This window comes from Nomascus leucogenys, chromosome 17 (genome assembly GCF_006542625.1).
Source record: "Nomascus leucogenys isolate Asia chromosome 17, Asia_NLE_v1, whole genome shotgun sequence".
NCBI lineage: Eukaryota > Metazoa > Chordata > Mammalia > Primates > Hylobatidae > Nomascus > Nomascus leucogenys.
This window is the reverse complement of record NC_044397.1, coordinates 80,165,607-80,413,870: the sequence shown is the minus strand read 5'-3', so window position 1 is coordinate 80,413,870 and position 248,264 is coordinate 80,165,607. Positions and strand designations below refer to the sequence as shown.

The window sequence follows — 248,264 nt, the reverse complement described above, 5'->3', positions numbered from 1 at the left end:
TGAGACACCCAATAGCATTCAAGGACCTATGGGGTTGGGGTGAGGTAGATATAGTAGTTGCTGATTATAGACGATGGGAATTGCATTGTTATAGAATGCCATGCTCTTAACCCAAGGTGGACTATGCAAGCCAAAACTCAACAACAGGGAAATTCGTTCTTCTCACCTCCATCCCTGAAAAGTCTGTCTTTGGTCTCCTGGAAACTCGTCAGTGACAATAAAAAAATTTTTTTTCCATCTTCTTTTCTTTATAAACTCAATTCCATTAGGCACTTTAAGCCCTTGTATGTAATCCAATTCAGTGTTTGCTCTTACATGGCTGTTTAAATCATTTGGGCCCTAATACTGTTTTATGATTTAGACATCTCAAGTTATATATATCATCATTTGAAACACACTGAGAAACATTACTTCATACCTTAGGATAAAGTGCTATTATTATTTTTACATTTTAGTGCAAATCATACATCCAAATATTTGTAGCCTTCATTTTAGTATGGTTTATTACTAATTCATTTTAATTATATTCCCATTTGATGGCAATTCATATTCTTCCATCTACCAATTTGATATCAGTTCTTATTTTTGTATGTTTTATGGAGACTCTCAGCTTCAGATATATTATGCAGATCTAATGAATTTTTAAGGCTAATTAAGAGTCACAGTCATGTTGTAACTTGTCAGTATAGCTCCCTCTCTCCCGCACCTTTCTAAGAGCCTGTGTCTTCTAAAATAGTGATGGCATGGCCTCTTAGGTTTTGTCAAGTGAGGGAGCTTAAATATATCCATGAACACATCCCCTGAAAGAGTTCTCTCTAGAATCTGGTGCTCTCCTTCTGACTTAGTGTAACTCCATTTGTCTGCTATGGAGAGCTCTTGACCCCTCCTTCCTGAGGTTACCAGAAAGCTCAAATGCTGCAACCACATCTTTCCTAGCTCCCAGCACAACCACATCCTTGCTTTTTCACAATTTCCAATTTCTTTTAAATTTTCCTGTGTTTACATAGAGGTGTGTCTCTTAGATGCACAAATGTCTTTTGAAGGTATGTGAAATCTAGAATATAAAAAATTTTATCCTGCTTCCTTTAGGAGGAGAAAATGTTGTCTTTCTGAGAGACTCCTGTATCAGTACAGTCTGAGCGATGAGGGACTCCCAGGCCCTGCTCACCCTGCAACTCCTTTCTAACTCTATCATGGCTGCTCCAAAGAAATCATCTCTTTCCAAGTCATTTCCTGTTGGCATCACTCATTTGCCCCTTAACACAAACAGTATCATATTCACTTTATTGGTCTGTCTTCCCTCTCCCTCCCTCCCTCCCTCCCTCCCTCTCTCCCTTCCTCCCTCCCTTCCTTCCTTCCTGTCCATCTTTCACCTTAAGCTCTCAAAGAAGGCCCAGGACCTCCCAAAATACTTCATACTTTTCCCACAACTTCAATTTTGTGCCACTTCTGGCTTTAAGATCCTGGGTCTGCAAACTTACTCATGCTTACTAACTCCTTCCTTTTTTCAAAAAAGTTTTTTAAAATTATTTATTTATTTATTTGAGACGGAGTCTCGCTCTGTCAGCCAGGCTGGAGTGCAGTAGTGCGATCTCTGCTCACTGCAACCTCTGCCTCCCCGGTACAAGCAATTCTCCTGCCTCAGCTTCCTGAGTAGCTGGGATTACAGGCACGTGCCACCACGCCTGGCTAATTTTTGTATTTTTAGTAGAGACGGGGTTTCACCATGTTGGTCAGGCTGGTCTCGAACTCCTGACCTCATGATTCATCTACCTTGGCCTCCCAAAGTGCTGGGATTACAGGCATGAGCCACCGCACCCAGCCATAACACTTTCCCTTCTTTAGAGCTGATGCAGATGTGAAACCCAGCCCCTGTCTTTCATTTACACAAATACTACCCACACAAGGCATGTGTGTATGGGGGATGTTTCTGAATGCTAGGGGAAATGGAGTTTGCAAGGAAGCAAAACAAGCAACTAAATAATGCATAATAGGTGGCCCTGGGATTTTGCCATCTCTGTGGTTTCTTTGTCTTCTGGTGATCCATACCTTTGGGGTGTCATATTTCACCCACAGTGTTTCATCGAATTAAATTTCCCAACAAAAAGTTCCTTTCCCAAGAGGAATTCCAATGCCAAGTCTTATGGTGCATTTTTCTCATGCTGTTACAAAATATTATATGGACACGTTATCTTCTGAACTCTATCGTAGGTCTAGGAAAGCAAAGACCTTCTTTCAGGTTTCTTAGTAACTCAGGAAACAGGAAGGTGATGAATGTTGATCATTTGCTATGTCCAGCACACTGCTAGATAATTTTTCGATATATGTTATTTTATTAATTTCTGTACTATAAAATCAGTGTGATGATATCCATTTAATTTAGGAAGCTAAAGCTCAGAGATGTTAACTAATTTGCCTAAAAATCATATCGTTTGGAATGCAAAATCAACACAAACGTGTGAAGAGACAGGATTTGATGATCCTTCAAGCTTGCAAGGAGCTGCTGGGGACGCCTTGAGGTTGCTGTCCTCCTTCCCTACCTGCCTGCCCCAAACAGCTTCTCAGAATCTCTGCTAAGGTCCAGCACGGTGGCTCACACCTGTAATCCCAGCACTTTAGGAGGTGGGAGGCCAAGGCTGGGTGGATTGCTTGAGGTCAGGAGTTCGAGACCAGCCTGGCCAACATGGTGAAACCCCGTCTATACTCAAAATACAAAAATTAGCTGGGCGTGGTGGCGGGCAGCTGTAATCCCAGCTACTTGGGAGGCTGAGGTGGGAGAATCACTTGAACCCAGGAGGTGGAAGCTGCAGTGAGCCAAGATCATGCCACTGCACTCCAGCCTGGGTGACAGAGCAAGATTCCATCTCAAAAAAAAAAAAAAGGCCAGGTGCAGTGGCTCATGCCTGTAATCCCAACACTTTCGGAGGCTGAGGCGGGCTGATTGCCTGAGGTCAGGAGTTTGAGACTAGCCTGACCAACATGGTGAAACCTCGTCTCTACTGAAAATACAAAAATTAGCCGGGCGTGGTAGCGGGTGCCTGTAATCCCAGCTACTCGGAAGGCTGAGGCAGGAGAATTGCTTGAACCCAGGAGGCGGAGGTGGCAGTGACCTGAGACCAGGCCATTGCACTCTAGCCTGGACAATAAGAGTGAAACTCCGTCTCAAAAACAAGAATCTCTGCTAAGAAGAAGTTGTGATATGGAAGAGCTCCTGGGGTCCAAGCCACAGTGGACATGGTGGTGGTACTTTTAAGAAAAGAGAAGTCTTCAAAATGAGAAGATGCAGGGACCTGAGTCAGATTGTGTCTGTCACCAGGAGCCAGTTCTGGGCTTAATTGTCACTTGTTTTAACTTTTTGTTTTGGAAAAACATCAAACCTATACCAAAAAGATAGACCAGTATAATAAACTCCTGTGTCCACCATCCTGCTCGATAATTATCAACATATAAGCAATCTTGTTTCATCTGTACCCAGCTCCCCACTCCCAACTATTTTATTTTGAAGCAAATCCTAGGTTTCATCTTATAACCAGGTTTTTGATATGTGATCAGAGTTTGTTTTTATGTCATTTAAAAATTTGATTAAAATTAAATCCTTAATGAATTGCCTTAATTAAAACTTCCTGCAGCAGATATAAGTTCTATTAAGCAAATGAGCCTGGTAATATGAAAATCAAAAGGGCACTCTGTCAGCCTCATTCTTTTTTTCTTAGGTCACTATTCCTACCTCCTGCTCTAAAGGTGATTTACTTGCTGAAGAAATTGGATGCAAATTATGTCCTTTCATTTCTTAAAAGACTGGAAATTCATTTATGTGTGTGTGTACCTATAGTCATAGAGATGGTGCCAAAAAGTAAAAAATCATGCACCAAACTATTAACAGTGTTTTCTTGGGGTGGTGTGAACTCAGGAAATTTTCAGTTTATTCTTTCCTTTTAGCTTATAATTATTAAAAATGTTTCTAGTTCTATAAATAATATAATTGTTATATTCACTGTATTATATTTGAATAATTGTTTATATTTTCTATATTTCTAAAAGTAATGAATTACTTTTATGATTAAGAAAATGAACAAAAATGCTATTAAAAATATATGAATTCGAAAGAAGCTTGTATAGAAAATAACACCTTGGCTTCCTTACACGGGTTGAACTCTTCAGTAAAAATCTAAAATGGGAGAAGTATTTTAATCAAGCAACACAATTTGGACACCCTGAAATTGTCCACATAAGTGATCCTCTAGTGTGCCTATGGATCAATCATAATCTGGCCCCGTATATTATCCGGACCAGAGACCACACCCATGGGCTGACCAAGGCTTTTAGGGATGCTTTGGAATGCAAGAAGAGGTGTAGGAAATGAAGTTTTGGAATCGAACCACTGGAAGTTTGCGGTTTTATAGATGGCTCTTAGGGGAAGAAAGGATATTTGAAAGTAGAGCTCCTCTAGAAAAATGCAGGCATACAGAAATTCACTGGCTCTTTTTGGAGCCAACCTTGCAGGTGATGTCACTGAACAGCAGGCCCACACCTAACACTGACCCTGAATTCCTCTGCCTCCGAGAAGCACCCCTCACCTAACCCCAGATCATTAGCTCAGCTCAAGTGTTCTTCCAGGCTCTGATGTGAGAGTGGTGTCTCATGGTGTGACAAAAGGAGATTAAATCCTAATGTCCTGTAGTTCCAATTTATTTTGGCTTTTAAAAAAGTTTATGAAAGCCAGGCACAGTGGCACGAACCTGTAGTCCCAGTCCCAGCTACTCAGGAGTTAGAGGCAGGAGGATCGCTTGAGCCCAGGAGTTTGAGGCCAGCCTGAGCAACACAGAGAGATCCCATCTCCAAAACAAATGCAAAAACAAAGTTTATGAAACCATGATTCTTTTTCCAATTTTTCTGCTAAGAACATGTATTGTGTGATTTAAAAAAGAAAAACAAATATATTGTGCCCTTGAATCCACTCCAGCTTCCCATCTGTTTCCCATAAAGCCTTCCTCTAAAAGGCCGGGAATGAAAAAAAGATGGAGGGACAGAGAGAGAGAGAGAAAATGGCGGGGGAGGGAGAGAAAGAGAAAGAGAGAGAGAGAGAGAAAGAAAGACTGTGTATGTGCATGTGTGTCTGTAGTGGCGTTAGAATTGATTATCAATAGGTTTCAAAATGTCCCTTCTTACTCAGAAAGGGAAGGAGAGATCCAAGCAGAAGGACCAGGTTAGAGCTAGCAATCAGGTCTCAGCCTTCCCAGGGGCCTTTGTAACAAAAGGCTGGAACCCAGACATGGATAGACCAGACACTGGGGCCTAGAAGCCTGGCCAGGGAGCTTCAGACCCCAGCATCAGACCTGAGGCTGAGCAACAACAAAAAAGTAGTCATCAAAGATCTTTAGACCAAATGTATTTGTATTAAGAGACAGGCTAGTGTGAAGTAAACAAAGAAATCACAAATGGAAGACTTTTTCTTTATTTTGTTTTGTTGCACTCTTGTTCCAGTTTGTCCAAGGCTGAGGAGGTCCCTGGTTCACAGGACTTCCCAATACTAGAATCGGGAAAGTCCGGGACAAATTGGTTGCCCCAGGTGTTGGGTCCCAGGGCCCATCGACCTTGTTGGCTGGCCGACATGCAGGTTCCATCTTGGGGTATGAGACAGCTGCTCCAGCTTCCATCCTTACGCCCATGAGCAGCCAGCAGGAAAGGGGGGCAAGCACGGAGGGATGGCCTCTTTCATTTTAAAGGGCCAACACGGAAGCTGCACGTACCGCTGAGCCTCATGACTTTCTAGGCAGAATCCAGTTACGTGGCCACTCCTAGCAGGAATCTGGGAAATGCTGTCATTAGCTGGATAACCATATACCCAGTCAAAGCTTCTCTATCTATTGGTTTGGATTAAGGAGAAAATAAATTTGGAGGGCATCTTGCAAGCTGCCATAGTACTGAACAGATAAACCTCAAACACCTGCCACACCCCACAACTCCCTCCTAAGTGGTCTTCCTGGATAATTGTCATGCTGGTCCCACATGACCTCCACCTAAGCCTCAGCTGAGTGGACTGGAGCTCATCCCATGACCCAAGTGCAGTCAACTTCCAGCAGCCGATGAGACAGCCTGATGCAACAGCCTTAACATACGAGGATATGACTCTTTCCTAAAATAACTGAAAGGCAGATATGGGAAGTTGGTTAGTCAGATGCAGAAGCTGAAAGAAATCTAGAAAGAAATTAGGCAGCAGAAGCTATGAGTAGAAGCCATGAGGTACAGCAAAAACATTTAGGTAAGAAAGTGGTTAGTAATTGCAGAATGGCAGAGGCAGCCAGGCCCTGTGGAGAGGATTAACTTGTCCTTGAGAAGGAAAAGATAATCTTATTGATAGAAGTGGGTGGCTTCCTGAATAATCCTCCAGTTTCATAAATGTATTAGAGTCTCTGGAGACCCAGGAGTATGGCTGTTCCTACATTCCTACACCTTTATCTCAGTTCCCAGGGTGGGGAAGTGATACATGGGGTGTGTGTGTGTGTGTGTGTGTGTGTGTGTGTTGTGCCATCAATGGGCTTTCATCAGGGAAAAAAAAAAAAAAAACAGAAAACCCCACTAAAAATGGCCTAACCAGAAAAGACATACATCTGTCATTTCACGTATCAAGACGAGCAGAAGAAGAGCAGTTCTGGGGCGAGTGGATTCGGAGGCTCGGAGACATTGCCAGCAGCCTGGGCTCTTTCCACCGTCTCTCGCTGCCATCCTCAGTGCCCTGGCACCATCCTCAGGCTTGCCCCCTCTTGGCCTCAGGATCCCTGAAGCATCCCTAGGCTGGAAAGGAGATGCTTCTCTCTTCGGCCCCTTTCTCAGATTGTGGAAAACATTTCCAAAGCTGCCAGCACATTTCGCCCTCATCTCATTGGCCAGAACTGTATCCCATGCCCATTCTGAAGGCAGCTGATGGCAGGAGCAGGAATGCTGTCTAGGCTCAGCCTGATCAGGGTCTTGGGGCTAGGAAGGGGCTCTGCCCTGCTTCAAGCACAAGGCTGCCCACATACAAAGAGAATTAAAGTTCTGCTAATAAGTAAGTAAGAAGGAGGATGAATAAATGGCTGAGGCCGTCTCCAGCATCCCCGGCAGGACGTCCGAGAAGTTGGCTGGCCCTTCTGGCAGGCCCCATGCAAAGTTCCTGCCTTGTGAAATCACAGCCAGGACCTAGAGTTACATATTAGAAACTTAATTTTGCCACCTGATATATTGATTAAGTTCTGGGGTATTGATACACCCTAGCCAAAGGTCAGTGTATAAACCAGGATATCAGTTTATTGATTTGTAATATAGGATGTGCAAATCTCTCTCCAATGGCGAGAAAACTCGTTTATCATCTGGTACACAGCAGCTGAAAAACCAAATTAATATTCAGGAAGTTTCTTAGTTGAGCATAAGCAAGAAACGTAACATCCAAGCAAAGGATTTCAGCTGTTTTCTGCCCTTCTCTGTTGGTGCCGCACATTTTCACACTCCTACCCCTTTGCACACACCCTTCTTGCCTGGATAGCTTTGTGGCCTTGCTCTGCCTGAAAAATGCCCATTCAGACCAACTCGAATGTCATGTCTTCTGTGAAACCCTCCCTGAAATGGAACTAACTCCTCCCTTTGTTAAGTTTCTATGCACTGTATATATTCACAGGTGGTTATGCCCTCTCTCAATGCAGTATAATTCTCCCAGAGAGCATGAACTCTGCAAGGGGCAGAGCAGGGTCTTAGTGACCTTTGTCTACCCAGTAGATGGCATGCTGCCTCTTCTGGAGCCTAGTAGGATCTAGAAGATTGGTTCTGAGTTTGGTGTGTATAAGAATCACCCAATTGCCTCAAGAATTTGGTTTAAAAAATCATATTTCCAGCCCCTACCCTCAGAAGGCCTAATTCACCCAGGACTCTGCATTTTAACATGTACCCGGGTGACCTTGACACAGGGGCTTAGGCCCCATTTTGGGAAACACTGGCCTGGCCCATGATGTTTCTTCAGCTCTTGCACACATTGGTCTAGTGATGGGGAAATTGTTATGTACCATGAAAAGCGCATCTTTCTCAGATGTACTGAATGGGTAGTGACAAAATCTTCCTCTCTGGTCCCTTTCCAAGGAGATCAACATGACCTCCTGCCCAAGTCAGTGTGACCACAGACAGGCAGGAGAGGTGTACAGCCTAACTCCAAACAGGCATCTAGAAGGTGTGGGTGCTGGAGCTGAGTCTTAAGGGGAAGCAGATGTGGGAGGAGACACTTCTCAAAGAGGAACAGCGTGCACAAAGGCATGGAGATCTGGGCTGCGAGTAGTTCAATCTAACACAGAAGAGAAGTGCACATGGGGAAGCCGTGAGACATGCAGCTTACAGTACTCACGGCCGGTGAATTTATATTCACGACCCAGCACCTCATAAAAGAGTAAAAACCACCTCGTTCTCCACTAGGCACTATGATAAGCAATTTACATATATTATGTATAGCTGAGGACTATACATTTCATATAGTATGTATTGGTTAGGTCTGTGTTTCTCAAACTATTTGATATTAAGGCACCTTTATGCTTTCAAAAACTGTTAAGAACCCCAAAGAGCGTTTGTTTATGTGGGTTAAATCTATTGATATTTATCATATTAGAAATTCGAACAGAAATCTTAAAATATTAATTCATGTAAAATATCAATAATAACCTATTACATGTTAATGAAAACACTCTTTTGGGGGGTGGGGGTGGGGACAAGGTTTCACTCTGTTGTCCAGGCTGGAGTTCAGTGGCTTGATCATAGCTCACTATGGTCTTGAATTCCTGGGCTCAAGCAATCCAACCACCTCAGCCTACCAAGTAGTTGGAACTACAGGCGTGTGCCACCAAACCTGGCTAATTATTTTTTGTTTTCTGTAGAAATGACGTCTTGCTATGTTGCCCAGGCTGGTCTGAAACTCCTGGCCTCAAGCAATCCTCCCACTTTAGCCATCCAAGCGGCTGAGATTACAGAAATGAGCCACAGCACCCAGCCCAAAAACATACTTTTTAAAATTAATTTATTTTTTATTATACTTTAAGTTCTAGGGTACAAGTGTATAATGTTCAGGTTTGTTACATATGCATACATGTGCCATGTTGGTGTGCTGCACCCATTAACTCGTCATTTACATTAGGTATGTCTCCTAATGCTGTCCCTCCCCCCTCCCCCCACCCCACAACAGGCCCCGGTGTGTGATGTTCCCCTTCCTGTGTCCAAGTGTTCTCATTGTTCAATTCCCACCTATGAGTGAGAACATGCAGTGTTTGGTTTTTTGCCCTTGCGATAGTTTGCTGAGAATGATGGTTTCCAGTTTCATCCATGTCCCTACAAAGGACATGAACTCATCATTTTTTATGGCTGCATAGTATTCCATGGTGTATATGTGCCACATTTTCTTAATCCAGTCTATCATTGATGGACTTTTGGGTTGGTTCCAAGTCTTTGCTATTGTGAGTAGTGCCGCAACAAACATACGTGTGCGTGTGTCATTATAGCAGCATGATTTATAATCCTTTGGGTATATACCCAGTAATGGGATGGCTGGGTCAAATGGTATTTCTAGTTCTAGATCCCTGAGGAATCACCACACTGACTTCCACAATGGTTGAACTAGTTTACAGTCCCACCAACAGCGTAAAAGTGTTCCTATTTCTCCACATCCTCTCCAGCACCTGTTGTTTCCTGACTTTTTAATGATGGCCATTCTAACTGGTGTGAGATGGTATCACATTGTGGTTTTGATTTGCATTTCTCTGATGACCAGTGATGATGAGCATTTTTTCATGTATATGTTGGCTGCATAAATGTCTTCTTTTGAGAAGTGTCTGTTCATATCCTTTGCCCACTTTTTGATGGAGTTGTTTGCAAAAACACATTTTTAATGAAATATAGCTAGAGTCACCAAAACAAAAAAATTGAGGGAAGAATAGGTTTGCTTTATATTTTTGCAAATCTAATTGATGTGTAGCTTAAAAGAAGACAGTGGGATTCTCATACTTGCTTCTGCATTAACCTGTTGTACTCTCACATGTCATGTAGCTTCTGGAAAACTCCACCATACACACTCATGGAAAATGAAAGAGGAAAAGGTAAACAGTGTCTTAATATTTTTTATGAAAACAGTTGAGGCCTTGCACACCTCATGCATGGGTCTTGAGATTCCCAAGACCACACTCTGAGAACTGCTGGCCTAGAGGCTCAGAGCATTCACATCCTGGCTTTATCAAGTACAAGACTGTAGCTGTAAGCAAGTTACCTAACCTAGGGCTCAATTTCTTCCAGTATAAAATGGGGACAGTAAGGGAGCCTTATAACAGTGTCTCGCACATTTATGGAGTGAATGCTCCAGAAATGGCAGCAACCAGCGATCCCCACAACTACCCTCGGGGGTTTGCTCCAGTTTAGAACTGAGGACACTGAGGCTCAGAATCGCTGAGCTGAGATTCAAATGCGATTTCTCTCATTCAAAGGCCAAGCTTGTGACTGCAGTATTATACACACATCGCGCTGAGGTGTTTGGAGCAGAGAAGGTTTACAAGCAGATTAATGATATGACCTGATTTTAGAAAAATCACTCTGGTGGAAGGTAAGAGTAGGAATGGGTGGGAGTTGGGACTGCAGACAGGGGCTCCGTTCTAAGAGTCTGACCTGAGGCAGGGGTTCTGGGGCTGAGGGAGAGGAACTTCACAGGTAGGGTGGGCAGGACTTAGTCCCCATGAACATGGGGATGAGGGAGGGGAGGAGTCTAGAATTACTCCTAGGCTCCTTGTGTGAGCTTATAGGTGGTAGTGACATTTACTGAGACAGAGAAGAGAGGAATGGGTTGGGCAAGATGATTTCATTCTTGGATGTGTTGAGTTTGGGATGCCCCAGGGGATTTCCACAGGCAGTGGAAATGTGGATGGCAAGGTCAGGAGAGGTCAGGCATGGAGAGGCTGCAGCAGACACTGGCATGCGTTCTCTGTGGAGGAGAAGCCACAATTTTGGATGAGCCTGGCCAAGGTGTTTGCTTTTCCAATGCTCTCATTGCCAAGATTCTATGAGCCTAAGATCCAAAGAGTAGTTTGCCTTTCTTTATTTGATTGAATTTCAAGTGTGTGTTTCTTGGAAATTTGACTTTATTCTATGATGGCTTGAGAGAGGACTTATCCATGGGCACTGTATTAGTTAGGGTTCTGCAGAGGGACAGAACTAATAGGAATACATAAACAGAACTAATAGGCTATATATAAAGGGGAGTTTACTAGGGAGAACTGACTCACGCAATCACAAGGTGAAGTCCCACGACAGGCCACCTGCAAGCTGAGGGGCAAGGAAGCCGGCAGTTGCTCAGTCAGAGTTCCAAAGCCTCAAAAGTAGGGAAGCCAACAGTGCAGACTTCAGTATGTGGCTGAAGATCTGAGATCCCCCCGCAAACCACTGGTCTAAGTCCAAGAGTCCAAAGGCTGCAGAACCTGGAATCTGATGTTCAAGAGCAGGAAGCATCCAGCAAGAGAGAAAGATGAGAGTGGGAAGACTTAGCAAGCCAGCTGATCCCACCTTCTTCCCCCTGCTTTTTTTCTTCTTCCTTTTTTTTTTTTTTTTTTTTTTGAGACAGAGTCTCGGCGATTCTCTTGCCTTAGCCTCCTGAGTAGCTGGGACTACAGGTGCCTGCCACCACTCCCGGCTAATTTTTGTATTTTTAGTAGAGATCGCATTTCACCATGTTGGCCAGGCTGGTCTCAAACTCCTGACCTCACGTGATCCAACTGCCTTGGCCTCCAAAAGTGCTGGGCTTACAGATGTGAGCCACCGCGCCCGGACTGCCTTTTTCTAGCCTCACTGGCAGCTGATTGGATGGTGCCCACCCACACTGAGGGTAGTCTTCCTCTCCCAATCCACTGACTCAAATGTTAATCTCCTCTGGCAACACCCTCACAGACACACCCAGGGACAATACTTTGCACCCTTCCATCCAATCAAGTTAACACGATTAACCATCACAGGCACCTATAGACGGTGCTTTGGGTAAAGTAGGTGTCAGCAAACTGTAGTCTGCAGTTTGAGTCCTGCCTGATGCCTGTTTTTTAAAAATAAACTTTTGTTGGAACACAGCTACGCCCATTCATGTACTTATTGTCTCTGGCTGCTTTGGGCTATAACAGCAGAGTTCAGTGTAACAGAGACCACGTGGTCTGCAGAGCCTAAGATATGTACTACCTGACTTAAAAAAAATTGCAGATCCTTTGGATACAGCACTGTACCTTGAGTTGCAATTTCACTATTTATTTCATAATGTGCTAATAGCATAGTTCCTGACCAGAAAATACTAAAGAAATATCAAGTAAATAATGATCACAATCTCTCTTTTAAAAACGTAAAAGGGTTTCAATATTTATTTAGTCCATAATTCACTTTTTATTTTGTTTGTTTGCTTTGTTTTGAGATGGAGTCTTGCTCTGTCTCCCAGGCTGGAGTGCAGTGGTGCGATCTCGGCCCACTGCAACCTCCACCTCACGGGTTCAAGCGATTCCCCTGCCTCAGCCTCCTGAGTAGCTGGGACTACAGGCACACGCCACCATGCCCGGCTAATTTTTTTGTATTTTAGCAGAGATGGGGTTTCACCACGTTGGCCAGGATGGTCTCGATCTCCTGACCTCATGATCCGCCTGCCTTGGCCTCCCAAAGTGCTGGGATTACAGGCGTGAGCCACCGTGCCGGGCCAATTCACTTGTTTTAAACATGTCAAGCACCCTGGTCTTAGGCTGCCACTTCCTATCTTTCCAGTTCCTTCCTTCTAGCCCTCTGTCTCCAGCAATTCTTCAGCCCCATAGCTATCTGCAATCTATTGATTCTACCATCTCACAATCCCTCAATATACATATACAATATAATTCTTCCAGACGGCCAAATAATTTCCACTTTTAGGATTAAAAAGAAAAGAATAATTGAGGGCAGATCTTGCAATCTACAGGTAAGCTCCGTGAGGGCAGGGCTGTGTCTGGCACATGTCTGGTGGTCACGAATAGTTGCTGATTGACTGCAGAACATTTCTGCCTATTCTCGGGATCATAGAGTGGCAGTATAGAGCTTTAATGATAATCTGTCCATCTGCTGTTGGGGCACATGAGATTTGCAGAGGTAAGTGGCCTACCCAAAGTCTCCCCACTAACTAGAGACAGGTTCCCCAAGTCCCATCCTGGGGTTCTTTTCTGTGTACCGGGTTGCCTGTGTCCACTTCAAAGACCTGAGGAAAACTTTGGAATTAAGATTAAAGAACAAACATTTAAACTTGGAAGGGAAAGGGGTATTGGAATCACTTTGCTTGCATCTTGTGTTGCAGCACAAGGAGGTGCCCTTGGAAACATGCAGACACACACTTGCGGCCCTCACCATCAGCAATGAGTTGTGAGAGTTTGGTCAAGTTGCTTAACTTCCAGTCCTTAGTGAATGCTTCTGACAAATGGGGATTGCCTAAATGGGGTTGTTGTGAGGCTTTTGGAGTGGGGTTGCAAAACTCACACTACAACTCAGAAGTGAGAAAAATATTCTGTCATCTTGTCAATGACTGACCTAGTCCTCATGAGCCCTTCACATATTGGTGAGCAAGAAAAAGTTAACTGAAGTTCAAACTTTGTTTAAAATTTAGTCTAAATGGGTACAGAGTTTCAGTTTGGGATGGTGAAAACGTTTTGGAGGTGGACAGTGGTGATGGCTGCACAGCAATGTGGATGTGTTTAATGTTACAGAACTGCATACTTAAAAATGGTTAAAATGACAAATATATGTATATTTCATCACAATAAAAAAACAGCCTAATCTGATCATGTAGGCAGTCGGCTGTGGTCATGCACAGTCGCTTTTGGAGAGATGACCTCTCTCTTAATTCCCTGGGTTCTGGCCCCGTTACTCCCTAAGATTGTATTTGGATGTGGTGGGGGCACTGGAGGTGGCGGCTTATGCGATCTGTGGCACTGGGAAGAGCTGAGGGCCTTGGGCATGATTTCCTTGGCCTCCTCTGGTTCCCTTAACCAGCCAAGTACTGCTGGCATCTACTCTCCGACCTTTGTCTCATGCCTCTGGGCTGAGGAAACACGAGATATTGTGACACATCAAAAATTTCATTGTGACCTAAGTTGGGCAGCAGCGCTGTGGCTTATTTAGCATGGAGAGGAACCATGAGTCACGCTGGCTGCCACGTCCTCTCATGTGCATCCAACAGGCATCACAGGGGAAGGAGGGAACATGGCCCCTACCCATTTTCAAAGACAGTACAAAAGCAATAAATGAAACTCAATGAAAAGAAGCACATCGTTGTAAACCACATGCCATTTTTGAGGTCCTAGAATAATCATGAAATTAGAAGGTGGTGTCCCAGCTATGTGCTGATCAAATGCTGATCCACAAACCATATGATGCTATCTGGGTCTGAACTACCTGGCGGGACTTGGTGGTAGTCATGGTGGCAGTGGTGTGTGTGTAAATTACCACCAGGACATTAGCCAAATCTAAGAATCACTGCTTATGTCGATATACATTTTCTAGTCTAATATTTGTTTAAATTACGGCAGTTAATAAAGAAGACAGCATGCTCTTGGCTCATTAAAGCCAGTACAACAGTAATAGTATCATGGAGAACCAAAGAGGTTTTTTTTTTGTTTCTTCTTTGTGGGTTTATTTTTACTTATTTATGTTTTTGAGACAGAGTCTTGCTCTGTCGTCCAGGGCTGGGGTGCAGTGGCACGATCTCGGCTCATTTGCAACCTCTGCCTCCTAGGTTCAAGCAATTCTCCTGCCTCAGCCTCCTGAGTAGCTGGGATTACAGGCACGTGCCACCATGCCCGGCTAATTTTTGTATTTTTAGTAGAGACGGGGTTTCACCATGTTAGCCAGGTTGGTCTCGAACTCCTGGCCTTGTGATCTGCCCACCTCGGCCTCCCAAAGTGCTGGGATTACAGGCATGAGCCACCATGCCAGCCAAAGAGTTTTTTAAAAGCACAGTTGATCATAATTCGCCTTTGGTAAAATAAATGGGAGCCAAAAGCACTGAACAAATTCTACCCTCTCCAAGGCTCTTATGAGTATCTACTTACTGAAAATGCCTCCAAACGCTCAGACATGAACTATTCTGGTGAATATAAAGGGCTTATTTTTCTATTTGCCCTGACTCTTCCCCTGCCCCAGGGACTGAGCCCTGAGAACTGCACCCTGGGGCTCTAGGGCTCTCTCGGGTTCAGCCACTAGGGGGCACTGCGATGAGTGGTGCCCTGAGGAGACGGCCTGGGATAGTTCTTCCTTACTCTGGGTTGAATTTTTCTGGCAGACGCCGCATGTCTCTCTACAGCTGTAGCTCCCGATGGCTGTCCCCTCCTCAGGAGCTCCAGCTACTGCTGGCAGTACCCACTTCCCACTGTTGCTAATCTCTCAGTGACTTCAGCCTGCTCACAGCCTTATAAGTAGTCCCTTCATTTAAGTCTCTCAAACCATCTGAGTTGGATTCTGTTTCCTGCAGGGGCACCAACTAATAAGCCCATAAAAAGAAATCCTTTACTGTTATCATCTAAGGGGACAGTGATGTCCTGATGTGCTAATCACTGATGGACATTAACTGTGATAATGCTGGTATTTCACTGGTATGACTCAATTTCTAAACTAATGGCTTGGAACTTATGCCTCCAAATTGTATTGCCTTCTCAAAGCTGACACCTTAGGATGTTTCAATACCATCATGTTAAAATATTCCGAGGCTGCCTTTAAAGATATTCTTTAGTGCCTATAACACATTATTTTGAATAATGCTGAAAAACAGTCCTCCTTTAATGGCAGATTTGATTCAGTTCAATAGGCAATATCACAATATGCATAGGAAAATTGGCAATAATTTCATTATGTTCATATGCAAATTCCACTAACTGTTATCCAAATGTCTTTTATAGCTTGTTTTTCCTTTTCTTTTAAGTCAGGATCCAATCAGGGTTCATGAATTGCTTTTGGATGTCTCTTTTTAAGTGTTTTCAGGGATGCAGAGATGGGACTTTATGACTTTATGGCAGTAACTCTGCAATATAGTGTACATTGTGTAACACCATTAATATATCAAAGGAAGCAAATGGAACTTTAGAGAGTGCTAAGGGTGTTTCTGGTATTGCAAAAGACACAACTCAGGTATGGGAAATGAGTTAATTATTCATAAGGATGATTACGTTGGTTTGAGTAGTAAGCATTTTCCTTTTTCACATTAGGACACACACCCACACACACAAACACACACACACACGCCCGTGAATGTAGCAGGACGAGCCGCAGACAAAACTCCCTCGATACAGAGTTGAGGAAGGAAAGGGCTTTATTCGGCTGGGAGCATCGGCAGACTTATATCTCAAAAACCAAGCTCCCTGAGTGAACAATTCCTGTCCCTTTTAAGGGCTTACAAGGGGGTCCGCGTGAGTGGGTCGTGGTCAATTAAGCAAGCAAGGGGTACGTGACTGGGGACTGCATGCACCGGTAATTAGAACGGAACAGAACAGGACAGGGATTTTCACGATGCTTTTCCATACAATGTCTGGAATCTATAGATAACACAAGCAGTTAGGTCAGGGGTTGATTTTTAACTACCAGGCCCAGGGCACAGGCCCGGCTATCTGCCTGTGGATTTCATTTCTGCCTTTTAGTTTTTGCTTCTTCTTTCTTTGGAGGCAGAAATTGGGCATAAGACAATATGAGGGGTGGTCTCCTCCCTTATTTCCCCCTTTGAGAATCTCACTCAATAGTGGGAGTTCGCACTTTCATTCTCACTACCAATGTCTTCTTGTAGGACAGATCGATAGTGATTCATATAGTACACTTGTGCTGAAGCATTTTGGTGAACTAAGGTAGCAATTAAGGTTTTTTATCATTTGAAATAGTGCAGGTAGCAAACAAGGGAGTAGTAAGCAGGTTCCTATTACTATTATAATTCCTATTATAAGAGTTTTAAATCCTCCTAGCACTGGGAGCCATTTTCCAAACATGGCCCCACGATCAAATCCATGCCACACTTGCATGGGCACATGTGCCAGTTTTGTCATATCTCTATGTCTTCAACTACTTGCCCTTGATCATCTATATGTAGACAGCAATTAGTAACCCCTCCCTCAGTTGCTAGCAAGTAGTCAAGAGCCAATCTATTTTGATAGACAGCATTTCTCATCTGAGTTTCCTGCTGGGCCAGAATAGTCAAGGCTCTGCCAGTTTTATTAGTGATTATTTCTAAGACAGCTTGTAACCGTATGATTTGGGTGAGCATGTAAATGAGGGTCCTGTATCCCCACGAGCCATCTTGTGCCCAAGTAGCAGGCTCATAGTATTGTATGATTCTCTCAGGGGGCCATTCATCATCTTTCCAATTACCTATAGCTATGCTTCTCTTTTCACAGGAAGCATAGACAGGGAAGCCCAGGAGTTCACCTGTTTTTATGGGCAGTAGGAAGAAGGATGATTTAATAGTGCCAATAACACAACTACCTGCCCACTGGTTGGGTAATTTGGCATAAGCTCTATGCCCACATATCCAGTATAATCTGGTGGGGGCTGTCCAGTCCCGGTGGGACTGCAGGTGCGTCCACACGGTTTGCAACTTTGGGAATTTACTAAATGGATTCTTTTTAGTATGGTTTAGACCCCACCAGGTGACTGTTCTTAATTTTATTTTAAACACTGTGACCATAGGGTGCTCAGATGGGTTATAACACACATCAGGCTGGGTACTTCCTGGCTACACACCTTGTACTGGGTGGTATTACACAAACAAGTCCCTTTTAGGGTTCCAGCACATTTATAATAACTATAGAACAAAAAGACAGTTTTAACTTTTTGCCCTACCTTAGTAACCTGGTGTATACACTGGGAACAGTCCTTAGTTTGAGGAAGGTCAGTTGAAGTCCCTACTGTACAAGTCCAAAATTTAAGGAAAATAAATCCCACGGTGAGTTTCCTCACACTTTGGCCGCGCGTGGACCAGTCAGCTTCCAGGTCTGACTGGATCAGGGCTTGTTGTCTTCTTCAGAGTCACTTTGCAGGGATTGTCCGGGCTTGGTCTCGCCTCCCAGGTCTCAGGTGCTGCGGGTTTCATGCAGCTGTGGTGGATCCAGGCTGGGATTCCTTGACCACTGTGGGAGTGGTCAAGATGACAGTCTGGGGTCCTTTTCACCATGGCTGCAAGAGGGCTATGTTCTAATCCCTGATCTACACCTGATCACCTTTGCTGTCTTCTGTACCAAGTCAGCCACAAACGCCAGCCCATTGTCCAAGCCAATTCATAAGGGCAGTCCAAACCTAGGGATGAGATCTCCACATTTGGGCATCTTGGTGAAGTCTACTTGGAGATCTTCAAAGGGGGCTGCTCCATAAGCCTGAATGCCGGGCAGGACAGTTAGACCTTGCCTAGCATTGTGCTGCTAGGAGGTGACACACTGCTGTGCCACTGTTTTGGCAAGGGCTGACAGATGCGAGATGTAGAAGTACTGGCCTAACAACTTTTCAAGTGACTCTTGGCCTAGGTGGGTGGTCTCATGCACAGCCAGTACGACTGCAGCTCCTAGCAGTTGTGGCATGGCTGTTCTTCCATCTGATAGCGGATCCATCCTTCTATCACCTGCCCTCATTCTGGTTGATGAAATGCCAGGGTGAAAGGGATAGCCATTGGACTAAAGCACAAGTGCCACTCCAGTTATTCGGCAGAGTATCCAGTAAAGGTCCGCCACAATACCACCACGCATCCTCTCGGGGATGAACAAGGGCTGACTTATTGGTAAACTCTTGAAAATTCTTAAGCTCACCGCATCCCTTCAGGTCTCCAAGGAATGCTAAGTTTCCTCGCTGTCGTGAGAGACACAAAGTGAACTTAGTGTTGGGAGATGGAAGCTGGATGGCCCTCAGGGGCTGACCCGCAGGGTGCCGGACTTTGGGATACAGCAGAGAGAGCTTGGCACAACCTATTACTCCAGGCTGTAGAATCCTGGAAAAGAGCTACCATGAAGTCCACGCCTGGTCGACTGGAGGACCACCTTAGTGGAAAGGGGACAATCTGGGCCTCTGGCCTACCATGTGCACAAGCATAACAATTGCTTTTGTTTAACATGCCAATGGTATATTTGATTCATTCCAACCAGACATTTGCATCTTGGTATCCTGTCTTAATTGTCAAAGTTTGTTTTAAGTCTTTAACTTCTATGATCCTCTAATAAAATAAATGTATGGTTTCAGGAAATTACAAAAACTGGTTGGGGCAGTCCATCCTTGCTCTTTAGTGGTCCACAGAATGTTGGACCAATTATGGCATAAAAGCTCTACACTGGGGGGCAAGACTCCTGGTTAACACTGGGGTCTTTGTCGAAATCTCCTCAGATAAAATGGTCCTAATTTACTAATGCCTAGTCTGAGGAGAGTCAGGAGGGACAGAGGTACTTTTCTGAAGTAGAGAGCTGTCTTTGACTTGGCAAGTCCCCACAGGGTATAACAAGGCAAGCATCAAATGCAATAGTTTGAGGCGAAATTGACTTGGTTATGTTAATAACTAGATGGTCAGCAATAGAGCCAGGAAAGAAGAAAGAGTAATAGAATAGATGAAAGAGTTAAATTTTTCTTAGCTTTAGTTTGGTAGGGTTTTCCCCTGGGACTATGGCCCACGACTCTGGAGGGGGTGGTGCTTTCTTGACTCGGGTGTGATGAGTCCATCCCTTTTTCGCTGTACAAACAGCAGTCTCGGTGGTTAGCAGCACAAGGTAGGGTCCTTTCCAGGCTGGCTCAAGTCTTTCTTTTTTCCACCCTTTGATGAGGCTGGTGCTGGTTTACCAGAAATTCTAGGGATGGTACATGTGCTAAAAGACTTTTAGTTTTGAGGGAAAGGAAAGTGGAAGATAAACCAAGTATATAATTTCTAAGAAATTGACCTTTTGTTTTAAATGTGGGGACGTCAGCAGTGGACTTTATAGTACCTTGGTGCCTTCTTACTGAGAAATTTCCTTTAGCACCCATTTTCATTAGTTTTTAGACGAAAGAAAGCCAAACACCATTTTATATTTGACAATGCTTCCTGTATGACTTTTATACCAGATAAGCTAAATTTCACCTTTATATTAGTGTGTTATTAATGTTACACTTAGTTTTAATAAAACTTTGTAGACATATTTATTCAATTTTTAATGTCTGACCATAAGGTAAGATTTTTATAGACTCTCTTCACCCTTTTATAATTTTTGTAAAAGAGCAGGTTAGTGCTTTAAGAAAAACCCATTGTGTTTTTACTTTAATGTCCAGTTCACAGAAAAACTGGATGATGCCCCTTTAACTTTAGCTAATATGTTTATACACAGAATTTTCTTTACAGTTAACGTTTTAAAACTTGCTTAAACCTTCAAAACAAATTTTTTAACCTTTTAATGTAGGTAAAAATCTACGTTTTTATGCCTCCTTATAATCCTTTTATTAAAAGTATATTTTACTTTTCTTACACACCTTGCATATAAACTGTTCCTTCAATAGTTTTACATTCAGGAGGCCTAATTACTTTTAAATTATACAACATTTCTTGCATAAATTCCTTTTTTATAACACACATTTTTTTCTTGTTTCACGACTTTCACAGACAATTCTTCAACATGTCTCAACTTTCTGACTTATTGCAAACTTCCCTTTCTTTAAACAACGAATTAATTTATTTTAGGACAATAATTTACTAAATAACGTTCTTTTTACATAAATTCTACCCCCTTTTTCTCTCTTTTTTTTTTTTTAAACTTAGGATAGTTCTGAACTGGTGAGGTGTGCTCACAATGAGGTTTCCTTTAAAAGTTATTTTTCTACTTTTTTTCTGTTAGCAAAGCTGTTGCCGCTACAGACTGAATGTATTTGGGCCATCCGCGGGTTACTGGGTTAAGGACTTTTGATAGGAAGGCTACGGGTTGTCAGTGGTCTCAGTGCTTTCTGGCTACGCCCTTGTTTACACTGACAACAAAGTGGTATTGGAGTGTTATAAGATCACGGAGAAGACCTTTAATTATCAATTATAGGTTCTAAATTTACCTTGGTTTTAAAGGAATAGCGTACACTGTTTTTTTCTTAACTACTTGTATATCTCTTTCTCTCTTTGACTTTCTTCTATCTCTGTCTCTTCCTCTCTCTCTCTGCCTCTTTCTCTTTGACTCCCTCTTTGTGTCTCTTCCTGTCTCTCTTGCTTTCTTTCTTTGCCTCTTTTGCTCTCTCTCTCTCTCTTTCCTCTCTCTCTTTCCCCTCTCTCTTTTCTCTCTGCTGGTCTTTCCTTGCCTCTGCCAGCCGCTTATGCTGCTGTTCTCCTCTCTCCTTCCTCTTCCCCTAGGGGAGAGACCGGCAGGAGTGGAGCTACTCTTTCTTCCTTGGCTGTCTGTCCCTTTGCCACTAGTGCTACTGCTGCCTGTCCTCTTAACCCCTCTGGGGGGTCTAAAACCAGCTGCAACCAAGTATCTATATATGGAAACTGATCTGGGTGTCCTGATTTACCAGTTACTTTGTGTCATACCTTTGAAACTAGAGACCTGTCTAGGCTTCCTTCTGATGGCCATCCCACCTCTAATGCCCGCCAATCTATCTCACACAAAGCCTTAAGCTTTCCAGGTGTCACAGTGATTCCATAGTCCCCACTGAATCCTTTCTTGAAATTCTTTAACATAGTTCCTAATGGGGTAGGCTTACTTTGTGTTTTACTCATTTTCCTCTCTCGGGAGACAAAACAACACTCTTACCACAAAGAGGGAAGGGAAAAAGGGGCAAAAAGTCACTCACTCCCCAAGCAATTCACACTAAAACCAAAGTATGGATAAGGAGTTACTCATTCATCAAGCAATTTGAGCCAAGTCAGAACCGAAATCAAAGCCAAAACAGTTCAAATCCAAAAGTCAATACCGAAATCTAAACCAAAACAGTGCAAATCCAGTCAAAATCAAAACCAAAACCAAGGTGCCGATAAAGGCATGCCGTGGGTGATCAGGCCACACTTCCACTCAGATGGAGTGGGCAAGTTCCAAGACCAGTCTTACCGTGTTCCAGATGTCCGGACTCCAAGCGCCGATTCCTTCCCGGTGTTCAGCTGCTGCATTAATCCTCCGTAGGGGCCCACCGTGTGCTGCTCTGGCGAGGCGTTCCACCACGGCAACTGCCCACCTGGGAGCACTCTCAGGATTCGCGTCACTAAAGCCAGCAGGAGTCCCCCGCAGGGATGTTCCACAGGGCAGACCTAAGCCTCCTAAGTGGCTGCCTCCACCGCCCGCTAATCACCTCACTTCTGGGTCAGGGAACCAAGAAATGTAGCAGGACCAGCTGCAGACAAAACCCCTCAGACACCGAGTTGAGGAAGGAAAGGGCTTTATTCGGCTGGGAGCATCGGCAGACTTACAAAACCGAGCTCCCCGAGTGAGCAATTTCCGTCCCTTTACAACTCTAAGGGGGTCCACGTGAGAGGGTCCTGATCCATTGAGCAAGCAGGGGGTACGTGACTGGGGGCTGCATGCACCAGTATCAGAACAGAACAGAACAGGACAGAGATTTTCACAATGCTTTCTCATAGTGTCTGGAATCTATAGGTAACACAAGCAGTTAGGTCAGGGGTTGATCTTTAACTACCAGGCCCAGGGTATGCGCCCGGTTATCTGTCTGTGGATTTCATTTCTGCCTTTTAGTTTTTACTACTTCTTTCTTTGGAGGCAGAAATTGGGCATAAGACAATATGAGGGGTGGTCTCCTCCCTTATGAACAACACAGATTTGAACTGTGTGGGTTCAATTATACTCAGATTTTCTCCTGCCTGTGCCACCCCCTGAAACAGCAAGAGCGACCCCTCCTCTTCCTTCTTCTCAGCCTACTTAATGTGAAGACAATGAAGGCAAAGACTTTTATTGTGACCCACTTCCACTTAATAACAGTATATGTATTTTCTCTTCCTAATGTTTTTCTTTCTTTTTTTTTTTTTTTTTTTTTTTTTGAGATGGAGTCTCGCTCTGTCGCCCAGGCTGGAGTGCAGTGGCACAATCTCGGCTCACTGCAAGCTCCGCCTCCCGGGTTCACGCCATTCTCCTGCCTCAGCCTCTCCGTGTAGCTGGGACTACAGGCACCCGCCACCACGCCTGGCTAATTTTTTGTATTTTTAGTAGAGACGGGGTTTCACTGTGGTCTCGATCTCCTGACCTCATGATCCGCCCGCCTCGGCCTCCCAAAGTGCTGGGATTACAAGCGTGAGCCACCACGCCCAGCCCTAATGTTTTTCTTCATAACATTTTCTTTTCTCTAGGTTAATTTATTATAAGAATACAGTCTATATTATATATATCATACAACAGATGTGTTAATTATCTGTGTTGTTGGGAAGGCTTCTGGTCAACAGTGGGCTATTAGTAGGTAAGATTTGGGAGAGTCAAAAGTTATATGTGGATTTTAACTGCATGGGGTATTGGCACACCTAGCCTCTTTGTTCAAGAATCAACTGCAATATTTTCATAGCACACTGGAATCGACAGAGGGGCTCCTGGGGCTGGAGGTGTCCCGCCTGGGGCTCCAGTTGCCTCAGCTCTCTCTTCCAAGGGCTGAGGGGGTTCTAGAATTGTGGCGTGCCTTGGAAATGTTAGGGGAAAAGGTACGGGGACTCGATGGTTTCCAAGTGTTTTGTGTCCTGGGGTATTCTCATCTCCAACCCCCATCACTTCCAGCAACCTAGTATGTTCCTCTTCGAAAGAGTTCGGGCAAGGGTCTTGTTCTGCTCCCCTTTAGCAGCCAAATAACCTTCCCATTAACCTGGAAAAACAAAGACAAAAGTGGCCTAATTTTCCATGTTATTTATTCACATTCAACTAGCTACATGACGGGGATAAGCAAACTAATAGGAGCCTTTTGGGGAGGCACAGAGGTACGGATGGAAGGGTGGGATTAAAACAAATAATTTTCAGTGGTTACGTGGAAGATTTACAAATATCCATTAAAAAAGTATCCTCTGGATAAAATAATCAGAAATAAAATAAATTAGCCACTTCTGATCACTGCATTCCCCAAAGTCTCTGAAAATGGTTTGCACTTTAGACTGTCATGATTTGCAGATATTTACATGACGCAGGTTTCCAACACAGAAAAATGAAGACTAACACTGAGTAACAGATTAGTACAATGCAGAGGAAAACAGAGCAAATGAAAATAGCTATCATCTGGTAGCAAAAATAGATTTATGCCAGTGTTAATATCAAAATTAAAGACATCCAAACAAATCATGCCAATACATTGGAACTATTATTCCTAAGACCATAAGGACACCTTCTTATTGCTTCTACTCGTAACTAAAAGGTCTGCGGAGATTCTGTAGTAGCCAGAAGGCATAACTTGTAGTGTATGTAGTAGGGGCTACATCAAGGTTCAACAGCCAAATAAAAACTTTACTATTTTTATTTTAGGCTTGACATCTTTAACAGTAGAACAAGATCACTCATGACAAATCTGGAAGATGCGGATGGAAGACAGTGCTTGAAGCCCAAGCAAATGATTTACTACAAGTAATTAAAAGCAGAATATGAGAAAAGCAGCAGTGTAAATGAAGTAAACATTTAAAAAAATATTAGTTTGTATATTTCCCCCAGGAAGTCTCACAGGAAGCACAGGACACCTGTGCGGCTGTTTGGGCATCCTGGGTACTTTTTGCCCTCAAGTGAACTCCCATCTCTTTAGTTAGGACCAGAATCCACCTGGCTTGTAGGAGAGGAACTACATGGAGAAGCTGCATTGAGGCTTTCATTATTAATACCTTTGACTCAAGGGAATACCAGCTTTGGGGTGCTTTGGGGCCTGGGGAGGGAACTGATTGGCTCTCCTGCTACACTGGAGACTGTTAGCTCATTTCTGAATGGATTTCCTGCAGTGTGGGGTAGTCGACAGCTGTGACAGGAACATCGCCTGAAGTGCAGGGTGGTTACCTGCACAAAGTCCCATTTCCAAGAATTTCTGTGTAATTCACCAGAAATTTTGGATGGAATAATTAGAAAAAAGAAAAGAGGTTAAAACATGTAACTCAAATGGTACAGTGATTAGCATTATTTAACCAGGAGATTTACAGTCCAGAAAATTAAATTCTACCTTGATTCTTCCCAAATGATGCCACGTTTCTGTTTCCTTCCTCTTAAAAGTATAAAATGTCCTAGAGACAGACATTTGGGGGAAAGATGCTTTTGAGAAAAGGGACAGAAGGATAAAAGAAGTCATTTCCCCCTCAAGATAGTTTTAAGCTTATAATATCAGGATGCATCACCAAGCTGTTTAAATTTCAGAAAAGCCCTTTATAGATGCTAGTACTGACTAGATTTTAAAATCTGCATATAGTTCTGTATCATATTTTAATTCATTCCCACCCCCATCTCAAATAAGATGACTATAGAGGTGATGTTTCGTCCAGTTGTCCTTGGGACTCTAAAATAAAGCATAAGGGAAAGTGAAATAACAACATTAGGATAATTAAAGATTTTCCAAATGCCACATGACAGTGCTACATCCATTCAGGCTGTACATTTTGTTTTTGTTGCTTCTTTCTTTTTTGAGCCAGTCTCTAGAGCAGGCCAATTTAACAGCCAATATTACTAAGATTCTACATTTATCCTCACACTGTGGAAACTACATTTGTTTTCCCCTTGAGTGCCCTTAAATCTACAGCCTGCTTCCTCATCTCTGTGAGCAGAATTTGGATAAATGCTTGAGATGGAAAGAACAAAGCATACACCAAAGAATCTGACTGTGTCATTCAACTGCTTAGAAATGGAAATGATATTCACATTGTGTTCATCTTGGCATCTCGATAAAATGAATCCCATATTTAATGAGTTGTTTAAAAATGCCAGTCACGTGCAGATTCCAGAAGGCTACAGATCCACTTTGAATAACTCTCCATTTTGAAAATGCAATATTGTCCAACTGGTTATTTGGTGTGACAATGAAAAATCGTGCATTCTTTTCCTGTAATTATTTTACTCTTCATTCATAACATTCAATATGCTCTGAATTTCTTTAAGTATCTAAAAGTGTTTTCTGGAGAAATCTTTTTACTACATCATTATACTTGATATTCCATAGGATTGCCATGGACTTTAGAATAAAAGGCTTAACAATTAGGCTTTGGTTTTAATGTCATCTGGACAGAAGTTGGAAATGCCTTGATAACACAATTCAACTACTACACGTATTATTGTAATGTGAAATAACACATTTAAAAAGATAAAGGTTCCCCTTTCAGTAGTTATAATCTGTATTATTCAAGACTGCTGCAAAACTCACAAAAGAATGATATGGATAACAAGGAAGTATAGGAAAGGGGTAAGACACTTACTTAAAGCTTTACCAGAACACAACACAAAGCAAGGACATCAATTCTCTACATTTGTCTATAAGGCAGATGGCAACTTTTTATACAAGATCTAAAATATGGTGCTTATTAAGAGGTAGAAAATACTAAAACAGCATTTAAGAAAAACATGTTGAGTTATCCAAAACAATCAGTTATTTTGCTAAACTTTTACAAAGTCAAACTGCTGTGTGGAATAAACTATATGTTTTATATTAAACTGGGACATTCCATACTCAACAGGGAGGTGATCAAACGGAGGGACAAAAAACTAGAGGTGAGGTGGGAAGCAGGAAACAGTCTCTTAACTTCTCAAGGACTCAGCTCTCACTAAGGAGAAATTTCCTACTGTCTCTCTGGGATGCTATTGTGATATTTAATTAATTGGAATTCTTCTATTAATAATTTCTCTGAGCAAGAGGGTACAATTTTGCATATAAGGCAATAGAACTATAGGGAGGAACAAGTTCAAATGCTTCCTTTTCAAGAAGGTGCTGTATTCGTCTTATATAAAAATATACATTCCATTAATCTTATATCCTCTTCCTAACCACTAAAATGCAAATGAAAATATTCTTCAGACTCCAGCACCAGCAAAATTGTTCTGTATGAGCAATTCAAGAGCTGTCTGAGGCAAAAAGATATCTCAGCTACCAAATTAAACTTGGGTAGCTTACGCATGGGTGAGTAACCCTGGGTATTCTTATTTCTTTATGCACCTGGGAGAGGTTGATTTTTTTTCTACAACATAATTTTATAAGGCATAAATTTAATTGGAATCTTCCCTAACCTTTGGAAAATTAGTGTTAAAGCTTCTTTTTTTAACCCACACATGAACATTCAATCTTTCATTTTTATTAAATAGTTTATATAAAAACAGAAATGTCAAGGTGTTCTACATTCATATAAACAATCAGGGTAACATTTGAAATTGTAAAGAAATGCACTGAGGAAAATATAGACTTAAAGAGTTACAATGCTAAGCTGAGCACAAGTGATCATCCTAGAGTATCTTTTAAATATATAAACACAGGTTTGTGCTGCTTCAGAAGGCAAGCACGGGAGAAATACACTAACGTTATCTTTCTTCTTTACTTTTTCACCATAAGACAGGATGGTCCAGTTTGGAAAAACCAAGATCTTTTCTAAGTTCCAAATAGATGCCGTTGCTCACCCAAGAGTCATCGTCGGATTTCCTGTGAAAGAAGAAACAATTTCTTGCAGACTCTTGAAACCAGCGTCATATTCTCAAGTCTCTTTCCTTCCTAACCACCCTGCTTTCCCCATCCTCATTCCCACATGCATTCAGCATCCCAGCGTGTTGGGACCAGGAATTCTGGGAATTAGAAGTCCAGAAATAATTTTGTTACTTTTTTTTTTTGAGATGGGAGTCTCGCTCTGTCATCCAGGCTGGAGTGTAATGGCATGATCTCGGCTCACTGAAACCTCTGCTTCCCAGTTTCAATCGATTCTCCTGCCTCAGCATCCCGAGTAGCTGGGACTACAGCCATGTGCAACCACGCCCAACTAATTTTTGTACTTTTAGTAGAGACAGGGTTTCACCATGTTGGCTAGGCTGGTCTAGAACTCCTGACCTCAGGTGATCCACCCACCTCGGACTCCCAAAGTGCTAGGATTACAGGCATGAGCCACCACGCTGGCCCATTTTGTTACTCTTGACTTTAACTTCTCAAACTTACAGGCTATGAAAAGTGGTGCTTCTGAGAGAAGGAGGATGTGGGGAGAGTCTGTCATATATAAAACATGACTTGCATGACTGTCAGCACCTTGGGAATGACTGCATGAAAGCTACACATCAACCAGGTTGTGCATAGGAAGTGGTTAACTTTTTTTTTTTTTTTAAAGGAGGCCGGTGTGGTGGCTTATGCCTGTAATCTTAGTAATTTGGGAGGCCGAAGCAGGCACATCACGAGGTCAGGAGTTCAAGACCAGCTTGGCCAACATGGCGAAACCCCATGCCTACTAAAAATACAAAAATTAGCTGGGCATGGTGGCGGGTACCTGTAATCCCAGCTACTCAAGAGGCAGAGGTAGGAGAATTGCTTGAAACTGGAAGGCGGAGGTTGCAGAGAACTGGGATCACAGCACTGCACTCCAGCCTGGACGACAGAGCAAGACTCTGTCGCAAAAAAAAAAAAAAAAAAAAAGTAATTGGAAGCCATAAGAGTCTGGAGAGATTAGTCCTGATTTTCTATTCTTTGAATAGAGAATATATGACACAGACCAAATTCAAAGGGCGCAAAAGGGTATACAGCTTCAAGTTTTTATCTTCCCCCGTCTGCCAGCCTCCTGATTCTTCTCCTCAGAGGTAGTGATGTTAATCAGCTTCATTCTTTCAGGGAAATTCCGTGTGTGTGTGTGTGTGTGTGTGTGAACACACACTCTATACCCTCTCATTTTGACCTAATGTTGCACCAGACACTGTTCTACCCTTTCAGCTTTCACATAATGAAATATATTGGAGATCATTTCCGATTAGTACAATAAAGCAAGGGTCAGCAAACTATGGCCCAAGGGTCGAATCCAGCCTTCTGCGTATCTCTGAAATACTGTTTTATTGGAACGTGGCCATGTCCATTTGTTTAAATACTGTTTATGGCTGCTTTCAATGCTGAACAGCGGGGCTGCATAATTGCTGCTGAATGAATTGAACCTGATGGCCTGCAAAACCAACAATATTTATCATTTGCTCTTTATAGGAAAAGTTTGGTGACTCCAGCAATAAGGGATTCCTCATATTCTTTTTATACGGTTGTATGATATTCCATTGTATGGATGGACCACAATTTACCTAACAGGTACCCTACTGATGGGTACTTAGGTTATTTCCAAACTCTAGCTCAACATATGTTATTTTGTGTGTGTGTGAGTATGGTTACATTAACAATTCCTGTAATCAGCATGGCTGGGTCAAAGAGTATGTGCATTTGTGATTCTGACTGATATTATCATATGGTTTAGAAGCAAAAGTGGAGTGTGCCTGTTTTCCCACACTCTCAGGAATGTAGATTTTTATCACACTTGTTTCCCTATTCCAGTAACACTATGTGTTTAAAAATGAGTCAATCTGTGTATCAGACAGTTCACTATTTTAAAACAAAGAGGCTCAATTTGGTCTGAGCTCCAGCTTCCGCTTAGAATTTTCAGTGATTTTGTTGTTGTTCCTCAGTAAGTGTTAATGACAACATCCAAGTCCCCATATTCCTCTCCAAAATCTCTTTGCCAGGTTTCTAATTTGAACGGTCCCATGGAGGACTGCTACTGCTGAACAAGTCTCGCTGTTTCTCCAATTGAAAAAGATGTCCCCATCTAATACTATGATCATTTTATAGACAGTCAAAAAGAAAAAGAGCAATGGCCACCCCAGCTGAAGCAGCTTTCCGTCCTTTTTCATTCCAGACATAATTCCTTCCTGATTGCAATGACAGCATAATCACATTCTGTATCTTGCATTTACATGGTAATGTGTTTCCAGCAGAGCTCCGCAGGCTTCGTAAGGTCATCCTTAATGCCTCATGTTGGATCGAGTTGGTGAATCTCCTTAACTAGTCCTTGAGACAGTTTGGTTACCTACCATTTTTAATGATCCTAAAAAGTGCTGTAATTAACATCTTTATAATTGTAGATTTTTCTTTTTTAAAAAATGAAAATAGACAATGTATGGAAGAAAAAGAACCAACCTACTTAAGGGTGTAACGTGTTTATCTATTAACTGATCAGTAAATCAACTGATCAGTCTGTTAATCTATCCATTTTTCTATTTCTTGCCTTTTTCAAAAAAGAACGTAACATTTCCATCTTATTCTTTAAATGTTTAAATGAAGCTTGAATATTTCAGGATGAAATTTTGGCCAGTTGATTTTCAATCACTAATATCTTGAATTTGTGGAAATGATCAGAAGGGATCTAGTAAATCTACATCAACTTTAGGGAAAAGAGCATTATATTCTTCAAGACAAAACCTTATTTGTTACTATTTTGATGTTTTGGAATACATATTTTATTCCTGCTGCTGTTATTCATAACTAAATCCTCCTAAAAGTACTTCTGTTTTCCACTAAAAACAAACAAAAACACAAACAAAAAACATCCCAAAACAATGAAAAGACACTGGTGGCCCTGGAAGGACTTGGGCGGATGGAGTAGAGCAGGAACTTGCTGCTTTTCTACATACACCGATTTAACTTTTTTTAAAAAAGAAAACAGAAAAACTAAAATCACATAGGCCCTGGCCTGGTAGTGAGGAGAGTCAGGCCACATTCTGGGGTATTATACTGAGTCCTTCAACAGATCCCCTACCTGCCTTGAGCTTTCTCTTCTACTCAGTTATAGGAGGAGATGGGGAGGTGAAGGGTTGAAGATCTCTCAAACCTCCTTTAAAAATTTAAATCTATTGGCCAGGCACAGTGGCTCTTACTTGTACTTTGGGAGGCTAAGGCAGGTGGATCATGAGGTCAGGAGATTGAGACCATCCTGGCCAACAAGGTGAAACCCCGTCTCTACTAAAAATACAAAAATTAGCTGGGCATGGTGGCACACGCCTGTAATCCCAGCTACTTAGGAGGCTGAGGCAGGAGAATTGCTTGAACCCAGGAGGTGGAGGCTGCAGTGAGTCAAGATGGCGCCACTGCACTCCAGCCTGGGTGACAGAGCGAGACTCTGTATCAAAAAAAAAAAAAAAAAAAATTAAATCTATTTTAGCAAGACCTTCTTGGCAAGTTATTTTAAAGATAACAGTAAATGCAAGCCCAAGTGTACTGGAACTCCTACAATGCAAGAAACAGACTGCTTAGAATTTCCATACTGCTTAACTGTGGAGTGATCGTGAATGATCTCTGTCACGGTGTAAAACGTGCCTATGGGGGTGACCAACCTTAGCTGTGAATTTAATAAGGAGCCTGGCGCTGGGATCTCAGTTCTGGCAGGTCCTGATTGAGGACCTCCTCTGCAAACTCACTGGTTGAGGGCACTGGGAAAGCTCAAGGAATGCAAAAACGCAGGCCCTAGTCCTGTCTGAAGTCAGCAAGAGGGAGAGCCTGAAGGTAAGTGCGGGGGGCAGGGCCTGGCACAGTGGAGCATTCCCCCCCAGGTGGAAGCAGGAAAAGCCTGGAGAATGCTCTTATCTGGGGACAGTACTGTTCACTTTCTGCGAACCAGAAGCATAACGTGCTGGCACCACCTATCAACCAAAAGCCTTCTCAATCTGGGCACAAACCTGAAAAACCGAGGCTGGTGCTCCACATGATTTTCTTCTAAGACCCGCCGCCTTTCTCTCTGTAGTTGTTCAATCCTCTGCTTTTGTATTTCAGCTTCTTCTAAGTTCCCTTCTTCTAGAAACCTGAGGCATTGAGGAAAAAAAAATGAAAGGATATGAATTCAAGAAAACAAAACAAACATTACTACTCAACTTGCATGTGTCCACGACTGGATATTCAAAATCCCCTCCTATACGTAAGACCCTGCCCCAACCCTTTAATCCATATCTTGAAGTAATCAGAGAAGATATTTTTTGAATTGGTGATATTTACGTAATTCAAAAATTGTATCTACAAAAAAGAATTTGGGGCAAAGTCTTCCTTTCTTCGTTGTCTCTAATTGCAGCCACCGTCACCCTCCCACCCCAGAAAACCTACTTTATTAGTTTCCTCTGCATCCTTCTAGAGATTCTTCATGTGTATATAAACAAATATTAATACACATTCTTACCCCTCCCTCCGTTTAAAAAATATAAATGGCAGCATGCTATGTAGCCCTTGATTTTTGTTTTGGTTTACTTTTTATTTAACAATATATCTTACAGATCTTTCCATGGATGTACATAGACATCTTCATTTTTTAATAGCCACATAATAGCCAGTTGGGTGGATGTATATGAATTTAGACAATTTCCTATGGATAGACATTTGAATCATTTGAATCATTTTAATGTGACAATGCCACAATAAATGACCTTGTATATCCATCATTTTACATGAATAAGTAGGAAAAATCTGTAGGAGAAATTTCTAGAAGTGAAATTGCTGGGTGAAAGGGTGAGTGTGTAATTTATATATTACTGAACTGCCCTTTATGGGGATTATACCCAATTTATATTCCCATCAGCAATGCTGAGAGTGCCCTTTTCTCCCATAACCTCAAAGTGTATAAAACTTCTGAATTTTTGCCAATCTGATAGGTTAAAAATTGGGATGTCGACATGATTTTTAAATTTGCATTTTTCTTATTATGATTAAGGCTGAGCATCTTTTCACATGTTTAAGGGATATCTGCATTTCCTATTTTGTGGACTGTTCATTTTCCTATGTCCATTTTTTTAACACAAACTTAAGATAAATTTAATTGAGAATGTTCACCACAGAAGTTAACAATGCTTACCATTCTTTAAACACCATATACATTATTAATATATACTGTATATTTCCAATTAACTCCATTCTTAGGCTTGATTTAAGAAACACAATTGTAACAGATTTTATACAAAAAATACTTCCCTAAAAAAGCAGACAAACTGCACGAAACAGTACAAGCATAACGTGCATAGCAAGATAGCTTGAAGCATTCTGTGTATGGCTTTCTTTAAAATAAATTAGGGGAATGGGCCCATTTGGGACCAACTGTTACAGCTGACATACGTAAACTGTTTCACATCTTTTTTAGGCACTTGCTAACAACAGTGCTCAATCCCTGCAAAATGAATTTACCTCCCTATGTCCATTTTTTCTAATGGGTTGATCTATTACTAGATTTCTAGAGGAAATTCATGATATGAGTTGCATATACGGACTTCTCCGTCTGTCATTTATCTTTTTTTTTGAGACGGAGTCTCGCTCTGTCGCCCAGGCTGGAGTGCAGTGGCGCAATCTCGGCTCACTGCAAGCTCCGCTTCCCGGGTTCACGCCATTCTCCTGCCTCAGCCTCTCCGAGTAGCTGGGACTACAGGCGCCCGCCACCACGCCCGGCTAATTTTTTGTAGAGACGGGGTTTCACCGTGGTCTCGATCTCCTGACCTCGTGATCCGCCCGCCTCGGCCTCCCAAAGTGCTGGGATTACAAGCGTGAGCCACCGTGCCCGGCCGTCATTTATCTTTTGACCTTGTATAGTTTTATTTATTTTGCCATAAAGAAGGGCTTATGTTCGTTTGTTTTGTGGGGGGGCAGGTTCTCACTGAGACACTCAGGCTGGAGAGCAATGGCGTGGTCTCGGCTCACTGCAACCTCCTCCTCTTGGGTTCAAGCAATTCTCGTGCCTCAGCCTCCCAAGCAGTTGGGACTACGGGCATGTGCCACCACCTGGCTAATTTTTGTATTTTTAGTACAGACGGGGTTTCGCCATATTGGCCAGGCTGGTCTTGAACTCCTGACTTCATTGATCTGCGCGCTTCGGCCTCCCAAAGTGTTGTTTGTTTTTAATAAAGCCAAATGTAACAATCTTTTCTTTCCTTGGGCTTCTAGATTTTGAGTCTTAATTAGAAAGGCCTTAGGGGCGACATTGTTATTTCCATTTTATAGAGTAGGAAAGTGAGGCCGGGAAAGATGAAAAGACCTACCACATATCACACACCTTGTGAGCAGCAACCTATAATCAGCAGTTAGATCTCAGTGCACCAAAATCATTTAAATTTGAGGGCTCGGGGAGCTGGATGTTTTTACTTACTTTACACTAAGTTCTTTATTATTGCATGCAATAAAACTCTTCAAAATAAACACCTTTTTTGGCATTTCAATGCAAATGGGGCTTTACGGATAATAAATGCCATGCCACACATGGATCCTAGTTGGGCCCCATCTCCTCTGTGATAGAACTGTTTAAAGCTTCCCCACCTCTCAATTCCTGATGACATTTTCCACCTTTCTCAGGTGCCTCTGGTGGCCTAAGGATTGTTAATAAGACTTTTTATAACGGGTTTTACATCTCTGGAGAGAAAAATTTTTTAAAAATCCTTACCTCTGGTCTGGCCTAAATCGAGTGTCAGTAGGTGGCAATAAAGACTTTGATGATGGATCCATTTCATTTAATTCCAGCGCAAACTGTGTGAAGCCATAGTATTGCTCGTAGCCTTTTGGCATGGGATCTAAGAAGAAAATAAATCATTCACCCCTAACTTGCATGTCGCTTACGTTACATTTTAATTCCTTCACCTTTTTCATCTCAGCCTAGCTACAATTTTTCTCTCTCAGCTCCCTTCCATTTCTGTTAAAATATTCTGACTAAGGAACAGGCACTGAAAATTTCTCTATAAATTTTCTTCTCTATAATTTTTCTTCTGCCTACAGGGATGTGGCCTCCTATGTGTGGTCAGAAAGCAAATTTATACAATGCTGTGAAGTTTCTGTAGTGCTTAAGTTATGAAAATAATTTTATTTAAAAATAAACAGGCGGATCACCTGAGGTCAGGAGTTCGAGACCAGCCTGGCCAACAGGGCAAAACACCATCTCTACTAAAAATACAAAACTTAGCCAGGCATGGTCGCAGGTGCCTGTAATTCCAGCTACTTGGGAGGCTGAGGCAGGAGAATGACTTGAACCTGGGAGGCGGAGGTTGCAGTGAGCCAAGATCGTGCCATTGCATTCCAGCCTGGGCGACAAGAGCAAAACTCCATCTCAAAAAAAAATAATAATAATAACAATAAATAAACATACTAATATCAGCTCTGGGTCCATTTTTCCTGATTCTCACTCTAGAGAATCCGTTTTTGATTTAAGTGATACCAAATTCTCCTGAAACTGTGTGTAGTACCTAGAACACTGCTGAACACACAGCAAATGGTTAATAAATGTTATTCTTTTCTTCCCTTCCTGCTCTTTTTACCAATTCTTGCCTCCCCTCAATCTTACATCTTTAAAACATTAGGTGCATTGCCCTAACTGGAATTCCAGCTTTTTAAGCTAAACATACCCAAATTTATATATTGTATAAATCCAGTGTAGACTGCTAAGATCTACTTATAGACTAAGCTCTTCACACATAACAAGAGAAATGCTTGCCAATAACTCTTCTGCAGACCCTACCCCCCCCTTTTTTTCTAATGAAAGGGTCTCACTCTGTCCACCCAGGCTGGAGTACAGTGACATGATCTCAGCTCACTGCAACCTCTACTTCCAGGGTTTAAGTGATTCTCATGCCTCACCCTCCTGAGTAGCTGGGACTACAGTAGATGCACACCACCATGCCTGGCTAATCTTTGTATTTTCAATAGAGATGAGATTTTGCCATGTTGTCCAGAACAGTCTTGAACTCCTGGCCTTAAACAATCTGCCTGCCTTGGCTTCCCAAAGTGCTGGGATTACAGGCGTGAGCCACCATGCCCGACCGGGACCCATTTTTTGAATCTTCAGAAGTCCTCCTTCTAACTAGTCTAATTCTCTGTGTATCCTAAGCATAAAAATAGTAGCAAAGTTTCCTATAGTGTCTTGGTCAGCTCCCCAGTAACCAGGGAGTGAAGACAGTGCTTTTTCTTAAAGATGCGCCAGGGATGCTCACTGCCATTAGAGAGACATAAAGTCAAGGAATAATGACAGTAACAAAAATTTCGACAGTGTTGCTTTATCAAAGTGGTACTTTAACACTGAGACAGGATGGTAGTTCTCATCTGTGATGCATACTTTAAGCAAAGGAGACAGCCTGTGCCATTTGCAAAATCTCATGCGTGCCTCTGAAGCTAGGAAGGCTTCCACTGGTGCCAATTCATTCTAACTTCATGGCAACCTCTGCAACGGTGGGAGATGTGGCAGCTACCCACTGAAAGGGCCACTGCTGGCTGGCTGCCTACTTGACCATCATTGCTTTCTTGCTTGCTAACAGAATACTGATTCTGTTCAAATGGCATTGTGCCCTTACTGGGGATTAATCCAAGACATCTGAATCTCTCTTGCCTACTCTGTTGCCCATGACTGGTTCATGGATGGGTCTGAACCCACTGCAGGCTGACGTGATACAAAGTCCCATTTGCTGGGGGATCTTAGGAAATATTCCTGAGAAAAGAGAGGCACAAGAGAGGAAAGCTGTTTTGTCTTCTCATTACATGCTTGGTATGTCATGCAGGGGTATGACACTGAATGGTAACAACCATTTTGCATCCATTAGGGGAAACACATAGGGAGTAGCAGAATGTATCCTCACTGATCTGTGTGTCCTTGACACAGGTAAGTTGCCTATGTAACAACCCTGGAGCCACCCACCACCTCACTTACTGTTGTGTAATAGCGCACAGCCTAACGGTTTAAGCCACCAGTCAAATGGTTTTGTGTTTGTTTTACCAGCCTAAAGCATCCTAACAGTTATATCTCAGAACAATGGTTTACAATATGGCTGTGACTTGGAAACAACATAATTTTCGGACTTAGGAGATGGAATGAGATGTTGAAGTGTGGTGGGGACATGCTGATGAAAGCTGGGGTTCCCTAGCTCTTCTGCCCGTATCTGCTCCAAGAGCTCAGCACCCTTCTGGAATCACAGGAGTGATGAGGATGGCTTCTGTGGTTAGGTCAGCCTGGGGATAGCTAACTTTTGTAGGTCTCCTGGGTCACTGCTTTTCCCGGAACACTTTCCCCTTTGTCCTTGTTATAGAATGACTTCTTGCATTTCACTGATACTCTTTTATAGTACCCAGTAGAGTTATGCATGTGGACTGCCAGATTCCCTCAGAGAATGCCCGTGGATTAGCAATGCTTTTTCTGGGGTTAAGAACCTGGGACCCAGCAGCCCAGCAGAGGTGTTGCCATAAGTAAGTATGACAGGGAGGTGAAGCCTGGATGAAGAAAAGAGGGCCGACACCTCTAACCTAGTTCAAAGCAGAAGAGGCTGGAGATGCTGAACAGACACTGCTCCTGTCCTCTGTGGCTTCTTTTGCCATGCCCACCCATCCACCCACTCACAGCCTGGGGTCCCCAAACCCAGACACTCACTTGCTCTCCATACACAAGCAGAAGAGGAGGAGCCGCCACAGTAGATGCTTTCATGCCATTTCCCAAACAGCCGATGAACCGCTTTTCCACTCCTGTCAAACACTGTGCCTTCAATCTCATGGGCATTAGTGCTCCAGTATTTTGCCTAGGATTCAAATGAGTTGTTGGCTTAGTCCTTTAGCATCAGCTTATTACAGATATTAAGGAAAGAAAAAAAGGAAAAGCTAGAGAAAGGACTATAATAGTGGCTCCATACTGCATATTAGTTTGCCAGTTCTGGGTTCTGTTTTTTTAACTGACAAATAAAAAATTTATATATTTATCATGTACAACACAGTATCTTGAAACATGTATACATTGTGGAATGGCTAAATCAAGCTGATTAACATATGTATTACCTTACATACTTACTTATGGTAACACTTAACTCTCTCAGTGGCTGGGCATGGTGGCTCACGCCTGTAATCCCAGCACTTTGGAGGCCAAGGTGGGCAGATCACCTAAGGTTGGGAGTTCAAGACCAGCCTGACCAACATGGAGAAACTCCATCTCTACTAAAAATACAAAATTAGCCGGGTGTGGTAGCGCCATGCCTGTAATCCCAGCTACTCGGGAGGCTGAGGCAGGAGAATCGCTTGAACCCGAGAGGCAGAGGATGTGGGGAGCCATTGCACTCCAGCCTAGGCAACAAGAGTGAAGCTCCGTCTCAAAAAAAAAAAAAAAAAAAAGAAAACAAAAACTCTCTCAGCAATTTTCAAGTATACAACACATTGTTATTAATTCTACTCATCATGTCGTACAATAGATTTCTTGAATTAATTCTTCCCGTGTGAAATTTTGGATCCTTTGGCCAACATTTCCCAATCCTCCCCTCCACCCCTGGCAAACCCATGTCAACCATCGTTCCACCCTCTGCTTCTACGAGATCAACTCCTTTAGATTCCAAATATAATAAGATTATGTGGCATCTGTCTGTGTCTGGCTTATCTCACTTATCCTCCAGGTTCATCTATGTTGTCGCAAATGACAGGGTTTCCTTCTTTTTAAAGGCTGAACAGTATTCCATTGTGTTATATGTACCATATTTTCTTTATCCATTCATCCATTGTTGGACACTTAGGCTGTTTCCTTATCTTGGCCATTATGAATAGTGCTGCAATGAACATGGAGATGCAGGTATCTCTTTGACATACTGATTTCATTTCCTATGGATATACACCCAGTAGTGGGATTGGTAGATCATATGGTAATTCCATTTATAATTTTTTTTTAGGAACTTCCATTCTGTTTTCCATAATAGCTGTACTAATTTACATTTCCACAAATGGTGTGTGTTTCCTCTTCTCCATATCCTCCTGAATATGTTATTTTTCATCTTTTTGATAATAGCCAGTCTAACAGATATGAGGTGATATCTCATTGTGGTTTTAATTTGCATTTCCCTGATGATTACTGATGTTCGTCATTTTTTCCTCATATATCTATTGGCCACTTGTATGTCTTCTGAGAAACGTCTCTTTAGGTCCTTTGTTCATTTTTTTTTCTTTCTTTTCTTTTTTTTTTTTTTGAGACGGAGTCTCACTCTGTCGCCCAGGCTGGAGTGCAGTGGCACAATCTCAGCTCACTGCAAGCTCCGCTTCCCGGGTTCACGCCATTCTCCTGCCTCAGCCTCTCCGAGTAGCTGGGACTACAGGCGCCCCTTTGTTCATTTTTAAATCAGATTGTTTTCTTGCTATTGAGCTCTCTATACACTCTCTATACATTTCTTATATTAACCTCTTATCAGATGTATAGTTTACAAATATTTTCTCCTATTCCATAGGTTGTTTCTTTACTGTATTGATTGTTTCCTTTGCTGTTTAGTTTGATATAATCCCATTTGTCTATGTTTGCTTTTGTTGTCTGTGCTTTTGGGGTCATATCCAAAAATAATAACTTCCCTGATCAACATCATGAAGCTTTTCCCCTTATGTTTTTGTTTGAGTAGTTCTACAGTTTCAGGTCTTGCCGTCTTTAGTCCTTTTGAGTTGATTTTTGTATACAGTATAAAGTTCTAATTTCATTCCTCAGCATGTGGATATCCAGGTTTTCCAACACCATTTATTGAAGAGACTGTCCTTTCCCCATTGTGAGTTCTTGGCACCTTGGCACCTTTGTCAAAAACCAATTAATTATAAATGCATGGATTTATTTCTGAGCTCTCTATTCTGTTCCATTGGTCTATGTATCTGTTTTTACGCTTGGATTTTGGCTTTTAAAAACTCATACCTTTAGTTATTTAATAAAAATGAATGGTTAACTATCTGCAGTTTGTAACTCAACTAATATTTGTGTAAGATACCTTTGTATTTCTACCTTTGCTACATACAATGTAAGAGAAGGCTCAGTTCTTGGCTGGGTGCAGTGCCTCATGCCTGTAATCCCAGCACTTTGGGAGGCTGGGGTGAGTGGATCACTTGAGGTCAGGAGTTCGAGACCAGCCTGTCCAACATGGTGAAACCCCATCTCTACTAAAAATACAAAAATTAGCCGGCTGTGGCAGTGGGTGCCTGTAATCCCAGCTACTTGGGAGGCTGAGGCACGAGAATCACTTGAACCCGGGAGGCGGAGGTTGCTGTGAGCTGAGATTGCAGCACTGCACTTCAGATTGGGTGAGAGTGAGACTCCATCTCAAAAAAAAAAAAAGGTTCAGTTTCTATACATCAAGTGAGTAGTGTGGGTATTCTCACTATGTATTGGTCCTGGTCTGCGAGGCAACCTTGCACTCTATTCTGCTCAGTTCAGCTCAGCTCAGGCCAGTCCAGCCCAGAGGATTTTATACAGTTCCACAGTGCAGCCAGCAGAGGGAGCTCTAGCGCCCTAGAGTTTTTGTTTTTGTTTTTGTTTTTCAAATTACCTGGCTGCCCTAAAAATCTCTATGAAAGAACGGCAAAGGCATTTCTCCATAAATCAAAAAACTCTAGTACTATTTTCAGCTTAAACAGAATCCATATTTGGAAACTAATCATGTTGAATGGCATTTTCAGGTCAGATTCTGGTAGTTCGGCTTCTGCATTTCAAGGCTGTGGTAAAAATGGTGGGGCATGGAAGTGTCTCAGAGCTGGATTAGAAATTTAAAGTTGAGTTCTCCAGCCATGTAAGAATGAAGGAAAAGCAAAAAGAAAAAAAAAGACTATTGAGACTCTTAAGTTTATTTATTTATTTTTTGATACAGGGTCTTACTCTGTTCCCCAGGGTAGAGTGCAGTGGTGCAATCACAGCTCACTGCAGTCTCAAATTTCTGAGCTCAAGTGCTCCTTCTGCCTCAGCCTCTTCAGCAGCTGGGACTACAGGTGCATGCCACCATGTCTGGCTAATTTTTAATTTTTTTGTAGAGATAGGGTCTTGTCAGATTCCTCAAGTGAGCCTTCTGCTTCAGCCTCCCAAAGTGCTGGGATTACAGATGTGAGCCATGGCACCCGGGCTCTTAAGTTTATTCCGAAGCAGATGTCAGATTTTCCCTTAGAGATATCTGCCAACAAATCCAGTGCTGAGAATTTGCTGGAAGCCATCAAGGGACACTGTCACCTTCCACAAGCGAGTGTGGCATCCACTTGCAGCGTCTCTTTCAACACCAGACATGCCCAGCATTCATCTCTCATAACTATACACCCATTTTCTGCATGTAAGTGAATGAGAACAAGGTAGGTGGCAGATACGGGAGTGGAGCATATTTCCTTGGAGAAAACGTTGAGAGCAATGTGGCTTTCACCTGGGTCACAGGTAATATATCCCTGCTTCAGGTTGCCTTTTGTTTCTGTTTGCAGAGAGCTTAGATAAAACTTTCAAGTTAGGGTCATTTTTTATTTTGTCCCACATGTAAGGTCATTATGGGCTTTATGTTTGTCTATAACCCAGTTTGAGGCTATAATAAAGACCCTAATCCACCTCTTCCTAAGTATTCCCTGTAGGTTACAGGTGGTGCAGAGAGGCATTGCATGAAGTTCCACAATAAAACCTCATCTCTCTGCCTATTATTTCGATCTCTCTTAAATGCAAATATTCCTTGAGGAGGGCCATGTTTTAAAGCTGTTTTAACTACATACAATTTTTAAGAGCAAGAAGGAATCTAGGAGGGAGAGAAAGCGGGGAGGGCTGCCAGCAAGGCTGTTAAAATGAGAGACTATTCCATACTTTTTGCCTCTGGCCAATTTTTCCATTTATTCTCTGAATGTTTATGAGTCTCTCATGTGTGCCAGACACCATTTCAGGAATCAGGGCTACAGAAGTGAGCAAGATAGACTAGGTTTTGCTTTTCTGGAGTCAAGGATGATGAGGAGGGTATGGAGAGCAGAAAATAAACACACACAGCAGTGATGAGCAGGCTGACTTCAGACGCTGATAAGAACTCTGAAGAAAATGGGAAAGGATAAGGAGCGAATGACAGGATGGGGCTGGTGATGGAAGGATCTGGGGACAGCTGCCCAAGCAGAAGGAAATGAAGAAAGAGAAAGAAGGCCAGTGTGGTCAGAGGACAGTGGGGAAAAAGAGGGAGAAGTTCAGGTTGGAGAGGAACGAGGTGGTGTGTGTGTACGTGTGTATCTGCAAGTGTGCAAGTATGTGTGTGAAAGGGTGGAGATGGGGAGTGTAGCCTGTGCAGGGCCTGGCGGGCCACCATAAGGATGTAGGCTTCAACTCTGAGAAAGATGGAAGCTGTTGGGGGATTTTGCTTAAAGGAATGATAGAGCATGACATTTAAAAAAAAAAAAAAAAAAATGTCTGTGATGGCCGGGCGCAGTGGCTCACGCCTGTAATCCCAGCACTTTGGGAGGCCGAGGCGGGTGGATCACGAGGTCATGAGATCGAGACCATCCTGGCTAACACGGTGAAACCCTGTCTCTACTAAAAATAGAAAAAATAAGCCAGGCGTGGTGGCAGGCGCCTGTAGTCCCAGCTACTCGGAGGCTGAGGCAGGAGAATGGCGTGAACCCAGGAGGCGGAGCTTGTAGTGAGCCGAGACCGATCAAGCCACTGCACTCCAGCCTGGGCGAAAGAGCAAGACTCCGTCTCAAAATAAATAAATAAATAAAAGTCTGTGGTAAACCATACCTAATGTAACACTGACCATTTTAACTATTTCTAAGGGTCAATTCAGTGGCATTAAATACATTCACAATGCTGTGCAACCATCACCACTATTTCTAGAAGATTTTCATCTTCCCAAACTGAAGTTCTATATCCATTCAACACTAATTCCGCCTTCCTCCCTCCTGCAGCCCTGGGCGACCACCATTCTGCTTTCTTTCTCTGTGAACTGGATTCCTCTGGGGATCTTGCAGAAGTGGAATCATGTAATATTTGTCCTTTTGGGGCTGACTTATTTCACTCAACATAATGCTGTCAAGGTATATACATACTGCAGCATGGTGATTTATGTTTTAAAAGGGTCTCTCTGGCTGCTGTACGGAGGACAGACCTTAGGGGAGTAAGAAGCCAGGAGGGGCCACTGCCCTGGTCTAGGTGACAGAGGTGCAGCTGGGACCAAGGAGCTCAGGCATTGCTTGCCTGCTGGCATAAAGGTGAAGGCAAAAAATCTCTCAAATGCCCTGTGCTCTGGGGCCCTGGCTCTGCCACAGCCCTTCCAGGGTCAGAGCTCAGAGAGTCACTGGAGTTACCTTTATAAAATTCACTTTGCAGTAGCAGGAATCATCATGCAGGTTCTTGATGACAATCTCTCCATAGTGCTCAATCCACCTCTGCCCGCTTAAGATGTTATGGATGCAAGAGGTCACTTTGTTCCACTCAAAATGATCCCCAAAACTAAAAAGAAGGAAAAAGTAGAAGTACCAATTTCTAGAAGAGCCAGCAGCAAATGCAAATAAACTCTGCTCTTTTATAAAATAAGTCATGTAATGCATTACTCATCCCTTTATTCACAGAAGCAATACTGACTAAGTGTCTATGCCACGCTGGATGTTCTAGGAGCTTCCACTCTCCAAGGAGGCGTGCACGCCACAGAGGATGACAGCATTCAGACTCTGCACTCTGAAAGCTACCAGAGGCTTCACTAGAAGCTGGTGGTCTCTCGGAACAGCCCACTCCCTCCTTTGACAGAGGAGGCAATTCAGAGCCAGAGGGGCTTGTCTAATGTTGCTGAACTAGGAAAGGGAAGCTTGAGGAAGGGATGAAGGTTTTATGCAATCTGCTAAACATATATTGCCTGCATCCTTTAGGATGAGAAAGTATTCAGATATTACTTATGGAATTCAATAATTATGAGGAAAATGGTATTAATAATAAGATCAGATACTTACAAAACATATGCAATGTGCTAAGTACTATTTTAGGTGTTTTATGTACATTATCTGTTTAATCTCCACAATAGCCCTAGGAAGTAGGTGGTTTATTATTCTCTTTTTCTAGACGGGGAAACTGGTGATGAGAAAGGTGAAGTAACTTGCCCAGGGATTCGCTGTTAGTAAGTGCCAGAGTGAGCAGGTGAATCTCGGCAGTCCAGTTTCAGAGTCCCTGCTCAGAAGCATTTTGCTTTATAAATAAGTATCGATCATCCCTATCAGATCAAGGCCATATGTTTCTTAAAAGGGATTTTGACAGCAAAGCAGCACAATAAAGAAAAACACTTCTTTTTTTTTTTTTTTAATTGAAACAGGGTCTCACCCCTTCACCCAGGCTGGAGTGCAGTGGCACGATCACAGCTCACTGTAGCCTCAACCTCCCCAGGCTCAAATGATCCTCCCACCTCAGCCTCCTGAGTAGCTGGGACTACAGACGCGTGCCACCACTATGCCTGGCTAATTTTTGTATTTTTTCTAGAGACAGGGTCTTGTCATGTTGCCCATGTTGGTCTCAAACTCCTGGACCTAAGCAATCTGCCCACCTTGGCCTCCCAAAGTGCTGGGATTACAGATGTGAGCCACTGCGCCCAGCTAAAAACCACCATTCTTAATCTTGTTAGGAAGTGGAAATGAGTTTTTAATAAGCATCTGTTCAGGGAACTTTGGTCTCCAGGAGGCATTTCCATTTGAGGGAGAAACATTTTTTAAAAGTGAGCTTGCCAAAAGGAGGAACATTTAAACCTCCTGTCAGACAGATTAAAAGAAAAAACACGCACTCAGTGCAACTGCCGGGGGCGGGGGTGGGCATCCTGTCCCCAAAGCAAAATCTTGGCCCTAAATTCCATAAAGCTCCTTAACCACAGAAGAAGAACTTACCCTGGCAGAGTCACATGGGTTGTGCCAATTGGAACAATTTCCATGGATTTGCCCCAGAATTTGTTTTTCCATCTCATATCTGAAATGAAATACCAAATATTACATTTTTAGCAGGAGAGTTAGGTAGATGAAATACTTCCTAGACTAGATAAATGATCATCACTATACAGTACAACCTCTTCACAATCAAGTCAATTATTGTATAGGATAACTTTTCATAAAATATAAGTACCAACCCCATGGGCCCTTGGAGCAGAATCAGGGAAACTAAAATGATAAGATAAAGTCCTTTCCATGAATGCAAGAAATGAAAACAAGTAAGTAAGCACACAGAGGGGCCCAGGCTATAACTGAGTGTGTTATAAGGTAAAATGAAACCTGAGAAGAAGGAGTGACGAACATGCTTGGAGAAAGCATCAGAAGAGGCTTGTCAGAAAGGGCCATCTAAATGGGGCTTTGAGGAATAAGCAGGAGTTCACTGGGCAGAGAAAAAGCAATTTAAGGCCAAATAAATAGCTTGTCTGAGGGGACAGAAGTATAGGAAAACACAGTCACATAGTGTGGTTCTGTCCTATAGGTCTCAGATTGTCTTATCTAGAGAAGAGTAGAAAGGTTGAGAACAAAACCAGGTGCAGTGGCTCATGCCTGTAATCCTAGCACTTTGGGAGGCAGAGGTGGGTGGATCATTTGAGATCAGGAGTTCGACACCAGCATGGCCAACATGGCGAAACCCCTTCTCTGTTAAAAATACAAAAATTAGCTGGGCATTGTGGTGGGTGCCTGTAGTCCCAGCTGCTCGGGAGGCTGAGGCAGGAAACCGAGAGGTGGAGGTTGCAGTGAGCCAAGATCATGCCATTGCACTCCAGCCTGGGTGATGGAGTGAGATTCTGCCAAAAAAAAAAAAAAAAAAAAAAAAAAAAAAAAAAAAAAATGAAAACGAAAACAATGGGCTCTCCAAGCCCGGTTAAGAGTTTGGTTTGTGTGCACTGAGTGGAAATAATTGCAAAGGCAACTAGAAGCCATATGGAGAATCGAACAGGAGTAGGAGAGAGGAGAAGCAAGGTGACAAGTTAAGAGGCTACTGCAATTGCCCAGAGGATAACAAACGGGATGAAGGGAACCAAGACAACAGACGTGGGGAAGTCAGTGAGCCCGGAAATACTAAAGAAGAAGAAATAGGCACAACTAGGTGACAAGTTAGATACAGACTGAAAAAGAGAGAATTTATGAACAATGTCAGATTTCTCTAACTTGCAATGAATGGTGGTACCAACAGAGAAGCCAGGGAATAGAAAAAGAACAGCAAGAGGTTCCCATCTGGCTGCTGCACTGAGGATCTACAGACCACAGAGAAATCAGGGTGGGAGCAGGGGGGACAGTGGGGAGCCCTGGCTGGGGTCCAGGTGAGAGAGGTGGGGCTGGGACCAGCGAGCACAGTGGGCCTCATATTGTATAATCCTATTTATATAAAATGCCCCAAACAGGCACATTTATAGGCTGGGGAATGTTGAGAGAAATGGGGCAGGTGGCAGAGGGCGAGGGTAATATTTGCTAAAGAGGATTCTCCTTGGAGTGATGAAAATGTTCTAAAATCAACTGCGCTGATAACTGCACAGTTTATTAAATTCACAATTCTGTGAATAAAAACCATTGAATTGTACAGTCTACATGGGTGAATGATATGGTATATAAGTTAGATGTTCATAAAATTGTTACCAAGGGAAAAACAAGATAGCTGGCTGTTTAAAGCAAAAGTATTAACAATGTACTACATGGTTTATGATATACAGAAGATATATGTCAAAAATGGTAGAGAGGTTGGGAAGGGAAAATGGAAGTATACTTCTGTAAATCTCACTATATGAAACTGGCATAATATTATTTTATTATATTAAAAATACATAACATAAATCCTAAAGTAACAACTTTAACAAGAAACAAAACAGGTAAGTATAGCTAATAAGCTAACAGGGGAGATGAAAGAGAATGATAGAAATTATTCAATCCAAAAGGCAGAGAAAGAGGAAAAGGAGAACAAATAACAGATGTGACAAACAGAAAAGAAACATCATGAGGGCAGATTTAAGCCCAGCTACATCTACAATCACAACAAACGGAAATGGTTTACACAACCTACATAAAAGGCAGAGAAATGTCAGGCTGGGTTACAAAGCAAGATTTGGGAATCCTAGGCCCATGGAAATACGTGGATTGCTCAGGAAAAGGCTGATGGGGAAGGATGGCCTAGGAGAAGGATGTTCGGGAAGGGCTGAGAAGGGAAGGATGTAACTAACGTTGGAGCACACGGAACTACTTTGAGAAGACCCCTCGCATTAAAAAAAAATCCAACTTTTGGCTGGGCGCGGTGGCTCATGCCTGTAATCCCAGCATTTTGGGAGGCCGAGGCAGGTGGATCACAAGGTCAAGAGATCAAGACCATCCTGGCCAACATGGTGAAACCCCATCTCTACTAAAAATACAAAAATTAGCTGGGCATGGTGGCGCATGCCTGTAGTCCCAGTACTCAGAAGGCTGAGACAGGAGGATCACTTGAACACGGGAGACAGAGGTTGCAGTGAGCCGAGATCGCACCACTGCACTCCAGCCTAGCAACAGACCGAGACTCCATTTCAAAAAAAAAAAAAAAAAAAAAAAAAAAAATCCAACTTTTGAAAAAACAAAGAAGAGGTGCTTATAGCATGAGTGAGATTTAGCAACTAGGAGGCTAGGAACCTTATGGGAATATTTCCAGAGGGTTTTAGTGAGAGAGCAGTTTCAATTTTAAACTTTCATAGCAAAGATGAAGAAAGAAATCCATGGTACTTGTCACTTTAAACTGGAAATACTGATTGCCTCCAAAGAGAGAAACTGAGTGGCTGAGGAAGGGGGTTACAGTATACTGTTTTGTACTTTTAAAGTTTACTAGACTGCGTGTGTGTGTGTGTGTGTGTGTGTGTGTGTGTGTGTAAAGGCGACATGTGATATCACTAGTAGCAGAGAAAAATATTTTTAAAATGTATATGTGCTCACTGTCTAAAAACCTAGGATGCTTATATTTTCCTTCTACAGTACACTTTTTTTAAATAAATTGAGAGATTAACAAAACTAATCCATCTAGGAAATATCTATAGCCTTATTTATTCTTTAGAAGATTTACCCACTCACCCCCAACTCAAAATATAAACTGAATGAAATTTTAGGAACAATCATCTCAAAAATGAAAAGAAGTAAGCAATGTAAAACACGACTTCAGAAATAAAATTTAAGTTTGACAAAAGCAGAAAACCCCTCTGCTGTCTACACTCTGATAAACAATTGTAAATATTTTGTGTCTCTTGAAATATGTGAGGCGTTTCAAATGATTTTTACATAAGATAAAGTTACAGAAATAAATGGAGGTGGCTCAGATAAACTAAGTGAGAGATGAGAGGCAAGAACAGGTGGCGCAGATCCTTCCAACCAGGCCCAAATCCAAGGACCACTTTTGATCTCAGGAAGAATTGACAGCAATTCTTGGATAAAATAAACAGATAAAATAGTACACAATATGATGGAAGTAAAATGTATTAGCACATTACCTTGCCAGAAAGCAAAATTTCTAGACTCAGCATGACACGCAGAGATAGGCGGATGGTGGCTGACCTGATGGAAACAAAGGACAGAAAAACAAAAAATGAATGAACTTTTGCGTCTAATGAAATCCATTCTTTCTCCCCTGCACTGAGATGTAACAGTGTGCAGTGCTGAACTAAAGGAAAAACTTCTTTAGTTTCCCTCAACAAGTCTGTCCTCAAGAGGGCGCTCCTGATACAGTCAGCTCCCGCTGGCTCAGATTGGTCAAGGGTGAGGGGAAGGCCCTTGAACGGAAGCCTCCTGAAGCCTCCGTGGGAGGGCGGCCAGGTGGCGAGTGATGAGGATAGAGGCGCATTTTGAAAGACATAAAAATAAAAACAGGGACATGTGAGGACTGCTCATCCATAACATATAATCTGACATTGGCTACCAATGTCAACATCTCCGTCAGCTGTTCTGAAAGTAGCTGCAGATGTTTTAATTAAGATATCAAATAACAAGTATTCTAAATGCAAACCCAAAATGCTCTTCCTTGGGCTCAGCCAATTTAACTCTTGAAAACTCTGCATCATAAAGTCCAGCCTCTTTTCAAATCACCTACAAGAAGACCGATGCAAGGTAATTTTTTTAAAAAGAATGTTTCTATTTAAAAAAAAGGTTAACACACAATTGTAGAGGAAATGTTAGTCAACTGTTAAGAAAATTTTATTTATTTTTTGTCAAGATAAAACCTTTCTTGAGCAAATAAGTAATCTCATTTCAGAAAAGAGAATCCCCTGGAGCACAGACTGCCTTTTGGCAAGGGGTCATTACTCATTCTATTCAGTAATGAAGAGGTTGAAGAGAAAACGGCTCCTCCCTCTATTTCCTCATTATCTCAGTCCCACTCAGGGAACGTTGAGAGGTGTATATGCTGTCATTCTAATTCAGCACTGGTGAAACCACAGTAATGCTGCCAGGGGTGTTTCCAGAAAGTTCTCTGATGTAGCTGATTCTTAACAGAGGTGTCTTACACTGAGAGTATCTAGCTCAAAGCCTGCACCTTATAAACGAAGAGACTGAAACCAGAAAGATTAAGTAACATTTCCCAAGCCACATCGATAGTCAGGGAAGTCCCAGCAGTTTTGGTTTACCTCACTGGTTTCAAACTTTGCAAAAAACAGAAAAAAAAATGTTTTAAGCAGCTGTACAGTTTTCAAACCCATCTTATCAAGAACCCAGAACACTGAGCCCTTGCTTGAGATAAACAGGTGGGGAGGAAGGGAGGGCAGTGGGTGACAAATCCACAGCTGTTCACCTTCCTTGGGATCCTCAGCTGAGGAACATGGTTTGAAAACTACTTCTGTATGCCAGGCCTCCAGCAGGAGGACTGCAGGGCTGGGAGGATGCGGTCACACACGCCACACCCAGATGTGACTCATGGGATTACAGCCATACCAGTGTGGGCCAAAGAAAGGTAGAGACAAAGATGTAAATCATGTAGGTATCTTTCAGATTCCTCAGTGAACATAAACGCCAGTTGCAATACAAAGCAGAAGACTCAAATCTGCTGCTCTTTGGTTTGTCTTAGTTCCCATGTGCCTCCTAAGAACGTGAGCCCTTCTGTGCCTGTGGGATTTTCAAGGGCAATTTTCACTTCAAGCACTGACTTAGAAACCTAATCCCATAATGTAACTCTCTGATTTCCCCTGATGTTGTCTTTTTTCTTTTTTTGAGACAGAGTCTCACTCTGCCACCCAGGCTGGAGTGCAGTGGCACAATTACAGCCCACTACAGCCTCGACCTCCAGGACTCAAGTGATCCTCCTGTCTCAGCCTCTCAAGTTGCTGGGACTAAAGGTATGTGCCACCATGCCTGGCTAATTTTTTCACTTTTTGTAGGGATGGGGTCATGCTATGTTGCCCAGACTGGTCTGGAACTCCTGGCCTCAAGTGATCTTCCCACTTCAGCCTCCCAAAGTGCTGGGATTACAGGTGTGAGCCACCATATCCAGTTGTCTTTTTAAAAAAATCCTACCACTTGGAGATACCTTATATCAAAAAATGCTACATTCTTCTCCTTTTCTTCACTAGCTGTCTCTCAACGGAAACAATGGAGCTAGCTTTGAAACCATGGGATCATATAAAACAAAATCAAGGTGCAGTGGCACAGCCCTGTAATCCCAGCTACTTGGGAGGCTGAGGCAGAAGGATCCCTTGAGCCCAGGATCCAGGAGTTCAAGACCAGCCTGGGCAACATAGTGAGACACTATCTAATAATAATAATAATAACCATTAACCAGCTCAAGACAATCCCCACTCCCCACTTCTCCACCCCACCTGGCATGACCCGCTATGGAATGGAAGGAAAGCTATGAAATGTTCCCCTCTCCCATAATGTAGACATATTTTAAAGTGGATTATTATGAAGTAGATTATATTCATCCCACAAAAACAATGTAGCAATGTGGGAGAGGAGCACTATAGCTTTGATGAAGAATTTGGCATCTTTACAGGTATGGCCGAATGTAAACACAGTATATAAAAACCATACACCTCTTCTGTAATAATTTTAAACCCCATAAAGCAGGGATAAATATACTATCCATACGAATTATAAAAGAACCCCTACAGTATACACACATCGCATAAAAACCCAACCTTGATTTTTTTAAACTATTGTGTTAGATAATGAATGAATGTTTAGCAGATTATGTTTAGATGGGTTCAACACATTTTCTGAATAAGTCTCAACCTTCAAATATCAGTAACTTTGCTTATTTCTTTATGGCTTACACAGGCCTTTGGGAATGGTTTATTTGGCCCACATTGCTTTTAAGAGTTTTACAAAGCTTTCTGGGGAGATTTACATTGATAGCTTATTATTATTATTTTGTATATTTCCTATTTCTGGAGCATCTGCCACGTGCTGCACTAGTGTCCAGGAACGAGGGAAAGGTTTTTGTTGTTCCATGGACCTGGGCCCTGACTGCAACATCCTTTGCTGGCTGTATGACCTTCACAGCTTTTCAATCCCTTTAACCTCTGTCACCTCATCTGTGAAATAAGGCTGATTCCACTGACTCGGCCGACTAAAAAAAGAGAACACATACAAACTGTCCAGGATCATACGCTGATGTGGATTAGGCAGGGACTAAGTGAAAATATACTCATTTAAAAGAGACTAAGTGAAAATACACTCATTTAAAAAATCAAAATACAGATTTTTAAAATGAGTGTATTTTCACTTAGTTCTTATGGTAGCCTTATATCTTGGTTAGCCAGATTTTGTAAATTAGGAAATAGGGGTTCTGGCCAGCAGACCTTCCCCAATGCCACACCATTAATGAGTGATAAAGGTAGCACTCCAAACCTGCGTCATCCTCTTCTAGATCCAGGGCTCGTGTCCCTCCCCAAAGCCAGGACACATCATTAAGGTTCCTTCTCATGGACATTTAGAGAAAAAAATCTTTTGAATTTGACCTTTCCAACCTGAGTCTCACATATTTCTTTGTAAAATGAGGTGTGAGGATCCCTCTTGGCTTCAAAATGCTCTGATTCTAACATCTGCTGTTAACGTCTTCTTCGAATCTTAGCATCAAAGGTGGCGGCGGATGCTGGCCATTGAAAAAATTATACAAAGGCTTTGATTAACTTCAATGCCCATGGAAAAAGGTAATTCACAGTTAATCACTTAATCTTTGTTGATGGCAATCTTTCTAAAATCTATTAGAGTACAGAATAATGAGCAGAATCTAACCTGTCTTTGTTATTGTAGGATTTTGGTTGAGTCTGTATTCTCCTTACATTTTAACTCAGGCAAAAAGGGCAGTAGATGCATTTGTCTGAATTGACCCAGCCCTAGAAGAGATGCTGTCTGTTAGCCTGTTGAATAAACCCAATTTAGACATTTTTTTTTTAAGCATTCTTCCCTATCACTTCCTCTCCAATCAAAGAATAACAATTTTTGATTGGTAAGGATGCCCAAGCATTCAAGAAATTAGTACACATGGTTTTTATTATACAAGTATTTATATGGTAACACATGTATCTATCTTTCTTTCTACAAGCCCCAATACAGTTCCCCTGGCAGTTAAGAATCCTGGTAATTTATAATTTATTTATATATCTGAGGCCTTTCTTTACCTTGACCTAATCTTTTTTTTTTTTTTTTTTTTTTTTTGAGACGGAGTCTCGCTCTGTCACCCAGGCTGGAGTGCAGTGGCGCGATCTCAGCTCACTGCAAGCTCCGCCTCCTGGGTTCACGCCATTCTCCTGCCTCAGCCTCTCTGAGTAGCTGGGACTACAGGCGCCCGCCACCACGCCCGGCTAATTTTTTGTATTTTTAGTAGAGACGGGGTTTCATCGTGGTCTCGATCTCCTGACCTCATGATCCGCCCGCCTCGGCCTCCCAAAGTGCTGGGATTACAAGCGTGAGCCACCGCGCCCGGCCGACCTAATCATTTTTAATTTATGCTTTGAATGCACTTTATATGAGAGGTCAAGGGAGAAGCAGATAGGAAAAGGATGTATTTTCAGTAGTTTTGTACTTTGTAAGTTTTTATTTTTCAGATTTAGAAAAGTAGCCCTTCAATACATCAGTTCTCCCCTGCAACTGCTCCAAGGCATAACTATCCAGTCCTCCTAGGTCCTGATTTCCCGGCAGCAATACAGGGCAATAACGAAAAAGAGGGCAAGTGCCAGGTGAAGAAGTCATCCAGAGAGGAGACCAAGTGGCCATTCTTTCCAGGTCACTCATCAAGTACTTATTGATTGCCTGCGATGTGTCAGGCACCGTCCTAGTCACCAAGGGCAAAATGATAAGCTAAAGAAACAAAAATTCTTACTCTGATGGAATTTATATTTTAGTATGGAAGTGGGTAAGACAAACGACACATAAGCAGCACATAATTTGTCAGTAGAAATGTGTGTTAAGGAAAATAAAGCAGGGCATGAGGATGTGGGGACAATGAGTAGGAGTGCTGGTCAGACAGGGTGGTGGGGCAGGACTCTAATAATGGAAACCTGTGGGGGCTGAGAGAAGTTCGGAAGTTAACCACGCAGATATCTGAGAGAAGCACGTCCCAGGCAGGGGACACGGCAAAGGCCAATGGCTGGAAAATGCTTGGTATGAAGCAGAAGAAGCAAGGCCAGTGTGGCAGAGCTAAACGAGGAGGCGAGGAAAGTAGGAGAAGTGTCTGAGGGTGAGATTTTCGAGGGCGTTGTGGACCATGGCCAGGACTTTGGATTTTATTCCAAGTGACTTGGGAAGTTGGTGGAAGGTTTAGAGCAGCTGCTGCTTCTGTTTTAAGCAGTCACTCTGGCTGGTGGATAAGGAATTAATTGGCTCTGGAAACAGGAGACCAGTAGTGAGTCCTACTGCAATAATCTCAGTCATTGATTTTAGCGGCCTGAGCTAGGTGACCAGCACCAAATGGGAGAGAGAGTGAAAATGGCTGGCTGTAGAAGGAAGGCTTCTGAAGGGAGACCCCAGGATTTGCTGATGAGAGGATGTGAATTATGAGAGAAAGAGCTATTAAGGATGATGCCAAGAATTCTGGCCTGATTTTGGGGAGAATGCAGATGCCAATTATTTTCCCTTCTCCCATGTTCAGAGTGAATCACTTACCTCATAAACACATGGCTTCTTGCAAAAAATTAAAAAACAAAAACACATTAAGTGCTGACTTGACCTAGAAATGTAGAAAACCACAAAACAATGGTTTAGCTGTCTCATATTTGATTTATTGCTGGTTTTATTTGAACGGCTTGAATTTACCCTTTGACAGTGTCTTTACTTATTTAATCAGTAATAAGTAACTCTGCTAACTAGTAGATACAAGGACTATTCAGAGGTGACATGAGTGTGCAAGGAGGAAGTGATGGGGGTGGCAAGTATAAGCCTGTCCAAGAATGTACGGACTCAGAGTCCTCCAATAATTAACAGAAAAGGAAGAAAGGCTGAGCCTGTAGAGCAAAAGAAAAGATCTTCATTTCAATCTCTTACATTTTAGTAACTTTTCATAACTGCACTCAGCTTTTCTGACACTCTCAAGGGTATGCAGGGGGGTGGGTAAATGGTTAAAATGAACAATGATCTGGACAACTAAAGTTTCATGTAATTAGGAAAAGCTACTTTTAGACCATAGCTTAATTGCATATCCTTTCAACACCAAAACTTTCCCAAAGGTATGAAAAAAGGAACATAGCCAACTGAAATAAGTTTTCTGACCCATCTTTTCCCTTGATGCAGCTCAAAACCAGTGTGCTAGCCCTGCCAGGCAGCAGGAGGAAGCAGCAAGCAGGGAATCACCTGCCAGAGGACACTTAGTCCCTGACCAGTAAGGAAAGAAGGGAAGTCCTTCCTCTCTGAATTCCTCCTTTTGTGAGTTTATGCAGAAAGCCAAGGTTGAAACGGATTTTTTGGCACAAAGGAAACCTCTGAGAAGGTGGAAGAGCCAGAGGGTCAGAACCTAGGACAGGAATGTCTATGACTCACTCCTGATGCATCCTCTTTCACAAAGGCCACACCCCAGCCTACCACAGGAACTGAGAACAAAGTCCTATGTGAGTCTGGAGAGATTCTGCATGGTGAGAACGAACAGCATACACAACGGGCTGCTTTGTGTATACTGTACTCCAGTAGCTCTGAGCACAGTCACTGAGTCCACACAAGAGACCCCACAAAGGGTGAGGGGAAAAGGAGGCAGGGATGGAAACAGGGGCTGGGTTCTAGCATTTGAGGAGGGGCACTGGGAAGCTCAAATCCTCTAGGCCTTGGTTTCCTTGCCTGTAACTGAGCCCTGCCTCACCTTCCACAGAGCGCCATTTTGGAGATCAAGTAAGATCATGAATGCACGGAGCACTCTACAAATCTAATACTTGTTCTAAGAAAAATTTTTAACAAGAAATGCTTTCTCTGGTTTCTGACCACATGAATCATTTTGATGTTGTGGTTTTGGATCTTTTAGACGAGAAACAATACAGAGAGGCAAGCTTCGATGGAGTCGAACTCTCAAGCAGCAATGACTTCCACTTGCCTGTGGCTGCTCACCACCTCGAACATCCACATACCCAGCAAATCCACAAGACAACAAAATCGAGGGGCTTGGAAGACAGAGGCAGTCATCGCTTTCCAAATCAGATTGTTGTCTAGAAAACTCAGAAGAAAAGCCAAGCTGTTTCTTGCCAGGTCCTTAAGCTTGGAGATATAATTTCCTTCAACATCCTCCTTAGAAAAAAATTCGACCCAAAAATATTAATTCAGGGGGCTTGCCCAGTTTATTATATTAGTCATCCAGAAACCTGTACTCACTGTAGAGAGGCACAAGAAAACAAACCTCTAAGCCATGAGAGCTTAAGTATATCAATGACACATAATGGACAAGGGAGGAGTCATGCTGTCTCCATCAAGGTAGACTGTCTCCTGGGCTGGAGGCAGAAAGAGCCATACCAGGTACCAGCAGCAAACAGAATAAATGCTCTGGCACTCTCTTCAGATGTGTTAAATTAGAATAGACAAGGTCGGGAGAGGGAAAGAGGGGTACTGAGCTGATAGGCTCCTGCTGGCCAGAGAAAGAGAGGCCCTGGCCCTACAACCTTCCCACTCCTGGGGCAGAGGGCTGCCTGGTGTACTGAATCACATAGCTGCATCTTCACACTGTACACTCACTTAGGGTTCTTACCGGCTTCCCAAGTAATCTGCCTATGGGAAAATCATACCTAGTCACACTGGACAATGCTTTCTGATCCCCATAGCAGGTCTATTTTTCACAGTAAATGCATATAGTAGCATTCTAGTTTATACATCAGTCTCTTGTAAGCTTAGTGTGAATTTATCCCTGAGAGACTCATCCATTCTTAGGTATATTAAAATAACCAACTATCTGCAGCCATCAGGCTAAATTCCAGACAGATGAAGCAGCTCCATGATGATCATGACTGGTGGTATGACCATGGTGAAGCCAGCTGTGAGAACTCCTGGCTGCCTGATAGCCATTTTCTATCAGAGACTCACCAGCGACATCAAGTGCCCTTCAGACTACTTGTACTAGAAGTGGAGACATAGCATATCTTATTTGAACATAAGAAAGTATATATTATAGATACATGCCTTTCTAGTTTTCTTTCATCAAGTCATTCCTCAGCCTCCTCTCTGCCTTGTCAACACTCCTCTTACTATTCTTTTCCCTTTTTTTTTGAAATGCAGTCTTGCCCTGTTGCCCAGGCTGGAGTGCAGTGGTGCGATCTTGGCTCACGGCATCCTCCACCTCCCGGGTTCAAATGATTCTCCTGCCTCAGCCTCCTGAGTAACTGGGATTATAGGCATGTGACACCACACCTGGCTAATTTTTTGTATTCTTAGTAGAGATGGGGTTTCACCATGTTAGCCAGGCTTGTCTCGAACTCCTGACCTCAAGTGATTCACCTACCTCAGCTTCCCAAACTCTTTTTTTTTTTTTATTATACTTTAAGTTTTAGGGTACATGTGCACAATGTGCAGGTTTGTTACATATGTATCCATGTGCCATGTTGGTTTGCTGCACCCATTAACTCGTCATTTAGCATTAGGTATATCTCCTAATACTGTCCCTCCCCCATCCCCCCACCCCACAACAGTCCCCGGAGTGTGATGTTCTTCCTGTGTCCATGTGTTCTCATTGTTCAATTCCCACCTATGAGTGAGAACATGCGGTATTGGGTTTTTTGTCCTTGCGATAGTTTACTGAGAATGATGGTTTCCAGTTTCATCCATGTCCCTACAAAGGACATGAACTCATTATTTTTTATGGCTGCATAGTATTCCATGGTGTATATGTGCCACATTTTCTTAATCCAGTCTATCATTGTTGGACATTGGGGTTGGTTCCAAGTCTTTGCTATTGTGAATAGTGCCTCAATAAACATATGCATGCATGTGTCTTTATAGCAGCATGACTTATAGTCCTTTGCGTATATACCCAGTAATGGGATGGCTGGGTCAAATGGTATTTCTAGTTCTAGATCCTTGAGGAATCGCCACACTGACTTCTACAATGGTTGAACTAGTTTACAGTCCCACCAACAGTGTAAAAGTGTTTCTATTTCTCCACATCCTCTCCAGCACCTGCTGTTTCCTGACTTTGTAATGATCGCCATTCTAACTGGTGTGAGATGGTATCTCACTGTGGTTTTAATTTGCATTTCTCTGATGGCCACTGATGACGAGCATTTTTTCATGTGCTTTTTTGGCTACATAAATGTCTTCTTTTGAGAAGTGTCTGTTCATGTCCTTTGCCCACTTTTTGATGGGGTTGTTTGTTTCTTGTAAATTTGTTTGAGTTCTTTGTAGAATCTGGATATTAGCCCTTTGTCAGATGAGTAGGTTGCAAAAATTATCTTCCATTTTGTAGGTTGCCTGTTCACTCTGATGGTAGTTTCTTTTGCTGTGCAGAAGCTCTTTAGTTTAATTAGACCCCATGTGTCAATTTTGGCTTTTGTTGCCATTGCTTTTGATGTTTTAGACATGAAGTCCTTGCCCATGCCTATGTCCTGAATGGTATTGCCTAGGTTTTCTTCTAGGGTTTTTGTGGTTTTAGGTCTAACATGTAAGTCTTTAATCCATCTTGAATTAATTTTTGTATAAGGTGTAAGGAAGAGATCCAGTTTCAGCTTTCTACATATGGCTAGCCAGTTTTCCCAGCACCATTTATTAAATAGGGAATCCTTTCCCCATTGCTTGTTTTTGTCAGGTTTGTCAAAGATCAGATAGTTGTAGATATGTGGCATTATTTCTGAGGGCTCCGTTCTCTTCCATTGATCTATGTCTCTGTTTTGGTACCAGTACCATGCTGTTTTGGTTACTGTAGCCTTGTAGTATAGTTTGAAGTCAGGTAGCGTGATGCCTCCAGCTTTGTTCTTTTGGCTTAGAATTGACTTGGCAATGCGGACTCTTTTTTGGTTCCATATGAACTTTAAAGTAGTTTTTTCCAATTCTGTGAAGAAAGTCATTGGTAGCTTGATGGGCATGGCATTGAATCTATAAATTACCTTGGGCAGTATGGCCATTTTCACGATATTGATTCTTCCAACCCATGAGCATGGAATGTTCTTCCATTTGTTTGTATCCTCTTTTATTTCATTGAGCAGTGATTTGTAGTTCTCCTTGAAGAGGTCCTTCACATCCCTTGTAAGTTAGATTCCTAGGTATTTTATTCTCTTTGAAGCAATTGTGAATGGGAGTTCACTCATGATTTGGCTCTCTGTTTGTCTGTGATTGGTGTACAAGAATGCTTGTGATTTTTGTACATTGATTTTGTATCCTGAGACTTTGCTGAAGTTGCTTATCAGCTTGAGGAGATTTTGGGCTGAGACTATGGGGTTTTCTAGATATACAATCATGTCATCTGCAAACAGGGGCAGTTTGACTTCCTCTTTTCCTAATTGAATACCCTTTATTTCCTTCTCCTGCCTGATTGCCCTGGCCAGAACTTCCAACACTATGTTGAGTAGGAGTGGTGAGAGAGGGCATCCCTGTCTTGTGCCAGTTTTCAAAGGGAATGCTTCCAGTTTTTGCCCATTCAGTATGATATTGGCTGTGGGTTTGTCATAGATAGCTCTTATTATCTTGAGATACGTCCCATCAATACATAACTTATTGAGAGTTTAAAGCATGAAGAGTTGTTGAATTTTGTTAAAGGCCTTTTCTGCATCTATTGAAATAATCATGTGGTTTTTGTCTTTGGTTCTGTTTATATGCTGGATTACATTTATTGATTTGCGTATGTTGAACCAGCCTTGCATCCCAGGGATGAAGCCCACTTGATCATGGTGGATAAGCTTTTTGATGTGCTGCTGGATTCTGTTTGCCAGTATTTTATTGAGGATTTTTGCATCAATATTCATCAAGGATATTGGCCTGAAATTCTCTTTTTTGGTTGTGTCTCTGCCAGGCTTTGGTATCAGGAGGATGCTGGCCTCATAAAATGTGTTAGGGAGGATTCCCTCTTCTTCTATTGATTGGAATAGTTTCAGAAGGAATGGTACCAGTTCCTCCTTGTACCTCTGGTAGAATTCGGCTGTGAATTCATCAGGTCCTGGACTCTTTTTGGTTGGTAAGGTATTGATTATTGCCACAATTTCAGAGCCTGTTATTGGTCTATTCAGAGATTCAACTTCTTCCTGGTTAGTCTTGAGAGGGTGTACGTGCCCAGGAATTTATCCATTTCTTCTAGATTTTCTAGTTTATTTGCGTAGAGGTGTTTGTAGTATTCTCTGATGGTAGACTGTATTTCTGTGGGATCGGTGGTGATATCCCCTTTATCATTTTTTATTGCATCTATTTGATTCTTCTCTCTTTTCTTATTAGTCTTGCTTGCGGTCTATCAATTTTGTTGGATCTTTTCAAAAAACCAGCTCCTGGATTCATTAATTTTTTGAAGGGTTTTTTGTGTCTCTATTTCCTTCAGTTCTGTCTGATTTTAGTTATTTCTTGCCTTCTGCTAGCTTTTGAATGTGTTTGCTCTTGCTTTTCTAGTTCTTTTAATTGTGACGTTAGGGTGTCAATTTTGGATCTTTCCTGCTTTCTCTTGTGGGCATTTAGTGCTATAAATTTCCCTCTACACACTGCTTTGAATGTGTCCCAGAGATTCTGGTATGTTGTGTCTTTGTTCTCGTTGGTTTCAAAGAACATCTTGATTTCTGCCTTCATTTCGTTATGTACCCAGTAGTCATTCAGGAGCAGGTTGTTCAGTTTCCATGTAGTTGAGCGGTTTTGAATGAGTTTCTTAATCCTGAGTTCTAGTTTGATTGCACTGTGGTCTGAGAGACAGTTTATTATAATTTCTGTTCTTTTACATTTGCTGAGGAGAGCTTTACTTCCAACTATGTGGTCAACTTTGGAATAGGTGTGGTGTGGTGCTGAAAAAAATGTATATTCTGTTGATTTCAGGTAGAGAGTTCTGTAGATGTCTACTAGGTCTGCTTGGGGCACAGCTGAGTTCAATTCCTGGGTATCCTTGTTAACTTTCTGTCTCGTTGATCTGTCTAATGTTGACAGTGGGGTGTTAAAATCTCCCATTATTATTGTGTGAGAGTCTAAGTCTCTTTGCAGGTCACTCAGGACTTGCTTTACGAATCTGGGTGCTCCTGTATTGGGTGCATATATATTTAGGATAGTTAGCTCTTCTTGTTGAATTGATCCCTTTACCATTATGTAATGGCCTTCTTTGTCTCTTTTGACCTTTGTTGGTTTAAAGTCTATTTTATCAGAGAGTAGGATTGCAACCCCTGCCTTTTTTTCCTTTCCATTTGCTTGGTAGATCTTCCTCCATCCCTTTATTTTGAGTCTATGTGTGTCTCTGCATGTGAGATGGGTTTCCTGAATACAGCACACTGATGGGTCTTGACTCCTTATCCAATTTTTCAGTCTGTGTCTTTTAATTGGAGCATTTAGCCCATTCACATTTAAAATTAATATTGTTATGTGTGAATTTGATCCTGTCATTATGGTGTTAGCTGGTATTTTGCTTGTTAGTTGATACAGTTTCTTCCTAGCCTCGATGGTCTTTACAATCTGGCATGTTTTTGCAGTGGCTGGTACCAGTTGTTCCTTTCCATGTTTAGTGCTTCCTTCAGGAGCTCTTTTAGGGCAGGCCTGGTGGTGACAAAATCACTCAGCGTTTGCTTGTCTGTAAAGTATCTTATTTCTCCTTCACTTATGAAGCTTAGTTTGGCTGGATATGAAATTCTGGGTTGAAAATTCTTTTCTTTAAGAATGTTGAATATCGGCCCCCACTCTCTTCTGGCTTGTAGAGTTTCTGCTGAGAGATCAGCTGTTAGTCTGATGGGCTTCCCTTTGTGGGTAACCTGACCTTTCTCTCTGGCCGCCCTTAACATTTTTTCCTTCATTTCAACTTTGGTGAATCTGACAATTATGTGTCTTGGAGTTGCTCTTCTTGAGGAGTATCTTTGTGGCGTTCTCTGTATTTCCTGAATCTGAATGTTGGCCTGCCTTGCTAGATTGGGGAAGTTCTCCTGGATAATATCTTGCAGAGTGTTTTCCAACATGGTTCCATTCTCCCCGTCACTTTCAGGTACACCAATCAGACGTAGGTTTGGTCTTTTCACATAGCCCCATATTTCTTGGAGGCTTTGTTCGTTTCTTTTTATTCTTTTTTCTCTAAACTTCCCTTCTCGCTTCATTTCATTCATTTCATCTTCCAACACTGATAGCCTTTCTTCCAGTTGATCGCGTCGGCTACTGAGGCTTCTGCAGTCTTCACGTAGTTCTCGAAACTTGGCTTTCAGCTCCATCAGTGCCTTTAAGCACTTCTCTGCATTGGTTATTTTAGTTAAACATTCGTCTAATTTTTTTCAAAGTTTTTAACTTCTTTGCCATTGGTTTGAAGTTCCTCCTGTAGCTCCAAGTAGTTTGATCGTCTGAGGCTTTCTTCTCTCAACTCGTCAAAGTCATTCTCTGTCCAGCTTTGTTCCACTGCTGGTGAGGAACTGCATTCCTTTGGAGGAGGAGAGGTGCTCTGCTTTTTAGAGTTTCCAGTTTTTCTGCTCTGTTTTCTCCCCGTCTTTGTAGTTTTTTCTACTTTTGGTCTTTGATGATGGTGATGTACAGATGGGTTTTTGGTGTGGGTGTCTTTTCTGTTTGTTAGTTTTCCTTCTAACAGACAGGACCCTCAGCTGCAGGTCTGCTGGAGTTTGCTAGAGGTCCACTCCAGACCCTGTTTGCCTGGATGTCAGCAGCGGTGGCTGCAGAACTGCAGATTTTCATGAACTGCAAATTCAGCTGTCTGATCGTTCCTCTGGAAGTTTTGTCTCAGAGGAGTACCTGGCCGAGTGAGGTGTCAGTCTGTCCCTACTGGGGGGCGCCTCCCAGTTAGGCTGCTCGGGGGTCAGGGACCCACTTTAGGAGGCAGTCTGCCCGTTCTCAGATCTCCAGCTGCATGCTGGGAGAACCACTACTCTCTTCAAAGCTGTCAGACAGGGACATTTAAGTCTGCAGAGGTTACTGCTGACTTTTTGTTTGTCTGTGCCCTGCCCCCAGAGATGGAGCCTACAGAGGCAGGCAGGCCTCCTTGAGCTGTGGTGAGCTCCACCCAGTTTGAGCTTCCTGGCTGCTTTGTTTACCTAAGCAAGCCTGGGCAATGTCGGGCACCCCTCCCCCAGCCTCGCTGCTGCCTTGCAGTTTGATCTCAGACTGCTGTGGTAGCAATCAGCGAGACTCCGTGGGCGTAGGACCCTCTGAGCCAGGTGCAGGACACAATCTCCTGGTGTGCTGTTTTCCAAGCCCGTTGGAAAAGCGCAGTATTAGGGTGGGAGTGACCTGATTTTCCAGGTGCCGTCTGTCACCCCTTTCTTTGACTAGGAAAGGGAACTCCCTGACCCCATGTGCTTCCTGAGTGAGGCAATGCCTCGCCCTGCTTCGGCTCGCGCACGGTGCGCTGCACCGACTGTCCTGCACCCACTGTTTGGCACTCCCTAGTGAGATGAACCCGGTACCTCAGATGGAAATGCAGAAATCACCCGTCTGCTGTGTTGCTCACGCTGGGAGCTGTTCCTATTCGGCCATCTTGGCTCCACCCCACAAACTCTTACTATTCTTAACACTTTACATTAAAAGGCATTGCAGGCCAGGCATGGTGGTTCATGCCTGTAATCCCAGCACATTGAGAGGCCAAGGGGGGCAGATCCCATGAGGTCAGTTTGCGACCAGCCTGGCCAATATGGTGAAACACCATCTCTATTAAAAATACAAAACTTAGCTGGGCATGGCGGCACCAGCCTATAGTCCCAGCTACTCAGGAGGCTGAGGTGCGAGGATCACTTGAACTCGGAGGCAGAGGTTGCAGTAAGCCGAGACTGTGCCACTGCACTCCAGCCTGGGCGACAAAGTGAGACTCTGTCTCAAAAAAAAAAAAAGGCATTGTAGAAGTTTCCACTAAATATAAGAGCAGTAGCCATTTACTGAATATTTCCATCAGTGTATTATTTTGTTTAAGCCTTACTACAACCTATTAATCAAACATTATCATTCTTAATTTGTAGATTTTTTTTTTTTTTTAAAAAGGGAGGCTGAGAAAGTTGAAGGAACTTACATAAGGTCACACATGGAGCAAATTGTGGAGTTAAGATTTGAAGCAGGCAGGTCTGCACATCCTACACCCAGCACATCCTAAACTACTAACAATAACCAGTTCTCTTTCTTGCTTATTTCATGGAACTAAATGCTAAGTTATGTAACCCTCTTTCTGTCTTTGTGCACATGTGCCCAGGAGCTCTGATTTCTCCCCCCGTACCACCATGGGAAATACACAAACAGATCTTGAATTTGGCCCTGTCCCACCAGGGCTCAGAGGACTGAAGCTCAACTTTACACAGCTCACGTTACTATTCTTTTCTGATAGCTATTCATCCTGTCCTGATTGTCTGCTGTAGTTTGAGGCTATTTTTGGCCTTTATTTTTTCACAAGAGTGCATATGATACCATGGAAACCAAATTATATTTTCATTTATTCTCATTCTATTTTAGGTTCAGTATTTAAATAACCCAGATGAATTCTGAATCACACAGATTATCTTATTCCCTTTAACTACTGATTTAACTCCCTACTTCCCCAGTGTCAGTCCATGTTTAATTTCTTGTTTTAGCTTCTAACTGGCAAGCTACTGACAGTGTGCGTTGGGTTACTGTATATTCATTTTGAGTTCCAGAGAACACTCCTTATCATTTACAGTTAAGATAAGCACTATCATCATAAGTCTCTCAGCCAACCCACGCTTCCCCTCCTCTCCCTGTAGTGCAAATCCATTGATAAAGAGAGCAGCAAGATAAAAGAATATTTTAGCAATCCACCCCCCCTTTCTCCTCAGTTCTCTAAGAACTGAGAGGTGAGAAATGTACAGAAGCAATGAAGTTTAATATCCCTAGGGATTTAGGGATATACAGAGAGTGGACGTGTTTGATTGCTACCTTAACAAGGTGGGAGAGGGTGTATTTTACTTTATAAATTTGTTATAATCTTAATAAAATTTCTTTCTGTGTATCTTAGAGAAGTTTTTTTTTTAATTTCAATATGTATACACTCTATGTTAAGTAAATAATCTCCTGTTGACAAGTATTTTAGATGTTCCCAACACTCCACCATTATAAACTATGCTGGCATGCATCAATAATGACAGCAAACACTCATATAACATGTATCTTCATGTCTCAGACGCTGCTCCAAGTGCTTTGCAGACAGTGTCTCATTGAATCATCATAAAACCATGTGAGTTACATACAACTGTCATCCTCTCCACTCTCAAAAGCAAACTAAAGCACAGAGAAGCTATGTAACTTGCCTTGGGTTATCATGCTAGTAAGAGGTAGAACTGAGGTAGGATGGATCCTAGGCTGTCTGATGCCTGAGTATTACTCTATGCTACTTCTGTGGCAAGAGCATGATGGAACCTTAGGCTGCATGAGTACAAGGTTGTGCATCCATCAGATGTGGGCAGGGACTCCTGTCCGGACCCCTCACCCCCACCCCACTGCAATATCCTAGCACATGGAACAGTGGCAGGCACGTGGTATACGTTCTAGAAATAACTTATTGATGTGAATGAATGAATACATGAATGAATGATTCCTCTCAAATCAAAATTGAGAATAATGCATTTATCTGGCGCTACCCACTATGCTGGGGGCATTCATGCTCTGGAATAACGATGTCAGTGTGTTAGGGAGCAATGTTAAACCTCTAAATTGAAGTTTGGGCCAATGTTCATCCTTTCAAAATTCCTTGTGCTAATGATTTTAAAGAGAAAGGACACCGGCAATGCATGTAGCCAAGCAAGTGTGCAGAATTACGGGTGGTACCAAGCCCCTGGGTGGTGGCTTGGCTTCAGTGGAAGGGAAATCGATCCCTCCCTTTATGTTGAAAAGCACTGTAATTATCTTGGCTGCTTTGAAGCCAGTGAAAGGTGGAACATAAATATTTCAGAAGCACATTTAATGGGAGACATAAGCAACCCCTTCCAACAACCAAAAAAGGGTGTACATCTACCTGTTCTGAAAAAAACCGGAAGCCCTTGTCCTCCCGAATACATTCATATGTTTCTCCAAGAACCGGATTAAATGGCTTGCTTCCAGCTCGGTAGTAGCTAGATGCATATGCTGATATGGCAAAGGCTGCCACATATACCTAAGGACAAGAGAAAAGAACTTTGTCATTTCCGTGTCACCAAGAGCTTCATTGTTCACAAAGAACTAAACAAAATAAAACCTCTATGATTTTCTTTCAGAAATCCAAAGATTTGTCTTTGGTTGTTTAAAAACAACCAAACCAACATAGGTTTAAAATTGTAGGTTTAAATAATGTTTATCTGGGCCCCAAAACAAATTAACCCAATGTTTTAAAGGTGTCCGTTTATCTTGATGCCTAAAAGTTGGGAGATGCTATAAAGACAATGACATTTCTAAACTGGACTACACTGTTTCTGGAGACTGTTAAGCTGCGTCCAGTACTTTTAAGCCTGACAGTATCTGAGGATCCTGATATGGTGCTAAGGCTTCAGGGGTGGAGTGGGGAAAGAGTATTAAAAAAGGAGTGTTAAAAAATCCCTCCAAAACTCAGGAATCAGCATCATAAATTTAACCATTCAAAATGTGATATTATAGAAACCAAAACATTCATTTTGACCAAAGAAAATCTGTGAGTCATTTCCTAAGCCTGGGAAACAAGCCACAGGATATAGTGACTTTAAAGTTCTGCTTTTTTGGGAGGAAAAGTAAAACATCAAAAAAAAAAATTAAAATAAAGAGAGGAAGGAAGAAAAACTTTATGTGAACACGAAGTGAACAAACTCTCTGGGCAGCCCTTACTGTGAGGTCTCGGCGTCTTTAGCGATTCCCTGTCAGGGCATCAGGGAGGCACATTACCTTCTTTGTGTTTTCTTCCATGTGTGTAAAAACAGTTAAGCCTAAGCAGTGATGGCCAATTTTCCTTTCTAATGTCGGGTAGTAACAATCTCAACATTTCTTCTTCCCAGCACATTTCATGCAGTTTCTTATACTGAAGAAGAGCTGAGTGCCTTTCATAAATGCTCACTAGTCATGTAACCTTCCTTTTTAACCTTCTGCTAAATTTTTGGTGTTGCCTGTAATAGGGGCCACCTCACCACCTCATGCTATAGAATTCTCTAGAGCAGCTGGATGGCTTATAAAAATGAGCTATACTCGGCTGGGTGCAGTGGCTCATGCCTGTAATCCCAGCACTTCGGGAGACCAAGGCAAGTGGATCCGCTTGAGCCCAGGAGTTCAAGACCAGCCTGGACAACATGGCAAAACCTCTTCTCTACAAAACAATACAAAAGACGTAGCTGGGTGTGGTGGCACATACTTGTGGTCCCAGCTACTTGGGAGGCAGAAGTGGGAGGATTGATTGAGCCCAGGAGGTCGAGGTTGCAATGAGCTGTGATTGCACCATTGCACTCCAGCCTGGGTGACAGAGCAAGACCCTGTCTCAAAAAAAAAAAAAAAAAAAGGGCCGGGCGCGGTAGCTCACACCTGTAATCCCAGCACTTTGGGAGGACGAGGTGGGCAGATCACGAGGTCAGGAGTTCGAGATCAGCCTGATCAACACAGTGAAACCGCATCTCTACTAAAAATACAAAAATTAGCCAGATGTGGTGGCACGCGCCTGTAATCCCAGCTACTCAGGAGGAGGCTGAGGTAGGAGAATCACTTGAATCTGGGAGGTGGAGGTTGCAGTGAGCCGAGATTGTGCCACTGCACTCCAGCCTGGGTGACAGAGAGAGACTGTCTCAAAAAAAAAAAAAAAAAAAAAAAGAAGAAGAAAAAATCAACTACACTCAAGTCAGTACTACTTGTAACTGCCTGTATTCTTGAAACCTGGGTGTCTGTTCCTCTCCCTGCTTCTCCACATTGGTGACCTGTGAAACAGTACAGACACACCGTGTATAGAATGCTGAATCAACCCTTAAATCACCTTCACCATGTAAAATAGAACACAACCGATGAAAGAACCTAGTGCCATTCATGATGCTGTGGGGAAGAGAGAGCGAAGAGGAGGCAGAAGGAAGCACTCTCCCTGTGGGTTGGTGGCATGAGGGAGAGTCCAGGCAGGGGCATAAGCAGACCTGCAGGACAGTAAACAAAACCCATGAGGTAAGACTCCTGCTTAGTGGTTATGTTGGGGATGAGAAGCCTCTCCTCAAACCTCTGCTCAAGGTCAATTACACAGATCAATCAGCTGAATATCCTAAGGGTCTCTAAATTGCCACAGCATGAAACATCTTCAAGAAACTTTCATCCTCAAAGCCAATCATTTCCTTTAAAGAAAAGAGGTCCACAAATGCTGACTTTTAACACTTGCCTTAGAAGCTATTTCTAGAAGATTTGCCTTCCTTTTATTCAGCAAAAATTACCTGGGGACAAGTAACAAAGAAGAGTTTAAAAAATACAGCTTGTTTTTGTCTCCTACCCTGATTATCAGCAACAAGAAAGAAAGTCTCTTGGGCCAGGTACAGTGACTCATGCCTATAATTCCGGCATTTTGGGAGGCCAGGGCAGGAGGGTTGCTTAAGCCTAGGAGTTCGAGGTTGCAGTGAGGTAGGACTGCACCACTGTACTCCAGCCTGGGCGACAAAGACCCTGACTCAAAAAAAGAGAAAGTCTCTTTGATAGGGGAGGCCCTGGAGACTGGGCAGAATGACGATGGGATATCCCTCTCAGACAGCTGTTACGATTCCCCCTTAATCTTCAAATCACTGAAGTAATGATGTTTTAATGAGTGCTAGTACTGCAGAATGCTTAGAATGTAGAAAATAGGCCGCCCCGTCTGGGAAGTGAGGAGCGCCTCTGCCCAGCCGCCCCGTCTGGGAAGAAGTGAGGAGCGCCTCTGCCCAGCCACCCCATCTGGGAAGAAGTGAGGAGCGCCTCTGCCCGGCCACCCATCGTCTGGGAAGTGAGGAGCGCCTCTGCCCAGCCGCCCATCATCTGGGAAGTGAGGAGCGCCTCTGCCCAGCCGCCCATCGTCTGGGAGGTCTACCATGGAGGCCAGACACAATGTGGGGGCTGGACGTGGTGGCTCACGCCTGTAGTCCCAGCACTCTGGGAGGCCGAGGCGGGTTGATCACTTGAGGCTAGGAGTTCGAGACAAGCCTGGCCAACATGGCAAAACACATGAAAAATACAACAGACAAACCAACCAACCAACCCAGCGACAACAAAACAGGTCTACCCTGGAGTCATACTCTAATTTTTTCTATTTTCCTCCCTTTCTGATCCTTTATCCCACTTTCTTTTTCTTCTTCTTCCTTCTCCTTCTTCTTTGTCAAATAGAGGATTGAGTTATTATCATTGATCCATACAAAGTCCCTCTCTCATTTATTTTCTTTAATTCCCACCCCCCATTTCTGTTCCCCGTCTTCCCATGTGCAACCTTCCTAATATGTTTGATATGCATCTTTTTGTTTGTATGTATTTTTAGAAAATGTTTATTGTTTTGTGTGTAAAAAAAAAAATTAATAAAATTCCTTCTAGTCCAAAAAAAAAAAAAGAATGTAGAAAATAATAGCATCCTCTATCAATGGGGGTGTCGGCAGGGCTATAGGTCTGTGAAGCCGAGGGGGCACTCCAATTCCAATGTAGCCAATTGACAATTGCCCAGGAGAGAGACTCTGCATTTGGGGGACACTGATGTCCCAGCATCCCATAGAGACAATGACCTTACTGCTCTAAGGTCACTGAATATGAGGAAGCAAAAAGAGGTACAGACACCCATGTTCAAGAACAAAGTTAGTCACAGTCATAGAGAGGGCTGATCTGCCCAGAGTCTTGCCCTTTGGGTACTCCCTTCCCAATCTCCCTACCCATTAGACGGGAGAAAGATGAGAAACACTTGGAAGCCCTTTTAAAAGCCAGCATGCTGTGACTGAGCTGATGCTGAGTAGGGAAGAGAAGGTGGGCTTTTCTAAGATTTTTTTTTAAGTACTCATTTATAACATAAGAGGGAGAGAGAAAAAAAAGAATATTTCTGATGTGAAAACCTCCTCCTGTGAACTTTAATTTCCAAAATCCTAGGAGCTGATGGGACAATTCCAGAAATAAACACAAACATTCTCAGGGGAAACTTACCCTGGATGAGAAAAACAACTCGAGAAATTAAATTCTGTCCACCCAGGGAAGTAAAAATAAACATGCAGACAGCCCTAAAGACATGTTTTCCAGCCAGGCACATCGGAACAATCAGCCAGAAGGCTTCTGGAGAAAGAGGAAGCACAAACCCACAGAACAGAACTACCCCAGGCACAAAGTGCCACGGAAAAGCACCCCAACCCCGTCTCCAAATCCTGACAAGGTGACTGGAAACAGCCAGGCGGAAGAAGCCAGACAGCTCTGAGTAATGAACCTGTCTATGGAACAATCAAAATGAAACCGGAGGGAACAGGGGCTGTCTCTCTGATGGGCCCCGTGAATGGCCTCGTGGCTCGGGGACCAAGGCTGGACAGTGTGGCAAGGGAAGGCTGACTCCTCACCATCCTTTCCAGAGGGCTGGGAATCTGCGCAGCCTTGTCCAGGAGCTCGCTGTACTCCAGCTCCTCACAGAGCCTCTGCAGCGTGTTCAGGGGCTCATTCAGCTCCACCGGCATGGCCACCTTGGACAGGTCCTTCCCGATGTTGTTCCTCAGGATGTTCCACAGGCTGATGTTACTGCTGCTCGGGCAGGGCGCCGGCAGGCACGTTCTTCTCCGGGACTTCGCTTCCCCACCACTATCAAGGACAGGCCCTGAAAGGGAAAGAGGCCTGGTTGTCTCTATAAAGCTTTTCATTTTATTCTATTATTTTTAATCCACGAATAAAACCTTATGTAGCAAGTACTCAATGTTACTATTAAACTCAGTTGTTCAGAGTATGGCTGGAAGTCAGAAAACTGGCAAAAGAATCCTGAGCAATTAAATACCAAAAAGGACACACACTAAAACCCACAGACTTTATTCACAGGGAAGACCTTGAATTGCTCCTCAAAACCTAGTTCCTCGTAGCTCATACACACTTAGAATAAAACTGGAAATTGGATTTCTATGCCTATAGTTGCTTATTGTTTATAAAAACTTGTAAACTTTTTAAAAAAATCACTTTAAATTCTGGTAAAACAATTGTGTTTATTACAGGAAAATGATAAAGGAAATAATGGTCATTTCACTGCTCTACCACCCCAAAATAGCAGCCATTTATATATTAGAGTATTTTCATTTCGTGTTTTCTCTATCTGTGTTGTTCATACTGTATACATATTTTATATTCTGCTTGTTCAGCTAACAGTATTTTTCCATATTATTTAAAATTTTTCTAAAACATTAGTTTTTGCTCAATATCACTAATCATTAGAGAAATGCAAATCAAAACCACAATGAGATATCATCTCATACCAATCAGAATGGCAATTATTAAAAGTCAAAAAATAACATGCTGGTGAGGCTGCAGAGAAAAGGGAACACTTATACACTACTGGTGGGAATGTAATTAGCTCAGCCATTGTGGAAAGCAGTTTGGCAATTTCTCAAAGAACTTAAAACAGAACTGCCATTCAACTCAGCAATCTCATTACTGACTATATACCCAAAGGAATACATATTGTTCTACCATAAAGACACATGCACGTGTATGTTTATCACAGCACTATTCCCAATAGCAAAGACATGGAATCAATTTAAATGCCCATCAACAGCAGACTAGATAAAGAAAATGTGGTACATATACACCATGGAATACTGTGCAGCCATAAAAAATAATGGGATCATATCCTTTGCAGCAACATAGATGGAGCTGGAGGCCGTTAACTAAGCAAACTAACACAGGAAGAGAAAACCATAAAGGGGTACTAAACGTTGGTTCACATGAACATAAAGAAGGGAACCATAGACACCAGGGCCTACTGGAATGTGGAGGGTGAGTAGTGGGTGAGGATCAAAAACCTACCTATTTGATGCTATGCTTATTACCTTGATGATGAAATAATCTGTACAGTAACCACCGTGACATGCAATTTACCTATAGAACAAACCTGCACATGTACCCCTGAACCTAAGAGGTTTTTTTAATAAATCATTTTTAAAGACTGTAAAACATTTTTTGCCTATATCTTTATTTTCTTAGGATACAAAGAAGTTGGATTACTATGTCAAGAACTCTGAATGTTGTTAGACTTCTGATTCACATGATCAGACTACTTTTCAAAAAGGCTGCCCCCAACTTCCCCATTTGTCGGTAGCAGATGTGAACATCCATCTCCTGAGGCCTCTTCAGGCTTGTCATTTTCATTTTTAATTTCTGTCAAATTGTCAGGTGGACAGTGTAACCTCCTTGTTTTAGCTTACATTTAAAAGATTTCCTGTGTGGTTTAGAGTGCTTTCATGAGCACTTCTTCTTTGCTGAATTGTCTGCCTTCCTATTTGTGTATTAAGACCATACTCTCTTGTTTTATATTTGTTTTACAATTCAATCCCCACTTGGCATTTACCTTTAAATTTGGTCCATGGAGTATTTTGATGAATGAAACATATTTTAAGCATGCCAATCTATCAATCTTTTCCTTCGTTTCATGCTCTGAAATTCCTATCCTCCATTGTGCCTGTTTTCAAATGAAATCTCTTGCATATTTTTATTTATATGTCAATAAACATACTTTATTGATATATATTTTATTAAACATATATATTTAACATTTACTTATTATAAAGCCAATCACTGAATAAAGGGGCTGCTCTGATGAAAAGAAAAACATGAAAACAGGGCCACGCTGTGCGTCTCATGTTAATCTAATCATCTAATTAACTTTTGAATTTGTTTTGCTTTTTTAAAATTAATTTTTTTCGAGATAGGGTCTTGGTCTGTTGCCCCGGCTAGAGTACAGTGGCATAATCTTGATTCACTGCAACCTCTGCCTCACTGGCTCAAGCAATCTTCCTGCCTCAGCCTCCCAAGTAGCTGGGACCACAGATGCACACCAACATGCCTGGCTAATTTTTTTCTATTTTTGTAGAGATGAGATTTTACTATGTTGCCAAGGCTGATCTCAAATTCCTGAGCTCAAGTGATCCACCCACCTCAGCCTCCCAAAGTCCTGGGATTACAGGCATGAGCCACCACGCCCAGCCTGTTTTAGTTGCTTAATATGGATAAATACAGCATAGGTAAGTAGCTGTAAATGGCAGTTTTAAAATTAATTAATTAAATATGGAGATAGGGTCTTTCTCAACAGGGTCACTCAGGCTGGAGTGCAGTGGTATAATCATAGCTCACTGTAACCTCGAACTCCTGAGCGTAAACAATTGTGCCACCTCAGTCTCCTGAGTAGCTCAGACTACAGACATGCTACACCACGCCTGGCTAGTTTTCGTATCTTTTTTTAGAGACAGGATCTTGCTATGTTGCGCAGGCTGGTCTCAAACTCTTGGCCTAAAGCAATCCTCCTGCCTCAGCCTCCCAAAGTGTTGGGATTATAGGTGTGAGCCACTGCACCTTGCCCACAGTCATTTTTGAAAACAATTTTTCATGTAGTCTCAAAAGATTTTCTTTGATTACACTAATCTGAATTTTGAAAGAGTGCTACTCCACCGCCATCATCACCACCAATACTACTAACAGCTAACACATATCTTGCATTTTATTCTGTGACAGGCAGTCTTCTAAGCATTTCACATGCATTATTCCCACTTATCCTTTGTAACTACCACTTGTGGTAAATAGTATTATTATCCCCATTTCACAGATGAAGAAAATGAGGCATAGAGGAAGTAAGTATCTGGTCCTAGAACACACAACCACTGAGTGGCAGAGCTGGGGCTAACCAAGGAAGTCTGGTCCCTTAATCCATATTCTTAACCACTTAACTTCCCCAAAGTACCCAGCATAGAGACAGGTCCTAATATGTGCCCAGCAACATTGTGGGGAAGAAATTAATAGTAAACACTCTAAAAACCTCATGTTTACTATAAACTCAAAGAATAACAGTGTAGCAAGACCTTGGTGCTAATATAGGCAAAATGATGATATGAAATGTAAAGGTTATTTCTGTATCCAATCTTTTGAGTAGAGTATTGATGCTTAGAAATATAATCTCCCCCAACCCCTGGGAATGTCTGTAAAGAACTAGGGGACACACATTTCTAGTATTCAAACACTGACAAAGAAGAAAACTGGGTTTTTCCCAGTGCTTGTTCAAGAAAGGCAACGTAGACCAGGCAAGGTGGCTCATGCCTATAATCCCAGCAATTTCGGAGGCTGAGGCGGGCAGATGACTTGACACCAGGAGTTCAAGACCAGCCTGGCCAACATGGTGAGGCTGTTTCTATTCTAATAGCCTGTTTCTATTAAAATACAAAAAATTAGCTGGGCATGATGGTGCATGCCTGTAATCCTAGCTACTCGGGAGGCTGAGGCATGAGAATTGCTTGAACCCAGGAGACAGAGGTTGCAGTAAACCGAGATCGCACCACTGCACTCCAGCCTGGGCAACATAGTGAGACTCTGTCTTCATACACAAAAAAGGCAATGTGAGTTAGCATTCTAGCAACATGGCTGTAGAATACGACAGAACCAGCTCTAACCTCTAAGCTTTTCCTGGCTGGTGTCAACACAGCACAGCTGTGGTCTTAGGTTCTGAACCATGTCCTCTCTTGACCTTTGACTTCTGAACACTCCATTAACTCTGTGCTCCCTATGGCTCCCTCTCTGTAGACTCAAAGCAATGGAGGACTTCCACATTTGTCAATCCTCCTCATCTACAGTGGGAGCACCACTTTAGTGTGTGTGCTGTTTGCCAAGGGACTGATGTTTCTTCATTTCTCTTTCAACCTGCCTCCTTGTTTTTCTAGAAAAATAACTAGCACACAAACTTGCTCCAGTGTTTTTGGCCTTCTTCTTCAAACCCACTGGTTCTTAGACTTTTCCACTAAGGGCTTCATCTCCCAAGAAACATTTCAAACAAAATACCAACCACGATGAGCATCTCACTTCTAGCAGGTGTGATACTGAAAGGATACTCTTCCAAAGCATGGTAAAATTACCTGCTTTCTTCCCCTATACTGCGGTCCCCCAAAACGTGGCTCTTAAGCATTCAGATAACAATTCATCAGTTCACACATACACATTGAGCTGAGGAACACTGAAATATCAAAAAGGTGCCTGGCATGGTCCCTCTCCTTTGTGTAGATATGAAAATAGGTGGTGCTTTGAGTATCAATGCACAGTGCAGACAAACCTAGAGACTCCAAGGCAAACTGAGCACCAAGACTGATAAGTGCTTGATGCTACAAGGACCCATGCAGAGAACTGTTCAGGTGGGCAGATTCTTTTTAAGGGCACCTTCCTAAACAGGCCAATCTGCTTACTGAAATCCTAAATCAGAGCTGTTTGGGGGGCTTGCCAGACACTCCAGATATTCCACAGTTCGAACTAGCATTATGAAATATCTTTCCTGCCCATCATTTACCATCTTGGGATCAACCAGTAATAAAGGGTCATCTTAGGATACCCTGATGGGTCTGTCCAAGAGGTAGCCATTTGTTTTTGTTTGTTTTGTTTGCTTGTTTGTTTGAGACGGAGTCTCGCTCTGTCGCCCAGGCTGGAGTGCAGTGGTGCAATCTCGGCTCACTGCAAGCTCCACCTCCCGGGTTCACGCCATTCTCCTGCCTCAGCCTCTCCGAGTAGCTGGGACTACAGGCACCTGCCACCACGCCCGGCTAATTTTTTTTATTTTTTAGTAGAGACGGGGTTTCACCGTGGTCTCGATCTCCTGACCTCGTGATCCGCCCGCCTCGGCCTCCCAAAGTGCTGGGATTACAAGCGTGAGCCACCACGCCCGGCCCATTTGTTACTTTCAAATGTGTTGTTTTGAAGAATCTGAAGCTAAATGACCACTTGGATCATATCTTTTATTATATAAGTCCTATCACATTCCTAAATTATAAAAAACCCCTGATATCTCAGGGCAAAAAGCCATATTCTAACATGTCCTCAGAGAGAACATTAGACTGCAAAAGGGATATCTGGGCCAGGCATGGTGGCTCACGCCTGTAATCCCAGCACTCTGGGAGGCCGAGGCAGGTAGATCACTTGACGTCAGGAGTTCGAGACCAGCTTGGGTAACATGGTGAAACCTTGTCTCCACCAAAAAATACAAAACTTAGCTGGGCATGGTGGTGTGTGCCTGTATTCTCCAGTTACTCCGGAGGCTAAGGCAGGAGAATCGCTTTAACCTGGGAGGCAGAGAGGTTGCAGTGAGCCAAGACTGCGCCATTGTACTCCAGCCTGGGCAACAGAGCGAGACTCCATCTCAAAAAAAAAAAGATATCTGTTACATTTTTTATATTCCTATAATTGGCATACGCTCACTTTATAAAAATAAAAATTTGCACAAGCAGACAAATTTATTTGAATTAACACATCTTTCACATGTGGGTGCTGTCTCCTCTCCTAGATTATAAAATCCTAGGGGGTGGGGTCCATGTCTTAGTTTTCTTACAAAGTACTTGCTAGAGCTCTTTGCTTGTAGCGGATCCTCTACACAGTTCACCCTTGAACAACACAGGTTTGAACTGCATCAGTTCACTTGTATGCAGGTTTTCTTCTGCCTCTGCTACCCCTGAGATAGCAAGACCAACCCCTTCTCTCTTCCTCCTCCTCAGCCTACTCAACATGAAGATGACCAGGATGATGACCTTTATGATGATCCCCTTAATGAAGTGTAAATATGTTTTCTGTTCTAATGATTTTTTTAATAAAATTTTCTTTCCTCTAGCTTACTTTATTGTAAGATTACAGCCTCAAATACACGTAACACACAAAATATGTGTTAATCGAATGTTAGTAGTTATATCTTTGGGGAGTCAAAAGCTATACATGGATTTTCATCTGCATGGGGTATCAGCACCCTGAACCCCCATATTGTTCAAGAGTCAACTATACAACTTACTAGTATTGTATGAAAATCCAAACTTTTCAGAGATTAAATAATGTAAATCTTACCCAAGGTCTGTCTCTCATTATCTAAATCATTACTGAGATTATCTAAGGAAAGATTATCACTTATGTCACTGACATATGAGTCATCATCAGAAATCTATGGGAAAGAAGAAATAATATTCATTAGAGTTAGAATAAACAACAGCCAGATTTTCATAAAACCCTTACTCCAAATGATCAAACATGTTGAGTCCCACACTGCAAATACTCTTGGGTACTGTTTTCATAAAGATCCATATACCATTCTGCCAAGGAGGTGTTCACAACGAATACCTGTTCTTAAAATTCTCATACATTCTGAATTAGTTCTCACAAGGAAAACAGCAAGCAAGCTTAAGGCTGTTATTATAAAGATTCTTATTAATTGTGACTGCATTTTTAGAATTTATTAATAGTGTTTGAGTAGAAGAAGTTACCATTTGTCTTTGAGCTATTTGTGTAAAAAGTATCTTCTATGGGAATCAATACATAAACAAGATGACTAAGTCTGTATTTAAGGGGTAACATTATTAGTACACACTGACACAAAATAATGTTAACTATAATAACTGTTAGGAAAGTATAATTTTTATGCATCAATTTAAAACAAATAATGCTATAAACCAATATTACAATAACCATATTATAATGATTAAAATATAATTATATATTATAAATTAATATAGATCAAATTCCATGATTAAAAAATATATGGGATGCTAATTTCCTTCTCTGTAGTAGACATATTACATTATTAAATAGGTAGAAGTCAAAATTATTAACCTGTACTTGAAAAGAAGTATAGCACTTTGAGAGGCTGAGGCGGGTGGATCACTTGAGGCTAGGAGTTCAAGGCCAGCCTGGCCAACATAGGGAAGCCCGTCTACTAAAAATACAAAAATTGGCTGGGCATGGGGTACACGCCTGTATTCCCAGATACATGGGAGGCTGAAGTACGAGAATTGCTTGAACCTGGGAGGCAGAGGTTGCAGTGAGCAGAGATCACACCACTGCACTCCAGCCTGGCCAACAGAGTGAGACTATGTCTCAAAAAAAAAAAAGAGGCCAGGCACAGTGGCTCACACCTGTAATTCCCGCACTTTGGGAGGCTGAGGCAGGCGGATCACCTGAAGTCAGGATTACGAGTTTGAGACCAGCCCGGCCAACATGGTGAAACCCTGGTCTCTACTAAAAACACAAAAATTAGCCAGACGCGGTGGCACGTGCCTGCAGTCCCAGCTACCTGGTAGGCTGAGGCTGGAGAATCATTTGAACCTGGGAGGCGGAGGTTGCAGTGAGCTGAGATTGCACCACTGCACTTCAGCCTGGGCAACAGAGCGAGGCTCTGTTTAAAAAAAAAAAAAAAAAAAAAAGTGCAACAAATTTAACACATCAAGTTACAGAAAAGGGAAAATATCCAATACTCTCTACTTTTACTTTTTCTTCTCACATATAGTATCATTTTATACTTTTTGGGTATGAGTTATGAGAGAACTCTCAGAATAAAATGACTAAAAAGGGCAACTGAGTTTAGTGTTTCTGATTATGGATTATTTACTGAACAGATTAATCAGCAAAGCAACAAGAGAGATTTTTGAGGCACCTTACTGTAAACATTGCTCAAACCTCATTTTCTGAAGAGCTTGGAGATAACAGAACTTCCTGAGCATCAAAAAACTCGGAAAGGGAGTCAGTGATGGAGAGTCTACTTTCATTAGAAAGCTGATGAACTAGAGCTCGGTTTTCATCTCTGGAGTTTTCCTATTTGAAGAACAAAACCAAAAATGTATACATTTAGAAACATTCTCAAGAGAAAGAAAATAATTGATTTAGTTGTACAATACACAAGGTCACAGGCCCATGCAAATAAGCAACTCCAAGCAGAGGTCAGCTCCAACACTGAGAAGCGAGCCTCATGCAAAACACAAAGTTCTCCCCCAGTATGGGCACCGCACTTACAGGCACTATCACTTCTCACACACATGCAACAAATCACAAGGCGAAAAACAACCGTCCAGGTCACTCTTTGTTCCATTTAAACGGGGAAAAATTCCAATGCTCTCTGAATCATATCCTCTTATTTGCTACCACTGCTGGATGTTTCTTTTTATACTAAAATCTCCTCTGCATTGCACTGAATGCATGTCTTGCATGGCTGATTCAGAGCAACATAGCTTTCTTCTGTCCCTATGCTCTCTGAGGGAAAAATATGCTGCTTTTGAGGTGTCCCTTGACAAATACACAATGTGTTTTGGTCCAGAAGCACCCTGGTGGCAGATCATTTATTATTCACGGATGAATGATATAAGTTCTCTTTGTCTGTCTCTTTCTACCCACAATGACTGCAAGGAAAGGAAGTCCCCAGTCCTCTTTATAAGCTTCTGTACAAATAACACAACAGAACATCATTGTTTTCTTATCTCACATGACCCTCCATTCTCCACTCCACTGGGTCTGGACTTTCCCTCTGGGGTGGACTTAAGCCCTGAGCTGGCCATGGCAGGATATAACAATGAACCAGACAAGGTTTGTGGACTGAATAAGTGGTGACAGAATGCATCCAACACACATCAGACCAGGCCTATGGAACAGACAAAGTGCTGGCAAAGTGGAGAGATTGATTCTGATTAGGGAGATTTTGTTTGGGGAGGGCTTCATAGAGGTGGCACTTGAGGAAAAAGAACAGATTCAGGACAGGATGATTTGATTTCTTTCAATCAGAGTAGACAGGTAGTAGTAAAACCACCCACATTTTTTACTGGGCTAACAAAGGAGTTGCTTCCACATCATCCAGAATAATTTGGGGAAAAGGCAGATTGTATCCTGCCCAGAAATTGTCTGAATTCAGGATATACCCCTCAGTCTCATAGGGAGGGGATGCTATGACAGGAGGGCCACAGCAGATTTTCATAATTAATAAAAGGCAAGTGGTCCCTTTACAAATTGCTTGCTTCAGTTTATAAATATGTATCTACAAACTGTTGAAACAGATATCCCTTTCCTAAATAAGGCATCTGCCCAAGGTATTAACGATCCTACCCATTTTAATACCCATGTAGCCTTCTGAAAACCAAGCCTCTTCTCTACCCTAACAAAGAGATCACTTTAGAATCTGTAAGTATCACAGCTGTTAACTTCAAGGAAAAGGTCTCTCTCCTCAAAAGAGCCAGGCATAAAGCTATTGAGTTTGAAAACATCGTAAGGAATAGCTTAACACTCACTCAAACAAGAGAATTGTCCTGTGTCTTCTGTGAGCTCCTGTCACAAAAGATGCTCATCATTTATTTACTTGTTCTACTCATTAATTTATTACTAGTCACTCCTGCCATCTCTGTATCTTCCTCCTCCTAGGCTGATGGGTCAGAAGATTTCCTGGCTGACCAACACTGAAAATAATATTCCTAGCCCCTAGCCCTTTCTGGCGTCTTCTTAGATGTACTGAAAACTCACCAGCACTGCTGCACCCCAAGTCTACAGCATGGTGTCTTAAACAACTCAGGACCTCATTTGCTAAAATATTAACCCAGTCAGTTCAATTCAATAATTTCCTTTCACATATGTAATGCATGACTGGTTGCTTATCTATTGTTTGCATTACAAAAAGTTAAATCAAGCGTGTCCAACCCACAGCCTGGGAGCCACATATGGCCCAGGATGGCTTTGAATGTGGCCCAACATAAATGTGTAAACTTTGTTAAAACATTATGAGATTTTTTTGTGATTTTTTTTTTCTGGCTCATCAGCTATCATTAGTGTTAGTGTATCTTATGTGTAGCCCACGACAATTCTTCTTCTCCCAAGGTGGCCTAGAAAAGCCAAAAGATTGGACACCCCTAAGTTAAATAAACAGAGAAAAGGGAGGGAAAGGAACATTCATAGTTCACGCTATAACAACCACTACAAGCATTCTGACACATTTCTTGTGAAATAATTGTAATCATTCTATTTTCATATCTCTATATATGTAATTTTATAAAGTTCACCCAAACAACATTGCAAGAGTTTTTTTTCAAAATTAAAATGTATTCTGAAAATAAAAATATGTATTCAAAATAGAAAATTCAAAAAAAGCAAATAAAATAAATATCACTTCAAGTCCCATTGAAGTGGATATGAATGCGGAAGTGGAAGTGGCCCCTATTAACTTGCTGGTATTTTCATATTAAAATATTTGTGTACAAATTTTATTTTGAAAAACTGGGATAAACAGTCTACATATTGTCTGCTCCATTCACTAACCATTATATTGTTAACATTTTCCCAGACCATTCAAAATTCTTTGAGACAATGAACTGTAATTGATATTTTATTATATTGTGTCATAGAGTAATAATAAAATTAAGAATGTTTACAGATTTGCGAAAATGGTTTAGTATGTTTGTAAATATGTTTTTGCTGGTATCGTGTTATTTCTTAGAATCAATTTTTGGAAGAATTATTAATAACCTTTAAGGCAAAATATATATTACCTAATTACACCAACAAGTAAGGAAACCTCTGTTTTTTCTTATCAAGGGCACTGCATACCATAATTTAGAAAACTTTTGAGCCAATCTAATTGTTTTAATTTTCATTAGGCTGAATAGTTTTTCCTTTTTTAAAAACAAGCTTGTAGAGATGTTATTCTAGGGAGAGGCTGGATGAAGGGTCCATGGGACCTCCCTCTGCATTTCTTTGTACTTTCCTGTGAATTTACAAATATTGCAAAATAAGTAAACAAACAAACAAACAAAAAAACCCATACCTATCTGTATTTGTGCATATGTGTGTGTTTGTGTGTGTGTGTGTGAATTATGGCCTTTTTCCATTTATTTGTTAAAGTTTTAAGTCACTTGATATTATTTGTTCATTGGTTACATATGAAAAACATTATCATTGATTTAGCATTATCTCAGTCTGTCAATTTGACTGAAAATATTTTTCCCAGTCTATTATTTGCCTTATTTTTTTGACACACATCACTTTTTCCTAAAAAAAAAAAAGTCAGATCTAATCAACATTCCTTTTGCAATTTTTTTCTATTGCAACCCAATTTAGAAAATCTTCCCTACTCTAGCAGTTTGATAAATATTTACATTAATATTTTTCAGTTTGAATTTTTATATTTAACTTCAATTTGCTTTTGATTCATTTAACATGCAATGAAAAGATTTAAACTTCTTTTTAAATTGCTTTGAGCAGGGCATGGTGGGTGGTGAGTGCCTATAATCCCAGCTACTTGGGAGGCCAAAGCAGGAGGATGGCTTGAGCCCAAGAGTTCAAGGTCAGGCTGGGCAACATAGTAAGACTGTCTCCAAAATAATGGTAATTAATTATAATAATGTAATAAATTTCTTTGAGCTGTGCCAACCTAATTTATTGAATAATCCACCCCTTTCCCATTGGTTTTTGATGCCTTTTCGAACCATAATCTTTATTTCTTTGGTATACAAAATAACGTTTATGCCTGAGAGAGTTATTCTGTCCCATTCTTACCCATCATCACCTTATTTTAACTGCTGGAGCTTGAACGAGTGTTTTATTTTCTGGCTTGGCATACCGTTCTTCATTATATAGCAGTGTATACTATTGAGAAAAGAATTGCTTTGGCCTCATTAGATGTGAATTTAAATCTCAGCTCTGTCTGTTACAAGCTGTATGTCTGGAGGAAGTTATTTAACCTCTCTGAGCTTTAGTTCTCTTGTTTCTCAAATGAAACTATCACCACCTACTTCATAGAGTCATGGTTAGGATTTTGTGAGGTAATGTATTCAAATGCATGCTGATATAGCAAACAGACAATTAAAAGAATTCAGTTCTCTTCTCTTTCAGACTTTTCTTTAAAAGTTTTGGCCTTTTTTAGTCTCTTAAATGGACATTGGATGTAGTATGGTGTTACCTCCCAAAGTCACTTGCCCTTTCATTTGGAATCTAAAATAATTGAAGAACTGATAACTTGATAATATTAAATCTTCACATCCAGGAATATAAAACAGGAGAACTTGGTAGGCTGTGGGGGTAATTTCTGATTTTAAAAAAGGTGGGCATTTTAGAATTCAATTAGCCAGGCCCAACACCAAAGATGGGTAATACATGTGGCTAAAGAAAAGGTAATGAGGCTGGGCACGGTGGCTCATGCCTTTAATCCCAGCACTTTGGGAGGCCGAGGCAGGCAGATCACAAGGTCAGGAGATCAAGACCATCCTGGCCAACATGGTGAAACCCTGTCTCTACTAAAAATACAAAAATTAGCCGGCATGGTGGCAGGCGCCTGTAGCCCCAGCTGCTGGGGAGGCTGAGGCAGGAGAATGGCGTGAACCCGGGAGGCGGAGCTTGCAGTGAGCCGAAATGGTGCCACTGCACTCCAGCCTGGGGGACAGAGCAAGACTCTGTCTCAAAAAAAAAAAAAAAAAAAAGAAACAAAGAAAGAAAGAAAAGGTAATGAAGTGAGCAAAGAAAGTGAGAGTTCTAAAAGGAGAGCACCTTGGGCTGACCCCATTGGTGGAGACTGTCATTTCCCAAGAGAGTATCAGAGGTAACCGGGAGTTACCCCAAAAAAATTAACTAGAGTCAAGTTTTCAGTCTGGGAGGCCATTTTCACTTACTTTCCTACTTATGTCCTGAAGGCAACAATAACTTTACCTTTGCTGGGAAAGTTAGCCTGAGTCACTCTATGATAAAAGGGATAAAATAAGGGAAACAGAAAATTTCTGAAAGAGGAAATAGATAAGGTGACAACTGCATCACTGATTCAAGACTCAAGAAGGCTGTTGTGGAAGGTGTGCGTTTGAACGATGTTATTGTTACCTCTCAAGGACAGTGTACAGCATTTCAGCTTTCAGGTATGTTACTTTTAAGATCAGTTTTAAAATACGCATTTTAAACATATAGTTTAAAAACATGTATTTTAAAAGACTTGTGATTTTGATTTCCTTTCCAAAACACAAAAAGTTCCAAGTAGACATGCCAAGCATAAATTCATAAAAGCATAAATGAAGGTTATGTATTTAAATAAGTAAATTGTGATAATACTATTTAAAAGGTAAATACTGTCTGAAAACATGCACAAACTCCAGAGAATACCATAGTACGTGGCAGCTGGTCAGTAATGGCTGATCCCGGCCATGACTGGGTCCTGTTTTTAGCAAATGTGCAGATTCAAAAGAGGGCCTGCCCAGGCCTAAAGTCAAGGCACCGTAAGTAATGTTTAGGTGCTCAATGCTGCAGGTGACAGTTTAGGTCTGGGCTAACATACCTGAGAAGTGACCTCTTGTGGGTAGCGCTTCTATAAAAGAATGTCATACTTAACCACTAGCATGTGCCTCAGAAGTAGTAAGAGACCCACGAGCTTCTGCCAGACAGAGAGTGAAGCTCATGGGAGTGGATGGGCCTGTCCACACATGGCACCATCTTGTCTCCAAATGGGTTCAGTGCCCGGAGCCCTACAGTCCATGTACTGACTGACTCCAGCCTCAACTCGCCTCACCACCCCGCACAGTGGCTTCCCAAGCAGTGAAGGTGTGTGAGGGGTTTGTTTTCTTTGAGGACAGAAAAAGAAGGACAAAAGATTATGATTAAACATTACAAACTTCTTTTAAAAACTTACATAAACACACACCTCTTGTCTATTACCTGCCTTATATTTTTTGTTTTAAGTGTACTCAGTCTAATTCATTTGTTAATAAAAATTTAGCATATCTGAAGCAGGCATTTAATATAAAAAATAGCTTAAAAACAGTTTTTACTTTCATTACTCTTTCCTACTTATTTTTTGAGTAACCTACTTGTACTTTTCTGAAATTTCTCATTTTAAACATGCAAAGACTATTTTGGATAAACATCCCTAGTCTTGAGGAAAGACTTTTTTTAACATACTTTTAACTGACCAAGAGACACTTTAATTGTAATGAAGTATTTTTTTTCCCTCAGAGTGTACAGCCGCATTCTATAAAAGAAAAAGAAAATCACAGAAAAGGGAAAAGGGAACAGCCACAGAGAAAGGGTTAGAGGGGAAGGAGGCTGGCAGGGAACCAAGATACTGCAGGTCAGAGAAATGTAGGTTTCTTCAGTAGTAACAAGAGAAAATGTTAATCTCTCTATAGTTCCCACTCCAGTACCACTTAGTGAAAGGGGTGACATTTAGGAGCGAAACAGGGTGAAGAAATACAAAAGAAAGAAGAGTTCAGGGGCAGGGAGCAGTTTAAAAATGCAATTAGCAGCATATGCTCAAGAAAGCGTTTGAGCCCGAGACCCCAGTCCATGACCCAGCTGCGGCCAGCACCCAGAGGAGGAGGGCAGAGAGGTGGACAGCACCCACGAGGGGAAGCAGGGAGGCCGTGCAACCGGACAGATGGTATCACGGGAGTGGGCGGCAGCTGGGGAGACATTACCAGACGCGAAACCTACCCACCTCTGCCAGATTGTCACCCGACTTGGCGACAGCGGGGGAGTCGAGGAGCAGAGACTCGGCATGGATTCTGCGTAAGCGTTCTTTAAGATCTGTGTTTTGTGCTAGGGCCTGGAACATGTTAAAATAGTGGGGCTCTGTTAATAAATGGATGTTTCAGAAAAGCACAGCAGTGGGCTCTGCAGGAGCGATCTCTAAGAGCTTGATGAAACTCTTAGTGACGTGGTCTGAGAGCGCACCTTCTGGACTTTTTCCTTGAATGCTCTCCAAGAGGATACTGGTTCTGAGATGCCTGGGAGATGACAAACCTGGAGGCTCCAGAAATGATGCTCTTTTTCTTTTCTCATTCCAGACATGGAAGGAGGGTTGGTAAGTGCAACAGAGAGGGAAGTCACAGACACTGTCGGCTTCTGTTAAGAGCAGTGATTCCATAGCATCTCCTCCTCCTCCCCAACTGTCTGGAGTCTCTTTGTCCAAATCCCTTCCTAAGGAATCCAGGCTTCTATCAGCTTTGAAGAATATGCTGGCCCCACCCCTTACGATTGGACATATTTCAATGTTATTTAGTTATCATACCCATTGAATCAGATTTTAGAAAGTGTGCTGGAGGCCAGGCATGGTGGCTCACACCTGTAATCCCAGCACTTTGTGAGGTGGAGGCGGGCAGATTACTTGAGGTCAGGAGTTTGAGAACAGCCTGGCCAACATGGTGAAACCCCATCTCTACCAAAAAATACAAAAATTAGTTGGGCATGGTGGCACACACCTGTAGTCCCAGCTACTAGGGATGCTGAGGTGGGAGAATTGCTTTGAACCTGGGAGGCTGACAGACGTTGCAGTGAGCTGAGATCGCAGCCTGGGTGACAGAGTGAGACCCTGTCTCACCAAAAAAAAAAAAAAAAACAAAAAACAAAAGAAATAAAGTATGCTGTGTGCTGGAAAGTAGGACTTTGTGAAAGATTAATTTTACTCTTTTCCAATAAGGATATTGATTGTTCTATTCATTCTTCAGGACTAAGGCAATTTATTTCAAAAAAGAAATGAGTAAGCCTCACTTACCTGCATAAGGGCTTAAGGACCATGGCTCTGGGAATGGGTAAATGTGAGATGAAAAGCAAATCTGAGACTACGCCCCCAGGCCTCCTTTATATTTCCCTGGGCAGGGCTCATTCCTTATCTCAACCTCTCAACTAGGAGGAAAGTGGCTGAAAGGTAAAGGAAGCTGTTTCCTTCACGCTGATACTCTTGTGTACTTCATGACCAACTGTTCTCCAATGGTCTGTCTGTGGAAGGGGACAAGTTCTCCTGACTGTCTTCCCAGACACTCACACGATCAGCTCCGTGGCTGCTCGCATGCAGATTCAGCCTATGTGTCTATCTTTCTGACTCTTTTCTAAGAAGCTCTGAGTCTTTTGCATCCACCAGGGCCTGCAGGACTGACCTGCTGAAAGCAAAGAAGGATGTGGTACTGACTAATCCTCTACCTGGATCTCCAACAGGGATGCTGGCTTTATTTTTCAGTCCCCGCAGAGCATATGGGTTATTTGAAAATCCTCGAGGACCACTTAAGAAACACTGCACAAGAGCTAAGATCACACAACCACATATAACAATCTCTCTGGAGCACTCACTTTATTCTGGCCAATGACAGTGGTACGGAGGCTAGAATCTTAGAACAGCCTGAAAATTGTGCTATTTTATTAGTTTTTCTTTCCTTTGTAAGCCACAGGCAGAAGAAGAAAACATAGCAACACTGTGCATACAGCACCGACATATCCATTCTGATAGCTCTGATATGGTTCTAAAAATTTTATTTTCAAAAAACAAGTCTTAAACCCCAATTGTGAATCCAAGCCAAAAAGCAAAGAAAGGATCACTCGGTTTTATCTTAAGTTTCCAAAATCGTGAATATGGGTGAGAATGAATTCCTTAGTGAAGGTGAGAACAGCCTTGGCCTAGGATACCACAGCCAAATAGGTCTCAGTGGCCAAACAGGCAGATTGACAAGATGAGGCCAGGCCTCTGTGGGAGGAGGCAGGGAGAGGAAGATCATGGGGAGAGGGACCTTGGAAGCCCATCAGAGATAACTTTTGTGAACGCACTAAAAGCTAGCTTAATGAGAACAATGAGAAACTTAGGAAAAAAAAAATAGAAACACTTTGCTTCTGCTTCTCTCAAACCAAAATGGCACCCAGTGTATGGCTGTCTTATACAATAAAAAGAGGGCAATTCTATCTGTGACCTTAAGACAACGTTAAGACTCTTCTTTATATATGGAGCAAGCCAATGTCATTTTTAATTTCTTTTGAAGATAGCATACTTGGAATGGTCCATGAGTGAATATTCCTTACATATTCTACAACAACTATATGTGCTACTGGCAGAGGATTTATCACTAACATTATATCAAGAGCATCACTTTTCTTAGCAATATGATAAATAGAAAATATGAATCAACATTTTCTAGTTCTCTCAATGCCTGTGTTGGCTTCTGGTTACAAGATCCTAAAATTTATCTCCCCTACCTGACCTGAAATAGAAAATTCAGTATTGCTTCAGATGGTAATTTCATATGTGCACACATTCTTTCTCTTTCTAAAGTAGGAATTCCAAAGTACAAGAAAAGAGTAAAAGCAAATCAGTATGCTATTTCAAAAGTTCTCTAGCCTCCTGATAGATGCAGGGTAAAAAAAAAACCAGATAACTTTATTCAAATAGAGGTAGGACATGGCACTTTAATGGAGCCTAACTATTCTGAGAAATTAATTGAAACTGATGAAAAAAGGAGAGAGAATGAGTGACAGAATGGCTGAGAATCATCTGGGACCCTGTCAGTGATTTTCCTGTTACTATGAAGGTATAGTGATTGCCTGACAGACACTTTCATGTGACTCATCTCTTTGTAGCCACAGTAGGGGGGGCAGGGCAGGGAAGCTAAATGTCTTGTACTATCCAATCAAACAAAATAGCTCTCATGTCTTTGAAAGAGTGGTAAACAGGATCAGTGCTTTGCAACAGAGAAGATAAGAGCATGAATTGGATATTTCACTCTGCCACCTGTCATCTGGAAAGTAAGGCTAAGCTTGTGGTGTCTCATGCCCATAAAATTTCCTCCAAACTGTCAGATTTTGTAAGCATTAACAGAAAAATGTCTGTAAGACACACACACACATACACACAAAAAAGTACAATAAACATGTTAGAGAAACAAAAAAATTAAGATCAGTCAGAGGAAACCAAACTTAAAGAAGGTATCACTTAATAAAATACTAGCTATTAAGATTTGGATAGGTAAGTTTTGGTGTTTCGAATAAGCAGATTTGATGAAAGGTTAGAATATAATTCGGATAATTTGGTTTTCTCCTGAATTTTCAACACAATCATGGAAATAGAAATTACAAAACATTCATGAGCCTGGACGCATCTCAGGCATTCCTGGATGCAGACATGTAACTTACGGATGACAGGGCGTTCTTCAGACCAATGACCTGAGCAGATGGGGAGGAGGAGGCATCCTGCTCCATCAGCTGCTTCAGTTTCTCTCTCTCCGCTGACATGATATTAAAAGCTGACCTTAAAGTGAAGTAAACTATAGAGATATAATCATTATAAAAAGGAATAAGGAGGCACAATTAAAAACAAAATACAGAAAAAAACATATCTCTTATAGAAGAAATAAGCAAAGTAACAGCCCCGAATATTTTGAGTATAGCAAATGTACATTCTACCTTGACTTTTAAAAAACACGTTTGCCATGTAGAACACTCTAATTTAAACTAAGTCCTCTGGATGACGACGTGTCCACATAGGTTCATCGACTGTAAGAGATGCAGTACTATGGTGTGGGATGCTGATGGCGGGGGGACGGTGCCTACATGGGAGCAGGGGGCTCATAAAAGCTCTGCACTTTTGGTTCAATTTTGCTGTGGACCTAAAACTCCTCGAAAAAATTAAGTCTATTAAAATTAACTCCTATTCACACACATCTGGCAATTCTAAGGCCCCTATCCACTATAATGTCTCATGACTTTATGACTTATCATCAGGATTTTTTGACACTTGGACTTTGCTTCTGGATCCTCAATGATCAGTGTTTTGTTTTGTTTGTATCCCCAAAGACTGGAAAGGGTTAAAAACAAAGCTTATTGGTTTTCCAGGGGAAAATGTTAACACTGCAGGAGAAAAATCAGACAGCACCTTAATCAGGTGATCAAAATTAACTATCGGTGAGAGTCAGCTGGACCGTGTGCCTCTAGGTAAAATACGCTGAAAAAGACACAACATCTCCTTTGGTGTATGCCAGCCAGGGCTGTGTAATCTGAATTTGATCATGAGGAAACATCAGACAACCCCAGAATGAGAAACATTTTATTTTTAAAAGTTGGCCTATACTATTCAAGTGTCAATTTGATGAAAGAGAAAGAAAGGCTGAGGAACTGTTCCCAATTAAAGGAGGCAAAAGAGGAATGACAATGAAATTGACTCAAGGGGCAACATGGTACTAAAGGCATTGCATTCTTGGGATAACTGACAGCATTTGAATATGGAAGGTAGAGTAGATAAAAGTTGTTTCAATGCTGTATTTCCTGAATTTGATTACTATACTGTGGTTATATAACAGAGTATTCCTATTTTATATACTAAAGTATAAAGCCATTAAGAACAACATGATATATGAATCCTACTCTCAAATGGTTCCAAAAACTGAAAGTGTGTGTGTGTGTGTAAAGAGTGATAAAATAAATGTGGCAAATATTTAAAATGAGTATTTGGATAAAGCGTATACAGAAGTTCTCTGTATAATTCTTGCAACTTTTCTGTAAGTTTGTAATTGTTTCAAAACAAGTCTTACTGTCTACCTTCTTGCTTGTTAGCCCTTCCAGCTGCAGGACCCAGAATCCCCCAGCTCTAACCCTGACATTCAGCTACTCTGTTCCCTAATGAGCACTCACGTACAATAAGGGCTTAGCCACTGTGGCCTCCAATGCCTGAACTGAAGTTTTAAAAAACATTAACACATACAGCACACACACAAAACAAAATCATTATTCATTAGGTTTTGATCACATCATGTACAAATTACTTCCTAGGGATGAGGAAGCTGTTACCTAAATTACTGATCGTGGCTATCACATTTGAATATTATCTTTCCAATCTCCTTTATAATATTTATAATAGAAGAGCAGGAGGACGGAAGAGACTCAGACACATGTCTTCTCAAATGACCTAGCACATTACTGAATTCCACAGGGCTGCATTTTTAGAGGTATTGTTATTCAAGAGTGGCCTATTTAGTAACACAGAAACTAAATAGGCATTATTGACTTACTTCATTTAATAGCAAGGAGGACAACTAAACCTCTCTATATGTTGTTGCTGAACTTGCCTGAGGTTGTGGCATTTAGTGATGGACCTGAAACATCTTAACAAAGTCACAACAATTTGTACACAAACACACACACACACACACACACACACACAAACACACACAATGGTGCTGCCTCTGCCAACAGAAGATGGGGGTCAAATGGAACTAAAATTTTCTAACAACACCTGTGAAACACACTTAGCTCTTTGCTTTAAACAATTTAATTGAGCAAAACAATGGGCAGGACAACAGAGTAACCAACAGCTGGGGCTCCACCATCAGCCCTGGATTCTTCCCTACTCCATCACCTATTAACTCCATGACCTTGGATGAGTAAATGATGTGCCTGAACCCCAGTTTCCACATTTGTAAATGGGGATAATAATAACTTTTACTTTAAATGGTTGTCATGAGGATTGCATGAGAGACAGAATGCAGGTAAAGCACATAACACAGTGCGTGGTATATAATAAATAACAAATGTTACTGCAATAATCATAGTGATACCGATGAAGGAGACACATGAGAATGAAGGTGATGGTGACTGCAGTCTCTTGAAATGTTGGCAGCAGCTCTAGATGATGCTTTACTCTTTTGCCAGGACAACGCTTGTAAGTAACTGCACACGGTAGAAATTCTAGGAATGAGGGGTTGGCCAGAATCTATGGAGCCATAGGAGAACAGCCTTGGGAGGAGAGCAGCAAGCCACACAGTTACGGACTGCATCCTATGTCCTATTAGATAGGCACTATGCCCCTCCCCGCCTGCCACACACACAGGATGCCCACGGCCATCTCAGTGGGTCCCCCGGGGAGCTACCTCTCACTGTCCTGTTTATTGCTCCAAATAAAATAAATGTGGCACTCAGCTGGCTGCCACTTTTCCAAATCAATTCCTCTGGCTTCCAGGTGACCCACAGAAAAACAAGGCTTTCCACTAAATGAGAAGAGTCCTATACAAATTTTTAAAAATGGCAGAATATACAATATTTGGTTCAAAATGTACAGCTGATAAGATTGCAGTAGGTGTAAGATAAGCAGAAAGAAACTCATATAGTCATTATATTTTATTCTAAGGAATAAAACGCTTCCTAAATCATCTGAAAAAAAAGGGTTTGGAAGACTAGATCCCTGTGTACTAAATTTCTTAAATGACTATTAAGGCCCACCCAGGACGTTAAAATAGTCATTCACAGCCACCTAATGATCCGCCACACACAGGGCAACGATCAGAGGTTGCTCATGAGAGACCACATTTATATTAATTGTTTAAGACACAGGATCCCAAAAATCAGGAACACTCTCTGTGATAGGAGTGCTTTCTTACTTATTTCTAACATGAATCTAAGCTTACTAGAGACAAATAAACAGCTTTAAAAAATAAAAGATTCAAATGAGTGCATCACATCTATGGTTACCTGACAATAAATAAAGCCACACAGAAAATCTTAGATGCTCAGAGATTACCAAAGCCACCCACCCCACAACACGACCAACTCTTCACATCTCCAGCTTCCCCGCCAAATGGTCTGTTGGCCCACGCTTGTCAGAGCACTTGCTATCTCCTAAAATGGTACATTCTGCTCTGGGACTTAGAAAGTCCTTCCTGCTGCTGAGACATTTGCCTCTGTCTCTTCACTGTCAAAGAGGAGGTATTTCCTCTTTCATTGGGTGTTCAAATATCAGAAGGCAACTGTGGCATCTGTGTTTATTCATCTCTTTCCCAAACTGTCATTAGCCATTTCTCAGATACCCTTTCATGGACTACGAGAGGCGGGCGCGGGTTGAGTTTTTGACTGTAAGAAGTCATAAGTTGCATCTACAGAATGGAACATCATAAGCGTCGTACAAGTGACTCTTGGTGGTCACCACCTTTCTGTTTCTAAGGCTTCCATGCTGTTCTTTTATTGAGTTAGTACAGTGAGACTATAATAGATGGAATGTTTGGATAGTGAGAGTCAATACTCTCACTATCAATTTATCTCAATTTGTCTGAGCTCTACTTCTTAACATGCTCCTTCTTTAGCAGTTTCTCAGCATCAGGAAAGAATAAGATCTTGGAGAAAGTAGTTATGAATGCCATGGGCACCACTCTAGAAAGCAATGTGGTACAGGAGAAAGAAATTCTCTAATAAGGCCAGCCTGAAGTTAAATTCTACCTCTAACACTTAGTTTCAGCTGCCATTTATGTTTTGGACAATTATATTCAGTATTTGTCCAAAATATGTTTCTACATCTATACATGTAGATAATGGGCACATCTGAGGAGTGCTTTAAGCAATGAGAAAACCTACTATCACAGAGCACCTAACAAACAGTGAGACTCATTTTTCCCCCTTTTTAATTGGAAACCAAATTTTAGGTGAACTTTCTTTAAAATGTTAACATTCCTAATATATCTGGGACACTCTGATCTTCTGCAATCTGCAGCAGTTTCAAACCTCACAGGATGCCCATGATTTTAAAATTCTTTTTAACCCATATTCCATCCAAATTGATTTAGATACATTAGGTAACTTTACTAAATGGTCCTACTTATGAATCTAATTGCTCAGCACATTTATGCTGAATTCCAATTTATGAACAATAAATGTCTTGGCTTTTTGTTGAGTCATATATCTCTTTTAGCTTTTTAATCTATGAAAGAGGTATCACTGTAACACACTTGGCTCTTTATTCAATGCTTCCATAAGCTGAAAATGGTTCAGAAAATGACCACTCAGTACTTACTACTCAACATAGAGAAAGAATCCAGAAAGAAAAGAATAGGTAAATACAGTTTTTTGTTCTATTTAGCTTTCACATTTGTGAATGAAGATTTCCTTCACTTGTAGGAAAAGTGTCGCTTCCCTTCCAAGTCAAAGAACACAGATATCCGCTTCCATTCGGAACACCTGACCCTAGTCCTGTCTTGTTCCTTGCTTTGCCTTCCTAAATCTGCTCACCAAGTTTGGTCATTTCTGTTTCTGCTAACAGAACACTCTCTCAGAAAACCTTCTTGTAACAATAAGCAATAGTATGGACTCTTTCTATTCAGTGTAAAATAATCAAAGAAAATAACTACAGAATTTGAGAACCAAAAGAGTCAGGACAACTACTATACGACATTTAAAAGGCTATCAATGGCCAGAGAGATTAATAAAGTCAAATTTCCACAGCTAGTTAGTAACAGAGGTGGCCTACTTAGCCAGTATAGAAGGAGCTCCAAAAAGGTTTATTATTTACAATGTTTCTTAAAGTATGTTTCTCAGAAACTTAAATTCCAGGATGTTAATAGCTGTTGGGAATAGGGGGAAAGATTCCCAAATAACATTGAAAGTCACTGAGTTAAACAAAGCCAACAGATTTTTTTGTTGTTGTTTTTTGCTGCAGGACTTCTCAGGGCCTTTACTATTTACTGTTCTTATGTAAATCCAAAGGAGACCATAGTCAGCAGTGTTTTCCAAACATTTTTAATCATGAAGTTTTTGTTTCATTTTTAGAAGTACTTTATGGGTAAAGTGTTCCATAAAACATATTTTGGGAAATGTAAAAGCTAATATATGCAACAAAAATTACTTAAGACTTTTAGGTTTCAGTACATTTCATTCTCTGCTTATATGTGTGTGAACATCAGCCAACAACTGGCTCAACAATATATAAACAGAACCAAAGACAAAAACCACATGATTATCTCAATAGATGCAGAAAAGGCCTTTGACAAAATTCAACAACCCTTCATGCTAAAAACTCTCAATAAATTAGGTATTGATGGGACGTATCTCAAAATAATAAGAGCTATCTATGACAAGCCCACAGCTAATATCATACTGAATGGGCAAAAACTGGAAGCATTCCCTTTGAAAACTGGCACAAGACAGGGATGCCCTCTCTCACCGCTCCTATTCAACATAGTGCTGGAAGTTCTGGCCAGGGCAATCAGGCAGGAGAAGGAAATAAAGGGTATTCAATTAGGAAAAGAGGAAGTCAAATTGTCCCTGTTTGCAGATGACATGATTGTATATCTAGAAAACCCCATCGTCTCAGCCCAAAATCTCCTTAAGCTGATTAGCAACTTCAGCAAAGTCTCAGGATACAAAATCAATGTACAAAAATCACAAGCATTCTTGTACACCAATCACAGACAAACAGAGAGCCAAATCATGAGTGAACTCCCATTCACAATTGCTTCAAAGAGAATAAAATACCTAGGAATCCAACTTACAAGGGATGTGAAGGACCTCTTCAAGGAGAACTACAAACCACTGCTCAATGAAATAAAAGAGGATACAAACAAATGGAAGAACATTCCATGCTCATGGGTTGGAAGAATCAATATCGTGAAAATGGCCATACTGCCCAAGGTAATTTATACATTCAATGCCATCCCCATCAAGCTACCAACAACTTTCTTCACAGAATTGGAAAAAACTACTTTAAAGTTCATATGGAACCAAAAAAGAGCCCGCATCGCCAAGTCAATCCTAGCCAAAAGAACAAAGCTGGAGGCATCACGCTACCTGACTTAAACTATACTACAAGGCTACAGTAACCAAAACAGCATGGTACTGGTACCACAACAGAGACATAGATCAATGGAACAGAACAGAGCCCTCAGAAATGATGCCGCATAGCTACAACTATCTGATCTTTGACAAACCTGACAAAAACAAGAAATGGGGAAAGGATTCCCTATTTAATAAATGGTGCTGGGAAAACTGGCTAGCCATATGTAGAAAGCTGCAACTGGGATCCCTTCCTTACACCTTATACAAAAATTAATTCAAGATGGATTAAAGACTTATATGTTAGACCTAAAACCATTAAAATCCTACAAGAAAACCTAGGCAATACCATTCAGGACATAGGCGTGGGCAAGGACTTCATGTCTAAAACACCAAAAGCAATGGCAACAAAAGCCAAAATTGACAAATGGGATCTAATTAAACTAAAGAGCTTCTGCACAGCAAAAGAAACTACATCAGATGAACAGACAACCTACAGAATGGGAGAAAATTTTTGCAACCTACTCCTCTGACAAAGGGCTAATATCCAGAATCTACAATGAACTCAAACAAATTTACAAGAAAAAAACAACCCCATCAAAAAGTGGGCGAAGGACATGAACAGACACTTCTCAAAAGAAGACATTTATGCAGCCAAAAACACATGAAAAATGCTCATCATCACTGGCCATCAGAGAAATGCAAATCAAAACCACAGTGAGATACCATCTCACACCAGTTAGAATGGCCATCATTAAAAATCAGGAAACAACAGGTGCCGGAGAGGATGTGGAGAAATAGGAACACTTTTACACTGTTGGTGGGACTGTAAACTAGTTCAACCATTGTGGAAGTCAGTGTGGCGATTCCTCAGGGATCTCGAACTAGAAATACTATTTGACCCAGACATCCCATTACTGGGTATATACCCAAAGGACTATAAATCATGCTGCTATAAAGACACACACACACGTATGTTTATTGTGGCACTATTCACAATAGCAAAGAGTTGGAACCAGCCCAAATGTCCAACAACGATAGACTGGATTAAGAAAATGTGGCACATTTACACCATGGAATACTATGCAGCCATAAAAAATGATGAGTTCATGTCCTTTGTAGGGACATGGATGAAGCTGGAAACCATCATTCTCAGTAAACTATCGCAAGGACAAAAAACCAAACACCGCATGTTCTCACTCATAGGTGGGAATTGAACAATGAGAACTCATGGACACAGGAAGGGGAACATCACACTCCAGGGACTGTTTGGGGTGGGGGGAGGGGGGAGGGACAGCATTAGGAGATATACCTAATGCTAAAGACGAGTTAATGGGTGCAGAAAACAACATGGCACATGGATACATATGTAACAAACCTGCACATTGTGCACATGTACCCTAAAACCTAAAGTATAATAATAATAAAAAAAAAATGCCATAAAAATCAAACTCACAGTCTATAATATAGAATAAGGACTTTTAAAACCAGGATGGGTGTATTTTGGTTCCCTACCATTTGATCTACAAAACCAGGAGAATTCAGATGCATTTAACAAGTTGAAGGTCACAGAGACTATGTTACATCACTGGAATTCTTGCCTTTAGTTTAGCTGCTTTGGAATTGTAGTCAACAGAATAGTGATGCAGTAGAGAAAGTACAATAGATACTGTCAGTAACAAAACGAGGTTTACACAGGAAGAAAGGTCAAGATGCTTCGAGTTTGAGTGTATGGAAGTGAGAAGGCATGCAAGGTCACAGGACTTAGTACAAACCTGAGAGCTGTCTTTATTCTCTGAGGCCCCCAAATTACAATCTGTGTAAGAGACTCCCTGAACCAGGAAAAGGAAGATCTTTCCATCTCTGCAAGTGTACTGTAAAACCACAGGAATGAAACAGCTTGTTAGGCTCCCTGTGGAATTTGTTGTCTGTAAGCCCACAGGGCTCAGGCGACTGTTGAATAAGTGCATTGGACCTTTCTCCAGGACAAACCTTGGTCCAGTCTAGGTATGTGGCAGCTCTACAGCCAGCAGGTTTTCACAAAGTGGGAAAGACAGAACTGCTGGCTGGGGCCCATTACAGACTTTCAACAAGGTGGAGGCCTCTGCAGGAGGACTGGATCAATGGATCCACTCAATATGGCAACCTTTGTCCTGCTGAGGAGGCAGCTTCTTCAATGTAGGTGAAACTCAGGACATTTCCTCTGTGTAGGGAGGCATTATCTTCTCATTTTTTAAAAGTTCGTATTATTAAAAAGTAACAACGTTTTACAGGAATTTCCTCCCACAAAACTTAAGATGCCCTAATTGCAACTGATTATTTTAATTCTTCAAATTCTTTGAAGATCCTTTAAGGGTGGGCCAGGTAACTCGCCATTTCACGGATGGACTGTACAATAGCACAACAAAACACTGATAACAGTCTAACCGTATTTAGGACAAGCGTTCCAGGTAGCAATCTGTATAAAGGATGAAATGGTTTCCTTATAACCCACCTCATATCCAACATGTTTTAAATATAGAGGGTAAGGGAAGAGAGAGCTGAAGGAATCAGTAATGCACGAAAGAAAAATATGAAGTAGGAAAGGAAGGCAATAGAGGGAATATCTTCTCTCTTCCCACGTTACACACTGCCCTCCCACTGAAAAATTTTAAATCCATTTTCTCTTTAAGAAATAATATATGAAAATTGAAAAAAAAGTTAAACAGAAAGATAAATAAGCACTTATAACTCCAGCCTCCATCACTAAAATGTTGGTATATATCCTTCTAGACTTTTTAGTATACCTATATATGCCCAAAATAGGATCATACCTATATATTGTTTTGTAACCTTACATTTTTACTTTACATTTTATGCTGAGGACATCTTTCTATGTCTATAAAAAATAATGCTGGCCACTCCATCTGTAAGAGCAGAGAAATACCAGGTAAGGATTATGGACTCTGGGGTCAAACAGGTGAGAATTCAAGTCTCATGCTGGCTGCTTTGTAACCATGTGACCCTCAGGAAGCTGTTATTTTATCTAAGTCTCAAGTTTCTTATTTATGCAATAGAGATCACAATGATACCTACTTCACAGGCTGCAGCTAGAATTAAAATAATGCATGTAAAGTAATCAGCAAATACCTGACATGACAGTTATGTGCTCGATGTTAAGTAGCTATCATTATTATTATTAGTGAGTATTCTATTATATTATGTTTTTGAAAAAATTCAATCCCCTATTGTTTGGCATTTAGATTATTTCTATTTTTTTAACCTTTTATTTTGAAATCATTATTGACTTACAGGTAGTTGCAAAATAGTAAAGTCCCACATACCCTATACCCAGTTTCTCCCAGTAGTTACATCTTACACATCTATGGTACAATATAAAAATGTGGGAGTTGACATTAGTATAATCTACAGATTTTATTCAGATTTCACCAGATTTACATTCACTCATCTGTTTATATGTATGTGGGTATAAGTAAATGCAATTTTATCACATGTCCACATTCCTGTAACCAGCACCACAATCAGGATACAGAATTTTTCATCACTACAAGATCCCTTGTGCTACCCCTTTATAATCACACTCCCCTTTACTTCCTCCATCTCCATAATTATATCATTTCAAAACATTTATGTAAGTGGAACCCTACGGATATGGTTTGGCTGTGTCCCCACCCAAATCTTATCTTGAATTGTAGCTCCCATAATTCTCGTGTGTTATGGGAGGGACTCAGTGAAAGATAACTGAATCATGGGGGTGGCTTCCCAAATACTGTTCTTGTGGTAGTAAATAAGCCTCACGAGATCTGATGGTTTTATATGTGGTTTCCCTTTTCACTTAAATTCTCTCTTGCCTGCCACCATGTAAGACATGCTTTTTGTCATCTGCCATGATTGTGAGGCCTCCCCAGCCACATGGAACTGTGAGTCCATTAAACCTCTTTTTCTTTATAAATTACCCAGTTTCGAGTATGTCTTTATCAGCAGCATGAAAATGGAGTAACACACCTATACTATGTAATGTTTTGAGATTGGTTATTTTCTTTCAGCATAATGTCCCTGAGATCCATCCAAGTTGCTATGTATATCAATAGTTTGTTCCTTGGTATTGCTGAGTAGTATTCCACTGTATGGACGTACCACAGTTTGTTTAACCATTCATCTGTTGAAAACCACTTGAGTTTGTTTCCAGTCTTTGGCCAATACAAATAAACTTGCTCTGAACATGGGTATAGATTTGTGTGTGGACATAAATTTTCATTTATCTGGAACAAATGCTCAGAAATGAGTGCTGGGTTGCATGGTAAATGCGTGTTTAGTTTTATACAACACTGCCAAACTGTTTTCCAGAGTGGCTACACCATTTTACATAGCTACAAGCAATGTATGATAGATTAAATTTATATGCATTTTCACTAGCATTTGATACTATATTTTGTTTTAACTTTGGCTCTTCTAATAGGTGTGTAGTGATATCTCATTATGGCTTTAATTTGCATTTTCCTAATGGCTAATGATGTTGAATACCTATTTCTAATTTTTGATGTGACAATGCAAAATGGATACTTTGGATAAATTCTAAGTTAATTCCTACAATGAATTCTTCAAAGTGGAATTGCCAGATAGGCAGATTTTAAAAATAGTGAGAAAATAATATCATATTGCCCTCCAGAAAATTACCAATTTATACTCCCATCAGCATCACATGAATTGCTCAGCTTTTAAAGTACTAACTCTCTCTCATTGTCTCCCCCACAAGGTTAAAAAGAAAGTTCTTGCCAATACATTCTCCACTACCAGGGAAATAAAATAAGAATTAGGTTTCCCTAAATCTTAATAGAGCAGAAAATGAACCAACTAAGATACTCTCTCTAAGGACATCTCACATTCAGACATGCACTTAACATTTTCATCAAACACATTAGGAAGAAAGAAAACTCATTTACCTTTATGGGCAATATGACACAGATCTTCTTGCATTTTAGAAAACTCTGATGAGGTTTCAGAGCCATCAGAATAATTTTTCTCTTCTCCAAAATCTAGTGTTGACAAATTAGGATTGGAGGAGTGTAGTCTTACTGGGCCAGAAAAAGGTTTGGGGACCTGAAGTAACATCAAAGGGAGATATTTCTTTTCAGAAGCAGATTGCTTGGAATATTTACTTGATTCTAAGATTGAAACATAGTAATACAAAACATTTCATAGGTAGGTCTTTTTTTTTTTTTTTGGGGGGGGGGGGACGGAGTCTTGCTCTGCCACCCAGGCTGGAGTGCAGTGGCACAATCTCCGCTCACTGCAAGCTCCACCTCCTGAGTTCACAGCATTCTCCTGCCTCAGCCTCCCAAGTAGCTGGGATTACAGGTGCCTGCCACCATGCCCGGCTAATTTTTTGTATTTTTAGTAGAGACGGGGTTTCACCATGTTAGCCAGGATGGTCTCGATCTCCTGACCTTGTGATCCACCCGCCTCGGCCTCCCAAAGTGCTGGGATTACAGGTGTGAGCCACCGTGCCCAGCCTAGGTAGGTCTTTCTACTGAGTGATAACTTATTTTAAAAAATGAGAACTCAAGACAACACTTTCCACAGAAACTTGCTTCTCGTGAGCTAAAAATGGGTGAGAAATCACATATTCTTTTGGAAATGATAGAAGCATTAAAGCTATAGGTTGAAAATGACAGCTAAAGCTGCCAGGCTTTCTCATTTATACTCAATTCCTTCCTCCTGGCAATAATCATCCATGTATCCAGGCAGTTAGTAATGGATAGGTTTAAAATGCTTTTCTTTGCACCTAGGGCTTCTACAAAACAAATGACCTTCACTTGTACATGGAACATTCTTTACTTCCAGAGTGCTTATCTTCAGTCCATAAACTACTTTGAACCAAAGAGTGTACACGAGTGCATCAGGTGACCTAACTAAAAGCTTGAGATTTATGTTGATTCTAAAAATGTTGCAATTAATATGCAACAGTTAAGCTGCAAATCTTGGCCTGTGGCTTAGCTGTGCATTGGGAAAGCTCCTAGCATGACACAGTGAATCCTGGATGAGGGATTGGAAGTTTGGAGATAAGAGGCCAAGGAGAATCTACACCATGTCCTGTGCCCAGAGAATCAGGCCTGTGGGCTTAGAGGGATGACAGATCCATGGAGCATCAGTGGAAGACACAGGTCAGAGAACACAGCAACTGCAGCCACAAAACACGGCACAAACACAAGCAGGGAAGAGCACAGGCAGGCTCAACAGTGAAGATGGGGAAACCAAAAGCCCTAGAAATGGCAGCAGTCCCTGTGACCTCACACCCTTTTTCCCTTAGAAAATATTCTCTCCCTTGCCCACGATCCATTATGTGCTTATCCTAGCACCCAGATAATCTAAGTGATTCAATTCATCTCGCTGCAGAGGACATTGGAAAGAACAACTACAGAATATTCACTCATCTATTCTCCTAGCTGAGTCAAGGCAGCTCCTGGCACATGGCATGCAGAGCAGGGCCAATGAAGAAACCAGTCTGTCAGGGGAAGCAATGGTTACCTGCAGCGTTCCTTTAGCATCTTTGCCAATAGCTCTGGACCGCCACCTCCTGTGCGATCTTTTTTCCTTTTTGGGACTTTCAAAAGATCCACCCTTTGTTTCAAAACAGGAAAGAGAGCACATACAGTAAAGTCCACCAAACCGACAAGGATAAATGCATAGCAAGGTGACCACCTCCATCCCCTTGACTTTGGCTGAAGCAACTGACCACAGCATCCCACTGTTAGTGAAAGGCTGGGAGGAGAAAGGAAAGCAGAAGAGGGCCAGAACATCAACAGAAGAGGAGTCAGGCTCACCTGGATGGCGTTGATAGCTGGTGCCGAATATGTCCGATGCAGGACGTCCATGCTTTGCAGGAGCTGGCTCATTTCTACCAGGTAGGTATGACAGTGCGCCAGGTCTGTGGGGGAAAAGAGGACAGTGCTCACAATGCTCCACTAGCAAGAGGGATCACTGTGCTGTCCCCATGCCAGCTACTTTTCCTTATTTATCTGTAGTTGATTTTTTTTTTTCATCTGTAAGGGTCGGAAATTTTACTTCCTTTTTTACAGGAAAGGCTGTAGACTCTAGTGGTTAAGGGCATGAATCTTCAGAACCAGGCTGCCTCAGTTTGAATCCACTTAATGAACTGTACTATTAAGAAAATTGCAAAACTGCATGCCTCAGCTTCCTCATCAGAAAGATGGGGATAATTATACATCTACATAACAAGAAAGCTGTGAGAATTAAATGAGTTGATATTGCACAGTTCTTAGAAGAGTGTTTGGCACAGAGTAAGAACTAAATAAATCAACCATCATCATCATCATCATCATCAATTTAAATCCTGTAGTAATATGCTGACACTATCCACTTGTCAGGACCCAATGCACATTAATAAAACTAAAATGAAAGTTGTACTGGTCTCTAAGGAAAACTTTATCAATCATGGACCTGCCTGAGGACCATAATGAGCCTCTGCAGATGGACCTGAGAACACATAAGAGGACTCTCCAACCAGATCCCAGTCGCTAACTCAAAAGATAGTCCATATTTGCTGTTCGCTGAATGCTGATGTATGTTTCTGCTGAAGAATACAGGCCCAAATGCTTTAGGCTAGAGGCTCTCACACTTTGATATCATCAGAATCACCTGGAGACCTTGTTAAACCACAGCTCATTGGGCTCCACCCCTAGTTTTTGATTCCATACAGCTGGGTTGAGCCTGAAAATGTGCATTTCTGATAAGTTCCCGGGTGGACGCTGCTGCTCCAGAGACAAGGCCTCAGGGACTGCTTTGACAAGCTGTCACTCGGTAAAGCTCATGAGTGAAATTTATTGGAGGGGCAAAGCCTACATGGTCCCAAGGGTGATACTACCTGTATTCAACAAGCGATAATGCAATTTTCAAGGTTGCCACCTGGTATCTTTCTCTAACAGTGGTTCTCAATCATGGCTACAGTTTTAAATCAATTGGAGAATCTTTTAAATTATATATGCCTAAATCCCACCCCTAGACAATTCAATCAGAGCACTCTCAATCCCGCTGTGGATCTTTTCGGTTTTTAGTTCCCTAAGTCAGTCTTAGCTAATTACGGTTGAGAATGCTGAGCTTCCTTATAGCAGGCGCCTTATCAAAATCACTTGGGGAACTCTGGAAAATTAGTGATATCAGGGCCCTACCTCAGACCAATTTAAAGAGATTATTTCAGACAGAGGACTGGGAATGGGTATTACTGCATTTTAAAAAGCCCTCTGGGTGATTCTAATGTGTAGTCAGGGTAGCGAACACCTACATCGTGAAGATCTCCATCTGATCACCCCCTCACCTCTAGCACAATGATTCTCAATCTTGGATGTGTGTCAGACTCTGCCCTTGGAGACTGACTTATAGGCCCATGTGGAAATCAGGCATCAGTATCAGGCATCAATACTGAAGGAACAGAAGAAGAAACCTGTCTGCATGTACAGCCAGGTGAAGATGCAAAGATCTGCAAGGAGAGTGTCTTTTGTTGATGATGGGTGCAACCTTTACAAGCAAAATATAGAAGGCAATGTGGACAACAAAAGGGAAGGACACAAATGCACCTGAAGTGTAAACATCAAACCTCTATCATCTAATAGCCACAACAGAAAGCAGACGTTTCAAGTCACTCTACCTTTGGAGCATTTTTCCATGTCCTCTGAAGACTGTAACCATAATGGAACTCGTGTCTCACCACCGCAAGAAAATGATACATTGCTTCCAGTTTGAAATAAATTCTGCTTTGATATACTGCTACGCTGTTCCACAGATGACAAAAGCACATTGTAAATGGAAACAGAGCCCATCGGGGACACGTTAAGATAAAGGATAACAGAGTGGGCTAGTCACTAAAGGACACCATCTGCCTATAATGAGGAAGAAGCTTCTAGCAAAGTACTAAGACCTCTGGCTATCACCCCGGCTTGGCCATACCATGCTATGATATGGCATGCCTTGAATGGTGGACCTTATTTTCTTCTTTTATCAAATATTAATAATACCAAAATAATACATGTTTGGAAATATTTTGCAATCCTGCACAGCTATATACATACCTACTGTAGTTTACAACCAGAAAAGGAAACCAAACTCAAACCAGTCAGAACAAAGCTAGTTCATTCAGAGATGCTAAATTCTTCCTATTCTTCAGTCACTGTCCGCCACCCCCCCAACCAAAATAATAGACGCTCGTCTGGTCTTGGTTCTGACTCAGTGGGCAAACAGACTAATTAAATACCACCCAAGCCTACCCTGCTTGTCCCCGAAAACCTTTCCTTCTTCGGACTCAGCTCCCAAGATAGGACTCCATGAAACAAAGCCACCCCATTCTCAGATTCATTATTGGCAAAACACTCATTACCTTCCTACTTGAAATGGAGTCAAACACCCCAGATGAAGAGTCTGTGATGGTGGACCCTGAGAAAAAGTGGTTAACTTCATGTGGAAACATGGCAATTTCATTCTGACGATACATTCTGTGGTGGCGAAGTTTCGATACCCACTCATCAAAGACTTCTTCTGACTTGACCTATAATATATTCAATTGAGAAAAGGAAACGAGAATCATTCACTGGAAGGAACAATTACTCATCAAATTGAGGCCACTCCCAAAATCCTCTTTTTCAGTTGGCACATAATTTCAACAGCCAGGCACAGTGGCTGATGCCTGTAATTCCAGCAATTTGGAAGGCCGCAGAGGGAGGACCACTTGAGCCCAGGAGTTCGAGACCACCCTGGGCAACCTGGTGAAACCTTGTCTCTACAAAAAATACCAAAAAAATTAGCCAGACATGGTGGCACACACCTGTGATCTGAGCTACTCAGGAGGCTGAGGTGGGAGGATCACTTGGGCCTGGGAGGTTGAGGCTGCGGTGAACCGAGATTGAGCCACTGCACTCCAGCCTGGGTGGCAGAGGGAGACTGTGTCTCAAAAAAAATACATAAATAAGAAATAAAAGAAAAGGAATGGAGAAATAGCCTCTCACTGACTGTTTACATTGATGTGGTCTATGGGAACAAGTTTGAGAAAGAAATGCAGAGTAAAAATGATCTTTATAAAGTATGTATTTTGGCTTTCTATGAGTAAGTCCAACTGTTATTTATTTATTTATTTGAGACGGAGTCTTGCCTTGTCGCCCAGGCTGCAGTGCAATGGCCCGATCTTGGCTCACTGCAATCTCCATCTCCCAGGTTCAAGTGATCTCTTGCCTCAACCTCCCGAGTAGCTGGGATTACAGGTGTGTGCCATCATGCCCAGCTAATTTTTTGTATCTTTAGTAGAGACAGGGTTTCACCATGTCGGCCAGGCTGGTCTCGAACTTCTGACCTGGTGATCTGCCCACCTCAGCCTCCGAAAGTGCTGGGATTACAGGCGTGAGCCACCACACCTGACCTGTTATGCTATTTTTAAGAAAACAGAACAGTGCCAATTATATTAAGCAACAAATAAATTGAAATTTATATTTATCTACCTCTTAAAGCATTTCCAAGTTCTCTAATCCCAGCTTCTCTATCCCTACTGAAAATATTAGCGCCATTTTTCTTTTTAAACTCTTTTATAATTCAGACTTTTCAGATCAATCTTTTCTGAACTGGAATGAGTTAGTAAATTCTTCCTAAAATATTTAAACTTGTTCATCTCTCCAACAAAGAATACATTGCTGAGGAGTATATGTGATATGGTTTGGCTGTGTCCCATGTCCCACCCAAATCTCATCTTGAATTCCCACGTTTTGTGGGAGGGACCTGGTCAGTGAGAGGTAACTGGATCATGGGGGCAAGTCTTTCCCATGGTGTTCTTGTGATGGTGAGTGGGTCTCACAAGATCTGGTGGTGTTATAAAGTGGGGTTTCCCTGCACAAACTCTTTCTCTTTGCCTGCCACCATCCACGGAAGATGTGACTTGCTCCTATTTGCCTTCTGCCATGATTGTGAGACCTCCCCAGACATGTGGAACTGTAAGTCTATTAAACCTCTTTCTTTTGTAAATTGCCCAGTCTCGGGTATGTCTTTATCAGCAGTGTGAAAACCGACTAATACAATATGTTAATGAATGTGAAAGTTATTTAAAAGAACATTTCTCTCACTCTCAGAAATAAAGCACTATACAGCAATAGTATCATTTTTCCAACTTTTATTACTATCACACTCACAAACCTTTAGCCATCTCTCCATAAATGAACAATTATCAATTTCTAATTTCCATGAAGAATACTGTAACTAGTGGTTTTTATTTGAAGATATTTCAAATGTTTATAAAAAATATGTGATATATATAAAAAGACTATAACAAGCACCTATATACCACAGATATTTCTTAAAAGTCAATTTTGTCTGGGCACGGTGGCTCATGCCTGTAATCCCAGCACTTCGGGAGGCTGAGGAGGGTGGATCATGAGGTCAGGAGATCGAGACTGTCCTGGCCAACATGGTGAAACCCTGTCTCTACTAAAAATACAAAAATTAGCCAGGTGTGGTGGTGTGCGCCTGTAGTCTCAGCTACTTAGGAGTCTGAGGCAGGAGAATCGCTTGAACCTGGGAGGGGGAGGTTGCAATAAGCCGAGATCACACCACTATACTTCCAGCCTGGGTGATGGAGCAAGACTCCATCTCAAAAAAAAAAAAAAAAAAAAAGTCTGTGTGTGTGTGACAGTGTATTGATATTTTCAATTTAAAAAAATGATAGATAAATGATAGATACCCACATATTAGGACACCGAGATTTATGAAGCTGTAATTTAAGATAATCCAAAAGGATGCACAGTAGGTTAACTTCCAAGATGAAACGTTCAGGTCAATCTGTGAAAATCTTTACTAATGCCAGAGATGAGAGCTAGGATATGCAAATAAATGCCAGCAATATCACTCACTGAGGAACTGTTAGGTTGGCTCTGGTGTTGATTATTAGAAGTACCTGTAAGACTGGAAGCACCTGCAGGTGCTTTTTAATGTGTCATTTACAGGAAGAAGCAATACAAACAGATTCACACCTATTTGTCTCCCCGAAATTGTGTTCTTGAAATGTATTTCATTTCCCAGATGTGGTTAAGAGGAATTTTACAGGAATCTTGTGTTATCCTTTGCTCTGATCTCTTCTCAGAGGCCCTTATAAATCAGTGCCCAAGCACTCATTTCACTTTTCTATGAGTTAAACAAGGTAGAAGAATAAGAGCAATTTATTAAATAACTGTCCAGGGTCCTGTTCCAGTCTCTCAAGTAGTTCTAGGGCCATGGGTGAACAGCCTCTTAATCTCTCTGCCACCCAGGATCCCTTATCTATAAAATAAATGGGACCAAACAGCCCACAATTAAAAACTGCCTGACTGAGTCTATTAACTAGAACCCCCAGACAACTACACTTACCTACACTAAGAGTCATAGCTGATGTTCAAAAGAATGAACAAGAAACCAAACAGAACTTAAAGCAAATCACACAGAGAAATATTAAACTGCGTTTATCACAATATTAGCATTCAATATTTTAAGGTATTCTAATTCTTTAAAAATTATGAATTAATAATTACTTTTATTTTGTTAACCAGAATAGTGGGTAAATAAGAACCTATTAATTCCTGACCATGTCAAAATACAGAACTAAGATTCATTGGAATTACCTGAAGAAATAACCTAAACTATTCTAGTGGAGACTGATCAATGAAACAGAAAAAAGGATAATATTCTTTCTTAAATTTCTTTTTTATCTTAAGATATAGGCTTTTCCCTCCCATACTTCACACCAGTCATTTGCAGCCAGGGGTGATTTTATCCTCTAGGGAACACCTGGCAATGTCTGGAGACATTTTTGTTGTCGTAACTGGAGAAGGATGCTACTGGCATCTGGAGAGAGGGCAGGGGGCAGGGACACTGCTCAACATCCTGCTGTACAAAGTCGGCCTGCCACACCAAAACATCCAGCTCACAATGTCAATGGTGCTGAGGCTGAGAAACCCTGCTTTACACAATTAGCTACACCCAGAGATACAGTTAGGCTAGGAAATAGTGAAGATTTGACTGTCTTGCCCATTCAACCAACCACAGGTATGTGACTCGCAAGGCTCAATCACCACACACATGCCATAGAGAGGACAGGGACACATTAAGATAAGGAGCTCATGATCTCATGCTTTCATTTGCCTAATCCTCAGGCCCCATTCCCAATATCTCAAGTAATTTGCCCAAGTAAGAAAACGGTATTTTCTCAATTAATTTCTAACATTCGGGTACCATCCAACAAGCACATACAATAACTAAACTTCCTGAGTTTACACTGGGCCAGGCACCATACCAAGTTTTCTACACGCAACCCGACAAGATGAGTGTTACAATAATTTTCATTTTGTTTTAGGTGAAAAAACTGAGACTTTCAGAGATTAATTTGCCAAAGTTCAATGGCTAGTGAGTAGCCACATCAAGATTTGAACCAGATCTAGATCTCATGCTTCATGCTTTGACTATCTCTACCACCTGCAGGAGAGACAGCACAAGAGGGTAAGCAGCTTTGAAGTACTATTTGGGAACCCACACTTCAGGGGAAAAATTCCTGACATGTCACTACAATATGAGAATTTTAGTGGGATTCCTATAAAATTAGCCAAAGTGATAAAACAGGGCTCCATGGCCTAAATGTTATATATATTTCAGGAACACGTTTTAATCTATGGTAAATGGTTCTTCACTAAAGATGTTACTGCCTGGGTGGAGATGGTTTGGAAACAAAATTTTTCATTGTTGACTGTTGTCACAATCACTGGGGGCAGGTTGGTATCTAGGGGATGAAGCGACCAGGAGGCTAAACCTTCAAGCAGTGTTGACAGTCCTGCACAATGACATCCCATTCAAATACCAACACTGTCCATGAGAAACACTTTGGTAATGAAGGTCTTCTACATGTTGGCTGAATACCCAAAAGGCATTACCAATAGTATAATAACTGACGATCCTTCCCCAACATAAGTGAACTCTGCACAGTGGGAAGCAGCCTCACCTTCAGATGGTAGATGTGCTCCTCGGTGTCAAGGTCTATGCATTTTGATGACTTCTTTACAGACATCACTGAGAGCCCGACATCAATGCAGCCATGCAGCTTCTCTCTCTCTATCTGCAGAGGCACCAAGAGGGTCACTTGGGAACCATGGTGTTAAAAGCAGTAGTCACATCCCTGACACACCCTTCCACATCCACTGATAGTAAAATCACAAACACTGCAACTCATCAAGCACTTAGCGTGAGCCAGTGCTGAGTTACGTGCTGGACATGCACTGTCTTCCTGAATCTCTGAGGTAGGAAGTACTCTCCCCATTTCACAGATGAAGAAACTGGAGTACAAAGGGGTTAAGTAACAAGCAGTTTACACAGCCAAGACGTGAGGAAACAAAAGAGTAAACACTGTGGGTTGACTCCCATGGCAGTGAATTCACCTGTCAACTGCACTGCCTCCCACTGAATGAGTTTCTGGTGTCTAAATTAGTTTAGAAGTGATGTATTAATAAAAGAAGTGAGAGCAGGAGGCTGAGAGAGGACAGGAGAGGAAGAAGGGAGAAGAGCAGGACTCCTACAAGGGGCAGGAGAAATGGTCATTCAGAGCCCTCACACACCAACTGCCTGGGATTAATTTGAAAAGCAACTTCTTCACCCAGGGCCTTCTCCCCTGAACCCCTCGGTCACAGTAAAGAGGGAAGGACGCCCTACGTTTTGTTCCTGTTATCCAGCTGCAAGGATGTATTCTCCCACCCAGGGAACTCCTTAGCACAACCTTAAGACCAGAACAGACCTTTGCATGCCCAGAGAGTGTTGGGGGAGCCCCTGCACCTTGAACTGGTGGAGGAACTGAGCCTGCCTGGAACCCAGAGCTCAGACAGAAGTGTTTCCCCTCTATGGTTTCCAGTTCCCAGAAGAGCTATCCTCAACTGTACACACTCTCATCTCTGAGTTGACGGTTACCCCTTTAGGATTCTCCAATACCACAGTGGGCCCATGAAAAGACTTACATCGGTTTGGCTCTTGGCATATTTCAAGATTCCTTTGTCCAGATAGAAGAATCTCTGTGGGGAAGAAAGCATTATTAAGACATTCAATTTAGGTGCCCTTTTCTTGGTCTCAAATTCCAACTAGAAATTAAATATGAGTGCCTAAGAACCAGGTGCTGAGTGGGGCAGTGTGAGTGCAAATAAAGGGCAGGCCAAGACCAACCTTACCTTATGCCATCCTTTTAAGGGCCATTTCCTCTTTTTCAGCAAAAATCCTTTCTGAACTAGTGGCTCCTGGGTGTAATTCATCTCCCCCCTCAGTCCTTCCACCACTTCCCAGCTGTCCTGTTCCAACAAAAGAATTCATGTTAAATGTCTATCTTTTTGAAAAATAATAATGGTAAAAAGCACTGCATCCTGTCAGTAAATTTATTCAAGATGGGGAGGCTGGCTGGGTTTGTTGGGGAGAAGAAATCCAAATTTAATTTCCATACAGTCCCTGGGCTTCACAGATGTAATTCTATAATTTAGTGGCATCAAATTTCGGTTTTTTCAAAGCTCTTTTTTTTAGAAGGGAATGTTTCTTTCGGTGTTTGAACCTTAATAGGCACAGCTAAATGTAAAGATTTTCCTGTAAGTTCTATTTTTGTTCAGTTTGACATTACCATGCAATTACTGTTCGTTCAGCACTAGACTTCAGTCTGAATTTTAACCGAAAGAGTGTGCGTGTGTGTGTGTGTGTGTGTGTGTGTGTGTGTGTGTGGTGTGTGATGTTGGGGGAAGGAAGTTGGTTTAAGAATTGGCTGAAAAGTATGAGACAATGCAAATCAGTAAATATGACAACTTGATTGAAATAATTATTTTGTTGAAAATCAGCATCCACAAATTCTAGGTATTTAAATATACTGGAAATCTGGAAGCATCAAAAGTATATTTTTGCAACAAGAATTTTCACTCTTTTTTCCCAGAAATTTGTTTTTTCCATCTTTGTTTCAAAAACTTTTCTTTCTTTGGCAAATTATTACAAATAGTTGTTACAACTAATCTTCCACTATTGGCTATTTAGGTTATTTCAACTAACTGAAAAAGAATTTTAAAAGAAATAAAAAAGAAAAACACTAAAAGTTCTGAAAATTTACTTTTAAATACTTAAAAATGAATACATCATTGCTAATCACCCCAAGATAAACCAAAAGTGGCAATACTTCAGTGACTGGGAGAATTTATTATTATTATTTTTACATTTTTATTGGAATAATATACATGAAATGCACGAATCTTAAGAGTACACCTTGATAAATTTATACATTTATACATATACTCAGTAACTGCCAGCCAAACCCGACAGAAAACATTTCCAACAGAGTAATTAAGTTTTGACAAGCATGACACTTCAGCCAAGATTTCACCTGGACTAACTTGCTCTAAGTCAAATCTCCAGCCCACAGGCAGGTGGTACAGGCAGAAGCCAAGGGCACTGGGAGATGGACAGTGACTCTGAATCAGCACCAGGGAGCAGGATGCAGTTAGATTCAAGTCCTGGGACACAAGTGGTCTAATAGGGAGGGCACAGAAACCACACAGGGTCCTGAGTGGCTCTGGCTCAGTTTCTTGTTGTCCTCAAGTTCAATACGTAGGACCCACCTGGTAATGAGAACCCTTTCCTACCTTAGCAACTGAATTCTTTACATAATGATCGTGATGGGTCTGCCTTCTATCTGGTGGCACTTTACTGTGAATCCAATTAAAGGTACATTCCAGAGTTTTAAAATATCACAGTGGTATCCCAAGATCTGGAGTTGTGAAAGAGACTTCTTCAATGGAAAAAAGCAAAGCTTCGAAAAAAGATCCAGCTTTTAAATTAGAGGATTTTTTTTTAAGGAAGGTAGCAATGTTGAATCAGATTTCTTCATAACAATTATTCCAAGTCACTTAATTACACTCAGACAATAAATGCATACTACTAAGTGATGGGAAGTCAGATTTCCTATTACTTAAAAACACCAAAAAAAAAAAAATGTTACTTGAATTTATTTTAGCTCAGAAAGCCATTCCACAAAATTTAACACATTTTACCCATCTAAATGTTAATGAACCTTTAAGGTTGTCAGGTTAAAAATTCCACCTCAAATTTCACCTCCTTCAGTGGAAAATACCATTTCATCCCTAGAGACTCCATAAGTACTCCATCTTACTTTTCTGGAGGTTCACCACTTACTTATGATAATATGTACATGCAGTTTTATCATCCCTGCTGGACAGCAGGCTCCTTGAGGGCATAAAGGGTCCAGAGTATTTCTGATTTCCCCACAATGCCTAACCTGCTGTCCTATGAATAGTATGCATCTGATTGGCAAATGAATAAACTTAGTCTTGGAATAAGTCTGCAAACAGATTTATCTTCTTGGAATGTCATAAATTAGCGTGCATTTGAAATATGCCCAGTATCTTTGAGCCAAATGACTATTTACAAATTAGATACAATGCATCCACAATTGTGAAAGAAGGGGGTGTGGGTGTCGTCATTGTTAAATAAAAATCCAAGACTTAAAATCCTCTGGAAAGTACTCTAAGTAGATCAAGCCCTTTTGATTTGTTTAAGACTCCCAGGCAGAAGCAACCTGCAGAGCACTAATACTAAACAATCATACATATCTGCTCAAAACATTTGATTGTGCACAATGCAAATACCAAGAGGAATCAGACGTTATTGCATCCTTTACAAAACTGAAAAAAAAGCAGATAAGATCATACCTGTAAGTTTAAAGGAAAACAAGAATTAAATCTCAGAACTATTTCAAAAATTCCTGTTAGAACTGGATTGTTCCTCCTCCTGCGACAGAGTGCATTCCTATCAGTGAGCCACCAAGGAGGGCAGGGAATTAAAGCACATCTGTTGGCCCTTAACATAAATAAACAAAAAAAGGACTTGCATTTTTTTTCCTACAAAATATTGTGTTTTCTTCATTTTATCTTCCACCTGGGGTCAGAACTTGAAACTGTTACCAGGTTGGAAAAGCCGGGTTTGAAATATTTAAGAAAGTGAAGACTCTCCTTGACTAAAAAAGCAGTGCAACCAACTCCTTTTCTGGACTGGACATCCAAATCTGCTCCCTGCCTCATCGCCAACTTCCCTGTCGCCGTCCATGAGTCGTGAGGCCAACATCCAGCCTAGTGGTTCTCAGTGAGGTTGCAAATGCTCCCTCGGGACACTGGAATCCTGGAGCCACTTTTGGTTGTGACAATGATAGGGAGATGCCTCCGGCATGGAATGGCTGGGAGCCAGGAATGTTAGATGTCCCACAATGCCTTGGTCTTGCACAATGAAAACACCGTCCCACACCCCAAAGACTTCCCAAAGTGCCATTAGCCATTTCTGTAGGTGAAATGTGCTTAAAATCACTTGAGCATGGAACCGAACTCTGTTTCACACACATATCAAAGTATTTTCGCATGGTTTTTATACACTCTTGGGATGTAAGTGCTGAGTAACTGAGGAAGACTGTATTTTGTTCTTTTTGGAACTTTACCAAGTGTCTCCCACTATTTTAGAGAACGACGTTGCTGAAGGCCATGCTATTTATGAATACAGCACACCTGTATCCTCTCCATTTGCAGTTGTCACTTTCTATGTATAGGTATATCTGATCACTTCATTATGTCTTCTGGTGTAGTCATGCCTGGACTTTTACATATTGAAATATATGTTTTAACATTAACCACATTCTTTTGAATTTTCCTTTATATTACAGTAAAGCATGATGCTGACATTTTCAAAATTATGTATTCAAGTAGGTTACATTAATAATGAATATCATTTGGACATAGTGGCTCATGCCTATAATCCCAGGATTTTGGGAGGCTGAAGCAGGAGGAACACTTGAGCCCAGGAGTGTAAGGCTACAGAGTGCTATGAGCACACCACTACACTCTCCAGCCTGGGTGAAAGAGTAAGACCCTGTCTCTCAAACAAAATTATATATATATATGTAATTTTTAATATCTAAATCATATACATAATATATATATTTACATATATAAATTTTATATATATACAAATTTATAGGAGAGTAAATTTTGGAGGAGAGTAAAGCAATCACTAAAATACTGGTCATAATAAGAGGACATTGGTTACGTGGATGACAGGGTAAGAACCACTAATGAACTTGGTACAAATTCTGTGTGCTGTTGTGAGAAAGAATACTAGCCCAGGACACAGCGTATGTGAAATCACTTTGAAAATTGTAAAGGCTTTAATATTTTCTTGTAAGTAAGTCCTGTTGGTTCCATCTTCAAAATGTGTATTTTCTACTTCCCTTCCTCTCTATTGCCCAGCCACCATCCTAACCTCAGCTCTCATCCATTCCATTAATTCCTCACTTGTACTAAAGTCAACAACCATTTATGGGGCCTCATTGTGTCCTGTCCTTCATGCAATATAAAGATGAGGATGACAAAATGGTTGTCTTTATTTCCACTTTGGCGATTTACTTATATTTTGGCCTCCCAGAATCTTCTCTTCATCTTTTCCAACCGTGTGAACTCTTCAGGGTTTGAGTTTGGTTTCCACCTCCTTCCATGAAATTTCTAAATTATCCAAACCACATCAGTCACATATTCCTGTAAATTACATTATTATTACTGTCCATTACCAAATAATTTAGCAATTAATTAACTTCTAAGGTTTTTTTTTTTTCTTTCCTTTCATTTTTATCTCCAGTGCTTTGGTCTTTTTTTCCCAAACTATCACAGTGACCATCTTTTCAACTTGCTTAGAATCCTAGTAAAGTACTAAGTATATATTTAGTAGGAACTAAGAGATTTCTCCTGGTTTGTTCATTGTTGGAGTCTCAAACCAAGAAAATAAGTTCTCAAACCAAGTAAATGGCACTGAGTAGCTGGCCTACAAAGAGATATTAAGCTGTATCGACAATTCTGTACAGCATGCCATTTAAAACACAAAAGAATAGTGCCTCAGGAAATACTATCCAGTGGGGTCGGCTGAAATAATACATAAACATAACAATATAAGCAATAATAATATAAAATAATTGGAGAACACTTTCTAGCTCTATGAAAGCAGGAAACTTTTCTGTCTTGTTTACTACTTAAAATAGTGCATAGTAGGTATTAATAAATATGTTGAAAGAATAGAGCAACTACAATAGCTAACACTTAAGCATCTTCTATGTCAGATAATGTGCCAAATACCATACTTACATGATCATGTTTAATTCCTGCGCAACCTTTGAGATCGGATTTATTAGTATTCTTTATTTTTTTGCATGTGGAAACTGAGGAAGAGAGAATTAGATAACTTCCCTGATGTTACAAAACCAAGTGACGAAGCCACCTGACTGCAGAACTTATATTTTTAACCCTTCTGTCACATATTATAGCATACTGCATTTTTACTGTAGTTTAAATATGTAAATTCTGATGAAGAAAAAGGAGTAAATCCCATTGGGTAGAGGAATAGTGGTGGGCCGAGACGTTGAGACAATTGGAAGGAGTTAAGAAACAGTGCAGTATGGATGGAGGCAAGTAAGGTCTTCAACCCTGCTCAGAGATAGCTACTGTTTTCCCTATCCTGTAGTCCCGCCAAACAGAGAAGGGAAATTAGCCTGTGCATTTTAAGGCTGCCAAGTCTTCCCTACTCATTTTTTTCATATTTGGAAAGCCTGCCCCATCTACCTCTTAGCCAGGTAAATTCTCATTTAGGCCCAAACCTCCTCCCTGGATGACAGTCATCTTGCACTGTCAGCCTCCCTAGCTAGAACATGGGTTCCGTGAGGACAGGGACTGTGTCTTATTTATTACAATCCTACTACCTGGGAAATACGGGCCAAAATAAATATCTACTGAATGAGTCTGCAAAGCAAGGGGGGTATCAAAAGAGTCCCCCAGAACCTTCAGGACATGGGACTTTAATAATGTGTGCTAGATTAGAGTGAGTTGGCACTCAGGACAGAAAACAAGAGGGATGTTGGTTTCTCTTGGCTAAAGGAACCAGGACTTAGGAGTGTCTCCTGGTGACCCCAAGAGTAGGGTACACACCTTGAGCTGCATATCCTGAGACACAGTACAGGGTAGACTTGGGCCCTTGGGGAAATCAAGGCCCTGCTGACTTAGCCCAACACGGCTGCACTGATGTCTCATCCTGTGGGGTGTCAAGCTTAAAGGTCACCATGAATACCAGGTGGAGAGAGAAACATGGGAGCGGTTGGGGGATGTGGCTTCTTAAGGTTTTTGCTTGAGTTTCACTGAAGACAGTCTGGCGCTGTCATCTGGCGTTAAATTTAGTCTGTTTTACTGAATGTCTGAAAAGTGCCAAAGATAGAAAGCTGCTTTGTGATTGCAAAGGCAGCTAAGCATTTATTCATGCTCATGCGCTGGCCAAGTTAATTTCCATATTGCTGAGTGCACGAATTGAAAGCACTTCCCTCCAGCACAGCTGTTTCCACAGGCACCTTTCAAATGCTGAATCCTCAGTCACTACCCTTGCAGTGATGTCAGAAATAGAAAACGATTAAAACTTATTCTTCTTGCAGCTGAAGAGTGTTGGGGAAGAAAGTTTTGTGGTTGCCTCTATCAGGCATGGTTGGAAAACGGGTGTCCTGGTTACTCAATCTGTTTATCAGTTTTTTTAAAAATCACAAGGCAATACCCAGCCCTAAATCATGTAATTTAATCTGTCTTTAATGATTTTAAAGGTATTCAGGATCTTCCACAGCCTATTAAGAAAGGCTAACGATCATTAATATTACCTTTTATGATTGTTCTATGAACATTGACAATACTTATCAATAGATTTTCAATTAACAGAATGACAGCTTTAACTGATGCTAGACCAAAACTGTACTCACATTTCAATCACTGAGAGCTGGAGTTGTTGTTTCTTGTTAAATGCTTCTCAGCTATGTCTTGTTTGTTTGTTTAGCACCAGCAGGCCTGATAGCAATGGCAATTTTTAAGAAAAGAAAAAATTAGCTGGGAGAAAGGTAGTGTATGAGCTCTCACTCCGTGCTTCTCAAACTGTAATTTGCATGTCAATCACTTGGAGATCTTGTTAAAAATGCAGATTTAAGTTCAGTAGGTCTGGGGGAGGCCTGAGATTCTGCACCTGCACAGATGAGGCTATCACTGCTGCTGGACCATAAGCCCAACTTGAGTAGCCACATTCCAGGAGACCAGGCTGCCTCGAAAAATTGGGATGTGACTTGACAGACTCTGAAGGCAAAACCAGGACTAATGGGTGGGAACTACAAGGCCCTGGATTCCAGCTCTGCCTAAAGGATGGGTTGTCTTACTATCTAATGAGTGCTGTGAAAAATGACAAAAACATGGCTGATCTATGAAAGTCTCTGGAGTGTTCCATCAGAGGCTGGTGGTCATCTGGCAGAGGCACCACAGAGAAGATTCCAAGACTGGCAGGGAGTTTAGAACAAGTGAGCTATGAGATCCTTTCTAAATCTTCTATCATAAACTCTTGTCATACTAAACAGCAGCATTTGCATTAGCTCTATAACCTCAGGTACGATCCCTGACTTTGGGATCTAAGTGAGAAGATTAAAGAAAACAGGAGACTGAGCAATGAAGCTCCCACTTGGGTTCTGATGACTACATGGGAGTAGCAGTCACCACCCGCCACCATCACCATCCCTTCTTTCCCTTCATACAGAGATGTAGCTCTCCAACCTCACGCCAGGGCTAGGGAAGTGAATATCCAGATGATTCAGGCCCCAGAATGTTTCAAGTCTTATTACTTGGCTAGCCACAGACCAAAAACACTGGTGCCTTCATTACTTAGATAATGGGAGAATATTCATGCAGTCTTTGTGGTGAACCCTTGAGAAAGGGAAGGAAAATCAGTCCTTGCCAGCAGCTGATACTGACAACAAGGAGATAAAATCCTGTGGGCTGCCAGCTCTGTCAGTGGCTCCACCTGAGATCATTCCCATCCTGCGTTTCCAAAGAGAAAAACACTTTCCAACTGTATTGGCCACAGATGGATTTATAATTAAAATAGCATTAATAAAAACACTTCAATGCACATATGACTATTTCCACGCTGTTGATCACTCACTCAGCATTTATGGCTACAATTACTTTGGCATGTTTTTAGGCCCCTCAGATATATTGGGAAGCCATTAATATTTGTTAAATATTCCCCTAATTGTATCAAGCCCCTTAAAGCTACAAACAGCATCTTCTATGCATTTTTCTCTCCTCCTAACGCTCTGTTCGGTAAGCAGGGTCTCTTAGACTATTAAAGATGAAAACACCCAGCCCATAAATGTCATTCCTCTCTGGCCATGCAGCCCACTGGGGTGGTGATGGGGTTTTTATAGTTGCTATTGTGGTAGTAATTATAGTTATAAAAGTGACAACTACTATTTTTTTAATATTATGTACCTTCTGGTGATTCTATAATGAAAGTATTATTATCCTCATTTTACAGATGAGAAAATTGAAGCTCCAAATTAGTTTGTGCAAGATCACAAACTATTAAGAGGCAGAACCCATTTGCAGACTGAGTCTGGAGATCCCACGCAGAACGTCGCAGCTGAGTGTCCACTGTGGACAAGATCACCTAGAAGCACACTAGCACTCAGCTGGGTCCATCCAGGGCCACCTACCGACCCTCCCCTACCAGTCCTGCCTCTCACCCCCCTACTCTCTCCCCAGCGGAACAAGTCTGTCTTTTGTTCCAGGGGCATGTTTCTGCCCTCCATATACTTGTGGCTTAGTCAATAAAGACAAGATAGTTCTGTCCACCCAAGTAACTCAAGGGTCTCATCTGGGTTTTTCTCTTTCCTTCAAAGTATACCATAATGATTGGCTTTCCTGTACCATCATGGAATATTTAAGTCTCAGAGTGTGACAGAGAATGAGGAAGTCATTTACCCAGCTCTTCCATTTAGAGATGAGGAATCTACGCTGAGTGATTTGTTTGGGGCCGCAAAAAATGAGTGAGGGGCTTTTGAGGACCAGGACCCAGGTCTTTTGACTCCAACTCATGAGCACATACCTTGTATGAGGGGGAGAAAAACTCCAAAACAGGCTCCTGTGTGAATGGGACTGGGGCCTGAGGTGAGACATTTTTCCTTTTTATATCACCCAGGACTGTTTTAATATTTTACCTTTATTATCTTTTAATTTAAAAAAAAACTTTCAGTGACATGTCACAGAGCCCTGCCCTTTGGTGTCTGAGCACAGAAGAGAATCACAGACTCTGCACTCAGATATAATACTCTTGTATGCCAACTACAGGGCATTCATGACTCTTCAAGGAGATCCACTGCTTTGCTGGACAGCACCAGCTGAGAACAGTGTTCTCTCTTACAGAGTGCTCAAAACTATTTTTTCAGACATAATTGAAATTTGCAATCAAAGCAGAGATACATTCTGACTAATCAACACATGCATGACTTGGAATCACAGGAGTAGGTGGCAGAAGTTTAGCATGATAAACTCTTCCTTATCTTGATCCAAATCAGAAGTGAATTATTTTCACAGTTCTAAACAATAACTGGTTCTCATAATGAGAACCTAGCAACAATGTTAAGATCTCAGAGAACTTTACAAATCAAAGAAGGAATGACTTTAGTGCCAGGTATGTTATAGTCCAGTTTGTAACGGAGCTTCTCTTTAATAGGTGGTCCCTGCTCAAAGGTCCAAAGCTCATTATCAGGAACTAGAGATACAAAGATGTAAAATCAAGTGCTAGATCTCAAGAAGCGAACATACATTACAAATGTTAATAAAAGGGATACCACAAGGTTGAAAATTTGTAAATGTCAAACAGCAGATTCACACAAACCTGCTGCAGGAGCTCAGACAGGCATAATCTCCAAGGCCTAGATCCACCTGAGCTGGGACTCCCAGAAAAAATGACACACAGTAAGCAGCAGGGTGTCTTAGATTCTTGAGGCCAACTTGATGAGCAGTCACAAACTTTGGTGGCTTAAATAAACAGATATTTATTCTCTAGCCGTTCTGGAGGCCAGAGGTCCAAAATCAAAGTGTTGGCAGGTCCACGCTCCCTCTGGAGGATCTCAGGGGGATTCATTCCTTGCCTCTCCCTCTGGTGGCTGCCAGCATTCCATGGCATACCTTGGCTTGTAGCTGCATCACTCCAATCTCTGCCTCCACCATCACATCACCTTTTCCTCTGTCTTCTCCACAACGTGTTTCTTATAAGGACATTTGTCAGTGAATTTAGGGCCCACCTGGATAATCTGAGATGCCCTCCTCATCGCAAATCCTTAAATTAATTACACCTGTAAAGGTCCTTTTTCCAAATGTGGTAACATTCACAGGTTCCAGCATTAGGATGTGGACACATCCTTTTCTTTTAAAACAGTGTATATATTTATAGGGTACCTGTGCAATTTTCTTACATACACAGTTTGCATAGTGGTCAAGTCAGGGGTTTTAGGGTATCCATCACCATGTACATTGTGTCCATTACCTCCTCCTCCTCCCTCCCCCACCCTCACCCGCTGAGTCTCCATTATCTAGATCATTCCACTCTCTATGTCCACCTGAATACATTTTTTAGCACTCACGAGAACATGTGATATTTGTCTTTCTGTGCCTGGCTTATTTCACTTAAGATAATGACCTGGTCCAGTTCCATCCATGTTGCTGCAAAATACATGATTTCACTCTTTTTGATGGCTCAACAGTATTCCACTGTGCGTATATATTTTTGTTATCCATTCAATCGTTGATGGAAACAGGTTAATTTTATATCTTTGATATTGTAAATACTGATGCAATAAACATATAAGTGCAGGTACCTTTTAGATATATTTATTTCTTTTCCTTTGGTTAGATACCCAGTAGATCATATGGTAGTTCTTTAGTTCTTCGGGAAATCTCCAGACTGTTTTCTGATGAGGCTGTACTAATTTACATTCCCATCGACAGTGTGAAAGAGTTCCCTTTCTTCTGCATCCTTACCAACATATTGTTGTCTTTGTATTAATAGTCATTTGACTGATATAAGATGATATCTCATTGTGGTTTTGATTTGCATTTCCCTGATGATTATGTTGAACATTTTTTCATATACCTGTTGGCCACTTGTATGTCTTCTTTTGAAAAATGTCTATTCATGTCCTTTGCTTGTTTTTTAATGAGATTATTTGTTTTTTGTTTTTGTGGTTGAGCTGTTTGAGTTCCTTGTATATTCTGGATATTAGTTCCCTGTTGGAAGCATAGTTTGCAAATATTTTCTCCTGTTTTGCAGGTTGTCTGTTCACTGTTTTTCCTTTTGCTGTGCAGAAAGTTTTTAGTTTAATAAGTAGGAAGTGAACATGTCTTTTGATGATTCAGCTCACTACACAGGGTACCAGGGACCACTGGACCAAGATGTGCCAGGAATGTGATTCACCTGAAGTAGGAACAGAGAGGAGGTGATTTAGATGGTGATGTGGGCTTGTGTACAGATGCAGTGGAAAACACAGCTAAACTCGACGGTAGGGCCAGGGTGTAGGTTTTAGAGGGATGTCAGATGACACTAGGGAAGTCTTCTGTTGTGCCTCTGTCCTACTTCTTGCACTGTCACTTCTGGACCTTTAGTATTTTAATATTATCAAATTACTGAAGTAGATGTTCCCCTCCCCAAGAAAGAGCTGTTGAATCGGTCAGTTCAGTTCACATTTGCATCAGTAGCTTCTTGAGAACATTCCATTACTTCGTAGCTGTGCTCTCAACCGGAGCATCTGGGCCAGGGTTCTGCCTTCTTGTATCTTAAATGTGGCCACTGCCAACCATGAATAAATATATTTATTTTCTTAAGGCATCCCATGCAGTTTTCATCAAAGTAATATTTCTAAATCTCACCCAAATATATTTGCTGTGATTATTATTCCAGAATTGCAGAACAATACAGACAGTTCAGCAACATTCCAGAAGTGTTTTAAGAGTTCAGTTTCTTGTGATCTTCAGAGTATGGAATGCAGCTGACAGTCTGTCATTTGTGGATGTGGAGAGGAACAAAGAAGTCCTGACAACTCAAATATGTCATTTGAGCTGATACTTTAACCTCTTCTGATATCAAATGTTTGTTTGTGTCTTATAAGACTTACTCAGCATGGAAATATATTGAGAACTCAGTCTTATTTCTTCAGCCTTCCTGCCTCTGAGGTATGTTACAACCATAGGGGTGGCTAAAAGGTCAGCAGTAAGGAGGAGAAGTAAAAGGCCCAGAAAATGAGAATCTAGAAAACTATAAAAAACATATAGTTAATTTTTTTTCTCAGTTGGGTCCACTAGAAAACAAACAAACAAAACAGCTCCAGGCAAACGGGGATCCTAAGGCTACTTCAATCATCCACGTTCCTCTTGGCCCTGCATTCATAAAGATGTGAGCTGATGGAGGCTTGTTTAAATAACAACCACTTGTACATAAGGCATGGAACTTGAATTAACTTCTGAAGAAGCCTTCTAGCATCTAAAGAAACCCAGTGCTCTCCAAATTAGTTGGTTGCCTGGTCACCTACCATTTATTAGCCATGGGACTCTGAACAAATCAGTTAATATCTTTGGGCTGTATTTCCTTTCCACAGTGGGGGAAACATTACAGACCTCACTGAGTTGTGTTGAGACTCCAAAGGGTAGCATGAAAGGATATTACGAGCTGTGAAGATGCTATCAGAGAGTTTTCACTTCGAGTGTCCCATGCTGAGTCTTCCTCTGAGAGCAGCCTAGACACGAGCCAAGCTGCCTGCCCCTGCACTGTGCCACCCGCCTCCCAGCTGAAAAGATGAAGCAGGGAAGCAGCTGTGACATTGCTTAAGGGCTCCCGGGACTCCCCTGCTCACAAAAGGCGAATGTTTATTTGTCAAACACTTACATAGCACTTCCTACTACAGGCTCTCTTCAAACTAAGCAACCTACACCTAATAAGAAAACAAGGCAGAGAGAGGGTATTAACTTTGTCCAAGATCAAACAGCTTATAAACAGCTGGAGAGTCAAACACTGGCCATCTGGCTCCAGAGTTCATGCTCGCTGCCTCTCCTCTTCTATGATCATCATAGAACAGTGTGAGACAACCACGATGTTTCCAAGGTCCCTCCTCCTTGACTGGACTTTCCTGTGGTGTTTATTCAGCCTATACTGAATACTGAAATAAATTTAGAGATGATAAATCTTAGTATCTCTAAAGACATTATGAAATTAAAAGAAATAAACGGGGCCAGGTGCGATGGCTCACACTTGTAATCCCAGCAATTTGGTAGGCCAAAGAGGGTGGATCACCTGAGGGCATGGTGGTACTACAGGTGCACACCTGTAGTCCCACCTACTCAGGAGGCTGAGGCAGGAGAATCGCTTGAACCCAGGAGGCAGAGGTTGCAGTGAGCCAAGATTGCGGCACTGCACTTCAGCCTGGGCAACAGAGTGAGACTCCATCTCAAAAACAACAAAAAAAAAAAAGAAAGAAAGAAAGAAATGGGACTAAGCATTTTCAATACCCAGACAGCTGAAATGATAAACATCTGGACATTAAAGTGTTAATTCACTTTTCCCTCCTTGGCAAATTCTTCACCATTCCACTCACCTGTTTTATGAGTTCTGGCCCTGAGCCCAGCCAGGCTGGGCTCTCTGGAGTGCGGCATAATCTAATACCCTGCATAAATAAGCTCTCATCGGGTGACCCTGGGAGAGTTCAAGCCACTGTAGTTCAGCCCAGAAACAGCAGGGTGACAAGAGTGAATTGCATAATTGTATGGAAACTTACCCAGCAATAGATCTCTCCCTTTCAAAACCCCTGCAATCATGAGTGAAGCACTTGTCAATTATTTTGACAGGATTTACTCTCAATTGCTAACTTCTATGCCAAATGCTAACAATACACTTTAAAACTGAATAGAGGCTGTGCTCTCTTTACAACTCATACTCTTTCCAATCAGAGTTGATTTCTTACTTATGATGAACTGTTCAGCTGTCCTGTCCTTCATAGCTTCGTATATCCCTGCTCAGGGCCTTTTAATAACGGGCTCTCAATAGATATTGGCTGAAGAAATAAAACTCAAGGCTATAAGACTCTTTTGATAAAGACAAAGCATACTCAGTCATCTTTATCAAGCTAATCTGGCCTCTGGAATGTGTTACTTTGAAAATTCTAGGAAGGAAATGTAACAGGACAGTGGGAAAAAGACAAGAGGAAATTGCAATTACTCATATTTTACACATTTTAAAATAGCAATTCTCGCTCCCACTTAGATATTCCTTAACCCACTTAATGTATCTACAAGACTTTGTGAATGGTAATCTTTCTACTAAGGAACTGCATGTTTATTCATTCATTAATTTAATCTACACTTACTGAATGTTTCCCATATGCTAGTCTAAATGCTTCTTATTTACTGTTTCATTTAGTTCTCAAAAGTAAGCAAAATTATCCAAATTTCACAGCTAAAAAGCTTAGACCCAGAATGTGTTAAAAAAAAAAAAAAAAAAAAACATGGCAAGGTTATCCAGCAGGCAAAAAGCAAAACCGGTGAGAACAAGCATCAGTTTCTAGAGCCAGCGTCTTTACTTTTGTTCCAGACATTCAATAGAGTAGTTCCTTCACAGACCACAGGTATAGAAGAACATTTATGGATGCCATCATTTGCCAGAATAAAATCAATGGGGAAGCCCTTCTTCATTTTATTATAGATCCTCACAACTGTCACTGGAGTGGAAGAGCTTAAGAATCTGTAGGCTTTTTGCTCCCACATGTTCTCCATGTATACCTGGCCATACGCTCTCACCTGCCCCAATAGAAGGATATTTGTCGCTGGTTTTCAATAAATTCAGTCCGACGATTTGTATCTTCTACATGCAAAGCCCTGTCCTAGGTGCTATGAGAAATAAAAAGATGTATAAACAGGACCCAGTACTTAAACAACCATATACTTTTTTTAACCAATGAAGCAACTGAAAGAGGAGAGACGATGGCAGTGTTAAGCATGGTATTAGCCAAGCTCAAGGTTCCAAATCAGAACATTTGTGAAGGCTTCTCTCAAATCCTGTCAAGGGGCCTGGCAGAACTGGGCTGTTCCATTCCTCTGTTCCTTGTCTCTCATGAATCAACTCTAATCAGCCTTTCATCCCCAGGACTGCAAGGAAACCATTTGACAATGACACCAATGACCTGCACAAACCACGGTCATTTTCAGGCATTTTATTTGACCTATCAGCAGCCATTTAAACACAAGTTACTTAAAGCATAGCAATTCACATTTACTTTGTAAATGATTTACAGTGAGCAAATCTTATTTTTATAAAAATCATTTTAAAAGCTTAAAGCAATAAATAAAAATTCTTGCTAAGGAAATGACATAATTCAAAAGGGCGGCAGGGTTTCATATGATCATTCTAGCTAAAGGAATAGTGGAGCCAAAACCTGGGATGAGGAAGAACATTGAAGATCCACTTAGAACTCTACAATAATAGGGTATTATTAAGACAGTCAGGAGGGACCAACAACCTATTTTTTTAATAAGCAGGGTCCCTTTAGTTCCTACAAGAAAAGTAGATTCCTCTATGGTGAAGACATGATATCTGAAGTGATCTACTTCAAAAAGAACCAATTCTGCAGAGTGTCACGGTTTTTGAAACAAGGTCATGTGAGTTCTGCTTCCAGAACTGGCCAAAGTAAAGGCCACTCATCTGTAATTATACCAGTTTCGTAAATTTACAGAGGACTTTTCCCCAAAGACTTTCAATGTCTTTTAGCCACTGAAAACACTCAATTTTCTCTTACCGCATTCCACGGGAAAAAGCAGGAGTTGAGTTTTCCTCCGTTTTATGAATGGAGAACTGAGACAACCTACACTTGCCTGAAGTTCATCCAATAACACAATATAAAGATTGCAACAGAGAGCTCTTGATTTTAACTCTTCTCTATCACTAAGGGGTGACAAACACAGTGTCCATGCTGTGCTCTCCCTGCCTTATGCCCAGAAGTCACAGCTAAAAACACTGCAATCTTTCCCCTGAATGCAGACTCAGCTGCAAAGTCCTTCTTAACACAATGCTCTGTGCAGCTACTACCAAGAGATAGATGCTGGCATAGGGGGTGAGAGGGGAAAATCATTTACCACCCAAGCAAGGGCAAGACTTAGCAGGATGGGGTAAGAATTCATCAACGTTTTTCACTTGTTTTAGGTATAGGTTATGCCTAAAGATGTCAAATGTAGCCCAATTATTAAACATTCTATTGTATTCTTCACAAAAGCATTTTGTTAATGTGTAGAGTAAGGCATTTTTTATTTTAAAAGTATATATTCACATACACAGTGTATATTTTAGTGGGTTTTGTACAACACTAAAAAGGTATGGGTGGATACATGTATGATATTGTAAAAGTTCCTGGGAGAAAAAAAGCTAGAACTATTCACTATGAGCATTCAGGACTTTCACAGATAAGAATTGAAGGTCAAATTAATGTTAATTATAATGATAAAAACATACGTTTATATTTACTCAGCACCTATCCTGAGTCTGACCCTAGAATAAGTGCTTATTTTTCATCCTTACCACAATGCTATGAGAAAAGAATTATTCCAATTTTATTGATGAAAAAACTGAGATTTGGAGAGTTTAAGGTCACAGAACCAATTAATGGGTGGACCCAAGATGGGAGAGTTAATGTTCTAATCACTATGCATACCTTTCTCCTCAAATCATCTTGAAGAGATTTTATTGACAGGTTGTTTTCATACTGGCAAAGTGAGGCTTATTGTTTTTAAAATCTCAGGAGCCCCAGTATTTAAGTTAAAAGATGATAGAACCCTCCTCCTAGGGTTTTCATGGCCCTAAGTTGTATGTTTTGTCTTAGGTCAGGTGTAAAAATGAAAACACCTAGGTCTCAATCATTTTCTCCTTCAAGGAAGCAAGCTCTTTTAACATAGGTATATAGGTAGGAGAGTATCTATACATAAACACATAGCTCCTTGAGATTTTATATGAATAGGTCTGAGATAGGAAGACCAGGTTCAAGTTTAAGTTCAGTTCAAGAAACAAGGACAAGAGAAAATTCAGCTCCAGAAAGTGAAAGAAAACTAGTGTGGCTGGAGTACAGATACTCTCAAGGTCACCTGGAAATACTGGATTGGAATTTAAGTAAAAATGACTTTAAAAAACCATGTCTTCCAGCTAAGATGGTGTTTTAAGTTCATGCATTTAGTGCCCCTTCCCTATTGCTACTCTCACTCCAAATATGACAAAAATATACAAAATGCCACCCTCACTCCAAATATGGCAAAAATATACAAAGTTACAAACATGTAGGGCTCTTTTGTGTCTGTGTGATAAAAAAAAAAAAAAGATTAAATATTTCCAAAGAAAATGTGGTACATATACTTACGCAGTGGACTACTATTCAGCCTTAAAAAAGAAAGAAATCTTGTCATTTGCAATCACATGGATGAACTGGAGGACATTATGTTAAGTGAAATAAACCAAGCACAGAAAGAAAAATACTGCATGATTTCACTTACATGTGGAATCTAAAAAAGTCAAGCTTATAGAAACAGAGGATAGAATGGTAGTTACCAGGGTCTGGTAAGTTCTGGAGATCTAATGTAACACCATGGTGACTGTAGTTAATAATACTGCATTATTTACTTGAAATTGGCTATAAAAGTAGATCTTAAATGTTCCTACCACACACACACACACACACACACACACACACACACACACACACACACACAAATAACTATGGGGGGTGATGGGTATATTAGCCTGATAATGGGTAATCACTTCCTAATGCGTACATGTATCAAAACATCACATTATACACCATAAATATATACAACTTTCATTTGTCATTTATTACCTCAACAAATCTGAAAAAAAAAGAATAACGTGGCAAAAAAAGATTAAGTATCTCCATGGATCAGAACCAAATAGAAATGTAAAGTATAGTGTAGACAGAGGAGTCCATTAGCCTGTTTCTGTGGGCTAATGAGGAGAAAAATGTCATCAGGAAAAGGCTGGGACCTGAGCCAGGCTCACTGCTGGAAATCTGAAACTGTGGAGGGGGAAGCCCCCACACCACAAAGAGCTTTAAAGATCTGCTTGCCCAGGGAGAGGTGAGAAGGGAGACACAGCCTCACAGTCAGGCGCTGGGCTATGCTGTCTGGGGCCTGGTGCTGGGTCCATCATCATCACGGAACAGAAGGCCCTTGCTGCAAATATTAGACTTGACTCTGCACTGGGGTCCTGGGAGGTAGGAAGTTGGCAACAGCAAATCCCTAGATGGGTGAGGGTGAGCGCAGAGAAAGAATACATGGGAAACAATCTCTAGATGAAGCTCTAAGCTGCAATTCCAAAGCACATGAGAAAAACTAGCACTAAGAAAAATGACCAATAAAATCAACATCAGATGTATCCCCTCCAGATGAAAGAAAGAGAGCAATTTGAAAATGACTTTAAACTGGTGTTTGAAATACAAGTAGGTATTTGCACAGATTATCTTTAGTTGTATTTTCATATTCCTCTAAATTTCTTACCATGTAAATCTTGAAGTTTTAAGTGTTTAACTGGTACTCTTCAGTGACGTGACTGGAAACAGTGTCATCCTTATATTTAGCAACCGACAGACCATCGGAGATGGCTGTGTGCCCTAAGTGAAGGGAGCTTCAAAGGTTCCTGCACCTCTGCAGCACCTTTAAAGACTGAAGCACAATCTTGGGCCAGTTTGCGAAGGCAGATTGGGTATGGGGGGCCAAGGTGGACCATGTGGATGGAAACACTAAGCATACCCTGGGACAGAACACCTTTCTTCGACAGAAGGATGAGAAAGCAGATGGACCAAGAAAAGGACCTCTGGAAATCAAACATGGGCTTTATAACTAACTTCAGGCTGAAGTTGAAATAAACTTAATAAATTCTCCACCTTCTCTGCCACAGAGGAAATATAAGTGTCTCCATTTATAAAGCCACATTATATGCATATTAAAGCAGGAGACCCTAAATATAAAAGATGACCATTTGATGAATGAGTGACTGATTGACCAAGCATTCCAAGTCAGAAAAAAGTTGAGGCATCAAGCACATTCCTCTTACCCTTCATTATGTAACTTCCAAAAAAGCTTTGTGAAAACCAAATCAATTCCAAATAATACACTGAAAAAAGTTTATGTAGTATTTGATCTGAGAATTTCATTGTACTGTTCCAATTCCTATAGTGTGATCACCACCTGCTACTTAAATGAATCATGTTCTCCCCCTTTATCAAAGAAGGACATAACAATCCCTGGGTGTAAGGAAGATGGCGCAGGTAGGGGATATACCACATGCTGTTTTAATCCCAACCAGAGTTTTGGCTTAGGGAGAAAAATACTCCTGTGGAAAGCTGACAAAGAGGACAAGCACAGTGACCCTCATGAAAACAGAACTCCAGGGAGCCATGATGCATTAGCCAATGACTAATTTTAGTCTTTTCTTTTTTTTTTTTTAATCCCAGAAGGAACCGATGACAGTGCTGACAAAATTCTCCTTCTTAACCCCTCAGGGGAGATCCTGGAGGGCTTCCCAAATGTCAGGCCTGTGGCAAAATCTAATTTCCTGGAATCACAGATTCATGAGTGGCAAAGCTCCTTATCCCAGGCAACGCTCAGTTGGACAGATCCCTGATGATGTGTCATAAATGTGTAGATGTGACTGAGGTGGGAGTTGCTTAATTGCTGCTTCCAATTCTGGAACCAAAGACTCTGGGTGATTTCTCAGGCCAGCACTTCCCATGAGGAAAAGGAAATGCCAACCGAGGCAGCAGGTGCTGAAAAGGCTCAGAGACCACTTTGGTCATAAATTCAGCTTTCTGACAGCTCATTCTCTCTCCACCTAACTGCTGGGCGAAGAATTATAATGATTAATGTGCCTTTACTGCCACTGATCTAAAACCAGCAAATTCTGCCAACAAAGATTTATTAGAAAGGAAACGAAGAAACAATATATAATTACTCGACAGTTATTTAGGAGTTAATTATTCAGTCCTTTGTTTCAGTTCTTTCTTCCTCCTACTTAATTTCTTTGGACCATTTTTCTGTAGATTAGGTTACCTCATCCATTACAGATATAAAGCAGGTGAGACTTGAAGCTACTAACAGGGCAATCTGTGGTTACAAGCTGCCATAAAAGGTTTGATGAAGGGAAGAAAGTTGGGGTGGATATTATAATTACCGGAAAAATGATTGATTGTTTTTTTTTGTTTTTTTTTGTTTTGCTTAGCAGGATATAAAGGAAAGTGTGGGCTCTGAAGCCAAACAGACTGAGCTTTGGTTCTGTCTTTGCTCCTTATTAGCTGTGTGTCCTTGGGCAAGTAACCTGGTCAGTCTGAGTCAGCTTCCTCATGGGGAAAATGGAGATGTTAATATCTACATTGGGGGACAGTTGGAAGAATTAAATAAAATTATACGAAGAACCAAATGCAGTTCTTCCCACCTGGTAGGCACACATTATTAAAATGATACAGAATTTACTCTCCTCATACAGTCAAGAGATAACCAAAAGTAAATGCTCTTAAACTGAGAAGTAGGATTTCCCAAGTAAATGTATGCATTTTAACCAGCAAACTTGATGGCTAAAATTTGCAAGCGTTAAACTTTACCTGTCGACTTCCTTGCTTGGAAGAGCAGCTACTTGTGCTCCTTGAAGGTGATACCAATTTTTGGGACACACCAAGGTTCTTCTCATCACTCATCATGGACAGCAAGTCACTTGGCCTCGAGACAGTCAAAATGCCATCAGATGACAAGGGAGCCGAGAGTATGGAAGTCCCCAGTGGCAGGTGGTTTAGCTCTTATCCAAAGTATTTAAAAAACATTTTGGGTGGCCCAAAGGAAACCCTAAAACCTAAAAAAGAGAAATTAGAAAGAAGGACAGAGGCATCAGATATCATCTCTAATTTGCCACAAATTGTCTGCAAGTGGCTTAAACATACTACAGATTACAGAGTCACGATGTTTAGCTATAGCAGGGGCCGAGAAGGAAAAGAAGCTTTACACCATTCTTTTACTGGGAATTTTGTATAGGTGGTTTTTCATGTAGCTTTGCAATATGGCAGGCTTAAGAACATTAATATAAAAATCTGAGTCCAGACACATACAAAATCAGTACTATAAAAAATCTTAAAACACAGTAAGACACCACTTCACATCCACTGTGATAGCTACAATAATATTTTTTTTTGATGGGAAATAACTAGTGTTGGAAAAAGTATGGAGAAATTGGAACCCTCAGACATTGCTGGTGGAACTGTAAAATGGCATAGCCATGGTGGAAAACAGTTTGGTAGCTGTTCTATTTCTCAAAAATTTAAACAGAATTATCATATGATCCAGTAATTCCAATCCTAGGTATAGATCCAAAAGAAGTGAAAACAGGTGCTCAAACAAAAAGTTGTAGACCAATGTTCATAGCAATGTTATTCACAACAGTCAAAGGTGGAAAGAACCCAAATGTCCATCAACTGATGAATGGATGAACAAAATCTGGTAAATACATTCAATGGAATATTATTCAGATATTAAAAGGAATGAAGTACTGATACATGCTATAACATCAATGAACCTTGACAACATTAGGCTAAGTCAAATAACCCAGACACAAAAAAATAAACATTGTATGTTTCCATATGAAATATCCAGAGTTGGCAAATCCATAGAGACAGAAGGCCAATAATTAGTGGTTACTGGGGGGGAGGGCAGAGTGACTGCTTAATGGCTACAGTTTCTTTTTGGTGTGATAAGAATGTTCTGGAACTAGGCCGGGCTCAGTGGCTCACGCCTGTAATCCTAACGCTTTGGGAGGCCGAGGTGGGAGGATTACCTGAGGTCAGGATTTTGAAACCAGCCTAGCCAACATGGCGAAACTCTGTCTCTATTAAAAATACAAAAATTAGCCAGGCATGGGTAGTGGGTGCCTGTAATCCCAGTTACTCAGGAGGCTGAGGCAGGAGAATCACTTGAACCCGGGAGGGGTGGAGGCTGCAGCTCTTTGGGAGTCTTGCCCTGACGGAGGAGTTTCTAGTTTTCAAAGAGGAAATGTGGGCCTAGAATCACTGGCTTCAACCACAGCCCCGGGTTAAGTGTAACTAACATGTTTGGTTACTCCAGAAAACCAGGACTTTATTTAACACACTAAGTTCAAGTAAATTCTACAGCTTTCCTAAGCAGGTTAACAACATCGAAAAAAAAAAAAAAAAAAATATATATATATATATATATATATATATATCTCCAACCCATTCCGTTATTAATGTTCACATAGTCTAATTATAAAAAGAAGAGTATCATATATTTGTCTAGGAACCAGCTAGTTAACTATGATATCAAACTTGGCTAATTATCATATACTCTTTCCTACGCCTTCATTAACACTTAGTTCTTTAAAAATAAAAAAGAGTACGTTAAAGCAATAAGCTAGAATCAAAACAATGAAAAGAAATACAAAATCTCAGAAAATGAAATTAAGGTGCCCAGAGCCATAGAGCTCAATTCCCATGTTACTCTTAGGTAACTCCCCAAATCTCTTTATTCATTTAGTATTGGATCCAATAATAAGTAAGACTAAAAGCAAACCAGCACCAGCCTCTTCATAACATTAGCCTTACTGATGGGGACATGACTAGGTGTAGCTGAAGTTAGAAGCAAATGCAATCTAAAAAGGACCAACAGCGTACTGTAAAGATATATTAATAGTTTGTGGAAAAGCAGTGTTGGCTGTTGCTGTTTGAGAAAGAGAAAAAAAAATTAAAAACCGGGTGGGAGCCCCAAATGATGAAATGTGTGTCTGTGCTTGGGGCGGGGAGGGGGCAGCCACTACTATGGCAACAGATTCCACAGTGGATTAGGAATACCAGCGGAGGGGTGTGTGTGTGTGTGTGTGTGTGTGTGTGTGTGTGTGTGTGTGTGTACAAGCTTTGCTTTTGTTTTTTTCTTTATGGCTGAGGTTCTGTTAAATGAGAGTCTACGAGAGTCTGGGATGAGAGGGGTGTGTGTGCAATGTAAAGGGAGAGAAACATGGGCAATAAATGAAAGTCACAGGAATTCTAAAACCTCCAAAACAGAAACACCACAACCCCGTCCTAGAGGCAGCTGATACAGGGTCATCTTTATCTCTTCGTCCTGCAGAATTTCACTTGGGAGGCAACAGCCAGGGCTCAGTAGGCCAAATCCAATAGCTATCAAAGTTGGCACTTAGAGCTAAGGGCTCTGCCAGCACGACCCCCTGGTGACCCCTACCCCGGTCTCCTTTCCCCTTCTGGGAAAGAAAGAGAGGGGACCCGCAGCCTGTCCCATGCCCAGCCCTATGGTGGAGTCTGGGATTGTTGCCCAGGGAAATATATCTATTTCATCCCCCAGAACCTTTCTGCCTAGCCTCATCAGGAATTTGGTGAAAGCCACCAAAAGCGGCCTAAAAAGTAAAGGAAGTCAAATTCCAAGAGAAGGATATATAGTCGCATGCCACATCATGGGGTTTCAGTCAGTGACAGCCCATGTGTACGCTGGTGGTCCCATAAGACTGTAATTCTGTATTTTCACTGTACTTTCTCTATGTTTAGTTACACAAGTCCTTACATTGTGTTACTGCTGCCTGCAGTATTCAGGACAGTATCATGCTGTGCAGGTTTGTAGCCTGGGAGCAGTAGGCCGTACCACATAGCCCAGGTGTGTAGCAGGCTCTGCTATTCAGGTTTGCTAGGTATACTCTATGACATTCCCACAACAACGATGAAATCGCCTGATGTCACATTTCTCACAGTGTTTCCTATCTTAAGCGATGCATGACTCTACTTAAAACAGGGAAGAATAAAGAAAGAAGGCAGCAGTAGCCCAAGACTAAGGTATCCCAGGTGCCAAGATGGTCACTTGGATGGAGGCAACTACTGTGTCCACTCTAGGGGACACCACAGGGATGGGCTGGGGTCACCAGAGAGGAGGCCTTGGCAGGATGGTGCATATGGAAGACCCCTGAGTGCTTTCATTCCACCCGGAGACCCTTCCATGGAAAACCTCTAATTCAAAGGGTTTATGGGTTTCAACAATATATAATTTCCCTGCTCACAGACTGTGAATAATTTAAGGGCAAACATTTATTTCCACCTTATTTTGTACTGAGAACAGGTATACTAAAGTGCACAAATCTTAAGTGCACATACAGAATGTTACACTTGCAAATACTCATATAATCATCAGCTGGATCCAAAAAATAGAACATTTACAGCCTGCCAAGAAGGCTTCTTGGTCCCCTGGAGCTGATCTTTCTGCAGATTGCTGTCCCTGAGTAAATCTCTCCTGCAAGTACTTGTCAACATGCCTTAAGGATGGAGAGCTAGGACTTGCCCCAGCTTACAGAAACAGGTTTTATGGCTACTTTGGTGCATTCTGCCTAATGTCAGTGTTTGATGTGTGACAGAATTCAGTTTGGGATCTGCTTTTGTTTCAACAAACCACCTGGTGGTGACGTTGAGGAGGAGAGAACTTATGGCCCTTTCCTTCCTCTAAATCACAGAGGCCACCAAATCCAACAGGTGTCAAACACCAGATGCACTTGTGTCAGTTCAAAAATGCCCTGTTTGTGCCTCTAAGATGAGCTTCATCGTCTCTCACCACTGCCACCCACCTTTGAGAAGCTGATGGGTCAGGACTGTGTGAAACGCTAGTGTTTTGGTTAAAAGTCAAATGGACACATGACATGCAAACATAAGCTGTCCTGGGGCTTCCACTAGGAAAAGAGAACCCTGATTTCTACCTAGAATGGGGAAGAATAAATGACCAACACACTGTCAAGTATTTTGGCAACAAAGGCTGATTTTAAGACTCATGTAAGTAGGTTTCACTTAGAAAAGATAACGCAATTTGGGAAAAGATGTAAAGGTGACACTACATACTATATATGTGCGCTGGAAGGAGTCAGACCTAGGTTTGAATTGGTGTTTCCTTATTACAAACTCTGTGCACCTTGACAAATGTGTTAAGCTCTCTGATTTCTATTTTTTCCTGTATAAAATGGGGAATAATAATAGCCACCCCAGAAAATTAGAAGGATTTGGCCAGGTGGAGTGGCTCATGCCTATAATCCCAGCAATTTAGGAGGTGGACACAACTGGATTACTTGAGGTCAGGAGTTCAAGACTGGCCTGGCCAACATGGTAAAATCCCATCTCTACCTAAAATACCAGAATTAGCTGAGCATGGTGGTGCATGCCTGTAGTCCCAGCTACTCAGGACACTGAGGCAGGAGAATTGCTTGAACCTGGGAGGCAGAGGTTGCAGTGAACTGAGATTGCACCACTGCACTCCAGCATGAGAGGGAAGGAGGGAGGGAAGGAGGGAGGGAAGGAGGGAGGGAGGGAAGGAGGCAGGAAGGAAGGAAGGAAGGAAGGAAGGAAGGAAGGAAGGAAGGAAGGAAGGCAGGCAGGCAGGCAGGCAGGCAGGCAGGCAGGCAAGAAGAAAGGAAGGAAAATTAGAAGGATTAAATAAGAAAATGAGGATACAGTGTCTGGCTTTGGAATAGAATAGACACTCAACAGATATAAAGGCTCATGGCCTCCTCTCTTCTGGCTTCCTGAAAGTGGCAGGTGCAGCACAAGATAAGAAGCTCTACTCCTCCTTCAACTACAAATAAAGATGACAGAATCTTAAAATATGTGTGTCCTTCAACATATTAACATCTCCCAAAATCCGTAATGCGAGTGTGAACAGACTAGTGTTAAAGCATTAAAGCAGTGTGCTTACTTTGGAAGAAGACATAAATGCAGAAAGATAAAAGCCACAGAATTCATCACCACTAGCTCGCCAAAAAAGCAATATTATCTGGTAGATTGCAAAGAGTGGCATATAACACAGCTACTTACTAATCCATTAGGCCTGGGGGTCTGCACTCAGACACTTGGCCATGTTTTGCTTGAGAAACAGATTTTGCTTCCATAGTTGGAAACGACTTTCATGAAGGCCAGATGGCATATAATTCCAAATAGTTTGCAATTTCCCAGTAAAATATATAAAGAAATTATGTCCTGAATTAATACTAGAAATTTTTTAAGTGGGATACCTATTTCTGGTCTTTAGTAAAATAAAATTATTCAAATCCCAGATATGCATCTTTTTACAAATAGTACCCTCTGAAACATCCTGATTTCAAAAATGTTACACAGTCAAAAGCAGGGCTTTGGTTATTTGGCTTTAAGCACCACAGACCAGAGATTCAGCATCAGAAGTTTCTGGAAGCAGGTTCTAATCACAACTTCAGATACCGATTGGTGATCCTGGACCTCTGAAGTGCTGTCCATGTCTCCGAACTATCTGAACTGCTGGTCTGATCCAAGGGCACCCATACCTAACTGTTTCTGGGAGAGGAGTACTAAGTTTCTGGGAGATGAGTACTAAGTTTCTGGGAGATGAGTACTAAGGCTCAGTGTCCACAGAAGTCCCTTTCTTAAAGTCTAACAATTCCTCCACAAACCATTTTTCTTTAAATCTTATTCTCACTTTTGGCAAGACAGGAGTCAAGAGGCCTAAAGACTCAAATGCTTACTCTGGCACAACAGAGTATCCATTTCTATTCCCTGCTCCATCCATGGCCTTTACAATCCACTTCTTCAGGGGACATCAGATTGCTCAGAGCCCAATCCAGCAACAGAAATGCACCTGGATGCATATTTGAAGTGTGCAGCTTCCATGAGACAAAAAGCTGGACAATGGTATCTGGCTGTCAGTTTATGCTGGAACCATTTATTTGTCATCACTGAGTAAACAAAACAACAAGCGCAATAACACCAGTCATTAGACAGAATCATGGAGCCTAATAATGAATTCTAGCCCAACCTCTGGCTTAAACAAAGCAAGAACTCCCTCTATAACATGGCTAGATCATCACTGCTTGACCACTTCCTGTGACAGAAACAAGGCACTCCATTTCACCTTTTTAAAAATCTATTCTAGACAGTTTGTCATCATTTAGAGCTGAAATAATGACTCACTATAATTTCATGCGCTGCTCCTAGATTTGCCCTTGGTAACTACATAGAACAAGACAGAACTTTTTTTTAACCATAACCTGCACTGAAACCACCACCATCCCCACATCCCACCCAGCAAATCTTTTCTTCTCCAGACTAAACAGCCTCATTGTCATCATCATCCATTTCTTATGGGACATGGATCAAGAGCCCTTGGGATCCCAGATGTTCAACTTTAATCACCCTATAATTTGTGCTTCTCTAATAATGATGCCCAGATTTAATGACAAGCTCCAGGTGTGGTCTGGACAGAGCAGAAGAGAAGGCAGTGACAACCTTCCTGGCCTCAACCACACTGCAACTGTTAATACTGCTGGATTTGCCTTAGCTTTGGGGGAGCTTGCATCTCTTTCCAGCTCTCAGTGTTCTTACTGGGACTGTCAGGTCATAGGGATTTCTGAGAAGCTGGGCTTCCTTCTTTCTGAAATGGACTTCCTTTACTTCCTTTAACTAAAATTCAAGACTTGACTGTTCTATTATTATTACCATCATTATAATCATTATTAAATTATCACATGTTAATTTTGACCCATGTCAAGATATTTCTGGAGACCAACGGTCATTGGCTGACTTCTTTGTTACGGCATAGATAGATTGCACAGGCATATGAATTCTATACTCACCCAAGTAAATTATACTCGGAGATTTAGTAACGAGAAGAGCACCAGGGGCATGGAGGTCTCTGCAGCCTGACATTAATTTGTTTGTTAATTAGCATTTCTGCATACAAATTTGCCAACCCACTGTAAATACCCATAACTATACAATCACCTACAATTTCTCAAAGCGTACAGATCCACCTTCTTCAAAGTCTTCTGGATTCTTATTTAAAATGCAGATTTTGCTCCACTTTAGATGAGTTGAATCAGAATTTCTATCTAAGGACAGGCCTGATAATCTGCATGTTTAACACATACCCTGGGTGATTTTTGCTTACATTAAAGTTTGAGAACATAACTGACTTAGCCTGTAGCTTTCAACCTTTCTTATTTGACTTTGAGCCAATCCTTCTATTTGTGTATGTGTGACGTGGCAGAGGGTAGGAAGCTAAAACTCTCTTTTATTATCATAGTCCTATGGTTTTTAAAGAGTGGCCCTAAGACTTGCAGCATCAGTATCACCTGGGACCTTGTCAGGAATGCAAAATCTCCGACCCTACCACAGACCTACAAAATCAGGAACTGAGATTGGGACCCAGGGATCTGTTTTTCACAAGTTCTCCAGGTGACCTGAATGCACAAGTCCAAGAACCACTGCCACAGGTTAATATTACAACCATGGCATAGAATCTTTCGGCCTTTGGTATACAGCAGGTCCTCGAGTAATGTTGTTTTATTTAACTGTTATTTAGAAGTTTGGTGATGTTTTTGTGACCAGAAATATGCCACAGGAAATATGCCATTATTTTTATCAATTAGCCTATGGTAAAATTAGCTTCGTATATATCATTTCACTTGAAGTCACAGTTTCCAAGAACTTATCAATGAAGATACATGAGGACTTACTGTACATTTGTCAGGGATTGGAGTAGACCCTGAGTTCTTTTGTGAGAAAGATTTTGTCCCACTGCTTAGCTACTCCTTAATCAAGGGATGGCAAGTACCAGATACATGTGCTTCCAGTCTCCACTCCCAAGCTTCGTCATCATGGCAAAATTCCTCAATCAGCTCTCCAGAAAACTAAAAGACAGAGTTGGCCAGCCAGGCATGGTGGCTCATGCCTGTAATCCCAGCACTTTGGGAGGCCAAGGTGGGTGGATCGCTTGAGCTCACGAGTTCAAGACCAGCCTGGGCAACAAGGTGAAACCCCCGTCTTTACAAAAAATATTAGGTTGGTGTGAAAGTAAGTGCAGATTTTGCCATTGGCACCAACCTAATACAAAAATTAGCTGGGCGTGCTAGTGCACACCCGTAGTATCAGCTACTGGGGAGGCTGAAGTGGGAGGATGACTTGAGTCTGGAAGGCGGAGGTTGCAGTGAGCTGAGATTTTGCCACTGCACTCCAGTCTGGGCGACAGAGCCAGACCTTATCTCAACAAAAAAAAAAAAAAAAGAGAGAGAGAGAGAGAGACAGAAGGCCAGGTGCGGTGGCTCACGCTTATAATCCCAGCACTTTGGGAGGCTGAGGCAGGCAGATCACGAGGTCAGGAGTTCGAGACAGCCTGGCCAACATGGAGAAACCCCGTCTCTACTAAAAATAACAAAAATTAGCCAGGCGCGGTGGCAGGCGCCTGTAATCCCAGCTATTCGGGAGGTTGAAGCAGGAGAATTGCTTGAACCCAGGAGGTGGAGGTTGCAGTGAGCCGAGATGGCGCCACTGTACTCCAGCCTGGGTGACAGAGCAAGACTCCATCTCGGAAAAAAAAAAGAGGACAGAGTCGGTAAGACAGTTCTATCCTGCTAAGATGCATTCCCTTATCCTGATTAAGAGCCGTGATTTCACAGGACATTAGCTGCAATCTGGTCACAAAAGTCAACACATACAGACCTGTCCTTGATCCTCAACACAAAACACCCATGCACCAGGCTCTTGCCAAACATTATAACTTTGAACTATGTACTGTCCAGACTTTATCATTCAGTGGATCACACTCTGAGTGCATAATGAAACTATGTGAGACACTTTTTAAAATGCTGATAAACAGACCCTATCCTAGGTCTATTATATGTTGAAATCTCTGGTGGGGCCAGGCTTTGGTATTCCTAAACCTCCACAGGTATTTCTGGTGTAGGACCAGGGTTGACAAGGTGCTTCTGGGCTGTGAGCCACCATTAAATGATCCAAAAAGACAAGACAATGTGTGCACCAAGCTCAAGCTATATCAACTGATAATGGAACTACCCTATTCTGATCTCTAAGAACTGCTTTCCCTGCATTGTCTTCTAGGAGTATGACCATGGCCTACAATGAGATAATTGCTGTCAATAAATAAATAACCAACCCACTGTAGGATACTGGGAAATTTTGTACAGCAGTATAATAAAGACTAAAAGCTGTGGACTCAAACTGCCCAGGTTCAAGGCCAGCCTTACTAAGTTGCTTTAGGTAAGTTTTTAGTCTCTCTAGATCTCAATTTTTCACTTGTAAAATGGGAATAATTAAAGGATCTCCCTGAAAGGGGTTGTTGAGGTGATTAGATGAGCTAATGCATACAAGACCATTTAGCAGAAGGCAATCACGTTGCTATAAGTCAGGTAGTGTAGGATGTACTGGTCACTATCCTGCACAATATCACAATGGGTATTTTACTCTTTTAATCAGAAAAATGTAAAGGATATATACAAGTATCCATATTACTATCATCCAAAATTAATAGGTCTCCACACATATATACCCACCATTTTTCTGGGTTTTTTTAAACTTAACTTCTTTCTGCAGCTGGCTTATTTTCACTGAAAATTATTGCACACACAAAAACACACAATTCCGTTCCATTCCTGCAACATGACTATGTCTTGAACTTACTCGTTCAGATGTTTCTGACTCTTTCCTATTAAAAATGCTGATGCAATGAACAACCTTGTATCTGCTCCCTGTGAGACTGTGATGATAATTTTCTAAAGCAAGTGGAACTGCTGCATCTTAAGGTAGGACTAGTTTTAGTTTTACTAGATATTCCAAATTGCTATTCAAAATGGCCACACCAACTTACACTGCACAGAGGCTTCCTTTAAATGTCTTTTCTATGGTCATTTACAAGAGAAAAGTAATAATAATAATAAAGAAAGGACTCTTGAATGCCATGCCTAAACGACTGACTTATTCTTAGCTTTTAGAGACTGTGAACAGAGCACCTCCCTCTTTGTCTGAGGTACTAGGATGGACAGAGGGTCAAACTGATGGCTCACCATTGATAATCTTCAGTAGCAAGAGATGAGTATTTCTCTGTGCTTGGCTTCCCTCTGTTGTCACTGTGCTCCAATTCTCTCAACTACGGACTGTTTCCATGTGCAGTATGTGTATTATCGGAGGCCACTTCAAAAACTCTGTGGAATAAGACAATGTATAAATAAATTACTTTTTCTTAATTTAGACAGTAAGATAAGGTGCTGCTGGGCTGTTGGCAAGATGTTCTGGTACTGGTGGTTTTCTAACCGGCAAAAACCACAATGACTTGTGTACCAACCTAATACTTGGCTTCCAACACCAGGATGCCTTCCATTTCATCTTCTGGGTGAGCCCTATGGCTCCCAGCCTCAACTTGACAGTTCCTATGGCCACAAACATCCTTAGAACAAGTGAAAAATGAGGAAAGAGTAGACTCGCAAATAATAGCCTCTAGCTCACAGAATCAGAAAGCCACATATCAAAGATACTTGCCAGTGAAGAAAGGAAGAGATCAAGAGAGACCCAAGCGGCCAATGTTGCTTACTACTAGCCTTCTGAAGTTCACCGATAGACAATTCAAAGCTGATAGGATTCCTGGGAGAGCGCACTTGCAGGCAGATTGGGAGAAGGAGGGAAAGATCATTTCCAAATGATTTTTATGCAAATGTAACCCTATCCTTCACCAGAAGAAATGCTATTGACTCAGATCTTGGTTTTCTACCTTGTTCACAAAGGTATCACCAAATAGATATGTTGACGAATACCTCAAGTGGACTTTTCAGAAGTCTGACATCCTCCTTAAAAAAAGAGAAAGATGTTTGCTACACATCCACCCCTGTGTCTGCCAACACTCAATACCTGAATGCCCAGGGCTTTGCTCCAATGCTGAGTCCCTCCTCCTGGTCACATGGGCCTCACTATTGGCACATGTCCCCTGACCCCTGACCACAGACGTCACTCGGGACAGTGGGTTTTGCTGTAGAGTTGACTTCATCAGGCTGTGTCCTCCCCACTGGCTACCATGTTCTCACCACCAATTTTTTTTGAGACAGAGTCTCACTCTGTCACCCAGGCTGGAGTGCAGTGGTGAGATCTCGGCTCACTGCAACCTCTGCCTCCCAGGTTCAAGCAATTCTCATGTCTCAGCCTCCCGAGCAGCTGGGATTGCAGGTATATGCCACCACAGCTGGCTGATTTTTGTATTTTTAGTAGAGATGGGGTTTCACCATGTTGGCCAGGCTGGTCTCAAACTCCTGACCCCAAGTGATCTGTCCACCTCAGCCTCCCACAGTGCTGGGGATTACAGGTGTGAGTCACTGCACCTGGCCACTGGATGTTTTCTTAACAGCATGACAAGGAAGACTTACTCCCTCTTCCTATCAAAGAGGTAGTTTTGGAGGGGAGAAGTGGGACAGAAAAAGTACAGTTGAAATGTTAAAATGTAACCATCAACTCTTTTAGTGAAATGAAAATGTGGTATATACAGTCAGCCCGCAGTATCTGCAGGTTTCACATCCGTGGATTTAGCCAACCACAGAGCAAAAGTATTCCAGCAATAACAATACAACAATGAAAATATACAGATTTTAAAACAATACAGTATAGCAACTATTTACATAGCATTTACACTGTGTTAGGTATTGTAAGTAATCTAGAAATGGTTTAAATATACAGGAGGATGTGCATAGGTTATGTGCGAATATTGTGCCATTTTATATCAGGAACTTGAATATCCATGAAATTTGGTATTTGTGGCGATCACCGAACTAGTACCCCATACAGCTGTACATACAACAGGATATTATTCAGCCGTAAAAAACTAAAGAAATCTTACAATGGGCAATAACACGGATGACTCTGGAAGACATTACGCTAGGTGAAATAAGCCAGTCATAGAAGGACAAATACTGCATGATTCCACTTATATGAGATATTTAAAATAATCAAATTCATAGAAACAGAAAGGAGAATGGTGGCTGTCAGGGGCTGGGGGGAGGGGAGAATGCCAGTTATTGTTTAATGGAAACAGAGTCTCAGTTAAGTGTTCTAATCATAATATACAGGTGTGTGTGTGTGTGTGTGTGTGTGGTGGTGTGTGTGTGTGTGTGTAAAGTTAAGAGGAACTAGAACAGTGTACTGCCAGGCTCATAATCAAGAGTGTTGCACAACCATGCTGGAATAATGCCTGGAGGACCGGTATCAGGAGCAAGACAGGGCTTGCAAACAGCAGTGGTGAAAACTAAAGGGCTTTGTGGACACATAGCCAGAGCCAGATGCACAAATAGAAGATAAGCTTCTGGGTGTGGAAACTCTCTTCACAAAGCCTCGGGGTTCAAGAGGATTGCTCCAATCCCACTTGTTTTCCATCTTTTTTCTTTTTTTTTTTTTTAATTATACTTTAGATTTTAGGGTACATGTGCACAATGTGCAGGTTTGTTACATATGTATCCATGTGCCACGTTGATTTCCTGCACCCATTAACTCGTCATTTAGCATTAGGTATATCTCCTAATGCTGTCCCTCCCCCCTCCCCCAACCCCACAACAGTCCCCGGAGTGTGATGTTCCCCTTCCTGTGTCCATGAGTTCTCATTGTTCAATTCCCACCTATGAGTGAGAACATGCGGTGTTTGGTTTTTTGTCCTTGCGACAGTTTACTGAGAATGATGTTTTCCAGTTTCATCCATGTCCCTATAAAGGATATGAACTCATCTTTTTTTATGGCTGCATAGTATTCCATGGTGTATATGTGCCACATTTTCTTAATCCAGTCTATCATTGTTGGACATTTGGGTTGGTTCCAACTCTTTGCTATTGTGAATAGTGCCACAATAAACATATGTGTGCATGTGTCTTTATAGCAGCATGATTTATAATCCTTTGGGTATATACCCAGTAATGGGATGGCTGGGTCAAATGGTATTTCTAATTCTAGATCCCTGAGGAATCGCCACACTGACTTCCACAATGGTTGAACTAGTTTACAGTCCCACCAACGGTGTAAAAGTGTTCCTATTTCTCCACATCCTCTCCAGCACCTGTTGTTTCCTGATTTTTTTAATGATGGCCATTCTAACTGGTGTGAGATGGTATCTCACTGTGGTTTTGATTTGCATTTCTCTGATGGCCAGTGATGATGAGCATTTCTTCATGTGTTTTTTGGCTGCATAAATGTCTTCTTTGGAGAAGTGTCTGTTCATGTCCTTTGCCCACTTTTTGATGGGGTTGTTTGTTTTTTTCTTGTAAATATGTTTGAGTTCATTGTAGATTCTGGATATTAGCCCTTTGTCAGATGAGTAGGTTGCGAAAATTTCCTCCCATTCTGTAGGTTGCCTGTTCACTCTGATGGTAGTTTCTTTTGCTGTGCAGAAGCTCTTTAGTTTAATTAGATCCCATTTGTCAATTTTGGCTTTTGTTGCCATTGCTTTTGGTGTTTTAGACATGAAGTCCTTGCCCACGCCTATGTCCTGAATGGTATTGCCTAGGTTTTCTTGTAGGATTTTAATGGTTTTAGGTCTAACATTTAAGTCTTTAATCCATCTTGAATTAATTTTTGTATAAGGTGTAAGGAAGGGATCCAGTTTCAGCTACCTATGGCTAGCCAGTTTTCCCAGCACCATTTATTAAATAGGGAATCCTTTCCCCATTTCTTGTTTTTGTCAGGTTTGTCAAAGATCAGATAGTTGTAGATATGCGGCATCATTTCTGAGGGCTCTGTTCTGTTCCATTGATCTATGTCTCTGTTGTGGTACCAGTATCATGCTGTTTTGGTTACTGTAGCCTTGTAGTATAGTTTGAAGTCAGGTAGGGTGATGCCTCCAGCTTTGTTCTTTTGGCTTAGAATTGACTTGGCAATGCGGGCTCTTTTTTGGTTCCATATGAACTTTAAAGTAGTTTTTTCCAATTCTGTGAAGAAAGTCATTGGTAGCTTGATGGGGATGGCATTGAATCTATAAATTACCTTGGGCAGTATAGCCATTTTCACAATATTGATTCTTCCTACCCATGAGCATGGAATTCCATTTGTTTGTATCCTCTTTTATTTCATTGAGCAGTGGCTTGTAGTTCTCCTTGAAGAGGTCCTTTACATCCCTTGTAAGTTGGATTCCTAGGTATTTTATTCTCTTTGAAGCAATTGTGAACGGGAGTTCACTCATGATTTGGCTCTCTGTTTGTCTGTGATTGGTGTACAAGAATGCTTGTGATTTTTGTACATTGATTTTGTATCCTGAGACTTTGCTGAAGTTGCTAATCAGCTTAAGGAGATTTTGGGCTGAGACGACGGGGTTTTCTAGATATACAATCATGTCATCTGCAAACAGGGACAATTTGACTTCCTCTTTTCCTAATTGAATACCCTTTATTTCCTTCTCCTGCCTGATTGCTCTGGCCAGCACTTCCAGCACTACGTTGAATAGGAGCGGTGAGAGAGGGCATCCCTGTCTTGTGCCAGTTTTCAAAGGGAATGCTTCCAGTTTTTGCCCATTCAGTATGATATTGGCTGTGGGTTTGTCGTAGATAGCTCTTATTATTTTGAGATACGTCCCATCAATACCTAATTTATTGAGAGTTTTTAGCATGAAAGGTTGTTGAATTTTGTCAAAGGCCTTTTCTGCATCTATTGAGATAATCATGTGGTTTTTGTCTTTGGTTCTGTTTATATGCTGGATTACATTTATTGATTTGCGTATGTTGAACCAGCCTTGCATCCCAAGGATGAAGCCCACTTGATCATGGTGGATAAGCTTTTTGATGTGCTGCTGGATTCGGTTTGCCAGTATTTTATTGAGGATTTTTGCATCAATGTTCATCAAGGATATTGGTCTGAAATTCTCTTTTTTGGTTATGTCTCTGCCAGGCTTTGGTATCAGGACGATGCTGGCTTCATAAAATGTGTTAGGGAGGATTCCCTCTTTTTCTATCTATTGGAATAGTTTCAGAAGGAATGGTACTAGTTCCTCCTTGTACCTCTGGTAGAATTCGGCTGTGAATCCATCAGGTCCTGGACTCTTTTTGGTTGGTAAGGTATTGATTATTGCCACAATTTCAGAACCTGTTATTGGTCTATTCAGAGATTCAACTTCTTCCTGATTTAGTCTTGGGAGGGTGTATTTGTCGAGGAATTTATCCATTTCTTCTAGATTTTCTAGTTTATTTGCGTAGAGGTGTTTGTAGTATTCTCTGATGGTAGATTGTATTTCTGTGGGATCGGTGGTGATATCCCCTTTTTCATTTTTTATTGTGTCTATTTGATACTTCTCTCTTTTCTTCTTTATTAGTCTTGCTAGTGGTCTATCAATTTTGTTGATCTTTTCAAAAAACCAGCTCCTGGATTCATTAATTTTTTGAAGGGTTTTTTGTGTCTCTATTTCCTTCAGTTCTGCTCTGATTTTAGTTATTTCTAGCCTTCTGCTAGCTTTTGAATGTGTTTGCTCTTGCTTTTCTAGTTCTTTTAATTGTGATGTTAGGGAGTCAATTTTGGATCTTTCCTGCTTTCTCTTGTGGACATTTAGTGCTATAAATTTCCCTCTACACACTGCTTTGAACGTGTCCCAGAGATTCTGGTATGTTGTGTCTTTGTTCTCGTTGGTTTCAAAGAACATCTTCATTTCCGCCTTCATTTCATTGTGTACCCAATAGTCATTCAGGAGCAGGTTGTTCAGTTTCCATGTAGTTGAGCAGTTTTGAGTGAGTTTCTTAATCCTGAGTTCTAGTTTGATTGCACTGTGGTCTGAGAGACAGTTTGTTATAATTTCTGTTCTTTTACATTTGCTGAGGAGAGCTTTACTTCCAACTATGTGGTCAATTTTGGAATAGGTGTGGTGTGGTGCTGAAAAAAATGTATATTCTGTTGATTTGGGGTGGAGAGTTCTGTAGATGTCTATTAGGTCCACTTTGTGTAGAGTTGAGTTCAGTTCCTGGATATCCTTGTTAACTTTCTGTCTCGTTGATCTGTCTAATGTTGACAGTGGGGTGTTAAAATCTCCCATTATTATTGTGTGGGAGTTTAAGTCCCTTTGTAGGTCACTCAGGACTTGCTTTATGAATCTGGGTGCTCCTGTGTTGGGTGCATATATATTTAGGATAGTTAGCTCTTCTTGTTGAATTGATCCCTTTACCATTATGTAATGGCCTTCTTTGTCTCTTTTGATCTTTGTTGGTTTAAAGTCTATTTTATCAGAGACTAGGATTGCAACCCCTGCCTTTTTTTGTTTTCCATTTGCTTGATAGATCTTCCTCCATCCCTTTATTTTGAGTCTATGTGTGTCTCTGCACGTGAGTTGGGTTTCCTGAATACAGCACACTGATGGGTCCTGACTCCTTATCCAGTTTGCCAGTCTGTGTCTTTTAATTGGAGCATTTAGCCCATTTACATTTAACGTTAATATTGTTATGTGTGAATCTGATCTTGTCATTATGATGTTAGTTGGTTATTTTGCTCGTTAGTTGATGCAGTTTCTTCCTAGCCTTGATGGTCTTTACAATTTGGCATGTTTTTGCAGTGGCTGGTACCGGTGTTCCTTTCCATGTTTAGTGCTTCCTTCAGGAGCTCTTTTAGGGCAGGCCTGGTGGTGACAAAATCAGTCAGCATTTGCTTGTCTGTAAAGTATTTTATTTCTCCTTCACTTATGAAGCTTAGTTTGGCTGGATAGGAAATTCTGGGTTGAAAATTCTTTTCTTTAAGAATGTTGAATATCGGCCCCCACTCTCTTCTGGCTTGTAGAGTTTCTGCCGAGAGATCAGCTGTTAGTCTGATGGGCTTCCCTTTGTGGGTAACCTGACCTTTCTCTCTGGCTGCCCTTAACATTTTTTCCTTCATTTCAACTTTGGCGAATGTGACAATTATGTGTCTTGGAGTTGCTCTTCTCGAGGAGTATCTTTGTGGCGTTCTCTGTATTTCCTGAATCTGAATGTTGGCCTGCCTTGCTAGATTGGGGAAGTTCTCCTGGATAATATCTTGCAGAGTGTTTTCCAACTTGGTTCCATTCTCCCCGTCATTTTCAGGTACACCAATCAGACGTAGGTTTGGTCTTTTCACGTAGTCCCAAATTTCTTGGAGGCTTTGTTCATTTCTTTTTATTCCTTTTTCTCTAAACTTCCCTTCTCGCTTCATTTCATTCATTTCATCTTCCATCAGCAATACCCTTTCTTCCAGTTGATCGCATCTGCTACTGAGGCTTCTGCAATCTTCGCGTAGTTCTCGAAACTTGGGTTTCAGCTCCATCAGTTCCTTTAAGCCCTTCTCTCCATTGGTTATTCTAGATATCCATTCGTCTAATTTTTTTTCAAAGTTTTTAGCTTCTTTGCTATTGTTTTGAATTTCCTCCCGTAGCTCAGAGTAGTTTGATCGTCTGAAGCCTTCTTCTCTCAACTCATCAAAGTCATCCCCCATCTAGCTTTGTTCCGTTGCTGGTGAGGAACTGTGTTCCTTTGGAGGAGGAGAGATGCCCTGCTTTTTAGAGTTTCCAGCTTTTCTGCTCTGTTTTTTCCCCATCTTTGTGGTTTTATCTACTTTTGGTCTTTGATGATGGTGATGTACAGATGGGTTTTTGGTGTGGATGTCCTGTTTGTTAGTTTTCCTTCTGCCAGACAGGACCCTTAGCTGCAGGTCTGTTGGAGTTTACTAGAGGTCCACTCCAGACCCTGTTTGGCTGGGTGTCAGCAGCCTTGGCTGCAGAACAGCGGATTTTCGTGAGACCACAAATTCAGCTGTCTGATAGTTCCTCTGGAAGTTTTGTCTCAGAGGAGTACCCGGCCGAGTGAGGTGTCAGTCTGTCCCTACCGGTGGGGTGCCTCCCAGTTAGGCTGCTCAGGGGTGAGGGATCCACTTTAGGAGGCAGTCTGTCCGTTCTCAGATCTCCATCTGCATGCTGGGAGAACCACTACTCTCTTCAAAGCTGTCAGTCAGACAGGGACATTTAATTCTGAGGAGGTTCCTGCTGACTTTTTGTCTGTGCCCTGCCCCCAGAGGTGAAGCCTACAGAGGCAGGCAGGCCTCCTTGAGCTGTGGTGGGCTCCACCCAGTTCGAGCTTCCTGGCTGCTTTGTTTACCTAAGCAAGCCTGGGCAATGTCGGGCGCCCCTCCCCCAGCCTCGCTGCCACCTTGCAGCTTGATCTCAGACTGCTGTGCTAGCAATCAGCGAGACTCCTTGGGCATAGGACCCTCCGAGCCAGGTGCGGGACACAGTCTCCTAGTGTGCCGTTTTCCAGGCCCGTTGGAAAAGTGCAGTATTGGGGTGGGACTGACCCGATATTCCAGGTGCCGTCTGTTACCCCTTTCTTTGACTAGGAAAGGGAACTCCCTGACCCCTTGCGCTTCCCGAGTGAGGCAATGCCTCACCCTGCTTCGGCTCGCGCACAGTGCGCTTCACCGACTGTCCTGCACCCACTGTTAGTCACTCCCTAGTGAGATGAAACCGGTACCTCAAGCAGAAATGCAGAAATCACCTGTCTTCTGTGTCGCTGGGGTTGGGGGCTGGAAGCTGGAGACCGGAGCTGTTCCTATTGGGCCATCTTGGCTCCACCCTCCCCATCTTTTTTCTTAAAGGAGACATACTAACAGGAAAGAATAAAATAACCACAGAGAAGACAAACTTGAAACCCACGACAGAGAAGAGATAGGAAATGTGCACCCAGCTTTGCTAAATGGGTTCTGGATACCAATTTAGCCCAAACAGATGAGGGGACTGAATGACTTCAGTCTTCATGGGACCTGACAGTTATGCCAGATGAGGGAGAGTGAGATAGGTATCAGAAAATGAAAATTGGGTAGATTCTGTGAAGATTATTAGAAACAGAAAGGAAATTTCTGAAGAGTCTAGACCAATTATTATCAACCCTGGCTGCAAACTAGTGAAGAGCTTTTACAAAATACTGCTGCCCAGGCCCCAGCCCAGAGTCCATGACTAAAGTGGAATAAGCTCCATAGGACATTCTGACAGGCGTCCAGGGCTAAGAGTCATGACTCCATACTGGTGAGTATGGGCTCCAAAACTATTCTCTTTGATAGGAAGAGGGCGTAAGTCTTCCTTGCCATGCTGTTAAGAAAACATCCAGTGGCCAGGTGCGGTCGCTCACGCCTGTAATCTCAGCACTTTGGGAGGCCGAGGTGGGCGGATCACTTGAGGTCAGGAGTTCAAGACCAGCCTGGCCAACATGGTTGAAACCCTGTCTCTACTAAAAATACAAAAGTTAGCCAAGTGTGGTGGCGGGGACCTGTAATCCCAGCTATTTGGGAGGCTGAGGCAGGAGAATTGCTTGAATCTGGGAGGCGGATGTTGCTGTGAGCTGAGATTGTGCCACTGAACTCCAGCCTGGGTCAGACTCCATCTCAAAAAAAAAAAAAAGAAAACACCCAGAGTCACAGCACCATGATCTCCTGGTGAAGCAGAACAAGTAATAGGAAACTAATATAAAGAGGCCTCCCTCCTGTCCTCATCTGCATAGTGAGTCATTCTGGGCTCAGCAGGCATCATCATGGAGCAGGTAGAAGGTTCCATCACTGGGGGCCTAGGCATCATTGGCATGTGACCTCCCATGGCAGCCTCATTCCAGGAGCAGGTCCCACTGGCATCATCCCAGGAGGAGGAGAACCCATCACTGACATCATGGGAGGGGCCCTTATAGGAGGTGCAGGCATCATACCAGGGCAAAGAGAAGCCGGGAGACTTGCGGGGAGGTGGGATCATTGCCACTGCTGGGGAGAGGCAGAGAATGGAGTAGGAGGAACCTTTCCTTGTTGAAGTGCAGTCATTGTTTCGTCCATCAGGCTCTGAGCCTGCTCTTCTACCCCATTCTGACAGCAGTCTTTCATATTTTCTTTGCAGATATCACCGTAGAGTATCTTTTGCACAAATAAAGAGTGATGAGTGAGGTATTTATTGCAGTTGTCACAATCACACATGGACATGTTGCTCTCCAGGCCATTGGCCACTCTGTTCCTACCACAGTGTCTTCACACATTCATCTGTTGATGGACATTTAGGTTGTTTCTACATCTTGGCTATCATTAACAGTGCTTCTGTGAACACAGGAGTGCTGATACCTCTTAACTTTAAAGTGTTGCTTACTGTCTCCTCTTTTTCTCTCCCAGTTCCATGGGCACTCACCAGAGTTTTGTCCCTCATCCACTTCTCTCTATGCACTTCAGCTCTTGATCATCTTACAGGCCCCTTACCTTAGTAAAGCCTCTACACTGCTCCCTACCCCCACTCCAGTCCCCAGCCTGGTGTTGGCCCCTGGATTCATCACTGGAACAGCAAGCCTATGCTCATTACTCCCTCATGCTGATATTAATACCTGCCACTGGCTTCCCTGACTCTGATTAAGACACCCACCCTCTACTAATCCAACCAAAGTCCCTCTCCCAGAGCCCCCAGTAGTGTAGATTCTATCTCTCCCTGACACTGATCTCATCACCCCCCAATGTGTTTTATATTCTTCTATTCTCAAAACAACCTATCCATTTTAGACCACCATTAGGCCCTGCAATTGACTCCACATTTTCTCTCCCAGCACTTCAATCCTTGCATTCATTCTCTAGTTCAATTTATCGCCAGGCTCTCCCCTGCTCCAAATTCCCAATGCCTACAGGCTTAAGTAAAATAGCAAGGCCTGGCAGGCAAAACCCTCCACTACATAGTTGCATCTCACTGGTTTTGGACTCTGACTCTACCTCTCACTTACTCTGTGGCTAAATGTCTGAGTTGCTTCATCATGTGAAAGCAGGCATGAATAACTGTACTAACCTCACAGGGTTTTGTGAAGATTGACTAAAATAATGCATGTAAAACACTCAGCATAGTCCTTGCCAGACATCACTCAGTTACACTTTGGCTGTTATTACTCAAACTTCATCTCTAACAACTCACATATACACACCCTGCATTCGGCACTCTCCCTTTGTCCTAGTGAGTCCTTCTTCATGGAGCACCCTCCTAACCCACTTTCTCTCTTCCATCTGTGGCAAAGTCCTCCATCTTCCGAAGATCACTTTCAGCATTGCCTTTTCCATGAAGCCTTTTCTCAACCCCTCTCCCACCCCAAATGGGTTTGTTTCCTCTTGGACTCTGCTTTACTTTTGTGCTACCTGAAAGTATTAGTCACGTTTCCTGCCCTCTGACTCACTCTTCATATCCTGACTGCTAGATGTTGGGTCTATATCTCACTCAGGACTGCATTTTATTCACCTCTACATTCTGTGGAAAGTAACTTACAAAGACTGGTAGCAATCTTTGTTGAGCCAAGGAAAGAGTTCTCTGTGTGAGCACATGTATTTATTCCCATAGGAGACTTCTGTCTTTACTGTTCGCTGGAATCATTTGGGATTACTTATGTATTTCAGAATATTTCAGCTATTCCTTCCTTGTGAGATCTCCTTGCCATTTTAAGTTTTTGGCCACAAGAGACATCATTTCTCTCTTTTCTCTGACTTGTTTCAAATATTTCTAGTACCATAGAGATGTTATCCCCAAAGCATCCCTCTTTGGGGATTTCATTTCCTGGTTCCTGCCACTTTCCATCACTGGTTAATGCTTCCTTGTTGGCTCAGAAAGAAACCCAGAGCTATCATTCTCTGCATTATTTTTTCAGTCTTCTTAAAAATTAAATGATCGGCAAAACAAGTCAAGAGTTTATCAGAAGTTAGCCGAATGAAACATCCAGTGGGTGATTATCTGATTGAAACTCCTTTTTATCAGCACATGTGGTATTCATTCTAAAGTTTCAGTTTCTGAGAAGAAAGCACCCTCCATAGCCTCCATTTGGCCATCCATAATACTGATCCTACTACAATCTTTCTTCCCTACCATGCCCCTTTACCCAGGGATTCATCATTAAGGTCTAGATTTCCCCAAGACTGCTTCTTTACAGTAAAACATCCCCTTCTAAAATCATATTCTAGTTACGAGAACCATGCCAACCGTGGTGAGACAGATCCAGTGATGCTATCTATATCCAAGTTTTAATGTTTCAAGTTTATTTTGCTTCATTCTCATAAGCTGCACAATGGCAAAGAGCTGCAGGTATTATTACCAACCAGCTGCCCAGGCTTTTTTAAAAAGAAATTACTGACGTTCTCCTCCTCTGTTATTGGTCTTTTTATCTTTGCTCTGCCAGTTTTTCCCTAGCCAATCAAGTTTTAACGTTTTTTCCTTCCCATCAAATTTCAGTTCAACTCTCTTAAACAGGTTAACAAATCTCTTGCCAAACACACTTGTCCTCAAAAGATGGCAAGAGCCTGCTCCACAAACCAAACTCTGCTTATCAACACTATCTGTGCTGTAGTTACGTGTATACTTTCCATGTCCTCTTCAAGCTCATGGTCTACCTTTCCCCGAAAAGTAGAGACACCAAACATCCCCCTCAAGTTCTTTACTTTCCTACCACGTCTTCACAGAACTCATGATACATTTGAGGTTTCTTTTGACATTTAGTGTATTTTTACCCAAACCAGTGAACAGGGGTGACAACTGATAGATCTGATATTTTGGTAAGTTAGCATGCATGCCTTGGCTTGTTATCCAGCAATATCCACTCTCCCCTTCTTTAATAATAGAACTCTCGAGTTTTAATTTGGTTCATGGGCATCTAATAAGGGGCTTTCACTTCTAGCATTCTTTGCAGCTTGGTGGGGGCTTGTGACTAAGGGCTGCCAATGAGATGTGAGCCGAGCTGTCTGTCTTCCAGGTCATGATCCTAAAAAGAGATACACATGTTCCCTGCCCTTTCCCCATTCCTGAGGGCTGGGAGGTGGTGATAGCTGGACCCAGAAATGAAAGCCACTGGTTGAAGACCATAGTGTCACCATGCCAGCCAAGGAATAACAATATCTGAACAGTTACATAAGAGAGAAATAAACTTTAATCTTGTTAAAGTTACTTAATTTTTGAATCTCTCAGTTACACAGGTATAGTACAAATAACATTGGCCTTCAAAGCTGGCATGCCTTCAAATTAGGAACGTTAGGTCACCTCTGTACGTCTTAACAGAAAGCTGCCAATCACCTCTGTCCTGGCCAGCTTCCTGTGCCAGCAACAGGAACCTCTGGCAACGAGAATCCTTTTCATTATTTGAGAAAATAAGGAACACTACTATTTTTTCTTTCCTCTTTTTTTTTTTTTGAGACAGAGTCTCGCTTTTCTCGCCCAGGCTGGAGCGCAGTGGCGTGATCTCAGCTCACTGCAACCTCCGCCTCCCAGGTTCAAGCAATTCTCCTGCCTCAGTCTCCTGAGTAGCTGGGATTACAGGCACACACCACCACGCCTGGCTAAATTTTTGTACTTTTTAGAAGAGATGGGGTTTCGCCATGTTGGTCAGGCTGGTCTGGAACTTCTGACCTCAGGTGATCCACTTGCCTCAGCCTCCCAAAGTGCTAAGATTACAGGTGTGAGCCACCGTGGCCAGCTGAAAGCTACTATTTTCAATTTGAAGGTGTATATTACCCTGGCCTGAAATAATCCCAAATTCTTAAAATAGGATAGATGGTAGAGATCCAATCCTCAAATCATTTTCACCTTCTCCAGCAAGCCAGCCCCTTTCATAAAGCATTTGTCACCCATGTGGTCCCAAGAGTCACTACAGATCAGGATGAATCAATGTTCTGAATGGAGAGAGATGAGTCCATAGGGCCTATGACAACTCCTGCATTCCTGAATGGAGAAATCAGAAATGGGCTGAGTTTTCCTCCTCCTTCTGCAGCTTAGCTACTCTTACCTGTCCTTCCACACCTTACAAGGAAGAAATACTTATGAATAAATGCGGGCTAATAAAGGAAGCTACAGTGGAAAGACAGGTGACCAAAAGAAGACAGGCACACTGATGAAAACTCAATTCAGTATATATCCTATAAAGTAACTACTATGTGTCCACTGCTGTGCTAACCCTTCAGTGATGGAAACTAAGTGACAGAAACTTAATCCAAGGAGGAAACCACTGTGATCAAGGAGATAAGATGTCACAAATGAAACAAGACAGAACACACCCCAGGATGGGCCATCTGGTAGGTGCTATGGGCAGTCACAAGGGAAGAGCTCAGTGGGGCTGGAGTTGTGAGAAAAAGCTTAGGAAGAGGTGGCCTGCAGGGAGCCGTGAAGATGTGGATAGGGCTTGACTAGGTAGAGAGAAGCATGGAGGACAAAGCTGTGAGCTGGGCAGGGAGGGGCACCTCCTGCAACATTTCTCAACCCCGGCTGCATGACAGGATCACCCTGGGAAGCTTCTACAAAATCCCAAAGCCTGGTGCCATTTCATACCAACTGGTCCAGACACTGGGGATGAGGCCAGGGCAAGGGCATCCTGAGACGCTCCCAGGTGATTTGAATACACAGCAAGGGTTGAGCCACTGCTCTAACATAATCTTGCATCCAGAAATGACAGATTTACTCCACAGAACTGCCTTCTTTAATTTTGGTATTTAATTTTGTTTGAGCATCTTATGCCAGATCTATGTCTGCTGCATCCAATTTATACCAAATTGAAATGCAAAGCAGGATGTGACTTAGCAGTTTAAAGGGTAAGAAAAGATAGCACCACCCAAGAACTTAAAATAACATCTGGTGGTTTGAATTTTATCAGTGGGTGTTATTACGCTCCCTTAACGGACAACTGCTTGCAGAAGCTTAGTAGAGTTTTAACAATTGGCAACCACAGACAGCATTTCATTACTTATCTAAAAAGACTATCAATTGAGTTACTATGAAATGTGAGTATGAAGTTTTAAAACTTCCCTATTTCCTATAAAAATCAACTTATCATCTTTTCAGAAATGTAAATAGCCAGCTAACAATGGGTAATGCTCTGTAAGTGCTAACTGAACACTCAAATAACAAGAAACAAAATACCCTAGTGGGTCATGTATCAGATATACACACTTCAAGTTTGTTTGTCTACTTAACTAAAAATAACCCTGGGACTCAGAATCTAAGCTTAAACCAAATTCTATAAATCTAAGTCCCCAAGATATATTTTGGAGGTATCCTTCCAAAACTGTAGGGGCGACAATAAACAATTCCTTGTAAGAGAATCACTAATTTAGGGAACGTAGGTGGGGAGAAAAAGGGATACAGGAAGTCTTACTCACTTCTAGGGGAAAGAAAGATTACTGCAAAAAATTTAACCTGAGACACTTTTAAACTAGTACAAACTGGAAAAAAGAGAGACATAAAAGGAAAAGGCAGAGAAAACAGGTTTTAAAAAGGTGGGGTGGTTACTGGTAGACCAGAGCTAAAAAGGCAAGAAAAATCTAAAAGCACCTCTGTTCCCAATGCTAACAATGACACGGTTATTTTATTCTCTCCAGTACAGTGTATAGATCAAAAGCAATTTGAAGACTGTCTCATTCTTGTTTTTGTTTTTTCTTAATTGACACGGTAGGTGGTAGGTTGTTTATCAAATTGATAACCTGTGTTCCCTCCCCTTCACGCTAGCTGCTAGAAGGCTTTTACTAAATTTTATCTCTGAAGTAAGAAAATATTCTCAAGTATCCATTTATCAAACTTTAAAAATTTGTGGAAAGATGGATCCTAATTCTTTAGGAGTTTACATCTAGTGAGAATGTTACCAAAAAATAATAGTTCATAGGATTTACAAATCAGAAAATGTAAGTCAAAATTTGGGATGTAAGTAATGTGTTAAAACTCTAAGCTGGATTCCATCAAATTAATTTTAAAAATCAAATTCAGCAACCAGGGCCCTGATCTTCCTTGCATATTCCCCTATGTTGCAGATTCACTGCAGACATCCATTGATTTAGGGAGTTTAGCACATTAAGGGCATTCTAATAAACCATCCTGTGCTTACCATTTTTCATCAAAGAACTCTGAGTACCATGCAAAAGGCAACTCTCCCATCCTCAAACCCAAAGACAGAACAGCCCCAGCACAGAACAATGACAATCATAGCTCCTGAAAATGAGAAGCACCCAGTCTCCAGACCCAAGGCAGATATCTAGGCTTACTTATGGCTTAGAGCAAGCTGATGTCAGTTCTGATTCATCATTACTTGATGTGGAAGATGTATTTTTCAAAGATGACCATACCAATGTACATCCCATCCCACATGCTCCTCTAACAAAGTGACCGTGACACTTCTTCATCAATAGGTGGTTTCTATATTCCCATCCTTTGAATCTGAGTGGCTTCTAATTATGGCAGAAATGATGCTTCGTGACTTCTGAGGCTGCATTAGAAATGGCAATGTAACTTCCACTTGTCCTGTTGTCTCGGGGTGCTTACCCTTCAACTCAGCCACCACGATGTGAGTAAGCTCAAGCTAGCCAACGTGGAAAGAACACATGGAGAGATCCGTTTGGAAAAGAACGGTGACCGCCTCACCTCAGCCAATAACCAGCATCAACCCTCAGACATGTGACTGAGCAAGCATTCAAACGTCCCAGCCTCCAGCCTTCCTGCTGCCCCAGTTGCCGCTGAGTAGAGCAGAAACTATGTCTTTTCATCAAGTCCCACCCAAATTAAAAATGTCAGGGATACATAAACATTGCCATTAACCTACCAGTTCATCGTCATTGTCTCAATTTACCAAGTTTTGGGGTTGTTTGTGGCACTGCATTAGATCCCTGAAACCCCAGGCAGGAAGCCCTGGCAGACCTCCAGACTCGGCAGGTGGGAAGCATGAGAACATGGGGTGAAAAAGTCTCCTAGTTAAGTCAGCAGCAACACTCTCTTCTCCTGTCCCTCAGGCTAGCAGGCTCCTGCTACCAGAGCATCCCACTCCTGCTGGGTAGGTCAGACTTAGAAGGGGGCTCCTTGACCAACAAACCCTGACTCCCTTATAAAGTCACTTACAAGAAGCAGACACGGTCTAGCGTGGGGGTCAATCAGCTGACCAAGGCCAGTATGTGTCTGATAGTGACAGACACATCACAAAGTGACACTGGGAATCTAGGACTGGGCACAAAGATGAAAAGACACATGAACCCCTTAAAAGCCCTGGAAACATTCCTTTCAGCCCAGACCTCACAATTTCTCCCTTATCATTTGGCATTTATCTTCGTAATAGTTGAAGCTGTGATTGGGAGTGCATTGTCATGTGGTAACTGAGCCACAGAGAAATTAAATATCTTACTAAGGTCACAGGGTCAGTCAGTGGGGATACAACTAGGACAAGGACAAGGACCAAGGACCATATCCCGTCAAAAACATACATCCAGAAATGGAAAACAGAGCTAAAGTAAAGTAAAGTAAAAGTTCTACATGTATGCATTGAAACCTTCCTAAGGAGCAGATTCATTACTGCTTGAATCAAAATCGCAAAGAGTCAAAATCGCAAGCACCATTCAATCCTTTGGTAAGAACATGCAGACTCTTGGGTGTTGGCCAGAGGGTTGTTCTTTTAACATTGCAGTGCAAAGATCTAGTTCCCACCACAAATGGGCTTCCCTGAGGGTTATCAACAGGATACCACAAGGCAATATGGAAAGCAGCTTGTCATCTGAATAGGAACAGAAGAATGACTGAAAGTAGAGGTAACAAGGGAGAAGAGACAAGAGCCCAACTCTTAAGGCTGGAATGAACCCCGCAGGATCATGGAAAAGAAAAGATCAGCACCCAGACCAGAGCCAGCCATTGGAGAGCAGAGCCAGTATTGGACAGCATCAAGTTCTACTGGCCAGTAGCATCTACTAGCCGGTAGAACTTGATGCTGTCCAATACTGTAGCTTCCAGCCACTTGCCCCAACGAGCACATGAAATGTGGCCAGTACAACTAAGAAACTCAATTTTAAATTTTATTTCATTTTAAATTATTGAAATTTACATAGCCATAGATGACTGGCACCTACTATACTGGAGAGCCAAGTTTTAGACCATACCATTCTAAACCACTTATTTTCTCCCTTTTTTCTGTAGCACAAAGTGGGCAAACCTAGACACATTTCTGCCTCCTGAAATCTTCCAGGTGTATCCTGCTCCACCTCCTCTGAAAAAGTCGATGGCTGGTGTACATCTGAGTCACCACAAAGTAAGATGGTCAAAACTTAAGTGTGTGAAGTCACATCCGGGCAATTTTCTTTCCCATTTCCTCTATTGTCTGGATAAAATGAAATAAAGGATGAAACAGGCTACTGGTTTTCTACATGAGATCAGCAGGGTTTTTTAGTAAAAAGCCCAATGTAAACTTACAGGTACTTCAAACTGTGTCACCACAAGAGATGAGCTGCCCTACAAGGACCAGACCCTTCAGCTCATACAGCTTCAACTGGAAATCGTTTAGGAATGGTTCATAAGGACTGCTCAGTATCAAGACAACAGGCTGTCAGGCAAGGCAAAAGATCATACTTCGTAACCAAAAAAGTTATCAGTTAAAAAAAATCAGATGCCAATTTTTTGGTAGATGAAAGTATTTGCCACTTTCTACTATCTTCAGATGGCAACCAAAACCTACCGTCAGTCAGCCAGGTGCCTTTTCACAGTGGGCAGGGAGAGAGAATGAGAAATCTTTTAAGAGGGTTCCCACACAGCTCCACAAAGCTGCCCAATAGCTCTCATTTGGCCTGCTGGAAAGTTGTTAATCTGTCAAAGAAAGGAGAAACTCACCAAGAAAATAGCTGATTCTCCAACATGTAAGTTTTTCCATAATCTGATCCCTGATTTACCAACTCAAACTTACTTCAGCCACTACCCAATAGAGTTCTATCATTTCAGGCAAAGTCTTTAAAGTTCCCCCCATGGAAGGTGGGCATTTTCATAAATTGCTAGCAGACAAGAAATGTGAACAACCTCTTTAGAAGATAGTTTGGCAATAGAAAAGTTGTCTTTCAAAAATAAAGGCAACAGATGATTCCAAACATAATAATCCTCAAACATGAAATGTTTCCAAATTCAAGGAATATGGCACCCAAAACCCCTTTCTTAAAAAAAAAAAAAAAATTCACCATGTTGCCCACCAAACATTAATTTCTTTTTTTTTTTTGAGACAGTCTCACTCTGTCACCCAGGCTGGAGTGCAGTGGTACAATCTTGGCCCATTGCAGCCTCCACCTCCCGGGTTCAAGCTATTCTCCTGCTTCGACCTCCCGAGTAGTTGAAATTACAGGCAGCTGCCATCATGCCCAGCTGATTTTTGTATTTTTAGTAGAGATGGGGTTTCACCATGATGTTGGCCAGACTGGTCTCGAACTTCTGACCTAGTGATCCACCTACCTCGGCATCCCAAAGTGCTAGGATTACAGGCGTGAGCCACCATGTCCAGCCCATTAAATTTTTAGGAATGAAAAGCCATAGTAAAAAGACCAATGGTTAACAGTACATTGATTAGGAATAAATAGGTGGAGGGATACCCAGGGGAAATTAGAGCTACAGAGTGTTAAAAGTATAAAGCCTAAAAAAACAAAAATAAAACAAGCAGCATACATCAGAAAGCCAGGCAGGGACAGAGGGAGAAGGCACTCCATGTTTATCATGTTGTCCTGTTATTCTCAATCCATCCTGACTCCCAACCTTGTGATGGTTTTCATCTCTTTTATGAACCTAAGAGAACAAATACTCTTATGCTACAGAATTACTTTTCAGAAGATGGACAATTTCTTTCCCTTTTGTTAAATTCAAGTAAGATCAAACTGAATGTTTTACTTTTAAAGCCACGTTTTGTTTGAACTCAGTCTTACACAATTATTTCTGCCCATCACTTATCTACCCATCCTTCTGTTCCTCTCTCACTGTATGTACAGAGGCATGGCTGAAATAAATGTTAACATTTGTTATCTTCTGCTTGAGCTTTTTTGGGTAGTATTTTACTTTCTCCTTTGAACTTTTTTTTCTTTTGCCTAATTTTTTTTAATTAGGAAAACATCACTGAAGTAAAAATAAAACAGCAATTACCTTTCTGGCTTGCATGATTCTTTTTCCATTTGTTCACCTGATCTGTGTTTCTCTTATTTCCCCCAACACTCCCCAACCTCAGATTCTGACTCATATACCTCCATCAGTCTTCTTCATTCCCTGACCCTCTTCTCTGACTGTGTCTCAATTGTTGGAGAAACATTATGTGCCATGCTCTAAGGTGAAAGAATCTGCCTAATATCACTCCTCCCAACACCATCATCTAGTAGGGAAGTGTAGAAACCTCCTGATAATGTAGATAAGAAAAACGTGGTGCTTGGGTAGTTTCACTAGAGATGTGAATGGAAACTTTCCATGCTGGGATTCCCAGCTGTGCTGCTGTTACACCACAATGGTGACATACACCAACACACACAAACCAGGTTTACTGGCAGCCACTAAGATGTCTTCCATTCCCCCGCCCCCCCACCATTTTTAGAAAATTAAATAAATAACTCCTATTTGATGACTTAGAAGAAGGAAGGAAGGATGAGTATGTGGGTAGAGAGAGGGAAGGAAAAAGAATTCCCAGGAGTAAAGAGGGCTGCACCCATATTTGTAACTATATGCAATTTGCTCTACCATAGAACTCCAAGAATGCATTCCAGTGACAACAAGCTTATCTACTACCCCAGCACCATGATAGTGGTCCATATTTTGTTTATTCTATAGGAGAAGTCAGTGGTCATGTTTTCCATAGGTCATCCTCCTGCCTCTTCCTTGTTCTCCATCTTAAGGGGTGTGCATCAGAGCAAAATCTGCAGAAATCAAATTTTCAAGTTCACTATATCAAGGATTATCAGGCACCATATAGACTGCGCAATACAAGTAACAGATTTTAAAAACCCAAATATTGATATCCTGGAGCACAGGATATTTTGTAACTTTATATATATGCTTCTATGTTGTTTATCAGCAGACACGACCTTTCTTAGAAACAGCAACTCAAAAAGACTAAAGAGTAAGACTTCATGTCTGAGAAATAAAGGCATTACCCTGAACCATAACTATGCAAAATATGCCCTGGCAAGTACCAGTCCCAGAAGGCTCTCTGTGGGCTAGGGGGAGACTCCAAAGACTAGTCATCTTTGGGAAGTCCTGCTCTTACATTCACTCTTAAAGACACCATGTAACATATGTTGGCACATTAAAGGCTCTGAGAAATCCTGAAGTTAAACAACAAAAACAACAACAACAAAACCCGAACCTGTTAACTTGGTTGAACTCATTCCAAACCTATCTGATAACGGAATCCATTCTCTGAGGCAACACTTACCCATTTACCAAGATTCCTTCAGCCTGATGATCGTGTCTAGCTTTCAAATTCAGTGATCCTACGAGTCCACAAAATGACTAGCACTCTTACCTATAAAGGTTGGCTTATTCTCGATGCACATAATAACAAGCACAGGTGCCATTTCTCAGTGTGTATCAGGCTCACAGCAGCCAGTAATGACACCTGGATACTCTTTGTTTATAGTTTCATGTACAGACCTGAGAGGTCAAGAAAGTCATGAGAAACTGACCGTCACATAAACACCATAGCAATGTTCAGAAGCTGGCAGTGTGCTTTCCTACTTGACCCTACCCTCCCTAAGTTTCCCTCCTTGGTTCTCATGACCACATATCTTTGCCATCCCCAACATCCCACTCTCCTCTCCACTTGCTGTTTAAACTTTACTACTCACACTCAATCCTTCCTATTTCAGTCTGGAATTACCCCAGAGAGAAAACATCTAAATGGAACTATGTATTTGGAAGAAAGAAGTGCCGCTTGAGAGAGTTAAAACACTAAGTCAGCTGGATAAACTACTCATGAAAATCTTGTGGAAAATACCTCATAATTAAATATTCACACAACTGTTATGTGGGCTTAGTTAGAAACATATGTACTAGCAATTAACTTTATATTTACCCAAGCAAATAAGAAAATGGGATCAACATTTAGTACTCACTTAACAAATGTTCACTGATCACTTACTATTGGTCAGGCACAGTTTTAGACACTGGAGATAAGGCAGTGAACTTAGTCTGAAACATTACACAAATATCACAGCATAGACTAGAAAATTCAGTAATTCCAATTCCTATGATGACCGTGGAGAAAACAGTTTCTAAATGGAAGAAGAATGATTTCAAAGAAGAATTTAGAATCGTATTACAAGGTACCAAGAAAGCTTCTGCATCCATGAGAAGCGGATAGAAAAGGCAACAGACATAAATTTTGTACCTAACATTTTCCAGGTACAATGCTAGATGCTCTTACATATGTCACATTATTTAATTCCCGGAATTACCTTTTGATTTGGTAGAGTTTCATTTTATAGTTAAGAAACAGAGCCAGTGGCCAAATTTTTGGAATATGTCTGATTCCATCCAAATCCACACCTTTTATATAAATACCGAGCTTAGATCTGAAAATGAATTCATGGCCACTTCAAATAGCATTTCCAATATGACTTCATGATGACAAAGAAAAGATATCTCAAAATATGTGTGGGAGAAGGACAGACATCAGCATCACATCAAAAAATAATCTTTTCAAAGTTGGAGGAGTCACACTTTGTGATTTCAAGTTACTACAAAGCTACAGGCACCAAGACAACGTGTCCCAGCATAAAGACAGACATACAAATCAGTGGAATAAGATTGAGAATGCAGACATTAAGCCCTCACATTTATGGTCAATTCATTTTTGAAAAAAGGGCCTAGATAATCCAAACGGGAAATAAAGGTCTTTAAAACAAATGGTGCTGGTGCTGGAACTTGATATCTACATGCAAAAGAATAAAGTTGGGCCCCCTACCTCACACTATGTACAAAAATTAACTCAAAATGGACCAAAGGCATAAATGTAAGAGCTAACTCTATAAAACTCTTAGAAGAAAACATAGGGGTAACTCTTCCTGACCTCGGATTAGGTGATGGTTTCTGATATATGGCACTTAAAAACACAAGCAACTAAGGGGGAAAAAGGTGATAAACTGGACTTCACCAAAATTAAAACATTTTGCACTTCAAAGGGCAGTATCAAGAAAATAAGAAGGCAATCCACAAAATGAGAGATAATATTTGCCGATCATCTGATACGGATCTAGTATGCAGAATAAAGAACTCTTACAACTCAATAATAAAAAAAAAATAATCCAATTTTTTAAACGGGCAAATAACTACAATAGACATTTCTCCTCCAAAGAAGCCACAAAAAATGGCCAATAAGCACATGAAAAGATGCTCAGTCATTAACCATAAGGAAATGCAAATCAAAACCACAATGACATACCACTAAAATGTTTATATAAAATTATTTACTTAACAGACAATAACAAGTGTTATCAAGGATGTGGAGAAACTGGGACCTTATACAGTTTGATGGGAATGCAAACTTTGGAAAACCTTCTAGCAGTTCCTGAAAATGTTAAACATGGAGTTACCATGTGACCCAGCAATTCCACTCTCGAGTATAAACCCAGACATATGAAAATTTATGTCTACATGAAATCTTATACAGGAATGTTCATAGTAGCATTATTTATAATAGTCAAAAAGTAGAAAAAGCTAAATATCTATTAACTGAATACATAAATAAAAAGTAGAATATCCACACAATGAAATATTATTTCAGCCATAAAAAGGAATTAAATAGTGAGTCATGCTACAACATGTATGAACATGTAAAACATTACACGAAGTGAATGAGGACAGATTTTTTAAAGGCCATATACTGTATGATTCCATTTATATAAAATGTCCAGAATAAGCAAATCTATAGAGATGGAAAATAGAAAATAGAAAAATGTTTGCCAGGGGCTGGCTAGATGCAGAAGGAAACAAAGTAATATGGAGTTTCTTTTTGAGTGATAGAAATTCATTAGATAGTGGTGATGGTAACATGACTCTGAATATACTAAAAAATATTACTGACATACATTCTAGAAGAGTAAATTCTGTAGTATGTGAATTATATCTAAATGTAAAAATCCCTTGAAAACTCCAACAAGAAAGTTATGAAAACCCCACCAAGACTGCTTTAAAATAGCAAGCTCAGTTGAAAACAAATGACCAAATAAAATCAACACGGGACCCTGTGATTTCAGATCAGCCTACATAAAGCCTATTGAATCTATACCATCTAGTGAACTCATGGAAATGAAAGAATTAAATAGCAAAAGTCAGAGGTCAAATTCAACTTCTACACATGGAAACACCTGTACAAATTATGACAAGACTTGTCAATCTTGCTGCCACATTAGTCATCCTAGAACTCACTTGAGAGGTTGTTGACAATTATATCCAGTAATGAACCTGGGGTCTTCTAAGATCTCAAAGGCTTTCTTCTATCCCAAGAGGCAGCACTGGCTTAGATCTCTGAGCATTTATTTATGTGTAATCCAAGGTCTAATGAAAATCTTTACAGAATGACTAAAAGCCTAATCTGGATGTGACATGAAAATGACTTTCAAACTCTGAAACAATTGGTTCATCTTTGCTCTATATGCTTGCTTTACATTTAGCAGTGACTCAAACCCACATTAAAAAAAAAAGTTACAACAACTCTAATTCTCAGAAATACCACGATGTAGGCTAAAATAGATACACATATGTACACCCATATTCACACAAACCAACCCATCACGAATCCAAAGAATGACACAGGCTAATGAAAAGCCTGAACTGCATTGTCTGCAGACAAAAGAACAACATGAATAGGGCAAGCACAGATGATCCCAACTTTTGAGAGGCTGAGTTCCAAATGGTAATTGTAAATCAGCTCTTTGACACTACTCAAAACACGTTTTTTCAGAGACGTTTGGTCATGTGCCCAGGCCAGCCCAGAGAGGCCTATGCAATGCACTTAAAGCTAAACACGCCTTCCAAGGTCAACTCCAGAATGTAGCTCAGAAGTGGCAGCATCCTGGCTGCAGCAGCAGGAAACAGAAACAGTGTACCCTCTAGGGTACCTCTCAGTTACCCTAAACTGAGGAGCAAATACAGGCGTGGTCCACATTGGGAATCCCATCCTACTCCCACTGAGACATACAAATTCTTAACAAGGGATCTCTAAAGGCTGAGAGAAGGACCTGGCTTCCTAGTACTATCCCAAAGTTCTAACCTCAGTACAATTCTGCTAATTTGGAAATGAAAACAAACAAGAGTTCACATTATGGGATTTTAAAGAAACTTCCATTCTTACAGAAAGCCAAATTGCTGGATTTTTCAAAAATGTATTTTATAGGGAAGATACATGAAAAGTAGATTAGGAAAAGTAGATTCGTGACTTTTGGCAGCTTCTCAACATCTATGATCAATACAGATTCAATTTTCCACCACCTTTATGTCTCACACCCAGCCAAGAGGCTGGCACATAGCAGCCACCTCAAAAACGCTTGTGGAATCTCTATACTTCTAACATTGTTAGTATTGTGAATGCAATTTACTTTTTAAATACTGTAAAGTAACTTACATACAATGCGATGGGGATTAACAGAATTGGCCTGGCCTCAGAAAAGACATTATTTAGGTGAGAAACAGAAAACAGAAGGTTAACAAATACAAACTACAAGCACTGTACTATCTGGACTGTGTTACAAAAAAGTCCTGGAAGGGCACAGTGAGGTGGACTGGGGAGAGCACAAACTTTCGTGTTAGAAAGGTGGCTTGTCCTTACCAGCAAAGTGACCTTGAGCAAATCTGCTTCCTTGTGCCTTGATATTCTCAACCAGGGAACAATTCCCTCTCAAGGGAATTGTATGGCTGAGTGACCAGCATGGGAGGGAAGTTAAGTTTTCAGTGGATACTGTGGTGCTTTTAGAGTTTGGTTCTACAAACATGACTTTCTCATTAAACAATTAAATACATAAAATGCACTATGTGATTCATCATTACAGTAAACCCCAAGGGAAGTGTGTAAAATGCCAGGCTGCTCTCCCTAGCCCTTCCTCCATTTCCTTATGCACTCTTCTGGTTCTCCTGTGACTTCCACAGAGCTGCCAGCTCTGCCCTGGTCCTCAGTCTGACCTCATTCTAGCCTGACCACCTGCTTCACAGCCTTGCTGTGAACTCTGTTCTGTGCATGTAACCCCCTAGTCCTGCTTCAGGTTTTCAGGTGAAGGATCTCTGTCCAACCCTGTCCCCCCCACTCCCACCCTCTTGGTGAAAGTGATGGACCACCCTCTCAGAGAGAACCACAGGGCTAATTCTGATTCCAAAGCAAGCTTACTACCTTAGGGTCGATGCAGCAAACAAACAAAAAAGCAAGTGTGCTTACAGTTTTGGGAGTGGAAGAAAAAAAGGAAAAGAATAAGAAAAAGGAAAAAACATATAAACATGACCATCAGAGATACTCTACACTATAACCACTACATACCTCCCCGCCCCAACACACACACAGAATCAGAGGTGGAACCAATTAAGCGAATCTTCCTCAGTTCAGAACAGCAAATCTAATCCTAGAAGACAGTTTCCATCAATCACAATAGGTTATCTATCTAGAAAGGGCCATCACTAGGCCCACAGAGGAGCCCAAGCATGCCTGCTGACCTCTCTCTATGGAGCAGAGCTCCTCAGGGCTGGGGAGTCAGGGTTAGAAGAGCGTCTCTGCTCCTCAGCAACCTGCTCCTAGAACCAGCCTCTTCCACTCTCAGGGTGAATCAGCATCCAGGTCTGTGCCTCATGTCTCCCTGGCCACTGGAGTGACCCCAACCAAGGGTAGCCACTGTGCTGACCTAGCTGAGCCAACCAGATTCCCTTCCTCAGAACGTGGAAGAATTTCGAAGTTGACACGCAAGGACCTAGGCAGACTCTGAAGACCACTGAACTCAGTAGATGGGTAGGACTGCCAGGGCAGCTATTTTTAACCATGAGCTGGGCAAGCAGGGATAAGTATGGGACGGCAGGGCAGAGAGAGAGGGAGAGACTAAAAGATAAGAGAGATTGACAGACAAGAGTCCCAGAGAAAGGCAGAGTGTGAGGCACAGAGACAGGCAGACAGACAGCATGCGCACGCAATGAGACAGGGGCAGGCAAATAGAAACCCAAAGGAGACCAGGAAGATGGTGAGCTGTAGCAGGGCAGGCGGGCGGCCGGGTGGGGAGAAGAGAGATCTTCATGGGGCTCTGTCTGCTGAGTGGGAGGCCCTCCCGTGTCACAGCAGTGCTTCCTGCTGCCTGCCAGGGGCTCTGAGAGCTGCCCCCTTGCATCACTCCAATCAACCCTCTCTTACCTGCTCCAGTTTATTTCTCACTTATGAAATCTAGAAAAACAATTTCAAATATCAACACCTAATGAGAAGAAGCACTGGCAATTTTGACACATATTGTGGATAAATAAGCTAAAATATCTGGGAAACCTACTTGGCTATCACTAATGAAATTCTATAAAATATTCATACCTTTGGACTCAATGTTTGTAACAGGAAAAAGTGTATACAACCTCAATGCCCAACGGTAGAAGAAAAGTTAAGCAAATTAAGACCAGAATACATTTACTTCATGTGGTGAATAATATCAACTCTAAAAATATTTATGGTTAAGAGAAAAATGCTGAACATAAAGGTACATAGAACTATGTAAAAATGTACGTTGAAAATAAAGATCACAAGAAAATACCCAGGGAGATGACGGGAGGCTACATTTGGGTGGCAACGCTAAGAGATTTTTTCTTCCTCTATACGTTCTCTGTATTTTCAACATTTTTATATTGAGAATATATTCAAGATGATATATTACGTAAAAAAAAAAAATAGAATAAAGAGGGGAAAAGTAGTAAGAGTCTAACGCCGATACACTTTTGTACTTGTGACTTTCCTATTGCTATAATACCCAGTATGGATTCCTACACAGAACAGGTTCTAAGAATTGCCATCATCTGGCTAAGCTTCTTCCCGGTATTGTTATGGTGACATTTACTTAGTAAACATTTCCTCAATGCCTGCCCACTTTGTACAAGGTTGAGTTTAATGGCTGCTGATACTCTGATGGGCAACTCGCTACCCATACTTTCTGAGACAGCCAATTCCATTCTTAAGTGTTTGGGTGACATCGATGATCTCCAACTTAATCAGTTGTCCTGAGGCCTGTATGAGCAGCTCACCGATCTGACAGTAATCAGAAGGCTGTTAGAGGCCCAACAAGTTTCCCTTATTCTCGAGATACTTAGACCTATAGCTGCTCACGGTTCTGCCTAGCAGTCACATTTGTCCCGGCTCAGATGGTCTGCTTGTCTTCCCTTCTTTAGGGAGAATAAGAGTCAACTATATATAGCTGTTACCCTTTTTCATTTCTTTTTTGTGTGTTTATACACAAAGAAGACAAGGGAGAGGGCATAGCAATTCATCATTTTTATGTCTTTCTGCTCTTTGTAAGAGCCCAGTGGAACTATACATACAATTAACATTTAAAAAATGTTACTAAAGATTTCTAAATGACATGACCACAGAATTAGGTGTTTTAAAAACCATGTATGTTAGCACAGAGTTGGATTTAAAAAGCCAACAGCTGAAACAGAAATTATCCTGGTAGACTGTTTACAGGCCTACAGCTGTGATAACAAACCTCCCTCAGCCCCTTCAACATCAACCCCAGAAGCACATGTAGAGAGTGGGTGGTTAGCCTTGTGGGCTGAGATGGGCATGCACATCTGACTTTGTTATTGTCATCTGAGTTTCTGGAACACCGGGGGGTGATGTCTGCCTATAATAATATGTGGCCAGATGCCTTTTCAAGAAAAGAAGAAATATCCCAATTCCAGCCGGAATACTCAAAGACCCAATACAGTTTCCCCATCTTTCCTTGCTGGTTCTTATTTAATAATAAAATCTGTCTTCCTTTTAAGCAGCCAGTGGACAGGCCTGCTTGAGGCAAGAGGCACTGAAATGTCTCAAAGGAATTCTACAAAGATGGCTTTCCTTTCAAGTTTAACTCCTAAGGAATAAATCCTTCTCTGCAAGAGCATTCTCTAGTTTCTCAGTGCTAAACACGCATTCAGCAGTCCCTATTTTGATTGGAACATTTCACCGCTTTTCTCTATCACTGTAGCAGACAGAATCACTGAATTGTATACAAGAGAAAACCAGGAATAGAGATAGGTTCTACTGATGGTGTATTTAAAGCAAGCTTTCTCCTTTAAACCTCAATGTTGCTAGAGTGAAGAGTTGGCTGACTAGCTATATTTATTTTACCCAGATGTGTGATATGGAAAAGGTTGAACAGAATAGCAGTTTTAGTTTCCATGGATCACTATAAGACAAGATGATATAACTGGAATTAGAAATATAAAGTTTATCTTGTTTCATTTAAAGGATCCTTAAATAGCTAGAGATTGAAATCTTATCAGCCTTCAGTTTTGCAATGGTGTGATGAAGAGGCAGACGCCACTATCAGGCAGTTCCCATAACAGGGCTTGGTATGCCGTGATCACTGGACCCTATTATTTCTTTGTGTCTAGAACAATTACCCCTTAGGTGTACTGAATTGGGGATGATAGTGACCTATTTGCACCTATAGAAGTAGTGTTTATAAGATGGACTCCATTTCATACAAAGCTTCCCAGTTTTCAGTTTGAACGTGTAGGGTTATGCCATGCCCCTGATCAAGTTTCTTTAACGGATATTCATTACCTATAACAAATAAGAGGTCATCTAGCTGCAAATCAGAATCATCCATGGACAGTGTAAAGAAAAATAGATGCTCAGGACATGCTCCACCTGAATATTCTAATTAAATGGTCCCAGGATCCAGGTATAAACATTTTTTTAAAAAAGCTTTCCAGATGATTGAAATGCACAGGATTGAGGACTACTGGCTTGCAAGAGGAAGTCTCTGTGTTACATACAAGGCTCAATTCCCCCCACTTTTCAGCTAACATTTCACCTTCCAGCCACACAAATCCACTTGCAGTTCTCCATAGACTATCTCCAAACCTTTGTAGCAGCCATGCCCACCCTTACTGTGGGCACAGCAGAGTGGCCACTGTATAAGGTCGTAGCTCAAATGAGGCCTACTTGTCCATTTCTGCCTAACATTCCCAGGCTGGCATGCACCAGGCTGCCCTTGTATATACCTCGTATATATATTACAACACTATTACAATAAAGATACTTACATGCTTCTCTCCTACCTGGACTGTAAGCTCCTAGAGGACCTGGTCTCTGTGATTCTTATATTCTGCTGCCTAGCAAAATACCTGTCATATGATAGGTACTCAAGAAATTTTCCATGAACTAATAATTGCATCCATGTAAATAAAACCAATGTAGTAAGAAACAGACTGCTGGCATTATTTTGAGTTGAATAGAAGAAAATTGGAATGGATATAATCACGAATTTTTATTCAAATACATTTTTTTGTAGTGAGCTTTGGGTTCCAAGAGTTACTTAATCATCCTCAAGTATGCTACGAGAGAAAATGCTTGCGGATCTTGGACTCAGTTAGAAGCAATGCTGTTTCCATCGTATGTCTGAAACTCATTTCAAGAGGATTCGTATGTCTTCAATTCTAGTCCTAGATATCTCTGAAAGAAAACCCAAAAGAAAGAAGCCAGCAGGGGAACTGACAAAAACGAAGATACATTTTATGTGCAGTTTAGAGTTTTCTGAATAGCATTTTTATAAGGTACAAGCTTGCAGGCCTTAAAATATGACTCAGAACACCAACTGTAATGCCAACGTTTTTATTTTTAGACTTTTTAGCAGAGAATATGGCAATAAATCCAAGCTACTCAGTCTACAAATCCTCTAAACTTCCTCCTAGAGAACAGAATAGCACTTGGCATTTCTTGGGGTATTATTTTACTTGCATATATAGTTATGCTAGTAAAATTTTGGTGACTAAAGAAGAATTAATAACTGAAGCTCTCAATGATTCCCATGATTACTGCTTAAGTTGGCAAAATATCCTCAGGCACAGAAGAAGCTTGCTGATGAAAATGTGTATGGGTGGATTGTTCAGTTTTTTTCATAGTGATACACTTGCTTGTAGTTATGTCTGTGTTCTGTGACAAGTGGTAAGGACATAATAACAGAAGGTTTACCATTTTGAGAGAGAAAATAGGACCACAGAAAATTCAATGGCATGATAAAAATATTTTACACTTTATACCAACTGTGCTTTGCTGTTCCACACCTTAGCTTCTCACTACCTTATCCCTTTTTGTAAAGAAAAAAAATGCTTCTTGAGGTATAATTTATATACAATAAAATGCACCTGATATGGTTTGGGTCTGTGTCCCTGCTCAAATTTTAATCTCCAATGTTGGAGGTGGGGCCTGGTGGGAGGTGATTGGATCGTGGAGATAAATTTCCCCTTTGGTGCTGTTCTCATGATAGTGAGTATTGTGAGATCTTGTTGTTCAAAAGTGTGTAGCACCTCCTCCTCTCTACCTTCCTTCTGCTCAGGCCATGAAAGACGTGCTTGCTTCCCCTTTGCCTTCTGCCATGATTGTAAGTTTCCTCAGGCCTCCCCAGCCATGCATCCTGTACAGCCTGAGAACAATAAGCCAATTAAACCTCTTTTTTTTTTTTTTTTTTTTTTTGAGACGGAGTCTCGCTCTGTCACCCAGGCTGGAGTGCAGCAGAGCGATCTCGGCTCACTGCAAACTCCGCCTCCTGGATTCAAGCCATTCTCCTGCCTCAGCCTCCCGAGTAGCTGGGACTACAGGCGCCTGCCACCACGCCCGGCTAATTTTTTGTATTTTTAGTAGAGACAGGGTTTCACTGTGTTAGCCAGGATGGCCTTGATCTCCTGACCTCGTGATCCGCCCTCCTTGGCCTCCCAAAGTGCTGGGATTACAGGCATCAGCCACCGCGCCCGGCCACCTCTTTTCTTTATAAATCACCCAGTCTCAGGGTATTTCTTTATAGCAGTAAGAGAATACAACACCCCTTTTAAGTGTACAGATTGATGAGTTTGGAGCAAATGTATATGCCTATGTAACCATCGCTTCCATCAACACCTCAAAGAACATTCCCTCACCCAAAGAGCTCCCTCATACCCTTTTGCAGTCAACTCTAACCCTGATGCCTCTGATTTCTATCACTACCATCTGGTTTTACCTGTTCTAGGACTTTGTATTAATGGAATCATACAGAATATGCTCTTTTCTTTTTTGGCTCCTTCACCTCAATATGATGTTTCTGAGTTTCAGCCATGTTGTTGCTAATATCAGTGGTCCCTTCTTTTTTGCTGCTGAGCAGCATTTTGTTGTATAAATATACCACAATTTATCTGTTCACCAGCTGATGAACATTTGAGTTGTTTCCAGTTTTTAGTTGTTACAATCAAGCTGCTATTAACATTTGTATTACAGGCCTTTCTCTTGGGTAAATACAAAGAAGCACTAAGACGGGCCAGAGGGTAAGCATGTTTAGCTTTAGAAATTGCCAAACTGCTCTCCAAAGTAGCTGCACCTCTTTATACTCCCACCGGCCATGCCTGATAGCTCTAGTTGCTCCACATCCTAGCCAACATTTGCTATTGTCAGTCTTTTACATTTTAGTCATGCTGATGGGTGTGCAGGTGTGCCCCACTGTAGTTTAATTTAGAAGGTCTGAAATCTGTTTTGTTCAGTGTTTAACTTTTTCCTCTAAGGAACAGAGGCAATGTGGTATACTGAAAGGTCACTGGATCAGGGTCATTGTCCTAAATTTTATCACCAACTTTGTCATTAAATAGTTGCATAACGCCATAAAGACCATCTATCCCACCTCATTTCTTCCCTGTTGATAAAATAGTTAATTGAGCCAAATGAGGCTTAAATTCTTGTACTAAGTAAAAGTGAACATAAATAAGTTTTACCAAAAATATCACAGTACTTTCATAATAGTTAAGCACTTTTTTTTTTTACAGACTGTCCCACAGTTTTCAAAGAGAATTTGTATATTAATATATTCTATTTCATGCTATAATTCTCTCCCAAATACCACACTTTTTTTTTTAAGGAATAAGAGTTCATCAAGAAAGAAGGTCCATTCAATGGAAGGCTCCCTCCTTGCCTGCTGCTTCCAAGCTAATTTGCCAAATCATGAACTTTCATGTGAACATTAATGCATTCCTTTTACAGTCATCTGAGTTTAATTCCAAATTGTACCCGTTTTTTAAAAACGTTTCTGATTCCAAAAGCATAAGTAATCATCCTTGGTCATGTATGTTTTGCTCACTAAGCTTTAAGTTGTGGAGTGAATCAACTGGCAAATCTTTGGATTTCATCTGATATCTGCTGTATGCCTACACAATATCTCTTTACTATTGTTCAGCCTCGCACATCTAGCAATGTAAAAAAAAACAACCAAATCCCCAAAGTTAGTCTTCACTTCTCTGGGTTCTCATAAAGTAAGATAAAGGTAAAGTAAGGGTGAAGGCATCATTAATGATAAAGAAAGGAAAATATCATACATTCTTTATGAGGAAACTTTAGGAGTTAGAAGAAAGGGTAACTAATGATTTTTTAAGAGGTTAACCTGGAAAGGTTAATGACCAACTGAATTGATGGCTTTATTCTTCTAATTAACTAATGATCAAAGGTGAGGGAGAAATGCATGGCAAAACTGAAGGAAATTAGTTTTTTCAGTTCCAAGGAAATATGCACTTAAAGAAAAAATGTGCAAATAAAACAACTGGTGTTTGTAGGAATACGGGGAAAAACACACTTTTTATCGTCAATTCCTGTCTAAACAAACAAATTATATACTGCCTATCCAAGATTAAGATTATACTTAACAAAGGTTTCCCATCTCTTGTTCTAAAGATATCTCAAAATATGCCAAGAAAAAAAAAGTAAACTTTTTATTGCTGACAGCAAAAAAGACACGGGTTTCAGTGGGAGGTCTATTTCAATAGGAATGGGGAACGCTGAGTTGAAGCTAAAAAAAGATCACATATTAAAAATACATATGCAGTGTACTTCAAAGGGCCTCTTACCTAAGGGGGAAATGAAGAATAAAGCCATCAATTCAGTTGGTCATTAACCTTTCCAGGTTAACCTCTTAAAAAATTTAATGAAAGTTATGGTCCAGTCTTTCCAGAAATGATTATATGGTTTTGCACAGTCCCAAAGGGTCTGGCTCTCTGAAAGCCTTCTGTGGAGTCTTTAAGGGTTTAAGAACCTAGGTTGAGATGAAGGATTTCTGATTAAATGAATTCATCAATGAGATTTCGTCACTGAAACTTGACCTATATCCAAAAACAAGTAGGCAAACCTCTCTCCAATCCAAATGCCAAATACATACATGGTAGAATGTGAAGATGATTTTTTAATTCCAAAAATTACTTAACATTCTCACAGGAAGTACATGTTCAGAGGCAAAAAGTGAGCTGTGGGAAGACAGCTGCTCCCAGACATCCATTTCCCAACCATTGCTTCCTGAACATCAAGGTAAGCCAACAAGTCTGAACAGTCATTTGAGAGGGTGGTGTCAGTTCCTTCCATTTCTAGAAGAGGTCTTTTCTAAAAGGAGGTATTCATTGTGGGGCACAGAGGGAGGAGTATGAATGGCTAGCAAAAATGTTTGTGAGTAGACTGAAAAATGTTATTTAATTTGGAAAAAATTCACAACTATAGGTGAAAAGAGATAATTTGGGAACTCTGGGTTATAAGTTAGGTGCCTGCCTGTGGTAGGCAGAATAATGGTCCACAAATATGTCCATGTTCTAACCCCCAGAAGCACTGAATGTACCTTATATGGCAAAAGGGACTTTTCAGATATGATGGGGAGATTATCCTGGATTGTCCTGGGAGGTCTGATCTAACCACAAGGGTCCTTATAAGAGGGCATCAGGAGACGTAGAAGGCAATGTGATGATGGAAACAGAGGAAGAAAAGGAGATGTGTGGTGAAGCCATGAGCCAAGGAATGCAAGCAGCCTCTAAAAGACAGAAAAAGCAAGGAAGTGAATTCTCCATAAAAGCCTCCCAGAGAACAATGCTTGTTGACACCTGATTTTAGTTTTCTGACCTCCAGAACGGAAAGAAAATAAAATTGTATTAGTTTAAGCCATAAATTTAAACAACTGAAGCTTAAAGCAACTTAATTTGCTATAGCAGTAATAGGCAACTAACATAGTCTTTCCTCAAAGAAAAAAAAAAGGAAGGGGATGTAAGGAAATAAAGAGAAGTATGAAACAGCATATGAAAAAGGATTTTCTGATGAACAACGAACACTTCCATCAACAAGACTGATATTGTCTCAAACGTGGTCCTGAGCCAGCAATATATGGGGAAGCTGAGGCTTAATGGAAAAACATTAGGAGTTAGAAAACCTGGGCTCTCATTCTCACTCTCCCACATACAGCTGTGTCATAGCACAAGCACAACCCCTTTGGGTCTCAGTGACTAATCTATAAAATAAAACATGTAGAATAGATGAATGATAATCTCTCCTTAACAAAGGCCAGAGGGCTTTCCCTACAGACTGGTTCAAACCAGTGGTCAGTTTTCCCATAAACCAGTTCCCATAAACCATGTCTTATTTAATTAATAAGAAATGAATGGGCACATTTGTCCCAGTTTAAAGCTTCGGCAATTCAGGCTTAACAAGGTCATATTTGTCCATCATCACTGGAATTCGAATGCAGGCATTTCGGACTGAAGGTCACCTTTTTATCCAGTGTACTTGCAGCATTCCCCGGTCAAGCTTCAAGCTGTGCACCCAGGGGTCTCAGATAGGTTAGAATGCAAGAGCAAGAGAACACCACCAACACAAACCAGGATCATAAACATCCTAGAGAAAATGAAAGGGAAAAGGGGGTGCTCTGGTGAGAATGTTGATGTCCCCCTGAAATTCATACATTAAAACCTAGTCACCAATTTGATGGCATTGGGATGTGGGGTCTTTGGGAGGTGATTAGGTCATGAAGGCAGAGCCCTCATGAATGGGACTAGCGCCCTTTTAAAGAGTCCCCACAGAGCTGCCTTGTCCCTTCCACCCTGTGAGGACACAGCAAAAAGGCACTGTCTACCAACCAAAAAACGAGCCTCCCAAGACACCAAATCCAACGGTACTTCGATCTTGCATTTTCCAGCCTCCAGAACTACGAGAAGTAAATTTCTGATGTTTATAAGCCACCCAGTTTATGCTATTTTGTTAGAGCAGCCCAAATGGACTAAGACAGGGGCAAAGACCAAACTACCTTATATTCAAGCATTTGAAATGTTGGGCATTCAGGAACGATCTTTCTAAGATCACTTTTTAAAAGAAACAAAAACTTTCAAGACTCAAAGTGGTCCCTGGGGACAGACCCCCACTGTTCTGTAAGGCAGAATGCCATGTTACAAACCAGTGAACCGTCTTTCCTCCATATTCAAATTCCACACCGGACCTGATGCTGCTACAGTCTTCACGGTTCACAGGAGGAGAATGGAAGGGCTGCTGCCCAAAATAGTTTAATAAGGCCAGCAATGATTCAGAGAGTAATAACAGGCCACGCACGCAGACGCCTGCAGAACTGGGACCCAGCTGAGAGGGGGGTTCACTGCTCAAGGTTAAAATGGGGAATAAAGAGGACAGGGATATTCAATTACGCATGTTCAAGGGAGAAAAGATCATTAGTACCACCTGCAACTCCCAAAAAGGCAGTCAAATATGAGGCATTTCATCTTGACAATTTATTAACACTGTTCTAGAGTCAAAAAAAGAACCAACCCATGAAGGTAAAAAGCAACCTTGCCAACATACACCCTTTAGAACATTTTCTTTCAATGGACTCTGATTTGTTACTGAATAATTTCATGGACATAACAATATGTTGTTTATGAATATTTAAAAAGATGCCCAACATCAGGAGAACAAAAAAAATCCAGGAAAACATCGAGAAAACTTTATTAACAGTCTCAAGCTAGTCTAAACCCCAAACAAGATTCACCCTACCATGCAAAACACTTCAATCGTTAATATTTCCGATTATGCTTCCATTCCCAAGAAAAACTAGTAATTGAGCAAAACTTTAAGCTTGTGTAAAAAAGAAATGTTGCATTTCTATTATTTATTTATCTTAAACTCCAGTTGAGGCAAGTATTTGCCTATGCTCTCAGTTCTGATCAGAAGTTGATATTTAAATAATTAGTTACGAGAAACGCAAACCAATGGGTAATTCCCAAAGTTACTATCTGCTTTTGCTATCAAAATTTGGAATTTCAGTCAAATATACAGTGAAACATATATACACAAGAGCTATGGCACTTAGCATAAATAGAATAAAACAACAAATACTAAGATTTGTTGGCATTAAATCAGTTTAGTCTATAAATACCTTTATAGATGACATGAGAAAAGCAAAGTTTAAGAATGTAGATAGACCATGTGTGTAATAGCTCTAAAATGGGAGTCTGAGAGGAAGTTAATTTTCTCAGCTGAAGCCAAGAGTTCAAGCTTGTAACTGATGGAAAATAAGGTCATACTGGAGCAGTCTTTTACATGAAAAATTAAATCTCGCCACTTCAATGCAGGCCTCATTTTAAAAACACCAGTATCAATCATCTCAACAAATTTTTATTCAAATATTACACAGATATGGCATGTTCAACACTGATCTTATTGACAAGTGTAAGCCTGCTTTGCTGGATGTCTCAGAAGCAATAACCTTTTCATTATAATCCTTTCTTGTGTCTGAGTTTTTAAGCTTTAAAGACAGATAACCGAGCTCCTCGGATCAAAGACACAGTAATAGCCGGGAATAGAACATAAGTGAATTGAACACTGTCAACAACACAAAACAAAACACCTTCATTTACTGCTAGAGAATAGAGTACCTGCTGTGCTTAAATGGAAAACAACCCTCATATACTGCATGTGTTATCAAAAACATATCTATCTTTTGGCCCCCAACCACTAAGGAGTAGCACAAAGTACATTAGGGTTTCAAGAAGTCTGTCATGCAAGCTGATCTTCTCAAAATCGGATTAGAAATCAGGATGAACTATATCAAGGAAACTCAGCATAACTACTTAGACGGCTTTATCCTTTAAAAAAATGCTATAAAATAGAGTTTGTCATAGAGCTTACTTTTGAATTGATCTTTTCTGGAAATATTTCACCCTTCAGAAGCAATATAATGACACAGGTTTGAATTAGGCCAATTTTCAGTTATGTTTTCTATTCTTTGGCTTGGGATTCAACATCCTTGGACTTTTGGCAACAGGCAGATGGAAATGCCAGAAATTATGATTTTGCTGAAATGCCTTCTTTCTGGGGGACTTAATTATTTCTACTGCATGGGTTTGTTCCATTTTACATAATGCATTTTCTTAAAAATTGTATGTAGCCATTTAAAATGACTCACAAGAACTTTTAGTGGCTTTTCCTTTAAGCCCCCTTTCAAAAAATATGTACAAGGTTGCTCATCATAAGGTTGTCTGTACTAGTAAAAAAAGGAAAACATCTCAATGCATAGAAAATTTGATAAATAATTTGTAGTACAACTACATAATAACCTATAAGACATCCATTAAAATGATAAAACAGGCATGAGGGAGGCTTTTTAATTAAAGAAATATATATTCACAAGAAGTTGCAAAAATACTGCAGAGTGGTCCAGTGTACCCTTCACTCAGCACCCACCAATGGTAACATCTTATATATAACTACAATCAAAAACAGGAAATTAATATTGGCACACTACAATTAGGCTACAGTTTACTCAGATTATGGTAATCTACAGAACTTACTCAAACTCACCAATTTTTACATGTACTCACTTTGTGTGTATGTGTATATATACGTATTGTATATATTTCCATAAAATGTTATCTCATATATATTTATGTAATCACCACCACAAACAAGATACAGAATTGTCCATCACCACAGAGAAAACTACAAGGGAACTTTTTACAGTACTAGAAATGGTCTATATCTCGACCTGGGTGGTGTTTAGGCCATATACTTCAGTTATACAATTTAGATTATAAAGTATGTTTATATTTAAAAAGAATGATGAAAAGTTCTATCGATTGATGACACATTAGGTTTTTTTAAAAGTTACAAAACAATATTTATAGAATGATTCAATTCTCACGTGTCTCTATGTGCCTGGGGGTGGGGTGGGGGAACACCAATATTTAATTTTCTTCTACAAATTCTATTTTATGTATTCTGGCATTTATTTTGCAATGAGTATGAGTTGCTTTAATAAAGCAGAGAAAAAGACCAAAAAAAAGGTATGTTCTGTATATTCTCGAAGAAGGAATCTTTTTTTTATCACCATTTAATTCATTCTTAAGATTTCTTCTGGTTGAAAACTACCATCTTTTGTATCACTCCCCTAAAACACAACCTCTATCAACTTCATAATGAAGGGGCCTTAAGTTACTGGTTCCAGTAAAAGATAAACTTGAAAAGTTCTTCCCCATGAAGTTGAGTGAGTATGTAAGAACATAGGTGAATATTTCAAAGGAAGCTGAGACAGTGAATACAGGCTGTTACTTAGGGCTAACTTTTCCTCTCACAATCCACAAACATGAATACATTCTTTCAATACAACCTTTAATGACCACAGACTATGTACTAAAATTATGCAAAGGTTCTCCAAGACCTCAACATGCACAAGACAAAGATCGTGCCCTTAACAAGGTCAAAACTGCAATGCAATACAATGGGCCAAGTTCTTACACCACCAATGAGAATAAAGTCCTGGGAGTATATGGAGGAGTGGGAAAGCAGAATGACTCTGAGAAACGAAGGACCCTAGCTGTGGGCCTTGAAACCTTCTATTTGGGCTTCTGCCAGGTGGCAAAGAGAAAATGAAAATAGGGGAAAGAGTCACTCTAGTCACAGAGACTGCCTGCAGGCACAAATACTTTGAGGGCCTGCTGGAGAACAGGTATGTAGAAGTTAGGGAAGATGTGAAGGGGGATATGATTCTGGAAACAATCGTGAATACCATTATAAAAGTTAGCCTGCATTATCCTATATGCAGTAGAAAACTCAAAGGCTTTTAAACAGAGGACTACGCTGGTATCTGTATCAAAAGTGAGTTGGAATGAGAGAATGGAATAGGAAGATAAATTATTGAGCTCTTAAAACTATATACTGGGTGAAAAACAATGAGGTCGTGACTAGAGGCAGCAACAGCAGTTGTCATAGAAAAGGATACTGTATTAGTCCATTCTCGTGCTGCTAATAAAGACATACCCAAGACTGGGTAATTTATAAAGGAAAGGTTTAATTGACTCACAGTTCAGCATGGCGGGGGAAGCCTCAGGAAACTTACAATCATGGCAGAAGGGGAAGCAAACATGTCCTTCTTCACATGGCAGCAGGAGAAATGCCGAGCAAAAGGGGGAAAAGACCCTTATATTATAAAACCATCAGATGTAGTGAGAACTAACTTACTATCATGAGAACAGGATGGGGGGAACCTCCCCCATAATTCAATTTTCTCCCACCAGGTCCCTCCCACAACACGTGGGGATTATGGGAACTACAATTCAAGTTTTGTAGCAGCTTTGGGTGGGGACACAGCCAAACCGTATCAGTAAATTTTTATTTCAATTGTTTAACTATTATGAATGGCCTCATTCTGTATATAATCCCCAGTTTGACTTTTTTGTTCAACATTATTCTTGAGATTTACCCATAAGGATACATATAGTTTTAGTTCTTTCTGCATTATAGAATTTAATTTACTGAATCCATTATAGTTATTTATCCATCTTACTCATGGACATTTAGGTTGCTTCCAACGTTTTTCTCTAACAAACAATACAGCAGTGAACAGAGCATACATGAGACGTCCCAATACATGTGCCACACTTTTACATATCTGGAAATAGAACTGGAGGTTTATGGTGCTACAAGGCATAAAACATAAAACACCTTAAACCTAACTAATTACTTATTACCAAATCATTCTCCAAGCTGGTTGTTCCAAATGATATTGCCATTAATAAAACATGAGTTTCCATCTTACATGTCTTTGCCCAACTTGGCATAGTCAAACTATTTAATTTCAACAAATTTGTGTGTAGAAATGATATTCTTGTTCTGGTTTTATATTATGTTTCCAGAATCGAAAGATATTTCCAAAGTATAATCCATGAATTAGGATGTGGACAGTGAAGGGCAGAGAAGAAAACTATGGAGTGTTCTGCTTGGGTAACAAAAGTAGAAATATCTGTTAGGAACTACATTTAACTGCAACCAACAAGGTATTTCCTCCTTATCTCCAAATGGTGGCCTAAATAAACAAGGGCTTATTTGCTATGGGCTGAAAGTTTCTGTCCTGCCAAAACTGGCATGTTGAAACCTAATCACCAACCTGATGGTATTAGGAGGTGGAGCCTTTGGGTGGTGATCAGGTCATGAGGGCTCCCCCCTTGCATGGGATTAATGCCCTTATGAAAGAGAGCCCAGAGAGCTGTCTTGCCTTCCACCATGTGAGGACACAAAGAAGGCATCATCTATGATGCAGGCAGCCCTCACGAGACATTGAATCTTCCAGCACCTTGATCGTGGACTTCACAGTCTCCAGACTGTAAGCAACCCATTTCTATTGTTTGTAAATTACCCGGTTTATGGTATTTGTTATAGCAGCCTGAACTAATACATTGCCACATGAAAATCCACAGGTAGGCATTCCAAAGCTGATATGGCAGCTTCATGGTTATAATGACCCAACATCCTTCTATCCCAGCTTCAATTTTCAAGGTCTCCTTAGGGACCAAGATGGCTTCTGAAACTCTAGTCATCACTCTAATTTGAAGGCCAGAAGAAGGAAAAGTTGATGGGCAAAAGGGTTTACCTCCCAGCTGAAGTTTTTTGTTTGTTTGTTTGTTTTTAGGCTTCCTGGAAGTCCCATACAATACTCCTAAATAACATACACAGGCAAGACCTTAGTCACACGGCCATACTTAGTTGCAAGAAAACTGAATAATGAGGTTTTGTTTTGATGTGTGTGTGTGTGTGTGTGTGTGTGTGTGTGTGTGTGTGTGTTTGAGAGCAAAACTAATGTGGCCAAGAAAGAAAAAAGAAAAAAGATTCTGTTACTAAGGAAAAAGTATATACCTCCAGACCCCCAGGTACCCCCCACTAGGATTTTAAAGTCCATAGATTTTAATGAAATTTCTATTCCTGTCAAAAAAAAAAAGGAAAAAATATATAATGGGAGGCAACATTATTTGACATAGTAAATGATGTGATTAATTAAGATGCAGAACACAAGAACAAATGAACCAGAGTGCAAGGGGTAGGAATTGGTGTAGAAATAAAGATTTAAGAATTTTTAGCATAGAGATATTGGATGAAATCATAGGAATAGTTAAGATAGCCCAAGGAATCAGCATTGAGCAAGAAGAGATGGTGAGTAAGTATCCCAGGAAATGCAGTATTTAGGAGAAAGAAAGAGAAAAGATAAATGAAGAAAACTAAGACATCAAGAATATTCAGAGAAGGAAGAACAACATTGTCCATAATCCAAAGGACCAAGGTCTCTGAGGATGGAGGAGGTGTAAGCTACTGGTAATTGTCTGCCCAGTAGCCATTCTCCTGTGCTTCTTTGTGGCTAACAAGATTTCCAGTTTTGTTCAGCTATTAGGAAGCTATGTGCTTGAGGAGAGCTTGGGCTCCTCCCCAACCCCAGCTGTAAATCCTGATAATTCTAAACCTATCAGGTAATCCCATTTCCCCTTGCTATTGATTGGCTTAAGCAAGTGCATCTGAAACAGTCCTGGCCAATAGAACTATAGGGAAAGTTTGGGAGACAAAAAGTTAACATGTTGCATGTTTTAAAAAATTAAACATGCAGGAAGAAAAGACTAAAGAAACTGGGTCCTTGAGGACACAGTCAACCCACTGAATTAAGCAACTCTGGAACCGCCCTAATTTCAGACTTGTTTAATGTAGTTTCTTCTATTTGTGTTTTCCATTGCTTGCAGCCAAAATCACCCTAATAGGCAACAGTATCAAACATTAACAGACAGGCCAAAATGTCATCAAGAGGCCTTGGGAAACAGTGAAGATTTAGAATGGAATGACCCAGTTCAGTCACTGAGAAGGGGGAAAAAGTCAGTAACAGGAGGCTATAACTAAAGTTAGGAGGGTGGGGGGAAAGAGGAGGGAGAACATTAGGACAAATATCTAATGCATGCAGGTCTTAAAACCTAGATGACGGGTTGGCAGGTGCAGCAAATCACCATGGCACATGTATACCTATGTAACAAACCTGCATGTTCTGCACATGTATCCCAGAACTAAAAGAAAGAAAGAAAAATAAATACATAAATAAATAAAGTTGGGAGAATTTCTTCCTATTGACTTCTGTTTCTGATGAAATGAAAACAAGTTCAAATGCTGAGAATGAGATTGTGAAAGAAGGTTATATTCTTGAAGACAATAATAAAGGTTTGAAATAGCTGCTACAAAAAAATGGGAAGGGGTGTGAACTTTGGATCTGAAAATATATTTTCAGATCAAAAGGTTCTGTTAATATTAAAATCATAAATTTGTAAGAAAGCCAATAAGCAGAGTGGTAAACTGAGTACAAAGACAGAAGAAGTAGACTGTTGTGTTGAAATACAGTTGGAGAAAGAAATGAATCCTATAGAAGATCAGGAGGTGTAGAAATTACTGGTACCAATGACAGATCATCAAAAAAGTTGACTATATAGTCCAGGTACACCAAGGGAGAAGTAAAGAGTGTGGAAGAGTAAAGACCAGACAGGCTGAACAGGGTGCAGATCAGGGAATAAATTCACAATGAGTCTGAAGAAAAGGTTTAGTGAGAGAAAGCAGATGGGAAAGACAGGGGCTGTGATGGAGGAAAGGGTATTTCAGAGATAACCATCTCAAAGTGACAGCACCAGTGTTTGGCCACTGGAGTGGGCGGCTGAGGTGGTATGGGAGGTATCTAAAACCAAGGAGATGAGGAACAATGAATGAAGATGTCAGGTAAGTCCTCAATATAAGCACAGCGGAGGATAACAACAGGCCAGGAACTCTCAGGCAAACAGGAGACAGCTACAAACCAAAGCTCACACTTCCCACATCGCTCTTCTTAACATTTCTTTCTTTTTTTTTTTTTTTTTTTTTTTTTGTGTGTGTGTGTGTGTGTGTGTGTGTGTGTGTGTGTGTGTGTGTGTGTGACGGAGTCTCGCTCTGTCGCCCAGGCTGGAGTGCAGTGGCGCGATCTCGGCTCACTGCAAGCTCCGCCTCCTGGGTTCACGCCATTCTCCTGCCCCAGCCACCCAAGTAGCTGGGACTACAGGCTCCTGCCACTATTTTTTGTATTTTTAGTAGAGACGGGGTTTCACCATGTGAGCCAGGATTGTCTCGATCTCCTGACCTTGTGATCCACCTGCCTTGGCCTCCCAAAGTGCTGGGATTACAGGCGTGAGCCACCACACCCGGTCAACATTTCTTTCTTTTAAGGAGAATTCTATTTGTCTTAGCAATAGTTTCAGCTAGATGACCTTTCACATATGTATAAGAAATGTTGCCCTGAACCCTGGGAAAATCCTAAAAATTCCAGTCTACTATCAGATAACTCCTCCTAATTGGGTCTTTCTTCTTATCAATTTAGAAAAACCCTGGAGGAATAAAATGAGAAAAGTGGAGATGAATCCAATGCATCTAGGATATTTCTTAAAGTCTCTACTCCCAACATTTCCCCTCTTTCTACTCCCGCTGCTCCCTGCCAGGTTCAGGTAGCAATTATCATCTCTTGCCTACATGACAACAATAGCTCCTACCTACCTTTCCAAGGTGTAGTGAGCTCTCCCCACTAAATGATGCCACACACAGTTGCTAAATGAATCCTCCTAAAGCATCTCCTTGAATACTCCTCTCTATGCAAAGACCTGCAATGACTCCTCTTCACCCAGAGCACTGGCTTTCAAGCTCTTATAGCACCTGCATCCTGTAAGATAGGTGACAGTATTCCCACCACTAAAATCAAGTAATGACAATCTGTTCTCCCACTTGACCATAATCACACCTAATAGAAGAGCTCTCTAATTTAGCATAAAATAACACATTTAGTTATCTGAAGTGTAATACCTCATTGCATGGAATTCTAAATGCAAAACTTGTGAAGAAATGATGTATAAAATGAAGTCCAACCGTACAGTGGTGGTATTGAAGGCCTCCCAAGCGCCAACTCAACCTTCCTTTCCCCCTTTATCACTCACATTTTACTCCACTTATCCTAAATGCAAGACAAGCCAGGCAGGCTGTACAGTTATCAGTATCCACACTTTAGTGTCATTCTAAGGACCCAGGGCTGTGTTTTGCTCACATCTCTCTTTGTAACACATAACGCAACAGAAAAGAATAAGCTTTGTTTTATGAGGCTTGCTGCCCATGTGCTCCAAGTACTTTGGGCACCACCAGAAATGTATGTTGTGTCCAACTGACTCAAGAAGCCTTCGCTTAACAATATCTCAAGATGCTTTTTTTTTCTTAACCTCAGAACTTTATAAGAAAACAAAGGGGCTATTTGAAAAGAATGAAATTCATACCGCATAGAATGAACTAAACCAAATTTACTAAATAGTCAATCTAAACATAGGTATTCGTTTATACAACTAATATAATGAACCTGTAGTTCTAAATACAGCCAAGGGCCCTCACGCCTGACCACCGCACTAAGTGCACTGGTAGCCAGGAGTGCCTGAATCCATGTCTGTCTGGCGCCTTTCCAGACACTGCTTCTGTTGTTTCCTGGATTTAGATCCTTCACAGGCCTCTTCTCTGTCCCATAGTAATCCATGCATTCCACGCTGATCACCAACAGAATAGGGAATCCTTCTATCAGGTCTCATCTACTCAACCATAGAGAATTTAGAGTTCCTGAAATATTAGGACAAATGCAAAGTATGAAAGCTTCTGTGTTTCTATGGTGATGGCCATTTTTCTTCCTGTTAGGTGCAAGTCTTCAGTTCCTTTTCTGAAACCTTCAAGGCTAGCAATATTCAAAATGGCTTTTTTAAGGTAATACGATACATAACATATGTCGTATTTTTTTTTTTTTTGAGATGGAGTCTCGCTGTCACACAGGCTGGAGTACAGTGGCGCGATCTCGGCTCACTGCAGGCTCTGCCCTCTGGGGTTCACGCTATTCTCCTGCCTCAGCCTCCAGAGTAGCTGGGACTACAGGCGCCCGCCACCTTGCCCGGCTAATTTTTTGTATTTTTAGTAGAGACGGGGTTTCACCGTGTTAGCCAGGATGGTCTCGATCTCCTGACCTCGTGATCCGCCCGCCTCGGCCTCCCAAAGTGCTGGGATTACAGGCGTGAGCCACCACGCCCGGCCATATGTCGTATATTTTATAATACCGCCAGCAGGGCCTAGAGCAGCACCTCACAGTCAAAAACACTGATATTTTTGCATGCATGAACATCCCTATTAAGTGGGATAATGATCATGAATAGCCTCATGGCAGGACAGGGCAAACTTTGCCATCAAATGAACTCCACAAAAAGCCCAAAACCTGTCACTATTCAAATTTCACAACTGTGATTAAGAAACTACATTACAAACAACTGTGTGACACTGGAAATTAAGGAGCTGAGCAGTGCTATTGCTTCTTCTGCAACGGTAAGATGCTATGGCAATGCCTACCTGCAAAGGCCATCCTCTCTCTGGCTCCAAACAGAACACCAACCCAGGGCTAGAAGAAATGCCCAGGTAAAATGGAACATCAGAAAGTTTTCCCATATTATGCTGTAGATCATTAAGTCCTTACTATTGTCTCTCCTGGCTATAGCAGCCCAGGGGTTCATGAATTCACTAATTTATGTCCCTTCCATGGTTGCCCTGGTGCAGTGCCATGCCCAGTACACTGGCTAGATTCATGCTGACGAATCTGACCCTCTCACTCCCCAATACTCTAGAGGTCACACCACAGCAAATCACGACACAGTGAATGAGACAAGAATACTGAAACTATGAGGCAGCCTGTACATATGTGCTTGTACCTTAGAGGCTTAAAGGAAGGACAAAAACATTTCAGTCTGTTCATTTAGTTATTTCATTCCAATACAAAAAGCAATCAAGCACCACGTTCATAAATTGAGGTTTATCACCTCAAATCTTACCTTCATAGTTTCTATATTTGCTTTGGTGGGATATTTTAATGACTGAAATAACAGCATACCTTTCTAAGAAGAGTTCCATTAAACTAGATAAGATCAGAGTTAACACTATAACTCTGTATCTCTACATATCTCCAAGGAAACCCATATACTATTAGAGTCATGCTAACAAACAGATTCAATTTTGAAACAGATCAGGCAAGTGGAATTTACTAAAATGGAAATGTGACTCTAAGAAAAGCTTTCACGTTCCCTGGTGCTGACTATATCTTCACTATGACACGACTAAATTGGATGGACTGCTGAAGATGTCATTATCCAGAATAAATATCATAAATAGATGTGCCTTTGGTTGGTCCATTTTGAATCTTGATATTTATCATGGTACTCCACCAGATAAGTCAATTTGTGAAATTTACTTATGTTTCAGATTAAACACAAACTGGAAGAGACAGTAATAGTTGAATTAGGAATCCTTTACTTATTCAGTCTTCCTAGCATGGACAGGAGACTATAAGTAGTCAATAATTTCCTTTCATCGGCAAAGAAAAACCAAAGAAGAAATTTAAAATTTTCCAGTCCAAAGTAAAAAAAAAAAAAAAAAAAAAAAATTAAGAAAACATTTTTATTAGGGAGAAACCAAGGATTAAAAGTTATCTTGACTTGAAGAGATTACTGGATTCTTCATATTCTAAAATAAGATGTCTGGTTACAATAGTGGCTGTAACACCTCCTAAAGTTATTGTGAGACTTTGAGCAAAGGCTTCTATTTTCTCATTTGCATTGAACTTAACTGATCATTACTGGGACTAAGTTGGTGATGTTAAGAAGAAACTCCAAGTGTTAAAAATGCCATGGTGGCCGGGTACGGTGGCTCACGCCTGTAATCCCAGCACTTTGGGAGGCCAAGGTGGGCGGATCAGGAGGTCAGGAGTTCAAGACCATCCCAACCAACAGGGCGAAACCCCGTCTCTACTAAAAATACAAAAAACATTAGCCGGGCACAGTGGCGCGTGCCTATAATCCCAGCTACTCAGGAGGCTGAGGCAGGAGAATCGCTTGAACCCAGAAGGTGGAGGTTGCAGTGAGCTGAGATTGCGCCACTGCACTCCATCTTGGGTGAAAGAGCGAGACTCCAAAAAAGAAAAAAAATGCCATGGTGATGTTTAAGAATATAAAATCTCAATAAACCAAATTATCCTCTCCCTTTCAAAAGAGAAGGAATGCCAAAGGTTCTTCTGTATGTGCTATTTTATCCAAAGGTTTGTACCACAGTATGGTATTTGTATTTTTCTTATCTAGCAAAGTACATAACTCCTCTATAAGGCCCTTCTCATTTGCTTTAATAGTGACATTTTAAATGAATGAACAACCACATCATTCTCAAAAAATATTTTAGAAACCAGAAAACAGGAAACAATAATTCTGGCCCAATGGAGTTAACATCTGATTTTCTTTTCCTGATAGAGTCCACGATTAGATTTTTCCTCGTATTTGAGAAAGCAGCATGCTTAAACCAAAACCGCCACTGCCAGGTCATTTGGTGGCAAACCCTACTCAAGATTTGATTACTTGAGTATCAAGTCTTGGGTGGAGTTTACCACCTATATTATCTTAAATAATATTATCACTTGATAATAAAGGAACAAATAAAAAAGAAAAACACTTTATTTCAAATCTAATACCATTTCTCTTCCACATAATAATCCTTCCCTCCTTCAATCAACCCTTCTTTTTTCCAGGCTAAACATCTCCATTTAATTCATTCATTCTCTCACAACATGGTTTCCAGTTCTTTCTCCATCCTATTCACTCTTCTAAGGGCAGAATCCATCATGAGTATGTGCTCTGACCACCTAACACAGTGTCCTGTATATTTATTCATTCAACATAGACTTAGTGACACCAGGTATTGATACAATTCTAGGAATTGGAGATATATCAGTGACAAAAATCACTGCTATCTTAAAGCTTAACATCTCATCTAGCACCTAGAACAAGGCCAGACACAAAGTAAGCACTCACTGAATACTTGTTGAAAACATCCTGCATGAAGGGCAGTATCTGAATTTGAACACAATGATTCCAAACGTGGTTCAACATGTTGAAAGTGGCACACTCTGATATGGTGAAATGATTATTGCCAGCAAGGGGAAAAAAATATAAGTACACGTAAGACTGAAAAGCTAAGCAGTCTAGAGTCCCTTTGCAACTCATTTTGTAGCTTGAGGACATAACTACATTAATCACAATGTAAGAGGTAAGATGCTCATTGTTCGCAAGAGGTTCGAATTATGTTAAGGCTCTGTTCAAAGAAAGAATACAGTGGAGAATACATTTTAGAGTGATGTATAAACAGTTGATTTCAAACATTTTTATTTCTTAGTACTTGTTCCAGTTAGTATTGTTAAGTAACAAAGTACCCCAAAACTTAGTAGCTTCAAACAACTATTTTATCTGGCTCATAATTTAAATGGTGAAGAATTCAGGAAAGGCTGGGCTAGGCAGCTCTGGCTCAGGGTCTCTCATTTGATGGCAATCAGATGCCAGGTGGGGCTGGAGCTAGGTGGGGCTAGAGTCATCTGAAGGCTCAGCTGGGTAGGTGTCCTAAGTGGCTCCCTCCCAAGGCTGGTAGTCAATGCTGGCTGTCAGCTGGGAGCTCAGCCAGGGTTGCTGGCTGGGTCACCTACACATGGTTTCTACAGCATGGAATCTCAGAGTAGCCATACTTGGCAGTTAGCATGGTCAGAACTAATGTCCCAAGAGAAGTAAGCAGAAATTGCGCAGCCTTTTACAACCCAGACTACTAAGTTGTCATATGGCGTTATTTTTGCCGTACTGTTATTGGCTGGAGCAGACAAAAACCAACTCGTACTTAAGAGAAGGGTACACAGACCTCACCTATCAATGAAAGAACTTCTGGTCAGTTTTTAAAACTTCAACAGTGCTTAAAGGGGTAAGTTTCCATTAGTTAAAAAAATGTGTTTAGGTAGAAGACTATATTTTAGATATGAGACATTTAGAGGGAAATAACAGACATTATCTGTCATTTTGCTCAGTAAAAGTATCTTGTTTTGTTGAATATGCTAAGCTTAACTGAATGATTAGCCTAACAAGAGGGTTACAGAGCTGCTTTCGGACTTTGGACTCTTAAGCAACAGAAGGCCACACCACCATAGAGTCCTGCCATTAAGAAGGGCAGGCTCAGGTCCACCTTATCCACTCCATGTGGCAAACATTTCTCCCTCCTCTGCTCACATCATTTTTTATCATATGGTTTGGATTCATGAGCTGAAGTAGCAGGGATGTGTGCGAGAAAGAGAAAGAGGAGAGTGAGGAGAGAGAGAGAAATTGACTCCATCTATATCATTTGCTTTGTGAGGATAAGAACTGTCTTAACTCTTTTTCTTTCCCACAACACTCAGCAGGCATCCAATAAAGGTTTGCTGTTTGGCTTGTGCTCAAAATGAAAAGGATAAGCATTATTGTTCATTATTCTTGCCCCTTTCATGTCTTTAAATTGTAAAACAAAGAAAATCCGTACCACAGAAGGCTGGACTGCTGAGTTCTAGCAAGGCGTGGAGCTGTCTAAAAACAAAGTCAGGAGTGCCCCATCCTTGATGATGGTCAAGTCAAGGTGTTGGAGAAAGGAGTAAAACATCAGATGGAGGTTCTCAGATTCTAAGGTCCCTTCTAAGAAAGACTTCTACAATTCCATAACAAAGGATTTAGAAAATAAAAGCAAAACTGAGTTCCTATAAATGTGTGGGATGTCACTATTAACTATCCTCCTGCCAAAAATGTATTAACATAGAAAAAAAGACATCTAGGAAATTCTCTGAATAAAGCTCTTCCAGGTAGAGTTCAATGGCTACAGAAGGAATCAGCCCACAGCATGTGTGCAGCCTGGCTTTACCCAGGCACCAGAAACCTCCAGAGCATCACTCCTGACTGCTGCTTTTGTTCCCCGTGACTACCCCTGAAAGCTGCATATTTTTATTTCACAGGAACTACCTTTCCTCAGTCCCTATCAAGAAACGAATTTCAAAGTAACATTTTTAGCATAATATTTAATCCCTAACCACACCAGCTTATCTATATGGGTAAGAAGGAAGCCAAATATTGCCAAAAATATCTAGGAATCACTATTTCTGAGTAGATAGCACAGTATTTATTGAAATTTGAACATTAGAAATATGCTACAAACTAAACTATAATCTGAACACAAGTAATATATGCATGTGTATATATATGTATACATACATATCCAATTAAATCACACACAACACACACACACACTCTCTCTCTCTCTCATAGCATACTACCCATGTGCCAGATTCTGTGATCGGTGTTAGTAATTTGACACTGTACAGGGAAACAATATAATGTCCCCAAAGAGCTCCATCCATTCACTGTGTGCCAAAGATGCAAGAGACTGTATCACAGATTAAGCTTTAAGAATGATTTTTTTAATCCAATTTTCATTTCTAAATCTTTTTCAAGAAATAAAAAAATCAAACTAAGACAACCTATCATATGCCATACAGCAAGCTCACAGACCTATATAGAAATCCCTTGAGCTGGAGCTAACAACAAGAACAGATCACAGAGAAACGGTCTCCCTTGGCTACGGAAGACAGAGAGAGAGAGAAGATTCTCAAGTGGTTTCAAGTCTGGGAATGATAGCCTAAAAAGAAAGTCTTAAGAGAAGACAGAAAGGTATTTTCAAATATTTGAAGCATTGTTGTACAGAACACATCAGACTTATTCTACTTCAGAGGAAATAGTTGAAGTACTTCTATACAAAAGAATTAAACTTTTCTATTGATACTTCAGAAGGGAGACCTATGGCTTACAGGTGGAAGTCAAAGCAAGCAGATTAACCTCATCCTTTTTTTTTTTTTTTTTTTTTAAAAAAGACCCTTCTAACAATTTGATAGCTCACAGCTGGAATGGGTTTCATGCAATGGTACTGAGTCACTGAAAAAGCTTTCAGAGGCTAAATGATGTCCATCAGCAAAGCTGTGTAGATTACAGAATCAGATGGTGTATAGGATTGGGTGATAATACGATACCTTCTTCCAGCCCTATTCTATTATCCATTCTATGGAAGAGGATGTCTCCATCTTTTCTTTGAGTAAATAATTCCCAAACCATCTATTAAAGATCTCAGGATCCTTAATTCTACATCTTTATTTGGTATTTGTCTACCTAGGCTAATATTGAAGCCAGCTAATCTCACTAAGCCCTCTGTCATCAAGAGTGAAGAAAGAGATCAGAAGTATCTTAACTGAGAGGGTAGATGGGGGTCCCTCAGGACAAGCTCTTCCGAGGTGTGGATACAAAGTATATGGCTGAATTATGAGTCATCACAGGAAATCAGTTGTTCCTAATGACAACACTGCTCCTAGTCAACAGAAACAGAAATTAATTAAACAATTTCCAGGAGGAGGTTTTAGATCTGGCTTTTATGATGTTAATGACTTACCAAAAGAGTGTGCATATCATGATTTCTCTAGACTTCTTTATTTTTTCTTTGTAAACTGTGTCACACCAGGCATAGCTCGCCATGAAAACATTGTGAGTAATCTCACCACACTGGGGAGAATTCATATTAGTAGTTGAGTGTAAATTCACCTAGAATTTATCAATCTGCTTATTCACATTAACGGAACCACATTTTACACATTGTTGTATAACCTGCCATTTTCATTTAACAATGTATTCCTGACATCTTTCCATAATATGACATACAGATGTACAGCATAGCTTCACAGTACTCATCACATACTGTGTTCCACCAATTCTGGAGCACACTCTTTCTCATATTTTAATATCTCTGATATTGGGTGTGTCTCACATGTAACAGCCATCATAGTTTACCCGGCAGCATATTTTCCTTCCTCAGTGGGACATTGTCTTTCTTAGTGGTACATAAATTAATGGGGGATCTTACAACTGACAGTCTTTGATTCAATGAAATAGATTAGCTGAACTGTATATAATCAATCCATTTTGGATGTTGGCAGCAGATACTCTTGATGTCCCCTTGTCATATTCCCTCCGCCCACCTCTGATTTCAGCCATCGCCATGGCGGGGAGTTCAGAGTAGGGTGGCCTCAAGGTGACAGCTCCCACTAAAGACAGCATAAGTGTCTCTTTTGTCCCCAGAGCCTTCTTTGAAGCTGGGTGGCATCAACTCAGCCTGAAGGCAAGAGTGACCCAGAAAGGCAGAAGTACAAATGGCCCAGTGCACAACCTCAAGCAGAGGGGTACAGGGATGGCTGTGTAAATGCTCTAACTATAACACACTCTGTTATTATTGACTTCCTCCTTCCCTGCCTCTCTCCCTGCTCCCTCAGCGCTGCTTCCTAAGATCACCTCACAAATAAATTAGTTGCACCCAACTCCTTGCTTCAGGCTCTGCTTTCATGGGAACCCAAACTAAGCCCAGGCCTCATGGACTATTTCAACAGTCTCCAATTTATCAGTACTTCATGCTTCAAAAATATGTTTATAAGTCAACAGCTTGGAATTTGCAATCCATTGTTTTCAAGAAATGCTATTTAAATGATTAGATTCGTAAGCCAGGTCATAAAAAGTATTTGTAGCAGCATGGAGTGCCAGCACAAAAGCTCCTAAGGAAACATGTCATTTTGCCACACTGCCTTTCTTTACCAGAATAAACATTAGTAATGCAATTAAGGCTCCAGGAACAAATATTCACCCACGTTGACATGTGCACACAAAAATACACACAAACACACACACACATATTGGTGAAAGCAGATTTCTAGAGAATCGAAATGCCTGTATCAATATTCATTTAAGTCCTTATAATTGGGCTTACAACTTGAAATCCAAGAAATATAAAAAAAGTTAAATTCATCAAAGGTCTCAAAAGGGAAAAACAGAAACTATTTAGTTCAATACACAAAAATGTAAAATTTTTTAGCCAAAGATGATAACGGTGAAATGAAAGAAAGAGGGTCATTCAGAACAAATCAGTGCAGAATTAAAGTGGTTATGTAATTTGGAACTCAAGTCACCACAGAGGACTGTTTAAAGTCAATGCTCAACAGTTAGAAGTCTGTTACAAAATCAGAGGAGACTGAACTTGAGTTGAAAAAAAAAATTAAGTTTCATATTTTATATAAAGCTAAGCCTTAAATCTGAATTAATGGATTAAAGTTGCATTTATATGATATTGTGTCAAAGCCCCATTAAATGATCATTTAATATTCAAAACAACAATCTCCCTCCCCACCACCAGCCCCAACAAAAAGAAAGAATCTCCTAAATCAAATTATTAATGATTGTGGCATCAAGAGGATGGAAAGTAGGAGAAAAGAAACGAAGAAATTTGAGATTTTGGAATTAGACTGAAAGAAATCAATCAAAATCTTATCTAAAAATATTTGCTAGTGGCCTAATGTAAGTGGATACTTAAGTGGGGTTTTTTTCAAATTCCTTAAAAATAAAAATGCCTTTAAGTAAAAGCAACCCCTTCCTCAAGTAAAAAGTAAATCAAAATCACTTTTTCAATGATGCAGAATTTATATGTAACTTCATATTCCTTCTGGTAAAAAGAAAGGGGAAAAATGAAAAAGGTGAACCAAAAAATAAATCATTGAATATCATTAAATATATACATCAAATCCATGACTACAGGTGTGGGCACAAAAAATAAAAACACTTTTAGATCCAGGAAAGAAATCTGGTTTACAAAAGCCAGAAGACTGTTAGTATTTACGACTTAAACTTAATTATTGTGCATACACACAAATCCCTTCCCCCTACTCACACACACAGGATTTTTTTTTCCCCCCAAGTTCCCCAATTTAATGGTAAAGACATAAGCTTTGAGCTTAAAAGAAAAAATATTCTTTCATTTTGTTCTTCCATGTAAGGGCTGACAAACACACCACAGGGGAGAAACCTGTATTAATGATCCTCATAGCTTGCAAGAAAAACTCTTATTAATTTCAGTCTAAACAAACACAAACAGGGACAAAACATTCTAGACAAACCTGCTGCAGAAGCTCTCCAAAATCACAACACCCACAGTACATCTTTCAGCTCAAATGAATAAACACTTCCAGTGAGACCTCAAATGTTTTCATTTTTTTAAAACATAAGAAGGAATCATTTTATTCCAACACAAATGAGACTGTAGAGAGCTCTAGTACTGTTGATAGCAACACTTCTTGGGGACATTATTAACTGGATTATAACATCTAATAACTAAAAGGAAGAACACAAATGAATGTAGAGGGGCCTCCCCACCAGCCATTCTTTCAAGCTTCAAAAACGGAGCTCAGACTTTGAGTAAAGTCTTAGTCTTGGAATGCAATAGGCAGGAGGCACTTGAACTACCCAGACACTGAAATGATGCACAAAATTCTGTTCAATAGGCTAATATTTCATGTGGGTTAGGATCTGTAATCTAAACAGAATTGAGAAAAAAAATTAAGAAGTTAAGCAAAACATAAGTAGTCCAACTTTTTATTTTAATGACAGAGAAACTGAGGCCCACAAGGCTCAAGTTTTGCCCAATGTCATGTAATCACTAATCACATACCTGGTTATCTAGGTCTCCTGACATTCAATACAATGCCCTGTAGCAAACTGAAACCTCAGAAACCTCAGAAGGTATGGTCTAATCTAACGTGTCTAAAATATTATTTTTAATACCCTTAAGGAATATCATGAAATTGGATGAAATTTTAGATGTTGCTCTATAAATATGGAAAGATCCTCATATGAGCCACCTTTGGAGAATAGGTACTCAAATTTCTCATGTATCTCAATACAGTTCATGCCAGGCATATGTATATTCACATGCAAAATCCTGCAACATTTTTAACTGTGCATTACATCAACTCTATAGAGATTATGGTAAGGTTATTTCCAGGATTCTAGGCCTTCCCTACCAATATGCAAACCATCAGCTGAATCTATAAACAAGAGTACCATCAAGGTTCCCAGATTTAAAATATTTCCCTACCCAATTCCCTATCAACCCTGCTCCCCCTCCCCAATCTCATTTAAAATAAGTCTGGGATGGCCAATGCCTGTAATCTCAGCACTTTAGGGGGCAGAGGTGGTAGGATCCCTGGAGCCCAGGAGTTCAAGACCAGCCTGGGCAACACAGCAAGACACTGTCTCTACAAAAAACTAAAACTTAGCCAGGCATGGTGGTGCATGCTTGTAGTCCCACCTACTTGAGAGACTGGGATAGGAGGGTCACTTGAGCCTAGGATTTCAAGGTTGCAGTGAGCCATGATCACACCACTGTGCTCCAGCCTGGATGGCAGAGTGAGACCCTGTCTCTAAAAAGTAAATAAATACATACTCTGGGCTTTTGCTAATAATACTATCTTAAAAGATTAAAGCCTTCACCTGAGTAGTTTTGCTTCATCACTTTAATTATTCTGGCAACCCGTCTATAGTTCAATTCTCAATATGCCATCATTTGTCAGCTCTGCCAAGGAGTAAGCCCAATCTTTCCCAACCAAGCAACTCTTCCCTGGGGTTTCTTTCAAAAAAAATTATACCAGCAGGTTCTAATTTCCTATCCCTGCCAGAAAGGCTGCTCAGAAGTTGAGTTTAAATGTGTCTTATTAAAGTATTGTGTTAAAAAAAAAGTATTACATGTCTGCTGAATTGTAAACAGACTTGAATATTCATCTTAAATAAAAGTTTATTAATTGAGCATTCATTATTACTCTCAGTATGAAAACTAAATAGATCATCAGAAAAAGAATTAGGCACATTAGGAAGCAGTCAGATTGTATCAGTGATCAAACAGTTCATAGAAGCTTACTCTAAACAGAAGCTGCAGATTTGTATCCACTACCTATTTCAGATCCTGGTACAGTAGGTGCCCAATAAATGCTGAACAAATGAATGAAAATAAAACTCCAAGTCACTTAGATCAAGGCACAACTGGAGCTCCATTTAATAAATGGTCAATGCCGGACTCTCCATTAAATGTTCAACGGCATGAACTAGAAGGAGGCAGCATGTATCCCAGGAATAGCTTTTGCTACAAAATGTGAGACAAAACAGCTCATGAAGAAAATAATCCTTATGGTAATCATCACAATGATGATCAACAGTCTGGAACACTTCCTCAGTCACCAGATGAACCTTAGAACAAATGCAGAGAAAGGGGTCTGGGTACACTGGAAGTGGCAGCTCCAAACAGGCCCTGTGAAGCTCTTCATCCAAGACCTTCCTTCCTCTTTCATGGTATTCCACTCTTCTACTTTCTCCCAAAACTATCCTTTTCATGTAGGCAAACAAAGTAGCGATAATGTCCAAACACAGAATCACTCAAGCCAAAATACTCTCCTGAGCACCAGGAATCATCTGGCTGTGCTGAAAAGTCTGTCCAAACACTTTGGATTAATTTTTTTTTTTGCATATTAAGATATTTTTAGACATGAAGTTATTTATTCTCTGCACCAAGAGAGACTTACTTTTTAATCCTTTCTCCAGAAGGATGTCAAAATCTTTCAGTCCCAAGGTAAGGCATCAGACCAAAATAGCTTTAAAAGTTCTATATAATTATGAATGTTGTTTTAGCTACTCTTATGCCAAGAATCATCTACACTGCTTGAATTCATACAATCATATCCACGAGAGACCCAGTTAACCTTAGCATTTCTGCTGCAAACAAAGTGTTTAGACAAACAGCACTCTCTCTATCCCAACCATGTTACTCAGTGCTGCCTGGTCAATTCTCACACAAATCAGAAAAAAAATAAGGTGGGGGGACAGAGGGGGCCAAGATGTAAAAAGGCAAGTCTGCAATCCTCCTGACCCCATCTCCTACAAATAAACTTAGGTTCTTCCAACAGTACGTTGAAAAGAATTAAAGATGTGGACCCTAAACAAACAAACAGTCGTTTTGCATTGACCCTCTCTTTAATTTCAAACCTGGAAATTTTTAGCAGGAATATTATGACCAAACCACATTACCTAGAAATTATAAAGGTAGAAGACACTTTGAAAAGGTTTTTTGGAAAAAGCATAAAAAGTATCCCATGGGGTCTGATAAGTGGTCCTTCTGGCCAAGGGTTCATGCTGACAGTGCTAAAGGAATGGATCTAAGGATGGAGTAGAGGGTGAGGTAACAGGGCAGGGCAGGGAAATGTGATCATGCCCTCCATAATCACAGCCTCAAAGATCCATAATGTGCCTTGGTTACTTCTTGATTCTCAGTATCTGACCATTTGTCAACTCTGCCAGGGAGTTAGCCTTATCTCAAGTTTCATGAAAGCAGGGATTTTCTTTTGTTCACTACTATACATATTACCAACATTTGAACAGTGTCTGGCACATAACAGACTTCCAAAAAATTATTTTTGAATAAACTGTTATAGTTCAATCATTCACAAATTTGCTGAAAGCCAGTAGCAGGTTAATTTACCAGTTAAAATTCCCCACCAATAAGGAAGAAAGCAAACTTTTCCCATAATGAGTTTGGGGGCTACCATGTCATTTAGCAATTAATCTATTCCAACAACAAAAATATACTGAGCACTTACAATGTGCTGGGAATTTTTCCAGTGCTGGGAATACAGTGGTAGACAAGATACATGTTGTTGTTCCTGCTCTCATAGAGCTTCCATTCTAGTGACTCTCCCTGGCTGTTCTGTGGAGGAGAGGCTACTGGGGTGGCCTCAGGGCCTTTGCACTTCCTGTTTTCTCTAAGTAGATGTTTGTGCAGTCTGTGCTTCCCCTCTTTTTTCAGGTTTCTGCTCAAATGTCACCTTATCAGAGAGGCCTTTGGCCATTTCTATGTAAAATCAAACAGCAGCACCCCTGTCCCCTATACACTCTAACCTACTTATCCCTGCTTTAATGTTCTCCACAGCACTTACTATCACCTGACATATATATTTATTTGCTTATAATGCAAACTCCATGAGGGCAGGGACTTTGTTTGTTGTTGTATCCACTGGACCCACAAGGGGGCTTGACGCATTAGTAGGCATTCAATAAATATCTACAAAACGAATGTTTTTTAAAAACATACAATCATTGAACTTCTTCAGCACAGCCACTGCTGTGCAGTTTAGTCACTGATCTTTCAGATCTTTTTCACTCAAACTAGTTCTTGGTCCTGCTGAGAAAACCCTGCATTTGTAGCTATGAGATTATGCAAACCCTAAGAGTATAATTTCCACTTTATATTCTAGATCACTAATGAAAATGCCCATTTCCATCAGGCCCTGGATCAGTCTCCATGGAAAATACTCACTGACTCCTCCCAAGATGAAAGTGACCCACAGTCAACAACTGGATGTGAACTCAGTGCTGATTCCCATCATGCATAAACCCATTTAGCCATGAAAGCTTCAATAAAACTGCTCTGCGACTGAAATACTGCAAAGCCTGCCCCAGGGCAAAGCTTGCCCCTGACTCAGCCTCAAAGGTGCCAATTGGCTCTCAGTTAACCAACCCTTCCCTGTTCTGAGATATTTCCACATGCGCAAAGGATGCCAGTGGATAGAACTGTTTTATACATTAAGGGATAAGGGCACTCACAAAAGAATACAGCTAATTTTTGCAAACCAATCCTGCATTAGTTTTCTCTACTCTGGCTTTATGTCCCACCTGCCCATTCCATGTATTTGTTGTTATGAAGAACTGAAGAGTAAAACACTGGAAGAGTAAAGCAGTAGAATTACCATTTTCATATCTTCACTATCAAATGGCCATCTTCCTTTGTCTTACGCACAAGAGGCACATACACATTTATCAAGGAAGATTTTCTGTTTACAAAGTTAGTCTCATTGTTAGACCTAAAACTTCTGGATTCTTTGTATTCTTCCTTGTAAAACAGGCCTTTTTCTATATTTTGTGGTTTTTCCCATCTGTCTTTTAGATACTTGTGTTACCTTAATAAAATTTTATTTTTCAATGGAGATATACTGTTTTGTTTCTTTATAAGAAAATTCAGGTTTTATCCTTTTTTAACTCTTTCACCCTTCAACCATTATTAATTTCTTCTCATGGAGTTCTTTTAGTCTGTTGAAATTCCTTTTTAAAATGTGTTCTCTTTGTTCTACTGAATTTCTAGTTTTTTTATTCATTGTCTGTTCCATCAATTAAAGTGGTAAGATTTTGGGAACATCCCTTTACAACCATGAGTTCTGTCTGCTCATCAGTATAACTAGAATAAGTCATGCTGTCTGCCTTGCCTGGTGCTATGCAGGTATAAGACTAAATCGGTAGAACTGCTGTTTAAGCCACTCTAGACAGTTTCAGTCTCTGTACTTGAATAGGCCCGTTGCTTCCAATAAGAGAGGAATTTAATACTCTAAAAGAAGGCGGCCAGTACTATTAAAGTCACATTAATCCACACTTTGCTGAGACATGGCAGAACAGACAAAAAAAAAAAAAAAAAACTCACCATCAAATCCAATGCCTGCCGTCTGGTCAATTAAAAAAGCAAAAAACAAAAAACAGGATTACAGTTCCAAATGCCCCAAACAAACAAATCTTCAGGTTGCATTAAGCAAAAACTTATCAAGCCCTCAACTGCTTCTTTCCTAATGAATTCCAGCGTTTCCACCTAGGGATAGAGAGTATGAAACCAAGCTTTAATCTAGGTTGAACAGCTGAAATTTGATCATGGTGGTAATAGGGTACTCAGGTAAGGATCCAGATAAAATTGATAATAAATATGTCTCAAATCACTAAGCTTCAACTTGTACTGTTATTCAGTACACATTCATTCTAAAAATACTCTAGTATTTTGCTTTTTGTCCTTGTAGTAACAAAATATAGTAAATGTAAGTTATTTCTTAAATAATACACTTAATGTTCTCTAATATCAACCACTGAATTATTTTGCTTAAATTCCTGAGTCTCAACTTTCTCAACTGTAAAACACAAATAAAAACTGCTTCCTCACTTGGTTACTATGAGAACAGTAACCAAAAAGGAGGGAAGGCACTTAGATGAATTTAATAAAACCTAAAAAATAGACTAGAATTCAAAGTCCTCCATGATCTTGTTCTCTCAGGAAGCAATTAATATAATCAATTCCATACTTATCAGAAACATGTTCATTTCCCCCCGGTTTTTGCATAAATGCCATCATATACTGTTTTACACATTTTTTCTTCCATTTAACAATAAATTTTAGAGACTGTTCCATATCAATAAGGAGGAAGCTCCCCCATTCTCTATATAAGCCATTATTTACTTAACATTCTCCCACATTTAGGTTATTTCCGGTCTTTTACTGTCATAATCTTTTGCTCACATATAAGCATATTTGTAAGGTACACTTCTAAAAGGAGAATCGTTGGGTCAAAAAGTATGCACGTTTCCACTTCTCAAAAAGATTGCCAGATTGTCCTCCATAGAGGTTTAGAGCAATTTACTCTCCTGCCAGCCATAAATGAAGACCATTTCTCCACATGCTGATCAATATAAATCTCTTATTAAACACTGTTGTTAAATCTCAGTCAACAGGATAGTAAAAAATGCTATCTCCATGTGTTTTAGTTGCTTTTTCTAATGAGGTTTTTTGGCTTTTTTTGATTGATAGTCTCTCTTTGAATATTAAGAAAATTTATTTCATGCCCTTCAACTTTCTTCCTTTGTATTACTCTGCACATTCTATGATCCAACTACTCTGAGCTATTTGCTATTCTCCAAATGGGCTACATTTTGGGAAATGCCCATTACTTCCAACTTCACTTACAAAATTTGTTGACAGTCAAATTCAAAGGCATTTCAATGTTTATGAAGTGTTCCTGTATTCCTCTCATAGGACTTAATCACTCCTTCCTCAGAGTGCCCAGGGAGCATTTTTAACACTTCATAATAGTATCACTTCACTCTGCCATGTACACAGATGAACTTCTTCAAGGTCTAGATTATATTCTTCATCTTAGCATTCCCTGTGATATTCAGCACATTCACTCAATTAATGTAGCATGGAAGACTGAATTAAAAAGACTGTGCATTTCTAACTGCATATGTGGTTTTCAACTTCCAAACCAATACTGTAAATCTAGTGATGGGGATAATAAAATAAAGTGAAAATCTTCAGACTTGTTCTTTGCCCTAGACATCCATATCACCACTTAAATGCTGATCATCTTTTCTCTAAGTGTTTTGTTTAATGTTTGTTTTAACACTGAAATTCTGGCTGTGACTTGAATGACTAAAGCACCTAACTAAGATCAAAGTATTAAGGGGATTACAGACTTCTTTTCTATAATCCATGAATTGTAATTTTTAAACATTCACTAGAATGGCTAAAATAAAAAAGAAAAGAACAAGTACAGATGTAGAGCAACTAAACTGCTGGCAGAAACGTAAATGGGCACAACCATTTTGGAAAACTGTTTGGGGGAATCAACTGAAGCTAAACATATATTAACTCTGTGACCCAGCAATTCTACTCCTTGGTATATACTCAATAAAAACGCACACATTTGTTCACCAAAAGTTATGTACGAGAATATTCACAGAAGCAATAATCATAAAAACCCGGAACAGAAAAAAAAACAAATGTTTATCAATAGTAGAATGGATAAATAAATTTTGGCATATTAACACAATGCGATTCTAACAGCAATGGGAATAAACAAACTAAAAACCACACATCAAAATATGAGTGACTCTCACAGACCTAACGCATTGACATGAGTCAATTTACGTAAGTTACAAAAACAAGCAAAGCTAATCTGATGGTGTTACAAATCAGGATGGAAATTACCCATTGCGGGTAGGGATAGGGACTGGGGCTATATTAAAGGGACTTCGGAAGAGCTGGTAATAATCTGTTTCTTGTTCTGAATGCTGGTTACACAGGTTATTTATCTTCTGAAAACTCATTAGATTATATGTTGATGCTTTGTATATTTTTCTGCAGGCATATTATACTTTAATAAAAATGTTCCTAAAATAAATCAATAGGTGAAACTTCCAAAAGAAAATATATTCCTTTTAAAATACCTTTCATGAATAATGTTTTTCTAAATGCTGACGTGCTTATCAGCCACTTGTAAAACCCAACTGACTTGCGCTGGTTTGACCAAAGAGCCTACCACTGAAAAGAGAACTTGGACAAAAAAGAATTTTCTATTTCCGAAACAATGCATGAGTCACAAATGGTATTCAAATTTTTTGATTAAGAATAAAGTGAAGTGACCAATGGAGATCAGCTACTGAGAGTAGGCAAAGATTGCAGAGAAAGATAAAAGAAAAGAATTTCCTTAAATGGTACCAAAATAGCTATTACTCTTAAATGAACCTTCTGTTGAACTAATAAGAAAAAAACCGATTATTTATTCCAATGCAGATATATGCCTCTGCACCCAGCTTCCCTCCCAATATTATTTTAAAACACTGCACAACAAAGAGTGTGAGAGTACCACAGGAGGAGTAATTAATGGCTACTGCAGGTGTCTGAATAGAGGGAAACTAAGAGAAATGAAACACAGATCCTTCCACCTCATTAGTCTTCTAAAAATGTTCTCATAATACAAAGGCATGCCCCGCTTGTGTGGTATATAAATGAATGAGAAACCTAATCAAAACGGTTTTTATGAATCTTGACCACAACCCACATACAAATACTTTGGAGATTAAAAACAGGAAAATAAATTGATGGCGCTAAGCTAGTCAAGCAGAGCAGAAATAAATGCGGAAGCTGGACAACACAAAATCAATACATAGTAAACTCAATTATCTGTGCTAATGGAGGCAGATTTTTAAAATCTTTTCTATTGGGCTGTGAAATATAGAACAGGCACTCTGAGACAGATGAACAGGCCCAAACACTTACCCTCTTCTGAACCTGGCATTAATTCATTTTTAATTTGATCCCAACAAAACTCAAAAGGAAAGAAAAAAAAAAGAGTGAAGTCTAGGTGACCACCAGTCACCAGGGGTGACTTCACAGCCAACTTTAAACTTCCTGTTGTAAAAGGAAACACAAAAAGATAATTAACTGAATTTCACAGATAATCCATCACCGTTCATTTTGGTCAATGTACAAAACTGGTTTTGCACAGAAGTATCACCAAGTACATAGTCCCTCCAAAAAGAAATAAGAAAAAAGAGAGGATGCTATCAAGGTTTTAATTACACCCCTCCATCTTACCTTGCCTACCTTCGGGAAGTGGTTCTAATAAGCAGCAAAATTTGCAAAAGGCAGGTAGCAACAAGGAAAACCAAGGGATCTGAATAATTAAATTTCGAAATAATTTTTTTAAACCTGGAACAATTATTTGTTCGTGTAATGATTTAAAAAAAAAAAATTCTTCTCCCCCTTACAAAAGGAAGGATTAGAATTAACCACTAATAATGTGAGCTAAGAATGGCATGAAGGGAAAAAGGAAGAGAACTTCTTTCCCCCCAATAGCAAAGCAGATTTATTAAGGACATCTATGTCTTTAATAAAGATGGTCTTTTGGCTGACCATTCAGCCAAAACCAATCATAAACTGTCTAATACTGACCTGGTTAGTATTAGACCAGTATCTGACACTGACCTGGTTAGTATTAGACCAGTATCTGACTAGGATCAGGGGAGAGAGGCTCACCATGATCTAGCCAAGTCTAGTTGAAATTAACCTTGAAATAAAGAAGCAGCATCTGCTGAGGTCCTGCTATGGTCTGAATGTTTACGTACCCCACAAAAACCATATGTTGAGATTCTCACCCCCAAGGTGATGGTATTCAGAGGTGGGGCCTTTGTGAGGTGATTTAAGAATGGAGCCCTCCTGTATGGCATTAGCGCTCCCACAAAAAAGCTCCCAGAGAGCTGCCATGCCCCATCCACCATTTAGAGGACATAGCTAGAAGGTGCCCTCTATGAGAACACAGGCCCTCACCAGACACCAAATCTGCTGGTGCCTTGATATTGGACTTCCCAGCCTCCAGAACTGAATGAAACAAATTTCTATTGTTCATAAACTTCCCCGTTTGTGGCACTTTATTACAGCAGTCTGAACACACTAAGACAGGGCGCACCAAGGACTGGCAGTCAGCATAGTGCATTAAACAAGGAGATCGCTCTAGAAGGGCTCAAAAGTCCATACAATAAATGAGTATAACTTGGTAAAGGACTAAATAAACAAATGCATAGATAGCAACGAGCTGGCCATTTACTCATTCATCAAGCATTTATCCTCAGTGTTCACAACATCATAAAGGCAGACACACATTATTTTTGTCTGCCCAACCAACTCCCAATTTTGGTACCAGCACATCAACCTTCCTGTTGTTTAATAAAGAGACATTCGGTGGTTCACACCTGTAATTCCAGCACTTTGAGAGGCTGAGGCAGGTGGACCACTTGAGGTCAGGGGTTCAAGACCAGCCTGGCCAACATGGTGAAACACCATCTCTACTAATAATACAAAAATTAGCCAGGCATGGTGGGACACGCCTGCAATCCCAGCTACTCGGGAGGCTGAGGTAGGAGAATCCCTTGAACTTGGGAGGCGGAGGTTGCAGTGAGCCAAGATCATGCCATTACACTCTAGCCTGGGCGGCAAGAGTGAAACTCTATCAGAAATAAAGATAGAAAGACAGAAAGACAAGAAAGATAAGAAAGACAGAAAAGAAAGAAAAAGAAAAAGAAAGGAGAGGGGAGGGGAGGGGGGAGGGGAGGGGAGAAGGGAAGGAAGGGGAGGGGAGGGGAGAGGAGAGAGGAGAGAGGAGAGAGGAGGAGAGGAGAGCAGAGGAGACGCTTGGCCCATGCCTGGCCAGTAACAGCCCTGACAACTCTGGCCCCAGTAGCTGGTTCAAGATTAGGCACATGACCCAGGTGGGAACAACCACAGCCAAGAAGCATCTGTAGAACTAAGATTTGCTGGGCATACAGGAAACAAGCCTGTAGTTAAGAGACACATAGAGAAAGCCTGCTTGAGAACGAAGTCATGTGAAAACAGGCTAAGACATGGTAAGAAACAGGGCTTTAAAGGCATGACTTGAGCCCCTAGGTCCAGCCGTGCCTGAAGCTAGCACTACTTTTGGATGTTTTAGCAACATAAGCCAATAAATTTTCTTTTACACTGTCCTTATGCTGGATGAGTTTCTGTCACTTGCAAACAAATGCCCTAATACAGCACCATTGTTGAATTCTTTTAAAACCCTTTATAGGAATAATTCTTCAGCCAGAGTGCCCACCCTCAATTATAATAAAAAGTTTTTAAATATTTTTGAAATGTAACATTCTGAGAAATGAATATGAAATAAGGCTGTCCCTTATTATTCCCTGCATCTTCAGAACTTTTTGATGACTGAATTATTTCCGCTTACAAAGGAAAATAAGCTTCTTGGCATAACTGATTTTTCACACCCGATCCTAATACCAGGTTGTTTGGGCTTTTAGAACACTAAAAACCTGTCTGCTCAGTTCTATTTTTGTGGATGTCAGGAGTTCACAGGATAAAGTGAAATCTGAGGGGTTTGCTGCTTTAATTCACTTCTTTCTTGAATTCATCCTCCTCCATAGAAAGGAACAGAACCCAAAGAAGGGGGTGTTGGATTCTAAAAGCCACTCTTCTGCCAACTTCCCCAGAACACAGAGGCCAGTCATGTGGTCAAACCATAGCTGCAAAATGCTGATGTCAGCAGTGTCACTCTGTGGGTCTGTAATTGGTTCACCATGAAAAAACTCCATTCCAACCAGGCAACACAGACTCACCATGGCAGCCTCCACCAAGAATCCGGCCAGCCCACTTTCCCTTTTTTGCTGATATCTGCCCAGGGCAGACAGTAGCACATCCGGCTGAGTGCGCATCTGACTGCCTATGCACAAGGACCTGGGTGAGATGGGAGTTTACTGAACCAGACTCTGAGTGGTGGAATCTGCCAACATAGCATGCAGTGGTAAAAATGGGGCAGGACTACAAGTTCAGAGGACCCGGTCCTAGCCTAGGATTTGCTACCAAAGAGGCGTAACCTTAGATAAACCATTTCACCTTTTGAGGTGTCTATTTTCTTATCTTTAACATGTGAGGAGTGGAAACAGATCAGTGTTTTTCACCATGGGTAGTAAACCATGTAGCGGGTGATGAAATCAATTTAGTGGATCAAGACCAGCATCACCCGTACAAAAAAAATGATTCCAGAGGAGGGACAAGGACTAGACAAGATTAGCCTGAGTACCTTGTAGTGCCAAAGAGTAAGGACATGCTAAAAAAAATCCACAATGATGGACTTATATCAAAGGGATACAGGAACCAACCAAAAGCACTCCTAATAGCTAAAGCTGGATGAACTCCAGCAACAAAATAAAGTACTACTAAATTATAATCCAAAGTACATAATAAATAACAATGGATCCACACTGATTAAAAAAACTGAATAAACAAATGGAGAAGAAGAAACAAATCCGACTCACAGAAGAATGTCAAATAATTTATGTAGCTACACTGCCCTCAAGGAAGTGCAGCGTAACTCCCCACTCCTTAAGTACGAGCTGTGCATAATAACTTACTTCCAAAGAGTATAGTATGGAAAGGGAAAGAAAAAATAACCATATGGTGGAGAAGCCTGACAAACACTACCTCAACCAGAAGAGCAAGGTCAACATGACCAAAATTATAAATCATGCTGATAACATATAACTCTTGATATGATGTAATGAGAATGGCATTTTACCTCTGTAATCTTCTTCCCCAAAACCCATAACCCCAGTCCAATACAAGAAAATCATCAGACAAATCCCAGTGGAGACATACTCTGCAAAATACTTTACCACTACTCCTCAAAGCTCTCGAGGTCATCAGACACAAGGAAAGCCTGAGAAACTATTACAGCCAAGAGGAATCTAAGGAGACATGGCAACTAAGATAATGTAGAACCCCACATGGAGTCCTGGAACAGCAAAAGGACACTAAGGAAAAGCTAAGGAAATCTGAATAAAGTATAGATTTTAGTTATTAATACTGCAACAGTACTGGTCTACTAATTGTGACAAAAGTGGACTAAGGTAAGATATTGACAATGGGAAAACCACTTGGGGCATATGGGAATTCTTTGTACTATCTTCACATCTTTTCTCTACCTCTAAAACTATTCTAAACTTATACACCATGGAATATTATGCAGCCATAAAAAATGATGAGTTCATGTCCTTTGTAGGGACATGGATGAAATTGGAAAACATCATTCTCAGTAAACTATCGCAAGGACAAAATCCAAACACCGCATGTTCTCACTCATAGGTGGGAATTGAACAATGAGAACTCATGGACACAGGAAGGGGAACATCACACTCCGGGGACTGTTGTGGGGTTGGGGGAGGGGGGAGGGATAGCATTAGGAGATATACCTAATGCTAAATGATGAGTTAATGGGTGCAGGAAATCAACATGGCACATGGATACATATGTAACAAACCTGCACATTGTGCACATGTACCCTAAAACCTGAAGTATAATAATAAAAATAAAAATGAAAATAAAGTTGTTTTGTGTTGGAGGCTGTGATTAAAATAAGTAAAGTTGGACAAACATTGAGCAATACCTGAGCAGATGATCTCTAAGCTTTTTACTAGCTTTAAAGGCAATGTTTTGGGAAGTATTTTTAATAGGCATGTTGTATTAATTATTATGCTTTTCTTATTATTTGTAATTGATACTACTGGGCCACTAAAGTGCATGAGTTCAGAAGTAGAGTTAGGGAGTTATGGAAACCATTCATTCATTTATTCAACAGTAAGTATGTGCTCTGTATTATGTCTTCAAAAAATATTTACTGTGAATGCATGAGGGAAAGGATTCTACATCTCCCTAATTTTGTTTTGTCTCAAAATCATTTGAATAAAATGTAGTATTTTTCAAGGAAAAAAGACAATGTAGAAGGACCAATAATCTACAGTAAGAAAATCTAGATACAAGTATGAGCTCAACTATTTTTGCCCCTAGGGTAAGTCAGTCATCTGTCTTCAATCTTATTTTCCTTAGTCGTCCAACAAGGTTTATAACTCCCCTGCCTACCTCACAGGGTTATTTTGTTGTGAGAAGCAACATATATTAAAGTGATTTACAAATGTGGAAGTGTTATATAAAATAAGGGGGTTATGACAATCTAATGATAACCAGAATTCTCTGGTTCTTCTCGGAATCAGAATGGACTCCAGGCTGGTTAAGACTTGGTCTTTTGCCTGCTGAACCAATGCCTGGATTTGCTAAGGGGTCGGTGAACCAGAGTCAGTATCTCCTAATAACTTACTAGAATTAGAGAATCTCAGGTCCCATTAAATCAGAAACCCACTAAATCAGAAACTGTGGGGGTGGGGCCCAGCAATCTGTTTTATTAAATAATTAATTTGTTTGTTCGTTTTTGTAGAGACTGAGTCTCATTATTCTAACCAGGCTGGTTTTGAACTCCTAACCTCAAGCAATCCTCCCACCTCAGCCTCCCAAAGTGTTGGGATTATAGGCATTAGCCGCTGCGACGGACTCAACTCAGTGTTTTACCAGTCCCTCCAGGACACTCTGACACTGCTGAGGTTTAGAACCACTTCCCTCAAGGGTGTGTCCCATTCACGTGGCCCCACCCCTCCAGCTGGCTCCCTGCCCAGCCAGAATGTTGCCTTGCCTTTGTTTCCTCCAAACCCCCTTCACATCCATTGACACCTGGCTAAGTCTCACACAAGTCCTCCGAGAGAGAGAGAGAGAGAGAGAGAGAGAGAGAGAGAGAGAGAGAGAGAGAAAGGAGAAACAGTACTGTTAAAAGGATGTGGGAGGTCCATGACTTGCTAAACCTCAGCCTGAGTTAACTAGCTACAGCAAGACCCACAGATCTCACTTCCTACAACATGGGTATTTTCCCCAGACTGGGAAGTTCTTAGCCACGAAGAGAAATCCAGCATCTGCGGAGACCACACACTGCACAGTATTTGAATAATACTGTAAGAAACAATTTTGCATATATATCACATGTATCATTTTGCGAATTTGTGTATCTGTAGGATAAAGTTCTTAGGACTGTTATTGCTGATTCAAAGAGTGCATGCATTTGCAATTTTGACAGATACTGCCAATGGCTCTCTACAGTTTGGACCGACTTACATTCCATCCACGATGTATGAATACCTGTTTCTTCTTCCCCTACCTACCTCTTGGCTTACTACAATCTGGTATTTATTCAAATACTACATGCATACTACATGCTCCCCCCTTTCTATCCTGGGACCTCCCCCAAAGGTTCTACAAGTAAAGGCCCCCTTAACTGTCACAATTTTAACTAAACTGCTGACTCCCAGAACTGATAACAGCTCTGCCCTCTCCCTTGTGCTGTTGCTGGACATGTCTGTGCTGATACCACTCATACACTTCAAGCTCAGAATATTCAAAACCAAAAGCATTCTCTTTAAGATCTACTCATCTTCCTGTTTTCCCCAGTAGTAGTCAGTGGCACCATAAATAACACAGTCACATAGGCCTGAAACTCTGCAGTTACTTTTTGGTTTGCTTTATATATTTACTTCCAAATAAGTAATACATTTACTTGGAACAATATTCAAAAGGTATAATTTTAACTTCACACCTATCCTGCCTTCCGTTACCCCTTCCTAGGAGAGTCTGATGTTATAGCAACCTCTTGTATAACCTTCAAAAGATATTTTATAATTTTATATATACAGTGAGTACAATTAAATGTTTATCAACCAGCTCTCTGGAAAAACAAAAACAAAAATGTCCTCACGTGTTGTGTTTCCTGATTTCCATGGTGTAAATACTCCCACTGTGGCTGGCTTCAAACTACCAACATGAAGTAATCAGCCAAGGGCTTGGGAAGTCACGCACAATTGGTTCCCACATGCTGGTGTAAACTTGCTTCAGCACACCAGTTTTTTTGTTTTTTTTTTTTTGAGTCAGAGTCTCCCTCTGTCACCCAGACTGGAGTGCAGTGGCGTGATCTTGGCTCACTGCAGCCACTGCCTCCTGGGTTCCAGTGATTCTCCTGCCTCCACCTCCTAGGTAGCTGGGATTACAGGCACACACCACCACGCCCAGCTAATTTTTGTATATTTAGTACAGACAGGGTTTCACCATGTTGGCCAGGCTAGTCTCGAACTCCTGACCTCAGGTGATTCGCCCACCTCGGCCTCCCAAAGTGCTAGGATTACAGGTGTGAGCCATGGCGCCAGCCTCAGCCCACCAGTTTTATCGATGTGTGCATATATGCATGAATATATGTCCATGTGTATATGCATATATACATATAAAATATATATTATATATGGATATTCTATACTTCACTTTTTTCTTATCTTCACAATAAATCTCACATATCATTCCACATCAGAAAATGTGGAGCTGCCTCATTTTTAACAGCTCTATTATTTTTAATTAGTACTTATTGATGAAAATTAAGTTGCTTGCAATCTGGTATTTATTCAAATACTGCAAGAAACAATTTTGCATATATATCATTTTGTGAATTTTGCATATCTGTAGGATAAAGTTCTTAGGACTGTTATTGCTGATTCAGAGAGTGCATGCATTTGCAATTTTTACAGATACTGCCAATGGCTCTCTACAGTTTGGACCGATTTACATTTCCATCCACGATGTATGAATACCTGTTTCTTCAAACCTTTGCCAACACTGTTATCACATTTTGTGATGTTTGCCAACCCGATAGATGAAAAATAGCATCTCAACGAAGTTTTCATTTGCATTTTCTCTTTTTATGAGTGAGGTTAAAGTTTTCATATGTTTAAGAGACATCTGCATGCCATTTCGTGAACTATGTGTTCAAACTCTTTGCCTTTACAGTAACTGGCCTTTCTCGTACTGATTTGTTGGAGTTCTTTATATATTGATAAAAGTAGGTCTTTGTGATATGAATTGCAGTTACTTTCCTAAATGTGTTGATTGCCTTTTGACATAGTTTTTAAAAACTGACCCCGCAAAAATGATATGTAATCAAATAAATCAATCTTTTATTTTATAGCATCTGGATTTTGTGTCCTATCTAGAAAGGATTTTTCACCTCATTATTAAAAGTGTATTGTATTTTTTTGTATTTCTCTTTGTTTTAAAGTTTTGATCCACGTGGAATTTATTTTATTTTTTGCCTGACTGTACCAACACCATTGATTATTCCTTGTGGAATCATCTTTGCCTTCTCCCTCAACCCTACTCCTAACCCCTAGTTCCTAGGGACTATCATTCTAACTTTCCAGTATTTTGATATTATCTGTCTTTTTCTCCTCTCACTGTGACCATCCCAGTTCAGGTGTCATCCCTTTGTACCTGTACTCCCAGCCTCTGCCCTTCCTCTGTCACCACCAGAACACTTTCCACTAAGACAGCTCTTACCGTGTCACCTCCTTGTTCACTGTTTGCAGAATAGTCTTTGGACTCACTATGGGATTTAGGACTTATACCACTTGGGCCCTAATCTACCTCTCCATTCCTGTATGCTGTTACTTTTCCCATTACACAGTCCTTCTCTTCATCGAACTGGATAGTCCACCAACTCTTAAAATGTCATGCCTTGTTCCATCCTACCTAACCTACCACCACTGCCTAGAATGTCCTTCCTACCTTTCCCTTCATCCCTTTCTTTTTTTTTTTTTTTTTTTTTTTTTGAGACGGTGTCTCACTCTTGTCGTCCAGGGAGTGCAGTGGCACCATCTCAGCTGACTGCAACCTCCACCTCCCCGGTTCAAATGATTCTTCTGCCTCAGCCTCCGAGTAGCTGACATTACAGGTGCCCACCATCATGCCCAGCTAATTTTTGTATTTTTAGTAGAGACTTGGTTTCACCACGTGGCCAGGCTGGTCTCGAACTCCTGACCTCAGGTGATCTGCCCGCTTCAGCCTCTCAAAGTGCTAGGATTACAGGCGTGAGCCATCGCACTGGGCCCCTTCATCCCTTTCTTTATCTCAATCCTATGTGCCCTTCAAAACGTGTCTCAAACACTCACTTCTCTGCAAAAGCATCTCCCTCACTCCTCCTGAGCTCCTATAGCACTTTAATATCTTGTTTATATAAGTAGAGAAAAGATGGATCGATATATAGAGATATAGATACAGATAGATAGATAGATATAAAAAACACAATTGTAGGGAGAAGGAGGAGTACTATAAACATATATATCCCAAACTAAAGTGAATATTCTTTGAGGTCAGGGGCTGTGGCTAATTAACATTTGCCTGCTCCCTGCTTCTAGGCAACGCCTTGTACATAATAAATTGTTTTTAATAAAACGAAAATGTCTGGGGCTTAAAACGTTAGTGTGCATCATAATCACCTGAAGGGTTAAAACCAGTTTTCTGGACTCCACCCCCAGAGTTTCCAATTGTATGGGTTTGGGCCCCACCCAAGTTCTGCTAACAAGTTCCTAGGTGGCACTGATACATCTCCTGGAGTCACACTTTGAAAACCACTGCTTCAGACCGTTCCTCAAACCTCAAAGTAAAAGCCTTTAGAAAACCGGGGCAAAATGTGTCCAAAAGTCTCATGGACAAGAAAATCCTCTCAAACTGGGTGTCGGTTATGTATAGATTTCATCCTGTCTACCCTGTCCAGCTCAAAGAGGCAGTGGCCCAAGGCCCCAGAGGCAGGTACCACAGGAACTACATCCATCCTCTGATCCTCGGACTTCCAGTCCAGTGCTGTTCAGCACACAGAGGGGGTCTCTGGTCAAGGGCTTGGCGATAGAGGCCGGATGACCTGACTGTACCCCAGTCCTGCCACTTGCTCTCTGTGTGACCATAGGAAAACTACTTCACCCTCTCTAAGCCTGGATAGCCAGGGTTCTTTGGGTGGAAGCAACAGAAAACAATTTGGTAAATGAAGCCAAAGAAAATGTATTAGAAAAAAAATCAGTTCAAGGAACTAAGAGGAGGCTGGAGAGGCAAGCCTGGGCACAGCTCTGTAGGATGGAAAGCTACACCACAACAAAGCTGTATGCACAGATGGTCTGGCCATGACACATCTCACAGCAGACTCTCCATGACCCTCCCACACTCAGAGTCCAGAGAGAGGCATGTGACTGACCTGGCTCACAGGGCCATAGCTGAGGGGAATGGGGCCACTCCTTCTGGTCCCAGCAGACTATATCCAAAGGCAAGAAGTGATTTCTCAAATGGAAATCAGGAAGGGTAAAGGGATGTTGGAAAAACCAAAGAGCAAGTGACTGCTCCCCAGCCTCTATTTGTCATTGGTAAACTGGAATGATAGTAACCACCTCCTAAGTTGTAAGATCTAACAGGGTAGTGTAAGTAAAGCACTTAGCCTGGCACAACAGCTACTGGCTGCCACTGTTATCACTGTTATTCATAATTACCTCCACCTTCAAAGGAAGGATGGTTTCCCATTCCCTAATAACTCCAACAAGCTCCGAAGGAAACCTCAGTTAATTCTATATATGCCAGGAATTTGCATGAAGCAGCCTTACACCTGGGAAAAATCCAAGTGGGCTTCCCTGTATTCTTTTAGGCTTCACATACCCCTAACCCACTTTGCCTCAGATGCCAGACAACTGAGCTACACTAGAATCTAGCCAGCAAGTTACTTTAAGCTACATGCAGGGCTATGCTGGAGGGCAGGTTGTTAGATATCATTCTGTTTCTGCTATAAAGGTGTTAAAAGCTCAATTTTGGATTCAACTCCCATTAGCAAATAAACAAACGTGTGTTGCATCAGAGAGAGAAACTCAAAACCTCAGAAGAGTTGTTAAGGCCTCCTCCCACTGAGTTCTACATGGCCTCCAGCAATGGCAGAAAGACACAAAAGGACAGGACTCTGCTCATCTCATCCCCCTTTGAGGATTCCCCAGCCACATTCTCTCTTCTCTTCCTTCAGCAGCCTGAATCACAACCTACAAAAAAATGGAACTTTTCTCTCCAGGGTCCCAATTAAAAGCCAGACTCATTCCCTTTGAGCCACATCTCCCCACTGTAATTAATGAATTCTCTGCAACTCTTTAATGTCTACATCCCCTTCTAGTCTATAAGCTCCTTGAAGGGAGGTTCCACATCTGTTCAATTCATTGCCACATCCCCTGCACCCAGCCTGGTGTCTGGCACATGGCATGTGCTTAACAAATATTTGTGAAATGTATGAGCAAAAATCTTAGTGCATGCTTTAATTCTAGGGAGGCATCTACTTCAAATTTAATAAGAGTTGCTGAGATTAAAAAATATATACATACATAAATATATACACACATATATACATATATGTAGATTAAAATATATATATTAGCTTTAGTTTCTAAACATTTCAGATGACTGTCCACCACAAATTACTTGGGGAGGGAGAAATATTTGTTTTTTTATAAGATGTAAACTATAATTTTAAAGTTCTTGTAACTATTACAATATTTGATATCAAGACAGGAAACCAGTGTGGGAATCTTTACGAGTACTACATTTTAATACATATTTGGAGAAATGTTACATTGAGGAAAGTATCTGACCCACACAATACTAAAAATAAAGACTTTAGTATTTTAACTGTAGAGGGTAAACAAAATAGCAAACTTTATTTATAGTAACTGTCAGGGATCCTCTGCCAATCCCGCACTGGATTGCTCATTGCAATTTGATTCTGTTCTGCTTTACATTTAAGCTATTTTTTAACTGAGATCTACTCTCAATCTCAGAAATCACAGATGAGAATTCCGCTAAGATTGTTCATCCAGCCCACACCCGCTCAGAGAACTGGGTTGACAGATATTTTTTTCATAAGTAAACACAGACATATAGACAGCAACATAATTTTCATCTAAAGAAATTTTTATGAAAGAAATTTGCTTCTTGGCTTTAAACCCACACAATATTATGATTATTCCCTAAGAATCATATTCCACTCATACTCAAGGGGTCTTGAAGCATCTAGAAACAACCAATATTCTGGCTCTCAAACAACAGACTTAGGTAGAGGCGGTTATAAACCAAGTCCAGAGAAAATTCAATTTCAGGGGTACAAACACTGTGGCTGAGAACAAGGAAATTACCACTGAGTCTCCTGAATTTTTCCAAGATGAAGGAGATATTTCATCAACTTCAAAACAAAATCATTTAGATTAATAACTAAAGAAGCAATTCTTCACACTGCTATTCCATTTATTATTATAAAAGAATTTTTAAATGTTCACATAGCTTAAATAAGCCCAGGAATGATATTGGAAGACTATAGCCTGCCTGCTATAAGCTTCTGCAAAGAAGCATCTTTTAAAAAAGTCAATGTTTCCCAATCCTTTCATACCAGAGGAATCCTTTATAAAAAATATTATACTCCAGACTTTTAAAAAGATGCCTTTATTTCTAAACTTTTTATTATGAAAAATTTCAAACATATACAAAAGTATAGCACTGCACTGCCCAGCTGAAATGTAATAGGAGCCATAGATGTAATTTTAATTTCTTAAGTAGACAAAGAGTAAAAGAAAACAAGTTAGTTTTAATTACACATTATTACAATATATTCAAAATATTATCATTTCAACATGTGATGTTTAAAAATTGAGGTATTTTTACATTATTTTTCATATTAAGTCTTTGAAACTCAGTGTGTGTGTTATACTTACAACACTTCTCAGTAAGGGCTAGCCGCATTTTAAAGGCTGAATAGCCACATGCGACCAATGGCTGCCCAGCAGACAGCACAGATAGAGAATTCATCACCCAGCTTCAACCATCATCAGCTCACGGACAGCCTTGTTTCCTCTGTACTCCCTCCTCACCCCCAGATTATTTCAAAGCAAATCCTAAAAACTGTAGCATTGCAGCCATGTTCAAAGTTCCTTGACTCTTTTTAACAGTTGGTTTGTTCAAATCAGTATCTAAATAATCAACTATGAGGACCTCTTTTTAATGACAAGACGTTTTGCTGACTGCAACATAATAGGAGTTACACTTTCAGTAAAATGCTGCAGTCATCTGAATTGTGCCAGGTTCTGTTCTAGCCCCAATATAAAACAGCAAACAGGGCTCAAAGGAACTTCTGGACTACACATTAGGGTCACATTAGAATCAAACTTTTTCAGAAATGCCAGCTAGCAAATAGATAAATAAAACCGTGGTACATACATACAATGGGGTATTACTAGGCAATAAAAAGGAATGAAGTACTGATACATGCTACAACAGAAATTAACCTTGAAAACAACATACTAGGTGAAAGAAGCCAGACACAAAAGGCCGCATACTATATGACTCCCCTTATATGAAATGTCCAGAATAGGCAAATCCGTACACGCATAAAGTAGATTAGTGGGTGGGGATTGGGGGAATGGACGGGCAGTATAGGGAATGACTGGTAATGGGTGCAAATGTTTTTTAGGGGATGATAAATGTTTTAAAATTATGGTGATGGTTGCACAACTCTGAATATACTAAAATCCATTAAATTTTGTACCTTTAAATGGGTGAACCGTATAACACGTGAATTGTGTCTCAATGGTGACTGGTGAGCTATGAGTCTAGACAGGGAAGCAGGAGCTGATTCAGAGAGGGTCTTGCAAATCTGCTTTAAAATGCGAAATATTCATTGATCCATAAAGTATTCACAAAAGTTCCATTTGAATTCCATAACAATTTTAGTACATTTTTAGTCACAGCATTACCATAGATATGAAAAAATAGTACATAACATAGGCAAAATATTTATTCTACAGACGATGATTATTATATGTGTGAATTTGAGTTCTCCTTGCAATATCTCCTTGGTCCAAAGATGAGAGCAACCAGAACAGGTGCTTTTCATGGATTTAACTAGGAATTCTATTACTTCATCATAAAATGATGATGGCATACTCTATTGCTTCATCATAAAATGATGATGGCATAAAATACTGTGGATCAAAACAAATGAGAAAACTAGAAAACAAAATGTCACATTCCAATTACCTTTCCACAGAATACTCTAACAAAATGCAAGCAAATATAATTAATATTCTTTTTTCAATTGAGTAGTTACTATAGATAGGACACCACGTTTAGCGATGTGAGGAATAGAAACCTAAGGAACACACACTCACCCTGCCTTCAAGGCATTTAAAATCTAGTAAGGGAGGCAATAAGTTTGAATAAATTACTAACACAGGAGGCAACAGGGTGAGAGGAATGGGGGAAGATAAAAGGTAAGAAGTGCTGAAGGAAGGAAGGGAGGACATCAGCAACATACTTTGTGATCAGAAACTGAACTGGGAAGTTTCTCGTATTTTAAAAAAACAAATGCTCTGGGAAATTGGGTTTAGAGAGATTATACAGACAAAAGTAGTTTATGAGTTCAGCTTTGAAAGACTTAGGTTTTCACACGGAGAGACCAGAGAGCTTTTTAGGCAACAGGAGTGCATGGACAAAGGCAAAATGCTTTGTTGATTAATAAAACTCAGACTACCAGCTCACAGGGTTGGGGAATAATGGGATGAGGCCAAAGCTGAGCCCAGTCCGCTGGATCGTGACTTCAGGCTAAGGAATCTATGTGCAAATAAGTAGAGAAAATAACTAGGGGACTGAGTCTGAGATCCACCATATGTTAGTTGCAAAGCAGTTGTGAACTTAACTTTTCCTAGCCTCATCTGGAGACTGGAGGTGTAATAACAATGCCTGCTTTGATGTTGCCCTGAGGATTAAATGCAATAATGCACGTACAGGAACTTATGACAGCACCAGGCACATAAAAGTTCAGCAGCTATTACTACTGTTATTCATGTTATTATTCACTACATAAGCCATCCAAGAATTTTTAACAACATAATGACAGTACTTAAAGATTTACCTGACCATGGAATAAAGAGAGACAGAGGTAGGAAAATCCACCTGTAAACAATGTTAGGACAGAGTGCGTAAGTCCCTAAGACCCTGAACTGAGATGCTACAGGGCCTCCAGGAAAGGATCAATGTGAGAGACACTGAGACAACAGTGAGGGTGAGCCGGCCTATCGTCTGGGAAGAAGTGAGGAGCGTCTCTGCCTGGCCGCCCCGTCTGGGAAGTGAGGAGCGCCTCTGCCCGGCCGCCCCGTGTCTGGGAAGAAGTGAGGAGCGCCTCTGCCCGGCCGCTCCGTCTGGGAGGTCTACCACGGAGGCCAGAAGCAATGTGGGGGCTGGACGTGGTAGCTCACGCCTGTGGTCCCGGCACTCTGGGGGGCGAGGCGGGTTGATCACTTTGGGCTAGGAGTTCGAGACCAGTCTGGCCAACTTGGCGAAACATGAAAAATACAACAGACAAACCAACCAACCAACTCAGTGACAACAAAACAGGTCTACCCTGGAGTCATACTCTAATTTTTTCTATTTTCCTCCCTTTCTGATCCTTTATCCCACTTTCTTTTTCTTCCTCTTCCTTCTCCCTCTTCTTTGTCAAATAGAGGATTGAGTTATTATCACTGATCCATATAAAGTCCCTCTCTCATTTATTTTAACTCCCACCCCCCATTTCTATTCCCCGACTTCCCATGTGTAACCTTCCTAATATGTTTGATATGCATCTTTTTGTTTGTATGTATTTTTAGAAAATGTTTATTGTTTTTGTGTGCAAAAAAAATTAATTAAAAAAAAAAAAAAAAAAGAGTGAGGGTGAGCCGGAAAGTGATCTAACAGTAGTAATTGGAAAGTCAAAAAAAAAATTTCCACAAGGGGCCAGAAAGCTGATGAATATGTAAATTTAGACAGGAAAGGAATGTGCAGAGAACCATAAACAACTATCAATTATGCATGGAAGACTTTTTCCACCTAACAGTTTCCATCTTCCCTAGTATCCTACACCTCAATCTCTTCCTCAAGCATTCTAGGTTGCAGGGTTCTCCAACCCTCCCTGGAGTACTCCTGAAATAGAATTAACAAATAGGAAAATACAGTACTGCCGAGAAGCACATTATAAATAAAACTGCATTATCCAGACCCTTACACAGGGGGAAATGTTACACCAGCACCCAAACTGGAATGAAATGGAAGAAAGAAGGAATCACTAATTCCTTCCCCATCCCCTGTTTTGCCATGAGCCCCTTAGGTGGTACCCATGCCACTCTTCCCCAACTTCTCACCCTCAGTGTCAGTGCAAGAGTGGAGAGTTCAAATGTAGCTGTTTTACTGAAAGCCTACTGCAGAAGCTTTTGGAATTAGTAGCGGTTTCTAACTCTCCACTCTGCATTAGAGAACAGAGGAACTAGCTGGCTTTCCAGCACTGTCTTTAAGAGGTATAAAGCATTACTGTTCGGAGTTCATTTACCACAATGGGTAAAACCAATCAGATTTCTCTTTAGATTTAGATGAAAGGAGGATTTCCTTTCCTTCTGTATTAAAAGTCCCCAGTCTACCAGGCCCACAAACCATAAACCCAACCACAAAAATCAATGGCAGTAAGAGTCTCAGGGATTCTGAAAACAGTACAACCAGACACTTGATATCAGCAACAGAAAGTTTACAGCCCAATTTCAGATGGTTTTAATATTTGTATCATTGGACTCTATCATGAGTTAACATCTAATTAGTGGGGCAAGAATTGAAGTCAGACTATTAAAAAATCTAGCTCAGCAATTTACTGGTGACCTTAGGCAAGTTCCTAAACCTCGGTTTCCAGTTCTTCACCTGAAAAATGGAGATAACCTCACAACACTGCCCAGCAAGATGGTGAAAATCACAGCTTACAGGCCAGGCGCGGTGGCTCACGCCTGTAATCCCAGCACTCTGGGAGGCCGAGGTGGGCAGATCACGAGGTCAGGAGATCGAGACCATCCTGGCTAACACGGTGAAACCCCGTCTCTACTAAAAATACAAAAAATTAGCCGGGCATGGTGACGGGCCCCTGTAGTCCCAGCTACTCGGAAGGCTGAGGCAGGAGAATGGCATGAACCCGGGAGGTGGAGCTTGCAGTGAGCCGAGATCACGCCACTGTACTCCAGCCTGGGCCACAGAGCGAGACTGTGTCTCAAAAAGAAAAAAGAAAATTACAGCTTACTGCAGCCTGGGAGTATCTGGCTTATGATGTAACTATTAACGATTACTGAAAATATATCTCCATAATAAAACAGTAAATCTTTTGGCTAAGCGATAGCTTTTGATACAAATAAAGCTAAATGTCTATTAGCTGTAATGGTGGAAACCATATTTTAGTTTATTGGAAGAGGTCAAGCACAATAGAGACAAAATGGGCTGGAATTTTAGTTCTGCCAGGATAACCTTGGCAACACTGATTAACCTGCTGGACCCTCAATTTCTCATCTTGTTAAAAATACCTAGCTAACAGACTTCTGTAAGTTTAATGCGGTAATCTACAAAAGTTCCTAGTATTGCTATTTGTTAATTTTCCCAACAGTAAAAAAAGGATAAAGATGAAAATCAAAATCAGCTATGAAATCCTCATTCCTCATATTTACAGAGAAGGTTTCATTTATTCATTCTATAAATGTTTATTGCAAACCTACTGCGTGTTCTTGACACAGGGGATCAAGTGATGAACAAGACAGACAAGGTCTCTGCATTCCTGGTACTTAACACCCTAATGAGGGAAGGCAGATAACCCAATAACCCAAGGAGACAATTTCAGAGAGAAATTTAAGTGCTATGAGCAACAGCAAACAGGTGACGTGGCTTGGGTGGAGGGGACGGTCATTTAGCTTGGATGCATAAGAACCTAGGCCTGCTTGACTGATCTCCTTTAGCCAGGAGGACCTCACCTTGTATGATACTTGCGGGGTACAGTGTAGATGATGAGAAGCCAGGCCTTCGCTTTCACCTATCTGTGGAAGTATATCTTTTGCAGCTGTAGTTTAAAATATTTCTAAATGCCCTCATCCCAATACTCAAACTCTGAGGGTCAGAGCAACACCTAGGGGGTCTCAAGCACCTCTGCGCAGTACGCAGACACATGGAAACCGACAACTTCACAGTCCCCTCAGCTCCAAGAGTGCCGACTGAAGAGACTGGTGGCTTGTGAGGTGGAGAAGGACAAGCACAAGTGTGCAGAAGGCAGCAAGCAAGTTGCGTTGCCGAAGGAGGGGCGGCGCGCCCCTGCTTAAGAAGTATCTGGACGACCTGCGACAGTGCCCATCAGCGACTCCAGAGGCCACAAACGCTCCCCGGGAAGCTGGGCAGCGCTAAGAGGCTGCTTGCGAGTTTCTGGCTTATGATGACAGTACTTAAAGAATTTACCTGACCACGGAGTAAACAGAGACAGAGGTAGGAAAACCCAACTGTAGACAATGTTCAGACAGAGTGCATAAGTCCCTAAGACCCTGAACTAAGATGCTGCAGGGCCTCCAGGAAAGGACCAACGTGAGAGACACTGAGACAAGAGTTAGGGTGAGCCTGAAGTTATCTGAACAGTAGTAATTGGAAAGTCAAAAAAAAATTTTCCAGAAGGGGCCAAAAAGCTGATGAATATGTAAATTTAGACAAGAAAGGAATGTGCCCTTGGCCTCCAGCCCGGCACCGGGTAGCTGAGCAAGCCGGGGTTCGGAAGGCGGGCGAGCGGAGCGCCTGCCCCGCGAGCGTTGTCTCAGTCTCTCCGGCGCGCCCCATCCCGCGGATGTGGTAAAGCGTCGCGCTCGGCCCAATTTACCAGGCTTCCTGCGCCTCTACCCCCGGCGCAGCGCCTCCCCGCTGCCCAGCACAGCTCCGCGCGCGGCGTCCTCCCGCACCTGCGCCCCGGCCCCTGCGCTCGGCTCCTCCTGGCGGTCAATCCTCCGAGCCGTCCCTCGAGGGAAGGTGCCCTAGGGTGGGTGAGACCCAGGTCCTCCCTCCTCGGGAGCTGCAGCCGGCACCCAAGCTCCCAGGCTTGGGTCTGCCCCAGGGCCGGATCCTCCCCGGGCGACACGGGCAGACCCCGGTCCTGCAGACACCCGCGGCGCCCCCCAAACCGCAGCCCTTCCGAGCCCCCGCCGCCGCCAGGCCCCCCGAAACCCCGGCCCCATTTAGGCGGGCGCCCCGCCGCTCACCTGAGCGCTGTGCAGCCAGAGACGCTCCCTAGTTCCCCGGGGCCGGGCTCCGGGGTTAGCGCACAGAACCGGGAGAAGGAAACCCAGCTTCTCCGATCCCCCCGCAACGTGCAGCTGACAGCTCCCGCACCGGCCGCAGGAGTCGGGGGCGGGAATGGCCACTTGCAGACAGACTGCGGGGCCGGAGCCGCGCTGCGCACCGGCCGCGTCGCGCTCGGGTCCCTTCTCCCCGGCCGGCTGGCGGGCGCCACCAGCACGCGGCCAGTTCTGAGTACTTTGCCCAGAACTTCTCAGCGCGCGCCGCCCGGCGATTAGCCCGAGGAGCCGCGCAGGGGCGGGAGCGCAGAGGAGGGGCCTGCGAGGCCCCGGGGCGGGGCCCCGAGGGGGCGGGAGGGCGGCAGAGTGACGCACAATTCCACCAATCAGAAGTCGACTTTCGGGAAGGAGGTGGGGCGATGCCCTCGGAAGAAGCCAGCGGATTCCATGACGCAGCGGGGGAAGTAGGGACTCCGGATTCCGAACGGGTTGGGAGGGCGGAGGGAGGCGAGTCCTGCGGCGGGGCACTGGGTGGGGCTCCCGGTGGCCCAGCTTGGTGCCTGCGCGCGGTGGGCGTTCGGTAAATGTTCCTCTAGTGGCTTTTCCGGGCCAGGGAAGGAGGAAAAAGTGAGGGCAGCGCGGGAGGGGCAGGTTTACGGAGAAGGCTCCAGGGGACCCTTGCGGTCGCACAGGCTAGGAGAACTCGACCTCCCGAGAAAGTCAGGCTGAGGCAGAGGAGTCGAGAACGGAGGAAATACATAGGGAGGCAGCACTCTAGGCACGAGATGACAAAGGACAGCATCAGTGTGGGACCCGGGTCTCGGAGACCGTGTCCCTACCTCCAGAGGCAGCCGTGCATATTCGTGTCGGGGTGATTTTGTTCTGTTCAATTTATGTGCAAGGGGGTAGGGGGTGGGGAGAGCACCGTCGTTACTATTAAATATCCCTGAAAGACGGGAAAGTCCACCCGACTTGACTTCCCACTAATCCAAGGGCCTTCTTTGATCCGAGAACGAATGCAAGCAGCTGATGGTTTGGGGTCAGTTTGCAGACTGCAAATGTGTCGAGTGCCGCAGGTGGCGGGTGGGAAGGGCATGAGCATTTAGTGAGCACCTAGTATATGCCAGGAGCAGTTGCGAGCTTGCAACTGTGAGAAAGGCGCACCAGGCTCCAGTACTCACGGGGCTTGCATTTTTTTGTGGAAAGGCAGACAATAAAGAAGAGAATACACATATCTATGCAAAAAATAAAAGGCTGACAGACTGTTAGTACTGAGAGGAGGGCCAAGTCCACTTTCGAAAGTGGTTTAGCGCATGATGGGGGCGCTCACCCTGAGGGCCTCTAGGCGAGGGTGGCTTTTACCCAGATTCCTGAGCCTGGGAAAGGAGCTGCCACACCCAGTCTCGCACAGAGCGTTCCAGGCGAAGGGAATAGCAAATACAGGGTATTTAGCCTCCCTCAAGACCGAACTAACCGACCTCACCGAGCTGGGCACCGCGCGTGGCTTGCTGGGCTCGGCGCCTGGGACAGAGTAAGGGCTCCACAGTGTTAAATCCCCCTGCCAACCACCACCTGCAGCGCTCGACGCATTTCCAGTCTCCAAACTGACCCCAATTCAAGGTTTCTGAGACTCTTTCCGGAGCTATTCTGTTCACATTTCATTCACCACGCTCAGATCTCCGCTTTCTGGAACCATCCCCCTCGCGAAATGTCTGGGACTGTCTGTTTCGGATCTGGCAGGCAGCGGGCGAGGGCGGGAGGCGCCAGAGATGCTGCCGAGCAAATCGACTGTCATGCTGCCCACGTCGGCACACGGAGAAGCTTATTGGAGAAGATTTCAAATCGAATGACTCCGCGGTTCCTAAACCACCTCGCAAAGCCCGACCAGCGCCAGGTGGCTGAAAGGACCTGTGGAAGGACGCGTCTGGCAGGCGCGCGGACCGTCCAAGGAGGCACCTTGCCCACGCCCAGCTCCGCCGTCGGAGCAGCTTAGACTGGGTTCTCCCGAACCTCCTTCCGTTTTTCTGTAATTTCTCTCTGAGAGAGGCTTGCTCTGTCCTCCTCCTGCCAGTCCCTTTCCTCGTTCAAGCTATTTTCTTTCTTTTTCTTTTGCTCTCCACCTTCAGCCTCTTCGCCTGTTCCTTTAGCATTGGTTTTTCTGTAGGAGACAAGCCTTCAATCCGAAAGGAAGTGATTTGCATAGGGCTTTGTTGTTTAGCATCCCGTTCTGGGCTTTTTCATTAATGTCTTCCAAATCAAATAATAATAGAGTGTACATTCTCTCTCTCTCTCTCTCTCTGTCTGTGTGTGTGTGTGTGTGTGTGTGTGTGTACGTACTTGAGGCAGTTAATTGGACAGGATGAGAGAATTATTCACACTGTGCCTTGTCTCCAAGTAAAGGAGGAATCGTACTGTGACTTTTCATAGTTTCATTTCCTCTTCTACTCCTAAATAAGCTTCCAGGCTCTCCAGCTCCTAAAATCAAAAGGAAAAAATAAAAATAAAAGTTGAAACCCACGCAGAGCTAATTATTCTTGAAAAAGTTTGTTAATGTTCTAAAATTAGCTTTCTCCTCAGAGTCTTATTTTAAAATAACGATTTGAATGTCTAAGACCAGTGGTTCCATATTAAGAGTTCCTAGAGACCCTCTTCTTTGAACTGTTGAACAAATAATTTTTCTCTTTGGAGACACGCCCACCACAGTGGGAATTTTTCACATTTGGCACAGTGGTCTTAGCTTCTGAAATTGGTAATAGGTAAGCGGGTGCTACTTGAGTTTGCATGTTTTGATAGTAAAGGAAACTGAGGGCCTCTAGAATCAGACTATCTCAGTTCCTGTCTTGTGATGACCACCCGATTCTGCGATCACCTTTCCTTGTCTGTAAAATGGAGATATTTATGTACCTGCTGGACTACAGGAAGAGTTTGATCATCCATTTGCAAACAATTTCCACATAGTCTAGTGCAGAGTTCTCAACCTCAGCACTATTAACATTTTAGGGAGATAATTCTTTCCTGCTGGAGGTAAAGGTTGGGGGAGATGCTGTCTTGTGCATTTAGCAGCATCTCTGGCCTCCACCTACTAGATTCAAGGAACACCCTGCCCTCCCCAGTTGTAACAACACAAAATCTCCAGACTTTTGCCAGAAGTCCTCTGGAGGGCAAAATCCCCCCGATGAGAACCACTGGCATAACACATAGTAAGTGCCTACAGGAGGCGATATAGGGAAATGCTTATGGATATGGGTTTCTAAGGTGTGAACCTCAGGCAAATTTTGTTTTCTTAAGCCTCATCTGTAAAATAGGAATGATAATAATGCTAACTTCTTAAAGTCGTCTAAGGATTAAATACAATTGTGAATGTAAAAGCAATTTGCATAGTGCCTGGCACATGGTAAACTCAAAATATGAGCTTCTGGTCTCATTTTTTTCCTGTGAAGAGAAGGCATTGGGCTAAATTAGGGATGACACATCTTGACTTATTTGCTGCCGCTTTCCTCCTGCCTTGTAGCAGATGTCATTATTAAGTCAAGGCTGGCTTTTCCGCTAAGTCCAAATAGAGCCTCAGAATCGTTCTCAACACTGCAAGAAGCTGCCACGGATAGGCCAAGATCAGCATCTAAGATAATGCTGAATTGCCATTCTGGGGCTAGATGAACTTTAAGATCCCTAATAGTGTCAGTCTTCTGATATGATTACAAGTGAGGAGGAACTATTGTTTATCATTTCATCAACTCTTTTATGATGGGGTGGTGGAGCAAGACCCAGAAAGTTCCCAGTGTCTTGACCATAATCATACAGCTTATGAATGGTCAGAGGCTAAGTCTCCAACCCTCTTAAAGAGCCATCTTTTTGCCACATCTACTGCCCATGGAAAGTGGGAAAAACACTTGTCTAAACCAGAGTTGCCACCCTCTCCACCCTGTACAGCCCTACTCATCTTCTTCCTCCTTCACTTTTATCTGAAAAATGAATCAAAGTATTTAGTTGCATATGAACACCTTGTATGCATTCTTTTACAACTGTTAGTATAATTCTTGACAAGGATTGTTCAAAAATTTACCAATTCCTTTATTAAATATAGATTGCCTGCTTTGTGTAAGGGATCATTCTTAGCAAGCACTTTAAAGTGAATAAAAATGAATCAGTGAGTGTCCCTTCAGTGCTTTTATAGTTTTCTATATTGGGCAGATCAGATGTGGACATAAATAACTACAACACAAGCTAAAAAATGGAAGATGTCCTAAGAGGTACCAAAAATGTGTTCAGAGCAGAGAGAAATTATTTTGGGAATTAGGAGCAGAGAGCCATTTCCTGCTTGTCTTTGTTAAGGTTTTTAACTTTTGAACAAAAATTTATTTATTACAGTAAAGTTATCCTTGTAGAGGAAGTTGCAACATTGTTAGTTTTCCTGGTTCAGATATATTTCCTGCTTAGTTTAAGTCAATACGATCAGTGCAACTAAAAGTCACAGATTATTCTAATTCGAAATTGTTTTTCATCAGCTGTTTACAATTTCTGGGACATCCTAGAAGAAGTTTCTTTTCTTTTTTTTTTTTTTTTTTTTTTTTGAGACAAGATCTCACTGTTGTGTAGGCTGGAGTGCTGTGGTGGTGTTCCCAGACCAAATAAAGTGTTGGGCTGCTATTTCTTGTGGCCCAATAATGAGATGCAGATGAACTGGGGAGGAAAAGAGTTTTTATTTTTGCAACTGGTTATGGGGAGAAGGCCTGGAAATCATCACCAGACCAACTCCAAATTACAAAGTTTTCCAGAGCTTATATACTTTCTAAGTTATATGTCTACATGTAAGTGTGCATTCATCTAAGACATAAGTAATTAACTTCTTTTAATCTGTAACTAAGGTCTGTCCTGAAGACCTTCCTCTGGAGCCTGAGTAAATTTACTTAATCTAAATGGGTCCAGGTGCTAGAATGATTACCCTTATCTTGTCTCCTGCTAAATCATAGAGGTTTGGGGAGTTCCTTCCAACCCCCCCAATAAGCTTGTTTGTGGAAGCCTGGGGAGTTTCTTCAGACCCACAATAAAACTTGTTTAATCCTAAATGAGTCCTGTTAAGAATTCCTTCATTATTTTGTCATGCTTTAAGGCCCAGGAAAGGTCTAGGCAAAACTCTTGGTGGGCTTTTCTTACACCCCAGCCTTTGTATAAGGGCACTGGCTTTTAATATTTAACTTATCCACTCAGTCAGTACTGAAACAGTTGTTATGGAGGCCTGCATTAGTGAGACCGGGCTTGCCACAGTGTGATCTTGGTTTGCAACGACCTCTGACTCCTGGGTTCAAGTGATTCTCATGCCTCAGCCTCCCCAGTAGCTGGCACTATGGGCACACACCACCACCAACCACACCCAGCTAACTTTTGTATTTTTTGTAGAGATGGGGTTTCACCATGTTGCCCAGGCTAGTCTCAAACTCCAGGGCTCAAGTGATCTGCCCGCCTTGGCCTCCCAAAGAGCTGGGATTATAGGCATGAGCCACTGCACCCAGCCTTCCTTTAGTTTCAACAGACTAGCTTTCTCCCAAGCATTTGACAGAATCAGGTTTTTTAGCATGTTATACTGTGGAGCATAGGCTACTTGTAAAAAGGAATATAACACGGGCTTAGGGACACCAATGTCATACACATTATTAAACCATGAAATATTCCCTTCACGACTGAACTACCTCAGAAGTTGGGTTGAGCATTTAATTATCCTTTAGTTTCTGTCTCTGTAGCACATAGACATCCTATATTATTATCTGCTGTATATCCTAAGTGTAATAATAATAGCCCATGAGTTTTAAGCATTTATGTGCCAGGCATTGCCAAACTGGGCTGCCAATTGCCATAGCTCCTGCCACCATTAGGAGGCCGCCTGTCAAATCAGAAAGATTTGGCAGAATTGCCAGAACCCCAAGCCACACCAGCAAAAAGTGTGCTTTGAATCCTGCTTCTTCCTTTATTACCTCTTTCCCAAATTCATGTCTTACGTAAGTGCATTGGGTTGGTACCTTCTAAACCACATCTGCAAATCCAGCTGCAGGGGATTTGCAATGCAATTTTATCTCTCTGGCCTCTACACTATAGAAAAGCACATTAGAAGGAAATTGGGTTAGAAGTTGAGTGATCCAAACCACAGCATTCACCATATCTTTTCCTCCGAATCTCCAACAAATATGTTGGCAGAAAAAGTCGTTATGTGTTATGCTTTCGGGTATGTTTCCTTTTTTATAGAGTAACCCAGAAGACCTTTGTGAATTCCCCCTCATTTCCCATCTCCATATCCACTAACATCACCACTGTAGTATAAACCACCATCATTTCTTGCCTGGAAAATTGCAACAGACCAGGAGCCACCATTCCTCTTACTATAAGCCCTTCTCTACTCTGAAGCCAGAGTGATCTTTTTTTTTTTTTTTTTTTGAAGCTGGGTCTCACTGCACCCCACAAGCTGGGGTGAAGTGGCAGGCAGAATCATGGCTCACTGCAGCCTCAAACTCCTAGGCTCAAGCAATACTCATGCCTCAGCCTCCCGAGTAGCTGAGACTACAGGCACATACCACCATGCCCAACTAATTTTTGCATTTTTTGCTAGAGATGGGGTTTCACCATGTTGCTTAGGCTGGTCTCAAATTCCAGGGCTCAAGCTGTCAGCCCACGTCAGCCTCCCAAGATGCTGGGATTACAGACATGAGCCACCATATCTGGCCCAGAGTGATTTTTTTTTAACCCGAATCCGATCATGAACATCTTCCACAGTTTCCCATTGCTCTTAGGATAAAGACTAAACTACTTACATGGTTGTCAACATTCCATGTGGTGTGACATCTAACTAGCTTCATCCTGTGTCAAGTTGCCCCTTCTTCCTTTCCCTTTCTCCACATTGATCTGCTTCCAGGACTTTGTTCCTTCCTGGCATGGGGCATTTGGATAAACTTTTCCCACTCTCTGCTGGAATATGCTGTTCCTTGCTCTTCATTTAGTTAATGCAGACTTCCTTCAGACATCCTTAGTCATCTGTTCCTCAGGGAAGTCCTCCTTGACGTTCACAATCAGGTCAACTCAGCCTATCATTGCTCTGGTTGAAACTAAGTTGTGTGTTTTTTTGGAGGGGTGTGGAGGAGTTGTTTGTTTTGGTAGCACCTATCACAGTTGAAATTATGTTTATTTTTTGTGATTTTTCTGATTAATTTCTGTCTTCTAGCTGGATTGTAGGCTCCACAAGGTGAAGATCATGTATATTTTTAGTCTCCTGCCAACCTAAATAACAAACAGAGAGGCTCTCTAAAAGAAAATGATATTTATTCATGGACAGGGCATTCCAGTGGGACTATGTGTGCCATAGTCACCTATGCGTGTATTCAGGGAGGTAAAGGCTTTTAAGGGAATAGTGAAGAGAATTACATTAATTGTTTCTGAGATAATTATCCTTGGCTTCAAGGATCAATAACAAAGGTGGCACCAGTTTCAGGTTGGACAGGCAGTTGCTGGATAGACGCCCTTGCAGAGGTATTTTTTGTGCAAGGTTGTGGTTTCTGCAGAGTCTTTGGGGATAGTTCTGGGTATCAGGCATACAAGCCTGGGAACTCTCCCTTCATGGCTTTCCCCACCTCTATTTGTCAGAGTTTTTAACACAAATGACTCCATTTTGATTCTGACAACTTTCACACTCTCAGTGCCTGTCTCAATACCTAGCACCTAGTAAGCATTCAAATATTCGTTGAATGAATAAACAGAATCCCAAAGAATAAACTTGAGTGGTGGCTGGAGCGGGGAGATGGGAGGTGGATGTCCACCCCAGGCCAGTGAGCAGAGATGTTATTAGAGACAATGTGCTAGTGTTCAGGTCATAGAGATAATTTTGTAGCAACTTGACAACGGAAAGATGCTGCCTCCTTTAAAGTTGCTATTTTGCCAAGGTCATAAGTTAACTGATTTTTATTTTATGCCTTTCCGCTTCAATATATTTCCTTATTCCTTAAAATGTCCACATCAACTCTGCCAAATGTATCAAAAGAAATGGCAGAAGTGGGCTTAGTTTGGCTGCCTCCATCCTGCCATATCCGGGTTCACATAGACCTTTCCCTATTTACAGAAATGAAAACTAGGAATCCTCCATGTCTGTGTATAGTGTTACCTTTACTTGAAGTAAATTCTTCACCTTTGTGTTAGCCTCTTCTTAACTCCACAACACTGTGGAGTGTGATGGTCCAGTTGCTGTGGATCAGTAGGGAATTGTGTGTAAGAGTCATTTCACGATAAGTCTTGAGAGTATTTCACAAAGGTGAAAATTGTGTTTTCGCATTATGTTGTGGTATCTCATGTGACTTAAGATGCCTCATATTTATTATATATTTATTTGGGTGCCCATTTTATATTTCTTTCTAAATTATAAGCTCTTTTTCTTATTCTTCTTGGGTGTCCTCCTTTCACATAGCACATAAAAGACATTCCATATATTGCTGGTTAAACAACACTGTGGAGGTATGAAAAAGGCTAGCACAAAGGAAAAACTTTTTTCAACCTGTGGTTTCATCAAAAGAAAGTGCCCTGTTCCCTGATGCTTATTTCTTACACGCAATTCCCTATTGATCCACAGCAATTGGAATATCACACTCAGATGAAATTAGCAGTTCAGGGAAGAAACGGTGACTATCTTGCTCTTGCTCTTACAGACTGTTAAGATAATAATTCCTGTAACCAAAAATAGACTTGTCTATGAAGAGTGTATGCTTAGAATTAGACATATCAATACCTATACAATCCTTTTTTTTTTCCTTCCTCAAAGTGAGTGCAACTTACTGGGACTATGAGATGGGGAAGAAAGTCTGATGATTCCAAAAGAATGATCTTTCAGGGATTGCTTTACCCCAGTATTTCTTGCAAAAGAAACTGTGTACAAAATAACATCAAAACAATAGCAAAAACAAAAAATAATAGAAGTTAGACAAGACCAGCGTGGTGGCACACACCTGTGGTCCCAGCTACTTAGGAGTCTGAGGTGGGAGGATCACTCGAGCCTAGAAGCTCAAGGCTATAGTGGGTTATGATCATGCCTGTGGAAAGCCACTGCACACAAGCCTGGGCAATATAAAAAGACCCTGTCTCTTAAATAGTATTAATAATAATAGTAATAGAACTTAAAGAAAATGAATAAAATTGCCTATAATGCTACCTACAAAAAAAAGCTATTTTTATTGTTCAATGTTTCCTTCTAATATTTTTTCATGTAGTTGTATTTTTAGAGTAAATACACACTTAAGTTATATTTTTGATTTGATATATATGTTTTCCTAATTGTTATTTCATGATTATCAACAAAATATTATATATTCATTCAAATGATCGTTATGAAGTCTACAAAAAGCCCTGAAAAATATGTATAATATCAATTTAACTTGTACCATAACAGAAATAACTGAAGTTTGAATACAAAAAAAAAATTCGGTTTAAGTACCATTTTTTCAATTTAGTAGTTCTTTCATCTTAGGCAAGTAATTTAACCTTTCTCAATTTTTGCCTCTTCATTTTAAAAGTGAAGTTCCTAATAGTTGCCTCATAGTTTATTCAGGGATTGAAAGTAATAACGTGATCAGCTGAGGTAGGTCCTTAAAGAAAGGAAGATACTTATAAAAATTTATTTTTTAGTAATTTCACGTTTAATAAACCTCCCTTTCACAAAGAAATCTAATTGATCTCTCATTTAATCATGTTACAATGAAGTATCTATTTGCCCACTAGTTCCTTCTTAGGGAAATTTCTAGAGTGGAGTTACTGGGTTAAAAGATGTGCCATGAATATGGCTCTGAAAATTGCTTTCCTCAAGCTTGTGCTAGCTGGTGTTGCTGTGGCGATGTTGGAGTCTGTTGCTCTCACCCCATCCTCTCCCACATTATAGAGCCACATTTCTAAAGGAAGTGGACAATAAGTATACATTGAACCAATAAGCGTCAGAAAGACTGCTTGTTTATCCAGTAAGCTGAACCATGTATTCCTTGAATAGAATGGTACCTGGGCAACCTCTTCCCAACTAAGAGAAATAGAAAATCATAATAGCTCTGTAGGATGAAGGAGCTTGAGCTCTGGGAGGCTGAACATTCTTCACTGGATTGACCATTTGTGTTTAGCTGAAGGCTAGCTAGCGTGTGCTTGAACCACAAGCAACTCTCACTTTAAGGAGCTTGAACCCAAGGGAGTACCTCACATAGGTACTCTTCTTACTGGGGGAAGCAGACCGAAAAGACCTCAACTTTACAAGTTCTGTCCTGATCACTCCCAGAGACTCAATCTGTCATGGTGGGCATTCACTTGTCAGTGACTGCTCTAAGCATGAATGGGCTTATGCCCCAATTCTGGACAGCGAGACAGGAAGGTAGCTCTGCTCAGGGCTTTGGAATAACTTGTGTCCTGAATAACATGAACTCAGAACAATGTTGGTATGAAACAACTTACGTAACACCAGCATTATGTTGTAGTATCTCATGTGACTTGAGATGCCTCATATGATATTTATTATATATTTATTTGGGTAAACAATTATATATTTATTTATATTTGGGAATATAAATGTGGGAATTTATATTCCCTTCTGAATTGTAAGCTCTTTTTCTTATTCTTCTTGGATGTCCTCCATTCACATAGCACATAAAAGACGTTCCATAAACTGTTGGTTAAACAAATGCGTAAATACATTTTGTTCAAAAACTACAATCTAGACCAGGTGCAGTGGCTCACACCTGTAATCCCAGCACTTTGGAAGGCCAAAGCAGGAGGACTGCTTGAGCCCAGGAGTTTCAGATTAGCCTAGGCAACATAGCAAGAGCCTCTTCTCTATGAAACAACAAAACACTACAATCTAAATTCACTTAACAAGGTAGTGGAGTTATATTTTAATTGTCTGCTAGGATACTTCAGCTCCAAATAAGATAAATTCAATTAAAGATCACTTAAACAAGATGTATTATCACACAGCAAGAAGTCTGGAGATATGTGACTTCAGCCTGGGTTCATTCAGTAGTTCAAACATGTCAGCAAAAGACTCAGGTTCTTTCTGTATCTCTGCTTTGCCAAGTTTACCATGAGGATTTCCTCCTCAGTCTGGATGTACATAGCAGTTATCAATATCATGTCAGGAAATATTCATGTCCAGAGGCAGAAAAGAATATACCTTCCTTGAGCACATTCTGTAAGTACGAAAACCTCTCCTAGAAGCCCCCAGCTGAATTACCTTTGTGTATCATTGGTCAAAATTGGGGCCCATGCCCATTCATACTTAAAGCAGTCATTAGGCAAGACAAAATTTCTGCCATGACTGATTTAGACCATAGGGTTCATACCTGAAAAACAAAACAAAAAACTGGAGTTCAATTAGTAAATGTAGAAGGAAGTCAGGTGTGCAGCATGAACCACACAGTTTGCACAGACACTTCAGGCCACTCTTATGATTTAAGGAATTGTGGGAACCCTCCCTACATCTAGGTTCCCAGAGGCCAGTCAAGGGCAGCCTTGCAAGCAAGCCTTTCTAAGGAAGCAGTCTTAGACCTGCCATTCATTTTTTCTGCACATTTCTACATTTGAAGTGTGGCTTGTCCACAAGCCAAGCCCCTTGAGCCCCATTGAAGAAGGAAAGAACTTCATTGTTTTCTTCTGAAGAGCAGGCTGAGCAAGTGCATTTTCAAGTATTTCTTTACTGTCTTGGCTGTGTATTCATGGCAAGACTTACATGGCTTCTTTTAGGAAATGAAATGACGTTTCATTAGGAAACGCATGTTAGACTGAGGGAGCTAGTGTGGAAACCTTTCTAGGGCTGCTCAAAGGGTGCTAAGCCATGTCAGTGAGGCCTCAACCCATTGTGACTGATACAGCAAGGGGGAAATGGGAAATAGATCTCGCGAACGCAGCCAAGAGTGTTGGTATATCTCCTTTTAATCCTAAATAGAAAGTAAAACATGTGGGAAGACAGAGGTGTCAAAGCAGTCCTTCCTGCCCTTTCCAACTCTCTAATTCCCATGTGTGACATTCCTGCCCTTCCCTCACATAAGCTTAGAACATTTGTTCTGGATCTTCCCTTCTCCTGCTGGTCTCTTCCCATTTTCTATCAATTTTTCATACAAGGTGGCTCCCAGGCACATTGCTTCTTCTTCATATGCCCAGTCACCTCTCCAGGACAATCCTCCAACCTCTGTACAAATATCCATTCTGGTCCTCCTACTTCCACTCACATCTCACATCTGCTGGGCTCAGAAGTTCCAGGGTGCTCTTCTTCATTTATAGTTTTCATCACATAATTCTACTGCTTGAGATATGGCACTCAAAGGCCCTTAGAACATGAGCTAATCTTCATGCCGCCTCTTCAAACTAATAGCTTATTACTTTTAAAAAGGCATTTGGCTTTCTGTAAGGCCTTATTTATTTCCCCTGTCTAATGCTAGGTTTTGATGGAAATCCATCAAGATGGTATCATACTCATCCCTGCCTTTTTACCTCCCAAAAATGCTGACCATAGTTGAAATTTTAACCTTTCACGTATAATTCAGGGTCACTATTTCTTACATTAATTATTAAAGTAAGATAATGATGACTTCAAGAATTGAGATGTTTAAAGTCATTTGTCCTACCACAAACCGACTTCTGATACTTTTTGAGTGCTTATGTATTACGAAAATAATAAAGATTTATTGAGCCTTTCCCATGTTCTGGGCACGATTCTAAGTGCTTAAGCCTCATTTAATCCTAACAATTTCATGAGGTAATTACCATTACTAACTCAGTTTTAGAGATGAGAAAACTGAGGTGGAAAAGTTAGGAACCCCACAAATGTGCATGACAGCATTGCTCATAACAGCAAAAAAGTGGGAACACCTCAAATGTACATCAAGTGAAGAATGAATAAACACAATTTGGCATATCCATAAGATGGAACACTATACATAAATAATATTCCATAAAATATAGCCATAAAATGGAATGAAGTACTGATGCATGCTACCTCCCAAAAATAAAACTTAAAACTTTGTGCTAAGTGAAAGAAGCCAGATACAAAAGACCATATACTGTATGATTTCATTTATAGAGAACATCCGGAATAAATAAATCCATAGGGATAAGTGGAGATTTGTGACTGTGTGGGGCTAAGAATGGGGGAAACTGCATAATGGGTTCAGGGTTTTACTTTGGAGTGACAGCAATGTTTAAGAACTAGATAGAGGTTGTCACTGCACAACACTGTGAATGTTCTAAATGCCACTGAACTGTACACGTTAAAATGGTTAATTTATTTTTTTGTTTGTTTTGGTTTGGTTTTTTGTTTTTTGAGATGGAGTCTCACTCTGTCACCCAGGCTGGAGTGCAGTGTCGCAATCTTGGCTCACTGCAACCTCCGCCTCCTGGGTTCAAGCGATTCTCCTGCCTCAGCCTCCCAAATAGCTGGGACTACAGGCATGCTCCACTACGCCCGGCTAATTTTTGTATTTTTAGTAGAGACAGGGTTTCACCATGTTGGCCAGGCTGGTCTCCAACTCCTGACCTCAGGCAATCTGCCTGCCTCGGCCTCCCAAAGTGCTGGGATTACAGGCATGAGCCACCGTACCCAGCCTAATTTTTAAATTTTACTTTATTATTCATTTTTCTTTTGTAAAATTGTAGATTTAGGAGGTATATGTGCAGGTTTATTACATGGATATATCACGTGGAGATATGGTGAGGTCTGGGCTTCTAGCATACCCATCACCCAAATAGTGAACTTTGTACCCAACAGGTAATTTTTCAACCCTTGTCCCCTTGCCACCCGCTTGCCTTTTGGAGTCCCCAGTGTCTGTTATATCCATCTTTATGTCCATGTGTACTCATTGTTTAGCTCCCATGCGTAAGTGAGGACATGCAGTATTTGATTTTCCGTTTCTGAGTTTGTTCACTTAGGAAAATGGCCTCCAGCTTCATCCATGTTGCTGCAAAATACATCATTTCATTCTTTTCTTATGGCAGCTTGGTATTCTGTGATGTATATGTACCACATTTTCTTCATCCAATTATTTAATTGATTAAAAGTCATGAGAAAGGGAGAAAGGATTCAACATTAAAAATGCTGCCAAGAGAATTAGTTCATAAGTGAAAGGACATTATTTTCTCAAGGAAGGCACTGATGTCCACTGACAGCAGTTTAGGTGGAGGCTGAAGTCAGATTTTTTTTTCCCATAAAATAAGAATAAATGTACTCTAGGTGAGGACCGAAGCAGCAATGCTTTTTAGGAAAGCATATGAACTTTTTGACATTCTTTCTGACTGTTAAGAAGTATTTTGTGTTTAATCTCTTTTTTCCACATAAGATTTTAATTGTTGTCCTAAAAAATACATGAAAATATTGAAAATAAGTAAAAGTTTACAACTAGCAGCTTTATTATGTACTCTTGCACAATAAGGATTTCATAAAATTTCATTAGATTACAGCTGTTCTCTGGAAGTTGTGATTAAAAGAATGTCCAACATCATTTTTAAAATATAGCAAAATTCTGTATTCATCTATGTATAAAAACAAATTCTATCATCTAATAAAATATTAATACACATTTTCCCAAACAGGAAATTATGTTCCAGAATTATAAAAATGTGTATTTTTAAGGAGCCAGAAATGACAGAAAATTAGAGTTAGGAAGCAAGGATACATTAGAAGCACCTATTATAAATATGTTCGATTTTCTTCATATGTTACAATAAATCATGAACAAAATTAGAAAAAATGGAAATAAAGTAAGCAAAAAGTTTTCAGTAGATTAAAGAAAAGAAATATTTGCGGATTGGATTTAGCACAATTTTAAAGTGGCATTCTTTGGAAAACAATGTTAATCAACTGACTTGGTGTTTGTATTATTTTTTAATTTATAGTTTCAGTTTTAAATATTGCAGAACATGTTAATGATTGGTTTTTAAAATTTTTGTATTTGGTTTCTTAAATTGTGACATCTTATCTGTGTATTTTCATCTAGTTATTTTCTTATACAATTTGAGAAAACTTCATAAACTTGACCTTCACATTTTGATTTATTTTACTCTCAATCCTGTTTTCTCTATTAAGTACTTTAATGCTTTTTTTGTTTATTATCATATATTCATCTCATTTGTATCATTATACATTTTACCCGGCTACATTTTAGCTCACTTGTTAATGCCTTAAAATTGTTTAACTTTACTGAATTTATACTTTCTTACTTTGAACTGCTGAAGAGTTTTCAAATAATATATTCTGACCCATAATTTAAGAATTAAATAATTTTATGAGGTGTCTTCTTACTCTCAGTCTTCAGAAAGATGTTTCTCTTTTTAGTTTTTTGCTTTTGTTTATATTTTCAATTTTCTGTCTTATTTAATTAGTCCTTAGATTGGTTGCTGTCTCATTTTTTTATAAGAAATCATGCTTACATATGAATTTCATGTTTTCATCTTATTTATATAAATTTCTGAGATACAAATGTAATTTTGTTACATAGATACATTGTGTAGTGGTCAAGTCAGGGCTTTTAGGGTATCTATCATCAGAACGAAGTACAATTGTACCAATTAAGTAATTTCTCATCCTCCGCTTCAGTCCTGCGCCTCACCTTTCTGAGTCTACACTATCATTCCACACTCTGTGTTCTCGTGTACACATTATTTAGCTGCCACTTATAGGTGAGAATATGTGGTATTTGTTTCCTGTTTCTGAGTTGTTTCACTTAACATAATGGCCTCCAGTTTCATCCGTGCTGCCTTAGACATGATTTCATTCTCTGAAAAATGAATTGTCAAATAAGAATTGAATTTCCTTTGGCTCTATTCTCTTTTTAATGGGGTTCTATGATGCACTTCAATAAAATACAAACACAAGCTAACAGAAGAAGGGCAAATCTAAAACCTAATAAAGTGCTTTTCTCAAATGTGACTGTGTAGGACCTAATGGGATCTCTCCTTATCTATTAAACCCCACCTAGCCCCCAAATGTCTACTTGACAGTGTCTTCTCTGCTTATACAATGGTTAGATTCCAAAAGTATTTATCAATCTAAAATTACACAATATCAGTAATTACAAATCTTCCCGTAGAGTTCAAGCATTTAAGTCACTTGTATAGATTTCCTCCTATCTATACCATTTTGTAAACTGAAAGTTCTTAAGTATAAGATATTTCATACCTTGAAAAATAGGGTAGAAGTAGAATCTTAATATACAAAATGCAAGGCTTCCAAATAATACCTTTTTGTTGTTGTTGTTGTTATTCTCTATTAAAGTTCTAGGGTACATGTGCACGACGTGCAGTTTTCTTACATAGGTATACATGTGCCATGTTGGTTTGCTGCACCCATCAACTTGTCATTTATATTAGGTATTTCTCCTAATGCTATCCCTCTCCCAGCCCCTCATCCCCTGACAGGCCCTGGTGTGTGATGTTCCCCGCCCTGTGTCCAAGTGTTCTCATTGTTCAATTCCCACCTATGAGTGAGAACATGGGGTGCTTGGTTTTCTGTCCTTGTGATCAGAATGATGGTTTCTAGCTTCATCCATGCCCCTGCAAAGGACATGAACTCATCCTTTTTTATGGCTGCTTAGTATTCCATGGTGTATATGTGCCACATTTTCTTAATCCAGTCTATCATTGATGAACATTTGGGTTGGTTCCAAGTCTTTGCTATTGTGAATAGTGGTGCAATAAACATACGTGTGCATGTGTCTTTACAGTAGCATGATTTACAATCCTTTGGGTATATACCCAGCAATGGGGTCGCTGGGTCAAATGGTATTTCTAGTTCTAGATCCTTGAGGAATCACCACACTGCCTTCCACAATGGTTGAACTAATTTACACTCCCACCGACAGTGTAAAAGCATTCCTATTTCTCCACATCCTCTCCAGCACCTGTTGTTTCCTGACTTCGTAATGATCGCCATTCTAACTGGTGTGAGATGGTATCTCATTGTGGTTTTGATTTGCATTTCTCTGATGGCCAGTGATGATGAGCATTTTTTCATGTGTCTGTTGGATGCATAAATGTCTTCTTTTGAGAAGCATCTGTTCATATCCTTTGCCCACTTTTTGATGGGGTTATTTGTTTTTTTCTTGTAAATTTGTTTAAGTTCTTTGTAGATTCTGGATATTAGCCCTTTGTCAGATGGGTAAATTGCGAAAATTTTCTCCCATTTTGTAGGTTGCCTGTTCACTCTGATGGTAGTTTCTTTTGCTGTGCAGAAGCTCTTTAGTTTAATTAGATCCCATTTGTCTATTTTGGCTTTTGTTGCCATGCTTTTGGTATTTTAATCATGAAGTCCTTGCCCATGCCTATGTCCTGAATGGTATTGCCTAGGTTTTCTTCTAGGGTTTTTATGGTTTTAGGTCTAACATTTAAGTCTTTACTCCATCTTGAATTAATTTTTGTATAAGATGTAAGGAAGGGATCCAGTTTCACCTTTCCACATATGGATAGCCAGTTTTCCCAGCACCATTTATTAAATAGGGAATCCTTTCCCCATTGCTTGTTTTTGTCAGGTTTGTCAAAGATCAGATGGTTGTAGATGTGTGGTGTTATTTCTGAGGCCTCTGTTCTGTTCCATTGGTCTATATATCTGTTTTGGTACCAGTACCATGCTGTTTTGGTTACTGTAGCCTTGTAGTATAGTTTGAAGTCAGGTAGCATGATGCCTCCAGCTTTGTTCTTTTGGCTTAGGATTGTCTTGGCAATGCAACCTTTTTTTGGTGCCATATGAACTTTAGTTTTTTCTAATTCTGTGAAGAAAGTCATTGGTAGCTTGATGGGGATGGCATTGAATCTATAAATTACCTTGGGCAGTATGGCCATTTTCACAATATTGATTCTTCCTATCTATGAGCATGGAATGTTCTTCCATTTGTTTGTGTCCTCTTTTATTTCATTGAGCAGTGGTTTGTAGTTCTCCTTGAAGAGGTCCTTCACATCCCTTGTAAGTTGGATTCCTAGGTATTTTATTCTCTTTGTAGCAATTGTGAATGGGAGTTCACTCATTATTTGGATCTCTGTTTGTCTGTTATTGGTGTATAGGAATGTTTGTGATTTTTGCACATTGATTTTGTATCCTGAGACTTTGCTGAAGTTGCTTATCAGCTTAAGGAGATTTTGGGCTGAGACGATGGGTTTTCTAAATATAAAATCATGTCATCTGCAAACAGGGACAATTTGACTTCCTCTTTTCCTAGTTGAATACCCATTATTTCTTTATCTTGCCTGATTGCCCTGGCCAAAACTTCCAACACTATATTGAATAAGAGTGCTGAGAGAGGGCATCCTTGTCTTGTGCTGGTCATCAAAGGGAATGCTTTCAGTTTTTGCCCATTGAGTATGATATTGGCCATGAGTTTGTCATAAATAGCTCTTATCATTTTGAGATACATTCCATCAATACCTAGATTATTGAGAGTTTTTAGCATGAAGGGCTGTTGAATTTTGTCCAAGGCCTTTTCTGCATCTATTGAGATAATCACGTGGTTTTTGTCGTTGGTTCTGTTTATATGCTGGATTACATTTATTGATTTGTGTATGTTGAACCAGCCTTGCATCCCAGGGATGAAGCCCACTTGATCATGGTGGATAAGCTTTTTGATGTGCTGCTGGATTCGGTTTGCCAGTATTTTATTGAGGATTTTTGCATCAATGTTCATCAGGGATATTGGTCTAAAATTATCTTATTTTGTTGGTTCTCTGCCAGGCTTTGGTATCAGGATGATGCTGGCCTCATAAAATGAGTTATGAAGGATTCCCTCTTTTTTTATTGATTGGCTTAGTTTCAGAAGGAATGGTACCAGCTCCTCTTTGTACCACTGGTAGAATTCGGCTGTGAATCCATATGGTCCTGGACTTTTTTTGGTTGGTAGGCTATTAATTATTGCCTCAATTTCAGAGCCTGTTATTGGTCTATTTAGAGATTCAACTTCTTCCTGATTTAGTCTTGGGAGGGTGTATGTGTCCAGGAATTTATCCATTTCTTCTAGATTTTCTAGTTTATTTGCATAGAGGTGTTTATAGTATTCTCTGATGGTAGTTTGTATTTCTGTGGGATCAGTGGTGATATCCCTTTATCATTTTTTATTATGTCTATTTGATTCTTCTCTCTTTTCTTCTTTATTAGTCTTGCTAGCAGTCTATCAATTTTGTTTATCTTTTCAAAAAACCAACTCCTGGATTCATTGATTTTTTGAAGGGTTTTTTGTGTCTCTATCTCCTTCAGTTATGCTCTGATCTTAGTTATTTCTTGCCTTCTGCTAGCTTTTGAATATGTTTGCTCTTGCTTCTCTAGTTCTTTTAATCGTGATGTTAGGGTGTCAATTTTAGATCTTTCCTGCTTTCTCTTGTGGGCATTTAGTGCTATAAATTTCCCTCTACACACTGCTTTAAATGAGTTCCAGAGATTCTGGTACATTGTGTCTTTGTTCTCATTGGTTTCAAAGAACATCTTTATTTCTGCCTATGTTTCGTTATTTACCCAGAAATCATTCAGGAGCAGGTTGTTCGGTTTCCATGTAGTTGTGCAGCTTTCAGTGAGTTTCTTAATCCTGAGTTCTAATTTCATTGCACTGTGGTCTGAGAGACAGTTTGTTGTGATTTCTGTTCTTTTACATTTGCTGAGGAGTGATTTACTTCCAACAATGTGGTCAGTTTTAGAATAAGTGTGATGTGGTCCTGAGAAGAATGTATATTCTGTTGATTTGGGGTGGAAAGTTCTGTAGATGTCTATTAGGTCCACTTGGTGCAGAGCTGAGTTCAAGTCTTGGATATACTTGCTAACCTTCTGTCTCGTTGATCTGTCTAATATTGATAGTGGGGTGTTAAAGTCTCCCATTATTATTGTGTGGGAGTCTAAGTCTCATTGTAGGTCTCTAAGGACTTGCTTTATGAATCTGGGTGCTCCTGTGTTGGGTGCATATATATTTAGGATAGTTAGCTCTTCTTGTTGAATTGATCCCTTTACCATTATGTAATGGCCTTCTTTGTCTCTTTTGGTCTTTGTTGGTTTAAAGTCTGTTTTATCAGAGATTAAGATTGCAATCCCTACTTTTTTTTGCTTTCCATTTGCTTGATAGATCTTCCTCCATCCCTTTAGTTTAGCCTATGTGTGTCTCTGCATGTGAGATGGATCTCCTGAATACAGCAAACTGATTGGTCTTGACTCTTTATCCAATTTGCCAGTCTGTGTCTTTTAATTGGGGCATTTAGCCCATTTACATTTAAGGTTAATATTGTTATGTGTGAATTTGATCCTGTCAGTATGATGTTATCTCGTTATTTTGCCCATTAATTGATGCAGTTTCTTCATAGCATCAATGGTCTTTACAATTTGGCAAATTTTTGCAGTGGCTGGTACCGGTTGTTTCTTTCCAGGTTTAGTGCTTCCCTCAGGAGCTCTTGTAAGGTAGGCCTGGTGGTGACAAAATCTCTCAGCATTTGCTTGTCTGTAAAGGATTTTATTTCTCCTTCACTTACTAAGGTTAGTTTGGCTGGATATGAAATTCTGGGTTGAAAATTCTTTTCTTTAAGAATGTTGAATATTGGCCCCCACTCTCTTCTGGTTTATAGGGTTTCTGCCTTGAGATCCACTGCTAGTCTGATGGGCTTCCCTTTGTGGGTATCCTGACCTTTCTCTCTGGCTCCCCTTAACACTTTTTCCTTCATTTCTACCTTGGTGAATCTGACAATTATGTGTCTTGGGATTGCTCTTCTCGAGGAGTATCTTTGTGGTGTTCTCTGTATTTCCTGAATTTGAATGTTGGCCTGCCTTGCCAGTTTGGGGAAGTTCTCCTGGATAATATCCTGAAGAGTGTTTTCCAACTTGCTTCCATTCTCCCTGTCACTTTCAGGTACACCAGTCAAATGTAGATTTGGTCTTTTCACATAGTCCCATATTTCTTGGAGGCTTTGTTCATTTCTTTTTACTCTTTTTTCTCTAATCTTGTCTTCTCACTTTATTTCATTAATTTGTTCTTCAATCACTGATATCCTTTCTGGCACTTGATTGAATCAGCTATTGAAGCTTGTGCCTGCATCACAAAGTCCTTGTGCCATGGTTTTCAGCTCCATCAGGTCATTTAATATCTTCTCTACACTGTTTATTCTAGTTAGCCATTCATCTAACCTTTTTTCAAGGGTTTTAGCTTCCTTGCAATGGGTTAGAACATGCTCCTTTAGCTCAGAGAAGTTTGTTATTACTAACCTTCTGAAGCCTACTTCTGTCAACTCATCAAAGTCATTCTCTGTCTAGCTTTGTTCTGTTGCTGGTGAGGAGATAAATCCTTTGGAGGAGGAGAGGCACTCTGCTTTTTAGAATTTTCAGCTTTCCTGCTCTGGTTTCTCCCCATCTTTGTGGTTTTATCTACCTTTGGTCTTTGATGTTGGTGACCTACAGATGGGGTTTTGGTGTAGATGTCCTTTTTGTTGATGTTGATGCTATTCCTTTCTGTTTGTTAATTTTCCTTCTAACAGTCAGGTCCCTCAGCTTCAGGACTGTTGGAGTTTGCTGGAGGTCCACTCCAGATGCTGTTTGCCTGGGTATCACCAGCGGAGGTTGCAGAAGAGCAAATATGGCAGAACAGCAAATATTGCTGTCTGATCCTTCCTCTGGAAGCTTCGTCCCAGAGGGGCACCTGCCTGTATATCTGTTGGCCCCTACTGGGAGGTGTCTCTCAGTTAGGCTACACGGGGGTCAGGGACCCACTTGAGGAGGCAGTCTGTATGTTCTCAGAGCTCAAACACCATGCTGGGAGAACCACTGCTCTCTTCAGAGATGTCAGACAGGGACATTTAAGTCTGCAGAAGTTGTCTGCTGCCTTTTGTTCAGCTATGCCCTGCCCACAGAGGTGGAGTCTATAGAGGCAGTAGGCCTTGCTGAGCTGCGATGGGCTCTTCCCAGTGTGAGCTCCCCAGCTGCTTTGTTTACCTACTCATGCCTCAGCAATCGCGGATGCCCCTCCCCCTGCCAGGCTGCAGCCTCATAGGTTGATCTCATACTGCTGTGCTAGCAGTGAGCAACACTCCATGGGCATGAGACCTGCTGAGCTAGGCACAGGAGAGAATCTCCTGGTCTGCCAGTTGCTAAGACCATGGGAAAATTGCAGTATTCGGGCAAAAGTGTTCCATTTTTCCAGGTACAGTCTGTCATGGCTTCCCTTGGCTAGGAAAGGGAAATCCGCCCCCAACCCCTTGCACTTCCCAGGTGAGGCAATGCCCTGCCATGCTTCGGCTCACCCTCCATGGGCTGCACCCACTGTCCAACCAGTCCCAGTGAGATGAACCGGGTACCTCAGTTGGAAATGCAAAAATCTCCCATCTTCTGCATCAATCACACTGGGAGCTGCAGATCAGAGCTGTTCCTATTTGGCCATCTTGGAATGGACTCCATTTTGTGTTTAATTTCTAAGTTTTATCTGGGTTCCAGGAAATTGAGATTGTTGGATAACCAATCTTTCAATAAGGAGTTCACACTTCTTGATTAATTCCTTTTATCCTGTTGGTATGATACACATGTCAGATTGCACACAACTTTAAGGCCAAGAATGGTTCCTCTGTCTTCATCAGTTCCTACTTCCTCAGGTCATGCTGTGTACACCTAAGGCTCTCAGCAGTGTGGTCCCATTGCTTACAGTTGGCTCTGCCCTCCTAGCCAGTGCAACTCCAGACAGCTCTCTGTTCTCCAGAGAAAGCAAATGGGGCACACGAAAACTGTCAGCCATGTGTTCCAGCTCCACAAGAGTCACCAGAAACATCCTGGACTTTTTATGCCCAAAATTGGACAGTAGAGAATTATCCTTGGTGCCTGTAGCTGACATGTTTTGTGTCATGTGGCTCTCCCCCCAGAAGCGGGGAAATGGGAGAAGTGTGGACCACTCCATTAACATATCTGACTGCAGACCATTTGGCTCCTGCATCCCTTCTGAGTGCTCTGAGTATGATCTAACTGGTGAGAAAGTGCACTGAGAAATTCCAGGGTTTGGTGCAGAGTTCCATGTCCTAAAACACCAAGGCTGGATGAAACACTCAATTCTAAAGAATCTCTGAGAAACACACATTAAAATCAGAGATTCAGTAAATAATTCCCTCAGGACAGTCATCCTCAGTTTCCTGCATACTCATTATTCACTATTCATTTTTATTTCCCTTTCATAAAGTGCTTTGGACTGTTCTTTAAAATGACATTACTCTAAAGTTTTTTCCAGAGACTGCATTCAAGCCTCAGATAACATTTATATATATTTCTTCAATAGCTGTTACTCCAGGAAAGAAGGGCTGAATCTAAATCTTCAAGAGAAATTTGAATTTTCCAAGTAAGTTATGTCCTGAGATTGAGTGACTTTTAACAGTTTAGGAGGAAGAAAAAAGTTTCTAATTAATTTTCAGCTGGTTGGGCCCTGCTTCCAGCTCTCTCACGGTTTTCTCAGGAGAGTCTTACATAAAAGGTAGAAACAACCTACCACATGTTTGATTGCCTTGGGCTGCTCCTAATCCAGAAAATTGTTGTTTATGTACTCAATTGTATGCTATAGTAATCCCAACTGGAGTGCTATTGCTTGAATAATTTAAAAGTACCAATGATGTCAAGTGTCAAGTTTTAGTAAGTATTTAGCTCAAAAGGTCTTTTATTTCCGCTAACAGCTGCTCCTCTGCATCAAGGATCTCCAAGACCATCCCCAGGTTGGAGGATTTGCCAGGAGGAATCACAGGACTCAGTGTACAGTCATCTGCATGGGTATGATTTATTTCAGCAAAACAACACAAAGCAAAACCAGTAAAAATACACTGGGGTGATGTCTCAAGGAAACTAGGCACAAGCATCTAAGAGTCCTCTCGCAGTGGAGTCACACAGGACACACTTGATTTCTCCAGCATCAAGTTGTGACAACACACGTGAAGATCTACCAACCAAGGCCAAGGGCCCAGAGTTTTTTTTGGAGGATGGTCACACAGGCACCCGTTGCCTAACATATACTAAAATACCAGACTTCCAGAGGAAGGCAGGTGTACAGCATCGACCACACTGTTTGCACAGACACTTCAGGCCACTTTTACCAGTTAAGGAATTGTGGGAATCCTCCCTACATCTGAGTTCCAGCCCAGGGCTAACCTTGCAAGCAGGCGTTTCCTAAGGACAGCAGTCTTAGGCCTGCAATTAAATCTGTTCTGCACCTCTTCTCTACACTCTAACTGTGGCTTGTCTACATGCTAACCCCATTGAATTAACAAATTTCATTCTTTCTTTCTCAAGAGCAGACTGAGCAGGTGCACTTTCAAGGACCTCTTTATACTCTTGGCTGTGTATTCACAGCAAGACCCACACGGCTTCTTTCAGGAATGAAGCAATGTTTTGTTGGGACATGTGTGTAGTTAGACTGAGGGAGCTGGTGTGGAAACCTTTCTAGGGCTGCTCAAAATTTGTCAAAGACATGTCAGTGAGGTCTTGACCCAATCAAATAAAAATGAGTCTGTGTATTCACTATGGTTTTTGGTTTTATTTTTATTTATTTATATATTTATTTATTTATTTTGGAAATGGAGTTTCACTCTTGCCACCCAGGCTGGAGTGCAATGGTGCAATCTTGGCTCACTGCAACCTCCACCTTCTAGGTTCAAGCAATTCTCCTGCCTCAGCCTCCCAAGTAGCTGGGATTACAGGCATGTGCCACCATGCCTGGCTGATTTTTGTATTATTAGTAGAGACGGGGGTTTCACTATGTTGGCCAGGCTGGTCTCGAACTCCTGACCTCAGGTGATCCACCCAGCTCAGTCTCCCAAAATGTTGGGATTATAGGCATGAGCCACCCCGCCCAGCCTGGTTTTATTTTTTTTTTCTAGTAAAAGCAAATTTACTTATTTATTTATTTATTTATTTTTATTATTATTATACTTTCAGTTTTAGGGTACATTAAAAAACATATTTTCTTTTATACAATGTTCCTAAAATGTTGTTGTTTCAACATGTAACCAATGAAAATATATTAATGAGACATTCCAGTTTAAAATGTCAGTAGTACTTCAAGATTGAGAAACTTTGGTTTAGATACTGGTTGCATCACCAACCAAATATATGGCTTTGAGCTTACCCTTCTGAATATCACTCAATATTCCCACATAAAAATGGGGAGAATAATACTTATGTCACAGTGGTAATACCTAAAACTTTTTAAAAGTACTCTTAATGGGCCAGGCACAGGAAACCAAAATAAGGAGGCTGAAGTTCAGAAAGGTTGGTGAACTCAAGTTGCACCACTAGTGAGTGGCAGAGCAGGATCAGAAACTAGTCCAAACACGATCCTTTACGTGCCCCCGAGCCTCCAGCTTGAG

General features: G+C 41.0%; 1 protein-coding gene across 6 annotated transcripts; it reads right to left on the bottom strand.

Moving 5' to 3' along the window:
• Positions 1 to 23,816: 23,816 nt before the first annotated feature.
• On the bottom strand, positions 23,817 to 223,188 carry OSBPL3 (oxysterol binding protein like 3). Of its 6 annotated transcripts, XR_004026432.1 has the most exons (26): positions 222,903 to 223,188; positions 140,173 to 140,310; positions 129,911 to 130,155; positions 109,521 to 109,637; positions 109,314 to 109,367; positions 108,311 to 108,424; positions 103,688 to 103,855; positions 102,962 to 103,085; positions 101,121 to 101,224; positions 100,825 to 100,917; positions 99,240 to 99,396; positions 87,904 to 88,034; positions 84,449 to 84,556; positions 77,686 to 77,820; positions 76,084 to 76,177; positions 69,591 to 69,841; positions 65,096 to 65,233; positions 48,084 to 48,147; positions 44,506 to 44,584; positions 42,949 to 43,093; positions 37,295 to 37,439; positions 34,334 to 34,460; positions 31,605 to 31,727; positions 27,446 to 27,564; positions 25,114 to 25,174; positions 23,817 to 24,981 (listed from the first exon to the last, which is right to left on the bottom strand). XR_004026432.1 is itself a non-coding variant. In XM_030796353.1 (25 exons), exons 3-24 carry the CDS (start codon positions 130,004 to 130,006, stop codon positions 27,468 to 27,470), a joined length of 2,664 nt encoding a protein of 887 aa, XP_030652213.1. In that variant the 5' UTR covers positions 130,007 to 130,155; positions 140,173 to 140,310; positions 222,903 to 223,188; the 3' UTR covers positions 23,817 to 25,174; positions 27,446 to 27,467. The 6 variants fall into 6 exon arrangements, 4 of the variants coding, with proteins under 4 accessions (XP_030652213.1, XP_030652215.1, XP_030652212.1 ...); XR_004026431.1 differs by having other exon boundaries at positions 25,114 to 27,564; XM_030796353.1 differs by having other exon boundaries at positions 23,817 to 25,174.
• Between the last annotated feature and the right edge of the window lie 25,076 nt (positions 223,189 to 248,264).

Bases quoted from the DNA above. Each gene is read 5' to 3' on its own strand.
- OSBPL3 (XM_030796352.1), bottom strand. From the start codon at position 130,006: ATGATGAGTGATGAGAAGAACCTTGGTGTGTCCCAAAAATTGGTATCA. The intron at 109,638-129,910 runs GTAAAGTTTAAC...TTGTTGGAACAG, and splicing joins CCAAGCAAGGAAGTCGACAG to GACAGCTGGGAAGTGGTGGA. The intron at 88,035-99,239 runs GTAAATGAGTTT...ATATCTCTATAG, and splicing joins GTGTCATATTGCCCATAAAG to TTTACTTCACTTTAAGGTCA.